Source organism: Schistocerca piceifrons, chromosome 8 (genome assembly GCF_021461385.2).
Source record: "Schistocerca piceifrons isolate TAMUIC-IGC-003096 chromosome 8, iqSchPice1.1, whole genome shotgun sequence".
NCBI classification, from domain to species: Eukaryota; Metazoa; Arthropoda; class Insecta; order Orthoptera; family Acrididae; genus Schistocerca; species Schistocerca piceifrons.
The window spans coordinates 415,882,754-416,171,111 of record NC_060145.1 but is presented as its reverse complement, the minus strand read 5'-3'; the positions used below and the strand labels follow the sequence as shown (position 1 = coordinate 416,171,111).

At 40.0% G+C, this 288,358-nt stretch overlaps 2 protein-coding genes across 6 annotated transcripts; one reads left to right on the top strand and one right to left on the bottom strand.

Moving 5' to 3' along the window:
- Positions 1-83,687: 83,687 nt before the first annotated feature.
- On the top strand, positions 83,688-89,121 carry LOC124711325 (rab-like protein 2A). 2 transcript variants are annotated; one of them, XR_007005461.1, is made up of 6 exons: positions 83,688-83,816; positions 83,891-84,000; positions 84,095-84,286; positions 84,365-84,462; positions 84,532-84,697; positions 87,438-89,121. XR_007005461.1 is itself a non-coding variant. In XM_047241345.1 (5 exons), the coding sequence occupies exons 1-5, from the start codon at positions 83,710-83,712 to the stop codon at positions 84,622-84,624; spliced, it is 600 nt and encodes a 199-aa protein (XP_047097301.1). In that variant the 5' UTR covers positions 83,688-83,709; the 3' UTR covers positions 84,625-89,121. The 2 variants fall into 2 exon arrangements, 1 of the variants encoding a protein (XP_047097301.1); XM_047241345.1 differs by having other exon boundaries at positions 84,532-89,121.
- Positions 89,122-96,937: 7,816 nt separating this feature from the next.
- Positions 96,938-235,795, bottom strand: LOC124711854 (anoctamin-1-like). Of its 4 annotated transcripts, XR_007005535.1 has the most exons (18): positions 235,394-235,795; positions 229,930-230,062; positions 228,880-229,001; positions 224,787-224,858; positions 210,996-211,156; positions 202,295-202,463; positions 180,993-181,225; positions 163,740-163,900; positions 144,469-144,701; positions 144,172-144,351; positions 143,742-143,945; positions 139,862-139,959; positions 139,469-139,614; positions 134,067-134,272; positions 133,060-133,235; positions 115,782-115,887; positions 103,014-103,439; positions 96,938-100,489 (listed from the first exon to the last, which is right to left on the bottom strand). XR_007005535.1 is itself a non-coding variant. In XM_047242081.1 (17 exons), the coding sequence occupies exons 1-17, from the start codon at positions 235,595-235,597 to the stop codon at positions 103,101-103,103; spliced, it is 2,943 nt and encodes a 980-aa protein (XP_047098037.1). In that variant the 5' UTR covers positions 235,598-235,795; the 3' UTR covers positions 96,938-103,100. The 4 variants fall into 4 exon arrangements, 3 of the variants coding, with proteins under 3 accessions (XP_047098037.1, XP_047098038.1, XP_047098039.1); XM_047242081.1 differs by having other exon boundaries at positions 96,938-103,439; XM_047242082.1 differs by lacking the exon at positions 224,787-224,858 and having other exon boundaries at positions 96,938-103,439.
- Positions 235,796-288,358: the final 52,563 nt, after the last annotated feature.

The window sequence follows — 288,358 nt, the reverse complement described above, 5'->3', positions numbered from 1 at the left end:
AAAGGATTGTAGAAACTGTCTTCAGGACAAACTGAGCGCAGGACTCTATGCCAGGTAAATAAATGTAAATGGCGTGTGATTAGGGCCTCCCGTCGGGTAGACTGTTCGCCGGGTGCAAGTCTTTCGATTGGACGCCACTTCGGCGACTTACGTGTCGATGGGGATGAAATGATGCCGATTAGGACAACACAACACCCAGTCCCCGAGCGGAGAAAATCTCCGACCCAGCCGAAAATCAAACGCGGGCCCTTAGGACCGACATTCTGTCGCGCTGACCACTCAGCTTCCGGGGACGGACTATTCCAGGTAATGATCGAAATCTTTGTCTGAGCCGTGCTGCACAGCGCATTGTACAATACCTGATACAAAAAGGTACACTACTGGCCATTAAAATTTTTACACCACGAATATGACGTGCTACAGAAGCGAAATTTAACCGACAGGAAGAAGATGCTGTGATATGCAAATGATTAGCTTTTCAGAGCATTCACACAAGGTTGGCGCCGGTGGCGACACCTACAACGCGCTGACATGAGGAAAGTTTCCAACCGATTTCTCATACACAAACAGCAGTTGACCGGCGTTGCCTGGTGAAACGTTGTTGTGATGCCTCGTGTAAGGAGGAGAAATGCGTACCATCACGTTTCCGCCTTTGATAAAGGTCGGATTGTAGCCTATCGCGATTGCGGTTTATCGTATCGCGACATTGCTGCTCGCGTTGGTCGAGACCCAATGACTGTTAGCAGAATATGGAATCGGTGGGTTCAGGAGGGTAATACGGAACGCCGTGCTGGATCCCAACGGCCTCGTATCATTAGCAGTCGAGATGACGGGCATCTTATCCGCGTGGCTGTAACGGATCGTGCAGCCACGTCTCGATCCCTGACTCAACAGATAGGGACGTTTGCAAGACAACAACCATCTGCACGAATAGTTCGACGACGTCTGCAGCAGCACGGACTATCAGCTCGGAGACCGTAGCTGCGGTTACCGTTGACGCTGCATCACAGACAGGAGCGCCTGCGATGGTGTACTCAACGACGAACCTGGGTGCACGAATGGCAAAATGTCATTTTTTCGGATGAATCCAGGTTCTGTTTACAGCATCATGATGGCTCGTCACAATACGCCAGTCACTACTCTTGTTGAATTGTGGTATCGTCTTGAAGATGCATGGGCAACTGTACCTGTACACGCCATCCAAGCTCTGTTTGACTCAATGCCCAGGCGTATCAAGGCCGTTATTACGGCCAGAGGTGGTTGTCCTGGATAGTGATTTCTCAGGGTCTATGCAACCAAATTGCGTGAAAATGTAATCACATATCAGTTCTAGTATAATATGTTTGTCCAATGAATACCCGTTTATCATCTGCATTTCTTCTTGGTGTAGCAATTTTAATGGCCAGTAGTATACATTACCCAGAAGTGGAAGAAGAAACAAAATAAGACCGAACAGGTTGAGATGGTATGGCAGTCTCACAGGGATCAATGCAGTAATTTAGTTGGGAAGAGTGTCAAACAGCCGTTATATCCTCCCCTGAGGCAAGTTGGCCGACAAGTGTTGTAACTGCTCCTTGACAACCTGGATACTGGCGCTGGGATTGGATTGATATACGGAGATTAGAACTGCCCGCAAAATTACGAACCAAATGATTTAGGCCATGGTTGCTCAGATTATTAAAGTAATTGATCGACAAATGACATTAAACCAATTTCCCCAGCAATCGAAGACCACCGTCGGTCAGACCAAACCGTGGGGGCGGAGTAATTTTCTCGACCTGCAGCAAAAGATTGTTCATGTCCGATTGTCGAATTATATTACGAGTGGAGTAACAGCCTACCGTGCATTTCTTCTGTTTATGATAAATATATTCCAATATCTATCTGTCTTCTGGTCTTTAGTACCCTGTTGCCTCACATAAAAAGTGCTGTTTAACTACGAGAAGTAGCTGCTAAGCGAATCGACGTCCTGTGGTACAACGTCGATAAAGCAGCAGATTAGCAGTTGAGGCCAAGTGTTCCAGATGAAAGGGAATGAGGGGCAGACAGTTAAATTAATATTACAGCCATTCCTTTTGTCATTTTACTGTCCAATCTCATCCTGACAGCTTTATCCAAAATTCTTGACAGAGTAGTGTATTCAATAGTAGCTTCATATATTTGTAAAAATGAAGCACTAACAAAACGTCAGTTTTGTTTTCAGAGGGCTTTTCAACAGAAAATGCTATTTATGTATTCACTGATCCAATATTAAATGCTCTGAATAATCGAGCATCACCCATTGGGACTTTTTGTGTTCTCTCAAGGACTTCTGACCGTGTGAATCATGAAATTCTTCTAGATAACCTTTTGTGGCATGAGTGGGACAATGCACAAATGGTTTCATTCATATTTTACTGGAAGAATGCAGAAGGTTGAAATTAACGGTAGAGAGAGTCTGCAAAAATCATCAGAGTCATCTGACTTGGTCGGTATCAGGAACGGTTTGCCACAGGTCCCTTATTCCTCTTGATATCAATGATTTGTCACTCTATATTCATGAAGATGCAAAGCTAGTTTTTTTGCTGGTGATACAAGTATAGTAATCACAACCAACAAACAAGAATTAGCTAAGGAAATTGAAAATAGCGTCATTCAGAAAATTACTAAGCTGTACCCTGCACTCACTAGATTTTGAGAAATCACAGTATATACAGTTCTGTGCAGTAAAATGGCTTAACATCATCGATAAATATAGAATTTGAACAGAAGTCTGTTGTTGAGGCAGAATATTCAAAAAATCTGAAAGTGTGCATTGATGAGAAATTGAACTGGAAGAAACACATTGATAATCTGCTAAAATGTTTCAGTTCAGCTACTTATGCCATTAACATTACAGTAAATTTTGGTAATAAACATACCAGTAAATTAGTTTACTACGCCTATTTTCATTCACTCATAGGGCATCTTATTTTGCGGTAATTCATCATTAAGAGAAAAAATATTCACTGGACAAAAGAGAGTAATCAGAATAGTAGCTGGAGCCAACCCAAGATCACCTTACCGACATTTATTTAAGAACTAGGGATATTCACAGTACCTTCACATTTACTATATGATGAAAAATATCCGGCCACCTGACTGCAAAGTCCGTGCCGCCCTCCATCGGTAATGCTGGAATTCAATATGGTGTTGTTAAGACAGTTTCCACTCCCGGAGGCATAGTTTCAATTAGGTGCTGGAATGTTTCTTGGGGAATGGCAGTCCATTCTTCACGGAGTGCTGCACTGAAGAGAGGTATAGATGTCGGTCGGTGAGGCCTGCCACGAAGTCGGCGTTGCAAAACATCCCAAAAGTGTTCTATAGGACTCTGTGCAGGCCAGGGATGTTATTGTCGTGTAACCACTACGTCACAGGCCGTGCATTATGAACAGGTGCTCGATCGTGTTGAAAGATGCAGCCGCTATCTCCAGATTGCTATTCAACAGTGGGAATGATCAGTGTAGGCCTGTGATGTGATGGTGCCACGCAAAACAATAAGGAGTGCAGGCCCACTCCATGGAAAACACGACCACACCGTACACCACCGCCTCCGAATTTTACTGGTGGCACTTCACACACTGGCAGGCGACGTTCACCGGGCATTCGCCATACCCACACCCTGTCATCGGAACGCCACGTTGTGTGCCGTGGTTCGTCACTCCACACAACGTTCTTCCACTGTTCAATCGCCCAATGTTTACGCTCCGACGCGAGGCGTCGTTTGGCATTAACCAGCGTGATGTGTGTCTTATGAGCAGCCGCTCGACCATGAAATCCAAGTTTTCTCACCTCCCGCCTGTCATAGTACTTACAGTGGATCCTGATCCAGTTGGAATTCCTGTGCGATGGTCTGGATAGATGTGTGCCTATTACACATTACGACCCTCTTCAACTGTCGGCGGTGTCTGTCAGTCAACAGACGAGGTCGGCATGTACGCTTTTGTGCTGTACGTGTCCCTTCACGCTTCCACTTCACTTCGGGAACAGTAAACATAGGGATGTTTAGGAGTGTGGAAATCTCGCGTACTGACGTATGACACAAATGACACCTACCTGACTACGTTCGAAGTCCGTGAGTTCCGCGGAGAGCCCCATTCTGCTCTCTCACGATGTCGTGGCAGTAGGTGGCAGCAAAATGCACATAATATGTGGAAGAGAGACGCTCAGTAGCTCGGTACGGGCTTTTGTTGAAGTTTCGAGAAGATACCTTTACCGAGGAGTCAAGCAGTATATTGCTCCCTCCTACGTATATCTCGCGAAGAGACCATGAGGATAAAATCAGAGAGATTAGAGCCTACACAGAGGCATCCCGACAATCTTTCTTTTCACGAAAAATACGAGACTGGAATAGAAGGGAGAACCGATAGAGGTACTCAAGGTACCATCCGCCACACACCGTCAGGTGGCTTGCGGAGTATGGATGTACATGTAGATATGAAAAACGTATGTTTTTGGGGTGTTCTGATACTTTTGATCACATAGTGTATATTAAGATACTTATTATTAATAACTTATCCCAATTCAAAAATAACAGCGAAGTGCGTAGCTCAAACACTAGAAGAAAGGACGATCTTCACTATTCTGGGTTAAATCTGACTTTTGCACTGAAAGGGGTGAATTATGCTGCCACAAAAGTCTTTGGTCGTTTACCAAGTAACATTAAAAGTCTGACACCTAGGCAAATAGCATTAAAAACAAATTAAAATAATTTCTAAGTAACAACTCCTATTCATTAGACGAATTTTTAGGTTTAAAGTAGTATTTCAAAAAATACCGTATACTAAACTGACACGTTCCACATCATTACGAAATGTCATGTTAATGATCTAGGGGACAAGTATTAATGTAATGTATTATCACCCAGCCATGCCACAGAAAGCAGCATCTACAGTTTGTTCTATCAGGGACAGATCTGGGTATCTTGCTGGCCACAGGTGTACCTCAAAATCACACTGACAGTTCATAGAAACATGTGACACTTGTGGACGAGTGTTGTCCTGTTGAAAAATGGTACCACAATACTGCTACACGCGAGGTAACACATGAGGACGCGGGATGTGTGCTGCCAGAGTTCCCTGAATCACTACCGGCCGTAGCCTGAATCCCATACACGACTGCCCCCAAACCGTGACGCCAGGAGCGACACCATTGTCTCTCCAAAACAGTCGAAGAATGGGACCTCACGCCATTTTACCGCCGTACTCGTTATTGGTGGTCATCTGGAGTAGTGCAGAATCGCCATTTATCACTGGACACAGTGCGACGCCATTCAGCAACAGCCCGTACTTCCCGGTCACGCAATACGCAGCCGTTGTGTTAACGGCAGCCGACCGATAGGACAGTAATTCCAAAGTCTCCGGCCAATGGTGTGGGATGGCATGATATGTTGCAGGGAGTCCATTACTTGATCTCGGACGGCACGCGTAAATGTGACGTGGTTACGGCGTTCTCGGTACACAATAAGGCGATCCTCGCTTGCTGTGCTCAGACGTGGTTGGCCACAACCTTGATTCTGAACTATTTTATGAGGGTCTTTGCCATGTTACACAAGTGTAGCTAAAAGAGTTGCATTCCAGACTGTGATAAACTAACGCTGTTACGGTAAGTTGAATTATTAGACTGAAAGTGAAGACGTTGTCTATCTTTGATGGTTGTGTTGAAAAGAGAGAACTATTTAGATGAGATGCGTCAGGTAACTTGTTGTGGTGTTTGTGTGCCGTTACTTTCGAATGTGTTTCGCGTGAAGGGCACTTTAACAGTTCAAAATGGTTCAAATGGCTCTGAGCACTATGGGACTTGACATCTGAGGTCATCAGTCCCCTTGAACTTAGAACTACTTAAACCTAACTAACCTAAGAACATCACACACATCCATGCCCGATGCAGGATTCGAACCTGCGACCGTAGCAGTCGCGCGGTTCCGGACCGAAGCGCCTAGAACCGATCGGCCACCGCGGCCGGTGCACTTTAACAGTGAGCATATTAAATGAAAGAATGAATGCACAAATAGCAGTACTTTCAATCTACAATGTAAAAACAGGTCACTCGTCAGAGAGCCCCAACCTGTGTTTGAGAGTCGGCATCACAAATTGCCACAACAAATACAGGGTGTTTATAAATGAATATCGGTGTTTTAACGCTTTATAATATTTATTATATTAAACTTACAGTTATAAATGTTATGACAAATTAAAGAGCAACTCAAACAGTTTTACCAAGAATATTCAATGTGAGCATCATTTGTCACACGGCACACATAGCCGAGTTCTTTTCAAACGTTGATAAGTGTGTCTTCAGTGATTGTAGTAACAGCTGCTTCAATCCGGTTTCTTAATTCAGGGAGGTCTGCTGGTAGCGAAGGAACGTACACACGATCCTTGATGAAGCCCCAAAGGAAAATATAGCATGACATTAGGTCGGGTGAACATGGAGGCCATGTCATTGGGCCCCTTGCGGCTTACCCAGCGCTTGGGTACAGTGTCCAGCGGATAGCGGCGGAAACATTGCGCGTTGCGCATGCGCACTGGTGCCAAACACAACTGTTTGAGTTGTATAACTGTAACTTTAATGTAATAAATATTATAAAGCGTAAAAACCCCGATATTCATTTATAAACACCTGTACAATGCTATTTCGTCAGAGTGTTGTGTTCGTTTATTGTTTTGGAATTGTGCTGTTTACACAAATGGCGAGATTCCGATTACACGAGAGGGGCCTCGCAATTTAGTGCGTTAAGTGGCGTAGGTCGCGTCCACACCTGTCATAACAGTGTTATGACCGCTAAGTGCAGTGCCATTTGCAGAGGAGTGGCCTACCTGCAGGCGTTCATTGCTATAACTGTACACACAACAGCGTTTAAAGAACGAAATCGCGAAACCACTGGAGGCGACAGTAATGTGTATTTGTGTACAGACAACCAGTTTCGGTCAGAAGAAAGGAAGGTTCCTGAAGTAATGGTATCGTTGGCTTGAAGATGGTCACCTAACCAAAGCTGCAGTAGTAGCTTTTAGTGGCTTCCTGATGTCGTTCTTTAAATATACTGCTTGACAGAAAAGTGAAGCGCCCAGAAGACACAATTAAACGAATTGATATCTCAACCTCCCTATCGAATACTGGAATTAAATAAAATGGTAATTCTAATGTCACTTAGCAGTTCACAGTTCTAGTGTACACTATTGCGGTACCACTCGAATTGAAAAGAAACGAAAAATTCATAAAGAACAGTAAATTACGAATACAGAGTGATTTGCTAAATGGGGACAAATCGTAGGAAACGATCGGTGAAACTACGAGGAATAAAATAGCTCACATGGACATTGGGCCGGAAATACTTTCCAATGTAGATTCACTCACCTGAACAAGGAGTCATAGCTTCTTTGACAGTGTAGGTTTTAATAAATGCAGCACACATTCGGACACACCAGGCAAGTGGTAGTGATCTGTCTCTCCCAGTGTTTTAGTCATACAATGAAGGCTTTCAGGCTGGCCAGAGTGGCCAAGCGGTTCTAGGCGCTTCAAGTAGATTGATTTTGTATGTTCTGGGACACTAGGAAAAATTTGTAAAAAATTAAAAAATCTCTTGTGACTACGTCACTCAAGATTTTCTTATTTTTCACAAAATCGTCCTAATCTCCCAGAGCATACAAAATCAATCTACTATCTCTTTTACCTAATAATAATACAATATAATAATAGTTATAATAAAAATCATTTATTTTATATACATTTCCCATAGGTGAATGTAATGCAATTACATAAATTAAGTAATTAACTACTATTAAAAAAACATTTAAAAAAAGCATTTATTAGATCATTTTCTTAGCCCCAAAACTTGTACCATTTTTGACTTCTGTGAAAAACGTGTCTTTTAAAATTATTTTTAAAACAAATTTTTAAAAAAGCATTTTTGTAACTTTTTCTTAACCCCAAAAAATGTCCTATTTTTGACTTCTGTGAAAAACGTGTCTTTTAAAATTATATTAAAGAATAAGTATATAAAATTATTTACTTTCTGCTTTAGCAGCCATACGATTATTATGAGTTGTTGTTTGTAAATGTTTTTTTAAGGAAGACTTATTTACAGTTCTACCACATTCTCAAGTAACTTTAATTTTCTGACGTTCTTTCCAGCATTCTTTACATACATAACAATGTTCACACATTCGATATTTATCTTTATAAAATTCCTCAATACCTTTTTTAATCATACATTGACTACACTGTCTTAATTGTGGCTTAGTGTTGTCCATTTAAATAAAATGAAATTAATTAGAAAAATAATTTTTTTTTCAATTTCACATCACGAATTCAATATCATGAAATTCATCATTTCTATTTTTAAGTTTCTTCATTCCTTTATATTTCAGCTTCATTTGTCCATCTTCAAAAAACTGCCTATCCCAGTTAGTAATTGATTTAGCGTATCTATCTGGTAAAAATATTTTAAACTCATTATTAAGCTCCAAACAATTTTTTTCCCATATCTAATGTTCAAATATTCACATCCAGTAACATCATATAAAACATTAATCTCTAACTCACTAATTTTTTAATCTCTTTCGAGATATTTAAATTGTTAAGCTTCTTAATCAGAGTCTCCATTTATATAGAAAAAATTTTAATAGATTTATATATAATTTTTTTTACATTTTCAATAATGAGTAGTGTCCATATGGTAATGTATCTATTTTATTTTCCAATACATATCTTTTATTATCATGAGGACTTAGTGCTTTTTTATTTACTTGAATTGTATATATTTCATATTTTTCACTTTTAATTAAATTTTCTATATTGTTCTACATTGTTAAATAAACAATCTTTATAATCTTCTGAATGTATTTTGCTTTTAACAACACGTTTCCTAATTCCTTTAGATTTCTTTTCTATTTTGGCACCAACTTTATAAGCATCTATCTTTGCTCTTAAACCATAAAATTCTTCCATTATTATTCCATTACATTCATCTTTCATTTTTCCAACAACTTTCTTATTTACTTGTGTAATACCAAATATATTATCTGCTAGATAATCACTTGCATCAAAGCAGTCAATCATTAATTAATCATATTAAAACTAATATTGTAAATATAACTATCTGTATCTTGCACTATCAACGACAGCATCGGTATAACCATGATTAAGAATGTTGCCGATATCTTAGTACCTGTCTTAACTGACATATTTAATTTTTCCCTTGTGAACGGAATATATCCCACTGCATGGAAAAAAGCCTAATTCGACCCATCCCTAAGATCGAAAACCCGCAACTTCCTAGTGATTACCGACCAATTAGCATACTGCCTGCTGTTTCCAAAGCACTTGAATATATTGTTCATGACCAAATCACTGAACACTTGCATGAATTCAGCCTATATGACAAATTTCAATCCGCTTTCCGTAAACATCACAGCACAAACACTGCTCTAATTAAAGTAACTGATGACCTGAAATATGCCATCGACAATCGAAAGGCAACAATATTGACGCTACTGGACTTCAGCAAAGCTTTTGACACTGTTGACTTTGACATATTGCTCAGAAAAATGCAACAGCTTAATTTCGCTGATAGTGCAATGAGATGGTTTGAAAGCTACTTAAAAGACAGACAGCAATGTGTTGTCTGCGTAAATGAAAAATCTTCCTGGAAACATGTTTCCTCGGGAGTGCCACAAGGATCAGTCTTAGGACCACTTTTGTTTTCTTTATATGTCAACGATATTTCGTCGGTTCTGTCCTCCTGTAAATATCATTTCTATGCCGACGACCTCCAGCTCTACCTAAGTGTCAGACCTGAAGATGTAAACACTGCAATCGCTCAGATGAATGATGATCTGTCTTCAGTAGTGACATGGGCGAAAAACCTGGGGCTTAAACTAAATGCAAAAAAGACGCAGGTAATCTTAATAGCCCATCAGAAATTAATAAGTACAGATTTCCGCGAATGGCTACCTCCTATTCTGCTCGACGGTACTCCAATACCATATCAGAAAACAGTGAAGAACCTGGGTGTAACTTTGGATGAGCATCTCAACTGGGCGGAGAATACAGTCGCAGTGTGCCAAAAGACGTCTGCTTGTCTCTATGCTCTCAAAAAGTTTCGGAACATATTTCCACAGGACTTGAAACGCCAGCTCGTGCAAGCACTCGTTCTGCCGAACCTCCACTATTGTGATGTGATTCAACAAGGCATGAGTAGTGAAAACAAAAGACGGCTAGAGCTAACCATGAATGCCTGTGTGCGTTACACCTGCAACATTCGCCGATATGATCATGTTAGTGCTTCATACTCCGAGCTAGGGTGGCTGTGGCCGGACAAATTGCGTGACTACCACACTCTATGTCTACTCCACCGACTCCTCGTCGCGCATGCACCCCAGTACCTTGCTTCAGAGATTAAAAATCTGTCATGTCATCATAATCGAAACACGAGGTCACTCTTATTTGGTATCCTAACTGTGCCCACTCACAAATCAAAAACTTTTGCAAACTCCTTCTCAGTTGCCGCTGTCCGCGTCTGGAACAAACTGCCCCTTACCTTGCGCAAAATTCGATCTCCTGCTGCTTTTAAGAAGAAGTTGAAGCATTTCCTACTATCATCCTCACAAAGTTCTCCACAAAATTAATGTACAAGAACAATCCCCTCATCTGTCAAATAGCAAAGCTAGCGTCTCCTATCTTGCTCCTGAGATGCCTTCCTCTTCATCTATCTCTATTAGCCACGCAATCTTCTTTTCCTTTATATTTCCTTAATTATGTTTCATCATGTCTCTATTCTTCTCCTCCCTTCACCATGAGTCTCCCTCATACTCCCTGCTGGCAGCACTCCTATCTAAAAATCTGTCTCTTCAATAATGTCTAATTATAACAGTACTTGTGACCTAAAAATATAAATTCTGTATGTATGTATTTTTCCAGGTGTACCTTTCAAATTGTTTATTTCACTTTTTGTACTAGATGTAGTTTAACATGCCTACTAAAACATATGAATGTAAAATAAGTAGAATGCCTGGTTAGATGTAAGAGAGGGCTTACCAAATGCAGTATTATTCATTTATTTATAGAAATCTTTTTCAAAATCATTTGTAGCTTCATTTCTTAACTGTGTGTTACGATCTATATACGTATTTAACCAATCAGATTGTTTAAATTTTAAAACTTTATGTATTTTTGAAAGTTATTTCCTAAAGATAAGTATTGTTTAAGATTTCTATAATGTACTACATAATTATGTTTTTTATCTAAAGTAGTTATTAATTTACTTTCATTTGTACCTGGAACAAGTTTTGATTCAGGAGCTAATGGTAAATCTTTATGCAAATCATGTAATTCTTCTGGATATTCTACTTCAAATATATCCATCTTGACTATTGTTTGACATTTCACTTATTTTTCTACAATTAAATTTATTTGGTTCATCCCATTTAAATCTGCCATAAGGTAAATATTGGTTTATAGCATAACCATATAAATTATTTGCATCTAGATACATTATATAATTTGATATTTTTTGTATTATAATCTTTTAAATATTTATTATTTGTTTTACATATCTTTTACAACATTGTGAAATTCCACCTCTTATTCCTTTTTCAACCATTAGAAGCATATCATAGTCATATAATAATTCAAGTTTTTTATTAGTAATTTTTAACATTGCATCCCAAGATAAACCTGGTGCTGCAAAATACCAAGATGGATGTATATTATATCTATTTATACATTTTATTCTAAAATTTTCAAAACATCACTTAACAATAATACATCTGCATTAAGATATAAATCATGATATACACTAAGATTTTTAATATTGAATTTTTCCCAAACTAATTTTGCATGTTCATAATCTTCATCACTTACGTCACAATCATTTAATTCCCTATAAAATTTACCTTTTGTTGGTAATTGTAAGTTAAACAATTCGGGAGAAACATACTTTTTAATATTTTTTAATTGATTTTTCTTTAAATTTGGTGATAGTTTATGAAGTGAAGAAGCCATAAATCTAAATTATCAACAAACCTCATTTTTAATTTTTTTGTATGCTTACCAAAACTAATATATTTATTTTCATTATTTGGTATTAGTTCTATTTCTTTATCATCATAACAAAGTTCTTTTACAAAATGATGAGAATCATAACCAGATAAATTATGTAAATAAATAGGTACAAACTCAGGTTGTTTTAGTTTTAAATTACAATTATTACATAATGGAGAGAGATATTTTCCAGTGAAATGATCGTAATGATGTACTTTTTTATTCTTTTTTGTTTAAGGCCATTTACATAGTGTACAAATTATAGATTTGTGAAACATTTTATATTCATCAAGTGTAAGTGGTTTCATTTCCTCAATTTCAGAATAAATTCTACCAGTTTCTTCAACTTCTTTGATTTATAGATTCTATAAATTTTTTATGACAATTTTGTGCTGTATAAACAACAGGATCTTTATAATTTCCATATATATATTTAATATAGTAACACAATCCACTTGGTTCACGTTTTTGATATTTCATTGTATATGGTGTTCCTCGATTCGATTCGCAATTATCCATTTTTAAAAGTAAACTTTCAAAATCAGCATAAATAACAAATGGAACTTTTTGTGTAGACTGATAATTTTTAAAATTTACAGATTATTCCTCATCTGGCATTTCAACTCTTAATGGTTTATTAGTTAAACAGTTTGTTGTAGGATTATCTAGTTTTCCCTTACTATTAAAATGTTGTGTTGTTGTGGTCTTCAGTCCTGAGACTGGTTTGATGCAGCTGTCCATGGTACTCTATCCTGTACAAGCTTCTTCATCTCCCAGTACCTACTGCAACCTACATCCTTCTGAATCTACTTGGTGTATTCATCTCTTGGTCTCCCTCTACGATTTTTTTCCTCTACGCTGCCGTCCAATACTAAATTGGTGATCCCTTGATGCCTCAGAACATGTCTTACCAACCAATCCCTCCTTCTAGTCTAGTTGTGCCACAAACTTCTCTTCTCCCCAATCCAATTCAATACCTCCTCATTAGTTATGCGATTTACCCATCTAATCTTTAGCATTCTTCTGTAGCACCACATTTCGAAAGCTTCCTTTCTCTTCTTGTCTAAACTATTTATCGTCCATGTTTCACTTCCATACATGGCTACACTCCATACAAATACTTTCAGAAACGACGTCCTGACACTTAATTCAATACTCGATGTTAACAAATTTATCTTCTTCAGAAACGCTTTCCTTGCCATTGCCAGTCTACATTTTATATCCTCTCTACTTCGACCATCATCACTTATTTTGCTCCCCAAATAGCAAAACTCCTTTACTACTTTAAGTGTCTCATTTCCTAATCTAATACACTCAACATCACCTGACTTAATTCAACAACATTCCAGTATCCTTGTTTTCCTTTAGTTGATTTTCATCTTATATCCATTCTGTTCAACTGCTCTTCCAAGTCCTTTGCTGTCTCTGACAGAATTACAATGTCATCGGCAAACCTCAAGGTTTTTATTTCTTCTCCATGAATTTTAATACCTACTCCGAACTTTTCTTTTGTTTCCTTCACTGCATGCTCAATATACAGATTCAATAACATCGGGGAGAGGCTACAACGCTGCCTCACTCCCTTCCCAACCTCTGGCTCCCTTTTATGCCCCTCAACTCTCATAACAGCCATTTGGTTTCTATACAAATTGTAAGTAACCTTTCGCTCCCTATATTTTACCCCTGCCACCCTCAAAATTTGAAAGAAAGTATTCCAACCAACATTGTCAAAAGCTTTCTGTTAGTCTACACATGCTAGAAACGTAGGTTTGCCTTTCCTTAAACTAGCTTCTAAGATAAGCTGTAGGGTCAGTATTGCCTCACGTGTTCCAATATTTCTACGGAATCCAAACTGATCTTCCACAAGGTCAGCTTTTACTAGTTTTTCCATTTGTCTGTAAAGAATTCGCATTAGTATTTTGCAGCCGTGAGTTATTAAACTCATAGTTCGGTAATTTTCACATCTGTCAACACCTGCTTTCTTTGGGATTCGAATTATTATATTCTTCTTGAAGTCTGAGGGAATTTCGCCTGTCTCATACGTCTTGCTCACCAGATGGTAGAGTTTTGTCAGGACTGGCTCTCCCAAGGCCGTCAGTAGTTCTAATGGAATGTTGTCTACTCCCGCGGCCTTGTTTCGACTCAGGTCTTTCAGTGTTCTGTCAAACTCTTGATGCAGTATCATATCTCCCATTTCATCTTCATCTACATCCTCTTCCATTTCCACAATATTGTCCTCAAGTGCATCGCCCTTGTATAGACCCTCTACATACTCCTTCCACCTTTCTGCTTTCCCTTCTTTGCTTAGAACTGGGTTTCCATGTGAGCTCTTGATATTCATACAAGTGGTTCTCTTTTCTCCAAAGGTCTCTCTAATTTTCCTGTAGGCAGTATCTATCTTACCCCTAGTGAGATAAGCCTCTACATCCTTACATTTATCCTGTAGCCATCCCTGCTTAGCCATTTTGCACTTCCTGTCGATCTCATTTTTGAGACGTTTGTATTCCTTTTTGCCTGCTTCATGTACTGCATTTTTATATTTTCTCCTTTCATCAATTAAATTCAATATTTCTTCTGTTACCCAAGGATTTCCACTAGCCCTCTTCTTTTTACCTACTTGATCCTCTGCTGCCTTCACTACTTCATCCCCATTCTTCTTCTACTGTATTTCTTTCCCCCATTTCTGCCATTTGTTCCCTTATGCTCTCCCTAAAACTCTGTACAACCTCTGGTTTAGTCTGTTTATCCAGGTCCCATCTCCTTAAATTCCCACCTTTTTGCAGTTTCTTCAGTTTTAATCTACAGTTCGTAACCAATAGATTGTGGTCAGAGTCCACATCTGCCCTGGAAATGTCTTACAATTTAAAAACTGGTTCCTAAATCTCTGTCTTACCATAATATAATCTATCTGATACCTTTTAGTATCTCCAGGGTTCTTCCATGTATACAACCTTATGATTTTTGAACCGAGTGTTAGCTATGATTAAGTTATGCTCTGCACAAAATTCTACCAGGTGGCTTCCTCTTTCATTTCTTACCCCCAGTCCATATTCACCTACTACATTTCCTTCTCTCCCTTCTCCTACTACCGAATTCCAGTCACCGATGACTATTAAATTTCCGTCTCCCTTCACTATCTGAATAATTTCTTTTATTTCATCATACATTTCATCATACATTTCTTCATCTGCAGAGCTAGCTTGCATATAAACTTGTACTACTGTAGTAGGCATGGGCTTCATCTCTATCTTGGCCACAATAATGCGTTCACTATGCTGTTTTGTAGTAGCTTACCCACATTCCTATTTTTCTATTCATTGTTAAACCTACTCCTGCATTACCCCTATTTAACTTTGCATTTATAACCTTGTATTCGCCAGACCAAAAGTCTTGTTCCTCCTGCCATTGAACTTCACTAATTCCCACTATATCTAACTTCAACCTTTCCATTTCCCTTTTTAGATTTTCTAACCTACCTGCCCGATTAAGGGATCTGACATTCCACGCTCCGATCCGTAGAACGCCAATTTTCTCTCTCCTGATAATGACGTCCTCTTGAGTAGTTCCTGCCCGGAGATGCGAATGGGGGACTATTTTACCTCCGAAATATTTTACCCAAGAGGACGCGATCGTCATTAACCATACAGTAGAGCTGCATGCCCTCAGGAAGAATTACGGCTGTAGTTTCCCCTTGCTTTCAACAGTTCCCAGTACCAGCACAGGAAGGCCGTTATGGCTAGAGTTACAAGGCCAGATCAGTCATTCATCCTGACTGTCGCCACTGCAACTACTGAAAAGGCTGCTGCCCCTCTTCAGACACCATGCGTTTCTCTGACCTCTGAACAGATACCCCTCTATTGTGGTTGCACCTACGGTACAGCCATCTGTATCACAGAGGCACGCAAGCCTCCCCACCATTGGCAAGGTCCATGGTTCATGTAGTAAACATAAATCACAAATAAATTTTTCTTCAGTATGTTTAGTCATTTCTCTTGATACAAGTCTAGATAAATTTTTTATATAGCAACAATGTGAATTATTATCTTTCTTAAAATAAAGTAGATTTAGTTGTTTTCCATTTTTAGATTTCCTTATTTTTAATGGATAAACTTGATAATTTTCATCTTCATCATCAAACGAATAAACATTAATAGATACATTAATTATTTTCTCTATTTTTGGAATATGATCAACTAGTACAGGAAATTCAATATTTTCAAGTTTTTTATCAAGATCAAGACGCCATTTGTATATTTTGTTACTCTTTCTGGGTGTACATCTACAGGAAACAAAGTTGCTTTTATAGACCAAAAAAACATTTTTGATCATTTTTTTCACATTAACACGTTTCTTTATTTTTATTATTATCTGGTAAATCAATATAAGAAGATCCTCTCAGTGGAAGATATTTGTTACTTGCTAGCTGTAAGCCAATTAATCTATTTAATGACCATCCACATCCCTGTGCTTGAAAATTAGATATATTTTCTAAAATATTTCTTTTACCATATTTGAAATTTTTATTAAAATCTTTTTCTGTCAAAAGAGTATAGTTTGGTGTTTGTTGTCCAAATTCTTGAACTTTTTCATTTGTTTCAGCCGTTTGTAGTTTCTATTCACAATATAAATTACAATTTATCTTTACACCATGATGTACTTTCAAATAGGTTTTAACAATTTAAAAAATTTTTGTTTTTATTGCATTTAAGAAATGATTAGGATCAAGTAGATTTAAATTATTTTCTAAATTTATAGTTTGTAATCTGTTTCGAAATGCCTTTTCAACTCAGTAAGCTTTCATTGTTTTTCTAATTTTTGGTTTTACAAATATATTTGTATAAAATGGAAATACTAATTTTAATGGTTTATCTTCTTGAGTAAGAAAAACATCATACATATCATAAAATAGTAGCTTTTTACAAAGATTTTCACTATATTCAGCTTTATTATTTTCAACAATATTTGTTTGATTATCAGTAACTTCTTGAGTGACAGCTGTCGCAGTCTTAGAACTGTGTTCAGGTATATAAATATTAACGATATTTTTATATTTTTTACTTACTTCAGATAAATAATTTTTATGAATTTCACTTGTTTTAGACGTATTATTTTATCAAAATTTGTATTATTTTCACTTACTACAGATATATTACTTCTAACAATATTAGGATGACTACTAATAATAATTGAATGATTACTAATAATAAATCTAATTAAATCAGCTTTACATAAACTTGAATATTCCCGTAAGTAATGTATTCTACAAAATTCATGAAGTCTTATAACAGGAAATTGTTGTAGTTGAGTAGCAAGGTGTTCTAGTTGAACAGCATTGTTACTTTCGATTTTGCTCTTCTATTTATTACAAAAAAAAGTTATTATATTTGCAAAAAATAGTTTTTTAATAATATGATAATTATTTAATAGATAGATAAGGATTATTATTTAATAAATAATTAATCAAAAAAGAATTCGTTTATTATTTACTTTAATAAACAATTAATTTTTAAATAATTTGTTTATTATTTAGTTTCACAATCAAAGGTTCTTAAACAAGTAGTTTATTATTTAATTTAAGAATCAATTAGCTTGTTCTTGTATATATTACAAAAAAGTTTTTTAGATTTGTAATATTTATTTTTCGTAAATAAAATGATAATTATTTAGTAGATGGATAGAAAATTAATCATAAAGGATTATTATTTAAAGTTAAAGCTTTCTTTTTCTTAGTATATTCGAAAGTACATTTCTTACATTTATTATTGTGTTTATCCTAATGTGATGGATTTATATAAAAACAATTTAAATCTTTAATTTCTTGATAAATTTCACATTTCTTTTTTTCTTCACTTATAACTTCGTCATTATCCATCGTAGATTTAGATTTTTCTTCATTTCCCATTTTTGGATGTTATTCACTTGGATTTCGTCTTAAATGTTCTTTAAAATAATATTTAGCAACACTTTTTCCACATACACAAGGAATTCGATTTTTATTATAATTTTCTACACGATATTTATTTAAACATTGTCTACATATAGTTCTATAACCATCTTTGGTATACTTTTGTAATGTGAAATTATCAATTGATTTACCTGTATTACAAAATTTACAAAATTCAGTTATTGGGGAACAATGTTGTTGAACTTGAACGTGCTCCATGTATATAGAAAAAAATTTATTACAATTGTAAAAAAGTATTTTTTTTACATTTTAAATTATTCATATAAATTATTTTAAAACTAATCATCACCAATTACCATCATAATTACAATCACCATAATAAGCTGCTTCATTTTGAGCATCAAAAATAGCATTAATATAAATTATTTCAGATTTTCCTGGTACTTTGTTTTTAATAATAGTTCTACAAAGTGGACAATTTTCTTTTTCCTTTAATCATTCATCAATGCATTCTTTATGAAAAATATGATTGCAGCTTGTTTTAACAAATTGATTATTATCTTCATTACTTAAACAAATAGGGCAATCAGAATCTATTTCACATACCTCAATTAGTACATAAGTATCTATTTCATTAGATTGCGTTTGGATTTGGTTCTTCATTTATAAGAAATAATTTTTATTAGATTTATAAAAAAGTTGAATTCTCCAATTTTTGTACTGTATCTTTCAATATATTTAGTACTTTAGAAATTAATTCAGATGTTTAATGACAATCAATTCCAAATAAAGATAAATCAGTTGTACCAGCTCTAACTACTTGTTTTGTAAATTCACTGTTTTCATGGAATGTATCATCTTTTAAAAAAATACAACAAACCATTTGTGTATCTAAATGCAGAATTCATTTTTGGTGGTAATCCTGGAAATTCTCTAGTTATAGTACCTCGTGATTTGTTTCTGAAAGTACATTCATCTATTTCTACATAGGAATATTCGTTAAACAACAAAAATGTTCTGCCTGAATAAGTGTTTATTATACCATGCAGTAAAAAACTTTTATGTAATCCTATAGTAGTTATTGACTTTGCATATCCTGAAATTAATTGTAACGTATGTAAATTTACCATATAAAACATATTGTCAACAAGTATTACAATTTCACCACTTTGTCTTTGATATATTCTTTCTATTTTTTGTAAATCTTGAGGTAAAAATATTAACCAATTAGTTATTAATTGCAGTTTATTCTCATCAATCAGAACACACTTATTATGAAAAATGTACAAAATTTCATTTGCAAATAGTAGGTGACCAAATTTCTTAAGTTCACATAATGATTCAACTGGTTCAATTGATTTAGGAGACATAGTAGTAGTTTTTGTTATTATTATTATTATTGTTATTTGTGTTCCATATAAACTTTTAATAGCATCAATATCATCTTGAGATAATTATAACTGTGAACCATTATAGTAAGGATTCATTATTGATTCAAAATCATCCGAATGTTCTAAATCTAATTCATGATCAACTTCATGTACTAAAACTTCGAATAGATTTGTTTGATATTTTGGTGAATTTTTATCAATTTCCAAGTACCAGTTTTCATCTTTATTCGTATGTATTTCTAATGGATCATTATTCCTATTTGGAAAAAAAGCATGACCTAACACATTTCCTTTTCCATCTAACTCCTTTGGACAATGTTGACCATTAAATTTATATAAATGTATTCGTCTTTTGCCCGTAATTAAAACATCAGGATCATTGATATTATGAATAAATTGAATACCACTATATTTCTGCCATAAACTAAAAGCTGCATTTGTTAATTCCTATACTCTTTTATTTGATCCTTTACAATCCCATTTTACATTCTTTTTATTCCATTTATACGTGCTGGTTCTAAAAGTATCTAGGTTCGTTTATAAACAGTAAAGTTTCTTCACTTAATTCACCAGTAACCTCAAGATTGTGCGTTAGTTGAAATAACATTAATGATTCTTTAATAATTCATCACTAACTTGGATTGTTTCAGTTTTTGGTGAAATATATAAGTAACCAAAATCAATTAAATATTTAGCTACCTTAATCTTTTGCATTTCTAAGCCTGGTGCACCTGCTGTTATTTTCACAAACAGCAATAACAAAAAATCTTCATTTAAATCGAATTAATAATAATACAATACATAAAGTTATTTGCATTTTATAATTTAATTTTATCATAAATACAAACTACGAATTTCAGGTACTATTTATTTTCCACAAAACTACTAAAAAATATTTCTCTTAAATGAAATCTATTGTAGACATGTTCAACAACAAGCTTACATACAACAAAAAACAAGTTTTGTTGATTACTGATGAAGAAAATAATCCATGGTTGAAAGCAAAAGATACCGCTGAAATATTAGAATATAAATACACAGATCAAACAATTCGTAAGATTATAGGTACAGATGATACAAAGTTATTAGAAAATTTGAGACCCATCTGGCAGACAGGTCTAACTTATAATGAAATAAGAACTATATTTCTTAATGAATCCGGATTACATACTCTTATTCTTATATCTAAAAGAGAAGAAGCAAAACAATTTAAAAAATGGGTTACTCATGAAGTTTAACATCAATTAGAAAACATGGCGAATATAAATGAGATGATTGATGCTTATAAATGTCAAATAAAACAACTACAAGCATTGAATAAATTAAACACAGAAATAATTCAATAAAAAGGTGGTAGATTTCAAATGAACGATGATCATATTCAAAATTTGAGAGAAACAGTTCATACTGCTTCAGAACTAATAGGCAAAAGAAACGAGGAAATAAATAATTTATTATCACATGTAGTTCCTAAAACAATTGATGACAGTTTAAGACCCAAATTCATTGTTTTAAAATTATTTGATGATGAATGTGAGTATAACTATTACATCATTAGAACACAAAGAAAAAATTTGCAGAAACAACTATGTCACATCTAAAATTGACATCCAAATTGTGAAGAAATATTGAGACTTAATTACAATCCCAATTCAATAAATCTGTATCAAAGAATGAAAGAAAATTTGACGATTGTCTGTCGTCAGAACTATTTCAATGTTTTGAATAACTATACACAAAATTGATTAATGATATTATTAGTCTTTATTAAACTGAACATTTATAAAATGACTTTATCTTTATTTACCCAACTGTTATGTCAATTATCAAAACCAAACCATTTAACATGAACTTTATCTCCTTCCTTTCTTAAAACTTTTTTAACTAAGTATACATCTGGATATTTCGTTTTCTGTAGTTCTTGTCCATAAAAATTTCCTTTTATATCGTTTAATTTATATGTAACTGGATTAGAATCAATAACATTTTCAATTTAAAATACTTCTGTTGACCAATTATCTGTATAACCTACTTCAAAAAGACCTTTAAGTTTACTAAAACTAACTTTATCACGTCTTTTTAAATTTAGATTGCTCATTGGACACAATGTTACCTATTTTTAATTTTTTTCATTTACTTCTATTGATTTCATTTTTATTGTAGAATGTCTTGTCTTATTATATTCATCAATTAGATCTTTAACTAGATTCATCTGTTTATAATATCCTTGTAAAACAAACTTCTTCCACATCTTTTCTTTAAGTGTTATGTTAAATCATTCAACAACAGATGCTTTTCATTCTGAAAAAGTTCAATAGTGATTAATAATATATTCCTTTAATAATTCTTAAATTCCTTGTTATAGAAGTCTTTACCATTATCTGTTTGTAAATTATTTGGTCGTCTATCTATAAAAAAATTTTGAAAACCAGCAACTATATTTTTAGCTGATTCAACTTTAATAGCAACAGCAAATGCATATTTAGAAAAACATCTATTATTGTTAATAAATATTTATAACCATTGTTTATTTTAGAAATACCTTTTAGATTACCAGAACCCATTTAAACTATATCCGCTTGCCATAAATCATCTATACCAAAAGTACCAACATTTCTTGTTTTAAAAATCTTTCTCATTGTTTTATGTAATTCATTAATTATCACGAATATTAATTAAACCTTCACCAGCACTTACATAATTTTTTTTAACAAATTTACTCTTTTTAGATTTACAAACTGTACAAAGCCCTTCAATTCTTTGTCTTTCATTTTTAGTTGATACTCTATGCAGATTATGTGTATCAGTAAACTTTTTACTTTTAGACAATAAATATGATAATCATGTGAAGTATGATTTTCTATTTATATAGGAAAAAAATTTATTAAAGTTAAAAGTTTAAATTGTTTCACCAAATATAATTAACTTTACATCAACTGGAAAAGTTTTAAGAGAATCTTTAACAGAATCTTTTAATTGTACATATTAAAACGTTGATTTGTCTACCAGTATTGATTGATTATTATTATTTATATGTTGATATTCACCATTATCTAAACTTACTTATATATCAAAATCATCAAAGTCTAAATATCCGTTTGTATGTTTAGCAAGAACAATAATTCTTTTATGCACGAAAAGATAGTCAAACACATACCTTTTTAGTTCATTAGCTGTTGGAAAAGTAAATTGAACTATTTGTTTATCATACAGTTTTTCTTAAAGATTACTTAACTGTTCTAAGTATGGATTTAAAGCTGTTTTAGAGAAATAATCTGAAAAGCTTTTTCTACTTCTTAATTAGTAAAATTAATTATTGAGCTGTGTTAGAATACTTGGATATTCTGGTTTTGTAACATATCCCTTTGCTAAGTATTGTTTAGTAACAGCATCATAACCATTTACTGGATCTTTTATATCTACTATTCTTCTACCTTTAAAATCAACAAAAGTTATACTTATTTTAAAAATTCCTCGTAATTCTTTCTGGAATTGTTTGCATAAATTATCTATTTTTGGTTCCAAATCTTTTATAATTTTTGATTCCAATGTCCTTATATCATACGACGATTCCTCATCAGTTTTGACCTTATTTCCAAAAATGTCCATTTATTAAATCTAATATATCATTAAAATTATAGTTATGACATAGTAATTTTAAAACGAATAAAGATAAATGACACGTATTACTTCATCAAAATTTTGTATTATTTCTGTATTGTAATATAATTCCCTTTTTCCAAAATAGTTAACTAATTGCTTTGGTACATTAACGCCAAACGAATCAAAAACAACTTTTTTGTCTTTATGTTTATAATAACAAATCCAATGTGTACCAGGATTATCAGATGTATTTAAATTTACTATACCACATTCAATTTTAAGTGGTTTACTTTGTAATTCATCAATGATATATAAACCACAAAAGTGGTTAATTATTAATTGTTTAGTAAGTTGTTCTATATCAGAATTACTTAATGCATTAGGATATTTATTAATTACTTTTTCGAAATTATTTTGTTTTCCTTATACCACTTCCTGCTTTCTTTTCCGTTTTTAAGTTATGTCGTTTTTGTTCTTATTCTTTATCAGCTTTCTTCTTGTTTATAACTGCATTTGCAATTGCTGTGGATCCACCAGCTAAAGAACCAATTGTTGCTAAATATTGTAATGCAGCTAATAATAATGGTAAAAATCCGCCTTCATGTTGTGTTAATCCTTGACCATCTTTCTTTTTTGTTAAGTATTCAATAATTTTTAACAACTGGAAAAGCTAGTGTTACAAGCAAATTTCCACCAACTTTCTTTTTTTTCTTTTTTGAACATCTGTTAAAATGGTGCAATTCCATTTAATTGTTCATTATTTAACTTTAATTTAGTTGACTTTGGTTTAGTTTTGCCACTAGGTAGCAAAGTATAATCAATTGTAAAGTTATTAATTTATATAGTTAAAAATTTAATAAAGATTTTTTAAATTTATAATCCCCAACCATTTTCATCAACATTATTTCCCATACCAAATTTTCGTTTTCCATACATTATTCCTCTAACTGCTGTTGCTGCAACTTTTTCACCAAATGAAACATCATTTACATACATTCCTTATTTTGCAGCTAATTGTAGTTCTTTATCAGCTATATGTCTTTTCTCCAAATCTTTATTATCTCTATAAGCAATATAATGTTTTTACAAGCTTTTTCTAATGGATTTATACCTTTATCACCTTTAGCTAATCTTTCTTCTAATTTCGTCCCTGGACCACAAAATCGATAACCAGGAAGATGCATTTCAAATGACAATTTGTTAATTAAATAATTCTTATTTCCAGCTAATTCTTCACCATGAATTACTGCTAATCTATCAATTAATTGACTAACATCATTCATGGAAACATATTCAATTGATTTATCTGTATATTTTTTAATTAAACCCTTCCCTTTTCGTTCTGGAGAACTAAAATCTGAAGAATTTGTAGTTTGTCTTCTGAAGTTTGGAAAATAATCATCAACCATTTCTTTTATTAAGTATTTATATTTATTATCTTTACTTGATCTTATTTTACTTGGATTATCATCAGAATATAATGCTCCAGAATTATATAATATATCTGTATTATTTGATAAATCAACAGAATTAAACTTGTCATTCAGATCATCTATAGTAATTTGTTTTTCAGTTAGATGTCTCATTAATCCATCTGTACCTTCATATATTTTTTTTACCAATTTTTAATTTATCTCCACTGAAATCAACAGGTAAATTACCGACATATTTAAACATGCCAACAGGTTTTAAAAAAATGGTTCAAATGGCTCTGAGCACTATGGGACTTAACAGCTATGGTCATCAGTCCCCTAGAACTTAGAACTCCTTAAACCAAACTAACCTAAGGACAGCACACAACACCCAGCCATCATGACAGGTTTTAAACCAAAAACTTTATCTTCCCTATGATTAGTGTACTTTAACATTCTTTCACTAACATTTATCTTTTTAGTTTCATTTATCTTTTAATTTTCATTTTGATGACTCCTTGATTCTTTTTCTTCTTGGTATTTATTTAATACATCTTGAATTTCTGATTCACTTAATGTATAATCATATTTTCCAGTAATATCATCAGGCCAATCTTTAAATAGTTTAATTGGTGATAAATCTCCAGAATCTTCTATATGATGACGATATGGAATCATTTGTTTTTCAGCTTCGCTATTTTCTTCAGTTGCTTTGAGAACATTATCTCCTAGTCCTTCGGTTTCTTATTTGACTTGTTCAATTACATCAATAACAGGTTGATCTTCCATTTTATATTTTTCATATTCTGTTCTTGAGTGATTTTCCAAAGCTTAATTTGCTCTTTTAAATTTTCAGCTTTCTTTTTGTTTTGTTAATTTGTTTAACAACTTTTTCATCGTACTTTGCAAACATTTACTAAGAAAGAAAAAACATTAATTATGTTATGCTTATGTTAACGTTATGTTAATGTATATGTTCATGTTTAACGTTTATTTTTATGTTTGTGTTTACATTCATGTTTATGTTTAATGTATAGGTTTAACGATTATGTATAACATTTATGTTTATGTTAATGTATAATGTTTGTGTTTATAAAAATTAATATGGTAACATCTTTTACTTATACATTTATCATAATAATAACAACCACATGTGTCTGGTCCACATGTAGGATTACAACAATTTGTAAAATGTTGACTATAAATTGATTCTACTTTTTCTGAAAATTCATATATTTTTAAGTAATAAAGAGCTTCTTTAACTTCATTTATATGTTTAGGTAAAACATCATCATCATGGTCTAACAGATATGTAATATCATTTTTTAAGTGGCCATTTATTAGATATAAAAATAATTAAAGATTTATAAAATGTTTTATTTTTTTCTAAACTTAACTTCATTTGGTTTCCTAGTTATGTCTATTGTGAAAAATCCAAATTCATCATTCCAACATCTACCACACATTTCTATAAAATTTTCAAACTTTAAAACTCGACCAACAAACTCATGATAAATATGATTTAAATTTGTATCATCTTGTCTAAATATATTTAAAAAATTTAAATTATATCTAACAAACTGTTTTGGCATTTATGAATACGTTTGAGCTAAATAAAAACAATCTAAATCTTCGTGTCCGCCTCTAGTAAAATATTCTCTTACAATGTCTTGATTTTCTAGAATAAAGTCATCAAATATAAGAACTGAATTTTCTTCACATTGATCTACTGGAATAATTTCTTCATTATTTTCAATAAAACTAACAATTTGTTTATTAACTTCATCTTCAATTTTTTACATTGTTTTATAAATTCTTGATATTTTGGTTGATCTAAACTTTTTGAATAAATATATAAATGTTAAATTTTATTCCAATTTAACCATCCTGGAGCTAAAATATAATTATCAATCATTAATGTTGTTTTTCCACAACCACTTGACTCAATTATTGCACAACTTATAGAATTTGCTAACAGTTTACCATGTTTGTGTTTCAATGTCTTTTCTGGAATTCTTACTTTAGGTTCCCAATCCGTTTTATTCATTTATTTAATAATTTTTTTCAGTAGTAAATAAGTAGATTATTTCAACCTAAAGATAAATCTTCAATACTTAGAAAAAGATTAACTGTTCCAATATGTGACAGTTATACTAATGTTTCATTACTTAGTTTTTATTCAACTTTTTTAAGGCCAAATATTACAACAAAAAATGATGAACTTTATTGTGTTGGAGAAACGATGGAAATTTCTATAGGTCAATATAGTTTTAAAAATTTAGAAAAATTTGTTCATTCGGAAAAGCCAAATATACATATTAAAGCAGATGAAATTTTAAATAGAATTGTTATTGAAAGTGATGTAAAATTGTATATGGATGTAGCAGATAGTATTGGAAGTATACTTGGTTTTAGTAATCAAATTATTTTACCTAATGAAAAAGCCATAGCTAAAGATGTTCCTAAAATAATTCCTTTTGAATTAATAAATATAAATTTTAATCTTGCTGATGGAATGTATGTAAAACGTAATGATCATTTTCATAAAGAAACTAATATTATTGCTTCATTTAAACATAATTCAGAATTTGGTGCACCAATAATTTATAAAGCAAAATATCATGTAAATGTTACCAATTTTTAATACAATTCAAGATTTAGAGGTTACTATAACTGATGAAAATTATAATTTAATTGGCTTTAATGGTGCTACTGTAACAGTTGTTTTAGAAATATCTTAGTCGAAGACTGAAGTCTGCTTTGCTGACACTAATAATTTTTTTCCTCAATGAATAAGTAACTGCTGAAACAATCTTAGACTGCATCATGAATAAAATTGAAAGTTATCAATTCTATTCATTCCCTGTGAATGAGAATACCAAAAATAATTTAAATGTTCCTAACAAAGATAGATAAATTGAATAAAATATTGGTGATGGTTGGCTTCATCCAAATTATGCACAATTGTACATGAATTTTAGTATTATTGCAAAAGTTGGCACAGATTATCCAACTTATGATGGATAATCAAACAAAAAATTAATTGATAATTATGTTGCAAAAATCTTTGATTTTATAATGACAAAAGAAATAATATTTTATCTAGAATTGAACATCCTTTTATTTCTTCATCTATTTTACTTCATCTAACTTCATATGTTACTGACAAAATAAGTTTAGAAGGACATATAATTAATACAGGAAAAATAAATAGTAAAAGAAATGAAGTTCTTTATCCACTATCATTACTTGGTGGATTTTTTATGGATAATAAAGAAATTATGTGGTAAGGAGATTTCACTGTAATTATTACACGCAGTTCATCTTCTGGAGACACAATTTTATGTTGGTCTGATAAAAATGATGCTGGAATTGAAATAAAAGATACACTTCCTAAAGAAGGAAAAATAGTTATAGAATCTATGGAAATTCGTGTACCAATTGCTAAATATGAACCAAATTATGAACTTGAATAACATGAAATTATTCCTAAAAATCCGAAAATTCCTATTTCTTTTTATGAACTTCAAACACAAGAAGTTGCCAGATTATCTGGTAAAAACAGTTTTGAACTAGATATTACAAATTACTATAACTCTACAGAATTTGAGATGCCATACTTCGTATTTGTTACATTTCAAACGAATTGTAAAATGATCAATTAGTTGATTCATCATTATTTGATCATGTCAAACTACCGAATATTTATTATAAAATGGTAGAAATGAAGTTTTTCCTCAAGAAATGTGGAATATTAATCCATCAAATAATTTTCTAAAAGCATATGATGCATTTCTTGACTTTATAAGAATTACTTTACTAAAATCAGATATTGTTATTAGTCCATTTAGTTCTACAAATAATTATCCAATTTATGTAATCAATACGAGACACAGCAAGGATGTTGTAGCTACACAGAAAACTACTATGAAACTTTGTGCAACTTTTAATGATAAAATTCCAAATGATACACTTGCTTATGTAATTATATATGGTAAAAAGAATCTTATATATGATGCACAACATAGATTACTTACTGAAAAATTTTAATTATTAACATTTGCTTCTATATAAATGGATGAGAAACTTAAAAAATTTGTAAAAGTGTTAACTTCTAGCTTATATACATTTCTGAAACATTTTAAGAAAGATAGAAAAAATAAAAACTGAAAATTTTAGTATGTTTCTTATTAAATGATTTCTGATTTATTTTATTATATTTCTTATGGATAGCTCTTCTTACATACTATAATATAATTTTTTAAAAAGGCATTTTTACATAAGTCAAAAATAGTCAATTTTTAGGGCTAAGAAAATGATCTAAAAATGCTTTTTAATAAGATTTTTTTAAATAATAGTTAATTACTTAATTTATTTAATTACATTACATTCACACATGGAAAATGTATATAAAATAAATGATTTTTATTATAACTATTATATTGTTATATTGTATTATATTTTATTATATTATATTATATTATTATTAGGTAAAAGGGGTAGTAGATTGATTTTGTATGTTCTGGGAGATTAGGACGATTTTGTAAAAATAAGAAAATCTTGAGTGATGTAGTCATGAGAGATTTTTTATTTTTTACAAAATTGTCCTAGTGTCCCAGAACATACAAAATCAATCTACTGCTTCAGTCTGGAACCGCACGACCGCAATGGTCGCAGGTTCGAATCCTGCTTCAGGCATGGATGTGTGTGATGTCCTTAGGTTAGTTAGTTTACGTAGATCTAAGTTCTAGGGGATTGATGACCTCAGAAGTTAAGTCCCATAGTGCTCAGAGCCATCTGAAGGCTTTCACGACTGGATGTTTCAGCTGCCAAGAATTCTTCTGGGTTGAATGGCCGTGGTCTGTAGAACTCTACTATCCCTAACATTTCGTCCAAAGCTACGTTGAACATCTTTGGAGGTGCTCCTGGTTGTGCAGAGGCTTGCCGATAAGACAGTCGGCAAGACTCTGCACATCCAGTAGCACTTCCGAAGATGTTCAACGTAGATTTGAACAAAACGTCAGGGATAGCAGAGTTCCATGGACCACGGCGATACAGCCCAGAAAAATTTTCACCAGTGTTTTACCTCCATATTCAACAGGGCAGTAAGCTGGAGCACCATCATGTTGCTGCCCCATTACCCTTGAAATCACCAAAGACACGTCTTTAGCAGGGAGCCTAAGTCGCCTGTAGAAGTGTAGATATGAGTCACTTTTGAGGCATTGTGGAAGGATGTCTGCTCTCACGAGGCAGTAACCAGTGATCCCCAATCCACACTGATGCTGTGCCAGTGCTGATGGTTCGCTGCCTCCGTACTGTGGGGATATTCCATAGCCCACAGGTGGGTGCTGCAAAGGCCAACGATACCAACCCTCATAAAGGTAGCCTCACTGTGAATAGGATGAATGACAGAAATTTGTGGTGGACTGTGCGACGAACACCTCCAAACTGTCGCCGCAGAGGCAAGTCCATAGGTAACAAGGTTTGCTCGCATTGTTAGTGATACGGATAGTGGCAGCTGTTGTGGAGAATATTCCGCATGGTCATCTGGCTTACTTCATGGTGGCACGCCAACTGCCTGATGGCCATATTGGGGTCAGCACCAAAGATCTTTTATCTCCACATTCAAGTGGGAGTACGCCCCTTGGAATGCATTTCTGACCATGTGTCCACGTGATCTTTTTTCTCCTTGTCCTCTCAGTGCCCATTCCCCATTCAGCAAGGCCCTCCTGTATTTTCTGTTTTATCTTTAAGTCGACAGTAGCTGAACACCGAATTACTAACGCATTTGCATCAAATTTTTACAAGTAATTTACTCCGAAACTCATCCAAATTATTATTTTTACATATAAATACAATTATTATTCTAGCGAGAAAGGGGGTAACTTGTATTATCTCGGCGGGAAATAACAAAATAGAGAGAGCGATAGCGTTTTTATCATGTGTAAATATACTTTTTCATTGGTAAAATAATTCAACATAAAAATTTGACAAATTCCGTCACACACAGTCATGGCACGAAGTCAAATTGGTTTGGCAGACCAGCAAACGGGTCCACCTAGATACTGGAATCCACTGGTGTTTCAGAGGCTCATAGGGAAGTACCTGCATCCCGAATTAACCGAACGCGAGACCGTGTACTTACATTTTTCGGGAATGCGCCATTAATAACAGATTGCCGCCGTCCACGACTTCAGTCGCCGTACGCATCGTGGTGTGCCGCCTTGACCAGCAAGAGCATAAAGTATTCGCTGCTGCAGCGTAGGGCTGTAATATATGTTCCTTAGCACCCTATTCTTTCGAACCATATTTTTCTTTTTTGAATAGTAGAATATAGATGCTTGGTGGTGGCATGGTTTTGTGCCATAACCCGGATTCACGTGTATGAAGTCAGATAAAGCGATTAGTGTTCTGGTTAGTGTCGTGTGTCGATATCCAGGTGATCACTTTGTACAACATAGCCTCTATGTTATTTGAAAGCGTTTGTTAAATAAAAAAATGTTATGTAATATTTCTTTCGTCATTTTTGTTGTCTTGTAATGTTAATAACGAATAAATCTATTGTGATTTAGATCACGACTTCTCCCTGAGTTCTGATTAACAGTTCCTTCCCATTTTCTTTTATTACAGTCTAGATCAGATACGTAAGTAGAAGCCTTTCATTTAGCGTTCCCTCCCAGGATCTCTTACTTTATCAACCAAGCTTTTCATTTGGCGAACCGCTGCCAGGATCTTGGTCCTTGGCACTTCTGTGATGCTGTGAGTTTGCATACTTGCCGAACAGGTGCGCATTATTAAGAAAAATATGGTTCATTACTATGTTGTAGATATTTAATGCTCTGATTGTGTTGTTTATGGGTTTATTTGTTTTATTTATAGTGCATTTGTGTCAGCGACTTCTGTGTCATCTGTCGACCGATTTCCTGTCGTTGATAACGGCGTTGTCGTATTATTTTTGTGGTGCTTACCATTGTATTTGCTTTGTATTTGATTGTTTTTGATTTTGAATCTCGTGTATTACTGTCATTGCATTATACTGCGTATATCTTGTGAGTTAGATAATAGGTTTTCCACGTGTTGCGCGGATAATTAAAGTTGTTGTTCATAGAGAATTTGAATGATAACGAGAAGTAGGCCTAGACAAGTAGACTGTGAGCCGGAAAATAAAGCATACGTCATGGAGGAACAGCGCAATGAAACGATTGATGCACAGTTTGGACGTAGGGAAGCGTTGCTGTTCAACAGTGTTAGCAACAACGAGATCGCACAACAAGGGAATCAGGGAGACAAAAGCAAGACGGCTTTTCTTGGGGGGACAGGCAGTGTCAGATCGCGTGTGATGTGAGCGTACCACAACGTATCGAGGCACATGTACTAATTAGAAATCTGGATAGGGAAGACAGAGTGATATCAGCACGCAATGATGCAGAAACTACAACGCAGAAATCATGTGTGATTTCGGTCGATCACGATATTGAGGAAAACGAAGAGGACTTCAGTCTAGTGGCATTTTTAGTGGGAATCGAGAAGATAGTATGAAAGCTTTCATGACCGGATGACATATCTTCTGGTAAACCTTCCGGGATGTAAGGTCGTGGTCCATGAAACTCTTCATCTCCTAACGTTTCGTCCAGAGCTGCGCTGGACATCTTCAGAGGGGTGTTTCTCCTCCGGTGAGTCTTGCCGACTGACGGGTCGGACGTCTGAGAGCGACTTATGTATCGTAGAAAGTGGGCGTGACCAGAGTTACACGTGACGAGATTACGATCGATAGTTAAGTTTTATCTCTGACAAAGGTTATCTCTGCATATCACGTGTAACTCTGGTCACGCCCACTTTCTACGATACATAAGTCGCTCTCAGACGTCTGACCCGTCAGTCGGCAAGACTCACCGGAGGAGAAACACCCCTCTGAAGATGTCCAGCGCAGCTCTGGACGAAACGTTAGGAGCTGAAGAGTTTCATGGACCACGACCTTACATCCCGGAAGGTTTACCAGAAGAAATGGAGAAGATAGACTAACAGGAATGGAGGAAAAGATTAATGAGACGAGGTCGGACATAAAAAGTATTGGGGCACAGGTCAATCATATGCGAGAGGAACACAAGTCATGGGCAAATAAACTCCAGGAAAACCTACGGAAAGTAGACATCAAAGCAATGAAAGATTCAACATGATGCTAAGAAGACGAGTAGCAGCTGAAGCGTTGAAAGCGAGTAAACGCATAGGATTGCAAGGACTAGAGGCGGTGATCAATTTGAACAAAAAGGTCGAATGCGTGGAAAAGCGGCAAAATGACGACTCAGCGACCATGGACAAATTAGAATGTGAGCAGCGCAAATTAGGGACAGGCTCAGAGGTAACAACTGCAACTCCAGTGAGCGAGACTGAAGAGGTCCGGACTCTCCTTTCATTCAAAGCGCAACAGCAAGCGATCAATACACGCATGGAGAAGAAATTGGAGGATTCGCCAAGGAAACAAATTCAAACGCGGCCAAGCGCGAAAGCAACAGAACCAGAAACAACACAGATGAGGGGACGTCGAACGAGGACCTCCAGAGGTCTGCTATTTTCCGAAGGGCGGAAGTTGTCGATGAAACGCCACTTGAATTTCAACAGTTCTTACAAGTCCGAAAATTCGAAATTTTCCGAGATGAGGGTAATTTTACTCACCCACGCACTTAGATATCGCAATTTGACCTATCTTTACCTCCAAATTGGTCTTTAAATACAAGCTGGGCTTCATTTGCGGTCACTTGCAAGGTTCAGTTGCGGAGAAAATGCGTGGAATATCAGCATCATGTGGAAAGTTACCAGGAGTTCAAGGACAGCTTCCTAAGTATCTACTGTTTCAAGGAGACGCAAGAACGCATAAAATACGAGATGATTGTTGGCAAAGATTTCGAGAGTTCAGGAAACAAAAGCCCGGTCAAGTTCCTTGATGCAATGATTGACAAGAATCAGTATCTTGACGTACCATGTTCTACTGGTGAGATCATTCGTCATTGTTACGCCAAACTTCCGTCAGCCCATCAACAAGTGTTAGCTGGCAGGTGCAATGTGAGGCTCAGCACTTTCCGTAACACACTTTACGAATAAGAGTACGCATTCCGAACAGAGAATATCAGAGAACACAGAGGGAAGTCTGACAGATACGTCGTAGGCCATATGTCGCGTCTACAATATAACCATTACAATAATAGGAACGGAAATGCGCGAATGGAGCGCCGTACGGAAATCATTCACGGTCGGGAAATTTCGGGAGCAATGAATTTGAACAATAGAGAGACTGGAATGGGAACCGCAATAATTATGTACTACGCAACAGAGGCTGGAATTGAAGGAGGAATGAAGGCTACGGACCACAAAACAATGGATGGCAAAGCCATGGCTACAGTTTCAATAACAACAGAAGATGGGCGCAATTGAACAATGGGGGAAACGGAAATGGAGCTCCGATCGAGGAAATTGAGATTTGGGGACCGAACTCAGGTCGAGGGGCGCGAGGAAATGCTAACCAACGCCACTGACCTTCAGAGCGAGCCACAGACAATTTAATGGGTCGGTTACAGCCGAACATAAGTATAGTAGCATAAGTTTGTTTAGGCATAATAATTTTAAAGATAATCATTTCTGTACATCTTTTTGTGATTCACCATGGTAATTAGCATAGGAACTTCTGCCATTACTACTGGTCATAAGAGACAGTATTGTTAGAATTTCACTCTACAAGTATTTCTTCGTAACATGTATCAAGTGTATAGATGTACAGATGGTAATTCCAGAGCTGAATGAAGTACAATTGTTGAGAGTAGAGATGTGCCGATTTGACGATGGAAACTTCGTTGTTTATTTGAGTCCTACTTCGTGTGAGTTAAAATGTTCTCTTAGAAGTTTTGCAGTTTGCACGGAACGACAAAATGAGGTGTCACAACAACGATAGAATTTTATATCTTGGAGTACAATAAAGTGCAGTGTATTGGGAACGGAATTCTTCTTGTAACATCTTAGAGATCACCTACAAGCATATTTCTTCTGTTTATTGTGTGTCCATCGGATTACATGTTGTTGTACGATCCGGTATATTTGGTTCAAATGGCTCTGAGCACTATGGGACTTATCTGAGGTCATCAGTCCCCTAGAACTTAGACTTACTTAAACCTAACTAACCTAAGGACATCACATACATCCATGCCCGAGGCAGGATTTGAACCTGCGACTGTAGAGGTGGCGCGGTTCCAGACTGAAGCGCCTAGAACCGCTCGGCCACTCCGGCCAGCCCAGAATAAGAGTGTAAGAGAGGCGTCGTTGAGATTAGTTGCGAGATTCTTGGAGGTATTTTCCTGGATGGTCGTGTATTGTTCACGCTAAATGCGTGTTGACTTTCTGGTGTGTTTCGCTGTTCTTTGTGACCAGTGCCCAGTGCAATGTGTCTTCGCTGTGGGCTGTTTATTGCTGTCGCCAGTGGCGCGATGTATTTGTGGTGTGTTTTGACTGTGGATGTCGCCATTGGTATGATGTTTCTCGCGAACTGGATATTTTATTCGAGTGGGCTTACACAGATGAGCTATCGCGTCTAATGCGGTTGTGGTTCACTGTAATTACTCGCTTGTGGCTTTCACATGTAGTTATCTGCACTGTTTTGTGATGATATTCGTGTGGACCTTCGCGAGTAATTCGCGAGCACCTGAGTGGTCGATCTTGGGCGATAGTTTGTACTATGTGGCGTGAGCACGGAATGTGCAAGTCACTTTGGTATGTTTTTGCAGAGTGAGTGAGGCACACCATCAATTTGTGAGAAAGAGAAGAACGGAAGATATGTAGCTTGGTAGTCAATTGTTGTTAATATCTTGTGCTTCTATGTTTGTTTCAGGAGATGGAGTGAAGAAAATTTGTACAACAACCTGAGAAAATTTTGTGTCTGTTCCACAAAAGGAGAGCATTTCGCGTTTTTTTTATCCCACTTAGGACAGCGAGCAGATTGGTGACGTCGGTACTCACTGAGATTCACACGATACTCCAGCGTTAGTGCCACCTTAGTGACAACCAGAAACTGGGAGTATATTAATTGTATATCTTTCACAGTGATTGGGTTGCATGAATAAGTAGTAGACTTAGATGGAATGAGAATGACTGAAGTGAATGTGTAGTCTAAGCTAGCTTAGTATTTTGATTGCATGTAAGAGTGTGGGAAATTAACACTACACAATCATAGAGTACAACACTTCACCACTACTTAAAGTTATAAAGAAAATTAATCATTTAAAATTATGGCTATTATCAAATTATTTTTGTAATAGAATAGGATTATATTTTAGGCATTACAAACCCTATTATTCTTTTATTCTTGGAGTAGTCTCTCATAATAATTCATTGTATTTATGTGGTAAACACATTCATACACACGGCATTGAGTCTCCTTCTAAGGATTGCAGCTGAGTTTATGGGGACATGTCAGGCATTTTGAGAGAGGTTGCTGACACTGCAGAGGACGTAGCGGATGGACAGATGGGCTGACACTCAGTCAAGACGGTCAAGGCCACACGCCAGCGCTGTGAGCAGGGGAGACGCTGCAGGCGGCGGCCGTCATAGTGACCACAGGGCAGATGGTCAGCACGACATCATCGGCTGCATGAATGGGGACAGGATTGGGCGAGTCCTTTCGGGTCTCCATCTGTCAACAGGGGTTGGTGTGTCCGGCGCTTTCACTGCCACTGCCACTGCAGGGTCCCGAGGGACCTGCCCTTGAATGGGAGTCTGAGGCCCTTGCCAGTGGGGCGCACTTGGGGACTGCTGAATTGAGGTATTATGTGTCTAGAGACACAATCGACAGCGACCGTGCTTAAGTACCATGGTACCATGTCACGCTACGTTATTAGCTGAGGAACAGCCCCAGCCCCACTTCGCAGAAAGAGATGGGTTAGCTGCAGATGCTATGTTCGAATGTTCCAACGTAGCGTCTGCGGCTAACCGACCGCTTTCCACGAAGTAGCAGCAGGGTTGTTCCTCAGCTAAGTAATGTAGCTTGACATGGTACCATGGTACTTTGGCTTTTTATGTTTGACTGTGCCTTATTCTGGCATGTATTATTTTATGCTTCTGAAGAAGACTACATTAGCTGAAACCTGGGTAAAAACCAGTGACAACTGGGGCTGATTTTTAACATATTTCTAGAATCTACTCAAAGCAAATATAGAAATTAAAATTTTACATTTCAGGTGATTTTTGATCTCACGTCCCTGAATGTGTCTAGTATCATAACCACTACACTACAGTGGCTGTGTTACTCAGTTTCTCATGTGACAATATATTCAGGATTCAGACAAATCAATGTTCAAGAGTTACTCTCCTCAGAAAGAAACACATTCACACATTTAGCTACCTGAAAAATCTTTCAAACATAACAAGTATGTTCCCTTATATAACACTGAAGTGATCTTAAGCTCAAGCATGTACAGCACAAGTTGATAGTGATTTGTTTGACTGATGGTGCTGCTAAGTGCTATACCACCTACTGCACTCCCATGACTTAAGCCCTCGTGAGTTCAACTCGATTTCTAAACTGAAGGAAACACTTCACAGCATTCACTTCAGAACTGCTACAAATTCGTCAGGCAATAGACCGCGCCGCTCGAACTATCAACACAACTGGCACTGCTAAGAGTATCCTATGACTTCCACATTGCTGGCAACAGGTTGTACACAATGCTGGTGACTACTTTGAAGGTCAGTAAGACTTTGAAACATGTGTCTATTTTGTACGAGCTGTAAATAAATAGTTGCCACTATTGAAGTTCCAACCTTATATTTATTACAAAATGCATTCTAGTTTACTCACGTTTACCACTACTATGTAGTAGAACATACAGTTTACAGGAATTCATCAACTGTTTTCTAAACTGATGTAAATATAGCATAGAGATTGTATAGCATAGAGATTATTTTTCATTGACTCCTGCCCACAAAAAGTTTTATAATAAACTAGCAGTTTACCTGTCGCATCTTCATCTACATTACTCAGTAAAAGGAAACTACACAATATGAGGAGTGTATTCTTTTAAAGTAATAGGTTTCTAGCGTCCTCCATGTTTTGAAAGCATATGTGTGTACTTCAAACCACGAAATACATAACTTTTTTCAGGTGGGTTATAGTCATTTTCTATGACTGGTTGTAATAAACTAATACAATATCTGAAACTGTAGAGGTCTTTGTTTGTCACTGGGACGAAATTTTGCATAAACGCTTTTATTTAGTTTGGTAAACTATTCAATTTGAAATAGTTCCACATTTGTTAAGAGCATAATATAATAATCAGACATACAAGTTCAATAAATTTAAATATTAATATTATACAACTTTTTATACTTGGTAGTCACAAAGTACGTTTAATCCAGGTTTCAACTGACGCACTTTAGGAATGCTATTGCAATATTTGATCTGAGGCATTTTTTTCTAGTGGATCTCCTGTGCAGGCCCCTCATGATGTAAACCCCATCTATTGAGTCATCTTTCCCCACAATTTAGTGCTGATGACACCTGTAATATAAAAACTGATAGTGACGGCCGTTCCTCTGTGCAGCATTGTCATTGTCAGTCAGACATTATGTGAGACAGTTGTATGAACAAGCAGATCTTCAAAACATACTGCTGGGTTTTCGCTATGGAATGTGGTAAAGAGATTATTCCTCCTTGTCCCTATAGCATCCGAATTTGCATACACTTTAAAGTAACTGGTTTTCTTTATCTTCCACTTCAAATTCAAAAACAATTTTCTCTTTTTAGAATAGAACAAGTGTTGCCATCCTTTTCTTTGTTGGATCCAAGAAGAGCTGGAAATTCACGGTACTATCAAATTCTTCCAAAGAAAACAGTTTTTATTGAGCCATATCTTTCAAAATACAATTTACAAAAAATTGCTGGAATTCAAGTCAGTATCAGACCCAAAACGCGATTTACAAAAATTTTCTGATTTTTAGTCCATACTAGACCTTCAAGAAGTTTACCAGAATCCTTCTGAACTTTAGGATATAGAAATGGCTGCATATTCCAGTAGTGCAAAAATATTAAATGGCTGTGTACGATGTTTCAATTGAGAAACCAAGCTTCTAGAGTCTCACGCAACTCGTGATAGTGTAGTGGGGAATAGAAACAATCCCAAACCACTTTTTGGAAGGAATTAATGAAGCAACAAAGATGCAATCACACAGCAGGCTGCTAATCTCCTTTTTCTCTCACGTATTCTCACTTTATGTTTATGGAGACTGTGCGCAATGGCAGAACTGACGATGAGGCTGAGGGCATACTGATGTAATTGTCTTCATTCAGTGCCACTGGAGGCAGCCTCATGTGCGTTCTGTGCATGTGTTCCCTGGCTGACTCACAAGTGATTCAGACTGTGGCACATGTATCCCAGTTCCAGAACAGTTGAGTCTTAGTACTCTGATTTTCACATGGGTTCAATTCATTTATTAGCTTGCAATACAGCACATTATCTGGTCAAAGGTATTCACACACCTATTAGTACTATATTTATGAGGTTTCTGTACCAAACAGCATATTTTTTCAAAATTCTCAGACTTGAAACTAAGATTTTAGTTTTGTCGTTTCCCTAATTTAAAAATACATATTTGTATGCAAACCAAATATTCATTCATTTAAATAATACAAATCTAATAACTGTTTTCTTTATACATAGGTTATCTCAGATTGTGTTTATCTATATCCACAAAAGAATTTTCATTTATTTAAAAAAATTAAGAATCTAATCAATTTTTCTTTATAAATAGGTTAATTGAGATTGTGTTTATCTATATCCATGGACAAAATTTTCACTCACTTAAAAATTAAAAATCTAATAAATTTGTCTCTCTATAAATAAGCTTTGTCAAAACCTATCTATACCATCGATTGAAATTTTAATTAAAAACTCAAAGTTCATTTCAATCATGAACACTGTAATTTTTTAAAGTCTGAAGTATTTTCTATGTATATAAAATCTAAACAAAAATGTAATCCAAAGCTGAGCAATTTCAAAACTTGCAAAATTATTTTAAAGATCAATGTGGATTAAGCTATGCTGATTTAAAAAATTATTGTAAAGAAAATGGATATTCAAATTTAATTACACAAGATCTATGGGAATTTATTGAATATTTTAATAAAAATAAATACTGAAGAGAGAATTAAGATACAAAAGTATAAAAGAACTTGGAACAATTTCAAAAACAAGAAATTAAAAAAGATTATTCTAGACTTAATGAAGAAAAAATAATTGATCTTATTACAAATACTATAGACATCATAACAAATTACAATAACGAATTGAATATAAAATCTTCAAGAGAATGTCATGAAATTCATTAACCAAAAATATTAAAATGTGCTCCATACTTAATAAATAACATTTAGTCACTCTTATCATTAGATTTGAGGACAATATTAATCATAAAGATAACGATTTGAATAACATATCTTTAAGTGATCTCCGTAAAATTTGTAAAACGAAAAATTTAAAAAATTATTCTATATTTAATAAACAACAATTAGTCGATCTTATCAATAGATCTTAGGGTAATATTAATAATACCAATAATCACAATGGTTTTCAAAAGCTTCTAGTAGGAAAATATCAGGGAGGTAAGAAAATAGAGCCAGTATACTTTCAGCTATTGTTTTTCAGCTACTTTTTATTCTAGCTGCATTTACGGAAATCTGTAAATGAGAAAAAGAACTAGAAAATTTAAACATATAAGAAAGAAAATTTATGCTTTTGTGGTAAATGATAAACATAAGTTTGTTTATGTATATGTACTGGATGAATGAAATTCTAAAAAATCTGTATATTTTGTTAAAGGTCTCAATAAAAATAAATTTATAGAACATTAGAAAATAGCAATATTCTTTAAAAAGAAGTTTTTATTTGTATTCCATATTATTATTCTAGGTATACATTAGAAATTTTTTATCATCCTAAGGTAGAACCGATTTTTGAAATAAAAACAGATGGTCTTACTAGTTTGACATGAAATTCTTTCCCCAGAATAGCTTACTTAAAAATACATCCAATTTTCGAAAACCAGACAGTTTATTGTATAAAGAACAAGAAAAAGAAAGAATCAATAGTATAAAATGGGTCAAATGTTAGTTAAAATAAAAGTAATAAGGTGTAAACGACTAGAAGAATCAGAACTAATTATTTCCAACATTACCAACGATAAATATTGTGGAAAAGGTAGATATATTTTTAAATTAAAAAATGTACATCACATCTATTGTTCCAGTTATTAGATGGAAGAAGAAATCAGAAATAAAGATACAGATCTAAATTACAAGAATAAAGTTAACCTTGATAAAATTAGCACAACACTAAATAATCATCAAGAAAGATTAGTGTTTGTTGTTTAATTTTTTATGTATTTATCGTAACGGTTTCGAATTTCTCAGGAATAACTATATTACTCTGTCTAAAAAAGCTAACATCTATAGTGGATATACTAAATTAACTCCAACTAAACTTGCTACATGTTTATGAATACAATAGTCTCCAGAAATATAATGATGATGAATTAAATTTCCATCTTCTGCAGAATAATTATGGTATACATAATAGCAGAAATCATTCTTTTTTTATAGTCTCCTTAGTTATGTAAACAAATACATCAATTTCCCAAGGTGCATTATCTTTAGGAATAATTAGTTTTTTCCATTTATTTAATTAAAAATATTTTAGCATTTTTATATGGAAACTCCAAAGGTAAGATTTTACTTCCTAAAAGATTTAAACAAATCAAAAAGAATTTTCCAGACTCTTTAAAAGAACTGTAGTAATAAATAGACAAAGTTAGAAATGCTTAAATTTTAGATTTCTTTTAGAACAATATAATATGTGTTACCAATCTACAAAAGAAAAATTAAATAGTTTACTATACGTACAATACCAAGTAGAGTGTTTGGATTCAATTTTACTTAAAAACAGTTGTGTAAAAATTCCAGTAAAGAAAAAGGTGCATTTGTAGAGATAACAGATCTGAATAAATGTCATGAAAATAAAACATGTAAATAAATTCTTGACGCAATTAACAAATGTTACTTGGAAGAAAACGATTGAGATTCTAGCGAAGTAAGAGAAATAGATAGCTATAAACATTATAAAGACGAATTTCCAGTTCAACTTTTGTTTATTGCTAATTTGTAATTATGTGAAAACCTTTTGCAGTGGTGGTCAGAAAAATTGACCACTAAAAGTAAATTCAAGATGAAGATACATTGATCAATGATAGCTTTCTTTTATTGGAACAGGGACGAAATTAATCAAATTTAAAAGTGGAGGTTAAATAATTAAACCAAAAATGAAGATTAATTAAACTCTAAACGCATATGGATTTAACATATATTTTTCTGTTGAATGAAGATCGATTATACTCAAAACGATGATAAAACAATAAAACGATCAACCAAACGTTAAACGAAAATTACGTGTTAAATAAATGAGCATTAGACATTAAAATTTGTGTTAGTTATATTTAAGTAGTCTTTCTCCTTTTTTCTTTATTTTTGTTCAAATTTTTGTATTTTTTCCTGTTAATTTTTTAGTATTTTTATTATCCCAATATTCATATTGCATGAGACCATTAAAGCCAACACAACTATTTTATAAGGAATCTGTTAATTTTCACCACAATTTAGCTGTTGAAACTGAATAAAAAGGTGTTTTCCCAAACTGCTTGCTTTTGTTTACTATTAATTCTAAGCAATGGGTCGATTTCTTGATATTTTTGGAAATCTGTGTTATTGTAATTATAAATTGTTTGCTTAAATCTTGTAATTTTGTTTTGTTTAGCTAATTTAGAAGCAAAGGTTTCCTTTTATCTACTGACTGCACTATTTTAAAAATCTATAATGTTGTTACCCAACTTTTTGTTTCTCCTGGACTTGTTAATGGCAAATAAATTTATTAATTGTTTTTAGTCTAGAATTTGCATTAATTCAAGTTAAACAGTTTTTTTCCAAAAAGATCATCATAGTTTACTGTTTCATTACAATCTCCTTTATCTTCTCCTTTTCACTCTGCAGCAGAGAGTGTGCTGATATGAAACTTCCTGACAGATTAAAACTGTGTGCCGGACCATGACTCGAACTCGCTGCAGAGTGAAAAGCTCATCCTGGAAACATCCCCTAGGCTGTGGCTAAGCCATGTCTCTGCAATATCCTTTCTTCCAGGAGTGCTAGTTCACAGAAGAGCTTCTGTGAAGTTTGGAAGGTAGGAGGCGAGGTATTGGCAGAATTTAAGCTATGAGGACTGGTCGTGAGTCGTGCTTGGGTAGCTCATTTGGTAGAGCACTTGCCCGCAAAAGGCAAAGGTCCCGAGTTCGAGCCTCGGTCCGGCACACAGTTTTAATCTGTCAGGAAGTTTCATATCAGCGGACACTCCACTGCAAAGTGAAAAGCCCATTCTGGAAACATTTTCCAACAACCCAAACGTCTCCATCGCACTGCCACAGGATATAAGGTAACCCACCACTCCGAATCACTGGTGTCGCTCCTACACGATCTCAAGAACCACTTAGCACTGACTACAGAAACGTGTACAATAAATGTATCCGCAGCGACGAATATGGACAACCGTCAGCTGTGTAATGGAATGAAGCCAATGAGAATCTGTGACAGACCGGGACTCAGACCCGGATTTCCCACTTGTCGCGAACGGTCGTCTTACCGTTAGGCTATGCGAACACGACGCACGGCCACCAAACTTCCATGTCGTCAACCACATCTGTAACCTGTACTGGTACATGCATGTCCGAAGGAACATTGCATCGTAATTTGGAATGACACAGTCACTGCACTGTCGTATTTATCTGCAAACACCGAGCACGCGACTTTCTAGTAAAATGTCTCCCCCGTACCGGAATATACGTAATGTATATACGAGAACAGGTTGCAGAAACGTGGTTGGCGGCATATGGCGGTTTGGTTCTGGCCAGGAGTCGTGCTCGAATAGCCTAATGGTAAGGCGTCTGCAAGCGATAAGCGCGAATTCCGGGTTCGAAGCCCGATCCAGCACAGGTTGTCATTGTCGTCATTCCATTATATAGTTGATAGTTGTCGATATTCGCAACTGTGGAGTACATTTAATGTGTTTCATAGCGGCTGTAGTCGCCGCAGTGCATACCTGCATGTCCAAGGGAACATTGCATTGTAATTAGGAACGACACAGGCACTGCAATACCGTACAGAAATGTGTGGCTTATGAGGAGCTGCTCGACCAGTACGTCGTTCTTTTTAACTCTCTACACACAGCCCCTGTGTTAACTGCATTTCTGGTACCACTTTGGAACTAACGACTTACCCTTTCTGCTGTTTCGCTGGCTGGAGTGGCCGAGCGGTTCTAGGCGCTACAGTCTGGAACCGCGCGACCGTTGCGGTCGCAGGTTCAAATCCTGCCTCGGGCATGGATGTGTGTGGTGTCCTTATGTTAGTTAGGTTTAAGTAGTCCTAAGTTATAGGGGACTGATGACGTCAAAAGTTAAGTACCATAGTGCTCAGAGCCATTTGAACCATTTTTCTGCTGTTTCATGCGATTTCTTACAACCAGCCTCCGCAATGCTCGACGGTCCCTGTCCATCACTGGTTTAGCCGTGGTTATTTCTTCGTAATTTCCACTTCACAGTCACACCACCAACACTCGACTTGGGCAACTTTAGAAGGGTCGAAATGTCGTTAATGGATTTGTTCAAATGGTTCAAATGGCTCTGAGCACTACGGGACTTGACATCTGAGGTCATTAGTCCCCTAGAACTTAGAACTTCTTAAACCTAACTAACCTAAGGACATCACACACATCCATGCCCGAGGCAGGATTCGAACCTGCGACCGTAGCTGTCGAGCGGTTCCAGACTGAAGCCCCTAGAACAGCTCGGCCACAAAGGCCGGCGATGAATTTGTTACGCAGGTGACATCCAATGACATATTCGACGTTCGAAGTCATCAAGCCCTCCCGACTGACCCAATAGGCTGTTACTGCTTCTCTCCTAACAAGACAGTACACCTGCCTCCTTTTATGCTGGCAGTTCCATCTCTCCTGAGAGCTAGTGGTCAGCTACATGGCGGTGTCTGGATACTTCTGGTCAGACACTATGTTTGGTGGTTCTTATGTAGTGTCTTAGCAGTTGTTGAATGCCGGATGTGGAAAAGAAAAGAGGATGTACAATGTAGATTGCAATTTAAGATCGAATTTTAGTGACCTTCATTGCCGAAAGAGGAGGAAGATGCTTTTTTTCAGGTAGTGCTGCTCCTGTGGTGCGCGGGGGGGGGGGGGTTTGATGGGTCATTACGTTCTATGCCTTCCGCGAAAGTGTTCAAGGCTGCGCATAGTGGCCGACTCCCGATCACAGTCCGTCCACATGACACCTGCTGCTGGTTCTCTTTCCATGCAGCGATGTTTATCGACACCGAATGGAGAGGTTCCTGCTTTACTATATACACTGCTGCTCTGATAATCACCAGTTAACGAGTCATCCAGCGTTGACAGGCCATTATGTCATCCTGTGCTTAACGTCTTCATTTGTGGTCAGTATGGAGATGCACTCACGGCCCGTGTTGGCTTCCAAGATCTTGGAGCTGCCACTTCGCACTCAGGTAGCTCCTCAATTTTCCTCAGCAGTCTGAGTGGACGCCATTGTTTAAGAAAAGAGATAAAGAAAGACCGTCAAATTTTCGTCTTATTTCAGTTTTGACAGCGTTCTCGAAAAAAATAGAAAAGTAGTATACAGTCGGCATCTTAACCACCTGACAACAAATAATATATTGTCTAAATATTAGTTCGAAATTCTAAAGGGTTCTGATATTGAGGAGACTATCTACACACGCAGTGAAAATGTACTTAACTCATTAAACATTAAATTACTGGTATGTTTTGTGATTCGTCAAAGGAATTTGACCGTATAAATAGCAATATCCTTCCAAGTAAATTAGAGTATTATGATGTAACAGGAAATGCTGCAGAGCGGTTCAGTTCCTATATCTCTGACAGGAAACAAAGCCGTCATTAAGAAAGAGACATGGACTAAGTTATCAGGCACCATCCAAGTGGCAACTACAGATGGTGTCCCACAAGGTTCCATCTTAGCGCCCTTACCTTTTTTTATACTGTATATCAGTGATCTTTCATCATTAATATTACGAGATACGAAGTTTATTTGTTTTCAGATGAATAAACATTGCAATAATTAGTAACCAGTGCAATTTTCGCTGACATTACTAAACGGTTCCTAGCCAACTCTTTGTCACTAAGCATTGAAAAAAACACACTTCATGCAGTTCAGAACTTATAAGAGGTTTGCCACCAGTACAGGACCAAAACATAATGACAAACAGATAGAAGAAGAGGAAAGCGTTAAATTCTTGGGATCACAGCTTGACAATAAATTCGACTGGGAGGAGCACACCCTAGAACTGCTCAAGCGCCTAAACAAATCACTATTTGCAATATAAATATTGTCAGACATAGGAATAGAAAAATGAAAAAGCTGACATACTATGCTTACTTTCGTTCCATAATGTCATATGGGATTATTTTTTGGGGTAACTCATCAAGCCAAGCTAATATTTTATGGATACAAAAACGTGTAATAAGAATTATTTGCGGTGTGAACTCAAGAACATCCTGCAAAGGCCTGTTTAGGTAAGTAGGGATTTTAACTACTGCTTCTCAATATAGTAATTTCTTAACGAAATTTATCATTAAACTGTACTGTCTTTTCAAACCGACAAGTCAGTTAACTGAATCTCTTCACAACGATTTAGAGTCATATATTTTGGTGCAAAATGGGTGTCAATTAGTCAGGCACACACATTTTCAAGAACTTTCCAGCAGCCATAAAATAGTTAACAGGCAACAAAATTCAGTTCAAGAAGAACTAAAGGATTTATTTGTGCCAACTCCTCCTACGCCACTGATAAATTTCTTAGAAGAATCAACACACACACACACACACACACACACACACACACACATATATATATATACACTCCTGGAAATTGAAATAAGAACACCGTGAATTCATTGTCCCAGGAAGGGGAAACTTTATTGACACATTCCTGGGGTCAGATACATCACATGATCACACTGACAGAACCACAGGCACATAGACACAGGCAACAGAGCATGCACAATGTCGGCACTAGTACAGTGTATATCCACCTTTCGCAGCAATGCAGGCTGCTATTCTCCCATGGAGACGATCGTAGAGATGCTGGATGTAGTCCTGTGGAACGGCTTGCCATGCCATTTCCACCTGGCGCCTCAGTTGGACCAGCGTTCGTGCTGGACGTGCAGACCGCGTGAGACGACGCTTCATCCAGTCCCAAACATGCTCAATGGGGGACAGATCCGGAGATCTTGCTGGCCAGGGTAGTTGACTTACACCTTCTAGAGCACGTTGGGTGGCACGGGATACATGCGGACGTGCATTGTCCTGTTGGAACAGCAAGTTCCCGTGGCGGCCTAGGAATTGTAGAACGATGGGTTCGATGACGGTTTGGATGTACCGTGCACTATTCAGTGTCCCCTCGACGATCACCAGTGGTGTACGGCCAGTGTAGGAGATCGCTCCCCACACCATGATGCCGGGTGTTGGCCCTGTGTGCCTCGGTCGTATGCAGTTCTGATTGTGGCGCTCACCTGCACGGCGCCAAACACGCATACGACCATCATTGGCACCAGGGCAGAAGCGACTCTCATCGCTGAAGACGACACGTCTCCATTCGTCCCTCCATTCACGCCTGTCGCGACACCACTGGAGGCGGGCTGCACGATGTTGGGACGTGAGCGGAAGACGGCCTAACGGTGTGCGGGACCGTAGCCCAGCTTCATGGAGACGGTTGCGAATGGTCCTCGCCGATACCCCAGGAGCAACAGTGTCCCTAATTTGCTGGGAAGTGGCGGTGGGGTCCCCTACGGCACTGCGTAGGATCCTACGGTCTTGGCGTGCATCCGTGCGTCGCTGCGGTCCGGTCCCAGGTCGACGGGCACGTACACCTTCCGCCGACCACTGGCGACAACATCGATGTACTGTGGAGACCTCACGCCCCACGTGTTGAGAAATTCGGCGGTACGTCCACCCGGCCTCCCGCATGCCCACTATACGCCCTCGCTCAAAGTCCGTCAACTGCACATACGGTTCACGTCCACGCTGTCGCGGCATGCTACCAGTGTTAAAGACTGCGATGGAGCTCCGTATGCCACGGCAAACTGGCTGACACTGACGGCGGCGGTGCACAAATGCTGCGCAGCTAGCGCCATTCGACGGCCAACACCGCGGTTCCTGGTGTGTCCGCTGTGCCGTGCGTGTGATCATTGCTTGTACAGCCCTCTCGCAGTGTCCGGAGCAAGTATGGTGGGTCTGACACACCGGTGTCAATGTGTTCTTTTTTCCATTTCCAGGAGTATATATATATATATATATATATATATATATATATATATATATAAATTTGTTACAACACACACACACACACACACACACACACACATATATATATATATATATATTCATCGATCGTGACTGGGCCAAATATCTACGAAACAAGTGTCAAACGAAAAAACTACAAAGAACGAAACTCGTCTAGCTTGAAGGGGAAAACCAGATGGCGCTATGGTTGGCCCGCTAGATGGCGCTGCCATAGGTCAAATGGATATCAACTGCGTTTTTATTACATATTCGTGTAGTACGTAAAGAAATATGAGTGTTTTTGTTGGACCACTTTTTTCGCTTTGTGATAGATGGCGCAGTAATAGTCACAAACGTATAAGTACGTGGTATCACGTAACATTCGGCCAGTGCGGACGGTATTTGCTTCGTGATACATTATCCGTGTTAGAATGGACTGTTTACCAATTGCGGAAAAGCTCGATATCGTGTTGATTTATGGGTATTGTGATCAAAATGCCCAACGGGCGTGTGCTATGTATGCTGCTCGGTATCCTGGACGACATCATCCAAGTGTCCGGACCGTTCGCCGGATAGTTACGTTATTTAAGGAAACAAAAAAAAATGTTCAAATGTGTGTGAAATCCTATGGGACTTAACTGCTAAGGTCATCAGTCCCTAAGCTTACACACTACTTAACCTAAATTATCCTAAGGACAAACACACACACATGCCCGAGGGAGGACTCGAACTTCCGCCAGGCCAGTCGCACAGTCCATGACTGCAGCGCTTCAGACCGCTCGGCTAATCCCGCGCGGTATTTAAGGAAACAGGAAGTGTTCAGCCACATGTGAAACGTCAACCACGTCCTGCAACAAATGATGATTCCCAAGTAGGTGTTTTAGCTGCTGTCGCGGCTAATCCGCGCATCAGTAGCAGACAAATTGCGCCAGAATCGGGGAATCTCAAAAACGTCGTTGTTGAGAATGCTACATTAACATCGACTGCACGAGTACCATATTTCTATGCACCAGGAATTGCATGGCGACGATTTTGAACGTCGTGTACAGTTCTGCCACTGGGCACAAGAGAAATTACGGGACGATGACAGATTTTTTGCACGCGTTCTATTTAGCGACGAAGCGTCATTCACCAAAAGCGGTAGCGTAAACCGGCATAATATGTACGATTGGGCAACGGAAAATCCACGATGGCTGCGAGAAGTGGAACATCAGCGACCTTAGCGGGTTAACGTATGGTGCGGCATTTTGGGAGGAAGGATAATTGGCCCCCATTTTATCGATGGTAATCTAAATGGTGCAATGTATGCTGATTTCCTACCTAATGTTCTACCGATGTTACTACAAGATGTTTCACTGCATGACAGAATGGGGATGTATTTCCAACATGGTGGATGTCCGGCACATAGCTCGCATGCGATTGAAGTGGTATTGAATAGCATATTTCATGAGCGATGGTTTGGTCGTCGAAGCACCATACCATGGCCTGCGCGTTCACCGGATCTGACGTTCCCAGATTTCTTTCTGTGGGGAAAGTTGAATGAGTTTGCTCTCGTGATCCACCGACAACGCCTGACAACATGCGTCAGCGCATTGTCAATGCATGTGCGGACATTACGGAAGGCGAACTACTCGCTGTTGAGAGGAATGTTGTTACACGTTTTGCCAAATGCATTGAGGTTGACGGATATCATTTTGACCATTTATTGCATTAATGTAGTATTTACAGGTAATCACGCTGTAACAGCATGCGTTCTCAGGAATGATAAGTTCACAAAGGTACATGTATCACACTGGAAAAACCGAAATAAAATGTTCAAACGTACCTACGTTCTGTTTTTTAATTTAAAACACCTACCTGTTACCAACTGTTCGTCTAAAATTGTGAGCCATATGTTTGTGACTATTACAGCACCATCTATCACAAAGCGAAAAAAGTGGTCCAACTAAAACATTCATATTTCTTTACGTACTACACGAATATTTAATAAAAAATGGGGGTTACTATTTTTTTAAAAAACGCAGTTTATATCCGTTTGACGTATGGCAGCGCCATCTAGCGGGCCAACCATAGCGCCATCTGGTTTTCCCCTTCAAGCTAGACGAGTTTCGTTCTTTGTAGTTTTTTCGTTTGACACTTGTTTCGTAGATATTTGGCCCAGTCACGATCGATGGACAAAAAGGTACGGCCAAACTTTCAGGAAACATTCCTCACATAAAAATAAAGAAAGGATGTTATGTGGACATGTGTCCGGAAACGCTTAATTTCCATGTTAGAGCTCATTTTAGTTTCGCCAATATGTACTGTACTTCCTTGATTCACCGCCAGTTGGCCCGATTGAAGGAAGATAATGTTGACTTCGGTGCTTGTGTTGACATGCGACTCATTGCTCTACAGTACTAGCATCAAGCACACCAGTACGTAGCATCAACAGGTTAGTGTTCATCACGAACGTGGTTTTGCAGTCAGTGCACTGTTTACAAATGCAGAGTTGGCAGATGCCCATTTGATGTATGGATTAGCACGGGGCAATAGCCGTGGCGCGGTACGTTTGTATCGAGACAGATTTACAGAACGAAGGTGTTCCGACAGGAAGACGTTCGAAGCAATTGATCGGCGTCTTAGGGAGCACGGAACATTCCAGCCTATGACGACGAGGACACCTGCAATGGACGAGGCAATTCTTCGTGCAGTTGACGATAACCCTAATGTCAGCGTCAGAGAAGTTGCTGCTGTACAAGGTAACGTTGACCACGTCACTGTATGGAGAGTGCTACGGGAGAACCAGTTGTTTCCGTACCATGGAAGCGTGTGCAGGCACTATCAGCAGCTGATCGGCCTCCTCGGGTAGACTTGGTAGACTTCTGCGAAGGGTTCATCCAACAATGTGTCAATCCTCATTTCAGTGCAGATGTCTTCTTTACGGATGAGGCTTCATTGCAACGTGATCAAATTGTAAATTTTCACAATCAACATGTGTGGGTTGACGAGAATCCGCATGCAATTGTGCAATCACGTCATCAACAAAGATTTTCTGTGAACGTTTGGGCAGGCATTGTTGGTGATGTCTTGATTGGGCCCCATGTTCTTCCACCTACGCTCAATGGAGCATGTTATCATGATTTCATACGGGATACTCTACCTGTCCTGCTAGAACATGTGCCTTTACAAGTACGACACAACATGTGGTTCATGCACGATGGAGCTCCTCCACATTTCAGTCGAAGTGTTCGTACGCTTCTTAGCAACAGATTTGGTGACCGATGGATTGGTAGAGGCGGACCAATTCCATGGCCTCCACGCTCTCCTGACCTCAACCCTCTTGACTTTCATTTATGGGGGTATTTGAAAGCTCTTGTGTACGCAACCCATGTACCAAATGTAGAGACTCTTTGTGCTCGTATTGTGGACGGCTGTGATACAACACGCCATTCTCAAGGGCTGCATCAGCGCATCAGGGATTCCATGCGACCGAGGATGGATGCATGTATCCTCGCTAACGGAGGACATTTTGAACATTTCCTGTAACAAATGTTTGGAGTCACTCTGGTACGTTCTGTTGCTGTGTGTTTCCATTCCATGATTAATGTGATTTGAAGAGAAGTAATAAAATGAGCTCTAACAGGGAAAGTAAGCGTTTTCGGACACATGTCCACATAACATATTTTCTTTCTTTGTGTGTGAGGAATGTTTCCTGAAAGTTTGGCCATACTTTTTTTGTAACACCATATATACACTCCTGGAAATTGAAATAAGAACACCGTGAATTCATTGTCCCAGGAAGGGGAAACTTTATTGAGACATTCCTGGGGTCAGATACATCACATGATCACACTGACAGAACCACAGGCACATAGACACAGGCAACAGAGCATGCACAATGTCGGCACTAGTACAGTGTATATCTACCTTTCGCAGCAATGCAGGCTGCTATTCTCCCATGGAGACGATCGTAGAAATGCTGGATGTAGTCCTGTGGAACGGCTTGCCATGCCATTTCCACCTGGCGCCTCAGTTGGACCAGCGTTCGTGCTGGACGTGCAGACCGCGTGAGACGACGCTTCATCCAGTCCCAAACATGCTCAATGGGGGACAGATCCGGAGATCTTGCTGGCCAGGGTAGTTGACTTACACCTTCTAGAGCACGTTGGGTGGCACGGGATACATGCGGCCGTGCATTGTCCTGTTGGAACAGCAAGTTCCCTTGCCGGTCTAGGAATGGTAGAACGATGGGTTCGATGACGGTTTGGAGGTACCGTGCACTATTCAGTGTCCCCTCGACGATCACCCGTGGTGTACGGCCAGTGTAGGAGATCGCTCCCCACACCATGATGCCGGGTGTTGGCCCTGTGTGCCTCGGTCGTATGCAGTCCTGATTGTGGCGCTCACCTGCAAGGCGCCAAACACGCATACGACCATCATTGGCACCAAGGCAGAAGCGACTCCCATCGCTGAAGGCGACACGTCTCCATTCGTCCCTCCATTCACGCCTGTCGCGACACCACTGGAGGCGGGCTGCACGATGTTGGGGCGTGAGCGGAAGACGGCCTAACGGTGTGCGGGACCGTAGCCCAGCTTCATGGAGACGGTTGCGAATGGTCCTCGCCGATACCCCAGGAGCAACAGTGTCCCTAATTTGCTGGGAAGTGGCGGTGCGGTCCCCTACGGCATTGCGTAGGATCCTACGGTCTTGGTGTGCATCCGTGCGTCGCTGCGGTCCGGTCCCAGGTCGACGGGCACGTGCACATTCCGCCGACCACTGGCGACAACATCGATGTACTGTGGAGACCTCACGCCCCACGTGTTGAGCAATCCGGCGGTACGTCCACCCGGCCTCCCGCATGCCCACTATACGCCCTCGCTCAAAGTCCGTCAACTGCACATACGGTTCACGTCCACGCTGTCGCGGCATGCTACCAGTGTTAAAGACTGCGATGGAGCTCCGTATGCCACGGAAAACTGGCTGACACTGACGGCGGCGGTGCACAAATGCTGCGTAGCTAGCGCCATTCGACGGCCAACACCGCGGTTCCTGGTGTGTCCGCTGTGCCGTGCGTGTGATCATTGCTTGTACAGCCCTCTCGCAGTGTCCGGAGCAAGTATGGTGGGTCTGACACACCGGTGTCAATGTGTTCTTTTTTCCATTTCCAGGAGTGTATATACATACATATATATATATATATATATATATATATATATATATATATATATATATATGTGTGTGTGTGTGTGTGTGTGTGTGTGTGTGTGTGTGTGTGTGTGTTTTAACAAAAATATACAATAATACAAATATTAGTACAATGTGACTTCTGTACAAATTCAGCATAGTAATTCGATCTTTCTAAATAAGTGTTCTAAAATGGGTCTCCTATTTAGTGTTTGTTACCTCATAAACAAAAATATGTTTAAAATTTTTTTAACTCATTCCACATCCATGATTATCATTCAATTTGGGCTCTGTGGAAGGTATGTTCCCATACTAGTATTCGTTTTTCATTCTAAATATCTATTGTGTATTCTTGTTCTTCTGTCATGTTCTTCATTGTGGAGACTCACCTCACTATGGCTCAATTGAAACGAAAAGTACATCTAGTCTGATCTAATAATTCCACTCATTCCAGAAGGGGATAATCCCTGGCAGCCAGATGCACTGGCCACTTAGTTACGGAGGTGGACTACACAGGTAGTTGTCGTCTAATAAAGCAGAGAGCGGTCTGATGGAATAACGACGTGTTCCACAACATGATACAAATCTCTGAAATCAGAACCTGCATCAAAAGAAAATATCTAAAGTCATTAGTTGAGTGCTTCCTATCGGCTTGAAACGACAGGCCCGTGCTCATTTCTAGAAATGGTACTGCAGACTGTGAGCTCCGTCGAAACACCTTGAACAAGTCCGGTAATTTCAACTGTACTTGCCAGAAAGGGAGAATCGTCTTTTGTTCAGACGTGAGCCACAATCTGCAACTCTCTGCACCTTGCGTCCTCAAGTTCCACTGAAATGGCGTCTCCAAAACGTTCACTATGCCCCCTGGGCACTTTAATACATGGCTAGCCATTCAAATTACGACTCTGAGAAGGACAGCAGTTTAAAATAATTTTTCATTGTAAATATGCAGAATATTAGGAGGGACCCAGTATTCCAGTTGTAAGTGATATTGGGCTGAACAGGATGTAAAATTTAGTACATAGAGGTACCATGAGGCGTTATGCAGGACCCTCAGCAAACCATCACCAGGTATTCTCAGTGGGTCAGAGACGTAAAATGTGCTAGTGGGGGCAAAAGTCTACCAACCGGTGTATCGAGTTAGGTCAGTATAGCAAGGGCAAAATGCGGTCTTACGTTATGAATGATATGTCATGGGAAAATCGAAAATAGGTCACGTCATACATGTAACAGCGACTGCCCAAATTACTGGCTATACGAACCAGAGGCAACCGTGTTGAGTGACCAAGAGCAATCCACACTATCATGTGAGGTGCTCGGCCCTTATGACGATGAGGAATACAATCTGGAAACGTTCGTTTAGCCAGGAGCCTCTGCACATGGGTACATCCATCGTGATGCCATACACAGAACCAAAGACATCGTGGGACCGCTCCTGCGTCTCTGCTAATCCATGAAAGAGAAGGTGCAACAACAATAATGACCTTGCTGATAGTCCGTGGCACTTCAAACGTCATCGGACTGGTTCAAGTGGCTCTAAGTCCCCTAGACTTAGAACTACTGAAACCTAACTAACATAAGGACATCACACACATCCATGCGCGAGGCAGGATTAGAACCTGCGACCGTAGCAGCAGCGCGGTTCCTAACGGAAGCGCCTAGAATCGCTCGGCCACAGCGGCTGCCCATCGGACTGGCTGTGTGGATACATGTCGTGCTGCAAACAAGCTAATTCTCTTACTCAAGGTATGACACGTGGCTGTATGATCTTGCATGTCCTAGTGAACAACATGTCTGTCCTCTCAGGCGCTAGACGTGTGGGGCCATTGAGATATTTCATGGCGACCAGTGTGTGGATACTTGTCTTGCTGCAAAGAAGCTCATTCCGTAATGCGAGGTAAGTGATGTGGCTGTATGATATTGCACGTCCAAATGAACAACATACCTCTCCTCTCCGTTGCTAGACGCGTGGGGACGTTGAGATCCTTCATAGCAACCAGTATGGCCCTCTTGAACCTACAGATTTCGTGACAGTCATGGGATTCCGACCAACTCGAGCAGCAATGTCGGCTGCTGCCAATGAATTTCTACGCGCTCTGGTAGACATATCTCCTTCTTAGGTAAGATATAGCACGATCTTATCACAGACAATTGAGACCCAAATGAGGTTTCTCAGTGAGGAACCCACTGCGTAATCTTTTCTTATATGCAGAATGTAGATAATGTTAACCCTACCTACTTCGTGCGGTTGCACAGAAATGCTAATCACGTCTTCGTACGAAGCATGTGGTCCACACCGGTTTGGTATTTGTTGCGTGCCGCCTTGGTGATATCGTGATTTTAACGGCCACCAGTGTATTCTCATCTGCCTGACATGCAGTTAACCATAAAAGTGCATCTTAGACTGCTTCCCATCTTAAAAGGTGACAAAAGCTCAAAAACTTAAACTATAAGCAATTTAGCATACTTCATTGGACTTAAATGTACAACAGCCTTTAATTGTACAGGGTGGTGCAGTTGAAAGTAGCCCTCCTCCCCTTTGAATGCGGATGCAACATTTCGACTTCAGAAGCAAAGTAAACAGCTACAACAATGGACAGTTTCATGCAATAATCGACGATTAGCATTCTTCTGTCAGCATTTCAGTTTATTTTATCAGTGAAGTTAGACGTTTCTCCTTGCGGTCTGAAAAATGACTTTCTCGATAGAAGAAAGAATTGAAATTATGAAAGCATTTTTGAAAGCAGGTTTAGTTAAGGAAACACGCAAAATTGTCGGGGTCAAGGATCCGAATAGAGGACTACTAGCAAAGAGAGAAATTCAGAGTCTGTATAACAACTGACGCACCACCTACGGATCTGTGCAAGATGTGAAACGACAAGGAATTCCTTCACATCAGAAATTATTGCACACATTCGCCTAAGAACTATTCAAAGCCCAAAGAATTCTACACGTAAATTGGCCCAGCAGGCGCATGTAGGTAGGAATTGTCAGCGGACATTAAAATGACTCAACTTGAAGCCTTGTCGTGAAACAGTTGTGGAGCAATCACGGGAGGATGACAGTCATAAACATGTAGATTACTGCACGCGGCTTTTGATTAACATCAGCGACCCTTTCCATTACATCATGAGTGATTAAGCATGGTTTCATCTTTCCGGTCATGTGAATTCACCGAAGACTAAGTACTGGGCAACAGAGAACCCAAACATTGAATGTCATCGGCGTTTGGTGTAGGTTTAACAGAAATGCGCATCATTGTACCGATATTTTTTGACATTACCCTCAACATGGTTGCATGTATGGAAACGTTTGATACTTTCGGGCTCAACTCACTGAATACGAAAGACAATACTGCTTCTTCCAGCAAGATGGGGCAACATGCCACGAGATAAGGTATCCCTGGAACGAGTCCATGATATCTTCACTGACGACTGAATTGTCAGCAAACATTTATGGCCACCACGTCCTCCGGATCTAATAAGATATGATTTTTTCCTGTGGGGACACATGAAGAGCAAGGTCTGTGAAACAAATCCACACACAATACTGTAACTGAAAGAGCCGGCCGGTGTGGCTGTGCGATTCTAGGCGCTTCAGTCTGGAACCGCGTGACTGCTACAGTCGCAGGTTCGAATCCTGTCTCGGGCATGGATGTGTGTGGTGTCCTTAGGTTAGTTAGGTTTAAGTAGTTCTAAGTTCTAGGGGACTGATGACCACAGATGTTAAGTCTCATAGTGCTCAGAGCCATTTGTAACTGAAAGACAAGATCAGCCATGAAGTTGCCGCCATCGATATCCGAACTTCACGCCGGGTGTACAGAAATATGCTTAGACGTGCAGAGCTGAGTACTGATGTTGTAGGGGACCACTTTCGGCGTCTTCTACAAATATATTTTTCATTACATTGTTCATTGTTAATAAATGGTAAGTTCACTTCAGCTCTTCGTTTCTGTAATTTCACTATCTTTTCTTTATACTTAGATGGGCTATTTTTATCTGCTTCACCCTGTACAATAAGTGGGTCTGGAATCACTTATTCCATGCAGATATTTAGGTGCTAAAACGGAACGTTTATACAAGCAATCAACAAAATTGCAAGGCAGATTTTCTGCTAGGGGTTAGGCATTTCCTATAGATTTTAGACAGCGTATGATCAGCGACCGTTGGTGCGTATTTATCAGAGCAAGTTTTATTTTCGAATGGAAAGAACAGTATTGATTTACAGAACATTAAAAACCACCAGAAGCCAATAGTGTTGGAAGCTTGAACGAAGCGTACTCGTAGTTGTAGCGTACTGAGTAAATAGTGTCTTTGTGCGAACATAATGAAATATGGCGTTTTTAATCGAAATTGGCAGAGTCTACAGAAATAATGACACACAAATATCGAATGCACATGGTCATATCTTGGACGTTACTCGATTTTTTCCCAGACAAGATGAAGGATCGTCGAACAGCTATAGGCCTATATCGCTGATGTCGGTCTGTTGTAAGAGTTCTATGCTCGCATATTATGACGTTTCTGCAGATCGAAAATCTCCTCCGTAGGAATCTGCATGGATTGCGCAAACAACGGTCGCGTGAAACCAAACGCTCTGTTCGTTCACGAGACCTATAAAGCAATCAATAGTTGTTGCAGTGTTTCTTGACTTCCAGACGGAGTTGGAACAGTTATGCACTGCCACCTAAAGAAAATACAAACGTACGAAATATCAGACCAGCTGTGTGCTCTCAGACTTCCTAACAAACACAGTACAGGAAGTCATTATTAACAGAGAAATCTTCAGACGTTGAGAGTGTTATAGAACTATTAATTTTCACAATACACAAGGTGAACATTAATAAAGCGGACAAACTGCAGGGACGGATTCCTGATGGGAAATGGAGGAAAAATGGTCCTATGAATATGTGTCCGGAAATGTATCGTTGCCATGGTAGATGACGCTAACGAATGTCAGCTCCTCTGACCACGTGCCGTTTGTTTGTCGTCTGCCGCAGGATGAGTGACTGACGTAGCGTACTGTTAGCAGCGGAATAGTCCGGTATTCATACCGGCAATAAGCCGAGATGGTGTTTGTGTACGGTCAAGCAGAGGGAAACGGTCGAGAGACAGCACGGTTATACCAGTACAAGTACCCTTTCAGGCACCAATCACATCACACATCAAGTCCTTGTTGGACGTTTATATGATCATGGATCCTTTCAGACAGACGAACGCGCAGGGAGGCGGGACACTATGCGTACTCTAGATCTGGAGAACAGGGTTCTACAGGATATTGAGAGGAACCCTAATACAATCTCCAGCCAAGTGACCCACCAATGTGGTGTAAGCCAAAGTACGATTATATGTATCCTGCATGACAATCATTACGATCCCTATCACCTGCAGTTCCATGCCACTTTGAACATCGCCGGCCGCTGTGGCCGAGCGGTTCTAGGCGCTTCGATCCGGTGCCACGCGGCTGCTACGGTCGCAGGTTCGAATCCTGCCTCAGGCATGGATGTGTGTGATGTTCTTAGGTTAGTTAGGTTTAAGTAGTTCTAAGTCTAGGGGACTGATGGCCTCGGATGTTAAGTCCCATAGTGCTCAGATCCATTTGAACCATTTTTGAACTTTGTACATCTATTGTGACGTGGATGCGATACAGCTCTCTACTGTAGTCCGGGTCGTTTGACGCGCACCGTCCATTTCCGGACACATGTCCATAGGATCTTTTTTCCTCCATTTCCCATCAGGAATCGTTCCTACAGTTTGTCGGTTTTATTAATGTTCACTCTGTATACCAGTGACCTGGTGGATAACGTTTGAAATTCCATGAGGCTTTTCGCGGATGATATTGTTGAATGCAGAAAGGTCGCAGCTCGCAGCGTTAGAAAATTGTAGCAGAATCGAGGAGCTCCTGTTGGGGATCGACGCTTAGTGCTAGAATAGTCAGTTAATCCTAAGTACAAACAAATCTAACATATTGTTTATACATGGACTGAAAGGCCCATTACTGGATGATTACACGCCTTCAGAGCAATCACTGGAAACAGACACAGTCATAAAATAGTACTATATGGAGCGATTTTAGAGTGGGATTACCGCATAACATTAATCACAGGTAAAGCAGATTTCGGACATAGATTAGTTGGAAAAATCCTCAAGAAGTGTAGTCCATTCACTAAGGAGTAGCCAATGAAACCCTCCTTCGAGCAATGTTTGAATACTGCTCGTCTGTCTGGAAACCATACCATATAGTACTGATGGAGGAAATAGAGAAGATCCAAAGAACAGCAGCTCATTTCGTCACAGTTTTATTTAATAAGCGCAAAAGGGCCATGGAGATGCTCAGCCAGTGGCAAATGCTGCAAGACAGGCGTTGTACATCTCAGTGCGGTTTACTGTAAAAATTCCGAGAGTGTACGTTCCTAGAAGAGGCAACCACTACATTGCATACAAAGATCATGAAAATAAAGAGATTCGAGCCGACACAGAAGCTTACCAGCTATCTTTCGTCTCGTGAATCATTTGCGACTGGAAGAAGAAAGGGGCGAAGTGACAGTGGCACTCAAAGTACCCACCGCCATACACCGTAAAGTAACTTACGGAATGCAGCTGTGGGCGTAGAACCGCAGGTGTGCAAATTGTGTCTCATCTTTCGCGGCGCGACTTTTCAAGGATTGTTACATATTTCCTTCAATCTCTAGTTAAGGTTATTGTGAAATACAAAATAATGGTTGTACTCACTCTTCGCGCTCGCCGAAATCCACACTGTCAACGCCGCCTCGGCATTTCTAATAAATCGCTGGTTTATCTCACTTCCTTGAACTTTCTGCTACGTCAGAACACAGATACCGACTAGAGAACCGAAAGCTTTCACCGCGTTGAAGCAGATTTACTGATTCTAGCTATAACTAGCTAGGACTGAGGCGAGAAGTTCGTTACTGGCCCTAATGTTGTTTATGTTTACATTTTGGAGGCACCGGCTGATATACTTAACGACATGTTTTTCCCGTCTCGTGTATCGTGGCATCATATCACCAGATTTATTTCATATTAACTGCCGCTGTCGGTGTGTCTTCGGTTAAAATCGACATAGGAACTGCACGCTAAGGCGTCGGACTTCCCTCAAATGCAGACCATGGACACGTCCAGAGTCAGTTTTGACGCATTTCGATTACTTCTTAAGAATAAAGGTGAAGCGAAACAGGACGAAGAAAATGGTCCTGAATGTTTTGGATATGAATGAACAACTGTGGAATATCCTTAGATTTATCTGAAGCATCTGATCAAATCAGACATGACGTAGTGCTGATGAAACTAGATTGTTATAGGATCTTTCAAATGGTTCAAGTCCTATCCCTCTGACAGACAATAAAGAGCACAAATATGCCAAGAAGACAGAAATATCTTTTAGATTAAAAAAATAGCTATGAGTTGCCCCAGGGTTCCGTGTTAGGCCCCATGTTGTTCCTGTTAAATGTAAATAACTCGTCAAAGCATTGGATGGCAGCAGATACAGTTATGTTTGCCGATGACAAAGACTTTTTCTAAAAGGGTGCCCTGAGGATAATTTACAATAGAAAGTCTCTCAGACAATAAAGTGGTTTAGGAATAATACTTTGGTCATAACTAAGGACAAAGCGGAATGGAAGAATTTCAATAATATCAGAAGTAAAGCAGGAAGCAGCAAACAAGCTGAGTTGAGAAACTACGCTATTACATAACCTCCACACAAAAAATTTATAGACATATGGATGTCTAAATACTTGAGCTGGAAGGGTATCTCTTCGTTTTAAATAAAAAACTAAGTAAATATTGTTATTTGCTAAGAATGCTTCGGGACTGTTGCAGCACTGAATGATTGTCTGTGTTCCTTATATAAACTGCCCGCTTAAATACAGTGTGATCTGCTGAGGAAATACAGGTGAGGCAAAACAAACTTTCAAACTTAAGAAAAGTGCTATCAGACTAATGAAAGGAGTTCCCCATAGAGAACCATGCAAGAAAATATTTAGAGAATCTAAAATAATGTCGCTTCCTGGCTTATATGTTTATGAATGTGCGTCCTTTCTGAAAACCTTACAGGAATTTTCAACGTTGAACAATCAGGTTCATAAGTACAAACTAACAAGCAGAGGTGATTTTCACAGAGGCGCCCACAAAAAGCCCTTTACCAAAAAGTGCACATGACATTACCCGCTACAAAAAAGAAAATAAAGGGCCATAATTTAAAATTAGAGCGGAAACAATTAATTTCTATAACACTGAAGAACATCTGAATATGAAAATGTAACATTATTTCCATATATCGAAGTAAAATAATTGTATTCATCTGTAAGATTGTAAAAAACTAAGTTTTATTGTAAGTAGCCATGGCAGTGAATTGACTGCACCCATACGATGTATGTAATTACCTAGTGAAGAAAGAGACTGAAGTGAACTGAACTGAATTGTTGTTGTATTAAATCGGAAGACTGTTTTAGTGCAGCTCTCCACGTTACTTTATCCTGATGAATCATCTTTATCTCTGCGTGACCACTGCGACCTACAACCAGCTGAACCTGCCCTCTGCAGTCAAGTCTTGATCTCCTCCTACAATTTTTAACCCTCAGCACTTCCTTCCATTATTACATTTACGATTTGTTGAGACCTCAGGATGAATCTCACTAATTGATCCCTTCCTGTAGTCAATTCACGCCATAAATCTCTTTTCATCTCAATTCGGTTCAGTGCCTCTTCATCACTTATCCAATCTTCACATCTTGTTTTTTGTAACATTACATTTTAAAAGCTTTAATTCTCTTCGTCTCTGAACTACTTATCATTCAAGCTTCAAAACTGTACAAGACTACAGTTCACTTCAGAAAAAAAAATCTTTTTGTTGTGTACATAGTTCCGCGTAGTCCGCGCGTACACAACTTTCCCACTAGAGCGCGCCCCGCTAAGCACAACAGCGCAGCCGCAGCGCTCGTCCGTCTCCGCACTACGAGATGGCGCTGTCATACAGACGGACCAAATTCTGCTTCCGCCGATCTGCGTATTAATATGTAACGCAGCCAATGAGACTGCTGCTAACGTAGAACCTTTTCTCCTCGCGGATCACACTCGCGCAGTGATACCTGAACGCGCGAGGTATTATAACGATTGTACAGACCTCCGATTAGTCAGTCTGCATTTATCTGCACCAGTCTGTACGAGTCTGCATTTGTCTGTACCAGTCTATAGTCAAGTTTCAGTCTGCGCCTAATAAGATTATCATATACCTGCACATTGCCATGAAGAGAAATGCATTGACACTTTGTCAAGTATCAGAGATATGTGAGAATAAGATTAACGTACCAAGACCAAAGGAACTTCAGATTGTCAATTGCAAATACACTCCTGGAAATTGAAATAAGAACACCGTGAATTCATTGTCCCAGGAAGGGGAAACTTTATTGACACATTCGTGGGGTCAGATACATCACATGATCACACTGACAGAACCACAGGCACATAGACAGAGGCAACAGAGCATGCACAATGTCCGCACTAGTACAGTGTATATCCACCTTTCGCAGCAATGCAGGCTGCTATTCTCCCATGGAGACGATCGTAGAGATGCTGGATGTAGTCCTGTGGAATGGCTTGCCATGCCATTTCCACCTGGAGCCTCAGTTGGACCAGCGTTCGTGCTGGACGTGCAGACCGCGTGAGACGACGCTTCATCCAGTCCCAAACATGCTCAATGGGGGACAGATCCGGAGATCTTGCTGGCCAGGGTAGTTGACTTACACCTTCTAGAGCACGTTGGGTGGCACGGGATACATGCGGACGTGCATTGTCCTGTTGGAACAGCAAGTTCCCTTGCCGGTCTAGGAATGGTAGAACGATGGGTTCGATGACGGTTTGGATGTACCGTGCACTATTCAGTGTCCCCTCGACGATCACCAGTGGTGTACGGCCAGTGTAGGAGATCGCTCCCCACACCATGATGCCGGGTGTTGGCCCTGTGTGCCTCGGTCGTATGCAGTCCTGATTGTGGCGCTCACCTGCACGGCGCTAAACACGCATACGACCATCATTGGCACCAAGACAGAAGCGACTCTCATCGCTGAAGACGACACGTCTCCATTCGTCCCTCCATTAACGCCTGTCGCGACACCACTGGAGGCGGGCTGCACGATGTTGGGGCGTGAGCGGAAGACGGCCTAACGGTGTGCGGGACCGTAGCCCAGCTTCATGGAGACGGTTGCGAATGGTCCTCGCCGATAGACCCAGGAGCAACAGTGTCCCTAATTTGCTGGGAAGTGGCGGTGCGGTCCCCTACGGCACTGCGTAGGATCCTACGGTCTTGGCGTGCATCCGTGCGTCGCTGCGGTCCGGTCCCAGGTCGACGGGCACGTGCACCTTCCGCCGACCACTGGCGACAACATCGATGTACTGTGGAGACCTCACGCCCCACGTGTTGAGCAATTCGGCGGTACGTCCACCCGGCCTCCCGCATGCCCACTATACGCCCTCGCTCAAAGTCCGTCAACTGCACATACGGTTCACGTCCACGCTGTCGCGGCATGCTACCAGTGTTAAAGACTGCGATGGAGCTCCGTATGCCACGGCAAACTGGCTGACACTGGCGGCGGCGGTGCACAAATGCTGCGCAGCTAGCGCCATTCGACGGCCAACACCGCGGTTCCTGGTGTGTCCGCTGTGCCGTGCGTGTGATCATTGCTTGTACAGCCCTCTCGCAGTGTCCGGAGCAAGTATGGTGGGTCTGACACACCGGTGTCAATGTGTTCTTTTTTCCATTTCCAGGAGTGTAGCATCCAGAATCAAGTTAAGTAAGGTTTATGAATTTTATTATTTTAATAAATGTGTGTGAAAATTAATTAAGTTCTGTCTAAAGTTGGTCACCATCAATCTGCTACTCTAAGCGTGCAAGTGGCATTTCTATCGTCTGACCTAACGGCAGAAGATAAACGCGCCACGATAAGATCACGAGACATATTGCTGACACTCGCCTACTTTGTTAGAGTGACAAGTCAAATAATCTGATGGTGTGTGTGCCGAAGGTCTTACAGTACACACACCACACTTTTTAACACTTACATTTATTTTCCGATGCTAATAAATTTCTCTTTTTCAGAAACGTTTTTGTTCCCGCCCCAGTAGCAAAGCTGATCTCCTACTTTTTGTATCATATTTCATAATGTGATTCTCTAAGAACAGCTCGGTTTAATTAGGTTACATTTCATTACTGTTATTTTAGTTCTGTTTATACAGGGTGGGCAAATAAGAGTGTCCTGGAGAAACACACTCCCAGAGTACAAAGAAACACGGCAGAGGAAAGGAAATGCAGTACTAACCAGACTATAGCAGATGTTGACCACCATTCATCTCTTGGCACTTTTGGAGCCCTAGTGAGCAAATTGCCGAAGGCGGATCGAACCAGGACTGCTGGAATTGCTGCAGTCTCATCCGAAATGTTCTGCTGCAGTTCTTCAAGACGATGAGGGTTGGACAGCTATGGCTGCGACCAGACTGATCTCTGCTAACAACACCATCAGGCGTGAAGATTGTCTAAATGTGCTCCAAGGTTTTCGCAACTGTATGGGCAGTTGGTCCATCATCATGGAAGTAACTGGAGATCTTTTCCTTCTCCGTTAATGCTACCACAAATGGTTTCAAAATATTCGCAATGTAACGCGCCGAAGTCAGCATCTGATGAAAGAAGATGGGACAAATAATGCGGCGTGCAGATACTGCACACCAAACCCCAGCGTTCTGAACATGCAATAGTGTTTCATGGAAGTTATGAGGATTCTCCGCCGCTCAGAAACTGTGATCCTGTGGGCTGACATAGCCACTCAGATGAAATTATACTTCGTCAGATATAAAGAACAGATCCATGATCCATTTTTATCTCAGCGAACAGCGACTCACAAAACTGGAGACGCTGAGGAGCATCTGCTGGTTTTAATGCATGAACTACAGACACTCAGTAGGGATGCATGTACAGGTCCAAGTGAAGTATTCGTCCTCATGATCTGAGGCGTCTTGTCACGGTCCGCGCGCCTCCCTCCGTCAGAGATTCGAGTTGTCCCTCGGGCATGGGTATGCGTGTTGTTCTTAGTGTAACTTAGATTAAGTTAGATTAAGTAGTGTGTAAGCTGAGGGACCAATGACCTTAGCAGTTCGAAGATCTTACCACAAATTTCCAATTTCCGTCCGCATGAGCGACGTGATATGCTGCTCTCTTGCGACAGGCGTCGAGTTGATTTGGTAACACTCTGAAGCTTTTTCTGCTGAACTGCAGCTACATTTTCCGATGTGCGGGCACGTTTCGGAACGTTTCATGCGTCGTTCAAAACAGGTCATGTCTGATGCCTTTTCGGAATAATAGTTTGCACGCACTCTTTGCTGGTACACCATTAAACTACTCTGCAAACAACTGACCACACCGTTTCCTCGACTTTGTTGTCACGTAATTTTCCACAACAAACACCCGATGCTCCACTGTAGGTACCATCGTTCCCTTTGCACTGCTCCATTCACACTGACACAGTCTGCACCACGCTCTGAAGCGGCGTGGACCATGTGGCAGGGTGTGGTTATGTGCATACATTCACGTGCAATCCTCCGGGGCACTTTTATTTGCCCCACACTGTAGTCATCTTACGGCATCACTTGAGTTCCCAAGTCCCGTGCTGTCTCTGAAGATTTGAAATGTCACCAGGGAACCTCGCATTCTTGTATTTCTTCATCCTGAATTTTAAGTCCCTTCCCAAATTCACCCTTGGTTTCCTTTTCTACTTGTTTAAAGTACAAATTGAATAAAATCGCTGAAGCGCTACAAACCTTTCTCCGTTCCTTCACAAGTACTGCTTCACTTACACGCCCGTAGACTCTCACAAGTGTAGTCCGATTTCTGTGCAAATTGTAGATAACGTTTTAGTCCCTGTATTGTATTTCTGCTTTCTTCCGAATGGTTCTACATACCGTACACCTTGACGCAGAAGAGTGGCTTGCGCGTCTCAGGAATGCAGGTAGCCGTAAGGTACGGGTTATCTGTAGAGAGACTAGTGATTCCTAAAGAGGGGCATCAGACTTTTCAGAAGTTTCCGAGGCTACAGTCTAGGTGACAGGCTGTCCTGCTCTTGGTACATTAGCCAACATAGCCTTGCTATGTTGCTACTGTCAACATCTGAAATCCTGGCGAAACTACAGCCGTAATGTTTCCGGAGAACGTGCTGCTCTACTCTGTTGGTTAGTGACGATGGCATCATCTTGGGTAAAATATTCTGAAAGTAAAATACTCTCACATTCAGATTGCTTGGGGAGGTGTAGGCATTAGGAAAAACAAATCTGGCATTCTACAGGCCAGAAGGTGGGACGTCTAGATTTCTTGATCGGCTATATAAGTTGGAGAATTTAGAAACAGAAATGGGAAGCTGAATTTAGACATACTGAGAATTAGTGAAATGAGATGGCAGGAAAGTCAGGACTTGTGCTGATTTTTGTCAACACAAAATCCTAAAGAAACTACTCAGTTCGTTAAGAAAGAGGATAATGTAACTGTGATGGAGAACTGCAATTAGGTAACGGGAAAACGAAAAAAAGAAAAAAATGGTAGGTGAATATGGACGAGGAGAACGGAATGAGAGGGCAAGCCATCTGGCAGAATTTGGACTGGTATAATTTAACCATTGAAACAGCTTTGGCTAAGTGGCCGTTAGCTACCGAAAGCAAAATAAAAAAAATTAATAAAAGAATTGGTAACAGTTCAGAATCATGAAAGAAGGTTTACTACGTGGAAGGGACCTGGAGACATTGAGAGGATTCAGACAGATTATATAATATTAAGACAGAGATTTCGTAACCAAATTTGTAACTGTGGGGCATTTTCGGGGACAGATGTTAATTCTGACAGAAAGGTTGTGTTATGAACTGCAGGCAAAAGAAAGAAATATCAGAAGCGTAGGACATTAAGGCAATGGATCCTGTATAAAAGAAGCAGAAGTTCTCTAGAGTTTCCAAAGGACCGTTGATTGAAAGAGATGAAATTTAGTTGCCTCATTTGTTGGTATATCAGTGTGGACTGTCAAATGTGTCTACAAGGAATGGCGTATACTTGCAGCCATATAAAACGGTACATTATGTTGTCGCTGAAGGAACTTATTTTTTCTTGATATTAAAAACATTTTGATGCCCTGATGACTGCTCTGATTCGACGTCCACCAGTAAATGTCTTAGAAACACAGTTTTCACAGAAGACTATAATTGACTTACAAAGTACACTATAATTTTAATTAACACCAATGGTGTTAGGTACATCTATACAGTCTATATTTCTGAAATACTTCTTGAATTCTTCTTTCATATATTACAATAATAGTTTTCCAATTCATTTTATTTAGGCTATCTCGTACGCCCTAGTATTAACCATCAGAACTTCGCCATAGTGCCCTCAGACACCAATAAGTTATTTTTTACTCGTCTGTCTTCTGAGGTTTTATATAGCTCACCACCAATTGCTCTCTTGTACCAAATTCCTCACCTCAGAGTAGCATCCTATGTCCTCAGTTACCTGTTGGACCTGTTCCAACCACGACCGGCCGCCATGTCATCCTCAGCTTGTAGGCATCACCGGATGCGGATACGCAGGGGCATCGTGTCAGCACACTGCTCTCCCAGCCGTTGTCAGTTTTCGTGAGCGATGCCCCTACTTCTCAGTCAAGTAGCTTCTCAGTTGGCCCAACAAGGGCTGTGTGCACCCCACTTGCCAACAGCACTTGGCAGACCCGAACGGTGATCCACCCAAGCGCTATCCAAGCCTGACAGCACTTAACATCGGTGATCTGACAGGAACTGGTGTTACCATTGCAGCACGGCCGTTGGCTGCAATGACACCACATATAAGCGATAGACTGCTGGCAACCACACCTGCAGTGTCTCCTGCAATCGGTCACACACAAGAATTTATCAAGCAACTTCAACGAGCATTCCAAACACCGCTGTGTCACACCTGCAGTGTCTCGTGCAATCGGTCACACTCAAGAATTTATCAAGCAATTGCACCCAGCGTTCCAAACACCGCTGTGTCGTAAACTCCTGTTACAAACAAATAACTATATTCAGGAGCAGTGGTAGTTGTTCTACAGAAGTCGAATAAAACTAATAAGAAAGTAGGAATTATAATTTATCGACTTTGTTTTCGAAATATTCAGACATAAATTATCAGCTTCCAACCAAAAAAGCTTACTGAAAGTGTGTGCCATTTCGAAATTATCTTTAATGAGTTTATTATTTTCCTTTAAAGAAATATCTTCATTCAAGGGATTTCTTTTCTACATATAACTTCTTACTGTGTATCAAATAATTCTATCTTGTTGCAGGAAGAATCGCATTTTTCCTTAAAAATATATACATTTCGATGCTTGGACGACTTTGCTTAGAATTTTTTAGAACACAATTTTTAAGTTTTTCATGTAGGAGTCCATAGCCTAAATGTATCGTCTAAATGACAGAACAATTTTAACCATAGTAGGCAGTCAGTTTTAGTCCTTTAATGCACCATTTATATAAATTACGTTACTGGCCAATTTCAGTCTTAACTATCAAATGTCTGCAATATGGTACCAAAAGTACAGTAAATAAGTGAGGCATATGAGTGGATAACATTATGCTTGCGTAACACAATTATTGTTTAGATTATGTACACAATATTGGTGATATGTGTGTCACATTTAAAAGTGTTTGTTTCGGTTTATGTAGGAACAGACACGTTCCCACACATACACACGTCGAATGTTACATGTACGATCTTGCTCACACCAATCAGCTCATAAGAACAGCTTTCACCACACATCACTTAGGCAAAAGCCCTTATTAACAGGTGGCTTACTGGCCCTTGCACATTCATTTAATAGCATAATGTGTACTTTTCCACACTAATACACGCACATAACTGTTAAAAATCGCGGTAAACATGTATCAACCAATGAGCATTCTAGGACATGTCATTTCGCAAAGAACAAGTTATTGCCGCAGGAAGGTGTAGTCATGTGACCACTGTCTTGCATACATGTCGTTAATTCTTATTAAACTTCTTACATAGACATAATTAAACTTTCGTTATTGCTGCATTGTTGCTATATGGTCCTATTCCCTTTTTTAAAAAAAATGACTTCATATTTTCAGCATTGGCATGTAGCTCTGATGTAATAAGAGCATATAGCAAGATAGCAGCAATAACGAAAGTCTAATTGTGCCTATTATGATTATATATACTGTGAATGAAGTTTAATAAGAATTAACGATAGTTACGCAAGAGTATGATCACATGACCGCAGTGCCGTCTGACAATAACTTTGTCTCAGAAAAATGACAGATTTTGGCATGTTCTTCGGTTGATGCGTGCTTTCCATGATTTGTAACAATTACTTGTGTGTATGAGTGGAGAAAAGTACATGGTACGCTGCTGAACAAATGTGCAAGAGCCAATAAGCTACCTACGTGACGTGCTGTGGAAGTCATTCTTGTAAGCTAAATGGTATGTGCAAGATGATATCTATGACATTCGAGATTTGTGTGTGTGTGTGTGTGTGTGTGTGTGTGTGTGTGTGTGTGTGTACCCACATAACACAAACAAACATTTTTTAAATATGATACAAACATCACTAAAATCATTTAATTAAATTAAACAACAACTGTAATAGCAAAGTGTAATGTTATCCACTAATATGTCTTACCTATTTATTGAACTTTTGGTGCTATAATGTGGACATCTGATAACGACATAGGGCCAAACTGGACAGTAATATAGTTTATATTCATAATGAATTAAAGAAATAAAACTGACAGCCTACAGTGGTAAAAATGGTTTGATCATATAGACAATTTGTAATGTAATTAAACACTATTATTATCTGTGTCTATCTTTTCTCTTGTATGACCATTTCATTCTATTTGCAATGCAACATTTAGAAGTATTTAATCTACTTGAGCTGGTTAATTTTTCAGGACAACTGTTGTGAAAGTAGCCTGTGCCTGTGCAATAAAATACATTATACATTTTCCATTAATGCCATGTATATTGTATATATCTTTTCAGTCTGTACATGCAAAAGAATACTGAGGTACTCAATTCTTTTTTTTTATTTCTTAGTGTTGTTGTTCAACTTGAAGGATTTTTACTATAGCTTTCCAGTATTATGATAGGAGTGTTTCTGGCTCTGATAACTCATGTTGTAAACTGATGAGGAAGTTAGATTAAATGAGATGATGAAGGACTTAAGTACAGCTGTAGAACAAGAATGCTCAAAAAATTTAATTAAAATCTAAATTAGTAACTATTACTTCATTCTGATTTGTAATATGTAATACTCATGCATGAAAAAGTGTGTTTATTATGCCTATCAACTAGCATTTAGCAAAGTATAATTCTGCTTGATGTGATGTTTAAAGCTTTCCCAGCATACTGATTGTTCCATAAAAACACGGGAGAACTGCCGGATGTCAGAAACGTCCTGCCACGATATTTCAGCGCAGAGTCTTCTGGCCATCTTTAGGTCACCACTGTAGTAGTACTGGCAGGTACGCGCTGAGCTCTGCCATTTAAAGCCATACTGAGGTGACATTGCGCATGCGCTGCTGAGCGTTCGTGTTCAAAGCAACTCCGTGCGCTGCGCCTCGCGCCCTCCACGGTGAAAGCTTGGCATATCGATATCAGGTCGATTTTCATCTTTATGCAGATAACTACGTTGACTACGAAGTTTCTCTATAACAGGATTCCAAGCAGAGTTTAGTTGATAACCGCTAACTCGATTGATGAGATTCTCGTTGTCGGACAATCTTATTTCCACAGATTCATTGATAATCGATCTCCAAAAGTTTGATGTATGGTCCAAAATTTTTGTGTCGTTGTAATTCATGGAATGGTCTGTGGCAATACAATGTTCGGCGATTGCGGACTCGGTGGGTTGGAGAAGACGAGTATGCCGTTGGTGTTCCACGATGTGTTCCTGCACAGTTCGTGTTGTTTGCCCTATATATGATTTGCCGCATTCACATGGAATCTTGTAAACACCTGATTTACGCAGGCCCAGGTCGTCTTTAACGGATCCCACCAGTGATGAAATTTTGGAAGGAGGGCGAAAGATGACTCTGGCTTGATACTTTCTCAATATTCTGCCTATCTGTGACGAAATATTCCCAATAAATGGTAGATAAGCAGTCGGCCTGAAGGCCTCTTCTTCTTCCTTGTTCCGTCGTTTGTAGGTCTGTATCACTCTGTTCACTTGCCTAGTTGAAAAGCCATTCTTCAGAAATACTTTTGGCAGGTGTTCCAGTTCCGCTTGAAGACTGTCAGAGATTGTATGGGCACGATGGATTAAGGTTTTGAGAACGCCCATTGTTTGTGCTGGATGGTGGCAACCAGTAGCTTGCAGATACAGGTCTGTATGAGTGGGCTTTCTGTACACCGAGTGACCAAGTGTGCCATCACTCTTACATCCCACCAAGACGTCTAAAAATGGCAAGCAACCATCTTTCTCTATGTCCATGGTAAACTTCATGTTTTCATGTATGACGTAAAAATTCTTGGAGACGGTCCATACCATGAAGCCACACTATAAAAGTGTCGTCAACGTATCGCCAAAATACTCTCGGTTTAAAAGTGGCAGAGTCGAGTCTCCTCAAAATATTCCATAAAAAGATTGGCCACCAGAGGAGACAAAGGACTCCCCATGGCGACACCATCAGGTTGTTCGTAAAATTCGTTGTTAAATATAAAATATGTAGAGGAGAGAGTGTGCTCAAACAACGCTGTAATGTCTGTACCAAACATATTGCCAATGAGGTGTAATGAGTCCACAAGAGGCACCTTTGTGAAAAGAGAAACCACATCAAGACTGACCAATATGTCGTTACTTTGCAGCTGTATTGACTGAAGTCGGCAGATAAAATCACTAGAATTCTTTATGTGATGTGCACACTTGCCTACCACTGGTTTGAACAAAGATGCCAAGAATTTTGCTAAGTCGTAGGTGGCTGCTCCAATGTTACTCACAATTGGACGCAATGGCACATTTTCTTCGTGGATCTTAGGCAGTCCATATAGCCTAGGTGGAACTGAACTGTTTGGTTTCAGTCTGTTGATGACCTCCTTCGGCTATTTGATAAAAGGTCTGCTGTTTATCGCACCACTCGGCTCTTGGGATCCTTATCGATTTTGCGATACGTTGAGTTATATAATAAAACATTGATCTTATTAATATAGTCATCCCTTGGTATGAGGACTGTAGTGTTTCCTTTGTCAGATTTTTAAGACTACTGTATCCACATCTGCTCGTAAGTTACGGAGGGCTATCCTCTCCATGGGCGAGATGTTACTCTTCATTGGTTCACCTCTGGTCAACACACGGCAAGACTCTCGATGAACTTCCTCCGCTTCATCTGTATCAGGGCCACACTATGATTTTGAAATAAGTGTTATTGATGTTTGTTCACATGGAAGTCATCATTGAAGAGTGATGAGTACAGGAAGGAAACCAAAATAAGCGATGGATTCAAAATTCGGATTCGCAACAGGAACAACACTGCAATAACAATAATCACAGAAGAACTGAAGGGAACATGAAAATGATAGGAAGGAGGTAGGTAATCGTTACGTGAATAAAGTATGCCTACAAAGTAAAGAACATTATTCGGCACAGTATGTAGTAATGAATCGTGATGAAAGGGTGCTATCGTACCATTACCCAGAAAACTGAGCTTAGTTTCAAATACGATGTGATTCGAAACGACACAACCACATAATGGGTCAGACGGTGTTATAAATGCTGTCTGATATGATAATGACCATGACGTAAAACAAGATTTATTGTGAGAATGTGACATTATTATGAATGATATCTCAATGCCTGCCGTATCAGTTGCAATCTGTGAATTAAGCTTAGAATTTTTTTGGACAGGAGCGTCAGATGACTGCAATTTCGCTGAAATTACAAGAGCAGTTATGCAGCATAGCTAATTTTCCAGTATCTCCAATAAATAGCTTGAGAATTACTAGTGCAGCTGGCCATAAAAGAAAACCCATACATCTGCAGACATTTCTGAAGTTTTCTATTGATGACAGAGAATTTGAACACAGTGTATTGATAATTCCATTTTTACGTGTTGATTTCTCGATTAGCTCTTACTGTTTCACTGAACATACATAATGTGATCAAAAGTATCCAGACACCCCCCCCCCAAAACATACATTTTTCGTATTAGGTGCACAGTGGTGCCACCTACTGCCAGGTGCTCCATATCAGCAACCTCTGTAGTCATTAGACATCGTGAGAGAGCAGAATGGGGCGCTCCGCGGAACTCACGGACTTCGAATGTGGTCAGGTGATTGGGTGTCACTCGTGTCGTACGTCTATACGTGAGATTTCCACACTCCTAAACATCCCGAGGTCCACTGTTTCCGATGTGATAGTGAAGTGGAAACGTGAAGGGACACGCACAGCACAGCCGACCTCGTTTGTTGACTGACAGAGACCGCCAACAGATGAAGAGGGTCGTAATGCAGACATCTTCTATCCAGACAATCAGACAGGAATTCCAAACTGCATCAGGATCCACTGCAAGTATTATGACAGCTAGGCGGCAGGTGAAAAACCTTGGATTTCATGGTCGAGTGGCTGCTCATAAGCCGCACATCAAGCCGGTAAATTCCAACGACGCCTCGCTTGGTGTAAGGATCGTAAAGATTGGACGACTTAACAGTGGACAAACGTTGTGTGGAGTGACGAATCACGTACACAATGTGGCGATCCGATGGCAGGGTGTGGGTATGACGAATGCCCGGTGAACGTCATCCTGTTGGTGGTCTTCCCTGCAATATTTTCCCTTCGGCTGTGCCTTGAATGATCTTCATTTCCAATTAATCGTCCTGTCGATGAATTATGTGAATAAAGAATCGCAGGATTCGCTGGAAACAAGTACTGGACAACTTATTCTCCCCTCTCTCTCTCCCCCCCCCCCCCTTCCGAGTTCATGAAAGATCGATTTGTTGGTCCTTTCGTCCATCCGTGACATTGTCAGCAACCTGCTATATGTCCACATCTCAAAAGCACCAATTCTTTTGCGATCCTCTTAAGGTATTGCCCATATCTCACGAGATCCATATCAAGGAGAACTGGAAACACCAGAGATTTCAGCACTCTCAATCTAGTATGTCTGGTTAGTGCGCGGTCTTTCCACATCAATGCCAGCTTTGATGCAGCATCCCTATCCAGAACAATCCTATGTCAATATTTCCCGTATAAGACCACCCTTTTTCTAAACCACCGAGCCCAGGTAGACATAGTGATGAACTTCTTATATTCTGATATACATCATTAGCTGGTAGTGACTCACCTCTACCAATTATTGTAATCTTGGCGTTTTGAGCATTAACTGACAATCCAAGTTTCTCGTTTTCTCCTTTAACTCCACCCAATAGTTCCTTCATTTCCACATGTGATTCTGCGCACTGTGTGGTGTCATCAGCAAATATTAAATTACTGATTTTTCGTCCTCCAATTCAGACCCCACCAGTCCAGCCATGAAGACCTTTTCTCATACCATGTTCTCTGTAGATATTAAATGGAAGCGATAGCATGCACTGCTGTCTAACTCCTTTACATAGTTCAAAACGGCTTGAAATAGCTTTAACTAGTCTGATTATTGCGTTATCATCAGAGTAGAGGTTTCTGATAATGGTAATAACATGATCAGGAATGCCCATTTCTGCTAGCACGCTCCACAGTTCTTTCCATCGAACACGGTCAAAAGCTTCGTTGTAGTCCAAGAGACAAAGAACTAATGGGTGTTGAATGCCCTACATTTTTCAGTTATCTGTCTGACATTGAGACTCTGCTCTCGTGTTCCTTTATTATGCGCAAACGCAGCTTGATCTGGCAGTGTTTCCTTATCTGGGGAAGTTCTGAGACGTTCATGAATGACGTTTAGAAGAATCTTGCTGGCATGTGACTTTAATGAAATGATTCTTCAGTTTTCACAACGCTGTGCGTTTTCATTCTTATGAAAGGTAACCATTGTGGACATGGTCCACACCTCTATCCATGTTCTGTTAGTCCATATGCTGTCACATATTTCATGTAGGAACTTCAAACAAAAATCTCAAGATTCTTTTATCATTTCAGCAGTAATAACATCAGATCTAGGTGCTTCGTTGTTTTTCAATTTGATTATAGCTTTTCGGACTTCTTCTTTTAAGATATTCGGTTCTTTCTCTACACAGCGAAGTTTTCCATTTTTATTCATGTACAACTTGTTGCATTACGTTCGCCACTAATCAACAGCTAGTGCTATGTTGGTTTGGAGAATCTTGTTAGTTTCTTTATTTCATTGAATATGTATCTTGTCTCATTGCAGTCTCGGAGTTTCTCAATTCTCTTACATTTTCATTGATGTAATTCCTCTTCAATACTTTTCTGCCCTCAGTGGTTTCGTCAGTAACCCAGTTATTTTCTTCTTCACCCTTTCCTATCCTTGACTACTTCCTCAGATGTTTTAACTAGTGTCTTCTTCAGCAGATTCCATTTCTCTGCAGATATCATGTTATCCTACTGATAGGTCGGGAATGTTTCTTGGACTCTTCCCAAAAATTTGATTTGATTTTCAGCTTTTTTCTCTAAACTTCTTGCTTTTGGAGGTATCCCATTATATTTTGACAGTTTAATTCTCAGTTCAAGACGCATAATCACAGTCAGCACCAGGATGAGTCCTATTTTTTAAACTGACGATCTCCGTCTTAAGCCAATTAAATAATAGTCAGTCTCATTTTGGTGTGTTCTACCTGGTGAGGCCCCGGTACAAAGCCTTCGTGGATGGTGATGGAAGCAGGTATTTGATGTAACAAACTTATTTTCCTGGTAGAACTGAACTCGTCGATATCAATGGTCATTTCTTTATCTAAAACTATGATAGCCAAGTACTTCATTCGATGAGTCTCACTTCCCTATCTTAGCATTAAAATGTCCTTGCAGTATGGCAACTTCGCTTTTGGTTATTGACTGTAGGTATTAAAAAGAGACTCATAAAATTCTTCTAACACTTCATCATCAGCTGTTGAAATCAGTGCATATGCCTGTACTACAATTAGCTTGTGAGGTCTAGTGTTGAATTTCACTAATATTATTCTATCTCTGGCAGGCTTGCATTCAATCACTGTGGAATTCTAATACTTGTGTTCTGACAAGGCAACACCATTAATGGATCCAGAATATGACTGAGTAGTGGTTGCAATCCGATGCATGTATGTGCTTGAATGGTGAGAGATGATTCCAAATGATTGACATAATTTCGAACATATAGCGTAACACTAGAGATCTGAGAAGCTAGTGTACATTTTTTCTTCTTTGACCTCAGTCAGCACAACATCTACTACTACTGTTTGTGTTCCTTCTCAGACATCGCCTATATCTCGGTGCCAAGTTCAGTGATTTTATCCCTAGGCTGCATCGTTGGCTGATAATACGTATTTCTACAATCACCATCACGGTATTTGTCCAGAAAAACCATCCCATTCAGAGGTAATGTCGTACCTCGATTCGTAGAGCAGGTATAGTTTTTAATATGGGTACTTGTGTGCATCTGTAGAAACATGATTGATTGTGAGAGTAACATGCAGTAGCTGCTGGGATCGGTTTTTTCTTTAACATCTCACCGGCTCTTTCTAGGACACAGTGGTAGGACTCAAAAGAAGAACGTACGAGAGATGCATGCCCATCGTTGATTTTCGATCAGTATTATTTGGTATGGTAGGCAATCAGTTATTGACGAAGTAATATACTTAGTAATATTGGTGAGTGGGTGATATGTTCGCATTTGAGCATCAGGTTTATAAAGTATGTGTGTTTGTGGAAAGGAGATGACTATGCCCTGTTGTAGGGAAGGTAAGGATTTGACTTGGAGTACTGTGATAGCAAAAGGGGGGGGGGGAGTATGTCCAGTTATAAGGAAGGTACAGCTATTTCCAGAGCCACTGCCGACAAGAGGGTGTCTTTCCGATACTTCGCTCATTCTCGAATGCCGTTCAATTGAGAGCGCGATCGTAACATTTAATTCTACGTATAATGATAAAGATATACGCGACCGGTTTTCCGAAATGATTCCATGTATGCAAAGTCCTTGGTGGTAATGATTCACGTTTGCAGTTAACAGCAGCATCCGTGCGAATGGAGAGGCCTCTTGGATTGTAGGAATGTATATGAGTTAACTTTTCCATTGTCTAGACGACCAGATAGCGAACTAATACTTAGTGTGTGCTGGGCGGCTTTCGTGATCAAGTGGAACTTTGAGAATATGGTATGATTGCGATGGAGTGATATTCCCTCCCATGTAAATTGTTCGGTTGACTGTTTGTGAACATTTCGCGCGTTTGTTTAATTGAGACAAGATCGAATGTGGTGTGTGGGAGACACGTTTGCCTGTTCTCTAGACATGGGAAAGACCTTAGTTGATTTGTAAACTATATGGATGATGTGGGATCTGTTACATGATAGACTTCGGTATTCGAGAGTGGAAATATGATATTTAATGTGTTTGTTTCTAGTTACTCAGTTGTCTAGAGCACGCTCCACGTAGATAAAGTTTCGGGTTTGTAGAGAAATAATTTCCAGTGTATATCTTCGGAATTACGTTGCGTGAGCGATCGGGAGACTACTGCTGTGTGCTTGATATGGAGAAGTACGACGAAAACGATATAATATTATGGTGAAAATAGGTGTGTTGATGTAATCCCAGAGTCTGGAGATGCCTGTAGAAACGCAAGCAAGCAGGCAGATCCGGACCAGAGAGAGTAGCGCGTTTGTACCGATGGGGAGACGAGTGTGTCTTTGTACATCAATTCTGAGAGTGACTTCGGTTCGCTGATGTAAAAGGGATGATTTTGTATGGTGGGGGATATGAATTGCATGTTTACTAGATCGATACGGTACTCGGTGATATATTGCCGAGATGGAGATCGGTTTCACGGTCCAATATCCTTGCGAATCTCGTATGTATTTGGTGATCTGTAGACAACTTTGCGAGGTTTAGTTGTCGGTGCAAAATGGTGATCCGTGCAAAATAGTTAATTACCGTTGAATGTCATGTCTGTAGAATGATAGGAAAGGCTGATGTTGCTTCCCTATCGGTGTGAGACTGTAGGAGCAATTGTAATATTTAATTCTAGTTATAATGGTAAATATATTCCTGGCTTCGAGTGTTCTTCTGAGTATAGTATGTATTTTATGATCTGTAGACAAGTTTAAGGGTTTAATTGTAATGCACTTTAGCGATCTGTGCAAAATAATTTTACCTCTGAAAGGTCCCGAAAGAATAGGTGGATGATCCTTCGATACCAGCGGCGTCAGTAATTCATCGGATAAACTCTATAAGAGCTAATCATAATGCTCCATCGTTTCTGCTGGGACATAGGAGCCTCTACATAGCTGTGCGAACATTTGCGTATGCTGAGAGAAGGGATGGTATAACGTGATGGGGTTAGGTCCACGAGGAAGACTACATTGGACATTATTGTGCGTTATTTTCGTAAAGAGGTTCTGTTACAGCAAGAATTTTCGTGCATAAAAGCTGACAGAAGACGAAAACTAGCACAAAAGCGCACGTTAAGTATTTCTGAGGGACTATGGAATTTACTAGAGTTAGACTTGGTTATTATTTTAGATAGCAATGTGACTTGAGTAACGTTGCTAGATGCGTCTTGCGATGGTATGTAGCTACACGCAGCGAAGCGTCAGGCAGTTATGGTCCGTTAGAATCGCTAAGGAGAAAGCATATTCTGCTATTCTGGAATGGATTTCTGCAGCGTCTTCGCTGGACTGCAGTTAGAGTGAGGGTCGCGAGGAGTGCCCCACACGTGTGGTCCTGCTTGGAGTGCACACTGTAAATAAGCCCGCCCCTGTCCAGTCGCATATCAATTGCGCCTACGTACAACTTCCGCCTGCATTTGGCTGCAGCTTTCGGCTGTGCTCCCGCCCCATCACGTCAGCACATGTGTCTAGGTGAACACATATCTGGGTAGGAATTTCTCAGAAATGGAGTATGAATGAGATCTCGCCGCCCCATGTTTGCGGGACCTGGGCAGGGGCCTGTGCGTGGTTTGACAGCTGAAGGCCACGCCACGTCCTTGAGCTATCTGTGCGCTCTACTTGAGAGGGGTTTGCAGAGGGTGCTTGCGCGCATTGATTGAATTATTTTGCGAGAAAGTCTGTAGGCTGTGCTATGAGTTATTTGGACAGTTTACAAGTACTGAGAGTGTCTAGACATAACTGTGCTGAATTATTTAGGAGGATTTTGAATGTCTGTACTTAAATTATTTGTGTAAATTAGGAGTTTCCAGAATGAGATATTCACTCTGCAGTGGAGTGTACGCTGGAGTGCTTCTGTAAAGTTTGGAAGGTGGGAGATGAGATACTGGCAGAAGTAAGGCTGTGAGGATGGGGCATGAGTCATGCTTGGGTAGCTCAGATGGTAGAGCACTTGCCCGCGAAAGGCAAAGGTCCCAAGTTCGCGTCTCGGTCTGGCACATAGTTTTAATCTGCCAGGAAGTTTCAAATTAGGAGTTGTTTGTGTGTCTGCAGACTGTGTATTGTGAGCGCAAGTATAAGATGGAGAGTGTTTTGCCTCAGTGTGATAAATATATTCGATCTCGAAATAAAATGTTCGAAAGTAAATAGCGTGGACTCCTTCCTTACCCTCCCCAGCAGCCTAGCGCTTCCTGAGTAATTTTAGCATAATTGCTGCCCCTACAGACCACAATCTGGGACTAGGTCATAGGAGGGATGACAGTACGATCTGATGGCAGTAATGTGTACTATGTCAGTTGGACAGTAAATCTCGTGGTGGAGACGTGTTCAGATCTGTTTTCCTGCGATTTCGCCCCACCATCTTGGATGACATCATGCGCTTTGCACATTAGTACAGGTTAGTGCACGTTAGTGCATGTTAGTACACGTTAGCCCACCAACATGGGTCGGTAAGGGGAGTTGTGCTGGGTTGAGGATCGTGGTGGAGAATTTAACTATTAGATTCCAAATCCGGGTGGGTGTGGCATTGGTGAAAATTTATTCCAAGTCCTAGGTTCTATGAAGCCTAATCACGTGACTAACGGAGTGGTCAATAGGAGTGCAGTATTCTAGGGGTGGAGGGTGCTAGGCCATGAATGAATCTGATAGTGGGAAAATGCGGAACTTCTCATTTGATCATTGACTATTGAAATTGTACATTGATTTATTGAATATGATTAAAATTGAAATGGAATTAAGTACTTAGGTAATTGATAGGTTAGATGAGCGATGTTGGTGTCACTTTAGTTAGCAAATTTACAGAAGACTATGTCCGGCACGAGTATAAAGGTGCGGGCTTGACGCTGTGATGTAATTGGTCGCATGCGGGCCGCTGATGCGGCGCGTGTCCGGCTATAACGCTCGCGCGAGAGAGAGCAGATGATTTTGTGTCGTCACCCGACTTCACAGTAGCGCCATCTGGTGGTCACGATATGAACTGAGTCACATGGGCTCTGGAGCTCGCGGTGAACACAGTAGGTGCCGTTATCTTGACTACCAGTACTTGCGTCATGATCTGATGTCAGGAGAGTGCCCTCTGGTGGCACTGATATGAACTAAGACAGTTGGAGTCCAGACCCAGTGGAGAACACATCTGCTTGAAATTTGTTAAATAATAAAGACATGTCCTTATTTCCCGCCCTTTTCTTTGCTTAGTAGAAATAACCAGGGTGTGGTGCATTATCCTGCTGGGGAGGGGACGTGGCACTTTCCCACCAAAATTCAAACTTCTCGCTAAAATCCGCCATCTTGATTGACGTCACAGCCACCACCTTGGATGACGTCATCGCCGCCATCTTGGATAACAGTACTTTGGAATGAGGCCCACCTTGTTCCAATACTGACGTCCTGTGGCTGCACAAATAGAGTTATTCAACATGGTGGCGTTGCTGTCAGGGTTCCTCCGAGCCATAATCCGTAGGTAGCAGTAGTAGCCCTTTGGCAGCCTGAGCGAGGCATGTCGACGACAGTTCCTGTCTCTCTGTATCTCCTCCATGTCTGAATAACATCGCTTTGGTTCACTCCGACGCGCCTGGACACTTCCCTTGTTAACAGCTCTTCGCGGCACAAAGTAACAATGCGGACGCGATCAAACCGCGGTATTGACCGTCTAGGCATGGTTCAACTACAGACAACATGAGTTATGTACCTCCTTCCTGGTGGAATGACTGGAACTGATCAGCCGTCGAACTCCCTGCCTCACGCATGGTTGTTTACATCTTTGGGCGGATTTAGTGACATCTCTGAACAGTCAAAGGGACTGTGTCTGTGATACAATACCCACTGTCATCTTCAGGAGTTGTGGGAACTGGGGTGATGCAAAACCTTTATTGATTGTGTATGTTAGGCAGACAGAGAATAAATTGGACTCCAGAGAAATGAGCAGCATTACAGCAGTCGGTAAAAGGAGCCTAGCAGCCTCTAACTTTTTTTTTTGCAGATTGATCACAAAAAAGATAGAGTGCAATAGAGACCTGTACGTGATCTACACTACGGTACAACACTTCAGAGGCTCCATGGAAGGCAAGCATTTCACTATCTACATGGTCCATGCTCCTTTAATCGTTTTCTTTACATAGCACATGGCTTGCCTAGACAATATTGACAGGTGGAGTACATCTCTCAGTTCACCATGGACATGAGACACATCAGCCGCAATAAAAAACATTGCAGCTGTCTTGTTCTCACTCACGCATAGTGGGGCAACAACAGGATGACAGCAATTACACTTGCTGTTTGTACAGCACATGTCCAGCCTCAACCTTTTGCATGTTTACACGCCAAAATTATAAACTTCGTATTGGCGTGACACATTCCACAACCTGTAGTGTGTGGTGCATGTATACTGAAAAAGTGCTGGGGTCAGATATTTGAGGCTTACCATAACTTAGCATATTCGGGAGTGAGAGCTACTATCAGGTTCCTCACAAATAAGGTGATCTGGCTGGGCATCAAAAAAATTGGTGAAACTAGGGTCAATCAAGCGATAGATGTCAATCCAAAATTGACAGGCATATATCAGTAACATTGGGCACCATCAACATGCCAAAGTACGTTTCACGCATGTTCGTTTCGACCTCAAGTGACCATTACTCAGCTCTGGACAGTATAATTATTTGTTAATAGTGATTGGTTTGCTCACTGGCTGGAAGCCATACTCATCACAGAGAAGACACAGAAACAGTGGCAAGAACTTTTGTCAGTAGCTGGATCATGAGATCCAGCCTGAGACGATAACAACAAATCATGGAAGCATTTCGAGTCATTGCTGTTCCATGAGCTTCTACACCTATGTGGCTGCTCACATATCAGAACCACTAGTTGCCATCCCTTAAACAACTGGGTGGTAGAAAGGTTTCACAGAACTTTGAAGGCAGCTATAATGTGCAGGAGAGAGCAGTGGATGGCTCATTGCCATTGGTTCTGTCAGGTCTGTGAACAGCTTTAAAGTGGACTGCTCTGTAGCACGACTGGTATATGGAGAACAACCAAGACTTCCGACTCAGCTCATTTTCTACAAATCAAGACACCACCTAAATGAAGACACCACAACGAACTTCAGCCTACATCTATGGAGAATAATGGCTGGAATTCAGCCAACAGCACCAAAAATACAGAGAAATAAATCAGTCTTCGCTCACAAGGATCAGTTGACAACGACACCTGTCTGTCCGAGGGATGACAGTAAATGGTTAACTCTTGGCCTCTCGACCTCACAAAGTTCTCCAACGATCCGTCAACACATTCAAATTAGGGTGGAATGACAAGGAGAAGATTGTTTCCATAGAACGCATCAAGAGGACACGATGGTCCACTGGCTATCGTTCACAGCGTTTGCGTACACGGCGTGAGCAGGCGAGGGGGGCGAGGGAGGGAAGAATTCGTATCCGCCTCCCAGGCTGGCAGCCACAGAAGATCTGGAGGACGCTCCGGCTTCTATTCAGACCTATCACCGGAAACAGACACCATCGACACCGCGACAAGTGATTGTCCCAAGGGCTAGAAGAACTGTGAAACATCCCTGGTGCTCTAGCGCTTTTACGCCCACTTCTCTTTGTGACATGCTTTCATAGGTGTCTACTAACCTTACAAGCAAAAAATCCTACAAGTACAAACATATGTGAACATTCCTTCCGCTGTCCACTTCACTTCAATCTAGAAAATTAGTGCAGAAACAGAACAGCTTGATAAACATTCGCCACTACAGAACTGCTTGTAGGCTACTTTATTAATTGATGCTGTCGAATCGTTCGACAACTGGTGCGACAGGAAATTAGAGAATTACAGTTGTTTCGTTCCTGATGTGGAATATCACTTACGTCTAATTTTCTTTCTGACAGTAAAAAGTCATTATTATAGTTTGAAGAAAGATAATTAAAAGAAATGGGATCGATACGTGCTTGGCTTTGACATTCGCTGTTATACTAACATGAGGAGGGTTACATTAATTAACAAAAATATCATTGTAAATTATATATCATATGCTATCAATTGCCTTATGACCTAAGCAACATACTGTGCACATAAAATGTGTGACATCTATATACTGCATTCAGTATCACGCAGAACTTTCGATAGGCTACAATCTACAATCGATTACGCTCGACGCTAGAAATATTTGTTTAGGAATGGCTGGTGGCGGAGATATTGAAATTGACTATGACGGCGAAGACAGTAAAGACACCTTTAGGGTGAAAGTAATATGTTTAGGCGACAGTGCCGTGGGAAAATCAAAGTAAATCTTTTAAAATAATGACTTATTTAATTAAATAGTTGGAATAGCTTGTTGTTATGTTGATTCTTCTACAGGTTGGTTGAGAGATTTTTGTTGGACAAGTATAAACCGCATCAGCTCTCAACATACGCACTGACGCTGTTTCGTTATGAAACGAACGTAAACGAAGAGTCTGTTACAGTAGGTGAGAACAGTTTGAGTTTTGTTGTGAAACAGTTTAGCAAACAAACAACGAGCACCGATTTTGCCGAAAAATAATCTTTTTTCCAAATTTTCAGACTTCTGGGACACCGCTGGTCAAGAAATGTTTCAGTCGTTACATCCATCATACTACCATCAAGCACATGCGTGTATTATGGTATTTGATGCAACAAGAAAAATAACGTACAAAAATCTTGGTAAATGGTATGAGGAATTACGCTACTACCGGCCACAAATACCTGTACTTTGTGCAGCAAATAAGATCGACGGTACGATTCATACATTACAAATTATAATTTTGTTGTCGTTGTAAGCTACCCATTTACACAAAGAAACAATTCTTTCAGCCAATATGGAAGTTACCCAGCGGTCGTTTGCTTTCTCTCAGAAAAATAACTTGCCATTGTACTATGTGTCTGCTTCAGATGGGACCAATGTAGTGAAGGTAATTAAAGTTCATTAGCCCTTGTTCTTTTGTTGATTTGCCTTTACACAATGTCTGACTCCTTTCCAGCTTTTCCGTGATGCCATACATGGAGCTGTGCAGTACAAGAAGAACCCAACAGACATCTCTGATCAAATACTGGAAGAGCTTGAAAGGCTGTGAATGTAATACTGTAAGGAATCGTTTGTTGTACTGCTGCTGAACTAAATTTGGGCCATATTAAAGTTGCATCAGGGTAATTAAATTTTATTCTTCAATTGTGCACCCCCACAGTTCAGCAGACATTCAGTTCATAATACAGATAGAATGCAGTTCTTTGCTCTATTTACAAGTAATGTTGGCATGTTGTGGTTCCCATCTCTAAGGAGAGACCAGTGTACTTAGGGCTACCTTTTATGACATATTAGAAAAAAGTAAATTGCTGAAGTTTTGAGTGTTGAAAATATACCTTAATATACAATGGAAGCACTACCAATATTAATTTCAAACGTTCTTCATAGCTTATATGGTACTGCATTGTTGACTCCTACAGTTTTTCATGTGACCCTAGTTTCAGAGTGGTTTTTTACTAGATGCCACACTAACATGCAATTTTTATTCAGTTATGGCAATTCACTTAAATAAAAGGGTTATGAAATGCCTGCATATTTCTGCATAGAAAGGGAAAGAAAATGTAACACACTTCTTGAACACCTACATGAAACTGGTGTATTTAAAAAGAAACAGAGCTCTAATTTAATCAAAGTGGTACCTAATGGACATTGTTTACAAACTGCATTTTTCAACAGTTGTGAAGTTCATGGAATAAATAATGCAGTTTAAGGTATTTGATGAGGTAGAAAATTTTTACATTACTTGTTATCCCCTCTGCCCTTCACTCTTACTGCATAATGATAAAAGCAACTCTCCCCCAACCAGTTTTGTTATCTGTAGGCACTGAATCAGTGTTTTGACTGTCTTCTTCATAAATTTACCTTTTCTCTTTAGCACCATTCATAGCTTTTTCCTATTGGCAATGTTCTGTTTCCCACCTGCTTTGTCAACGTCTTTCGCATATGTGTCATAATTCTGCATCTGCTTGTAGGGTGCCCTCGATTAATCTTTGAAGAGGTATACACTTGTTTAGGGGTAAGGGATATAGGCCTAGTACTTCGTTGGCAGATGCAGTGAGTTGTTGAAAAGGATAACTAATCTTATGATTAATTGGAAGCAGCAATAGGACAGTTTTCATTGAAGAAAGAACATTCTTTTAAACTGCTGGCTTCTCATTTTTATAAACACACAATATTTATACCCCGGGCACATTGTTGACAAGTGGCTCTAGATGCTAATGTTTACAGTAATTTATAAAAGCTGAACATCTTTCAGCAGCAGCACTTTTTTTTAAAAAAATAATACCTCTTTATTAGCTGCTAGAATCGTTCCATGTTTGCTCAGTTTGTTGCAGTGTCGCCAACTGAGTTCCATAAAATTAAATGTCCCAAAGATTTTCCCATGTAACATACATAACCTTGGGTGTATTGGACTCCCTACACTGAATTTGTTGAGTGATTCTCATGTATTGAATTCTAGTCAAAAGGAACATGTAAATGTAAAACTGAGAATCTGAGCTTTTGGTATTTTTTTCAGTAGCAACAGATGGCTTTGAGGTCAAGCCACAACTGATAATAAAGGGCCAGACATGAGATGATGCATTCTTTCCTCATACTATCTTTGCTCATCAGGTTCTCTTTGATCTCTGTAGTATGTAAAGAAAGAACTGTTCATTTCAAAGTCTCTAGTTTCACTGGTGTCTTTGATATTACTCAGGTATGAATTTCCTCTCAGGATTTTACCTGTTACAGGATTTTACAGTAGATATAAATGTTTAGATGGTGATGCCTTTTTAACATTTTGTACAGCATAGTAATAAGAGAAATTAATTATGTATTATACAGTGGTACTGTTTTTGTGACACATCTTTTCAATATAAGGAAAATTATATTTCTATTGGATTTCTGGACTGCAATTTTTACAGTGTTAAGGCAACAGTACTGCATTTTTTGAGGCCTTAAATGGTGTGAAAACCAAATGTGTAGCCTATGTCATGTACACTTAAGAACAAGTATATCCTGTGACTTTGTTTCAGTAAATAATTTTTTTTAAATAACCAACATTTATAAACCTGTTTTAGAGTTCATGGACTGACAGGGAGTACAACATTTGTATATGTTGGAAGAATGTAAGCTTATAGCTTCTAATGAGCTTAGTGTGTGCCTTACAATGAGTACGCCTAAAGTATGTTGTGACTAGCAAGTGTTAGCGCATCTCAGTCATTAAATTTTCTGGCACATTGTTGAGTTTGATCAAAAAATTTTATTTCGTGGGCACTTTGATGCCAGACCGAAATACAAGACATTACTTAAATTAACTACTTGACAAGCAGCCAATTAATGAAGATGAAAGTTTAATGAGCCAACAAACCAATATTGCTTGTTACACCTATAAACCAATATATTACTGGTGAACAAATTCTGTCTTTTTAACATTATATAGGCCATAGTTGTATCCTGTATTTATATTTCAGAAAATTAAGAAACTAGCAAATTTCTACACAGGAGTGTCTTTAAAGGTGAAACAAGTGTCATTAACATTTATACTTTTATTGAGAATTGAGTATGATGGGACAGAGGTGGTTCCATGGTAGATGCTTCATGATTTGTAGCATCTGAATCGACAACAAGCTAATTTTTGTGTGTAACGATTTGTTGATCAAACATGAGTATGATATACCAAAAAGTTAAATGAAATGTTTACGATTTTCCATTTCATTGAAGATAATCATTTATATCAATGTATGCTGGGGATCAATAGCAAGGTGCTACAATAACTGCCAGTATTGTGTCTTTGGAAAAGTAGCACATAAATGACATTGATGTTTTACTTTAGTCTTTTTCCAGTAAAGAAATAATTGTGAATTTTACTTGATTTTGCAGAAAACACTGTATAATTGAGAAAACATATTGTGCTGCTTGCTTCACGGACAGTATAATGCAAGAACAAGAAATAGCAATTTATAAATACTAGAGCATTAAATTTTAACCAGAGAATGGAAAACAGACCAGTAAAACAATGGTGCAATCTCTACTCTGGCATTTCTATGATGCCAAACATTTACAACCACAAAGTCATTGTCACTATTACTATGTGGAAGGTCATTCTTACAATTAGGATCATTTCCAGTGGAGTCCGAGTAATTTTAGGCTACTTTTTTAAAGTCAGTGTCTTGGTTTTTCAAAAAATTTTACATTGCAAAATTTGATGAATTGTTGTACTTTAGAGTCTGATGTGTGTCACATCCTGAGCTGTAAGAATAACTTTATTCCATGCACTCTATTGACTAAGGCTGATGGGTGCAATGATAGGTCTAAAAGCCGGTGGAACACTGAACTTTGTAATTGTTCATGTCAGTTCTAAATGATATCTACATTAACAGGTTAATTATTGTAATTGCTCAGGTTTTATATTCAGATGTGTAATTGACTAGTAGAAACATATTTTCATGAAAATGTTTCACAAAGGACCTGTAGAAAATTGTTATACTCACTATACTTACACGTCTTTCTTTTTCATAAATGTGAAGAGTATGTAAATATATGTAAAATGAAATGAAATTTATGATAATTCTCAGTTAAACTTCATCTTTGAAACATTGTGCAGTGTTTTTGTGAACGATGGTGTCACTGAGACATCTGTATAAAACTGCTGTGACAGTATTGTATTCTTTATGATGTTACTACACATAAAAATCCGTCCAATTTGTTAGAACATAAAGATTTTTTGGTTGTGAATAAAACAACTTATTGTTGTCAAAACTTTGAACTTGATTTTGTTATAAAACATGCAGTACTCAATAGCCTTTTATGTAAGGAGAAATTGTGGACGTGGGAAAAGTCAGGTGTAGGATAGGTCTAGACATAAAGATATATACCTGTCATTATATCCTTAATTATTCTTTTGATAATTTTAAGATGGTTGTTCTCTCAAAGTGAAACTTAATGAAAGATCTCAATAAAGCCATTATTAAGAACTGCACATTTACGTGCCATCATTTCACAGAGGACCAGAGATAGGTATGGTAAAATAAGCACTTGACTTACATTTGTATGAGTAAATAATTTGAGAACTGGAGAGAAACACTAAGAGTCAAATGACACACACACACACACACACACACACACACACACACTGTGAAGCAAGGAGTTTTTGAAAAACTTTTCTTCCATAAGACTAATGATTTCAAAACTTAATTTGCATAAGGTCATAAATTAGGAAATTTAAGTATGGATTGAATTGGACAGCCAAGCTCTTAATAAATTCTATCTCTGAATGGAAAAAAAGAGGGGCATTCACTACATAGTACGTAGCAACTGCAAAATTCTTGCCCGGAACTTTGGTAACAAATTAAAGCAGAGAGAACAATGGTTCTACATAAGTACAGTCCTGATTTACTAGCAAGTAGGAGAAATATTTTAACACACAAATGGTTGCATCTATAGTTAGTCGTGTCACAGATATTTAGCTTCTTATATACGTCATTTATTACTAGGGTGCTGTGAAACTTGTAGAGCATGTAAAAAATGTTAAAACACTTAATTTTGCAAATAAATGTAACAAAAATATTGACTTGTTCACTAGATGTCACCGCATTTAGCAAACCTACAGGTGGCTTGCAGTTGCTCCTAACATTCCCTACCCATATAATCTCCTTGAAATTATTGCACTTAACATTTTCTGGACTGAAGTTTAGCATGTGTGTGAAGATTATATGCACTATTAACAGCATTCTCCAGTGGCCTTGCTACTTGTGATGATTGTTCTCTGTGACACAGGAACCTACATCTGCTTAGCCTGAGGCTTTCCCTTTATTTATTTAAGTTGTTATATTTGTAGATCTCGTGGATTCCTCAGAAATGAGTGATTTGTCAAACTTTTTGTCCTGGGCAGTCAGGGAACTGGCTTTCTGATGTATTTGGCAGCTTCAAATACATTTAAAACAAAACATCATGACATATTCATATTTTTTTTAGTACCCATCTCTTTTTAAGGAAATGCATCATGTCAAGTAAGGTAACATGATGTCATGTTGTATATGATATATAACATCATGTCATCCAGCGGGTAATTTATCACGTTGTGCAGTATGACACAACATGTCATTAAAGTTTAGGATGCATGCATGCCCACTCTTCGATACTTCCTATTGTAAACGCATCCCACTCTAGAAGCACACGCACTGCGATGAGATGACGAAAATCATGGGATACTAATACAATGTTGGGCCTCCTTTAGCCTGGCATGGTGCAGCTAATCAACGTGACCAGGAGCCAACAAATCATTGGAATTCCCCTGCAGAAATACTTAACCATGTCGCCCCTAGAGCCATCCATAACTGCAAAAGTGTTGCCAATGCAGGATTTTGTGCACAAACTGACCTTTCCATTACGTCCCATAGATGTTTGATGGGCTTCGTGTCGGGTGATCCTGGTGGCCAAATTATTCGCTCGAACTGACCAGAACAGAATGTTGTTCAAACCAATCGCAAACAATTGTGGATTGGTGACACAGCACATTGTCATCCATAAAAACTCCATCGTCATTTGGCTGCAGATCGTCTCGAAGTAGCTGAATGTTACTATTTTCAGTCACTGATCAGTTCCATGTAAACATAGCCCACATCATTATGAAGCCACAGTCAAACACTTCCATCAGCCCTTACCAACTGAATTCGGGAATCATCTGACCAGCCACGGTTTTCCAGTCGTCTAGGTTCCAACCAATATGGTCGCTGACAGAAAAGGCACTCATGTCAGTCATCTGCTACCATTGCCCATTAATGCCAAATTTTGCCACACTGTCAGAACGGATACGTTTGTTATACGTCCCACATTGATTTCTGTGGTTATTTTGCACAATGTTGCTTGTCTGTTAGCACTGAAAACACTTCGAAAACGCTGCTGCTCTCAGTTGTTAAATGAAGGCCACAAGCATTGTCTGTGGTGAGAGGTAATGTCTCAAATTTCGTATTCTCGCACTCTCTTGATGCTGTGGATCTTGAAATATTCAATCCCCTAATGATTTCCAAAATGGAATTTCCCATGCATCTAGCTCCAACAATCATTCTGTGTTCAAAGTCTCTTAATTCCCACCGTGCGGCCATAATCATGTTGAAAACCTGTTCACGTGACTCACCTGCATACAAATAACAGTTCCGTCTGTGCACTGCCCTTTCATACCTCATGCACGCAATACTGCCGCAGTCTGCATAAGTGCGTATTGCTATCCCATGACTTTTGTCACTTTGGTGTAAATTTGTGTGTATTTGCTTTTCCACCTCTCACCATACATATAATAGAGGATAGGTCTCACTCAATGAAAAAATTAACCACCTTATCTCACCACCACCCAGAAATCAAAAAATTGTTTTGGCATTCCCACAGAAATAAACCCACCCCCAGAAATTTGATAGCCCAAAAAACTTTTTTAGCTATTACATGTATGGTCTTCAGCCAAATGATATGAGGTCTGTTCAAAAAGTTCCGTGACTTTGTACACAAAATTTTTCTATGCTTATCTTTTATTTATTGTGTATGGTCTCTTTTGAAATACTCTCCTCCGCAATTGATACATTGCTCCCAGCGCCATATCTGCTTCCGGAAGCAGTCTTGATACGTCTCTTGCTGGATCGGGCGAAGCGCCGTCTGCAAATTTTCGTTTATCTCGTTTATCGTTGCAAATCTTTGTCCTTTCAATGGGGCTTTCAACATTAGAAGTAAAAAAAAAAAAGTTTGAGAGGCCAGGTCTGTAGAGTATGGAGGATGAGGCAACACAGCGATTTCGTTTGTGTACAATAGTCACACACAAACAGGGATGAATGTGCGGGTGCATTGTTGTGATGCAAGAGCCATGAATTGTCTCGCCACATTTCAAGCCGTTTCCTTCTCACATTTTCTTCCAGGCATCATAACATGTCCCAATAGTACCATCAATTAACATTTTGCCCCAATGGCATGAATTTGTGATGAACTAATCCTCCAAACTAAAAAAAAACTATCAGCATGGCTTTGACATTTGACCTGACCTGACCTGACCTGACAAGCTGTTTATGGGCTTGGATAACCTTTCCCGACCAATTGGGAAGATTTGAACCTTGGTTTCAATATCATAATAGTAGACCCAGGTCTCATCACCAGTTATGATTCTCGTAAGGAATACCTCTTTCTCATTTGCACAATATGGAAGCTCTTCACAGATTGCGAGGCGAAGGTCTTTCTGGTCTTGACTCATCAGCTGTGGAATGAACTTGACGGCAACACTATGTATTCCAAGATGGTGTGTCAGGATTTTATGACATGCTCCTACTGAAATGTTACATTCTTCTGCAATCTCTCGTACAGTCAGTCTTTGATTGGCATGCACAGTTTTGTTGATGTTCCACACATGGGCATCACTGGTAGACATTGAAGGGTGTCCTGACAAGGGTCATATTTTTAACTTCAACCTGGCCATTTTTAAATCATGTCAACCATTCGTAACACCAAGTACGGCTTAAGCATTCACCATCGTAGGCTTCCTGCATCATTCGGTGTTTCTCTGTAAAGGTTTTCTTGAGTTTCACGCAAAATTTAATGCAGACACGTGCTCCTCTAACTCTGCCATCTCGAAAACAGTAAACTGTGCGACACAACATTCTACTCAATACAGCACTGAACAATAACTAACAGATATAAAACAATGAAACTTCTAAGCAAGTACACATTAAACACAAGTATGTGCAGGGATGCCAACCGAACTTTGCTCCAACACACCATTGGTGCAGAATTACAAATGCTCCAAAATTTTTTGAACAGACCATGTATATGTTATACATTGTTTACTATGGCTGGCAAATCTTCCAGATTTTGGGCTTAGGATCAGGGACTTTAGACTATAAATTGCAAGATACAGGTGTGCCAACACCTTGCAGCTGAGAGAGCTTACTGCACTGGGGAAGTAGGGTTAAATCATAAAAAAATGTGAATATGTCAAGATGTTTTGGTTTACATGTCTTTGAAGCTGCAAGGTAAGTCTAAAAGCTAGTTCTGTACTTTTACATCTCTGACTGTGTCCAGGATATATGGGGTGTTCAAAAAGTCTCTTCACTGTGCCATATGATTGTCAGCTGCAGTGAATATACTGAAATGAAACTCAGTGAAATACAAGTTATTAATTTACTGAATATTCATTTTTAGTTACAAATTTTCACATTAAATGTTGAAAGTGTCCCCCCTGTTGTTGAATACACAATTCAATTCGTCTAATCATGTTTCCAAACACCAGCTGTAACATTTCTTCTGTAACATAAGCAGTGAAAGTGGATATTGCAGTTTTCAATTCATCGATTGATTCTGGACGGTTTTTATAGACAGTTGCTTTCGCTCCACCCCAGAAGAAAAAGTAAGGTGGTGTTAGGTCAGGCGATCATGGAGGCCAAAGTCCCTGTGAAATTATTCGATCACCAAAAACATCAGCAAGCAGTGACACTGAAACGCGAGCTGTATGCGCAGTTGCACCATCTTGTTGAAAATAACCGTTCAGTATTTCACTTAACACAAGTTCTCTAATGAATGGGTACAGAATATCACTGCAGTATCGTTGTGCGTTTATTGTTTCATTGAAAAACCCAGGAAGGCGTACAATCATATGGCATGCGCAGATAACAATCATACAGCACCGTGGAGAGATTTTTTGAACACCCCGTATTTGCCTTTTTTGTTCTTATTTGCGTTTTTTGTTCTATGATAGGGACATAGTTCATTCTGATTCCCAACTTTCACTCTAGCATAATTTTGACATTAGACTGATATAGTTTGGCAACTGATGTATATTTTTGTCGACTTTGGCGACAACTGATCTGGTATAAGGTTTTTTTATTGCCTTTCAAACCATGTTGCTTATATCATGACAATAGATAAAGCTTCCACAGAACAAAAGAACAACCAGTAATTACATGTATTTGTCTTACAAAATTTGCACTGATTTGCGCAAGTCTAAAATGCAGATGTGGCACACATAAAACTCACAAAAAACATGTTTTTGCATGTAAAATCTGAATGATTTATCATAAGAAGGCATTTTTTTATTTATTTAATTCACATTATACCATTTCCATGCACTCAACACCCATAACAACGAATTTTACATACTATATTTAGGTATACTTTAAACCATCATATCTCAACAATGGGTAGTGATTACTGGATTAAAAAAGTGAGGTTTTGAATATACCCATTTATCTACTTTTGTGTAAAGTTTGAACAGATTCATACAAATTTAAATTACAGAAGTGGCAGGCTCCAAAAACCTTCCAGAAAAAAAATGTTTTTCACGTTTCTGCGCATAAAATCCAAATGGTGCCATTAGCAGAGTACTAATTTCAGCCCAATTAAAATCTTTTGTGAAAGGAATTAACCAATTTGCCTTGGCACCAGCTCTGGTTTGTCTTTCAAACATTGCTTAATATACTGTAATATAGCTACAGTAAGTCCAATGTTTGAATGGCTTTACAAATGGCTGTTGGTCTGAGCTCAACCAAAAACTGTTTACTCCATATTCCTAAATCACAAAGGAACAGAGCACCAAGTCCCCTCAAACCGCAGTTCTGTGTGCGGCCTTTTTGGACTTTCTTTTTTAATGCTTCCACATTGTAATGGTAAAAAGACTGTACTGTTAAGTGAAATTTGAACCCATTTGGGGGGGATTACTTATAATCCTCCCCCTTCTTAGGCCCCATTTGTGAATGGGAAGGGAAGGAAAAAAAAGAAATGGTAGTTGCACCTGGAGTACCATTTGCCACATACTTAATGGTGGCTTACAGAGTATAGGTGTAGGTCCAGAGTATGTGCTCCACATAACAGCAGCTCATTAACATAATTAATAGAAAATGCATTTTTGAGAACTTAAGTACAAATGAACCAAGACAACGAAGTTCGGTATCTATGTACACATTCATTGCTTTAAATGTTATGATGAAGCATAAAATGTGGGGCATCATGTATGGAAATATGATAATCTTTATGACTGATACACCTTCAAAGATGAATATTCTTCTACAAATGTTTGCTGACAATAACCTGATGACATCAGCTGATGCATGCAGCACATGGCACAGAACAGAGACATTCATAGCACTTAGGGCAATGCACACATAAACACAGTATAATGCATTAGCCCTGAGGAAAACAGTGTCAGGCACCTTATGGACAATGTGTCACATAAGAATAGAATATGCTGATAGCACAGAAGGGCAGTACTGCAAGCATTGTTAGCCAATGTAATTTCCTATTTTTCCATTTCTTTTCATATCAGTTTTGTGTGTTACATCTCTTTTGATTTGATAGCATGTATTGTGTGCCAACAATGACTGAACTGATAAAGAAGTGCAAATCTGTTCCAAGATGTAATACAATTTTCTGTGCCGCAACATCAAAAACTAAGGCAGTGGCACATACAACCTATGGGACTTTCCCTGTGGCTGAGCTGTATTTTTTTTCTGCGCTTTATGATACAAAATTATAATAGTAAAAGCTCTGACCAACTGATAACTGACATGGAAGCACAAAATATTCTTGACAACATGCCATAATTACTTCTTAAATTTCTGACAAAATTAAGTATGGTATGGAACAACAACAATGTCAAAACATCCGTAGTTTTTAACATTTTAGTATATTTTGTGTGAAGTTTTTGCTGTGAACTCTGACTTTTAATTGTGTATTACACAGAAAACACCAATTTTAATTGACAACTTCTTGCTCTTGCTTCAACCACATTGTCAATGTATAGTATTACTTAGTGGGCACTAGTACCTCAAACAAAACATTTTTTACAAAAGAATTTAGCAATGTGCTTTTTGCGGACAATCTCTCTCTTTTTAGGAAAATATCTAATAGGGTTAAATGTCATTCAGTTCCAACTGAAAAAGGTAGTCCAAACATGTCAAAGAGTTCCTCTAATTTCTGGAAGTAAATCTCAGATGCATAGAGGACATTATTTGGTATGTTTTTGGAGTGTGAAGTAAAGTCTATGGATGACAGAGAAATATTCCAAAAAACTGAAAGATTTCAAGCAATATGATGTAGTGAAATAAGATGATTTAGGATAAGCCATGCAAGCATATTCTCCCAACATTCTATTATGTTATGACTTTTAAAATTTTTATTGTGTGCTAGTGGACACAGATTCCTATGAAGAATGATGCCAGGAGAACTGAAGTATTGGAGAAGAGGTTTGAGAAAAATCCCACGTTTTAGAGAGAGAGAGAGAGAGAGAGGAGGGGGGGGGGGAGGGAGGGAGGGAGTGAAGAGATGATGTAAGATGTAATTTAGAGTGTAAAACAGTTGATGACAAAACAAATAAAAAGGGAAGTTCCTACAACACTACAACGTACACAGAGTAGGACCAGAAACAGAAGTGCATCTTTTAGCTTCACTCTGCTGTCAACATTATAACAGCTTCTCTTGTTGGCAATGGTGCTGATATCTGCGGAGCAACGAAATCACTATCTGGGTGAGATACAGCCCATTTGTTGGAACTACCGTGATAATGCACTACTTAGACCACCCTACAAAATCCGTAGACTATTATATCCTAACAGAACCTCTCATCAGATAATTGCCAGTTGTTTGGAGGATCCCAAATTATGGAACAAAAAAACACCTACTACCATATTGCTTTGGAACATAAATGGATCAGGACCCACATGGAGGAAATTCAACTTGTTGGGCAGACTACAACTGTATGCCTTTTTTATAGGAAACTTATTTTCAATGTACTACTGCCTCTCAGCAAGGTTATTTTTCTCCACACAAAGTGAGTTCAAGATGAACTGGCTATCAATGATACATGCCAATTGGCTTTCTTTTAACATTGAGATAGCATCCAAGAATGGGTAGTTCTTTATTTTATGGATGATGTTATTTGTTATTCTTTACATTGCTGAAGTTGGACGACACAGGACTGCAGTAGTCTGGGCAGAGGTGAAAAAACATCATTGATGCATGATTGATTATTGTCAAACCCATGCCATTAACTTTCAATGTGAAGAATATAAATGTGCATGTGCACACGCAGTGCACACAAAATCTAAGAGACATGAGCTGAAACAGTATACAGTTTGAAGAGGAATGCAAATACATAAGCAGAGCTACAGTGTTTATATTTTTGTTTATGTGCCAAACTTCTCTCAAGTGGATAGTGCACCTACTATGCACTGAGCAGCTGTCTTCACTCTTTCAGTAGCTGATTTCTTCTAAAATATTTGGTCACAACAATTTCTTTTTTGTCATTTTACGTATATATCAAAAGGAAAACAGGCTGATTTTACAGAACACAATACACGTCAACTTCATTTTCATGGAACAGGAAAGCAGCACAAAGGAATGAAAATGCATATCAATTACATTAAAAAAACAATGGTTTAATATTCTTCCAATATTTTATTGCTTTATCAGTCCATAGTTTTTACTCTTTGTTTTGCTACAACTCTTGCTCACACATCCATTTCTCAGAAAATTTACTTTTCATTTGATTACTAAAATAGTCATTAAGTACAGAATTTTACAAATAAAGAGATGAACACACGCGCACACACACACACACACACACACACACACACACACACGTATATAGTAAAAAAATTGTGTCATTTCATTCCCTCTACATATTGTATGTTTATATTGACACTGCCACTGCTCTTTGTGTTTGAGAAGCATTATAACAAATGCTATTTGCACAGCCATGAAACCTATAATTCTAGTGCAATTTATCTTCGTATGATGAAGATGTCTACACACAGCATATTTAAAAGCACCACTATACCAATGCACTGCGCACTGAGAAGAAATGCAGCTTCTGTGCCTAGCTCAGTTTTTCATCACCATGCTTTAGCACCTTATTACGGAATCTGAGGGCGTGAATCTTACTACTAGGAAATTTGTAAGAAGATAACTTTTGATGAAGATGTGTTGAATGTTTGCCTCAAGAGAATTTGTCTTTTAAGTCTGCCAAATGGAATAATATATTGTGGGGAAGCAAAGGTTATTTAGAAGTGCACAAACCAAAATAGCCATAGTCTGAAACATTGGTTCAGTGCGCAATCATGAAAAGTTTCCAGAACATGACTGCTTATGTTTCTCTCTCACATCTCCTTTAGTCATAGTTTTACTGGCAAAAAATGTTAAGCATGTCACCTGCAGTGCTTTACATTTGAGCACCTTAAAGCACAAGTTGTGTATATCCCCCCCTCCATGCTCTCTCCTCTCTCAGCTAGTAATAGGCTCTTGTTCAGAAAAAAATAGTTCTGTTAATTGCAGAAATGGTGTAGTATATAAGGTGACAACTGTCCGCAGAGCAGCACTGCAAACTGTACGCTCTGGATAGTACATATACAATAATTTACGATGGTGCACAAACTAAGTTGTAAAGCACCAGCTACTGCATAGGTAGCAGCAGACGTTTTTGCAGTCAATGACTCCATCTGTTAGCAGACAACACAAGTGGTGCAACTGGGAGTTACACTACTAGATGTGCAACTGTAATCCAGTTGTGTTGATACACAGAGTACATTTTTTTGTTCAAACTACAGAACTTTATTACTTTAAGTCCAGTATAGTTTACCATGGACTCCATTGATGAAGAGAATATTGGTGAGCCAAGTAATTTGGCAGATAATGGATCCAAAGATTAGTATTTATCATCAAACTTAGTCTGTCCTGTATTGCAGGTAAGAGTTGTTCATTTCTTTTATTTTTTATACATTACTCTTAATTATTTAAAGCTCAATGTGCTTACAAGCTTTCATTACATTAAAGATTTGTATATTAAGTATATTTTAAGAGCCAAAACATGTCACATTATTAAAAATTAAATGCGCAGATAATCTAAAAATGGGGTTACACCACTAGTCTTGTCAGCATTTAAGCCTACTGTGTGTAGCAGAGGTTGTAAATCTGGGTATCTATGAGACCATAACAGTAAATAAAAGGAAACAAAAATGTTCAATAAAACTCGTAGCCCTACTGTCTGTACCTTTATGAAAATTATAATGACCGATACGACTTTTCTGTAATTTTACAGGATTCACCTATGGTAATTTCTTTGTTTCAGAAGATGAGAAATTTGAACAAAGTGTTGGCGTTGAAGCAGAAGCAGTTGTAGAGGGCCAGCCAAAGAGAAGTTGAAAAAGAAACAAAAGTGAGTGGAAACATGAGGAAAGACAAAGAAAATGTAATGTAGGGAAAGCTTACACTACAAGAAAAGCAAGAACTGTTGCTGGAAAAGAATTTAGAAATCCCAACTGCTGCTGTGTAAAAAAAAAAAAAAGTGATGTTTAAATAGAATTTCAGAACAAGAATGATCAAGTGTTTATGAGTCTTCTTGGAAAAATGAAACTTATTCTGCTCAAAACACATTGATATGTGGCCTGGCCAAAGAAGAATCACCACAATGTTGTCAATCAACAACTAATGCCAAAAAGGAAACAGTACTACTAATACATGTATCTGATTGTTGATGGCAAAAATGAAATTGTATGTAAAAACTGATAGGAGAATAACGTTAGCCCTTAAGAAAGTGAATACTGGAGAGTCCCCAGGTGATGACAAATGAGGCAAGAAAATTCCTGCAAACAAAACCCCTGACGAAAAAATGGTACTAGTAAGGGAACAAATTTCATCATTTCCCTGTTATCAATCACAGTACACAAGAAGCCATAACCCAAACAGAAAGTATTTATCAGAAGATTTAAAAATATGACTGCTATACAATGTGTTCAAAGACCCATATTGTAAGCCAAGGAAATCAACCTGTGGAAGAGCACATTTATCGTAGAACTTTCAACAATGAGTTCAATTTCCACTTCCATCCTCTGCACTATGACACTTGTGAAAGCATGGTGTTTTCGTCAATAAACTCAAATAAACAACAGATTAAGAAGAAAACAGAAGGCTTAAACAGGACCATAAACTTCACTTTAGAAAATTACAGCAGGACGTAATAGATTTACACTACTAATGATTGGTAACAGGTCATTTATAGGCATATATAATTCGTGTTGCTGTTATGCCCAACAATGACTTTTTGTCTACTGAAAACCTACTAAAAAGGAACAACAGTGAGGGATACCTTGTGTCGTGGTTAACCACACAATGGATTCGTTACCAAAGGAGTGAACCATTCACGTTTCTTTTTAAGGACACAGTTTCAGAAGACGTGATGTTTTATAAGTTAAACTTTGCGCCGACATTGAAAAATGGGTAACCTGTCAACATTCATAATATCGATCAAGAGAAGCTTTACAGAGATCCACTCCCTGTCACAAAGGAAAATAAAAAAATGACATGATAGACCTTTGCACCAGGCAGTGGCAGAACACACACATAAAATACAGTTGTAATTGGCAAGCTTTCGGAGCCAATGGCAGTCCCCAACAGTCAGTCTTTCCTTCTCATCCTTTACGGTAAGTCTCTGCTGACTCACGGTTCTGAGTGACTTTCCCAAAATCTACCCCTTTTCCTAGACCTCTCCAGTTCTTTCCCTTCATCGCTCTTCCTTGCTCTTCAGCCCTTCTGCCCGAAGGAGGAGCCACTGGCTCTGAAAGCTTGCCAATTACAACCGTCTTCTATGTGTATGTTCTGCTACTGCTTGGCGAGTGGATTTTTTTATCTATCCATTTAAATAATTTTGTCAATAACACCAGTTTTGTCAATAATTGATTGTTTTTGTTGTCATGATAGACCTTTTATCATACAATCCCCCAGTTCATCACAACTACTACAAGAAGTGGCCCACTACCTAACTCATATGCAAGCAGTTACATTGAGTACAAAATAATGTTAACCGAGGGTATTAAACTTATCAATACAGTATTTTTTACTGTCATGAATGTTTTTGTTATCAATAATATCCTCCTCCTGGCTACGACACAAGTGGTGTAACTACAGTTACACACCTGTAAACACACAAAAACTTAATGAATTTTCAAAAAAAATTAAATTTAAGTTAACATTAAGCTTAATGAGGACATTTAAGGTAAAAAAATTATACTTAGCTGACTTTTGTATAACGATTCTAATAAAACATTAAATATCTCAACGCAAAGATAATGTTAGTTACACCACTTGTACTTTAGGGGCTCATTTTTAAAATGTCACTTGGTTACATTTTGTATATGCTTATCTGAGGTCAGTTCTCTGTAATTTTGAAAAATAATGTAATTAATTGAAGTAATGGGACAACATCAGTGTTGTGGCTTCTGTGAGAGGTGTAAATGAATTCTTGGTTCTATGGGGTGCAAAAGAAAGGAAGATCATGGATTAATGCCGAACGCATTTGAAATGACACAACAGCTCAGACTGGGAAGGGAACTGGACTTGTTGTCTTCAAAGGGACTATACTGGCTTTTGCCGTATCTGATTTTGGGGATACAAAGAAAAATCTGGATGGGGATTTCAACTGCTTTCCTGAAAGCAAGTCCACTGCCTTACTGCTGTGTTGTCTAGCTCTGGATAAGAGTGTAATGGGGACAGAATTACAGAAGCGAGGAAGCTGAGGAGGAGGAGGAGGAGGAGGAGGAGGAGGATAGCTCTTGTTCACTCATGTAGTGCTGCTACAGACGATGTGGGACCTGAAATTGGTTCTGTTTTTTGTCTTTTGAACTAAGCACATAATGTTTCATGCACTGAAAAAGAGGTAGTGTAGCCAGCACCTATAACGGACAAGGAACCAGGGAACCATGTATTATTGTGCACAGTTATGAAACACACAATAAAAACAGCATTCGAGAACAGCAGTTTAACAGTTTCTTGGTGGTAAAGGTTGACAGAAATACTATGTTTCCAAAGTATGTAGATTTCTGCTGATTCATGGCAAGGAAATCTATTCTTTTCCCACATGCTTAGAATTGTGGTGCATGCAGAAATTAAGAGTCCCTACAGTAGACAACTAGAATTGTGTCAATCTCAATCAAGACGTATTACAATATTTCTGGTTTTCATATTGGTTTCTGAGGACACACACGCACACACACACACACACACACACACACACACACACACAACTGTGTTTGTCCATGTACATGTGAGTAATAGCATTTGGATTATAGTATGGCAAGATCTCCTGAAATGGCAATCATGACACACAGGTTTAAGTGGAAGAACAGAAGGCGGATGAACAAAAACAGGTAACACACTCATTTTCATTGTGGTAATGGCCACACAAACAGTGCTCTTTTCAAAGAATATTCTTCTAAAACTGAATCAGTCTATACTGAATGCTGACAGGAACCTGATGGCATCAGATGATGCATGAAGCACATGACACAGAACAGCACTTAGGGCAACTCACACATAAACACAGTACAATGCAATAGCCTTGAGGACAACAGTCAAGCACCTCATAGAGAATGTGTCACACAATAATAGATTATGCTGATAGCACAGAAGGGCAACAGTGCAAACAGTGCTAGCTAATGCAATTTCCTCTTATTCCATTTCTTTTCATACCAGTTTTGTGTGGTACATCTCTTTTAGTTGTTTTGATAGCATGTATTGTGTGCCAAACAATGACTGAACAGATAAAGAAGTGCAAATCTGTTCTGAGATGTAATGCTGTAATACAATTTTGTATGCCACAATGTCAAAAACTAAGGCAGTGGCACATACAACCCATGGGACTTCCCTATGGCTGTGCTGTATTTTTTTCTGTACTTGGTGATACAAAATGATACTATTAAAAGCTCTGACCAACGAATAATTGACATGGAAGCACAAAATATTCTTGACAACATGCCATAACTGCTTAATTTCCTTTGCTTGATATGATCAAGTCTAATATACAAAATGAAGTATGATATGTAACACCAATAATGTCAAAACATCTGTAAAGCTTTAACATTACAATATACTTGGTATTATGTTAGACTATTAAGAAATTCAAAGAGTTAAAATTGACTACACTTAGTGTAGTAGGAACTAATATCACTTTGTGATTTGTCACTAGTGTTCCAAACAATGTGTCATTATTTTTAAAACACTAGCACAACAATCCTACACAAAGCTGGATATTTAACTGTTAAGAGATAAAATAGTTTTCCATCTATATTGCACAACCTGTCACAGCCTTCCAATGCAATTGAAATTTCATGCAGAGATTGAAAATATTGCATGAACTCATTAATAAAATATTGTACATTAAATATGAATGGAATTGTTTCTGCATAGCAGCTTCTCATCACAATATTGTTGATGATACTTATTACAAAAAACACTTAAATTTAAAATATGGGCAATATGTTGTAATACCTTCTGTACTTGGAGTAAATATTATGGCAGGAATACATACAAATTTAGACATCAAAACACATAAAACACCTTCAATACATTATAACTTTTAACAACTTTACAAATGAAATATATTCTCTTTTTTGGTCACTGTACTCACTGAGTGGTTTATTTACCACAATTTGGTTGCATTACCTTTCAAAAGTTTCATTATGTGAATGTATTATATTCTTTAATAAGTAGCAATGCGAAAAAGGCAGTGTGTGTGCACAGGAGCTGGCTTCAAACAGCAACAGGCCCCGACTGCGACGTTCCCCGTCCGATTCCAATACTGTTCTCTGTAGGCAAACCAACTCCTGCTAAGTCCAATTCAGAACCTGTCATCTTGTGCCAAAAAACAGTTGCTGGCCCGTCCCCATCATCAGAATCATCATCATTTTCTGTTCCTCCTCCCAACAACAAGTCACCCTCTTCTGGTATGTCACCCCGTGCCCTCATCGCCTCTTGTCTTATGATGATCTCATTAGTTATGTATGTCTCACGGCGGATCTGGTCACGCAAATCACCTGGCATATCAGGTATTCCCCATCGGACAAGTATCATCACAAGGGCTACCACATTCTGTAAATAAAAATACCTAAAGTTTTGCAAAAATACAGCAATCAGTGATTTTATAATGTTACTAAATTATACCTAAAGTTGTTGTCATCACAAGCATACACTGCTGCATATTCAGTAAATAAAGAAACTTTTTGTGGTGGCACTAAATTTGTTGCAGCCACAAATGCAAGTCCTCAGATTTTTTTGTTTTTCTCATATGTACATAATATATGGACTATAAAATATACGAACAGTGCATTTAAATGACTTATCCTACCATAGTGTGGTTTGGGAATTTTGTAAGAATAATGAATGCTGTTGCGTTTACTATTTTGGAGGAGACACTGAGATGCAGACAGGCACAACACACACACAGACACACAAGCAAAACTATCAAGCATGGGTTCAGTGGCCAGACACAGTCTGTGTGTGTGTGTGTGTGTGTGTGTGTGTGTGTGTGTGTGTGTGCATATGCGCGGGTGCACATGAGGGAGGGAGGGAGGGAGAGAGAGAGAGGGGGAGAGAGAGAGAGAGAGAGAGAGAGAGAGAGAGAGAGAGAGAGAGAGAGAGAGATATTGGAAGGGGGGGGGGTGCAAGAATGTGTGTGTGTTTTCTACTTTATAAGAAGGCCTTTTGGCTGTAAGGTCACATGTATAGCAGTCTTAATTGTGCCTGTCTGTGATTCAACATATGCTGTATGTGGTGAATGGCAGTCTATCCTTTTCATAATATTGTCATTATATCATCTTGGATTTTCCACTGTTTGATTTTTCCATTTGCCTGCATATTCATTCACCTACTCAGTTTTGTTTTTGCTTTTTGCAGATGGGATTTATTTCATATCCAAGCATACATGGCAGGTCTCCCAGAAGTGTTCGTTATGTGGCAGCATCTTGGGGAGGGGGCAAAGCATGGCTTACACAACAGCTTCTCACTTTGCACTGTTCACAGGTGCACTGTAATGTGAAACTGCTCACTTTACTGTAGTTACAAAAGATACACATTTGTACTTTTGCAGTAATAACAAATTGCTGAAAAAGATGGGTTTTCCTGTCATTATGGTCACCACAATGACACAAATTTCAGGAAACATTTGATTCATTGACAGTATTTGTATGAAGAAATTCCACATTCAATTCTATAAAACCAGTTGCTGTTCAATGTAATTAGTTGTAGAGGCTTCACTTAAAAATGGCTCAGCAGCTGTAGCTGACGCAAATAAACACTATTTTTAGCAAATATACCGGGTGATCAAAAAGTCAGAATAAATTTGAAAACTTAATAAGCCACGGAATAATGTAGATAGAGGTAAAAATTGCCACACATGCTTGGAATGACATGGGGTTTTATTAGTTAAGGGGGAAAAAAAAAGCTGATAAACACCTGCTGGAACATACAATGTGTATGCAGGATGGCGCTCCACCCCATACTGCTAGACGTGTGAAAGATCTCTTGCGCGCACCGTTTGGTGATGATCGTGTGCTCAGCCACCACTTTTGTCATGCATGGCCTCCCAGGTACCCAAGACCTCAGTCCGTGCGATTATTGGCTTTGGGGTTACCTGAAGTCGCAAGTGTATCATGATCGACAGACATCGCTAGGGATGCTGAAAGACAACATCTGATGCCAATGCCTCACCATAACTCCGGAAATGCTTTAGAGTGCTGTTCAGAACATTATCCCTCGACTACAGCTATTGTTGAGGAATGATGGTGGAAATATTGAGCATTTCCTGTAAAGAACATCATCTTTGCTTTGTCTTGCTTTGTTATGCTAATTATTGCTATTCTGATCAGCTGAAGTGCCAACTGTCTGACATTTTTTTAACTTTTGTATTTTTTTTTGGTTCTAATAAAACCCCATGTCATTCCAAGCATGTTTGTCAATTTGTACCTCTCTATCTACATTATTCCGTGATTTATTCAGTTTTCAAATTTATACTGACTTTTTGATCACCCGGTACAATCCTGGCAGTGATGTCATCCTTCAAGTCAGAATAACCTTTTAGCATCATGCAAGAAAACACAAAAGTACTGAAAATATAGTACATACACCACTCACGTAATTTGTGAAGTGATTTCATTAACTACCATCTATTGATGAAAGGAGAAAATATAAAGATACAGTAAATGACCATTTGTATGAATATCAAGAGCTCAGATGGAAACCCAGTTCTAAGCAAAGAAGGGAAAGCAGAAAGGTGGAAGGAGTATATAGAGGGTCTATTTGTATTTGAGGACAATATTATGGAAATGAAAGGGGACGTAGATGAAGATGAATTGGGAGATATGACACTGTGTGAAGAGTTTAACAGAGCTCTGAAAGACCTAAGTCGAAACAAGGCCCCGGGAGTACACAACATTTCATTAGAACTACTGACAGCTTCGGGAGAGCCAGCCCTGACAAAACTCTACCATCTGGTGAGCAAGATACATGAGACAGGCAAAATACCCTCAGACGTCAAGAAAAATATAGTAATTCCAATCCCAAAGAAAGCAGGTGTTGACAGATGTGAAAATTACCGAACTACCAGTTTAATAAGCCGCAGCTGGTAAATACTAACACGAATTCCTTACAGACAAATGAAAAAACTAGTAGAAGCCGACCTCGGGGAAGATCAGTTTGGACTCTGTAGAAATGTTAGAACACATTGTTGACTGGAATACTCTCTTTCAAATTCTGAAGGTGGCAAGGGTCAAATACAGGGAGCAAAAGACTGTTTGCAATTTGTACAGAAACCAGACAGCAGTTATAAGAGTTGAGGGGCACGAAAGGGAAGCAGTTGTTGGGAAGGGAGTGAGACAGGGTTGTAGCCTCTCCCCAATGTTATTCAATCTCTATATTGAGCAATCAATAAAGGAAACAAAGGAAAACTTTGGAGTAGGAATTAAAATCCATGGAGAAGAAATAAAAACTTTGAGGTTCGCCGACGACACTGCAATTCTGTCAGAGACAGCAAAGGGCATGGAAGAGCAGTTGAATGGAATGGACAGTGTCTTGAAAGCAGGATATAAGATGAACATCAACAAAAGCAAAACAAGGATAATGGAATTTAGTCAAATTAAATCGGGTGATGCTGAGGGTATTAGATTAAGAAATGAGACACTTAAAGTAGTAAATGAGTTTTGCTCTTTGGGGAGCAAAATAACTGATGATGGTCAAAGTAGAGAGGATATCAAATGTAGACTGGCAATGGCAAGAAAAGCATTTCTGAAGATGAGAAATTTGTTAACATCGAGTATAGATTTAAATGCCAGGAAGTCGTTTCTGAAAGTATTAGTATGGACTGCAGCCATGGATGAAAGAGAAATGTGGACGATAAATAGTTTGGACAAGAAGAGAATAATAGCTTTAGAAATGTGGTATTACAGAAGAATGCTGCAGATTAGATGGGTAGATCATATAACTAATGAGGAGGCGTTGAATAGAACTGGGAAGAAAAAAATTTGTGGCACAACTTGACTAGAAGAAGGGATTGGTTGGTAGGGCATGTTCTGAGGCATCAAGGGATACCCAATTTAGTATTGGAGGGCAGCGTGGAGGGTAAAAATTGTAGAGGGAGACCAAGAGGTGAATACACTCAGCAGATTCAGAAGGCTGTAGGTTGCAGTAGGTACTGGGAGATGATGAAGCTTGCACTGGGTAGAGTAGCATGGAGAGCTGCATCACATCAGTCTCTGGACTGAAGACCACAACAACAACACTATAGCAGTGTTGCCAAAATTTATGCTCTACCAATAATGGTGCATTATGATTAAAAAGGCAGGGAGTATCAGATTAATTGGTTGAGAGAGATTTTCAATTTGGTTCCTGATGTCTGTTGGCCATCATGGCTTTTTATTTCATTACGAGAATTTTAAAGCTGAATGCTGCAGCTTATTGCACATACTTCTAAAAATAGTGAAGTACATTTAAAAACAAAGATGATGTGACTTACCAAATGAAAGTGCTGGCAGGTCGACAGACACACAAACAAACACAAACATACATACAAAATTCAAGCTTTCGCAACAAACTGTTGCCTCATCAGGAAAGAGGGAAAGACGAAAGGATGTGGGTTTTAAGGGAGAGGGTAAGGAGTCATTCCAATCCCGGAAGCGGAAAGACTTACCTTAGGGGGAAAAAAGGACGGGTATACACTCGCACACACACACATATCCATCCACACATATACAGACACAAGCAGACATATTTAAAGACAAAGAGTTTGGGCAGAGATGTCAGTCGAGGCAGAAGCGCAGAGGCAAAGATGTTGTTGAATGACAGGTGAGGTATGAGTGGCGGCAACTTGAAATTAGCGGAGATTGAGGCCTGGTGGATAACGGGAAGAGAGGATATATTGAAGAGCAAGTTCCCATCTCCGGAGTTCGGATAGGTTGGTGTTAGTGGGAAGTATCCAGACAACCCGGACGGTGTAACAGTGCCAAGATGTGCTGGCCGTGGACCAAGGCATGTTTAGCCACAGGGTGATCCTCATTACCAACAAACACTGTCTGCCTGTGTCCATTCATGCGAATGGACAGTTTGTTGCTGGTCATTCCCACATAGAATGCGTCACAGTGTAGGCAGGTCAGTTGGTAGATCACGTGGGTGCTTTCACACGTGGCTCTGCCTTTGATCATGTACACCTTCCGGGTTACAGGACTGGAGTAGGTGGTGGTGGGAGGGTGCATGGGACAGGTTTTACACCGGGGCGGTTACAAGGGTAGAAGCCAGAGGGTAGGGAAGGTGGTTTGGTGATTTCATAGGGATGAACTAACAGGTTACGAAGGTTAGGTAGACGGCGGAAAGACACTCTTGGTGGAGTGGGGAGGATTTCATGAAGGATGGATCTCATTTCAGGGCAGGATTTGAGGAAGTCGTATCCCTGCTGGAGAGCCACATTCAGAATCTGATCCAGTCCCGTAAAGTATCCTGTCACAAGTGGGGCACTTTTGTGGTTCTTCTGTAGGAGGTTCTGGGTTTGAGAGGATGAGGAAGTGGCTCCGGTTATTTGCTTCTGTACCAGGTTGGGAGGGTAGTTGTGGGATGCGAAAGCTGTTGTCAGGTTGTTGGTGTAATGCTTCAGGGATTCCGGACTGGAGCAGATTCGTTTGCCACGAAGACCTAGGCTGTAGGGAAGGGACCGTTTGATGTGGAATGGGTGGCAGCTGTCGTAATGGAGGTACTGTTGCTTGTTGGTGGGTTTGATGTGGACGGACGTGTGAATCTGGCCATTGGACAGGTGGAGGTCAACATCAAGGAAAGTGGCATGGGATTTGGAGTAGGACCAGGTGAATCTGATGGAACCAAAGGAGTTGAGGTTGGAGAGGAAATTCTGGAGTTCTTCTTCACTGTGAGTCCAGATCATGAAGATGTCATCAATAAATCTGTATCAAACTTTGGGTTGGCAGGCCTGGGTAACCAAGAAGGCTTCCTCTAAGCGACCCATGAATAGGTCGGCGTACGAAGGGGCCATCCTGGTACCCATGGCTGTTCCCTTTAATTGTTGGTATGTCTGGCCTTCAAAAGTGAAGAAGTTGTGGGTCAGGATGAAGCTGGCTAAGGTAATGAGGAAAGAGGTTTTAGGTAGGGTGGCAGGTGATCGGCGTGAAAGGAAGTGCTCCATCGCAGCGAGGAACTGGACGTGCGGGATATTTGTGTATAAGGAAGTGGCATCAATGGTTACAAGGATGGTTTCTGGGGGTAACGGATGGGGTAAGGATTCCAGGCGTCCGAGAAAGTGGTTGGTGTCTTTGATGAAGGATGGGAGACTGCACGTAATGGGTTGAAGGTGTTGATCTACGTAGGCAGAGATACGTTCTGTGGGGGCTTGGTAACCAGCTACAATGGGGCAGCCGGGATGATACTTCCGGATACTTTCCGGGACTGGATCAGATTCTGAATGTGGCTCTCCAGCAGGGATACGACTTCCTCAAATCCTGCCCTGAAATGAGATCCATCCTTCATGAAATCCTCCCCACTCCACCAAGAGTGTCTTTCCGCCGTCTACCTAACCTTCGTAACCTGTTAGTTCATCCCTATGAAATCACCAAACCACCTTCCCTACCCTCTGGCTTCTACCCTTGTAACCGCCCCGGTGTAAAACCTGTCCCATGCACCCTCCCACCACCACCTACTCCAGTCCTGTAACCCGGAAGGTGTACACGATCAAAGGCAGAGCCACGTGTGAAAGCACCCACGTGATCTACCAACTGACCTGCCTACACTGTGACGCATTCTATGTGGGAATGACCAGCAACAAACTGTCCATTCGCATGAATGGACACAGGCAGACAGTGTTTGTTGGTAATGAGGATCACCCTGTGGCTAAACATGCCTTGGTCCACGGCCAGCACATCTTGGCACTGTTACACCGTCCGGGTTGTCTGGATACTTCCCACTAACACCAACCTATCCGAACTCCGGAGATGGGAACTTGCTCTTCAATATATCCTTTCTTCCCGTTATCCACCAGGCCTCAATCTCCGCTAATTTCAAGTTGCCGCCACTCATACCTCACCTGTCATTCAACAACATCTTTGCCTCTGCACTTCTGCCTCGACTGACATCTCTGCCCAAACTCTTTGTCTTTAAATATGTCTGCTTGTGTCTGTATGTGTGGATGGATATGTGTGTGTGTGTGTGTGTGTGTGTGTGTGTGTGTGTGTGTGTGTGTGTGTGCGCAAGTGTATATCCGTCCTTTTTTCCCCCTAAGGTAAGTCTTTCCGCTCCCGGGATTGGAATGACTCCTTACCCTCTCCCTTAAAACCCACATCCTTTCGTCTTTCCCTCTTTCCTGATGAGGCAACAGTTTGTTGCGAAAGCTTGAATTTTGTGTGTATGTTTGTGTTTGTTTGTGTGTCTGTAGACCTGCCAGCACTTTCATTTGGTAAGTCACATCATCTTTGTTTTTAGATATATTTTTCCTACGTGGAATGTTTCCCTCTATTATAACCATATATATATATATATATATATATATATATATATATATATATATATATATATTTGGTCTGTATGTGTGGATGGATATGTGCGTGTGTGCAAGTGTATACCTGTCCTTTTTTCCCCCCTAAGGTAAGTCTTTCCGCTCCCGGGATTGGAATGACTCCTTACCCTCTCCCTTAAAACCCACTTCCTTTCGTCTTCCCCTCTCCTTCCCTCTTTCCTGATGAGGCAACAGTTTGTTGCGAAAGCTTGAATTTTGTGTGTATGTTTGTGTGTCTATCAACCTGCCAGCGCTTTCGTTCGGTAAGTCACCTCATCTTTGTTTTTATATAAAATTTTTCCCACGTGGAATGTTTCCTTCTATTTTTTATATATATTTTTTTTTTTTGCATCTATGTCTTGGGCTGGATGATTAATAAGAGTTTCTTCTTCAAACCAATAACAGGAACACACTAAAACTCCACCACCTGAAAGTGACTGTCTACATGCTGTGTAATATTTTAAAATCCTAAATGTGTGTAACTTAAAGTTACACACAAGTTGGGAATATGTATAAAGAGAGGAAATACAAAGAACTCTTTCAGGTGTCAACTGCAAATAAACACAATTCACTAACAAAAGAAACAATAACAGGGAAATTATGAGCCCATTAAGATACACTACTGGCCATTAAAATTGCTACACCAAGAAGAAATGCAGATGATAAACGGGTATTCATTGGACAAATATATTATACTAGAACTGACATGTGATTAAATTTTCACGCAATTTGGGTGCATAGATCCTGAGAAATCAGTACCCAGAACAACCACCTCTGGCCGTAATAACAACCTTCATACACCTGGGCATTGAGTCAAACAGAGCTTGGATGGTGTGTACAGGTACAGCTGCCCATGCAGCTTCAACACAATATCACAGTTCAGCAAGAGTAGTGACTGCCGTATTGTGACGAGCCAGTTGCTCAGCCACCATTGACCAGACATTTTCAATTGCTGAGAGATCTGGATAATGTGCTGGCCAGGGCAGCAGTCGAACATTTTCTGTATCCAGAAAGGCCCGTACAGGACCTGCAACATGCGGTCGTGCATTATCCTGCTGAAATGTAGGGTTTCGCAGGGATCGAATGAAGGGTAGAGCCACGAGTCATAACACATCTGAAATGTAACGTCCACTGTTCAAAGTGCCGTCAATGCAAACAAGAGGTGACCGAGACCTGTAACCAATGGCACCCCATAACATCAGGTCGGGTGATATGCCAGTATGGCGATGACAAATACACGCTTCCAATGTGTGTTCACCGTGATGTCGCGAAACACAGATGTGACCATCATGATGCTGTAAACAGCACCTGGATTCATCCGAAAAAATGACTTTTTGCCATTCGTGAATCCAGGTTCGCCGTTGAGTACACCATCACAGGCGCTCCTGTCTGTTATGCAGCATCAAGGGTAACCGGAGCCATGTTTTCCGAGCTGATAGTCCATGCTGCTGCAAACGTCATTGAACTGTTCATGCAGATTGTTGTCGTCTTGCAAACTTCCCCATCTGTTGACTCAGGGATCGAGACGTGCCTGCACAATCCGTTACAGCCATGCGGATAAGATGCCTGTTAGCCCGACTGCTAGTGATACGAGGCCATTGAGATCTAGCACGGCGTTCCGTATTACCCTCCCGAACCCACCAATTCCGTATTCTGCTAACAGTCATTGGATCTCGACCAACGCGAGCAGCAATGTTGCGATACGATAAACCCCAATCGCGATAGGCTACAATCCGACCTTTATGAAAGTTGAACAGGATGGTACGCATTTCTCCTCCTTACACGACGCATCACATCAACGTTTCACCAAGCAACGCTGGACAACTTCTGTTTGTGTATGAGAAATCGGTTGGAAACTTTACGCATGTCAGCATGTTGTAGGTGTCGCCACCAGTGCCAACCTTGCGTGAATGCTCTGAAAAGCTAATCATTTGCATATCTCAGCATCTTCTTCCTGTTGGTTAAATTTCGCGTCTGTAGCACATCATCTTCGTGGTGTGGCAATTTTAATGGCTAGTAGTGTACAATACAGTCACTTAACATACACAAAGTAAAACTGAGCTCCACCGAAAAAAATTTTGAGGTTGTTCATGGATAGTTTCTGATTATTATGTTATAAGGAACCCCTGGTCTCTGGTGGCTTATTACAGAGTAATTACATTTTGTTTGATGCCTTACCACCCCTTTACCTTCATATCATATTGCACTGAAAAGACAGGCACAACCGTGCTGGCATTGACAATATGAATTACGCATCATGTTTTGAAACAAAGCTGTTCTATTCACTTGCTGTTGAAAACAGTAATGCTCACTTTACTCTTAACCCTGAAATACTACTCGATTCTTTCTCAGGTTTCTTTTTTCGGCAATGTTAGTTGTATGTCATCAGTGATACAAAGCAGTATGGGTAGATCTATACACCTCACATATGGGTTTACTGAATGCAATGGAAGAATGGCACAACATTTTTATGTTCCACTGTTTCCGCAGGGAAAGCAACCTTATCACAGTACTTTTGCACCTGTACATTAGGCACCCAAAAGAAACTATGTTCTATGTTGTAGATTTTGGTGACTGCATATCACATGCTTTCTCACTGTTTTAAAGGTATTTGGGGTAACAAATTGAGTAAATCATAACTACATTATTATGCTATAAAGAGCCTCAGGAGATCACAGGTCCCATATACCAAAATACTCAAAAAACAGCCCCAGCCCTGAACTACCTACTTAAATTTCTGTTGGTGGAGTTCAGGTTTATCCTATAATAGACTTATTTTTATTTATATCTCAACCAAATAATTTAAAAAGTAAACCATATAACAGATGGAACCCTTACAATACATTATCTACCAAAGCAGGTAATCATTTGCATGAACACTGATCAACACACTCCAGTTGTTGCCCATAAAAATTATGGGTGTGCTGTGATTTTTGTACACAATAAGCGTTCAAAGGATCTCCGAGTGTGCCTTTCCCAATTGTTCCTTCACAATGCAATACTTCCAAGCAGTGACAGTTGGAAATCAGTTGTTCACTCCTTTACTAGTTCGGAGAGCTGCTACAAGGATGTTCCTGCTTTCAGATGGTGCTATGTGACTTTAAGCACATATTATAGGTGTGATCAGTTTCCACACATTTGTTGTTACTGTGTGCTTTCATAGTTGTCTTGATTACAAAAGTTTGTCATAAAATTGGGGACAGTTTGCAGGATGAAGAAATTCTGGGGCTACATGAAGAATCTAGTTCCAAAATTAGCAACAACTGTTTTGAAACTGATGACAGTGTTCCTGAAACAGGTGGTAATCTGGTTTTCTCCTTCATGTTATAAGCAGAAGCCACACAATAAATATTTACTACTTCTAGGGACAGCAGAAGTCACTGTGGCCCAACTGGAATGTGTTAAAAGCAAGAGATGTTGAATTTTGTATGTATTTCTTGAATAACTCAAAACCCAAAAGCTCCATGGAAAACATGTCTCAATTCAAAATTAAACTATATTAAGTTTCCTACAAAAAAGGTCCTATTCCTTTTTTCTCCAGGGTTAATAGTTTGTGTGAGAGAGCACAAACATATTGAAAATCTTGCATGAAGCGTATGCGCTGTAGCTTAGGTTGTTGTTCTTGACCAATTAAAGGTAGTTTATCGACTTGACAGATCACGTGTGTGCCGTATCAAACTGTTCGCCTCAGCTTCCTCTACACTACAGATCATGAACAATACCAATGTTTGAATAATACAGAGAATAAATAACAATGTAAATTACTGTGTTCTGTCTCAGAAACCAGTCGGAATACGGCGTATGTCCACAAGAAGTTTTTTGTTCAGAATTACTAATACTTCCATCCCCTCAAAGCATACCGTATTTACTCGAATCTAAGCCGCACCTGAAAAATGAGACTCGAAATAAAGGAAAAAAAAATTCCCGTATCTAGGCCGCACCTGAAATTTGAGACTCGAAATTCAAGCGGAGAGAAAAGTTTTAGGCCGCACCTTCAAATCGAAACAAAGTTGGTCCATTGTAATATGAGACACAATTTAGGTCGAATGAATGACGATACAGCTACAGTAGTTTGGTTCGAGTCGTAAGCTTAGCAGTTAAGCTTTACCAGGTAGCCATTGCTATGCGTCAGGCGCTCCATCCGTATTTATACGGGTACCCTTCCTTTTTCACGTGCTTCGTCTGGTTTGAATCGATTGCTTATTTTGCTTTGATCTGATACGAGCTGTTTTGTTTGTTATAGGTGTTTACATCACTCTAAGCAAAAAATGCATTACTGTACTGTGTCATGCATTGTTTGTCGCATTCTGATACTGCGTGTTTACGACCTGTCGCCGCTCGCGGCATGGCTTGCTTTTGAGCGCGCTACCGCCGCTTACAATTAAAAAAAAGAGAGAGAGGAATTGTTTAATTAGCGAAACAATGGCACGAGACTGCTATTTGTTGTTACTTACACTGCTGCTTTCTTTGATAATGATCAACAAGAACCAAATAATATACTGCGTATGATAGAACATGTTCTGAACAAGAGTTAGGCGAAAATGTTTCTCCGTCTGAACATCTTTGCGGCCGTTTCTTTAGTACATCAAATTCTGCACAGAAATTAGAGTCATCTTAGAATTAAAAATCTAGTCAGTTGCCGTGCTTCATTTCTGACTGTATCACTATTAGGCATAAGTATAATACGAATATAAACATGACACAATACGTATATTCTTCCGCGTTTGCTGCTGTCTCACTCTAGTTTCGTAGTTTATTAGGCAAACAGGATTTAAATGAGATAGCAGCAAACACGAAAGAATACATGGCAAAATGTTGATATTCGTATTATTCTCATGGTGAAGAGAATACTGCATGTGATTCACATTTCATCAGGTTCCTATTAGCAACCATCTCTTCTCACAGGTAGGAAAAAATTCAGAAAGTAGAGTTGGCCATATTGACAAACATCCCAGTCTTGCCAGTCGGATTTTCGTAGTACACTGAAATTCTGCTACATTCGAAGATGAACAATACGGAATTTGTATTTACTTCGTTGGATAATATATAAAAATGCAGTGGTTGAAACTCGGGGCGGAGAAAAAAAACTCGTCTTCCACCTTTTTTTTTTTAAATTTATTTACTAACGCAGAGGTTCTGGCACCAGTATTTATCTTTGTGCCTACAAAGCATGCCAGTGTCGCTACATATATTCGATGGCAGAAGTTAGTTGTGGCGGCACCTACCAACATTTTTCAGAACTTCCGCTTGCTTTGCACTCGATTCTAAGCTGCAGGCGGCTTTTTGGATTACAAAAACCGAAAAAAAAGTGCGGCTTAGATTCGAGTAAATACGGTATGCTTTCCTCGTGACTATTCCTGTCTTAATAACATAAGATTTATGGTTAAACTAACCTCAAACACAACAACAAAAGCAAGTCGGGCAGCTAGGACATGCCAGAACATTGCTGTTTTTTCATACTTGTTGGGTGACCAAGGAGGCTCACGGAAATCAGGATACCTGAAATTCAAAAACCATGATATATAATAACAATAATATCAGAACAAATGAAACCTAAAAACTAAAATCTATGCATTACAATACCCCTGTTGGAATATCAAGAATATTATGAGGAGGACAGATTGTGACTCATAGTAAAGACTACATACTGACAGGCACAACAAAGAGACTGTCACAATTCAGCTTTTGGTCGAAGCCTTCTTCAGAACAGAAAGGAAACACACACACACACACACACACACACACACACACACACACACACACACACACACACACACACACACACACACACAGATATTCACACAAGCAAGCACAACTCATGCACGCATGACCACCATCTCTGGCTGCTCCAGACAGAATGCAACTGTGTCGGACAGAAGCAGCAATCCAGAGGGGGGCAGGTTATGGATGAAGGGACAGAAGTGAATGCTGGATGATGGAGTGTGCAAAGTTTAGATGGCTGCAAGACAAAACATAACATGCTCAATTTCAATGGCTGCTTCAGAACCCAGGCCATCTGGATCCTCCTCTCCACCACCAGCTTTACTGAACTGCACAGATGAGTGTTGTCCTTATAATATCTTCTCAGCTGCAGAAATTATTCCGTTCTCAATCTACAGTAACCTACTGTCTCCACACCCTCTGCCAAACAGTTTCCACCCCTTCTGTCTCCCCTTCTCTCTCTCTCTCTCTCTCTCTCTCTCTCTCTCTCTCTCTCCTTTTCTGTTCCCAGTTTCGTCTCATCCCTTGTGGTGATGGCATCTTCCAGTGAGATAACTCACCATATTGTACAGCCAGAATGGTGCTACAGAGGTCTGTAAAGCTGATAGTGAACTCACATTGATATTTTGCCCGCTAAATTCACCTGATCTGAACCAAACTGAACACAACTGGGGCACTATATGACATCAACTCCACCTCTACAAATGACCATAACATAAAGGAATTACACGACCTGTGTGTAGGCACCTGGTGCAATATACCTCTCGAAACCTATCAAGGACTTGTTTAACCCTTACCATGCAGAAATGCTGCTATATTTTGTTCCGAAGGTGAACCAATACAATATTAAGCAGGAGTCATAAAGTTTTGGCCCATCAATGTTTATTAGAAGTATCAGTCCAAAAATGCAGTTGTGGCTTGTTTATTCTTGCAGCTATCATAACTCACTGTCACACAAAGAGATGTAACAACAATATGCAGAACTTGGTGCTACTCATATGAGGAGGATCTGAGTATGCTGAACAAACTCATATTTTTCTGACAAATATTCTTTACTGATACAATATTCTCAGGTTTCAAGCTGTGTCAAGGGGTTAAAACTGCCAATGAGCTTTTGGCAAAGATCTCCTTTACCACTGTCAAGTGGCTGACTGACTCCATTAACTGTTGTTGTTGTGGTCTTCAGTCGTGAGACTGGTTTGATGCAGCTCTCCAAGCTACTCTATCCTGTGCAAGATCCTTCATCTCCCAGTACCTACTGCAACCCACATCCTTCTGAATCTGCTTAGTGTATTCATCTCTTGGTCTCCCTCTATGATTTTTACCCTCCACGCTGCCCTCCAATACCTAACTGGTGATCCCTTGATGCCTCAGAACATGTCCTACCAACTGATCCCTTCTTCTAGTCAAGTTGTACCACAAACTTCTCTTCTCCCCAATCCTATTCAATACTTCCTCATTAGTTATGTGTTCTACCCATCTAATCTGCAGCATTCTTCTGTAGCACCACATTTCGAAAGCTTCTATTCTCTTCTTGTCCAAACTATTTATCGTCCCTGTTTCACTTCCATACATGGCTACACTCCATACAAATACTTTCAGAAACGACTTCCTGACACTTAAATCAATACTCGATGTTAACAAATTTCTCTTCTTCAGAAACGCTTTCCTTGCCATTGCCAGTCTACATTTTATATCCTCTATACTTCGACCATCATCAGTTATTTTGCTCCCCAAATAGCAAAACAGCTTTACTACTTTAAGTGTCTCATTTCCTAATCTAATTCCCTCAGCATCACCTGACTTAATTCGACTACATTCCCTGATCCTCGTTTTGCTTTTGTTGATTTTCATCTTATATCCTCCTTTCAAGACACTGTCCATTCCGTTCAACTGCTCTTCCAAGTCCTTTGCTGTCTCTGACTGAATTACAATGTCATCAGCGAACCTAAAAGTTTTTATTTCTTCTCCATGGATTTTAATACCTACTCCGAATTTATCTTTTGTTTCCTTCACTGCTTGCTCAATATAGAGATGAATAACATCGGGGAGAGGCTACAACCCTGTCTCACTCCGTTCCCAACCACTGCTTCCCTTTGATGTCCGACGACTCTTATAACTGCAGTCTGGTTTCTGTACAAATTGTAAAGAGCTTTTCGCTCCCTGTATTTTACTCCTGCCACCTTCAGAATTTGGAAGAGAGTATTCCAGTCAACATTGTCAAAAGCTTTCTCTAAGTCTACAAATGCTAGAAACGTAGGTTTGCCTTTCCTTAATCTTTCTTCTAAGATAAGTCGTAGGGTCAGTATTGCCTCACGTGTTCCAACATTTCTACGGAATCCAAACCGATCTTCCCCGAGGTTGGCTTCTACCAGTTTTTCCATTTGTCTGTAAAGAATTCGCGTTAGTATTCTGCATCTGTGACTTATTAAACTGATAGTTCGGTAATTTTCACTTCTGCCAACACCTGCTTTCTTTGGGATTGGAATTATTATATTCTTCTTGAAGTCTGAGGGTATTTCGCCTGTCTCATACATCTTGCTCACCAGATGGTAGAGTTTAGTCAGGGCTGGCTCTCCCAAGGCCGTCAGTAGTTCTAATGGAATGTTGTCTCCTCCCGCAGCCTTGTTTCGACTGAGGTCTTTCAGTGCTCTGTCAAACTCTTCACGCAGTATTGTATCTCCTATTTCATCTTGATCTACATCCTCTTCCATTTCCATAATATTGTCCTCAAGTACATCGCCCTTGTATAGACCCTCTATATACTCCTTCCACCTTTCTGCTTTCCCTTCTTTGCTTAGAACTGGGTTTCCATCTGAGCTCTTGATATTCATATAAGTGGTTCTCTTTTCTCCAAAGGTCTCTCTAATTATCCTGTAGGCAGTATCTCCTGTAGGCAGTATCTATCTTATCCCTAGTGAGATAAGCCTCTACATCCTTACGTTTGTCCTCTAGCCATCCCTGCTTAGCCATTTTGCACTTCCTGTCGATCTCATTTTTGAGACGTTTGTATTCCTTTTTGCCTGCTTCATGTACTGCATTTTTATATTTTCTCCTTTCATCAATTAAATTCAATATTTCTTCTGTTACCCAAGGATTTCTACTAGCCCTCTTGTTTTTACCTACTTGATCCTCTGCTGCCTTCACTACTTCATCCCTCAAAGCTACCCATTCTTCTTATGCTGTATTTTTTCCCCCCATTCTTGTCAATTGTTCCCTTATGCTCTCCCTGAAACTCTGTAAAACCTCTGGTTTAGTCAGTTTATCCAGGTCCCATCTCCTTAAAATTCCCACCTTTTTGCCGTTTCTTCAGTTTTAATCTACAGTTCATAACCAATAGATTGTGGTCAGAGTCCACATCTGCCCCTGGAAATGTCTTACAATTTAAAACCTGGTTCCTAAATCTCTGCCTTACCATTATATAATCTATCTGAAACCTGTCAGTATCTCCAGGCTTCTTCCATGTATACAATCTTCTTTTATGATTCTTGAACCAAGTGTTAGCTATGGCTAAGTTGTTCTCTGTGCAAAATTCAACCAGACGGCTTCCTCTTTCGTTTCTTACCCCCAATCCATATTCACCTACTACATTTCCTTCTCTCACTTTCCCTACTGACGAATTCAGTCACCCATGACTATTAAATTTTCGTCTCCCTTCACTATCTGAATAATTTCTTTTATTTCATTATACATTTCTTCTAACCATTAACTATCTGAATAATTTCTTTTACCTCTTCATACATTTCTTCAAACTCCTCTTCATCAGAGAAGCTAGTTGGCAAATAAACTTGTACTACTGTGGTGGGTGTGTGCTTCATGTCTGTCTACAATAATGCACTCACTATGCTGTTCATAGTAGCTTTGTCCGCATTCCTTTTTTATATTATTAATTGTTAAACCTACTCGTTCATTGCCCCTATTTGATTTTGTGCTTATAACCCTGTATTCACTTGACCAGAAGTCCTGTTCCTCCTGTTACCAAACTTCACTAATCACCACTATATCTAACTTTAACCTATCCAGTTCACTTTCTAAATTTTCTAAGCTACTTGCCCAATTAAGGGATCTAACATTCCACACTCCAATTGATAGATTGCCAGTTCTGTTTATCCTGATAATGACATCCTCCTAAGTAGTCCCTGCCTGGAGATCCGAATGGGGGACTATTTTACTCAAGAAGAGCCATAAAATAGAGTTGCATGCTCCCATGAAAAATTACAGCTGTAGTTTCCCCTTGCTTTCAGATGTTCATGTTACCAGTACGGCAAGTCCGCTTTGGATGATGTTACAAGACCAGATCAATCAATCAAACTGTGCTTATCTAAGGGCAACGCCATCAGTTATGTCATTGGTGCTCAGTGTCGCACCTTATATGGTAATGTTTTGGTGGCATGGCCATGATGTCTGCTTCAACTCCGGAATCACAAGATCCCAAGCCCAATTCAGTTGCAATTAACCATCTTTACAGAGGATGTTGTTAGATGTTTTGACCTCTGTTGCTTCGTTTATTACACTAACCCAGAAGCTGTTGGTTCTTTCAATAATAGAAGTCTTATCAAATGCAATTCAGTGTCCATTTTCTTGTGCATGTCCCACTATAGCTGATTTTTCGGGATAGTGTAGGTGGAAACACTTGTGTTTTATTCGGCACTGTTCAATAGTGAGGACAGTCTGACTGACATACCTTAAACTGCCATGGGACCCAACATCCACAATAGTGAGGAAGACTTCGGAGCTCCTCAGTCAGTCATTGCCGGAAGAGATTGTTATTAAGAACCTCCTCCCTCAGGCACCCAGACCACCCGCGTTCTACAGTATGCCAAAGGTACATAAGACGGATACACTTTGAAGGCCTGTATTGAACACCATCAGATTGCTATCCAATAGACTTGCAAAGCATTTGGCCACCCTCCTCGTGTCACACATTGGACACTGTGCACATCATATCAGGAATACAGCAGATGTCATCGATCAAATTAAACATCTATGCTTTGGTGAAAAAGATACTATGGTTAGTTTTGATGTGGTTTCCCTATTCACATGTGTGCCCATCACAGACTCGGTAGACTTGCTGGTCAGACTCTTTGATGACACAATCATGAATTTATTTAAACATAACCTGATGACATTATATTTTTTACATGGTGGAGATATTTCTACCAGATGAGAGGTATTGCGACGGAGAGCCCATTAGCTCCAGCTGTAGCCAACCTCCTTATCGGGCATTTCAAGGACACCACCATGGACATGGCTCCTGTAAAGCCTAGTTGTTTTTATCACTATGTTGACAATATCTACCGTCATATGGCCTCATGGAAATGAAAAGCTGGAAGAGTTCCTGGAACACATCAACAACACCCATGACCACATAAAATTCATGATGGAAGGGAAGAATGCTTCCTTGCCATTCCTGGATGACGTCATCGACTGCAGACCCAATGGGTGTCATGGTCACAACATTTACCACATGCCCATCCACACAGATTAGTATCTGCACACCATCAGCTACCACTACACAGAAAACAAACGGTCTGTTTCGAGTATCTTGGACCATCAAGCTGAAACCGTCTCAGGTGCTGAAAACCAATTGAGGGAATTGAGCCACTAATGTAAAGTTTTCCAAGAAAATTGTTACAACAACAAACACATTTTACAAGCAGTTTCATCCAAGCCATGAAAGCAGAAGGCCTTCGGAAGGGATACAAAGAAGATAGTATTTTTACCACTTTGTGATTCAATAACAAAGAAGATTAGCCAGCTCTTGAAGAGACATAAAAATCAACAGAGTCTTTGTGTCCCCAGCAAATATCTGGCAACTAATGAAGCCTGTGAAAGACAACGTAGACCTCAGAACACATGGAATACACAACATATCATGTGGGTGTGGGCAGTCTTATGTTGGTCAGACTGTTCACACTATAGAACAGCGCCACATGAAACATGAAAGGTGTTTTTCTGCTTGTGTTATCCCGAAAAATCAGCTGTAGCAGAACATGTAGTGGACAATAGACACCAAATTACTTTTGATAATACTTCTATTACTAAATGGAGCAATGGCTTTTAGAACAGCATAATAAACAAAGCAACAGAGATCAAAAAAATCAGACAACACTCTCAGTAACAAGGGCGGATTGCAGCTGAGTACAGCCCTCCTCTGTACCATTGACCTTGCCATTAGTGGGGAGGCTTGCGTGCCTCAGCGATACAGATAATTGTACCATACATGCAATCACAACGGAGGAGTACCTGTTGAGAGGCCACACACACATGTGGTTCCTGCAGAGGAGATGCAGCCTTTTCAGTAGCTGCAGGGGCAACAGTCTTGGATGACTGACTGATCTGGCCTTTTAACATAAATCAAAATGGCCTTGCTGGTCTGGTACCACAAATGTCTGAAAGCAAGGGGAAACTACCGCCGTAATTTTTCACAGGTGCATGCAGCTATAATTTATGGTTAAATGATGATGGGATCCTCCCGGGTAAAATATTCTTCAGGTAAAATAGTCTCCCATTCGGATCTTTTTTTTTTTTTTGTTTGTGGTTTTAGGGCGCAAAACGTCTATGGTCATTAGCGCCCAGCCCGTGACGTAGGAAACAGGAAAAAAACGAAATTTAAAACCAGCAGCGATGGGAACAAAGTCATAAAATTTGAGAAACTAAAGGCAGAGGGAATGCATAAAAATCCACTATAGAAAGGGGTTGGTTGTCCCCAAAAAAGCTTCAAATGACTGACGTCACTTCACTGTCACTAATAAACTGGAGAACGCGGTCGGCTGAGCGCGTGTCATCTGCTAAAATCGACGATAGATCAGGCGATAGCTGTAGACGGGAGCGTAACGGATTAAAATAGGGGCATTCAATTAAAAGGTGTCTGACCGTCCACAGCTGAGAGCAGTGGGGACAGAGTGAGGGAGGATCACCGCTTAAAAGATGTCGATGGCTAAAAAGACAGTGCCCTATCCGGAGTCTAGCTAAAATTATCTCCTCCCGACGACGCGTTCGGGAGGAAGAGGTCCAAGCGCAAGGAAGGGCTTTCACTTCCCGCAATTTATTATGGGGAAGTGTTGACCAATGCGCATGCCATAAATGAGCAACTTGGCGACATAAACCGCTCCGTAGATTGGTAATGGGAAGCGACTGAATAGCTGGCCGAGGAAGAGAGACTGCAGCCTTGGCCGCTATATCGGCCGCCTCATTCCCACAGATACCAGCGTGTCCCGGGAGCCAGAGGAACGCCACCGAGATGCCCCCCAGGTGGAGCAAGCGCAGACAGTCCTGAATCCGGTGGACCAGAGGGTGCACAGGGTAAAGAGCTTGGAGACTTAGGAGAGAGCTGAGAGAATCTGAGCAGATTACGTACTGTATCCGCTGATGGCGGCGAATGTAGTGGACAGCCTGGAGAACAGCGTAAAGCTCCGCAGTATAAACAGAACACTGGTCGGGAAGCCGAAAGTGATTTGGGGTGTCGCCAACAATATAGGCACTCCCTACACCTAACGATGTTTTCGAGCCGTCGGTGTAAATAAATGTGGCGTCCGTCATTTGTGCACATAGAGCAGCAAATGCCCGACGGTAACCAAGTGTAGGGGTACCATCCTTGGGAAATTGACATAGGTCTCGGAGCAAGTCGATCCGGGGACGGAGCCAAGGCGGTGCTGTACCCCAAGTTGTCAAGAAGGTTTTAGGAAAGCGGAAGGAAAGAGAATGGAGCAGTTGACGGAAGCGGACTCCTGGGGGTAGTAGGGAGGAGGAGCGGCCTGCATACCCTACATCAAAGGAGGCGTCGAAAAAAAGGTCATGGGCTGGATTAGCAGGCATGGAAGACAGATGGCTAGCATAACGACTCAGAAGGACTGCCCGCCGATTGGACAGCGGAGGTTCAGCAGTCTCAGCATAAAGGCTTTCCACAGGGCTGGTGTAAAAAGCTCCAGACACTAAACGTAATCCACGGTGGTGGATAGAGTCGAGACGCCGAAGAATAGACGGCCGAGCAGAGGAGTAGACTATGCTTCCATAATCCAATTTCGAGCGCACTAAGGCGCGATAGAGGCGGAGAAGGACCACTTGGTCCGCTCCCCAGGAGGTACCATTCAGGACACGGAGGGTGTTAAGGGAACGCAGACAGCGAGCCGAAAGACAGGAAACGTGGGAGGACCAGCACAGTTTTCTGTCAAACATAAGACCCAAGAATTTAGCGACGTCGGAAAACGGAAGGTTGACAGGACCTAGATGTAAGGAGGGCGGAAGAAACTCCTTACGTCGCCAAAAATTAACACAAACGGTCTTACTGGGTGAGAAACGGAAGCCGGTTTCGATGCTCCACGAGTGGAGGCGATCGAGACATCCTTGAAGACGTCTTTCAAGAAGGCTGGTCCGTTGAGAGCTGTAGTAGATCGCAAAATCGTCCACAAAGAGGGAGCCCGCGACATCAGGAAGGAGACAATCCATAATTGGATTAATGGCGATGGCAAACAGTACAACACTCAGCACGGAGCCCTGGGGTACCCCGTTTTCTTGGGAGAAAGTACGGGAGAGAGTAGTGTTCACCCGCACCCTAAATGTGCGCTCTGCCATAAATTCGCGAAGAAAAAGGGGCAGCCAGCCCCGAAAGCCCCAAGAGAACAGTGTGCGGAGGATGCCTGTCCTCCAACAGGTATCGTATGCTCTCTCCAGATCAAAAAATATTGCTACCGTTTGGCGTTTCCGGAGAAAATTGTTCATGATAAAAGTGGAGAGAGCAACAAGATGGTCAACTGCAGAACGATGCTTTCGGAATCCGCATTGGGCTGGTGTTAAAAGACTGCGGGATTCCAGCCACCAAGCTAAACGGTAATTCACCATACGCTCCAAAACCTTACAGACACTACTCGTGAGAGAAATGGGGCGATAACTAGAGGGGAGATGTTTGTCCTTTCCAGGTTTCGGAACGGGAACGACAATGGCTTCCCGCCATCGCCTGGGAAAGGTACTGTCGGTCCAAACGCGATTATAAAGGCGAAGGAGGTAACGCAGACTATGGGTTGATAAATGCAGCAACATTTGGATATGGATACCATCCGGTCCTGGGGCGGAGGAGCGAGAAGAAGAGAGGGCATGTTGGAGTTCCCGCATGGAGAAAACAGTATTGTAGCTTTCGTGATTTTGAGAGGAGAAAGCAAGATGTCGCACTTCCGCTGCACGTTTCTTCGGGAGAAACGCTGGCGGGTAATTTGAAGAGCTCGAAATCTCAGCAAAGTGCTGACCCAATGAGTTAGAAATTGCGACGGGGTCCACTAAGGTATCATGCGCGACAGTGAGCCCAGAGACCGGGGAGAAACTAGGCACGCCTGAGAACCGTCGAAGCCAATTCCAAACTTCCGAGGAGGGAGTGAAGGTGTTAAATGAGCTAATAAAGAATTTCCAGCTTGCCTTCTTGATATCGCGGATGACGCGACGGCATCGCGCACGGAGCTGCTTATATCGGATACAGTTGGCCAAAGTTGGATGGTGACGGAAAATGCGAAGAGCACGTCGCCGCTCACGTATTGCGTCACGGCATGCCTCGTTCCACCAAGGAACTGGGGGGCGCCGGGGCAATTCGGAGGTGCGTGGTATTGAACGTTCCGCAGCTGTGAGAATAACGTCGGTAACATGTGTGACCTCATCATCGACGCTGGGAAAGCGACGGTCATCGAATGTCGCTAGAGACGAAAAAAGTGTCCAATCGGCTTGGGCAAACTTCCAGCGTCGCGAGCGCATATATGGCAGGTGAGGCTGCAGTCTAAGAACACATGGAAAGTGGTCACTCGAGTGAGTATCACCAAGGGCGAACCATTCGAAGCGCTGAGCTAGCGGAACAGTACCGACCGCAAGGTCTAAATGAGATAAATTTAACGTGGAGGCAGACAAAAATGTGGGGACCCCAGTGTTGAGGCAGACTAGATCCGCTTGGTGGAAGACGTCTAGCAATAGCGAGCCACGTGGACAAGGATGCGGAGATCCCCAAAGCGGGTGGTGGGCATTGAAGTCCCCAACCAGCAAATAGGGGGGTGGAAGCTGATCAAGAAGATGAAGGAGATCAGCTCGTGCCATTGGTGTGGACGATGGAATGTATACCGTACATAGAGAGAACGTGTATCCAGAAAGGGAAAGACGGACGGCGACAGCTTGGAAGGAACTGTTTAAGGGGATTGGGTGATAATGGAGAGTATCATGGAGCAGAATCATGAGTCCTCCATGGGCTGGAGTGCCTTCAACAGAGGGGAGGTCATATCGGACGGACTGAAAATGAGGGAGAACAAAGCGGTCATGGGGACGCAGCTTTGTTTCCTGAAGACAGAAGATGACCGGCGAGTAGGATCGTAAGAGGATCGACAATTCATCCCGATTGGCTCGAATGCCGCGGATATTCCAGTGGATAATGGACATAGGGTGAACAGAAAATGGAGGAACGTGACCAAGGGTGCTGTCAACTCAACGACTGCTCAGAGCTTGCGACCGACAGCATGGAATGGCATTCAGTCGAAGGCAGAAGATCCTGATCCATAGGTTGATCAGGAGCAGCTCCTGCCACCAGCGATCGGCCGGTTGGCCGGCCACCAGCAGTGCGCCTCGGCGACACAGAAGACGGCCGAGGACGATTTCCGCCAGGTGGTGCTGTAGATGGGACACGCCTTGGCGGAGAAGGAGAGGAACTGTGTTTCTTCGTAGCCTTCTTGGAAGTATGATGTTTAGATGAAGGAGGAACCGATGGTTGTGAAGTTGCGGTACGTAAAAACTCTTCACGAGAATGCTCTTTTTTCGAAGACTTGGCGTCTGACTTTTGGGCTCGAGATTTAGCAGAACCCGACGAAGGGTGAGCCATTGAGTGGGCAGGCGAAAGTGGTGAGGTTGAACGGGCGATCTTTGCGCTGGCCGATCTGACGACCGTGGTACTAAAGGTGAGGTCGCAAGTCTGTGTGGCCGCCTCCTTTGTTGGCCGAGGAGAAGCAAGGACAGTGCTGTATTTTCCTTTCTGAGGCACGGTGGGCTGTCGACTGGCGAATAATTTTCGAGCAGCAAAGGTCGACACCTTTTCCTTCACTCTTATTTCCTGGATGAGCTTTTCGTCCTTATAAACGGGGCAATCTCGAGAGGAAGCAGCGTGGTCACCCATACAGTTGATGCAGCGAGGGGATGGAGGTGGACAAGCACCCTCATGGGCATCCTTGCCACACGTAACACATTTGGCCGGATTGGAACAGGACTGGCTGGTGTGATTGAACCGCTGACATCGATAGCAACGCGTAGGGTTTGGGACATAAGGGCGAACGGAAATGATCTCATAGCCTGCTTTGATTTTTGATGGGAGTTGAACTTTGTCAAATGTCAAGAAGACAGTGCGGGTTGGAATGATGTTCCGAGTCAACCCTTTTCATAACCCGATGAACAGCCGTGACGCCCTGGTCAGACAGGTAGTGCTGAATTTCTTCGTCAGACAATCCATCGAGGGAGCGTGTATAAACGACTCCACACGAGGAATTTAACGTACGGTGCGGTTCCACCCGGACAGGGAAGGTGTGGAGCAGAGAAGTACGCAGCAATTTTTGAGCCTGGAGGGCACTGTGTGTTTCTAACAACAGGGTGCCATTCCGTAATCTGGAACAAGACTTTACAGGACCCGCAATTGCGTCGACACCTTTCTGAATAATGAAACGGTTGACCGTGGAAAAGTCGTGACCTTCGTCAGACCGAGAAACAACAAGGAACTGTGGCAATGATGGAAGAACCATCTGTGGCTGAGACTCAGTGAACTTACGTTTGTGAGCAGACATAGTGGAAGGTGAGGAAACCATTGCGGAAGAATCCCCCATGATTACCGGCGTCTCCGATGGCGCGCTCCTCCCTTGTGGGGGCCCTCACCGAGGGCACACCCGCCTTAGGTGATTGTTCACACCTCAGGTCACACCTCCCGACAAACGGACGGAGGGACCAATCGGCACTTTCGGAAGGTATCAGCTCGGGTAATCACCCCTCCCTGGGCCTGGCCGTTACCAGGGGGTACGTACGTGTCCTACCTGTCTACCCGGGGCGGGGAATTACGCGTTACCCCGTCACCGGCTACGCATGGAAGTGCGTGGGTCGGCCTTCAGACACGCACAGGGAGGAAAAAAGAGAAAGGGAAAGGAAAGAAGAGGGGGTCTCAAACGCCGCAGCGGAGAAAAGGGCAAGGAGAAGAGGGAAGGAAAAGAGAAGGACAGAGGAAGGACGAGGACTTGTAAGTGTAGAAAGCAAGAATTTGGAACAGTTTCGAGCGACCGTCTCCGGATGTAGGCACAAACCATACTCCCAGAGGGGGAGAAAGGGAAGGAAAGAGCCAGAGGTGAGGGGGGGGGGGCGAAGATGGGGGACGGGGAGGGATGCGGAAAGGGAAGGGAAGGTATGCAGCCCGGAAAGGAAGGAGGGCCACATTAGCTCGGGGTCCCGTGCTCGCTACGCACGTGTCCACAAAAGAGGTGTGGACCCCCTGGGGGGACCATTCGGATCTCTGTGTGGGAACTACTCAGGAGGATGTCATTATCAGGAGAAATGGAAAACTGGCATTCTATGGATTGGAGTGTGGAACATCAGATCCCTTAATCGGGCAGGTAGGTCTGAAAATTTAAAAAGGGAACTGGATAGATTAAAGCTAGATATAGTGGGAATTAGTGAAGTTCAGTGGCAGGAGGAACAGGACTTCTGGTCACGTGAATACAGGGTTATAAATACAAAATCAAACAGGGGTAATGCAGGAGAAGATAAGCAACTATGAACAGCATAGTGAACACATTTTGTAGCCAAGATAGACATGAAGCCTATACTTACCCAAGCAGTACAAGTTAATATGCCAACTAGCTCTGCAGATGTAAAAAACATTGAAGAAAGGTATGATGAGATAAAAGAAATTATTCAGATAGTTAAGTGAGATGAAAATTTAATATTCATGGGGGATTGGAAATTGATAGTAGGAAATGGAAGAGAAGGAAAAGTAGTAGGTGAATATGGACTGGGGGAAAGGAATGAAAGATGAAGCTGCCTGGTAGAATTTTGCCACAGAGCATAATTTAATCATAGCTAACACTTCCTTTAAGAATCATGGAACAAGACCTGTAGACACTGGAAGGTTTCAGATTGATTGTATAACGATAAGACAGAGATCTAGGGACCAGATTTTAAATTGTAAGAGAATTCCAGGAGTATATGTCTACTCTGACCATAATTTATTGGTTATGAACTGTAGATTAAATCTGAGGCAACTGCAAATAGGTAGGAATTTAAGGAGATGGGACCTGGATAAACTGAAAGAAACAGAGGTGTAGAGAGTCTCAGAGGGAACATAGATACAAAAATGCAGTAAATGACGCAGGCGAAAAGGAATAGTAATGTCTAAAACATAAGATTGACAGGACGTGCAAAATGGCTAAGCAGGAATGACTACAGGAAACTTGTTATAAATCATAATAAATCACTAGGGAAAAGATAGATGCTGCCTACAGGAAAATTAAGAGACCTTTGGAGAAAAGAGGACCACCTGTATGCATATCAGGTGCTCAGATAGAAAACCAGTCCTAAGCAAAAAAGGGAAAGCAGAGGGGTGGAAGGAGTATATAGAAGGTCTATGTGAGGGAGATGTACTTGCGGGCAATATTATGGAAATGGAAGAGGATGTAGATGAAGATAAGATGGGAGATATGATACTGCATCAGGAATTTGACAAACTACTGAAAGATTTAAGTCAAAACAATGCCCCGGGAGTAGACAACATTCTGTTACAACTACTGATAGCCTTGGGAGAGCCAGCCATGAAAAATCTCCTCCATCTGATAAGCAAGATGTATGAGGCAGGCGAAATACCCTAGAAGAAGAATTTAATCATTTCAATTCAAAAGAAAGCAGGTGCTTACAGGTGTGAAAATTACAAAACTATCTGTTTAATACATGTAGGTTTCCTCGGCTGGCATCTTCATTAGTTAAAACATTCGGGCTGAGAGGCTACGGTCGATCAGTAAAACTACTACTTCCTGACATTTCATTGCCAACTACAGGCAACAACTTCAGAGGTGCGTCAACAACTGATGACCTCAGAAGATGTTGCCCGCAGTTGGCAATGAAACGTCAGGAAGAAGTAGTTTTACTGATCGACCACGGCCTCTCAGCACAGAGGTTTTAAGTAATATCTGATTAATATGTCACAGTTGCAAAATACTAACACGAATTCTTTACAGAAGAACGGAAAAACTGAAAGAAGCCAACCTCTGGGAAGATCAATCTGGATTCCAGAGAAATGCAGGAACATGTGAGGCAATACTGATCCTACAACTTCTCATAGAAGACAGGTTAAGCAAAGGCAAACCTATGTTTATAGTACTTGTAGACTTAGAGAAAGCTTTTGACAATATTGACTGGGATACTCTCTTCAAATTCTGAAGGTGGTGGAGGTAAAATGCAGGGAGCAAAAGGCTGTTTAAAATTTGCACAGAAACCAGATGACAGTTATAAGAGCCGAGGGGCATGATAGGGAAGCAGTGGTTGAGAAGGGATTGAGACAGGGTTGTAGCCTATTCCCAATGTTATTCAATCTGTATATTGAGCAAGCAGTAAAGGAAACAAAAGAAAAATTTGGAGTAGGAATTAAGGTCCAGCAAGAAGTAATAAAAACCTTGAGATTTGCCGATGACATTGTAATTTTGTCAGACACAGTAAAGGCCCTGGAAGAGCAACTGAACGGAATGGGCAGTGCCTTGAAAGGAGAATATAGACGGACATCAACAAAAGCTAATTGGGGATAACGGAATGTAGTTGAATTAAATCAGGTGATTGCTGAGGGAATTACATTAGGAAATGAGACACTCAAAGTAGTAGATGAGTTTTGCTATTTGGGGAGCAAAATAACTGATGATGGTCGAAGTGGAGAGGATATAAAATGTAGACTGGTGATGGCAAGAAAAAGCGTTTTTAAAGACAAGAAATTTGTTAACTTCGAGTATAGATTTTAGAGCCATGATGTCTTTTCTGAAAGTATTTGTATGGAGTGTAGCCATGTATGAAAGTGAAACATGGAAAATAAATAGTTTAGACAAGAAGAGAATATAAGTTTTTGAAACGTGGTGCTACAGAAGAATGCTGAAGATTATATAAGTAGATCATGTAACTAATGATGAGGTACTGAACAGAATTTGGGAGAAGTTTGTGGCACAACCTGACTAGAAGAAGGGATCAGTTGGTAGGAAACATTCTGAGGCATCAAGAGATCACCAATTTGACAGCGTAGGGAAGTCTGGGGGGTAAAAATCATAGAGGGAGACTAAGAGATGAATACAATAAGCAGATTCAGAAGGATGCAGGTTGCAGTAGTTATTCAGAGATGAAGAGGCTTGCACAGAATAGAGCAGCATGGAGAGACGCAGCAACTCAAGTCTTTGGATTGAAGACCACCACCACCACCACCACCACCACCACCACAACAACAACAACAACAACAACAGTAGCCTGGGTTCCTGCGATTGAGAGTTGCAGCGATCACACCACCAAAACATTACCATATATGGTGCGGGATTGAGCACCAACAATGTCACTGGCAATAGTGGCGTTATATAAGTACATCAGCAGCATCCACAAGACAGTCAACCACTTGACAATGGCAGAGGAGATCTCTGCCGAAAGCTCAGGGGCAGCTAACCACTTGACATGGCTCAAAACTCAAGAATATTTTTTTATGGGTATCACCATAAGGGGATGTGTTCATAAATATTTTATTTTTGAGCTGTACTCTGGTTTTCATTAGTAAATATACACCTCAATCACTGATATAAGTTTGTCTGATTATGTTTAAGAGAGAGATTCTTGCAACCAAAACACAATACATATTCTAACTTTTAGCTCTGTGATACACTGTATAAACAAAGAAGACCTTGTTACACCATGACTGATTATGTGATAATCCACAGGTTCCACGACAACTAATTGCATCAGGTGTTCCTCAGGTCAAAATAAGCAGTGACATTCAACCAATGCCAACAATGTCATGCCTAGTGAAGTACTATGGTGTTGGAACCACACAAGCCTATGATAGTCTTAATTTTTAAATTTCAACAGATTACGTATTACTACTGCAACAACTGGTTAGTCATTTCAGTAAGGAGGGGTTGTGTGTGGGAGGGGTGGCGTGTGTGTGTGTGTGTGTGTGTGTGTGTGTGTGTGTGTGTGTGTGTTGGAACCACACAAGCTTATGATAGTCTTAATTTTTAAATTTCAACAGATTACGTATGACTACTGCAACAACTGGTTAGTCATTTCAGTAAGGAGGGGTTGTGTGTGGGAGGGGTGGCGTGTGTGTGTGTGTGTGTGTGTGTGTGTGTGTGTGTGAGTCTTAATTTTTAAATTTCAACAGATTACGTATGACTACTGCAACAACTGGTTAGTCATTTCAGTAAGGAGGGGTTGTGTGTGGGAGGGGTGGCGTGTGTGTGTGTGTGTGTGTGTGTGTGTGTGTGTGTGTGTGTGTGTGTGTGTGTGCGCGCGCGCACGCACGCGCGCGTGTGCGAGAGAGAGAGAGAGAGAGAGAGAGAGAGAGAGAGAGAGAGAGATATACTGAATCCAACATCTTCGGATACTGTATTCTCACTGTTTACATCTAGTTTGTTAATTTTTTAATATACCTTGCACTCATTGTATGACATGATATATTTGGAATCATTCTTGACCTGCTTAGTCTGTTTGGTGTTACACAGAGCAATCAAGACAAGACTTCTCACAGCAATTGAGAATTCACTAGACAGTTTATGAAAGCCTTTGAGGCCAGAGAAAAAAATCAAACTTCTTGCTATACCACAGAGTTACATTACGTTGACATTCACTAAGCTAAGTTTGTGTTCTGCTACTAAACAAAGCATATTCTTAGACCTTTCATGAAATATACAAAACAAGGAATAAACAAGTTTTCTTTTGTTGTACCTGCATATAGTCACATCTCCATTGCCAACTTGTGGCTCCGAACCTGGCTCAAAATCACTTGTATTGAAGTATGATAATGAATGATTCAGGTATCCCTTTAAAGTATGGTCAGGTGAGACAGTCAATCTGTACACCATACGGGGTATGAAGTCTGATGTGAAGGCAATGATGAATCCCTACAAGAAACAGAACAAAATGGACATCAAAACATCATAATTGTATTATACAAAAGAAATTTATCTAAGATGGAGCAATACAATTCATAACAAAAAGCTGAAACTAGATATTAACAACAAGAGTGGAACTTTTACCTAGAGCTAACTGGAATAGAAATCACTGTATCCTGTCTGACACACACATAAATATACAAATTTACAATGAATTTCTAACTTCAGAACTTATCAGCAGTTTTCCACAGTGAAAACTGGAAAGAAAAAGAAAAAGAAGAGATAAAATGGTTAAATTCTGGAGAAAAGGCCAAATGTCTCAATATAATGAATCAGGAGGCAAGTATGGGAAACACATCTATAAAATTTTATGAGTTCTGGCAATCATTAGGCAAAAGATAATAACCAAAACTATGTAAACCTATCAAAGAGCACCTATGGAAATAAAAAGTTCTGAAGATAGGAACTGTGTCTATGACATATACTTGTTCTTAGCATTCAAATTCTCTTTTTCCATCCTATCTCCCCTGCATTCTCTTCCACAATCTGTCTCTCTCCTATTTACATGCTGCATTCTCCATCTTTGGCAAACTCACTTCACTTTCAGTATTAACTTTTTACAATTTTTCTTGTTCTCCTCCTCTTCAATAATTTTGGACTTTTCCTGCACGCAGTTTCTCTTCTGATCCACAGTTTGTTGCTACATATTCAAGTATAAGTGCTATTCCCTATCCAAATTAAAAACTAGACATTTTCAGATTTATTATTAAATACCAGTTCAAGGATTCAGTTTAATGCTGTCAAAATACAAAAATCAACTTCATTTGTTACTATACTTACATTACTAATTACAGACAATTTTCCAATTGAGTCCAAGATACGAAACCAGACACCAATATCTCTGACACGCTGTGTTACTGGCCTCCGGTAAAAAGTTAGCAACTTTTTGGCATCCAGACGCATCTCAAGAATATTGTTCAGTAATGCGAAGAATGGTGCCAATGGGAAAGCAGCCACAAAAATGGTAACAAAACCATACTGCAGCACTACACAGAAGGAAAAGTATACTGTCAATTTATTTAAACTGAATACAATAATTATGAAAAATATTGAAAATAAGTTGCTTTCTATTGACATCTTAAGAAAGTCAAGATGGAGCACTTTCATGGTGATAATAAGATTTTATGCTGTTGACGGTGATTTAATTTTTATTTGGCTTCCTACATGTCTAACATACATTGTTTTTCTTAGATGGAATGTTAAAATTATGGAAGCACAATGTAAATGGGCCACAATTTTACAAGAAAAACATAATCCTTTTTACTTTAAAGCCTGCTGTTTCTTAAGTTTTATTCAGGATAATCTTTAAAGTAGTCTTTTATTATAGAATGAAACTTTCTATTTGAAAATTTCTCTGAATGTTGGAGTTAAAAAAAAAAGAGAGAGAAATGAAATTCTCTCTCACATGGACACAGTTATGTTAAGATTTTAAGGTAACTGGCCACAGCCTGTCTATACTCCCCACTAGCTGAATTAGTCTGATTTGGAGTATCTGTGCCTGGTGATGTATAATATAGTTCATAGAAAAATCACACTTACTTAATAGTTCCATTATTACAAATGCCAGAGGAGTTACATTACAGGCAGGTGTTTGTAGCAATAAAACATCAAGGGACAGTAAAACAAGGGTGGTATCTTCATGATAGAAACACCATCTTCTGGATCAATTTATTTGAAATGTGGGTTGCATGTTGGTCTCTATGAACCCACATTCTTTAAAAAGACATCTCTGAAACAGCTGAAAAATATTGTGGACACCATCCAACCTTGTTCATTGCTGACATTACAGTCAATGTAGGCATCTCTCTGTCGAGCTGGTTTTCCATTACAAACTTTCTTTTAAATACACAAAGCACTGGAATCATTTTGCTATCAGCTGATAAATGCAATAAAACTGTAATGTTTTCTCACTTACAAGAATTAGTTTTAAATTTGATTTTGATGTCGATTACAGTTTTTTGAAAGATCATGATGAAATGAGGTTTCATCACAGTTTTATATTTTTCCTAGCTTTCCCACAGATTTAGTTCTTTCACAGTGGTAGTGAGCTTTTAGGAAAATCATAAATTACTTATGGGTTGGGAGCCATAAGCACCTGTTCAGCAAAAGAGATGGGTTCCACAGTAGCACAGACGAACGTGCTTATAGTTTTTATGCTATACATTTTAGAACCCATGTTTACCAGACTCTATTTTTCCCCCTGAATATTGACGATACCTCCTGGGACACTTGAATAGTTTGAATCATGATCATAGTTTGTTTTGTTAAATGTAACACTGCACAATATCCTCTGGTGACCGCCCAAGTCGGTCTAACTGTCAACTGTTTGAATTACATTTGCCAGTTGTTGTTCATCTTTTAGCAATAGAAAACATGACACCACCGTTCTCACAACCTATTTGAGATTTGTTCATTCTCTCACATTTCACTAACAAAATGTTTTGGTGCAAAGAAAAGGATCATCTAACACTTGGTTCTGGTCTTCAGTAGTGTAAGCAAATGAAGTCTTTTTTGTGTTTTTCTCCTGTATGTCCACACCATGACCTATGCAGATTAAAAGTTGTGTTAATTTTATTACTAGGGTTAACTATAAATTTATTTTTAATCCATATTTAACCTTTGCAGCAAGGTTGTTATTTTGTAAAAAATATTGGGTAATTGAATGCTTTCCAGGGTAACTGGCCCCATATGGTCCAACTGTCCCAAGCACATTTTTTATAATTGGACAGATATAAAATCTACTCACCAAATGGTGGCAGAACATATACATAAAAGAAAGTTGTAATTAGGCAAGCTTTTGGAGCCAGTGGCCCCTTCTTCAGGCACAAAGGTTGAAGGGGAGGAAGAGGGGTGAAGGAAACGAACCTGAAAGGTCAGAAAAGTGACCCAGAACCACTGGTCACAGGAGAATTACACGAGAATCAATCAAATCTCTCCCACTACACCATCTCATTATTAAAGAAAACAATCTGCCTAACAAATGCTCGTGAATGAGATTTTGTATGTTGTTTTACAAGATAAAACAATTTAGCTGGTTCTGGCAACCCTATAAGAATTAAATATCCACCCATTATTTGTGGGAACACCATCACCCAGTTACCTACTGGGCCCAACTACCCTGTACTTCCTTATATTTCTAACTTTTAAATTTCAAGCTACCATTATTGTTGTTGTTGTTGTTGTGGTCTTCAGTCCTGAGATTGGTTTGATGCAGCTCTCCATGGTACTCTATCCTGTGCAAGATCCTTCATCTCCCAGTACTACTGCAACCCACATCCTTCTGAATCTGCTTAGTGTATTCATCTCTTGGTCTCCCTCTACGCTGCCCTCCAATACTAAACTGGTGATCCCTTGATGCCTCAGAACATGTCCTACCAACCGATCCCTTCTTCTAGTCAAGTTGTACCACAAACTTCTCTTCTCCCCAATCCTATTCAATACTTTCTCATTAGTTATGTGATCTACCCATCTAATCTTCGGCATTCTTCTGTAGCACCACATTTCGAAAGCTTCTAGTCTCCTCTTGTCCAAACCTATTTATTGTCCATGTTTCACTTCCATACATGGCTACACTCCATACAAATACTTTCAGAAACGACTTCCTGACACTTGAATCAATACTCGATGTTAACAAATTTCTCTTCTTCAGAAACGCTTTCCTTGCCATTGCCAGTCTACATTTTATATCCTCTCTACTTTGACCATCATCAGTTATTTTGCTCCCTAAATAGCAAAACACCTTTACTACTTTAAGTGTCTCATTTCCTAATCTAATTCCCTCAGCATCACCTAACTTAATTTGACTACATTCCATTATCCTCGTTTTGCTTTTGTTGATGTTCATTTTATACCCTCCTTTCAAGACACTGTCCATTCCATTCAACTGCTCTTCCAAGTCCTTTGCTGTCTCTGACTGAATTACAATGTCATTAGCGAACCTCAAAGTTTTTATTTCTTCTCCATGGATTTTAATACCTACTCCGAATTTATCTTTTGTTTCCTTCACTGCTTGTTCAATATAGAGATTGAATAACATCGGGGAGAGGCTACAACCCTGTCTCACTCCCTTCCCAACCACTGCTTCCCTTTGATGTCCGTCAACTCTTATAACTGCAGTCTGGTTTCTGTACAAATTGTAAATAGCTTTTCGCTCCCTGTATTTTACTCCTGCCACCTTCAGAATTTGGAAGAGAGTATTCCAGTCAACATTGTAAAAAGATTTCTCTAAGTCTACAAATGCTAGAAACGTAGGTTTGCCTTTCCTTAATCTTTCTTCTAAGGTAAGTCGTAGGGTCAGTATTGCCTCACGTGTTCCAACATTTCTACGGAATCCAAACCGATCTTCCCCGAGGTTGGCTTCTACCAGTTTTTCCATTTGTCTGTAAAGAATTCGCGTTAGTATTTTGCATCTGTGACTTATTAAACTGATAGTTTGGTAATTTTCACATCTGTCAACACCTGCTTTCTTTGGGATTGGAATTATTATATCCTTCTTGAAGTCTGAGGGTATTTCACCTGTCTCATACATCTTGCTCACCGGATGGTAGAGTTTAGTCAGAACTGGCTCTCCCAAGGCCGTCAGTAGTTCTAATGGAATGTTGTCTACTCCCGCAGCCTTGTTTCGACTGAGATCTTTCAGTGCTCTGTCAAACTCTTCACGCAGTATTGTATCTCCTATTTCATCTTGATCTACATCCTCTTCCATTTCCATAATATTGTCCTCAAGTACATCGCCCTTGTATAGACCCTCTATATACTCCTTCCACCTTTCTGCTTTCCCTTCTTTGCTTAGAACTGGGTTTCCATCTGAGCTCTTGATATTCATACAAGTGGTTCTCTTTTCTCCAAAGGTCTCTCTAATTTTCCTGTAGGCAGTATCTCCTGTAGGCAGTATCTATCTTATCCCTAGTGAGATAAGCCTCTACATCCTTACATTTGTCCTCTAGCCATCCCTGCTTAGCCATTTTGCACTTCCTGTCGATCTCATTTTTGAGACGTTTGTATTCCTTTTTGCCTGCTTCATGTACTGCATTTTTATATTTTCTCCTTTCATCAATTAAATTCAATATTTCTTCTGTTACCCAAGGATTTCTACTAGCCCTCTTCTTTTTATCTACTTGATCCTCTGCTGCCTTCACTACTTCATCCCTCAAAGCTACCCATTCTTCTTATACTGTATTTTTTTCCCCCATTCTTGTCAATTGTTCCCTTATGCTCTCCCTGAAACTCTGTAAAACCTCTGATTTAGTCAGTTTATCCAGGTCCCATCTCCTAAAATTCCCACCTTTTTGCAGTTTCTTCAGTTTTAATCTACAGTTCATAACCAATAAGTGTGGTCAATTACTAATTCAGTTAATCAATAAAAACAAACAAAAATGCCTGTATTTTCTCCTAGTATTCACATTTACATACACTCAACCACACATACATTTTTCAGTCAAAGCAAACAGCATGGTCCAATGACAATAAATACACCCTGATGAAAATATAATTGTCTTTATACAAAAAAGATGACAATCACAAAACACTTACAGTCAAAGTTTAAATTTTCTGAAAATCGAGTCACACACTGGAATAATGTAACTTAATAACAGACACCCAATTGTACACAATTATTACAGCTTTTCCACTGTGACAAACTATTCAACATATAGAATAAATCATCCCCCCTTCACACACACACACACACCCATGCATGCATGCATGCATGCACGCACGCACGCACGCACGCACGCACACATTTTTAGTCAAAGATTCAAATGGCTCTGAGCACTATGGGACTCAACATCTGAGGTCATCAGTCCCCTAGAACTTAGAACTACTTAAACTTAAGGACATCACACACATCCATGCCCGAGGCAGGATTCGAACCTACGACCAAAGCAGTCGTGTGGTTCCAGACTGAAGTGGCTAGAACCACTCAGTCACACTAGGCGGCTTTAGTCGAAGAACAAGCACAAAATGGCACCTTACGTCATTCTGTAATGCGTGTAGGAATTAGGCTCAATATGTTATGACTAATGTAATGTAATGTAATGTAATGGACAACAGAATTGCCGATGAGAGACAGCTGTCAGAGTTGAGTCCTGGTTTCAAACACAGGTTTAACTTTTCACAAATGTTAAAAGCCCATTTAGTTATGTTACCTTACAAGGTCTGACACACTCTAAAAAGACACTTGCCCATCTCAAGATATTCTGGAAAGAGTCCACGTGGGCCCCATTCCACCAGTTTAAAGTCTTTCATCCACCTTGACCGGCATGATTCCAGTCCTTTCTTCCGAAATCCTGTCTTCACTTTCAGTGTATTCAGCCATTTGAAGAATAATCTGTACAAATGAGAAGACTCAAATTCATATCAATTACAAACAACAGTTCTTTGCCTGCACAAGAATCTGTCAAAAATAGCCAAAAAGGGGTTAAATGCGAAAAATCACAGAAACAATTTCTCAGCAACAATTTTCCTTTGAAAATAAAGAAAAAAATTAACAAGTGCCACAATCTCTGCACTCTTAAGACATTAATCTTGATTTGTGTAAAAATATTGGCATTACTCTAAACCACTATTATACTTACGGAAATAACATTTCAAGTAGTGTGTTCATAGCTTGTTTGCCAATCATTATAATTCCAAGCTGAATGCATAACTCCATTAGACATCCTCCAGGACTGCACTGTAAATAAATAAAAAGAACACATTTAAATGGCGTGTCACACTTACAGCAGAAACCACAATACATTTAAGAGCCATTTAAAACTGTTGTAACAACTAGCATAATATTAATGTCAGTGAAGAATCTAAACATTAACAAAAGGAAGGAAGAGTGGGGCTTAATGTCCCATTGATGTCGAGGTCATTAGAGACGGATCACAAATTTAGAATGTTTCAAGGATGGGGAAGGAAACTGTGCCTGAATATTGTGTGTTTCTATGAAAGTATGGTGAACAACAGATTCCTAACAAATCGACTTCAAGGAAAAACTACTGTACTTAAATTTCTGTTATCGAGAGGCTCTGAAAAGTGTAAAGTACAACAGTTATTATTATTATTTTGAACACGACTGTGCTTTACTAGGCATGGTCCTGTTGGAGGTGGTATGCTATTGCCTTCCTCTGAACACTGAGCTCATTCATCCAGTTCAACATGTACTTCGAGCCATCATGCAACTTGGCATTTTTCGTATTAACAAACACAACCAAAGGTTAAGGAAAAGGTAAATGACAAATAAAAATCCTAGGACAGACCATGTACAGTAATATATAGGTGACCATCACATATGGAATGCCACTGATGAAACAACACGTGTTTGTGGAGGTTTCACTGGCAATCTCATTGATGGCAAAGTCAAGAGAGGAGAACTGTCAAAGCCATTAACGATTTTCTGCAAGTCTTGAAAGGCACAAATCATTCAACAGCAGCTTATTTTATGAGTGACAGTCTCAAAGTGCTGTAGCTTGAGGGAATTCAAGAAGAAAACCACTTCTTTTCATGTATTCCGATGCTGCAGTCTACATCTGGTGTCAACTATCCTGTGTATATTCTATATGTATTTAATCTGCTTCACCTGTCTGGTCTATGCACTGCAACATATCACCAAAGATGTGAATGACAGCTATCCAGAAGGGAATAAAATAATTTAAAACACCAAGTAAGTGTTTCTCACAGCATTGAATCATCTGTTGCTTGTCCGTACCTGGTAGCTGAGTGGTCAGTGCGACAGAATGTCAGTCCCAAGGGCCTGGGTTCGATTCCCGGCTGGGTCAGAGATTTTCTCCACTCAGGGACTGAGTATTGTGTTGTTCTAATCATCTTCACTTCATCCCCATCGACGTGCAAAACACCAAAGTGGCGTCAAATCGAAAGACTTGCACCCAATGAAAGGTCTACCTGACGGGAGGCCCTAGCCACACAACATTTACATATTTACATCTGTTGCTACATAGAGAACTGCTGCCAAACCTAGTAAGTGTCTGAGCCTTTCCTGACAAGGTGGAGTGTACTGATTTGAAGCTGTCAGTGAGGGTAGTGAATATGTTTGCCACTGTTTTGGCAAGAAACTGATGCTAATCGACTTTTGTTGCTATTTACAAGACTCTAGTGGGAATCTGATCAAGAATATTTCATCTCCTAATATTTACACCATCAACAGCCATTGGCTTATACTATGACTGCAGAGAATTTGGAGAAATATGTGACTGCTTATTCCACTTCAAAATAAAAGGCAATTTTAGGAAAGGTGAACATTTTAGTAAACAGATGTGATGGAAAATTGTTTTATTTCATTAGCATAGCACAGACTTTCAGAACAAACAATTAATTAATGTGAAACATACATTATTAATGAATTTTTCATGCTTCTGGTTCATTTAACTGGATATTAAGATAATACAGTAGTCTACAATGTAATTGAAAAGTTGATTTTAGCTGTAATTACTGTTTTATGTCAAATAATTTTGTGATATTACACATTTCCTCTTATGTGTTATTCATTACAGAAATAAGTACATATTTTGCATGTTAATGTTACATAAAAGCAACAGAGAAGAAAAAATTATGACACAGATTTTCTACGTATGGAGAGGTTTTTAGGTGAATCAATAGCTAGACGACAAAAACTATGAAAAAGAAACAATAATTTAAAGTTTTATTTAAAATTCTGTAAGTTATAGTCTCTTGCCCTGCCTCCAAATTCTACTGTTTTGTCGTTTCAAACTGGAAACTTCTTGAAATTTATACGGTCATTGTTAACTTGGAAGTATGGCACGACGACAAATTCAGAAAATTACTGCTTTGCATTGAGAAAAGAAAAAAAAACTGAAACCTGGATACTCAATGTCATTTACGAAACATCCACGTTCAAATACAGAGCCACATTTATATTTTTTATGAAATTTGTGCCGATGACAAATTCACAACCAAATGACAAGTTCCCTTATGCAAATCATACAAAGCTGCACTCTTGAACACGTTATGGAAAACATAAGTGGAACTTAAGATAATGTGGACAATAACAAAGATTCCTCAAGCTGCCACTGAGGGACAAACATTACAACAATTCAATGTACTACTTCAAGTTTTTACATGGTGCCACAAGTGATTACATCTCAGAATTCCCTGATATATCCTTGACTTTTCCAGACCATGCTATGACTACAGTAACTCACAACAGGACTCAACTCATAAAAGTGCCTGGGTACAACAATTTGAAGAGACATGAAATGAAATGATCACATCATGCCTTCAGTTGTAGATAAAGCAGCTGGCAGATTGGTTCATTGGTAGAATACTGGGAAAATTCTGTCAGTCTCCAAATGAAATTGCTTGCAGGGGAAAAAAAAACCCACATCCTAGACTACCGTGGAAATGTGTGGGGCCCATAGCAAGTATCAGTAACAGGGAGGCTAAAAATATACAAAAAAGGGCAGCACAGAATGTCACAGGTGGTGGTGGTGGTGGTGGTTGTTGAGTTGTTTAAGGGGGACTAAACAGCTAAGGTCATCAGTCCCCCTGTCACAGGTCTGCCTAATCCACTGGACATGCTAAGAAATGTTACAGCACTGAATAGTTTGGGGAAAGAAAGTAGAAAATAATATTAGAACTCATTCATGTTGCCACAGGCAAACTCAAGTCAAGCCAGAGACAGAGGCAGAAGAACGAACTGAGCCAGTATGTTACAGGTGGGTTGGATCATCAACACATTACGATTCATCAGCCAAATGAGGATACACATTCAGCAGAAATGAGACTGTGACAGAAAACCAGAGGAAGTGAGGCAAGCATATTCATTAGCCCATCAGACATGTTGCAAGGAACTCTTAACTTTTACACAAGAGCATGTAGTGAGGAACTTACACTGTAGTTAACAGCCTTTTAAGTGAATACAGCAGAATAAGGAGGACACATGGGATCATTACGAACTGAGCCTTATGTCATAGCCTCACACTAGCTCTCTTTAAATACTCCAGCGTTCCACCTTTCGTGGTGAGTTGACCATTGGGATTGATGGCATTCACAGCAATAGCACTAAACACTATGATTACAACACTGTAGTGAATCTATGTCCTAGATATTAAAGCACAGTCTATGAACTAGGTGAAGATGTACTCAAGATGATGGTCTTCACACGATGAACTTTACGCTGCTTGCCACCTACTACCTACTTATGGGGAAACTAACTGTCTTCTAACAACATCACATTGGGGAATGTTGCCAGGACTAAACTTATCAAACTCCATACGCAAATGGAATGCGAAGAAACCCTAATAAGTGATATAATGGGAGATATCCTCTGACATTTACTTCACAGTTGTTTGGAGAGTACAGATGTATATGAAGATCTCGGTAAATGAAATGACAAATAAGTCCACCATCACCTTCCTATACACATGCACACAACATGGTCCCGAAGATCTCGTCCACATTTGTGCTACAATGTTTAGCATTTATTTTACTTACCTCTTCCTGCCTGTATGAGAAGAGACGATTGTACTCTTTTGGATATCCCACAAATTTGCCTTTGAAAAATGCTATGTAGAATATAGAAGCATAATAATTTACAAACTGAAGAAGATAGATTTTAAGTGTGAGACTATCATCAAATTCGGTCTGTGTACGTAGAAGTTCCAACTCTGTTAAAAGTTCTGCAAGCCACTGGTAAACCTGGAATCACAAAATTAACTGAATGTGGAATATCACAACTACTGGTGCTGGAAATTAGCTTAATAATAGTAAAATGAAAGAGTTAAATGCAGCTACACGGAATATACAAATCGTGACATTGTTCTCATCACAAGAGTTCCATTTTAACTAATCTTAATTCTGCTAAAAAGAAAGAAACCATCCAAGACTAAAATTATGCATTTACAGATACAGTATTATGACTCACATAATTGAAGACCATGATGCAACAAAGATTAATGGAAGCAGCTGTTGCAGTTGTAAAAATCATGGCATAACTTTTGAATGCACAGCTTGCATCCAGTTTTTCATTACAAACTGATAGTGCAGCCATAAGAGACATCCGATACAACACAACACCCAGAACAGCAGCAACTGCTAGTGCTACCTATGGGAAAAAAGGTAATAGTGGCTCCAAATATAGCAAACTGCAATTTCTCTCCGAAACTTTTAACTAGTATTATCACAGGTAGCTCTAAGCTCACTTCACTGTTAGTTATCATACCAAAAGCATGACGACAGAAAAACTGAGAATTGTAGCTGGCAGGCGGACTTTCCAAAAGGGCACACATGGTTCCATGGTGTTGGTAACAATGTTGATATGCTTGCGCTTTACGTGTGCAAGCCTGGCCAAATACTGCGGCCTGGGATGTTCCTCTCGGATATCGAATGCAGTGAGGTCCCAGCGATGTGTGATTTCAGCAGAGTAGCGCTTCCATAGACCTAAGAATGTTGCAGCTGGAAGAGGTTAACCACACCAGTTTCAGTGGGGATGAAATATCATGAAATGGAAGTAGTACTTACAGAGTGTAATAGTACATATAAATTACATAGCCTCTAATCTATGTCCAGAAAAGGAGCTTGAACAATTGGAAAAAAGAATGAGGAAGAAGGTATTGTTAAGAATGCAAGGTTTATACCTACCACAATTGACTGATTGTTTCTACAGATAAACAATACCCTTGTTAACATATACGTAAACATTTCTTTGTAGTTATTCTGGTCTGGCTTACTCTGTGCAGACTTATTTATTCATTCATGAAACACATTTTTTCAAATATCGCCAACCTCTAAATGTCCACAGTAAAAAGGAAATTTTCTGATATGAAGATTAAAGTACACTAAACTTGCTATGGGAGCTACAACTTGTAGCATGGCTGATACTCAGACACAAAATAAATACAGTCATCCTAACTGCTTGGACCACAGGTGTCCCAAGCTCAGACTGCAGCACATATTTATTTTTATGGGTTTGTATCAGTTTTCCCAGCAGCTGCGTCTGCTGAAGGAAGTATACTAACATGGCAAATGTTCATGACTGCAGTGGAATTACATACCTCAGTGTATCACTATCAGAAAGAATACAACACGAGGTACACGGTCACCAAATGACTTGTACTTGAGGCAGAAAAATGGAAGGGCACAATGTATGCCCCTAGAAACATTTCTAACAACACATTTCTACTGTTTCTTTTACAACTTTCTCTTTTGATCTTATATATTACAAAATACTGTGCTGTTTGGTAATAAATATGAGCCACGATTTTTAATGTAGAGCAACTGAATAATCATTTTACTTATTCAGATTTTCTTATCAGATGCTGTTTCTAAACTTGTGAAGTTAAATCTGTAAACACAGAATAACCAAGTAACATCAAGTAAACGACAAAGTAATTACCTTACATTTTAATTAGACCAAATGCTTTTGCTCGTCAGATGGCAAACATGTAAGCACAAAAATTAAGTTTCAACATCCTTTCTAAGGAGTTGAAACTGAGCATAATCTCATATTAGACCGGGATCAGGGAAGGATATTGGCTTTGGTCTTTTTGACTGAATAATAATGGTGTTTCAGCAATATGAAACTACTATGCTGCTACTCACCATATGGAGGAGGAGCTGAGTCACAGCCAGGCACTATGAAAAAGACTGCTAAAATATTAAGTTTACAGGCAGAGCCCTTCTTCCAAAATACAAAATACAAAACACACACACACACACACACACACACACACACACACACACACACACACACCACACAACCACTGTCTCCGAGTACTGGAGCCCGACAGTTACTGTGTCTGACGTGAGCAGCAATCAGCTGGAATGGGTGGTAGGGTACGGGAGAGGCATGTTGTCAGTAAGTGGAGGGATAGCAGGGTAGGGGAAGATGCTGGGCTACCTGTGGGAGTATGCAGGATCATGGTGTGGACAGGATGGGGCTGCTAGGTGCCGTGTCAGAAGGCTGTGCTGAAAACAGGAGAGGGGGTGTGGCTGGGGGTGGGAGGGGGGGGGGGAGAGGTATAGAAGGGGAAAAGACTAGCAGGAGCGTTGGTGGAATAGAAGGCGTGTAGCGCTAGAGTGGGAGCCAGGAAGGGGATAGGTGGCCGGACATGATTACCGGTAGTTAAGTTAGAGGGTGGAGGACAGTGATCAGTGAAGGTTGAGGCCAGGAAGGTTACAAATACGAAGGATATGTTGTAGAGAGAGTTCCCACATGCAAAATTCAGAAAAGCTGCCACAAATGGTATCTACTCATCGGGACACTTTCATCTGTTCCAGCCTGTATAAAGGGCAATTGAAAAGTTTTTTTTCCAAAGGTTGTACAGTCCACAACTGGTATGCCAATCACACAAAATCACCATGATCATTGAGGCAACCATCCCACTGACACACCAGGTTAAAGAAACTCATTCTGTGAAACAATGTGTCTGCTGCATGAAGAAGACCATAACTACCCACTGCAAATTTTCATCCAACAGCAACCACCAACAGCAACCACCAACACTTCAAGGCATTTTATTAAGAGACCAAAGGTATGATAATCACATGGGGAGTGATCAGGACTACTGTCTCCCTTGTGAGTTGGATGACGCTGGCCTCCCAAATCGACCAGTATCCTATGTTGAATCGTAACCAGCAGGGAACTTTGCGCACCATTCCACAATCGCAGTTTCTGACAGAGATGCTGCCACACACACATTCTTCATTTTCTGATGGCTGCAACCAGTGTTTGTCCTTTGGCAGTCATGAAAAGAATAATAGCATGCTGGTCCTGTTTGGATGCACTTGGGTAATAACATTGCCGAAGTTCACTTTTCCACATTTATTGCATTTTTTTTGTCATAAGTCTACTGACTGGTTTGATGCAGCCCGCCACGAATTCCTTTCCAGTGCTAACCTCTTCATCTCAGAGTAGCACTTGCAACCTACGTCCTCTATTTGCTCTACAGTTTTTGCCCTCCACAGCTCCCTCTAGTACCATGGAAGTCATTCCCTCATGTCTTAGCAGATGTCCGATCATCCTGTCCCTTCTCCTTATCAGTGTTTTCCACATATTCCTTTCCTCTCCGACTCTGCATAGAACCTCCTCATTCCTTACCTTATCAGTCCACCTAATTTTCAACATTCGTCTATATCACCACATCTCAAATGCTTCGATTCTCTTCTGTTCCGGTTTATTGCATACCAGTCGGAAAAACATGAATGCCACACTTATCCCCTATATGTCAGTGCTTATATACCAACACAAGTTGTGCTATATTGCATACACACTGCAGTAAAACAGACATTTTTTGATCGCATCTTATATATAGCAGAGTAGGTTACAGGCAATAGGCTGAAGATGTTGGCACATGAGAGCAGAGATTCTTCCTGTGGACTTACAGTAACAGCCCACATTGGGGAATATTGGGTGGTTACATTTATGGACTTTAGGAAGCATGTAATACACAGGAGTATGGGCATTAGGAGAGAGAGAGATTCAGCAGAGGGTTCTGGGATCGACTTAAAGATATGAGGGATGTTGTGGACTGGCAAGACAGCCAATCCACTAGGAGGAAGCCGAAAGGCACGCGTTTAAGCTCACGCAGGCTGGCGTGAGGTCTGGAACAGGTCAGGGATATGAGACTAGCAAAAATAGTACGTATCTGTTGGAATACTTAACTTTAATCCATAATTGGTGAACATCGCTCTTGACAGTACATGTTTTACAGCATCAATAGTAACTGGTAATGGCGCCTTGCTAGGTCGTAGCAAATGACGTAGCTGAAGGCTATGTTAAACTATCGTCTCGGCAAATGAGAGCGTATTTTGTCAGTGAACCATCGCTAGCAAAGTCGGTTGTACAACTGGGGCGAGTGCTAGGAAGTCTCTCTAGACCTGCCGTGTGGCAGCTCTCGGTCTGCAATCACTGATAGTGGCGACACGCGGGTCCGACGTATACTAACGGACCGCGGTCGATTTAAAGGCTACCACCTAGCAAGTGTGGTGTCTGGTGGTGACACCACAAGGGGGGTACTGGAGTTACTGTTGGATTTCTGAATGGGGTCATTGTGGCAGTTTGTAGGTGGACATATCTGACAGATGGTGGAGTCCCTTTTCCAGGCAATTCCTGTAGTTCATAACCAAAGTGATGGAGCTTTTGTCAGCAGGTAGGATTATAAGGCTGGGATAACTTTTTGGAAGTGGATTGTGGTTCTTTCTGTAGATATAAGGTTAGTTTCTATGTTAACAGATATATTGAGTTCCCACATAAACAATTTATTGTCATCATTAAGGTTAGTTTTCAGATAACTAGTATCTGCTGATGGGATGCTACGAAAATGCAATCAGTCTACGAAGGAGACTGCTTACAAAACAGTTGTATGATCAATCTCTAAATACTGCCCAAATGTGTGGGACCCAAACCAGATATGACTAATAGAGGATATTGAACTTCCAGAAAGAAGTGTAGCACAAATGGTCACTAGCTTTTTTTTTTTTTTTTCCATGGGATGGTGTCACAGAAGTGCTGAATTAGCAAGAATATAAACACAAAGTATCCCATGAAAGCACATTTAATGAAGTTTCAAGAATCAGTTTTAAATGGGGAATCCAGCAATACACTACAAACCCACAGATATTGGTCCAGTAGGGATTGTGGAGATAAGAACAGACTAATTACAGCATGCACAGAGGCATTTAACCAATCATTCTTCCTGAACTTCATACCAAATGTAAAAGGAAGAAGCTCTAAAAACTGGTAGAATGGGAAGTACCTTCTGCCATACACTTCAGTATGCTTTTCAGTGTATATAAGTAGATGTGAATGTTGCTAGATTGACACTTTTAAATTATGAGTCCATGTTTCTCCGCCAACACCAAGAGGTTACTGAGTATCTCATGGTACTAATCCTTTCAGTTATGAAACTTTTAAAACCAGTCAATAACAGGATAAAATGATTGAATGTAGCTATGATTACAGCAAATGTCGAGCCAATAATAGTTAGAAAAGGAACCTACAAAAGCAAAAAAGTATCAGAATCTCTCAAATGCTATCAGTAACGAAAATATACTGATGCTGGTTATAAACAACAGAAAATTATTGGGAAGTTTTTAGCAGATGAATCACTCCATAATACAAAACAAACAGTAGAGAACATGTTCAAACTTTTACAAGCTCAACAAGGATTACAGTAGCCATTAATGGTTGAGAGTCTATTTTGAAAACCAAGAACATATCATACTCAACACGAGAGAGTAACTACAGCATTTCAACCAGTCGCTATTACTGCTCCTTAAATAGGCAAACTCGAGGTAGACAAAATTTACTATGCACACTGAAGGACAGAAAGAGAATGACATAGGCTGTCATCTAATATACTGATCTGCAACTGGGTCTGGGGGGGAGAATGATTTTTTCAATAGTGTACAGTATTTTTTTTAATACTTACTCATTCAATGTTCTATGACAAACTGGAACTTTCTTCATCACTAACAGTTAACAATAAGTACAATTGAAACCATTATTTATTAGCTTGGTGCATGTAACAAAGGGGTCTATGGCTCTGAATGTTGACAACTAGTTGAAGTTCCAGTAAGTTAGGTGCACACAAACAAGGCAGTTTGACTGCCTTTCAGCGTAATGCTCACTGAAAAGTGTATAGCTTCAAGGGTATGTTAAAGAAGTAAGTGCACATTAATTTATTTAGAACCTCCTTGCTTTTAATTTTTTGTGGGTATCTGAAACTCCTCATCCCAACAAATATTTCAGCTCCAAATATATTCTTTACTTTCAGTCTCGTACAGCAGGTAATGGAGAGCACTGTGAATGCTTTGCTACTAAAGTGCGCGTCATTTATCTTGGCGGCCGAGTTTAGGTTCGTTCTGCGCATCTGACGTCACAAAACACAGTCAGCCAATGAACAGAGAACGACATTGCCACATCTCGACTGCAGTGCAGAGCATGGACGAGTGTCTTCAGTTTTAGAAACGTTCAATCATAAATAAAGTAATAGAACAAAAGCAATGTCTTGATAGCAGACATTCTTTTATAGAAAGTTTGGAAAAAGCATTTTTTATACCAATTGCTTCATATTCTATTAATTAATTAAACCAAACAAGCAATAAGACTCCTAATTCAGGCGATAGCAAGGAAAGGTGTTTGTATCACTCTCACGAATCGCTTTTTCTCAATAAAGAACAGCGATAATTGTTTATTTCCTATTGTACTTCGACGAAGTGTGAGTAATTCATAGTCATACCAACAGTGTTTGTCAGTATTTTGCGTGACGTGTTATAATCCTCATGGCGCTATGTAGTCACACGTGGTGCGTTAGCGTAACGGTTAAGGTGTTGGGCTGCTATGCGAACGGTTATGAGTTCAAACCTTGTACACTGCTTAATATTTTCATTATTTAAAAACAATATCGAAGTGCCTAACTTCACGAATTATATTCGTTTGAATGCAATTTTTTTAAATTTCTAGTGCTTTGTCTCTTCATTAACCCTTTCGCTGCTGCAGACACGTGCTCGCCGCATTCCGCGCTGTGCGTGATTTTGTCATCACTGCACTGTTCGCCTGTGCAGACACATAGTGTTCCCACTGCTTTGACACACTTATCATTTGATTTCACAAAAACTATTTGGCCCAAAAATTTGATTTTTACACGTCTTCTTGACTGATACCTTCCCCCCATAGATGACTTAATTTTGTTTCGATGTTCAACGCAGTTATTATGCAGCATTAAATGTAGTAAACCATTGCACGAAATTTTGAAGAGTTTGCAGAGGTAGAAGTCCATAGCGTATACTTTCCGTATGGTCGATTTTAGTTGCCACAATGTTGAGAATGAAATGTGGACAAGATACCTAAATTTCATATAAAATTTACTGTATAACAATATCTCATTTAATTTAAGTACGACATAGGTGTCGTATGTAATATTGAGAAATATTCCGTCTTTCGCGACTGTAATAAAAGTATTATTTACACTGGACGCGTTTGGCTTTATTTTAAAGCACTTCAATCAAGGAAAGGTATGGCACATACACAATGGTACTCATGTTTTCTTTCTTGTTTTTGTTCCACAGTCGCAGTTTTACCAATGGTACTGAAATATATTCCTCTTCTGCAACAGTAATAAGGGGCTTATTTAGACCAGACGCGTTTCTCTCTTTTGAAGCATCTTAAGTGGACAGTATTTTGTCTCCTCCATTGCCAAGTCACCTTTCGTAGTTTTGTGCTGCGGTAACACAATATTCAACGTTTGTGTTGGCAAATCAGTGTTTTAGCAAATAAATGATGTTTGTGTGTGCCACACACAAAAATTATATTTGACATAGCTCAGAGCACTTCACTGATAGACGGTATATTCAAGTCCTAATGTTTTTGTAAGTCCACAGTTTTGTTTAATGTATTTTGTCTACTTCCTTTTGATTGATTGAAGTGCTTTAAAATAAAGCCAAACGTGCTCAGTGTAAATAAAACTTTTATTACAGTCACAAAAGGCGGAATATTTCTCAATATTACATACGACACCTATGTGGTACTTAAATGAGCTATTGTTATACAGTAAATTTTATATGAAATTTAGGTATCTTGTCCACATTTCATTCTCAACATTGTGGCAACTAAAATCGACCATACGGAAAGTATACTCTATGGACTTCTACCTCTGCAAACTCTTCAAAATTTCGTGCAGTGGTTTACTACAGTTAATGCTGCATAATAACTGCGTTGAACATCGAAACAAAATTAAGTCATTTATGGGGGGAAGGTATCACTCAAGAAGATGTGTAAAAATCTAATTTTTGGGCCAAATAGTTTTTGTGGAATCGATTGATAAGAGTGTCAAAGCAGTCGGAACACGATGTGTCTGCACAGGCGAGCAGTGCAGTGACAAAATCGCGCATGGCGCGGAAGGCAGGGAGCACGTCTTTGTAGCAGCGAAAGGGTTAATGCGGCCGTGGTGGCTTTACTTCATGAACTGCGCGCTCCCCCCTAAACGTAAGTTTGCGAACTATGCTATACTATGGCGCTGCTTCTATTGGCGCGTGCGTCGTGTGCAACTGGCAACGCAGCAATCTCCCGCGTCTGGGCGGGCATGTGCGAGCCGCCAAGATAAAAGAATTGAACTATAGTTGTGGAAATCTGAAGCGGCCATTGGTTGAAACCATTATTAGAAAACATCAGTGTAGATTATCTGATGTACAAATTGTTGATTTAACTTTAAGACAGGCACTGAAATAATAAGATACATGAGGAAGCAACTGAAATGTTTCATCTATCAGACTTAAGAGTCAAAAGTCTAGAAGTTTTTCAACGCACGACTATAGATTGATGTTCTATGCAAGAAATCTTACACCACACCCAAGTCTGGAAAAATCAAAAGGAAAATGTTACTTTTTCAGTTTATAGCACTCCCACATTGCGTTGTGGGAAAACATCCTCTATCCTTCTAGGTGAGTGTCTAGACTTAAAAAATTCTGAATCACTGATACGCGCATTTCAAATTCTGTATCACAAAGACATAACCTTTAAAGATCCCAAAATATTTGTACTGCAACTGAAAGAGTAATTTTTTTCCATCTGTGAAATACATTTACAGAATAGTAGTTTGGTAAGTCATTGTTAAACATAGTAATTACCACTTATGGCTGTCAAAACTTATTTCTTGTGATTTGTAATTTTGAGCACTTGTAATTTTCAGGCAAATAGTGTAAATGTAAATATGCACACAGGCCTAAATACAGACACTATTCCAAACATAAAGGAAGTTTGATGTTGTCTTTGTACTTCATAATCCAGCTGTCATGTGGGACAGTATGAGAAAGAGAGTATGAGCATATTACTGTCAAGGTTTTGTGTGTATCAGTTTATCATCACCACCACCACCACCACCACCACCACCACCACCACCACCACCACCACCTGGACATCATTTGTGCTTGTTTGAAGCTGTCAAAAGTTGTTTTTTTATTGTAAGTGCTAAGAGTAAAGGAGACCATTCACCTACCGTATTTACTCGAGTCTAAGTCGCACTTTTTTTCCGGTTTTTGTAATCCAAAAGACCACCTGTGGCTTAGAATCGAGTGCAAAGTAAGCGGAAGTTCTGAGAAATGTTGGTAGGTGCCGCCACTGCGTTTTCATACACTGTCCAACGAAGTAAACACAAATTCCGTATTGTTCATCTTCGAATGTAGCAGAATTTCAATGTACTATGAAAATACGACTGGCAAGACTGTTTGGGATGTTTGTCAATATGGCAAACTCTACGTTGTGAATTCTTTCCTACCTGTGACAAGAGATGGTTCCTAATAGGAGCTTTTATGAATTGTGAATCACATGCATTATTCTCTTCACCATAAGAATAATACAAATATAAACATTTTGCCACGTATTCTTTCATGTTTGTTGCTATCTCATTTAAATCCTGTCTGCCTAATAAACTACGAAACTAGAGTGAGACAACAGCAAACGCAGAAGAATATACACATCATGTCATGTTTATATTCGTATTATTCTTATGCCTAATAGTGATACAGTCAGAAATGAAGCATGGCAATTGACTAGATTTTTAAATCTAAGATGACTAATTTCTGTGCAGAATGTAATGTACTAAAGGGGCGTCTGCAAAGATTTTCAAACGGAGCAAACTTTTCGCTAAACTCTCGTTCAGAACATCATACGCAGTCTATTATTTGGTTCTTGTTGATCATTATCAAAGAAAGCAGAAGTGTAAGTAACAACAAATAGCAGTATCTTGCCACTGTTTCGCTAAAGAGATGATTCATCTTTTTGTTTTTTTGGTTTGATATATAAATTGTAAGCGGTGGTAGCGCGCACAAAAGCGAGCCATGCCGCGAGCAGTGACAGCCCTTAAACACTCATTATCAGAATGCGACAAACAATGCACGACACAGTACAGTAATGCATTTTCAGCTTAGAGTGACATAAACCCCTATAACAAAGACAACAACACTTATCAGATCAAAGAAAAATAAGCAATCAATTCAAACCAGATGAAGCAAGTGAAAAAGGCAGGGAACCCATATAAATATGGACGGAGCGCCTGACGCATAGCAATGGCTATTTGGTAAAGCTTAACTGCTAAGCTTACGACTCGAACCAAAGTACTATAGCTGTATCGTCATTCATTCGACCTAAATTGTATCTCATATTACAATGGACCAACTTTGTTTTGATTTGGAGATGTGGCCTAAAACTTTTCTCTCCCCTTGAATTTCGAGTCTCAAATTTCAGGTGCTGCTTAGATTCGAGTAAATACGGTAACAGCAGAGGCATTGGAGTCATTGATAGGCACACACTAAAGATAAAGAAAATTTATTGAGCTGGAGTACACACACACACACACACACACACACACACACACACACACACACACACGCCACCTTTGCCTCTACATTGCGCAGGCTGGACCAAGATTGAGTGTCCAGCCGACACAAGGTAGGGGCACAGGTGTGTGTGTGTGTGTGTGTGTGTGTGTGTGTGTGTGTGTGTGTGTGTGCGCGCGCGCGCGCGACCCTGACCGACGGAAGTGCCACAGCCTGCCTTCACTACTGCCCGGACTTGCCCTATGCATTGGAGATGTCTGAGAACTTCATCCTAGGCACTGACCTTCACTACATTATTTTGTCCTACTTCCAAGTGAACATGGCTTTGATTGTTTCATCATTTTGGCCTTCAGCCTAAGTTAGACTTTTATAACTCCAGTGCTAGTCATGAACTATCCAAACTTGTAGTGGTTAACTTTTTTCTAAAGGAGGAATAGTATTTTGGTTTGAGCACTTTTTAATAAAACTATTGTACACTGTTTACTAAGCGACGTTCTCATTGCGCATCAACTGGTGCAAGACTTAGCAAATGGTGATGAGGAATTTTTCTACGAACCAAAACTTTCAAACATGTTTTATAACCCAGGTGACAGTGTGTGTGTGTGTGTGTGTATGTGTGTCCAGGTGTTGCTCCTACTCCAGAACATGCAACAGGTCATCACCATATCCAACCCAGAGCTGTTCAACTGGCTGCCGTGCACTGACTCCCCGGCAAAAAGATTCAGAGGGGTATTGTTGCTGTTATAGGTGTATGGCCAGAAGATCAAATCCTGAGCAAACTATGTGGCCAAACTGGAACGATGCTTATTGGCACAGGTGTCACAGGGACACCCAGCAGCACATGGTTCTTCCTGGCCTATGCAGGTCTGGAAATTTACAATTTACTACAGCAACTCAAGCCTGAAGTGTAGCCCCAAGCCCTGCTCTACAATCACTTTGAGAGTTTTTAACTACAATATTTTGGCTCATACGTGCACTTTGTGGTGGCCTTCCATAAGTCTTTTAGCTATCACAAGTTTAGCAGACAATCTTACACAAAGTGGACATCAAAATTGGAGGGTTTATCCCTTGACTGTCGTTCTGGTGTGTTAAGTCTCAACGTAAACAGTCCTTTACAACTTGCCTTGTCAAACACATGGTTCTTGTACATTCACCAGATGAAGTGCTTTGTACTGACATACCTGAACCTCAAGGATCTCATGCCAGAGACTTGCCTCCCCATCATTAGGGCTTTCAAGCAATACCCACACTCATCAGCAACATTACACAACCTTTCGCCAATGTTTGTAGACTGCCCCACTTACATGGTCCCAATCCCAGCCACAGCCTGCACTACATTCCGATTTCCCTGTGGCTGCCAACCCTCAACCAGTGTGTTTTGCCCACAGCAGTTATCCTCATCCAGCAAATGTTTTATCACCTAAACATTGCAGCAATGTTATTATTGTTGAGCTAAATGTTATTTCTGCAGCAAGACAGGACACTCGTTGGAAGTTTGCCACAATCTTTCCTCACGATGAATGAAGGTTACATCTGCATAATTGATAGTCTTAATGCTCACAGTGGAAGTTAACTCCATTCCAGAGGAGTTCCAAGTTGATACGAGTTCCTCCATAAATATTGCAAATTTTGGACCCTTATCAACATTTGGGCTCACCTACACAACAAGAAAGGACAATTCATGACTCACATTCAGTATCACTCAACTGTCTTCATGGCATGCACCTTTGTGGTAAACACTGAATGAGCCACCTACAGTCTTGGTTTGGAGCTTTTTAATGCTTTGAACTAGGGAGTGCGCGACTCCATCTACAGCATTCAGCCATCAGGAGCTAGCTCCCATTCAAGGGAACTCTGCTCCATGTATGAGCCAGTTTCTTCTCATCCCAACACCAGCATAATTGGTTTTGAGGCTCATATCACATTCCTTTCAACAGCTACATTCTGCTTCTTCAAGGCCCAGAATGTTCTAATAATGTTCAGAGATAAGCTACAACTGGATCTCTAGTGACTCCAAGAGGAAAGCATTCTCACCACAGTCACCAACAGTTAGTGGGCTACCCTCATCGGTACTGTGGACCTGAATGAGTCACTTTGGATCTGTTGTTACTTCAAAGTTAACTATCGATGCATAGTCTGTCATTGATGCCTACTTGATTCCAAAAGTAGATGACATTATGGTATTATTCTTAGAAGGCAAGATTTTTGCTGAGACTCATTTTCTGGATGATTACCTTCAGCTCTAGACGAGGCATCATGGAACATTCTAGCTATTAACACTCTGAACTATACTGCCATAACAGGCTTATTTTTGGCATTGTCAGTGTCTTAGCTATTTTTCAATGATACTTGGAAGGGGCGATGCAGGATGTACCCGGTACAGCAAACTGTGTGGACAGTATTCTCATCACTGGTAAACATGCTATGCAGTTGGTGGCTACCAATGATGCTCTTTTTTACTGTTGTACAACAACTCAATCTCAAATGTAAAATGAACAAATGCCATTTTTTGTCCCTCAGGTGGAATAACTTGGTTGTGTTCTCAGTGATTCAGGAATACAACCTGCATCACAATACACTGAGGTAAAACAGTCATGGGATCTTCCTAATATTGTGTCGGACCTCCTATTGCTTGGTGGTGCAGCAACTCCATATGGCATGGACTCCACATGTCACTGGCAGCCCTCTGCAGAAATACTGAGCCAGTCTACCTGTATAGCCATCCATAATTGTGAAAGTGTTGTCGGTACATGATTTTGTGCATGAACTGACCTCTCAGTTATGTCCCATGTTGGACAATCTGGGTGGCCAAATCATTTGCCCAAATCGTGCAGGATGTTCTTCAAACTAAATCATGAACAACTGTGGCCTGGTGACATGGTGCACTGTAATCCATAAAAATTCCATCGTTGTTTGGAAACATGAAGTCCATGAATGGCTGCAAATAGTCTCCAAGTAGCCAGACATAACCATTTACAGTCAATGATTGGTTCCACTGGACCAGAGGACTCAGTCCATTCCATGTAAACACAGGCCACACCATTATGAAGCCAACACCAGCTTGCACAGCGCCTTATTGACAATTTGAGTCAATGGCTACATGGAGTCTGCAACACACTTGAACCCTACCAACTGAAATCGGGACTCATCTGACTAAACCACAGTTTATCAGGTGTCTAGTACCCAACTGATATGGTCACAAGCCTAGGACAGGCACTGCAGGTGAATGTGTGCTGTTAGCAAAGGCACTCACATCAGTTGCCTGCTGCCATAGCCCATAAATGCCAGATTTCGTCACACTGTCCTGATGAATACCTTCACCAAATGTCTCACATTGATTCCCGCAGTTATTTCACACAGTGTTGCTTGTCTGTTGGCACTGACAACACTACAGAAGTGCTGCTGCTCTCGATCCTTACGTGAACGCCATCAGGCACTGTGTTGTCTGAGTTGAGAGGTAATGCCCGAAATGTGGTGTTCTCTGGACACTCTTGACACTGCGGACCTCGGAACACTGAATTCACTAATGATTTCCAAAATGGAATGTCCCATGCATCTGGCTCCACCATTCCACGTTCGAAGTCTTTGAACCCCTGTTGTGTGGCCATAATCACGCCGGACACCTTTTCACATGAATCACCTGAATAAAAATTACTGCTCCACCAATGTACTGCCCTTTTATATCTTGTGTATGCGATACTACCACCTTCTGTATATGTGAATGTTGCTATCTCATGACTTTTGTCTCCTCAGTGTATGTTCAAGCAATTCAGCCAACTCAATAATAATTGAAAGTACACGCCACAGCCATAGCAGACAGAATTGCTCCATCAGTTATGATGCAAAAACATGAAGTGGGATTGAACTCGTACCTATAAAAAACCCTTCTAAGATCTCAAGCAAGTCCTGATGCATCCAACATGTACTATGGTCTACAACCCACCGAGACCTTTAATTGTAACAGCTGATGCTTGTGATAACGGCTCGGGTGTGGTGTTATCTTATGAAGTAGAGGGTGTGGAACATCTGTGTGTTCATATACAAGACTCTGACACAGATGCAATGCAATCATAGTCAAGAAATTCCACAATTATGTGTACAGTCAATGTTTCAAGTTACTGACTGGCCACAAACCTGTTTTACCATTATTCAAGACAGACTCCTGTATTCCAACATAAGCCACACATTGCCTCCACAGCTGGGCATTGTTTGCTTTCTTTTTTTTCCCCCTAGCTACTCATATGACTTCAGGTATCACTCAACATGCCAATGCTGACATTCTCTCGAGGTTACCAGTGGGACATGGTAAGCAACTTGATTCAGAATCAAAGGGCTGTCACAACATGGACAAAGGAGTAGAAGAAGCTGTAGCAATGTGATTATTTAGAAACTACTCCATCTCGTGCGCCTAGGGATGTCGATGGATCTGAAACATTGGACTCATCTGTAAGTCCAGGCATTCTGGCACAGGTACCACAAATTCACCCCCATCAATGGATTCTTTTTGTTGCAAGAAGAAAATCGTTGCACCCATGTAATGATCCCATCTGCCTTGCAGCAATGCACCCTGCCCCTTCTACATCAGGGCCATAAGGGAGTTGCTCTCTCCAAGAAGCTGGGCCGTCAATGTACGTATTTGCGAGAGATTGATGCAGCTATTGCCAACATGGTGGCACCATGTGAAACTGGTATAAGCAAACAGACAGCACCCTCTAGCAAATACTTCCTGTGGTTGGATGCCTCAGCGTCCTGGTCGTGACTCCATTTAGACTTTGCAGGCCCCTCACTGGGATATTCTTGGTTGATCATGGTTGATGCAGGAGCCAGATTCCCGTATGTTTCTCGGATGTCTTCAGAGTCCTCAAGACAAAGGCACTGGCCTGGATCTTATCTAAAAAAGGACTTCTGAAAACCATAGTTACAGACAACAGGCCTCAGTTCACAACTTCTGAATTTACCTCTTTTTGTTCTTCCAATGGCATGTCCCCAATACATACAGAGCATTTTCATCTCACAACCAATAGATAAGGGGAAAGCTTTATTCACACGTTCAAGGAAAAAATTAGCAACCATTCCTGTGTTTTTGATGTCTTATTGCTCCACCCCTCAAGATGGCATCAGCCCTGCTGAAAAACTCCACGGGGACAGCACCACGGGTTCAAATTCCCCATCCTCCACGCTATGAGAAATCCATCTCCCTCTCTACAGTCTCAACGCCACCATTATTCTGTCAAAGATGATGCCTGGGCACTGGTTTTCTCCAAAAATAGTCACCAATGTGTCCCGGCAGTAGTAACATATTTATTGGGACAGGCCACGGTGGAAGTATGACTACATGTGGCTCCATTTGTTGCAGGTAAGGCCAAGAAAAACAGCGATGGCTCCTAGCAATGGATTATCATGATCTTTGTTCCTGGATCAGATGTCCTCCCACCCGGAACTTTGGACGATACAGCCCAACTGTTGCAGCCACAGGGTCCACACCATCCAGCCGTTGCCAAAGTCACCTCTTCCCCGGTACAGATACCAACTTTGATGGACATCAAACTGAGCATGTCAGGGTCACCAGTTCCACAGGTGACCAGCGAAGAATCAGCAGGTTTCTCAGCTGTCAAGAACTGCAATAGTCTTTCGTCCTTTGAGGGCAGTGGGGATGCTATGTATGGGTTCCTGCAGACCAGAAACTCTTCTCACAGCAGTGGTCTACTAAATGGCCTAATCTCGAAAGACTTCTAACAGTAGATGGCAGAACTCAACTACGCATCCTGCCTATGCTGACATCTGATGTGCAAGCACCGCCAGAGGTCTCATGCCCTCCGGACCTATTTATCTTCATGGGGCATATGACTTCAAGTAGGTCTTCCAGTATACTATATGGGTTGAGTATTTAGGGTGGGGCAAAGTTGCTCCAAGCTTTGGGCCAGGTGCTTACTGTGCCCACAGTTCAATCAGAGCCTCGATTTGAACCGTTACTACAAACAACGCCATGCTGCACTAGCCAATGTTGACTGATGGAGTCGTCACCGTCTCTGCTTTCACCATTACTGGATGGCCAAAACTTGTTATCTGCCATCAACCTTCAGTACGTTATTTTATGCTACTTCAAGTGAACACTGATTTTGAATGTTTCATTATTTTAGCCTTTAGCCTAAGTTGGATTTTTATAAATCTACTGCTAATCACGAACTATCACACTTGTAATGGTTCACGAACTATCACACTTGTAATGGTTAACTTTTTTCCAAAGGAGTAGTATTTTGGTTTATCTATTTTTCACTAAAACTGTATTAAATTGTTTACCTGGTCTGTGTACCCATCGCACTTCAATCAGCACAAGACTTAGCACCTTACATAGTTGCTCTTACATTGTATGCGGCACAAAAATATACATGTATATTTGGAACACTATATGAAGATTTTCCCTTTCTTTGACAATCAAGAGGACTAACTGTAAATGCTTTAAAAGTATTTTGTTTATTGCTTATAGTTCTGAACAATTTGCAAAGAATGTTGTTGATTAAAAAAATGTTGATTTCTGCATGAAATGTTAGTTATCTTCAGATTGTTTTCAATCTGCAATGAGCAGTTAGCGAATTAATGAAAGTACAGAAAAGACAGTGCAGAAAAATGTAGTTAAACAATTCTACCTCTAAAGCCATAATCTGTAAACAATTGTGAAGTGCATGGCAGAGAGTACTTAGCATGGTACACATGTCAGGGCACCTTCTTGCTCCAGTTACATATGGACTAAGTAAAGAATGACTGCTTAAATGTCTCTGTGTAAATTGTAATCAGTCTAATCTCATCTTCAAGTTCTCTATGTGAGTGATATGTAGGGGGCTGAATAACAATTTTTTAAATTTTGTAAGTGGGCTTTCAATGGATAATTTCATCTATCTTCAAGAGTCTGCCAATGCAAGTTTTCTACATTTCCATGATACTCTCCAATTAGTCAAATAAACATATGAAAATTTGTACTACCCTTCTTTGTATATCTTCAGTCTCCCCTATTAGTCCTGTTCAGTATGTGTTCCATACACTCGAGCAATGTTCTAAGATATGGCGCACAAATGATATGTAAATAATCTTCTTTGTACACCGACAGCAATTTCCAAGTGTCCTGGGAGTGAACTGAAATCTGCCACTGGCTTTGCCTACAACTGATCCTACGTACTTATTCCATTTCATATCCCTACAAATTCAGCATTACACAAAACATTCAATGCAGTTCATTTTTATTCTTTGTCCTACTTATGTTAAGTTCTTTTTTTCCTTTTCACTCTGGTATTTTTCATACTTTTTCTTGTTTTCCTTTCCTCTCCTCAGTCTACTTTGTACATGTTTCCTCTTCCTTTCTATTCTGAAATCCTTTCATCTGCAAAAACTTTTTCCCTAAAACTTCTCTCGCATTGTTCTTACCTCTCTCACATTGTTTCCACTTCTCTTTCAATGTTTCTACTCCTCCTCGTATTGTTCCCACTACTTTTATGCTGTTACTTGGTACATCTTCACTGACCTCTAGGCTCCAACTGGTTGAGTACTTTTGCTGTAAGTATTTGTAAGGTATGTTTGGTTAAACTGCTGTCTATTCTACACAAACAACCAAAGAATAACATCGTATCTTTCTCATTGCTTCTGTAGTACTTTATATGTTCTCATTAATGATATGGTTATAATAGAGGGAAACATTCCACGTAGGAAATATATATCTAAAAACAAAGATGATGTGACTTACCAAATGAAAGTGCTGGCAGGTCGACAGATACACAAACAAACACAAACATACACACAAAATTCAAGCTTTCGCAACAAACTGTTGCCTCATCAGGGAAGAGGTAAGGAGAGGGAAAGACGAAAGGATGTGGGTTTTAAGGGAGAGGGTAAGGAGTCATTCCAATCCCGGGAGCGGAAAGACTTACCTTAGGGGGAAAAAAGGACGGGTATACACTCGCACACACACACATATCCATCCACACATATACAGACACAAGCAGACATATTTTTAAATATGTCTGCTTGTGTCTGTATATTTTTAAATATGTCTGCTTGTGTCTGTGTATGTGTGGATGGATATGTGTGTGTGTGCGAGTGTATACCCGTCCTTTTTTCCCACTAAGGTAAGTCTTTCCGCTCCTGGGATTGGAATGACTCCTTACTCTCTCCCTTAAAACCCACATCCTTTCGTCTTTCCCTCTCCTTCCCTCTTTCCTGATGAGGCAACAGTTTGTTGCGAAAGCTTGAATTTTGTGTGTATGTTTGTGTTTGTTTGTGTGTCTGTCGACCTGCCAGCACTTTCATTTGGTAAGTCACATCATCTTTGTTTTTAGATTTATATGTTCTCATATATATTTTAACCTCACTTCACCATTTTGTCAATTTTTTCCTCATAATTCTTCTTTCCAATAATCATATTTTAATCAACTAATAATTTAATATTATGTGTTCACTTGCATACAGACATTCTGGTTTCAGCCTTGTATTATAGTGCTGTATGTTAAGGTTAAGCATTTCTGTTGTTGCAAATACTCCTTGCGAAAACATACTTTATTATTTCCAAAGTTCTGTATTCTATCCTCTATAGCAGATTTCTCTTAATTGAATTATATTTCTTACATATTTCACCTTTTCTGTTCGAGCAATATATATAACAACAAATTTCTGAAATGCGTTTATTTGTAAAAAAAAAAAAAAGAAAAAGTGTCAATGTCTGTGCTGAATCATTTCCTTTCATCCTGAAAATCTTTTATTATTATTGGCTCTGAACACTATGGGACTCAACATCTGTGGTCATCAGTCCCCTAAAACTTAGAACTACTTAAACCTAACTAACCTAAGGACATCACACACATCCATGCCCGAGGCAGGATTCGAACCTGCGACCGTAGCGGTCACGCAGTTCCAGACTGACGCGCCTAGAACCGTACGTCCACACCGGCCGGCTATTATTATTATTATTATTGTTATTAGTGTGATCTGGAGCAATGATTTTTCATACCATATTTCTCACACAGTGGTGACAATGGGTAATGGTGGGGAAAAAAGGGACAAAAAGTACTATATTATTTACGATCAAAAAAATTTTGTACACTTAATTATATTTAATTGCTTCACAAGAAAATAATAATATCGAATGCAAGTTTAGGGACAATTTGTACTCACCCCAAAATGACATGAATACGGCAAAGAAGACTGTTGTAGGATTGTCAAAAAGATACGTTATTCGAGCATGAAGACATGTTTCTGTAAGATTCCAGAAACTACAGAAGTAGTCACACAGAGGACACATGGTGATGTTTAGTTGACTGTTACAGATGTCTTCACTGGAAGAAGAACCACAAATGTTTCTTAACAGTTACCATGTTACAACAATCTTAGTGCAACTCACTTTTCATTTTCTCTGTATGAATATTAAATTTTACTTCTGAATGACAGCAGCTATTCTGTAGTTGTTTTAATACACCTCAGAGATTAACAATGATTTGCTTTCACTTCCAAACTTTTTAAAATGATGCAAAAGCATGCAAGATACATGAAGTGCTCTGAAATGATGCATAATAATAATAATAATAATAATAATAATAATGTTTATTTGTCCATGATAATTTTACAGTCTTGGACATCGTCAATTTTTTGTACAATTATATCAATATCATGTCATTCCAAGAATGAATATTTACATCAAGTAGCACATTGTATATCATTCCATGCAATAATGTTATAAACACATTAGCACATTAAATATATCACTCCATACATATAATGATTATATACATCAATTAGTCAATTATAACAATACCACCACTAATATACTGCAGTATGTAAAAGAATAAACTAACAGTACTGCAGCTCAAAATTCTTTTAATGAGTATAAACATCTATCTATTGACAAATTTTTCAACTTGCCCTTGAAAAGATTGCCTTGGAGTTGCTTTATATTTTTTTGGCAACTTATTATAGAATTGTCTCCCAGTTAAATATGGACTGTGGTCTGTAGCTTTCTTGTTAGTCCAAATCCTATGATAGTCACTTTTGGCTCGGGTACTGTAATTATTGGTGTCACTGTTCTTTACACTATTTTCCTCATTCTCTTTTACAAACATTATGGTCTTAAATACATACAATGACTACACAGTCAGTAATTTATAATTATTAAAATAGTCCCTAGAGGACTGGCATTTGCTTATATTAGCAATTATCCTAACTGCTCTATTTTGAAGCCTGAAAATGCGATCCATATAGACAGTGGGTGCCCCACCCCAGACCTCGATCCCATATTGCAGATGTGAGTGTATTAACCCATAATACACTTGTTTAAGGACAAGGGGAGCTACTATATTTGTGAGATGTTTTAGTAAGTAAATATTACTAGAAACCTTTTTGCAGGTGGTGCTAATATGCTCTTTCCAAGTGAGATGTTCGTTTCAACTGTAGAAAGTGATTGAGTATGAGTATTATTAAAATGTAGCAAGAACTTTATTACTACAGCCTTGTCCTTATTCAGTGTAAGCTTATTCACTATTAGATATTCTGTGATCATTTCTAAGTTCTCTTTGTTGCTTTGGAATGCTGCCCACTCTGTACAGCCCCAGCTAATAAAAGATGTATCATCAGCATCGTTCACTAGTTTGGAGTTTTGCGGCCATGTTATATCATTAATATATACTATAAACAAGAATGGTCCAAGTATACTTCCTTGGGGAACTCCACAGTTGAGAGTTCTGTATGCTGACTTTAGTGTTTGGATCTTACTTTCATTCTTATAATTTAGTTTTGTGCACTGTCTTCTATCACGGAGATAAGAACTTAGTAATTTTAGAGCTACTGCTCTTATTCCGTAATTTTCTAACTTGGATAACAGTACTGCACGATTCACAGAATCGAATGCTTTAGACAGATCAAGGAAAGTCCCTATAACTTTGTTTCCTTCATCCAGCCTGTTCAGTAGTTCATGGAAAAAAGTTGCTAATGCTGTTATTGTAGATTGTCCTTTTCGAAACCCATGTTGTGTTTTGTTTAATAGTTTGTATTTACAGAAGAAGGGTTCCATTTGATCTAGAATTATTCTTTCAAGCAGCTTGCCAAGTGTTGAAGTCAAAGAGATTGGCCGGTAATTATTTATGTCAGTGAGAGCCCCCTTTTTACACACTGGTTGTATCTCAGTGATTTTTAAAAGCTCTGGAAAGGTCCCCTGGCCAACTGAACTGTTAATTAGATATGTTATTGGTTTTATTAACTCATTTTTGCATTCTTTAAGTAGTGTGGAACGATATGTCATCCCACCCACTAGATGATTTTACTTTGAGTTTTGAGAATTGTCTAGAGTGAAAAATAGCCCACAGTTGCACTAAATTATGTTTATTTTAAACATTGGCCATGGTTTCAGCTATAATAATATAGCCTTCTTCAGAAGTCATATACAATAATAAATGAAAAATGCCGCTGGGCTAAGACATTTTTCATTTATTACTGTGTATGACTTCTGAAAGAGTATATATTATTATAGCTGAAACCATGGTCAAGGTTTAAAATAAATATAATTTAGTGCAACTGTGGGCTGTTTTTCATTCAAGACTGTGTAGTTTTGGAATGAGAACAGGGAAGGTGCTGGATGGGTGAGGACAATGATTAACGAAGTTTGAGGAGAAGAGGGTTACGGTAACATAGGATATATTACAGGGAAAGTTCCCATCTGTGCAGTTGAGAAAAGCTTGTGGTGTTGGGAAGGATCCATATGGCATAGGCTGTGAAGAAGTCATTAAAATGAAGGATGTCATTCTCACCAACACAGTGCTGCAAAACCATATCAACCAAGCCCAAACTACCTTGGAGTTCATTCTCTCCATCCACAAAATTCTCCTGCTATGCAGTTCCAAATTTCTGGAACCCATAACACACAACGAAACTCTTGCCCTCCTGGAACCATGCAAGATGCACGCCACCGCCTCAAAATGTTCTCCACCTTGTTCACTTCCTACTCCTGCCTTGACGTACCATTGTCCATCACCTCTACAAAACCTCCAAACTTACCCCCCCCCCCCCGACCACCGTCACCTCATAGCTGACACACCCTTCTTCCACACTTAGTACACTTACCCCACCCTCTGAAACTTCCTCCCACCACCACAAAGAATCCAGAACCTAATCAGACCTGTAACACAGTCATGAACCTTTCCTCCAGAAGCCTCAGCCCCACAGAAATATCAGCCCCTTCAAAAGGCCTCACCTTTTGCCCCACTTCCAAATTCAAACATGCAGGACTTTTTGAAGACGTTCTCTCCTTCTCCCGGTCCCTACAGTGGAAACACTTTTTCACCACCAACCCTACCAATCAGACTCAACCTGCCTAACTCAGTTCACTCTTCCATCCAACCATGATCCACCCCCCATTGCCTCCAAATCACAACCAGTTAACTTCCCAGAATTTCTTAACTTCGAACCTTGCCCCACCATCATTCCACAAATCCCTCAACATGCAAACAAATTCTACATCCTCAGAAAGAACCGCAGTCCACCATCTAAAAAGTGATCCTGACCTTATAATCCGACCTGTGGGCAAAGGCTCCACACCAATGTTCTTTTGAACCGCAAGGATTACCTGGCAGAAGGACTCCTCCACCAGCTGTTGGATACTTCCTCCTACAAACTTTGCCACAGTGACCCCATTCCAGAAATCAAAAAGGATCTTCAGTCACTCCTCAAATCCTTAGGCCCATCCCAGAATCCCTCCTCGGAGTCCATCTCTCTGTTCACCCCACCAATCCCTGTACTCCCACCTTCTACATGCTTCCTAAAGTTCATAAACCCAGTCACCCAGGACGCCCCATTGTGGCCGGTTACTGTGCCCCCACTGAGAGAATCTCTGCTCTCATAGACCAACACCCTCAACTTATTAGCCAGAACCTACACCCCTATATAAAACATACCAACCATTTCATCCACCGACTCTCCACAGTTCCTGTCCCTTTACCAAACAGTGCCCCGTTTGTCACTATTGATGCCATCTCCCTTTACACTAACACCCCTAATGCCCATGGCTTTACTGCTATTGAACAATACCTTTCCAAACACCCAACAAATTCCAAACCAACGATCTCCTTCCTAGTCGCCATACTCAACTATATCCTCATGCACAATTACTTCTCCTTTGAAGGCATTACCTACAAACAAATCTGGGATATGGCTATAGGCAACCGCATGGCACCATTCTATGCCAACCTATTCATGGGCAATCTAGAGGAATCTTTCATAAATACTTAGATTCCTAAACTCTTCACCTGGTTCAGATTCACTGATAACATCTTTGCGATCTGGACTGAGGGTGAGGACACCCTATCCGCATTCCTCCAGAACATCAACAACTCCTCCCCCATTTGCTTCATCTAGTCCTATTCAACGCAACAAGCCATGTTCTTAGATGTTGACCTCCACCTGAAAGATGGCTATATCAGTACCTCCGTCCATATCAAACCTACTAACCACCAGCAATACCTCCACTTCGACGGCTGCCACCCGTTCCATACAAAGAAGTCCCTTCCATACAGTCTAGCCACTCATGGTCATCGCATCTAGAGTGGCGAGCAGTCCTTCTTGAAATATACCAAGGGTCTTATTGAAGCCTTCACAGACCATAATTATGCACCCAATCTTGTACAAAAACAAATCTTCTGTGCCTGATCTTTCCAGTCCCCCACCACCTCCCAAAGTCCCACTGTCTGGCCACAGAGGAGCATTCCCCTCGTAACTCAGTACCACCCAGGATTGGAGGGAGTGAATTAACTTATCTGCCGGTGTTTCAACTACCTCTCATCGTGACCTGAAATGAGAAATGTCCTGCCAACTACCCTTCCCACCCCTTCCACAGTGGTATTCCACCCCTTCTACAGTGGTATTCCATGGTCCACCGAACCTACACAATATACTCGTCCATCCCTACACAACCCCTGCTCCCAATACCTTACCTTGGCTCATACCCCTGTAATAGATCTAGATGCAAGACCTGTCTCATACATTCTCCCACCACCACCTGCTTCAGTCCAGTCAGAAACATCATGTATCCTATCAAAGGTACGACTACCTGTGAAACCAGTCATGTGATCTACAAGTTAAGCTGTAACCACTGTGCTGCATTCTTTGTGGGTATGACAACTAACAACCTGGCTGTCCGCATAAATAACCACTGACAAACTGTGACCAAGAAACAAGTGTATCATCCTGTAGCTGAGCACGCTGCCAAATATGAAATCTTTCATTTCAATGAATGCTTCACAGCCTGTGCCATAAGGATCCTTTCCACCAACACCAGCTTTTCTGAATTGCGCATGTGGGAACTTTCCCTGTAATACATCCTATGTTCCCATAACCCTCTTGGCCTCAACCTTCATTAATCATTGTCCTCACCCATCCAGCTCCTTCGCTGTTCCCATTCCAGCACTACACAACCCTCATTCCACCATCGCACCAAGTCTTTTTACCTCTCTCCTTTTCTGCTAGTTCTCCCCTCCTATCCTCTGCCCTCCGTCTAACCTGCTGCACTTCACTGTCCATCACCCCTAGCTTACTATCCCTCCCCCTCTCCTCCCCAGCCTCCCACCTAGTTGGCACTCCCATCAAGCTCTGGTGTTGCTTCTCGCAGTGTAGCTACAGTTGCCTGAGACTGCAGCCGTGTGTGGTGTGTGTTGTCTATTTTTGACGAAGGCCTTACTGGCCGAAAGCTTTATTTGTGACAGTCTTTTTGTTGTGCCTATCTGCAACTCAGCATCTCCGCTATATGGTGAGTAACAACTTTCCTTTTCATAATATTGTTAATAATAATAATAATATGACTTGTTAGAAATACATTAAAGAAATATTTTTGCAGTAAGTGTAAGAATGGAACAGGAATATATAGTAAAATGTTAGGAAGACTGCAAGAGATTAAATGAGCATTTACAGTTGAACTACGATTTTACGTTCTCAGACTACATGTTTTTCACAATTCTATGTCACAAATACATAGCCCCGGTGAAAAACCCATAAGATCAATGCTAAGAATTCCCTGATGTTATGTTTCTTCTTAGTAAGATTTACCTGAGTATACTACTCATCCCATTTTCTTCCTACTGACATTTAATGTGACTGAACGAGTTATAAGTAGCAGGAAAGAAAGGCGGTTTGCACCCTATGAGGCGGCAGAGTTAAAGGAATATTTAGGCCATTGAACAGAGGGGAGACGCGAGAGCGGAAATGCTGATGTAATCCACAATTGGCGTTGCCAACACAACTTGCAACGTTTAGCTTCATTGTGCAATGATCATGGGTTGACTACGTTTCACACCTTAGACACATAAATACTTAAATACGTGGAAATACAGATACATACGAAGATATATTGCTTGATTTTCTATGTTACATGATTGTACATCATATTTTACTATGTATATCATGAGATTATCCTTGGAAGTATAAAATAACTTTTCTAACATAATTTGTATAGTATTCCTGAAGGCTTGTATTTCATGTAAGTGGTGGCTGATTTTAGTCCCATGTTCATGTAGAGACCTGTTTAAAGAGTGACATTTGATGCCTTTCTTTATGTGGGTCACTGTTTGCAAGATGTGTTCACATGGAACAGTCAAGATTCCCATAGATTTAAACAACTTAGTACAGCAAGTTCTCTTGCCATGTTTTGTTATAATTCACATAGCTCTTTTTTGTAGCTCAAAAACTGTACATTCTGATCATTTGTTCCACACAATGTTATGCTGTAACCAATTATAGAATTAAAATATATGAAATACACACTTAAGCTGCTGGAGACTGAATTCATTACTTTAAGTGCATAGAATGCTGAAGCTAATCACTTCCTGTAGGCAGTAATACTCTCAGTCTACTTCAGTTGTAAGTCAGCATGCATCCCTCGAGATTTTATTCTTCATACACCTTCTATTAGGTTGGCTCGTTGATTGGAATAAGGGACTAAACAGTGATGTCATCAGTCCCTCAGTCAAGGGTTCACTCGTCCATATATATGGCAGAACCAGTAATGTACTTTGATGAGAAAAGAACGTAGGAGTGGTAAAAGTGAGGTACTGTAGGCAATACTGATGCCAGAACTGAAAAATGATTTACGGGGAAGTTGAGGTATACGAATTGGATTGGTACATTGGTTAGAGTAATGAAGCGAGAAATCTCTCCAGCATTTGACCTCATCAACCTGAGTAAGGGCGAAGAGAGGTATACAGCAAAGAATGTCTTCTATTCAAGAGATCCAGAACAGTAAAAGCAGAAAGGCTAAAAATGTAATGGAAATCAGATGGAAAGTCAACAATAAATTGAGACGAAATAATTAAGTCCACACTTGGGCATTAGCCAGGACCCTTGCATGAAAATCTGTACCGCTCCCAATCCATCACAGGCAAAGCATAAAGAGGAGGATAGATCTACTAATCAACAAAGTGCTACTTCTAAAATGGGAAATTACAGCAGAAGAAAGGACGAATGGCACAGGCAGCAAGCAAATGAGGAGGAGTTAGGGGTCCCCCTGGCCCAGCATGTGGCAAGAGATGCAACCATCACCCCCTTCCTCCTCCGATTAAAACATTATACTTGAGAATAAAAACCACTGCCACAGAGGAAGCGAAGAATCAGTTCAATTGTCTATTAGTTGCCCACCAACATTAAAGGGAAGGAACTCAGGCGGCCAGGCTTAGCAAGGAGGGCCAGAAGGAGGGAGCATTAATCAGGAGATGAGTAATTGTCAGTACGGCTCCACAACTGTGGCTTGTTACTTAAAATAAAACTGTGGGTCAGTCTGGTATGATCAATGTGGAGGGGCCATACAACAGTGAGTTCCTTCCAGGAGGAATGTAATGAGGAGTGCAACACAGCAGTAGTAGTCTGACCACCTGGCAGCGGCATGAAGGCGACAGGATCAGTAACAAGGAAGTGATAACATCAGCGGAAAGTGATCACTGTCACAAAGGCCACTACGAAGTGACCGAAGTAGCAAAGTCGTGAGACGGGGGAAGAGAATGTTAGATTTACAACTGTAAAGGTGCCATGGGTGGCACTGAAGTGGGTAGGAGTACCATCATTGGTTGATAAAAAGCTGCTTAAGTAGATGGCCCCTACCAGATGAAGTGGTACATCCCCACAGGAGGAGGGAGAGGGGAGGTGTTCGTATTAAAATCCTCAAGTAGGAGAAAAGGGGATGAAAGTTGTTGGAATAAGGTGGTAACTCAGTGTAAGTACCTGGCCTGCCTTGAGGTAAGTAAATGTTGTAAATGTTGCAAGTGGTGAGCGTTGAGATCATTTGCTCCTGCACCACAATTGCTTCCAATGCATCTGAAAGGGAATCCACTCACTGACAATGAATATTTCCATCGAAAGTAGTTTGAAGATCTTTCTGTGTCAAAAGATAATTATTTACAGTTGTATTTATCAAGTCAAAATTTGTCTTACTGCAAGATCTTTGGCTGTGCAGAGTGGTTGTTGTTTCACATCTCTGTCCAAAGAGTGCAGTACTGTCCATGTTATGTTGTGCTTGCTGTTTACCTGGATCTCATTCACAGAAGCAGTTCCGTAATTGTAAAAAATGCCAAAGCATGCAGTTACTGCCAATGAAATAGCACTGGAGTTTGAAGCTGATAATCTGTATGTTCCTGATAAATATACAGTATTCTGTAAATACAGCAACAGTAGGATATGTTTGGACAGAAAAGATACTGTACTGAAACATGTGCACAATGAGAAGGACAAAGGAAATAAAGCCAAGAATTCCAATTTGCAAATAAAGCGGCAAGCTTTGATCAGCGGCAGGTTTCAAGTTTCCAAGAAAAAGAAAAACGACTGCAAATATCTGGCTCAAAGGACTGCCAAAACTTTTTTGAAAGTGAACATTCCTCTTTACAACTGGAAATTAAAGATTTTTTGGCAGTGGATGAATGAATTTCTCAAAGGCAAGCAGTGGTTACCAATACTAAAAAGCATGAAAATCGAATTGTAGTTTTCAGCTTGCAACCGTATATTTAATGAAGCAATAAATTTTGTTCGCACTGATTTAGATTGTTTTTAAACGGAATGTTAACAGCAGGGTTACTTTTGTTTAAGGTGCTGGTGACATTCCATGCAGCAAGACAATGAGGGAAACTGTTGTATCTTCAGGAAAAAAACAACAAAAGGATGAGGTGATTCAGGAACTAGCTGGCAGAAGGCTGTTGTAGTCTTAGCAGACAAGACCACTGACAGAAGAGGTCATTGTGTTACTGCTGTGATAATAAAAATGGCTGAGGCTTGAGTGAACAAAAACTTTTTGTTGGAGAGTGCAAGTTATTGGCACAGCAAACTCTACTCAGTGTGCTCATGCAATGTTGGGTGTTCTGCAAGATTATAATAGCACTATGCAACAATGAAATGTAAATCAAATGAAAATAGCCAATTCCTATCAATTCTAATGTGCTGATCATGCATATAACAAAGACAATTCAAAATTAGCTCTAGTTTTCATTTTACACTGCTTTATTACAGTGAGATAATTATACACAGATTTTTATGTTAAGTTTAAAATCAAATATTATAATGGTTCATCAAAGTCAAAATAACTATTAACAATGGATTACATTATTGTCCGTGGCCTTACTTGTGTGCAATATTTAGGATATAAACATTTTGATACCAATTTTAGTGATTTTTTTTGTCTCCCTCCTCTTCAACTTCAGTGAATTTATTAACACATGTAATAATTTTTGCATATTTGTTTCCAGATTAACTACCAGTTGTTCAAGTTGACTGCTTCTGAAGTGAACAAAAATGCTAAGAGTTTGTGTTAATAGTGCTGACACATTTTGCTTCACAAAAACAGCAAATAACTCCATTGGTTAAAAAAGCTGTTATTTTGGGTGCAAAATAGGTGATCAAGATAAATCCTGGGCTCCACATGTGATCTGGAACACTTGTGCCAGCAACCTCAGGAACTGGATGCATGGGAAAGGACGTTCAATGCCCTTTGCAATGCCCATGATCTGGCGTGAGTCAACTAACCATGTCAGTGACTGCTACTTTTGTATGGTTCCTCCTATCAAGAAGGGAATATCTAAGAAGAAGAAGAAGAAGAAGAAGAAGAAGAAGAAGCAGACAGTGATCTATCCTAGCATTCCATCTGCCATACGTCCAGTTCTACACGGGGAAGGATTACCAATACCTGAAACACTGACAGAGTATGAGATTACTTCTGATAGGGAGTCTGAAAGTCCTGAACCATGTAAATCACAAGATCCAGAGTTTCTTCCAAATATATCATCAACTGATGATCCACAAAAATTGTCTCCAAATGAGTTAAGTGATCTCATTAGAGATTTGGAGCTCTCTATAGCTAAGGCTAAGATTTTAGCCTCAAGGTTGCAGTAGTGCAATTTTCTGGAAAGCGATGTAAATGTTTCGTTCTACCGCAGAAGAGAGCAACAATTCACTCCTTTTTTTAACATGCAAAATAGTCTTGTAGCATGTGTGGACATAAATGGTCTAATGAAGGATCTCAGAATTAATTAAAACCCTGATGAGTGGAGACTCTTTATTGATTCTCAAAGTTGAGCTTAAAAGCAGTGCTTTTACATATAGGTAATGAGCTTCCTTTTATTCCAGTTGTGCATAGTGTGTGTATGAAAGAGTCATACCAAAATATGAAAATTTTACTAGAAGCCATCAAGAATAATGACTCTCAATGGCAGATTTGTGGTGACTTGAAAGTGGTTGCACTGCTACTAGGTATGCAGTTAGAGTATCCTCCATCTCATTACAGTAAACATGAATGGCACACCAGGAAATCTCTTCAATCAGGTATAAAGAACATTACGAGTGAACCGCTAGTAGACCCTTAAAAGATTCTTCTCCCGCCCTTGCATATCAAGTTGAGTCTCATGAAAAACTTTGTTAAGGGAATGTCAAAGATGGTGAAGCATTTAATTACTTAAGGCAAAAATTCCCTTAAGTGATGACAAAGTAAAGGAGGGCATCTTTGTAGGCCCACAGATTCGAGTGCTTTTTGGAGACCATACTTTTGATGCAATCATACAAGCTGATGAGAAGCATGCATGGGAATGTTTTAAGACAGTCTGTTTACAGTTCTTAGGGAACAAATGAGCAATAAATTACAAGGAGATTGTAGATAACATGTTGTCATCTTATGAAAAACTTGGTTGCAGCATGTCACTGAAAATGCATTTCTTACATAGTCATCTTGACTTCTTCCCCAAAGATTGTGGTGCAGTAAGTGATGAACATGGGGAGTGATTTCATCTAGATTTTGCCATATTTGAAAAGATGATGATGATGATGATGATGATGGTTTGGTTTGTGGGGCACTCAACTGTGCGGTTATCAGCACCCACACAAATTCCCAACCTTTGCTCAGTCCAGTCATGCCATTTTTATGAGTGATGATGAAATGATGAAGACAACACACTCACTCATCTTGAGGCAGGTGAAAACCCCCGCCACCGCCGGGAGCTGAACCCAGGACCCCGTGCTCGGGAAACGAGAACGCGACCGCGAGACCACAAGCTGCAGACACATTTCAGAAGAGGTATGCCAGAAAGAGGAGCCCTACTATTTTAGCAGATTACCGTTGGACTGTCATATGGGATGTTCCCGGGTATGTGTATAAACGTCAAGCCAAGCGAAAACCGTCATTTTCTGAATTTCTCTCTGAACAAAATATGTAACTGTATATACTGTACATACAGACATTTAACATTTGTAATCCTTTATATACATTTGTGACCAGTTAATTTATATATTTTCTTTTGTGCTTTACATAGTTCTGGTAAAAAGTAGATTTACAAAGCATTTTCATTCATGTAATATCATCTTCATTTTTTCTTAACATTTTACTTTTGTTCTTCCAGAATGGCACCGAAATTTATCAATGCGTAACACATATAATATAATTCAAGTAATTGTTCACTTAAAATTTGTCATGCTGAATCTTGGAACATGAATGTATATTCAGTTAGTGAGTTATTTATACAAAAATGCAGATTACTTTTTTAAAAAAACTAGAGCTAAATATTTATGAAGATGATGATTGTGTATCATTTTATGCTGAAATAAACATAACTAACTCAAAATCATGCAATTTACACACTTTCACTTCAAATTTGTTTTTTTAGTGATTCAGTATGATAATGTTAAATCTATTGTAATCAACAGTGCTAGGTATACGAATAAGTGTGCCAATTCATTGAGAACAGTCATAGGAGACCATTTCAGCCATGTTCAGTGTTGAGCACACATACTGAATCTGGTGGCAAACGTTTTTTCCAAGGAACGTTTGAAACTGAACTCAGTTACAACCAACTTAAAGAGCACTGTTCTGAATACCAGGAGGCGAAAACATTTATATCTATAGTCTTTAAAGGAGGAGAAGAGGGATCTGAAGTCATTTCCTCTTCTGGTGTTGACACATAGGAGCTCTTGACTTTCCATAGCCAGTTATGCAGCAGAATATTTTGAAGAGATGGTGGAATTCTTCTGTAGCAATGATACACAGGTATTATCTACTGCAAGCATTGATTACGTTAATCCACTGTCTGGCGATGTAAGTTCAATTCTTCTGGAGGAACTGTTCATTAAGTAGCATGCACAAATGATTTGATGAACATCACTGTCTTCTTAGAGTCTACAAACCATCCTACCTCAAATAAATTATACTTAAAGTTAAAGAAGCTGAACAATGGCTTTGTTACTATGGCAGATGGAATTTTTGGTATGAAACCAGCAAGCTTGCGAATACAGTAAAGAGGCATTCTCTTCTGGCAGAGATGAGAGAAACACTTAAACGCATCAGACTGCATCTCCAAACAACACTGGCAATGCTCATGGCTACAGATCCATATAAGTCTCTATTCTCAGTCCAAGGATTGTGTTTCAACCATAGGACAGTAATCACAAACTCTGTTAATGCTGACATGACAAAGTGTCTTGTTTGTACCTGGCATGGCAACTCATAGCAGCACAGATATTCTGAAGGGATACAAATCTATTCAGAATTTAACTGAACAGCAGCTTTCAGCAAGAACTGTGGACGTAGTCAAATGCCTGCAGGCAACAAAACTTGACAAGCCACAATTTGCTGCAGTTGCACTGACGGTTACATGTTCAAACATAGACTTGGAGCAGTTATTTTCACTATATAATGAAGTGCTAACACACCAGCAGCACAATCTCTCATAAGAGAAATTACAACCAATGACAATGATTTCATATGAAAAACTATCCTTGGTATGCACTTAAGCATTTTTTTAATGTCTAATAAATACAATATAATTGAGAGATTCATTCTCAACAACATACTGAATTACAATTAAATAAGCCAAAACAACAACTATAAACAAAATTCTCCTTTCTGTTCAAAAACTGAAATATGTTTGATGTTTAATGTCTAACAAATATAATTTAACTGAGACGTATATTTTCATTTATAACATAGCACTGAAAACAAATAAATAAGACAAAAATAAAGAAGAAATTTTTAAAATATGCATTAAGAAAATGACACCGGAAGAAAACCAACACCAATAACTACCATAAAATGAAATGACTTTTTTCTGTACCTAGTCATCAGTAAAGTGTGAATGTTATAGAGCAATGCTAATTGCAGAAAAGGAGAAACTAAGTTGTTGTTGTAGTTCCAGCAAGTGACGGTAATATCCATTACAGTTCCACTGAATAATTACATTATGGGTGTCTAGGTTAGTTGTGAAGGAGCCAAGAGACCAGTCATGCTCCAGGATCACTGGAGTACCCGTGTTCTGGTCCTGGTTCTGATTCTCCTCCTCCTCCTCTTCCTCTTCTTCTGCAGGCTTTGGCGGTTTGGGCTCTAGAGATGGACTATTTGCATTGAATGTGGAGACAGATGAAGAGTGAGCAGCCCTGGGACCCACAGGTCACAGTTCCTTTAGTTACTGATCGGTGCCGGGCCTCTGATTGTTGGTTTTTAGGAAGAGGGGCCTAGTCCCTGTTAGACGCCAGAGGTGAAAGCTACTTCTCCAGCCATGAGCAGGAAACAGTTCCCAAAGTTGATGCTGTGGAAACCACAGGAGAGAGAGGAGGGTGGTGGGAGAATTGGTCTGGAAAAAATAGGGGTGGTGGGAGTGATGGATGTGATTTTTGCATAATTGGTTATCGTATCAAGAGGATATAGGCACTCATATTTTTTGCACACCCCAGTACATGATAGGTGGTCAGTAGATTTATATTCCTGTATTTTCTATTCTTTCTTGAAAACAGGAGGATAGTGTTCTGTGCAGTTGACACACTGAAAGTGGTTGTTCACAGGGGCTACCTCCATGGAGTGATTGTCCACAGCCTGCTGTGCAGTTGGATGGAGTATAACCAAAGTGTAAAGATGGGAAGCACCTCACTGGTGGCGAGACCTAAGGTTTCATGTTGCATACAATGACTTTTTCCATAACGACATTGCCTTCAAATGCTAAGATAAAGTTACCTGTATCCGTTTGATTATCCTTGGGACCTTTTTGGACACTTCAGACAAAGTGAATGCCTTGCCACTCAGGATTAGCTCAACAAGTGAACATAAGGTCTCAGTTGAAGATGATTTCTTGGACCATATTAGGAGTTGACACCCAGGCATTCACATGCCCGAAGAGCTGTAGATTGCTCAGAAAAGGAGGCTTTAATCAACAACAATCCTATATGGACTAAGTAGTGGATAAATTGTTTTTCTCTCAAATGTCTGACTGTCCCTCTTCCCATGGAGTGGATGATAATTGCCCACATTGAAATTTCTATACCTCTCTGCTGAGCCGATTGGATCAGAGCGGGCATTTTTTGGTGTAATTTAATGTGTTTCATATGCAAAATGTCTACCCTGATACCACCTACTCTAATCAAGGGCTCTCCTCACAGGCACCAGCAAGCCACAGCAAAGACCATCTGGCATGATGACTGTGCCGGGAAACCTGATGTCCCAGGAAGACAGGCACTACTTGGCATATGCAGGGAGCTAGCAGCTTAGGCATCAGCAATGTGACCCTTGAATTGTCAGGGGGCTTAACTGACAGGGTATATAACGACAGCACCATATTGGATTGGCTACCGAGTTGGCTCTGAAGCCCATGTAAAAGACTATGCAGGTATTGTATGCAGGTAATCTTTAACACCGTATTCAGTAGGCACTATTTAGGGTGTTGTTCTCCAGTCAGTACACCTTACAGAAAATAAAAGGGTAAATGAAGATCAAACCCAGAAAGGGACCAAAAATTACTTCAGCCTGAAGATGACGAATGAATCAATGAATATTCTGAGAATGGAATGAAGAACCTAGAGAATAGCCAGGTACACATTAAAGGCTGCCACCATGAGAAACAGAGAATGAGAAAGAAGGACATATAGAGATGAAAGACTGCAGCAATGGAAAGGAAGTAGGTGCTGGAATAGCTTGGGGCCCCATGCTCGCCATGCACATACTCCTGAAAGAACCGTAAAACCCCTGACAGGACAGAGTTCTTGTCAAAAAAAAAAGTGCTGCTATAAACACGTCCAGAAAATAAGATTTGGAATATTGTCCGTTTTACTTGGTCACGAATCGCTGGACTTGCTGGCTGTGTTTCTTTCTGTTTTTTTAGGAGACTGTATCACTAACATTCTTGTAGCTCTCCTACTTTTCTCCTAGTCTGTACCACATGGCCACTGCCTCAGTGTACTTGTGTGTGTTTTCTACTTCAGTAGTTGGACTTTGTATAAAAGCTTAAATATTTTAGCAGTCTTTTTCATGTGGCTGTCTACAATTCAACACCTACTCTATGTGCCAAGCAGTAGTCTATGCTTTCTGTATTGTTATTACTGAATTATTAGTTTACAAAGTTATGGCTGCAAAATACTGAAAAAAATTATACACAACAGAATGGGAAGGCAGAGACAAGCTGACCTCAAGGAAGATCAGTGTGGGTTCTGGAGAAATGTATGAATATGTGAAGCAATGCTGACCTGATGACTTACTTGAGAAGATATACTGAAGAAAGACCAACTTATGCTTACATAATTACTAAATTTAGAAAAAGTTTTTGACAATGTTAACAGGAATACAATGTTTGATATTCTGAAGGTCACAGAGATAATAACAAGAAGTTAAAAGTTATCTACAATTTCTCCATAACCCAAACTGCATAAAAAGTAACTGTAATTGGTAACAGAGTAAGACAGGGTTGTAGGCTATTGCCAATCTTAAAAAGCAGTAAAGGAAAACAAAGAGAAATTTGGAAGGGAATTAAAAGTTCTGGGAGAAGAAATATAAACTTTAAAGTTTGCTTAAGATGGTGTAATTCTGTTACACTAGGCAAAGAACTTGGAACATCAGTTAAATGAAATGGACAGTGTCTTGGAAAGTGGTTATCAGCTGAACATCAACAAAAATAAAACAAGAGTAATGGAATGTGTAAAATTAAATCTGGTTATGCTGAGTTAGATTGGGAAAGGAGTCACAGAAAGTAACAGTTGAGTTTTAGTATTTTAGTAGCGAATAACTGATGACGCAAGAAGTAAAGAGCACATAAAATGCACATTAGCAGCAGCATGAACACTGTGTATAAATATAAGCATTATCAAGTCCTTTTTGCAAGAATTTTCCTTGAATGCAGCCTTCCTAGTGTGGAAGTGAAATTTGAGCAATAAGGTTTTGAAATGTGGCAACAGAGAAGAATGATAGGGATCATATGGGTAGATTGAATAACTAATGAGGAGGTACTGAGTCAAACTGAGCAAAGCAAGAATTTATGGCACAACGTAACTAAACAAAGGGATCGGGTTGATGGGACACATCCTGAGACATCAACGAATAGTCAGTTTGGTAATTGTGGCAGGGAGGTGAAGGGGATTGAAAATCACAGAGTGAGGTCAAGAATTGATTACAGGAAGCATACAGAAGTGTATGTATGTACATTGCAAAACTTATTCCGAGATGATGCAGTTCACACAGGGAAGAGTGGTGCAGAGAGCTACAACAAACCAGTATTTGGACTGAAGATGACAATGACAACAGCGGCAGCAGCAGCAACAACAACATAACGTTTGGTAAAAAGAAGTACACAAACTTTTTCTAAAAGTATGAAACAGAAAAGTTTTACTAAATTAAAGATAGGTCCAAAGTGGCTACCATTACCATACAGTGGTTTTGTTTCTTATTTTCAAGTAATTATGTCAACTGTTGCAAAACAGCAGAAGTCATTTACAGCACACTGAATTAGTGACCAAATGATTTGCACTTGGCATGAGTTGTACTAGCATTCTAATATGTATAATACTACACAAAGTGGACTTTCAAAACTCTCATAGCTAATGCTCTGCAAATATTATGTTAATGTTATATCTCTCTGTTAAAATTTTACTTCAAATTTTGGTAAATTTAAATGATGGACATACCTTGGTTGATTGTCATAAAGCGTAACACAGCTGTATATGAAACAGATTATTCCAACAACAGAGGCAGGTAACAGCATGTGTGTATAGAAGCCCAACCATGCAAAATACAAGGCAATTTTGACACCAAAATATTCCTTGATGTAATCCAGTGGCTGGTAGTGGAAGCACTTGGAGACGGAAGCCCACTCCGTGTACAGCTTGTAGCGCATACTGCCAGTTGTTTTGAGATCACCCTTGAAAACAGACATGACAAGTTAAAAGGTGACTTTCCTACACATAGATGTAATTCATGTACAGAAAAGATGAATTTACAGTTATATTCCAGTGAAGAATCTTAACAAATAATGAAGTTTATCCAGTTTTCAAAGTGTGACAATGAAAGCTCAGACAAATATTACAAAGCTATTCTGATAAAGTTGAAGCTTGATTATATGTGACAAGTTCAAACTGTATCCTGGAACTGAATTCCTACCAAAATACTTGCCTTTCATGAGCAGGGCACTAGCAGTTACCAGCTGACACATGGCGTACAAAATTAAGCAACACTGACCAAAATACCAAATTCAAAACTCCATTGACATCTACGCAATCAGTGTCACGCTGACAGCTATCCCCCACTTAAGTTTTTAATTCAAGCACAATGTAGATGACACTGTTCCATGTCTGATGGAAGACTCAGCATAATAGTTTTTTTTTCTTTTTTTAACAGGAGCTGCTCAGTAATCATGTCAGTAATCTCAAAGAAACACTTGTGAGGGGTCAGTAATCTCAAAGAAAACTTGTAAGGGAAAGCAGGTCTTGCATGAGTAATGGTCACTTACATATCAAACAGGATATGGGCTGAGTATTGTTACCGAATCTGACAATGTTGTACAAGGGTTGAATGAAAAGTAATGCCTCCACCTTTGTTAACTGGGTTTGAATGGGAATATTTTAATAAACCAAACGCATAAATAATCCTTAGAATGTAATCTTTAATTACCAATATTCACTTTTCCAAATAATCACCAGCCAATTGGATACATTTCTGCCAACGATGAACAAGTTTTCTGAAGCCATCACGGAAGAAGTTGACACACTGTTTCTGCAACCAGATCTTCCGATAGTCAAACAAAGCAATAACGTGACCCACACATTCTTGTGAAATGCCGAATGTGCTTGCAATTTCTCTCCGAGTGATACGACGATCATCCTGAATCAACCTGTCAACCTTTTACTTGTGAAACTCCGTAGTTGCTGCCACAGGATGTCCAACTTCTGTTTGTCACCCAGGTCAGATGTCCCCACCTCAACATCGTTAAACTTACTCGTCCAACGACGCACAGTACTCACATCAACACAATCACCATAAACTGCTTTCATTCTCTGATGAATCTATCTTGGGGTGACACCTTCTGTGTCAAGAATTCAATGACTGCATGCTTCTTAAATCGCATTTATCGACCGTTTGCAGGGTTCCATACTTAACACTGTAACAGAACTGCTAAGGCTTCCTGCCAACTGAAGCTGTAGAGAAGAGGCTACAGAATAAGCCAGTACCTGCCGCATGCCAATGCTGCCAACTGTTGAAGAGTGCTGAAGGTGGAGGTATTACTTTTGAGTCAACTCTCATATATCAGCTAACTGGACAAGTGAATGCTCACATAACCTGCTGTTTCATTACACCATTAGCAATCAATTACAACCATCAAATGGTAAGGTTCATACAGATCTTTGCCTTCCATTGGCAATGTTCCACCATATCACTACACCTTACAGGCCAATTCATAGCTGCAATACGTCAATGCTCCTCTCACGTTGTTCTGAATTTCAGACGGTCTCCTGGCATATCTGGGAAGGTAGATGTCAATATGAAATCGAATAGAGGAATACATGGGGAGTCTAACTGATCTGTTAAGGAGCTAGTTTAAAAAACCTTGTCTAGCTGACTTTTTAATACTGTTTGTCAACCTGGGACCCTTACCAAACTGGATTAAGTGCAGAAATAGAGATTCTTGAGGTAAGACTTGCATGATTTATTATAGGTTTCGTAATTACTAGCATGATTGTCTTGTAGACATGCTAAGGAACCTCCAGTAGGATATGCTATTAGTGTTATATTACAGGTGGAGTCCAGGGATTGCTGTGAATATACTGGTAAGCATTAAAATAAAACTATTTTCACCTTCAAAGAATAGCACTGATAGCAATGCTGGGAACCGAAGTACCATAAGGAAATTTAGCCAAAAGTCCTGTAGACTCAGCAATACTCCAAGTCTTCCAAGCAATAATACTGTCATCTGGAAATGCTTCAAGGCCACCATAGTCTGCATTATTGCCCCAAACAACAGCCAAGGTAAGCCATGTTGAGCCTCCAAACACAGCTTGCACATCACAAGTGAAATTAAGGCACAGTCCACGAAACACATTGGGACATCCAATTAATTGGTGTTCATTAAACTGCTCTGCCAAGTCAATATCAATTGCTTTTAAGCTCCGATACACAGGTACACTGCGCCGCCAGCGACGACGCCATGCACGTCGCAGAGGCATTGCTGAGGCACATTAACACAAGTGAACACCCCGCCCCCCCCCCCCCCCAAATACTGTCAGATAACAACACAGTTGTAATGAATGATATAGCGTAGAAACTAACGTAAGCTAGTTGAAGGCAGCTCCTCAGGGTGGAGGAAAATCAGATGTCACAACAAAGACAAAACAACCAATGTCACAACAAAGATAAAACAGTCACGCAACGATTTTATTTGAAAAATGATGAAAACTACAAAACTTTTGTGTTGAAATATATATGAAGAGTTCAGGCAAGAGGCTCCCAATAATGTTCTGGTCTACTCAGTGTGTGTACTGTATTTACTCGAATCTAAGCCGCACCTGAAAAATGAGACTCGAAATCAAGGAAAAAAAAATTCTCGAATCTAAGCCGCACCTGAAATCTGAGACTCGAAATTCAAGGGGAGAAAAAAGTTTTAGGCCGCACCTCCAAATCGAAACAAAGTTGGTCCATTGTAATATGAGACACAATTTAGGTCGAATGAATGACGATGCAGCTACAGTAGTTTGGTTTGAATCGTAAGCTTAGCAGTTAAGCTTTACCAGGTAGCCATGGCTATGCGTCAGGCGCTCCATCCGTATTTATACGGGTACCCTTCCTTTTTCACGCGCTTCATCTGGTTTGAATCGATTGCTTATTTTGCTTTGATCTGATAAGTGCCGTTTTCCTTGTTATAGGTGTTTACGTCACTCTAAGCTGAAAATGCATTACTGTACTGCGGCATGCATTGTTTGTCGCATAGATAGTTCGTGTTTACGGCCTGCTTTTGTGCGCGCTACCGCCGCTTACAATAATAAAAAAGAGAGGAATTGTCTCATAACCGAAACAACGGCAAGAGACTGCTATTTGTTGTTACTTACACTGCTGCTTTCTTTGATAATGATCAACAAGAACCAAATAATAGACTGTGTATGATAGAACATAGTTCTGAACGAGAGTTAGGCGAAAATTTTTCTCCGTTTTAAAATCTTTGCGGCCGCTTCTTTAGTACATCAAATTCTGCACAGAAATTAGAGTCACCTTAGATTTAAAAATCTAGTCAGTTGCCGTGCTTCATTTCTGACTGTATCACTATTAGGCATAAGTATAATACGAATATAAACATGACACAATACGTACATTCTTCCGCGTTTGCTGTTGTCTCACTCTAGTTTCGTAGTTTATTAGGCAAACAGGATTTAAATGAGATAGCAGCAAACACGAAAGAATACATGGCAAAATGTTTATATTCGTATTATTCTTATAGTGAAGAGAATACGGCATGTGATTCACATTTCATCAGGTTCCTATTAGCAACCATCTCTTCTCACAGGTAGGAAAAAAATCAGAACGTAGAGTTGGCCATATTGACAAACATCCCAAACAGTCTTGCCAGTCGGATTTTCGTATTACATTGAAATTCTGCTACATTCGAAGATGAACAATACGGAATTTGTATTTACTTCGTTGAATAATGTATGAAAATGCAGTGGTCGAAACTCGGGGCGGAGAAAAAAAGCTCGTCTTCCACCGTTTTTTTTAAATTTATTTACTGACGCAGAGGTTTTGGTGCCAGTATTTATCTTTGTGCCTACAAAGCATGCCTGTGTAGCGCTACATATATTCGACGGCAGAAGTTAGCTGTGGCGGCACCTACCAACATTTTTCAGAACTTCCGCTTGCTTTGCACTCGATTCTAAGCCGCAGGCGGTTTTTTGGATTACAAAAACCGGAAAAAAAGTGCAGCTTAGATTCGAGTAAATACGGTATTTCAGTGCAGCATTTGTGGATATATGCCAATTAGCCACGGTCCAGTAACAAGATTTAAATAAAAAGTCTATAGCTACATCTGTACTCTGGAAACCAAAATGAGGTGCATGGCAGAAGGAATGTCCCAATGTACCAGTTGCTAGGGTTTCTTCTTGTTCATTCACTTATGGTGCTCGGGAAGAATGATTGATTGAATGTCTCTGTGCATGCAGTAATTCCTCTAGTATGTAGGGGGACGTAATATATTTGTAGAGTAATCATTTAAGGCCAGTTCTTGAAACTTTATTAACAGTCTTTCTTGGGACAGTTAACGACTATCTTCAAGAGTCTTCCAGTTCAGTTCCTTCAGCATCTCTGTGACACTCTCGCACAGACTAAACAAGCCTGTGACCATTTGTGCTGCCCTTCTCTGTATACGTCCAATATCTCCTGTTAATCCAATTTGGTATGGGTCTCACACATTTGAGAAATATTCTAGGACTGGTTGCAAGAGCACTGTGAGTAAGCGGACGAGAAAAGAAAAAAAAAATCCTGAATCTCCTAGTTAAAAACGCACTTTTTCCCCCCACATGAAAATACACTTCTTGCATGGTGAAAATACACTTTTTCCATGATAAGGCACAGTGTACCTTCCCTCAAGCTGTAAAAATATCAATCCTTTGAATGGTAAATGTTTTATACATCAGTGTAGTACTTCCTGGGACTTTAGAATACAAAACTCGGCATGGGGGGGGGGGGGGGGGTGTGCACATGTTTTGGAAAGATTTTTGATGTGCAGCAACATGTGCACTGCATTTCTTCATATTATGATACACTGCATATTTTCGCTTTATGAAAATATAAGTTCGAATTCAACCAACACAGGACATTAGTTTCCAAAGCATTGAAACAGAAATTGCAATGCTCTTTTGTAAGCCAATCATAACTCATATCACATGATCTCGCCAGCCAAACTTATTCTAAGTGGCTGGATCTCAAAGTGTTAAGTTTTAAATGGAGTCAAACGTTCTGTGATTTAAGAAATTCATTGCACATTCTTACATGTAACATAATTCATCTTGCATAAAAGGAAATTTTCTTTCAAAATAACGCTTTTCAAAGAACTATTTGCAATATTTTCCCGCGACCTCTTAGACATGGATTGGGGCTGCTAGAGAGTGCCAGAAAACAGGAATTACTGTGCATGTGCAACTATGATGACATAGGAAGTCCATTGTTGTGTAGCATTAAGAGATCTTACAGGACATCACAAAAGAAACAAGACATCAAAGCATACTCCATGAGCACAGAAATTTTGTAAACCATACTAACATGCATAATTCAGCTTAAAGGAAACATTCATATGTCCAGATTCACAATGAAGTAGGCCCCAACCTGATATTAAGCTTTTCAGTGCACTTTTCAGGGTGCAAATTTTCTTTGAGTGCCTGTACTGTATAGTCTATTGTTTGATTCTTTATTACGGCATAATGTCATATGTGCCAGAAGATACAAATGTGCACTTGAAATTCAGGGAAGATTTAAAACTAGCCAATGGTGTGGAATGAAACACCTCGTTTCTTATAAAATGACTTCAACTCTGAAAAAGATTAACAAAAGCCACATTTACTTAGCAAATCGACAAAAATAACTTCGTTGTAGTACAATACAATTAATGCTTCACTGCCAAAAATGTTGAAATAAAGCAAAATCAGAAAACTGAAACTAATAACATGTTTTAACCTTCCGTAATTATGTGAATGTATTTTATTTCACTTGATAGCTGCCAGCCACAGAAATCCATTTTGTTTTCATTTCATGTGTGAACTGTAAAAGAAGAGGAAGCAGCAAAATCACTAAATGTAAACACGGATCACTGTCCTCCTCCCCACTACAATCCAGACTGCTCTGTGCATGCACATATCTGGCAGCTTGTGCGCACTATAAAAATTTTTGGTACAGCTGCAGCCACATTTTCAAGTAGCCAGAAGTGGAAAAAGGTACTGCTCATATGCAATTCAACTGTGCATAAGCCCTTTGGCAACTGCTCAAAACAAACTTAATTTAAACAGTTGTGACATCATGCTCATCGGAAGCAGTTTGCTGTTAGGAAGTATTCCCTAGTCTCTGTCCTAAAACCTTTGACACATTTCACTTTTGGCAGGCGCTTGTGTGTGCACTATGTTTTGTTGTTGTAAATGGCACATTTCCTTTGAAACTTAAGTTTTATTTATTCACTCGTTTACATTTTTCTGCTGCAGTGTTATTCTGCAGTAGCAGGATACAGTAAAATTCTTTGTTAGACTATCAGTTTTTACCAGCCAGATTTACAAAAATCTAAAACTAAAACAATGAAAAATTCCTGGAATTCTAAAAAACTCCTGGGTTCTTCCTGGTTTTCACCAGGGGTTTCCCGGAGCATATACCATATTTACTCGAATCTAAGCCGCACTTTTTTTCCGGTTTTTGTAATCCAAAAAACTGCCTGCGGCTTAGAATCAAGTGCAAAGTAAGCGAAAGTTCTGAAAAATGTTGGTAGGTGCCGCCACAACTAACTTCTGTCGTCGAATATATGTAGCGCTACGCAGGCATGCTTCGCAGGCACAAAGACAAATATTGGCACCAAAACCTCTGCGTCAGTTAATGAATAAAAAAAAAAGTGGAAGACGAGCTTTTTTTTCTCCGCCCCGAGTTTCGACCACTGCATTTTTATACATTATCCAACGAAGTAAATACAAATTCCGTATTGGTTCCTCTCCGAACGTAGCAGCATTTCAATGTACTACGAAAATCTGACTGGCAAGACTGTTTGGGATATTTGTCAATATGGCCAACTCTGCTTTCTGAATTTTTTCCTAACTGTGAGAAGAAATGGTTGCTAATAGGAACTTTTATGAATTGTGAATCACATGCAGTATTCTCTTCACCATAAGAATAAAACAAATATAAACATTTTGCCATGTATTCTTTCGTGTTTGCTGCTATCTCATTTAAATCCTGTCCGCCTAATAAACTACGAAACTAGAGTGAGACAACAGCAGACGCGGAAGAATATACATACCGTGTCATATTTATATTCGTATTATTCTTATGCCTAATAGTGATACAGCCAGAAATGAAACACGGCAATTGACTAGATTTTTAAATCTAAGATGACTCTAATTTCTGTGCATAATGTAATGTACAAAAGAGGTGTCTGCAAAGATTTTCAAACGGAAAAAATTTTCGCTAAATTCTCGTTCAGAACATCTTCTATCATACGCAGTATATTATTTGGTTCTTGTTGATCATTATCAAAGAAAGCAGCAGTGTAAGTAACAACAGATATAAGTCTCTTGCCATTGTTTCGCTAATGAGACGATTCCTCTCTCTGTTTTTTTTAATTGTAAGCGGCGGTAGTGTGCACAAAAGCAGGCCATGCCGCGAGCGGCGACAGGCCGTAAACCCTCATTTTCAGAATGCGAAAAACAATGCATGACACAGTACAGTAATGCATTTTCAGCTTTGAGTAACGGAAACACCTATAACAAAGAGAACTGCACTTGTCAGATCAAAGAAAAATAAGCGATCAATTCAAATCAGACGAAGCACGTGAAAAAGGAAGAATACCCATATAAATACGGATGGAGCGCCTGACGCATAACAACGGCTACCTGGTAAAGCTTAACTGCTAAGCTTACGACTCGAACCAAACTACTACAGCTGTATCGTCATTCATTCAACCTAAATTGTGTCTCATATTACAATGGACCAACTTTCTTTCGATTTGGAAGTGCGGCCTAAAACCTTTCTCTCCCCTTGAATTTCGAGTCTCAGATTTCAGGTGCGGCTTAGATTCAGAAAATTTTTTTTCCTCGATTTCGAGTCTCATTTTTCAGGTGCGGCTTAGATTCGAGTGCGGCTTAAATTCGAGTAAATACGGTACACCCTGAAGAGTGAATTGTAAATAATTTTCTTTGCAAATTGATTGCAGTTCCCCAGCATTGTGCCAATAAACCAAAGACTACTAAATGATATTGGTACACCATGTACCTTCTGCCACACACCATACAGCAGATTGCACAGTACAAATCATGTTGGTGAGGTTAGCATTATTACAGCAGAAGTGAAAATACACGTGTTAACAGGCAAACAAAAGGGCTTGTAGTTAAAGGCTCTGAGGTATAGCTGCCCCAAAATATATATTACAATATATTTCTCAGTAACGTATTACAGAATGTGAATTATTGGGACACATTTCACGTATTTCCCATGTGGATTTAAACAATGACAGTCAATGTTTTTGGAACTGTTGATACAGATAGTAGCTAATCTGATGGCTACACCTTGAAATACCCATCAGCTCTATATAGTGGAGGTCGGGAGTAGTGGGGGGGGGGGGGGGGGGGGTTCCTAGCTTGTGCAGAGTGCAGCAATAATGGCTCTCCAAAAGGCACTGATCATTCGGTCTATGGTAGTCCTGCCAACCTCCACATTATTTTCATGTTCCACTGCTCACATCAAGACGGAATGATGAGAATGGCTGAGGCTTCGCTATTGATTCCCTATCTCTATTGTTCCTTACTAAGTAAGGAAGAATGCTTGTGTTTAACATCCCGTTGACATAGAGGTCATTACAAACATATCACAAGCTCTGACTGTGTCAGGAATGGGCCATGTCCTTTCAAAGGAACCATCCAGGCATTTGCCTGGAGCAATTTAGGGAACCATAGAAAACCTTAATCTGGATGGTTGGACGCACGTTTGAACCATCATCCTCGTGAACGCAAGTCCAATGTGCTAGCCATTGCATCATCTCACACTTCGATGCTACACAAATCGACACTTATTATTAATGTTTTGTTTCTGACTTGGGCAGTTTTATCCCTTGTAGGAATAAGTTTGAAAATGTCTAGACAACCTAATGAGAGTTTCATGAATGATTAGAGGAAATTAGTACAAGAAACATGTCCTGTTCCTTTTAGTTTCTTTGTTTTCTGGCGGCATTTTGTGGGTTACAGTGTGTTATTAAAAAGTTCCTGTTTGTGCTCGAGTTCTTGTGAGTTTTATTTTCTTGTGAATAACTGCAGCAGATTGCAATTCCGAAAACAGGATGATATGAATTCAGTGTGTAATTTATAAGGTAAAAATTTGGAACGTGAGCTTAGGGTGAAAGTGAAGGAACTAAGTCTGTTCAGAACTGATCTAAACATTAATCAAGAACAAAAACAGCATAAATGCACACAAGGGTACCGTATTTACTCGAATCTAAGCCGCACCTGAAAAATGAAACTCTAAATCATGTAAAAAAAATTTTCCCGAATCTAAGCAACACATGAAATATGAGACTCAAAATTTAAGGGGAGAGAAAAGTTTTAGACTGCACCTCCAAATCGAAACAAAGTATGTCCATTGTAACATGAGAGACAATTTAGATTGAATGGATGAAGATACAGCTACAGTATTTGGTTCGAGTCGTAAGCTTAGCAGTTAAGCTTTACCAGGTAGCCATAGCTGTACGTCAGGCGCTCCGTCCGTATTTATACGGGTACCCTTCTTTTTTCATGTGCTTCATCTGGTTTGAATCTATTGCTTATTTAGCTTTGATCTGATAAGTGCCATTCTCTTTGTTATAGGTGTTTACATCACTCTGAGCTGAAAATGTATTTTTGTACTGTGTCATGCATTGTTTGCTGCATTCTGATAATGAGTGTTTATGACCTGTCACCGCTCGCGGCATGGCTTGCTTTTGTGCGCGCTACCGCCACTTACAATTAAAAAAAGAGAGGAATTGTCTCATTAGCGAAACAATGGCAAGAGATTGCTATTTGTTGTTACTTACACTACTACTTTCTTTGACAATGATCAACTAGAACCAAATAATAGACTGTGTATGATAGAAAATTTTTCTCCGTTTGAAAATCTTTGAAGACACCTCTTTAGTACATTATATTCTGCACAGAAAGTAGTCATCTTAGATACAAAAATCTAGTCAGTTGCCGTGCTTCATTTCTGACTGTATCACTATTCAGCATAAGAATAACATGAATATAAACTTGACATGATATGTATATTCTTCTGCATTTGCTGTTGTCTCACTCTAGTTTCGCAGTTTATTAGGCAGACAGGATTTAAATGAAATAGCAGCAAACACGAAAGAATACATGGCATAATGTTTACATTCATATTATTCTTATGGTGAAGAGAATACTGCATGTGATTCATGATTCATAAAAGTTCCTATTAGCAACCATCTCTTGTCACAGGTAGAAAAAAATTCAGAACGTAGAGTTGGCCATATTGACACATATCCCAAACAGTCCTGCCAGTCAGATTTTCATAGTAGATTTTTAGTGATGACTTCAAATGCAGAGTGTGTTGTTGTTGTTGTTTTCAGTCCGTGGACTGATTTGATGCAGCTCTCCATGCTCTTGTATCCTGTGCAATGCAGAGTAGCAACACTTATAAAATAAGAATGAAAATAAATTAGAAATTAAACACTGAAATTTAAAACAAAATTTTATTAGGTTTGTAATACACTCCTGGAAATTGAAATAAGAACACCGTGAATTCATTGTCCCAGGAAGGGGAAACTTTATTGACACATTCCTGGGGTCAGATACATCACATGATCACACTGACAGAACCACAGGCACATAGACACAGGCAACAGAGCATGCACAATGTCGGCACTAGTACAGTGTACATCCACCTTTCGCAGCAATGCAGGCTGCTATCCTCCCATGGAGACGATCGTAGAGATGCTGGATGTAGTCCTGTGGAACGGCTTGCCATGCCATTTCCACCTGGCGCCTCAGTTGGACCAGCGTTCGTGCTGGACGTGCAGACCGCGTGAGACGACGCCTCATCCAGTCCCAAACATGCTCAATGGGGGACAGATCCGGAGATCTTGCTGGCCAGGGTAGTAGACTTACACCTTCTAGAGCACGTTGGGTGGCACGGGATACATGCGGACGTGCATTGTCCTGTTGGAACAGCAAGTTCCCTTGCCGGTCTAGGAATGGTAGAACGATGGGTTCGATGACGGTTTGGATGTACCGTGCACTATTCAGTGTCCCCTCGACGATCACCAGTGGTGTACGGCCAGTGTAGGAGATCGCTCCCCACACCATGATGCCGGGTGTTGGCCCTGTGTGCCTCGGTCGTATGCAGTCCTGATTGTGGCGCTCACCTGCACGGCGCCAAACACGCATACGACCCTCATTGGCACCAAGGCAGAAGCGACTCTCATCGCTGAAGACGACACGTCTCCATTCGTTCCTCCATTCACGCCTGTCGCGACACCACTGGAGGCGGGCTGCACGATGTTGGGGCGTGAGCGGAAGACGGCCTAACGGTGTGCGGGACCGTAGCCCAGCTTCATGGAGACGGTTGCGAATGGTCCTCGCCGATACCCCAGGAGCAACAGTGTCCCTAATTTGCTGGGAAGTGGCGGTGCGGTCCCCTACGGCACTGCGTAGGATCCTACGGTCTTGGCGTGCATCCGTGCGTCGCTGCGGTCCGGTCCCAGGTCGACGGGCACGTGCACCTTCCGCCAACCACTGGCGACAACATCAATGTACTGTGGAGACCTCACGCCTCACGTGTTGAGCAATTCGGCGGTACGTCCACCTGGCCTCCCGCATGCCCACTATACGCCCTCGCTCAAAGTCCGTCAACTGCACATACGGTTCCCGTCCACGCTGTCGCGGCATGCTACCAGTGTTAAAGACTCCGATGGAGCTCCGTATGCCACGACAAACTGGCTGACACTGACGGCGGCGGTGCACAAATGCTGCGCAGCTAGCGCCATTCGACGGCCAACACCGCGGTTCCTGGTGTGTCCGCTGTGCCGTGCGTGTGATCATTGCTTGTACAGCCCTCTCGCAGTGTCCGGAGCAAGTATGGTGGGTCTGACACACCGGTGTCAATGTGTTCTTTTTTCCATTTCCAGGAGTGTACATCTTATACGAGATGTTTAAAATATCTGTCATGATCCTGAATCACTATCACTCGATTCTTTGTTGGTCATTTCTTCATACAGAGCATCGTCCTCTGTACCATCTAGTGCATTGGATACCGAACATTTTTTAAACGCTTGTTGCCCAGTCTGATTTGGAACACACTTCCATACATCATCAATCCATTGGCACACTTGCGACAAACTTTTGCATTTTAAAATGTCCTGTTGGTGTCAGTTGTCTGTCACTTTTCAAAAGCCAGTCTGTGTACATGCATTTAAGCTTGTCCTTAAATGGTTTATTCAAACAGACATCAAGTGGTTGCAGAATTGACGTCATCCCGCCTGGAATTACTGCCAAGTCCGTTTTGCTTTCCTCTAATTTTCGTTTTACTGCAGGTGTTGAATGGCCTGGGTACGCATCTAATACCAACAGACTGCGTAAACCAAACATTGTGCCAGGACGATGATACCACACATGCCTAATCCATTCAAACACCATGTCCTCTGAAAACTACCCAGTTCCATTTGCTCATACAATTACAGCTTTTGGAAACACTTCCGATTTCGATAAAGTCTTTCGCTCGAAAACTATGAATGGGGGTAATTTATGTCCATCTGCTGTGCAAGCAAGCATGACAGACATCCGCTGTTTTTCATCCCCTGATGTAAGAACACTTATGTCTTTCTTTCCTTTGGCGTCAATATAATTTGATGGATTATGAAAATATACGGGAGTTTGGTCAGCATTTCCTACCTGACCAAGAAGGTATTGCTTTTCTGTGGGCCGCCTAATTATGAAGTGCTGAAATTCCACAAGTTTTTCTTCATAATTTTTCGGCAGCTTCTGTGCAACTGAAGTTTGCCTCCGAAGTGAAAAACCCAGCGCTTCATAAACAGATCAAATCAGCAGCAACAAGCCTTAAAATTTTTGACTTTTTGCTCTCTAGGAATTTCAGGTGCCTTAATTTTTAAAATTTCGGCGTTCACAGGCAGGAATTTCTGATACTGTTCCTTAACAAATTCATTTAAAATCACTTCTAGTGCATGATATCGGCCACACTTTGACGCACTAAATGCTTTCCTGCTAATTGAACGCTCAAATAATTTGTCTCTCTGCAGTCGCTATCGGCTGACGTTGCTCTCATCAATCCCGTATCGCAGACCTGCAGCACAATTAGAACTTTGTTCCACAAAAGAAATAACTCCCCTCTTGAATTTGGCACTATAATGAAAGCGCTTTATTATGGGTCACTAACACCAACAAGCACTTCAGAAAATTCCACGAAGCAATAGGTATGCTACATGAAATCTTAATGAGCCCCAGCGTATCAACTCGTGCAACAGTCTTAGAGCCTTGTGCATTGTTGGTGTTTTTGTGTTAAGAAATTTATTTTTGTTGCTATGAATATTTGAAAGGCTGCTACATTCGAAGATGAACAATACGGAATTTCTATTTACTTCGTTGGATAATGCATGAAAATGCAGTGGTCGAAACTCGGGGCGGAGAAAAAAAGCTCGTCTTCTACCTTTTTTTAAAATTTATTTACTGACGCAGAGGTTTCGGTGCCAGTATTTATCTTTGTGCCTGCAAAGCATGCCTGTGTAGCGCTACATATATTCGACGGCAGAAGTTAGTTGTGATGGCACTTACCAACATTTTTCAGAACTTCCGCTTACTTTTCACTCGATTCTAAGCCGCAGGTGGTTTTTTGGCTTACAAAAACCGGAAAAAAGTGTGGATTAGATTCGAGTAAATACGGTATACATGCAATTACAACAGAGCAATCTGCAATGCAACTGAGTAGTTGTGAAGTGAAAAATACATTTTTCTGTTTCATCTATCTCATTACAAATTGTAGTGATAATGTTGTTTGTGATAGGGTCTGGACTGAGAACAGTACCACAGACCATAAAAGCTGGGGAAAAAAAAAAAACAATTATAGTCAAAAATATTTATATTGTTTTACTGAATTTTTAGTTCTAGGTAAAATGGACATTAAATGCCACCTACATAGTGTTTACCACCTTAATGTAAACACAAGCAGTGAAAATGCATCAAAGAACCAGTTTATAGAGGATAAACCGATAAGACTGCATTAAATTTTGCAGCAAATTTCAGCTTGTCTTATGTGTAAGAGGCCATGACGAAACAGATATTCCAATAACTGAGGAATTTTTCATGGGCTAGTTGGTCTAATGCCAGAACTGAAGCAGCACACAGAAAAATCAGAAACTGTCAAAGATAACTTTCCTCGCAATCAAAGATGATGGAACCACTGACTGCAAATTTATCACAACTGCTCCTAATAATTTAGTACGGTACTACTGGAGAAAATAAATGAAAGATTTACTGTCTTTGTATGACCAAAAAGCCACACTACAGATAGTCTAACTGCAGCTGTTTTCAACAGGCTAGACAAAATGAAAGTAAATGAAACACCTGAAAAACTGTTAGCACATTGTTATGACCAGGGTTAGGATTTTTAGGTGCGTCTTTTCTCTTATGATAAATTAAAGCTGTTCAGAAAGCTATCACTGTGTGACATTTTGTTTCTAGTTGCGAGAAGAGGCAGTTTTTCACACGTCCTTTTCCTCTTTTTTTTTTTTGACCTTTATCCCTTTTCCCCCAACCATCCGCACATACCCCCTTTTTTCTTTTCAGTTTCATTTCAGTTTATTCTGTAAGATTTTTAATCAATATGAAATATTTAACTTTCAATTAATGTCTCCTCAGCTTGCTTTGTACGTGTTAATAGTAAGTCTACCTCTTTCAGTAAAAGGCACATGTGTGACTTGAAAGCACACCTGCATTAACAGAAAATAATTGTGTGTTCAACAAAACCTCTTTCTCTCGCTTCACTGCTGTCAAGTAGACTGCATTATTATGCAATTAACAATGGGTGATTCTACAACGCCAGAATCAGTCTGAATTTGGTGCTGTGAGAGACATCATCTGTTCACATGATGTTGGAGGCTGGTCACGCTGAGATGGCAGTAAAAGCACACATGTAGTTCTGAGAATAGAGACTGAGTTCTGCTCAAAGCTACTAGAAATTGCTGACACTTCAGATCCAGCATGAATGACAACACTCTGATAATTGCCTTGGTGTTATAAAAGAGAGTGCGGACAGCAAGTGAGTGTATGAGCACAAGAGTTTTGTGAGACAGTCGTATTGAATTAGCAACTGAACTGGTGTTAGCTCTTTGTTGTATGCTACTAAATGAGTGTACTACTAAACTTTACTGCGCCAAAGGTGTCCACAGTGCCGGATTTATTGTTCTGGCTCAGGAATTCAAACAGGATTTCATAGACATTGAAGCAATTGTTATGCGATGCACTACTTGCAATTCAGGAATTAAGTTAGATGAAAAATGCCAACGAGATCACATCAAACACATTTCCAGTTCAAAGCATCAAAAGCATAAGACTCTTCCAGAAAACATATCACGGCTGCAGCCACTATTACAAAATGCGTTCCAACAGAGTTCTTCAAAAAGCCAAAATTTGATGGAATTAAACATCTATTTGTGTGCAGCTCTTACACAAACAGAAATTCCACTCAATAAGATGAACATTCCAGCCTTCAAGGGATGTCTTGAAAAATGCACATAGATGTCAATACCTGATGAGAGAACTTTAGGAAAAAAGCTACATGGGTCATGTTTACCAACAAACCACACAAAAAATCAAGGAGAGAGTGTGTGACTGCGATTTGTGAATCATTGCGAATGAAACCTTAGACTCGACGGAACGATATGTTTTGAACATTTTAGTTTATCCCTTACAAGAGAAGAAAGTTGAGCCCATGTTGTAAGAAATGTATGAATTTCAGAAAGACAATGCCAGTACAGTAACGCAATCATTTGTGGACTTCTGCCAAAAACTCTGGCCTACTGGTATCAAGTTTGAAAAACTTCTTCTTGTGATTATGGACCGGAGTCCATACATGGTTTCAGCTGTTAACCAATTGAAAACTTTATTTCCTAAATTGACCAATGTGACATGCTTGGTTCACACACTTCAAAGGGTTTGTGAATCCCCAAGGAACGAATACGACATCGCAAATCAATTCATCTCTGACCTGAAGAAGATTCTACCGAAAGCTCCGAGTCATGTTGCCTGCAGGGAAACCACTGGCCTACCCCTTACAAATTTCCCGGTTATTATTGTCGAGTATCTCGGATTGAATGTGCTGCCATGTTGTGTGAGAATTTTGACAAATTAGAGAGTTTGTGTTTTCTTTGGGTCCAGCCAACGCAGGTGCAATTTCCAAGGCACAGCAACTTCTGTTACTGGAAAAAATAGATAATTTGCAGACACAACTATATTGTGTTCACAGTTACAAGTACCTGACTACAGCTATCAAGCAATTAGAAGAACAAGGTCTACAATAGGAAGAACAATGGACTATTTTTACTTCCATGAGGGAACAGTTACACGGCTTTGACAAAGACGTATTTGAGTCTAGTCTTCTGAAGAAACCAGACATTGACGAATTCACCACGTCTGTAGAGATGCTATTTCGAGTGAATACAAGGTTTGCTCCTGGTTTCTGTGGATGTCGAAAGAAGCATTAGCATCTACAAAGATATTTTATCTCCTAATAGAAACAGACCTACTTTTAAAAATGTAGATATGCTTAACGTCTTTAAGTACAACAGCTTCATGTTTTTTCCTTCTTTTGATGGGTGACAATTTGATGTACTTGTTTGTCATTCAATAAACTAGAATAGAGGAAAGAGAAATCATTGAAATAGTTGAATAAACCAGCACCTTTCATCCCTTTTTTACCGTATTTAAGCACCTTTTCCCTTCCTTTTTCCATCTGAAATTTGTACCTAAGAATCCTAAGCCTGGTTTTAAGATAGGCTCCTGTTGTGTGTGGCCACAAATGGTGGAGTTCAAGTGAGAATTATAGAGTAGTATAAAAATGATCACTTTATTCAATGCTTTTCATGTCAGTTGAATTTAAATGCTGAATGTTGTGTGACAGGCAACAAGCATGTGTTAATCTTCTTTAGAAACTTGGAAAGATTTTCCACCCATTTTCCCAGTCTTCTAACAACACAATCATTTTTGAGAGATTGTGAAGAAATGTATTCCTACATGTCCTCAGTCCATCAGACGGAATTTCAAACTGCGGAGCATAAAGACTATATACAAATATTGAAATTAAATTGTTGAGCACATGGACAAAATTACTGATGATGATACTAATGATTGCAGGACAAGAAACCAGGCTACAGGACAGAAGGGTTTCCTGCAAGATGCAAATTTCCTTTTTCGGTTACATTTTTCAAATACAATCAAGCCTCGTTTTATCATTCTGTACAAGGAATACTGATATGGTGAAAAATACTGAATGCGTGTCTCACTTTGAAGCTACTGTGCAACATGTTAACATCTCACTTGACACAGACAATCACTGGGGACAAAAAGAATCAACTGCAAAACAGAAATTTCTCATGGAATCGAGAATGATGTGTGCATAAGACATCTGCAACTGCATCATAGCTCATGTCAGTGATCATTCAGTTTTAATGGTGACTTGTCAGTTTCACAGCTGTTTGAACCACTGTCATTAATGAAACATCAAATTTTCCCAAAAAAAGAACTGGAATCAGTTGTTAATTTGTTTAAAATAAAGTAATCCGACTTACACTACGGACGACATGTGTTATACAGCCAAAATGATGTCATAAAAGCACCAGATGCTCTGATCTTATTGAACTTCCTATATGGAGGCAACCTGGCAAAAGTTTTTCCTGAAAGAGTTAAATTTCTGCAGATAATTGTGACCCTGCCAACGATGACTAGACAGGCAGAACAATGCTTCTCTGTGCTACAGAGGATGAAAATATTCATCCCCCCCCCCCAGGGCTCATCAGTCTTCTGACTGGTTTGATGCAGCCCGTCATGAATTTCCCTCCTGTGCCAACCTCTTCATCTCAGAGTAACACTTGCAACCTACGTCCTCAATTATCTGCTGGACGTATTCCAATCTCTGCCTCTCTATACAGTTTTTCCCTTATACAGCTCTCTCTAGTACCATGGAAGTCAATCCCTGGTGTCATAACAGAAGTCCTATCATCCTGTGCCTTCTCCTTGTCAGTGTTTTCCACATATTTCTTTCCTCTCCAATTCTGCACAGAACCTCCTCATTCCTTACCTTACCATCCACCTAATTTTCAACATTCGCCTGTAGCAACACATCTCAAATGCTTTGATTCTCTTCTGTTCTGGTTTCCCAACAGTCCACATTTCACTACCGTACAATGCTGTGCTCCACATGTACATTCTCATTCTCAGAAATTTCTTCCTCAAATTAAGGTCTATGTTTGCTACTAGTAGACTTCTCTTGGCCAGAAATTCCCTTTTTGCCAGGGCTAGTCATCTTTTGATGTCCTCTGTGCTCCATCCATCATTGGTTATTTTGCTGCCTAAGTAGCAGAATTCCATAACTTCATATACTTCACAACCATCAATCCTGATAAGTTTTTTGCTGTTCTCGTTTCTGCTACTTCTCATTACTTTCATATTTCTTCAATTTACTCTCATCCATATTCTGTACTCATTAGACTGCCCACTCCATTCAGCAGATCATGTAATTCTTCTTCACTTTCATGTCCAGTGGATCATGTCACTGATCGCTTTCACCTGGAACTTTAATTCCGCTCCTGAATCTTTCCTTTATTTCCATCATTGTTTCTTTGATGTACAGATAAACACCCTTTTTAATCTGAGCATTTTGTTCTTGGTCTTCCACTCTTATTATTCCCTTTTGGTTCTTGTACATATTGTATATTACCCACCTCTCCCTAAAGCTTACTCCTATTTTTCTCAGAATTTAGAACACCTTGCACCATTTAATATTGTCAACTGCTTTTTCTAGGTCGACAAATCCTATGAACGTGTTTTGAGTTTTCTTTAGTCTTGCTTCCATTATCAACTGCAATGTCAGAATTGCCTCTCTGGTGCCTTTACCTTTCCTAAAACCAAACTGGTCATCATCTAACACATCCTCAATTTTGTTTTCCATTTTTCTGTACATTATTTTCGTCAGCAACTTGGATGCATGAGCTGTTAAGCTAATTGTGTGGTAGATCTCATACTTATCAGCTCTTGCAGTCTTCGGAATTGTGTGGATGATATTTTTCTGGATGTCAAATGGTATATTCCCAGAGTCATACATTCTACACACCAACATGAATAGTCATTTTGATACCACTTCTCCTAATGATTTTAGAAATTCTGGTGGAATGTTATCGATCCCTTCTGCCTTATTTGATCTTGAGTCCTCCAAAGCTCTCTTAAATTCTGATTATCATACTGGATCCCCTCTCTCTTCTAAATCGACTCCTGTTTCTTCTTCTATCATATCATACAAATCTGCCCCCTCATAGAGGCCTTCAATATTCTCTTTCCACCTATCTGCTCTCTCCCCTGCAATTAGCAATGGAATTCCGATTGTACTCTTAATGTTACCACCTTTGCTTTTAATTTCAACGAAGATTGTTTTGAGTTTCCTATACACTGAGTCAGTCCTTCCAACTATCATTTCTTCTTCGATTTTTCATGCACCCATTTTGTCTTAGCTTCCCTGTACTTCCTTCATGTGAAATACTATAAGTGAGGACAGGCCTTGTGTGCTTTTGATGCATTCTGTTGAAGAAGAGGAACGAGAACGTTACTGAATTGTCCAAATTTCAACAAAATGGTCATAGATCATTTTGCAGCACAGAAGGGGAGACAAACTGATTTACTCTATAAACAAACGAATTAAGTTACGCAAACCATGCATTAACAGCTGATGACAACCAATTTCTTTGTTGTAACTACATATTTATCCTACTAAATGAAGTGCATAAAAAAGGATGGTAACATGTTTATCCACTGATGTCCCATTTTCCAACACTTTAGACCACAAACCATGCAAAAAATTGTGTTCTGGAGAGATCTTTAATAATCTGTATCACTTAAAGTGGATATGTTCATAACATACAAGTATTAAATATGAAAACCAACAAGACAGTTAACTTCACAGACATTTTAATCAGCATCATAGTTTCCTGGTTTTCTTCTGTCAGCTAATCACGGAACAAGACCTGCAATGTCACAGATATGTTGCAGACTGAACATACACAAAATATTCAACACCTGAAGTTTAGAAATGAGTCTCCACAATATTTCTATTAGTATAATTTGTTGCGATATAGTGTCAAGAAATATGACGTCGGTGCATAAATATGCTTGCTAACTGTAGATATTATCTTGGAGTTAGCTTTTAGTGTTATTTCGTAGTTGATTATAGAACAGAAAGAAGATACAGTAAGTAAACTTTTGGCTATATTGCCCACTGCCCCCTGAAATCTTGATCTTGGTGACAGATTGATCTGCAGTGCAACCTTAGCTCTAGGTTAGTTTTGTCGAATAAATGTCACAGCCTTCCTCAGCATGGAAGCCAAAAGCCACAGTTGGTTTTTGAAGCATTAGAGGTCATCCATGTAATTATGTTATACTGTATATGAACTTTATCCTCCTGTGTAAATCTCTTTCCTGTTGTAACTGTTATGACTACTATATAAAGCAAAGAGAGAAAATAAAGAGATTTATCTGCACTTTAATTCTATCAAAAGCCATTTCTAATTGAAATTTTTTTTATTAAATAACATAAAATGTGAATGTATGAAAATGCCTACTTTTCACCTGCTGATACTACAGTTGTTGGGAGTTCCAAACAGATGTGTACAAGCATTTAAACACACACTCAGTCTTAAGATTGTGAAAGCAATGAATATTATACTGGCAGTTGGAAGCAAAAATGGAAAGTTTTCACACCACCATATTACAGTAAAAAAATTGAATATTTGGACAAGGATGTGTGGAGAGAGAGACACTCACTCACTCACTCACTCACTCACTCACTCACTCACTCACTCACTCACTCACACACACTCACACTCAAGCTCCCTCTCAATCTCACTCTCTCACCTTTACTTTGTTCTTCAGGTGTACTCATCACATATTTTTGCTTTAATCAGTAGAACTGTCAACAAGTGTTACACAGAAGAGCAACTCACATCATGCAGAGGATATGCTGCAACGTAAGCTGCTTCTGCAATGAGTCTTTCAATACCAAATGCAAAGTCATCATGTTCAGCTTCTGAGAAACGGTTGCGATCAAGTATGAACTGCACAATACGTGAATGGATGGCTGGTGTAAAAAACCCAGGTGCCTTTATATCAAACCTGCAAAAACAAAGAACCATAAAACATTACACTGACCTATAACATTCATTTGCATAATCTTGTAATATTAATTTCAACACAGTAAAACTGATGACTAAAATGTGTAACAAGTGTAAAACATCTCAGTTTTCTAACATTCATATTTTGATTCCTACAAAGACTGACTGTTATGAAAGAAACATATTTAGAAAGTAAAGAGAAATGGATGAAATTATCACATTTTATCAAATCACTTTGCCCTTTTTTGGAATCTGTAATGTACTAGGTTAAAAAGGGCTAAATACCCTCACAAATTATGGTTGGAACAGTTTATTAGTGAACGGATTCTCTGAAATGATTGCACTGAGGCTGAATCTTGAGCGTGTATGTTTAAAATTCGTTTAAAATTTCATGAAACATGTAAAATCAGAGGATTACTATACTGACTCTTCGGCTTAAATCTGAAGCTGACAAAGCACTTGGTAAAAAATTCAAAGGAATATTAATACAGATACAATCATACAATTAATTTATACTGAAGGCAATTACTGCATTTGAATATTGCATCTGTAGTGCCTCAGTCCAAACAAAATAAACTGATCCTAGCTGACACATGTGCCTCTCTTAAGCAGTCACTGAATTACACTAACCTTGGCTGTGGGTGTGTATAATGTTTGCAATGAAACACCCTAGTACCATAGCACACAACAAGCCTGTACAATCATTGGGGAAGAGGACATCATGAACTGGATTTGGTGACTGGATGTGTCAAGAGGTGCAACACAGTAGAGCAGCAATACAACAATGAACTGGGCAACAAGTATTTGATAACAATATATCTCAAAATGGCATGTTCAGCAGATGCCAGGTTTCTCAGTAGGCATCTGTGTTACCCCAGTTTCAGACAGGTTCATCAGCAGAAACAACTCAACCGGAAAATGCACTTCATTACAACAGCTCACTACTGGAAAATCTGCCTGTCAGAAAAATCCTAATCTCCATTGTTCCCTGTGAAGAAGTATGTACACAGCTAGCACTGAGAGCATTACATTATGATCTACTGTCTAGGATGGTAATAGAAAATGTACTAGGGGGGACCCAAAAGAAACCGAACTCCGAGGGCGCTGCCACTCGTAGACGTAGTGCAGGGTTCTCACGCTAGATGGTGTTAGTAGAGACCTTCATGAAACAGCTGTGCAGACGGTGTCAGTGTAGAGCTGAATGTGGAAGTGTGGTATTGTGTTTCTCTGACTGTTGGCGGGTTACCCCTGCGAAGTCATTATGGCAACTTTAAAAGAACAAAGAGTGTGTGTGACATTTTGTTTCCTGCTTAAAAAAACTGCAATGGAGACACATCAAATGCTTCAGGAAGCTTTCCAGGAGGACGCTATGAGCCACACACAGGTTTTCAAGTGGTTTGGGCACTTTAAATGTGGTGAGATTTGTGTTGAGGAGGGGGAGGAGGGGGGATAGCAGGGTGGGGTGGGAGATGGTAAAGTATTGCTGGGAGCATGCGGGGACGAAGTGGAGAGGAGGGTAGGTAGGTGCAATCAGGAGGCTGGACAGAAGATGGGAGAAGGGGAGGTTTGCGGAAAAGTAGAGAAGTAGAAAGACTGCATCGGTGGAACAGAGGACTGTGTAGTGCTGGAATGAGAACAGGGATGGTGCTCGGTAGGTAAGGACAATGACTAACAAAGGCTGAGACCAGAAGGGTTACAGGAATGTAGGCACGCTCAGCAACAAGGTGGTCCACTTGTTTCTTGGCCACAGTTTGTCACTGGCCATTCATGTGGACAGACAGCTTGTTGGTTGTCAAGCCCACATAGAATGCAGCACAATGGTTGCAGCTTAGCTTGTAGATCACCTAGATTCACAGGTACATCTACATCTACATCTACATTGATACTCCGCAAGCCACCCAACGGTGTGTGGCGGAGGGCACCTTACGTGCCACTGTCATTACCTCCCTTTCCTGTTCCAGTCGCGTATGGTTCGCGGGAAGAACGACTGTCTGAAAGCCTCCGTGCGCGCTCTAATCTCTCTAATTTTACATTCGTGATCTCCTCGGGAAGTATAAGTAGGGGGAAGCAATATATTCGATACCTCATCCAGAAACGCATCCTCTCGAAACCTGGCGAGCAAGCTACACCGCGATGCAGAGCGCCTCTCTTGCAGAGTCTGCCACTTGAGTTTATTAAACATCTCCGTAACGCTATCACGGTTACCAAATAACCCAGTGACGAAACGCGCCGCTCTTCTTTGGATCTTCTCTATCTCCTCCGTCAACCCGACCTGGTACGGATCCCACACTGATGAGCAATACTCAAGTATAGGTCGAACGAGTGTTTTGTAAGCCACCTCCTTTGTTGATGGACTACATTTTCTAAGCACTCTCCCAATGAATCTCAACCTGGTACCCGCCTTACCAACAATTAGTTTTATATGATCATTCCACTTCAAATCGTTCCGTACGCATACTCCCAGATATTTTACAGAAGTAACTGCTACCAGTGTTTGTTCCGCTATCATATAATCATACAATAAAGGATCCTTCTTTCTATGTATTCGCAATACATTACATTTGTCTATGTTAAGGGTCAGTTGCCACTCCCTGCACCAAGTGCCTATCCGCTGCAGATCTTCCTGTATTTCGCTACAATTTTCTAATGCAGCAACTTCTCTGTATACTACAGCATCATCCGCGAAAAGCCGCATGGAACTTCCGACACTATCTACTAAGTCATTTATATATATTGTGAAAAGCAATGGTCCCATAACACTCCCCTGTGGCACGCCAGAGGTTACTTTAATGTCTGTAGACGTCTCTCCATTGATAACAACATGCTGTGTTCTGTTTGCCAAAAACTCCTCAATCCAGCCACACAGCTGGTCTGATATTCCGTAGGCTCTTACTTTGCTTATCAGGCGACAGTGCGGAACTGTATCGAACGCCTTCCGGAAGTCAAGAAAAATAGCATCTACCTGGGAGCCTGTATCTAATATTTTCTGGGTCTCATGAACAAATAAGGCGAGTTGGGTCTCACACGATCGCTGTTTCCGGAATCCATGTTGATTCCTACATAGTAGATTCTGGGTTTCCAGAAATGACATGATACGCGAGCAAAAAACATGTTCTAAAATTCTACAAGAGATCGACATAAGAGATATAGGTCTATAGTTTTGCGCATCTGCTCGACGACCCTTCTTGAAGACTGGGACTATCTGTGCTCTTTTCCAATCATTTGGAACCCTCCGTTCCTCTAGAGACTTGCGGTACACGGCTGTTAGAAGGGGGGCAAGTTCTTTCGCGTACTCTGTATAGAATCGAATTGGTATCCCGTCAGGTCCAGTGGACTTTCCTCTATTGAGTGATTCCAGTTGCTTTTCTATTCCTTGGACACTTATTTCGATGTCAGCCATTTTTTCGTTTGTGCGAGGATTTAGAGAAGGAACTGCAGTGCGGTCTTCCTCTGTGAAACAGCTTTGGAAAAAGGTGTTTAGTATTTCAGCTTTACGCGTGTCATCCTCTGTTTCAATGCCATCATCATCCCGTAGTGTCTGGATATGCTGTTTCGAGCCACTTACTGATTTAACGTAAGACCAGAACTTCCTAGGATTTTCTGTCAAGTCGGTACATAGAATTTTACTTTCGAATTCAATGAACGCTTCACGCATAGCCCTCCTTACGCTAACTTTGACATCGTTTAGCTTCTGTTTGTCTGAGAGGTTTTGGCTGCGTTTAAACTTGGAGTGGAGCTCTCTTTGCTTTCGCAGTAGTTTCCTAACTTTGTTGTTGTACCACGGTGGGTTTTTCCCGTCCCTCACAGTTTTACTCGGCACGTACCTGTCTAAAACGCATTTTACGATTGCCTTGAACTTTTTCCATAAACACTCAACATTGTCAGTGTCGGAACAGAAATTTTCGTTTTGATCTGTTAGGTAGTCTGAAATCTGCCTTCTATTACTCTTGCTAAACAGATAAACCTTCCTCCCTTTTTTTATATTCCTATTAACTTCCATATTCAGGGATGCTGCAACGGCCTTATGATCACTGATTCCCTGTTCTGTACATACAGATTCGAAAAGTTCGGGTCTGTTTGTTATCAGTAGGTCCAATATGTTATCTCCACGAGTCGGTTCTCTGTTTAATTGCTCGAGGTAGCCCTGTCTTTGGTGGGATAGGTGATGTTTGTGATCAGACTGGAGTAGGTGGTGGTGTGAAGATGTATGGGACAAGTCATGATGTAGGTCTATTGCAGGGATATGAGCCATGAGGCACAGGGTTGGGAGTAGAGGTTGTGTAGGGATGGATGGGGATATTGTGTAGGTTCGGTGGATGGCTGAATACTCCTGTGGGAGGGGTGGGAAGGATAGAGGGTAGGACATCTCTCATTTCAGGGCACAATGAGAGGTAGTTGGATGCAGGTGGGAACTCTCCCTGCAGTACATCTTACATTCCCGTAACCCTCCTAGCTTCAACCTTTGTTAGTCGTTGTCCTTACCAACTAGCCCCTTTCTTGTTCCCGTTCCAGTACTACAAGACCCTATATTCCACAAATGCACCCAGTCTTTTTACTTCTCTCCTTTTCCGCTACTACCTCCCTCCCTCCACCCTTTCTTCCCATCTTGCGTCTAGCCTCCTGACTGCACCTAACTGCCCTACTCTCCCTTTCATCTCCTCACACTCCCAGCAACACTTTACTGTCCCTCACCCCACCCTGCTATCCCTCCCCTCCCTGCTCCAGCCTGCTCCTTACCCCCACCTGTTTGCCTCTCCCGTTGCTACTGCTTGCTGTCTGGCTCCGGTTTCCAGAGACTGTGCTCACGTGTGTGTGTGAGTTGCATTTGCGTGAGTGTGTGTGGGCGCGCATGATAATGTGTGCATGTGGGTATGGGTGTTGTCTATTTTTGACAAATATCTTGTTGGCCGAAAGCTAACTTTCTGACAGTCCTTTTCTTGTGTCTTACTGTGACTCAGTATGTCTGCTATAAGGGTAGTAGCAACTACACTCTTCATTATACTGTTGCATTCCATCCTGGATTTTCCGTTGTTGTTGATGTTGTTGTTGTTATTGCTGCTGACGTGGTGGTGTTGTAACCACAGGTAAGTGAAGTGGTAATTGCTGTCCATTCACTAGAATGACAAGACTGGAGAGCTAAACTGCCAACATGAATATGTGATTGTAATCTTAAAGGTGATGTCATGGCATTCAGTTCTCTAGCAATCTTGCGACTTGTCAAACAATAACATATGTACTACCTGAGATTGGATAACTGCATTTCATGTAGCACAATGAACTGTCCTTAAAGAAAATAACCATTTTGGTTAGTCCAATAAAGTGAAATGTACTTCAGAAATTCACACACTCCTATCTAGACAAAAAAATTTCTTTCTTTCCTTATATTAAAATAAATAAATAAAAACTGAAGTCAACTATAAATAATAACTGAGGTCAACTACAGAATCCCTTAAATGTTGGTAATGTAAATTCCACACAATGAATCATACATTAAGCAATAAGGTCACACACAACAGACATCCTATATTGGGTAATATTAATTGTGCTATTCATGATGGGGAAAATTCAGTTGGTTATTTTCTTTGCTGGTCAAACACAGGAAAGTTAGCATCAGCATCAATATTTGCAAAGCAAAGCTGTACTTTCCATACAAATTCTTAATGCTTTCACACAATTACTAAAATTTAACACCAATAGTGCAATTGAGGTGTTCTGTAAAATGCCAACTTAAACGAAACTGGAATCAGTCAGCAAATCTTACATATTATACCATCATGTCATATATTCTGAAACGCCAATATATAGTTTAAACACTTTTGGGAGATGACTGTCAACAGCCATTAAGTAATGTATAAAATGCACATTTGAACTGGTTTTGGTCTTTGACCATCTTCATGGATGAGGTTTAAAATGGTTTAAGCCACATTTTGCATTAGTCATTACTTAAAATATGTAGTGCAGGCCATGAATGTAAATATATGACTATCAAAGCAAGCATACCAAAACTAAATGTGTACAGAGCAGTACTGTTCTGTATACATTTAGTATTCATATGTTTGCTTTTAAAGTCTCGTGTCGTATATTTACATCCATATCATGCATGACATATTCTAAGTAATGGGAAACGCAATATGGTGGCTTAAGCCAATTTAACCCTCTTCCGTGAAGATGGTCCAAGACCAAAACTGGTTGATATCTGGGTTTAAAATAAAAAGAACTGATGGTTCAAATATGCATATTATACATATTTCGTTTACATTTGACTGAAATGTTGTTTATGTATGAGGGCCTGAAATGAATAGTAAAGCTATTTACAAAGTTTGTTGCTCAGTATGAAGAAGAATTAAGTGATATGCTGAATGGAATGAAAAGTATAATGAGTACAGAATACCGATTGAGAGTAAATTGAAGAAAGACTAAAGTAATGAGAAGTAGCAGAAATGAGAACAGCAAGAAAATTAACATCAGGATTGATGGTTGTGAAGTAGATGAAGTTATGGAATTCTGCTAACTAGGCAGCAAAATAACCAATGACGGATGGAGCACGGAGGACATCAAAAGAAGACTAACCCTGGCAGAAAGAGCATTTCTGGCCAAGAGAAGTCTACTGGTAGCAAACATAAACCTTCATTTGAGGAAGAAATTTCTGATAATGTACATCTGGAGCACAACATTGTATGGTAGTAAGCATGGACTGTGGGAAAACCAGAACAGAAGAGAATTAAATCATTGGAGATGTGTTGCTACAAGCGAATTGTGAAAATTAGGTGGATGATAAGGTAAGGAATGAGGAGGTTCTGCGCAGAATCGAAGAGGAAAGGAATATGTGGAAAACACTGACAAGGAGAAGGGACAGGATGATAGGACATCTGTTAAGACATCAGGGAATAACATCTGAAGTACTAGAGGGAGCTGTGGAGGGCAAAAACTGTAGAGGAAGGCAGAGATTGGAATAAATACAGAAAATAATTGAGGATGTAGGTTGCAAGTGCTACTCTGAGATGAAGAGATTGGCACAAGAGAGGAATTTGTGATGGGCCACGTCAAACCAGTCGGAAGACTGATGAGTTGGGTGCCCATGGGGAAAAAAACACTTAAACCTCACCAGCCCTTTTCCTTCACTCCTCTTTCTTCCCCTTCAACCCCTCTGCCAGAAGAAGAAGCCACTGGTCCTGAAAGCTTGTAAATATCCATATCCTTACGTGTGTGTTCTCCTGTTGTCACTTGGCGAGTGTATTTTTTATCTGTCCAATTACTTTTTCAAACATTGCTTTAATGTCAATTAAGTTGTCAAAGAATTGACCCTTCAAGTGAATTTCTGCACTTTCATCATTTTCTGGTAGGTTTGCATTGATAACATACACTCTCATTACCTGCAATGATTTTTTTTCCAGAAAAGAATTGCTCGCCTTTTGCACTGTAATTGATTTACAACAGGCATCCAAGTGCCGTCATTTCTGTTGGGGAGTCAAGGTGTGTTGGACAAAACATTGCACACACTTTTCCCTTCTTCAAAAATTCTGGAGAATGTTGAACACTTGATTTAAAGATGTTGCACCATTATTTGTGACAGCAATGTTGACACACTGCAGTTGCATGTCCATTACATACCACTCACATCTCACAACTGACTGACTGACTGAATGCACATATGTTATTTACAGTTATTAGTTCAAGGTGCAACAGTAGTTACTATACTGAAGTCATTTATATGCCAGGAATAAAACCAGTCTCAGAATTTTCTGGCTGGATGGTGTATGATGTGCTGTTGGCTTTGTTTTGATGTTGCTGATAGTGATGGTGATGGTGGTGATGGCAAGACAAAGACATTAAGATTTTGAATCTGAGTGTAGTATCTTAACCATTCTGCTCCACTGATTGGAAACTATTTCAAGGAATATATTACTACAGAGCAGCTGTTCCTCCAACATACTATTACTGGTTGGCATTGGAGGTATTGTTATTAACAGTGGTACAATTTTCATCCTCTGCCAATCATCATCTTTTGGTTTAAGAAGCACAAATTTATTACATGGATCTATCCTTGTCTGCTTAATGGATGAGTACAATCCTCAATCGGTTAATCATTGAATGAGTGATAGTGTGCCAATATGAAGAATTCTGGTAAAGTGCCTTAGCAAATTGGCATTAGCCATTACCATTAACACTGCATGTCACCTAGTATACAAGAGTGTACTAGGATACAACTGTGATGAACATTTTAAGAGGATCTTTATCTGGAGATAATATGTGAAAAAAGCTTCACAATGATGACAAACAAAATGCTATATTACTGTGTGTGTGTGTGTGTGTGTGTGTGTGTGTGTGTGTGTGTGTGTGTGTGTGTGTGTGTGTGTGCGCAAGCGCGTCTGCATGCACGAGCCATACGTGGGTGGGGGTGGCTGGCTAGGAAAAGAGGTTAAGAGTTGGTTGAGACTTTACAAAGAAGGAGTATTTATTATTTCTCTATTAGGATAATGCTAAGACACATAAACAGAGGAAAAACCATGTGCACAGAGTAGTACATACTCACAAGTACTCCCGGTCTCTGCTGTAAACAGCTGTATAACGCTGGTTGGATTTAGGAAAAAGTGTTGGATCCACTTTAAGAGGAGCTGTAGCACGAGCAGCTAACGAAGTGACTCCATCCAAAATGTTGTGCGTTTTCTGATGAACTTCTTGCAGTGCTGGGATCTGTTGCATAGTACAATGACAAATTAATTTTTTCCCATACAGGTGTAAGATTCATTGAATGCTATAAACAAACTAATTTCTTCAAATTAATAAAACAAGAATTACACATTCTTTTGGCACTATGAACTTGGAGGCAGCACGAGAGATTATAGGTTTTCTGGGGCCACAGTGTTACATGAATACTTTTATTTCACTGTCACTGTAACATAACGATGCTATCTATTAAGTATTAAAATGTGATAGAACTTCTTTTCATGTATTCTTTAAATTGTAAATGAGATCAAGCAAAAATATTTCTTTAATAGCATTGAACAAGTAAGAAAGAGATACTCAGAAAATGTCAAAGGTAAGTTAAGTCTGAAGACCTAATATTTTAGGTTACTTTCTTGTTGATGCTACAGAAAAGACACTGTCTTCCTCCACCTGTGTGTGTCAGACTTTTCTCCAAATCAGAAACCTATACAAGGTATCTGGAAATTCCCATTACAAACATCTAAGACTTGTAGATGGGAGTGAGTACATAACACCATTTCTGTGCTAGAATCATACGAAAACATACTGTTAATGGGGGCCACTTTTACAAGAATTTATTAAGCATGACCCCGTACACCACTTGTTTTACAAGTCCACTCATTTTTAACCAAAGAAACAAAAAAGAAACTTAATCAGTTATCACAAACACACTTCCAATTCGGGTTTGCAGTGTTTACTTGTAGCACCACAGTCAATCCTGGTGACAGTGAAGGTACCCCTTTCTCAAAGCTGTTGTGTAATTGAGGCAAAAAGGGTATGCAATGTGCAATGGAGTCAGATGTTGTGAATAACAATATTGATAAAGGTGACGAGCAGCTCCTCCATTACCAGGAGCTTCACCATACAGAAGGATCATGTTGGTATATTCTGCAAATGTGTACACAAACATGCTGCTCTAACACTCACAGACATGTTAACAAGGCTTGAACTAGGTCAAAAATATAGGACAGATGTCAAATGATACTAGTCTATTCAATGTAAGCAAGCCCCACCATAACTACCCTGCTGCATACCTAACTAGAAAAAAATGTTTTTAAATGACTGTCTAGCACAGAAACGTTACATTTCCAGACATGGATTCCAATTCAAAATATTTTTTACTTGCTCCCCTCTAGACGTCTGTAACGGGAATTTCAGAACATCCTGTATATTTACTATATTTACTTTTAACTTCCCTTTTACATTAGCATTATTGTTTATTTTATATCCTGATAAACCAACCTAAGGTTCAGATTGTTTTCACAAGTCAGTCAACATTCTATGATGGTTTTCAATGGTCCACTATTTGCTTCATCTGACAATCACATAAGCAGATTTCACTACCTCACTGTTAAGAGCAGAGCAACAATTGGAAATAGCAGCGAACTGAAGACTTTTAAGCTAAATAGTAGCAGGATGCCCATTTTTATTTAACTCACCCATTCAGTCAAAAACATTTTTTTGCTTTCAGACAGACTAAATTTATGTTACATTTACAGGCATTCTACAATTCCTGTACTAGATATATTTCATTGAAAAATTGTGTCAAGGACAAAAGAACAGGATCTTTCATTGCTCTTCTTTTCAGTCTTTAGGTGATTCACTGGATGGTCAAAAATAATGAACTGAAGTCCTTTCACTACAAACAGAAAAATAAAGCTACACAACTGGAGTGGTAGTGGTAAGTATTTTGTGAATGAATATTAAAACTGTGTGTTTGATCAGGACTCAAACCCAGATCCTAGACTATAACAGGTAATGCTTTTACGAATTTAGCAGCCATGTTCAGTGCCTTTAATCCATCAATAATTCCCCTCTACTTTCCAAATGCCGTAGATGGCCCCTTTCATGCCTTGCAGGATTAGCACTATAGAGGGTGGTTTGGCCACATTATAGGGGTTGTTTCCAAAATGTATTTTTCACTCCATATCAGAGTTTATACTAAAAATTCTGTGAGTTTAAGGATCAATAGCTGGCTGAAACCAGTCTCTATTTCCTTGCATTTTGCAGGTATACTACCTTCTCAGTTATTCATGTGGGCAGTATTAGTGGTTGCAAGTGAATGAGTGCCACAGAATTACCCTATTCTTTCGCAATTAAGTTTCTGTTGGCAAAGGCAAAGTCTCTCACACAACAAACAACTCCACTTGTTCCCAACACTTCATTACCACTGCCATGATAACCAAGATTTACTTATTCTGCAATTTTTTCTTCAATTTATTACACACTTCATTTCTAACACCTAAAATTTTATAAAGCTTGTGAGCTAATTAAAGTGCTATTAAAATACATATGTACCATATGTAAAAGCAGCATTTGGTGAACATATGTTTATGCATTGTCAAACTGTTGTAAAACCAAAAATCTGGGAATTATATAGGTACACCTAAGTGTACTTTCATTTCCCAACTCTCTGCAGTAGATGCAACTGTCCTCTACATGACAATCCTTACTTCTGAAAACCATAAAATATGACCAAATCAAACAATGGAATATCCAGTATGGAATAATGAGAATACAACAAATAGGACAGTTTACTACTTGTAGCCACTACGTAGTTCCATTATATTAATGATTGAGTCGTTCATATTCTTAATGTTTCAACTTTATTCTTAGGCAAAGCCAGACATTAACATGGAACCTCAAAGACAAAACAAACAAAAAGCAAAGAGTAAATGATTGTGTGCACACTAGAGTCTTTGCCGCTTCCCCTGTACTGTGCACATGCAACTATTCGTCTGCGTGCTCCCACACAGGCCCCTCCCTGAAGAGCTGAGCGCCAGGAATGTGCGGAAACTTGTACTGGACCCTTCGCCCGGCTCTTGTGCGAATTTCTGTCTGTACTTCCTCCATCGGCGTATCCTCTCACGGCTTCATCTGGCTCGCTGTCCTACCATCCGTTCCACCCTGCAGGGGACCCTCGTCTTGCTGCAGGCCCGCCTCCTCTTCTTGTCTTACATCTTCTAGCAGTAAGTGAGCTGGCTTCACCCGGTCTATTGACACAGTAACACTCTTATCGCAAACTAGGATAGTCATGGCCTGGTCCGTACGGTGTAGTACTTTAGAAGGTCCCGTGTATGGCGGCTGCAATGGAGTTCTGACTGCGTCGGTTGGCAACATTACATGCGAGTATTTGCTCAATTCTCAATTTACAAATGGTGGCCTAATGCCATGCCGTGTCACTGGTTGTGGCCTAAGCTCGGCCAGTTGAGCCCTTACTCTCATTAACAAGTACGGTAGGTTCGTCTCACTTGTACTCTTCTGAAAAAACTCTCCACGTAGGTGTAAGGTTTTGCCGCATACTAATTCCGCTATAGATGCTCCAAGGTCCGGTTTGAAAACAGTGCGTAAGCCTAATAACACCAGTGGCAAAGCTGCTGACCAATTCTCGCCATGGCACATTAACATTGCTTTCTGGATGATAACTTGTGGTACGGTGACGGCGGAAACCGCACATGTTTGCCAGCTCCAGGAACAAGGAGGATTCGAACTGACGTCCTTGGTCCGTCGTGACATGCACCGGACATCCGAACCGTGCTATCCACGTTGTCAAGAATGCCCAACTGACAGTCTCTGCTGATATGTCTGAAATGGGGATTGCTTCTGCCCACCTCGTAAATCTGTCAATTGCTGTCAATAGATACCAATAGCCTTCAGATATTGGCAGCGGTCCAACAATATTCAGATGCACATGTTCTAAACGACCTGGCCTGTCAACTTTACCCTCTGGCTTCTTCACATGGCATCCCACTTTACATCGCTGACAATCCAGACACGTCTGCACCCACTTCCGACAGTCTCTCTTAATTCCTGACCACACAAAACGCTCTGTCATTAATTTTACACTCGCTCTGGGTCCCGGAAGAGCCAAACCATGTAACCCTTCGAATACTTCCCGGCCCAAACTCTCCGACACAAAAGGTCTAGGCCGTCCCTGTGAGGTATCGCACCATAACTGTATTGTCTCACCTTCCGGACACAATTTTTTTAACTTCAACCTGGTGGGCATGCTCTGCCGAAAAACTTGCAGTTGTGCATCATCCTTCTGCTCTCTCGCCATTGTAGCATAGTTCACTGAATACTTTACTGCCACTATATTCTCTGCCCCGTTAATATGTCGTAAATCAGTAGTGAACTGGCTTATATATTCCAGTTGCCTGAATTGTTTAGGTGACAAAGTATCCGTACGTTTGCAGAATGCGAAAGTGAGCGGTTTGTGACCTGTAAACAATGTAAATGGTCTGGCTTCCAAGTAACTTATGGCTTCATAAGCAGCCAGCAGCTCTCTATCATACGCACTCCAATTCCGCTGTGGGTCTGTGAGTTTCTTGGAGGAGAATCCTAAAGGCTGCCAGTGACCAGCAGTCCTCTGATGCAACGCTGCCCCAATCGCCACCTGACTTGGGTTAACAACAATAGCTAGCTTCGCATCTTTCTCTGGATGAGCTAGTAAAACTGCTTGCTTTAGGTTTTCCTTGATCCGCTCGAAAGCGCACTGCATGCTTGCTGTCCATTGTAGCTTCTGATTTTTCCCGGTGTTCGTGCCCACCAAAGCCTCCGTGAGTGGTGCTTGTAAGGCATCCTGGCAGATGTCTGTGGTAAAAATTTAAAACACCTAGGAACCTCCGCAACTGTTGCAAATCTAACGGACGAGGCATCTGCTGTATAACCTCGACCTTCCCTCCAAAGGACGGATGCCAGCTGCTGAGACTGCGTGACCCAGGTAAGTCACCCGATCTTTATGCCAACTGCATTTGGTGTCATTTACCACTACACGTACGTAGCCTCTCGAAAACTGTCCTGAAGTGGTCTTTGTGGAGGGCTGCTGTCGCTGAGAAGACCAGTATATCGTCTATTTACGAAAGTGAAATCTAGCCCTCGCAGCACCACATCGATGAAATGTTGCCATGTCCGTGCAGCATTTTTTAAACCAAATGGCATGCGTAAAAACTCGAAAAGACCGAAATGTGTAGTGACTGTTGTCTTCGGTATGTCACTGTCGGCCACCGGTATTTAGTGGTATGCTTTTTTACAGTCGACTACTCTGAAACATTCAGCTCCAGCCAATTTATTTGTAAAGTCGCGAATGTTGGGAACCGGATACCGATCAGGTATCGTACGGGCATTCAACAACCTATAATCACCACAAGGTCTCCAACTTCCGTCTTTCTTCCACACTAAATGTAAAGGCGAGGCCCATGCACTATCAGACCTTCATATCACTCCCATTTCCAATATCTCTTCGAACTCCGCTTTTGTGTCTGCAAATCTGTCTGGGGCCAACCTTCTCGGTCTGAGGGAGACTGGAGGCCCGGGCACGGTGTTTACGTGGTGATCTGTATGATGGGCCACCATGGCTATCGGCTGCGCTGACGGTTCTCTAAGTCGGCATACTTCTGTCACTCCAACAGAACCGTATACCTTCTCTGTGATTATAGCTACATGACCATGCACCACTTCTTTGCCCCTTCTAAGCTGCGATAACCAAATTTCCACCGCAATACCAAATGCATATAGAAAATCTGCTCCTAATATGCACTCTGCCACATCTGCAATGACAAAGGTCCAATGACAAATAATACTAGGTCCTAAATTCACTTCTTTGACACAACTGCCATACGTCATTATGGGCTGTTTATTTGCAGCCTTGAGGCAAAGTGATGTGCTGTCACTGAGGGAAGTACATTTCCCCTTGGGCCACGTGCTGACATCAGATCCCATGTCTATCAAATAATAACACGAAGCTGTCACATCCCGAACATAAAGTTGCCGAGATACCGTTAATAAAGAAGCATCTGTACTTACAGTCTCCATGTTATTTACGCGGCAAGAATGACTGCACAGTAGAATGCACTTTGAGGTTTGCTCCCCAAATCGTTGATGATACCAACACAACTGCTCCTTCCCAGCATCTCCGCTGTCCTTATGTGTCGGCAGGACCTCTGAACTGGTAGCTCTCAATGCTTCCATCTGCCTCTGCAGCCCGTCTAGCTGCTCCTTTAGTTGTGTACCAGTAACAGCGCGCCGCTGCTTATTAATCACTTCCACTTTGTATTCTTCCGTTGTTGCCTCCACCTATGCTATACTGAGAGAATTTGTTGGTTCAACTGTCACATGAACCCTGTCGGCGAGTTGGAGTAGTGCTTGTATATTGTATCCGTCATTCGCTGCCACAGCTGCTCTTACTGCTGACGGAAGCTGTGCTGCCCAAACGGAATGAAGTGTAGTGTTCGAAAATTCATTTTCCGTCACGATTCCACGCAAATGCCTCCAATATTCGGAGGGAGTTTTGTCACCTCTACGTTCACCTCGCAACACCTGGTAGATTCTTTGATCTAGCGGTTTAGTAAGCTGGCTTATTAAAAAGCCCTTCATTGTTGTATTACTGCTGCGTTTCTGGTGGCCGTCTAATTATCTCTTCAACCAGTATCACTGTCCTGGATTCCAGACTGTTTGCCGCTATCATGAACTGTTCCCGGTCGTCAGTTACCCGATTATGTATGAATGCCAGTTCTAACATGGAGAACCAAAGTTCCTGTTTATCGGCCAGGAACGGCGGCGGGCATACTTTCATACATTGTCCCAGCAAATCCTCCTCTCGTATGTGTGTTCTGGCCGCAGATTTTGTCCTGGTAATATCACTGTCCCACTCCACTGAATCCATTCCGTGGTGTCTAACGTAGTTCCATAACTCCCGAACCTGACCGCGCAGCGTACCCTGCCGGTGTACTGATCGTGCTGTAGAGCTTCTGCCGTCTGGCGTATGTTCTAGTGTACCTTCGTTGTCCTTCTCCTCTGCCTCTTGCCGTACGTGTTCTTTTGACTTTGGGGTCACCACTTCGTAGCCACTACGTAGCTCCATTATATTCATGACTGATTCGTTCCTATTCTTAATGTTCAACTATATTCTCAAGCAAAGCCACACATTAACATGGATCCTCTAAGACAAAACAAAGAAAAAGCAAAGAGTAAATGATCGTGTGCACACTAGAGTCTTTGCCGCTGCCCCTGTACTGTGCACACGCAACTATTCATCTGCATGCTCCCACATACTCATCACACAGAGGAAATGCTGGGTCGCAGTCCCTTACCATCTCCGACACTCCCCCCCATCTGGCCAGCAAGAAGCACTCCCCTCATGGCTCAGTACCACCCAGGACTGCACTAAGAAAATCACATTCTCTGCTAGAGCTTTGACTATGTCTCGTAAAGCCTGAAATGAGGAATATCCTACCTACCATTCTTATCCCCCTCATACAGTGGCATTCCACTGCTCACTGAACCTATGCAGTATCCCTGTCCATCTCTTCACCACCCTGCTCCCAACCCCTTGTCTCATGGCTCATATCCCTGCAGCAGACCTAGATGCAAGACCTGTCCCAAACATCCTCCCAACACAACCTACTCCAGTCCAGTCATAGGCATCATCTATATCATTAAAGGCAAGGTTACCTGTGAAAGCAGTGATGTGATCTACTAACTAAACTGCAATCATTGTGCTGCTTTCCATGTGGGCAAAACAACAAGCATGCTTGAAAAGTCTCTGAGAAACTGTGGCCAAGAGACAGCTGTGTCACCCAGTTGCTGAACATGCTGCCCAAAACAAAGCCCTTCAATGATTGATTCACAGCCTGTGCCATCTGGATCCTTCCTACCAACACTAATTTTTCTGAATTGTGCACGTGGGAACTCTTGCTGGAATATATCCTTCATTCTCGTAACCATCATGGCCTTCAACCTTTGCTAGTCCCTCTCCTTCACCCACCTATGTGTTCTCACTCCATCACCAACTAATCTTTTCCCCCTCCTCTACTTGCTTCCTTTCCTATTACCTCCCTCCCTCCACACCTAAACCTCCCAACTGCACCTAGCAGCCCTACCCTGTCCCCAGTACGTCCGTGCGTGTACAATTCAGTCTCAGTGGCCAAAGACGGTGGTAATGTGTGTGCGAGTTGTGCTTGTGTGTTTGTTTTCTACTTAAAAATGAGGTCTTTTGGTCGAAAACTTAAATGTGTAGCAGGCTTTTAGTTGGGCCTGTCTGTGACTCAACGTCTCCCCTGTATGGTGAGTAGCAACCTATCCTTTTCATAACAATCATTATAAAATATGACAAGTTGCACCATGGTTCATGAAACTGTAGGTCCCTCTATAACTGCTGAGTAAGTCAGTTCACAGACAGAGCAAGGCAACAGCATACCACTTCCAACAGGACCATACCTAGTAAAGCACTATGGTCATCAAAACAATCTTCAGACTGTCAACTGCTTTACTTTTTAAAATGTTACAAATATAACAATAATATTTCAATCAGTTATTTGTAAAAAAAATAAAACTGGAGTACCGGTTGATAAACCAATAAAACCACATTTAAGAATACAGTATATAATTTTTACAATAATAGAATGAAAGGACCAATCTTTATAGTACAAATTTCCAACAGCTGATGTTGCTGCACTTCTGGCTGCTAAATGGTTATGCTACTGCTCATAAGCTTAGAAGAGATGATACAGACTGGACAACAAAGGCAGCATTCTTTTGCAGCTTAGCACTCTTCTTCTGACTGTATGCAATTACGCTAGCTGGGCAGCCAATAGCAAGTGGCACTGCAGCCCAGATGGCACTTAGGCAGGTCCCATCATCATGTCATGTGGATGCAATGACTCCCTCAACTGAATAAATTGTAATAAATAATAAATATATCTAAAAACAAAGATGATGTAACTTACCAAACGAAAGCGTTGGTATGTTGATAGACACACAAATAAACACAAACACACACACAAAATTCAAGCTTTCACAACCCACGGTTGCTTCATCAGGAAAGAGGGAAGGAGAGGGAAAGACGAAAGGATGTGGGTTTTAAGGGAGAGGGTAAGGAGTCATTCCAATCCCAGGAGCGGAAAGACTTACCTTAGGGGGAAAAAAGGACAGGTATACACTTGCGCGCGCGCGCACACACACACACACACACACACACACACACACACACACACACAAGCAGACATTTGTAAAGGCAAAGAGTTTGGGCAGAGATGACATCTCTGCCCAAACTCTCCGCCTTTACAAATGTCTGCTTGTGTCTGTATATATATACATTGTGTGTGTGTGTGTGTGTGTGTGTGTGTGTGTGTGTGTGTGTGTGTGCGCACGAGCGAGTGTATACCTGTCCTTTTTTCCCTCTAAGGTAAGTCTTTCCGCTCCCGGGATTGGAATGACTCCTTACCCTCTCCCTTAAAACCCACATCCTTTCGTCTTTCCCTCTTTCCTGATGAAGCAACCGTGGGTTGTGAAAGCTTGAATTTTGTGTGTGTGTGTGTGTTTGTGCTTATTTGTGTGCCTATCAACATACCAACGCTTTCGTTAGGTAAGTTACATCATCTTGGTTTTAGATATATTTTTCCCACGTGGAATGTTTCCCTCTATTATATTCATATCATCAATTTGCACGTAATAAATAATACAATACACATCTGCTGCAAACTCATTCTGCTCAGTGAGGAGTTTGTCTGGTTCATGTCGTTCTGTTATAAAACTTCTAAAATGTCTAACCATTTACTTATTCCAGATTTATGTAAAATATGTAGATGTTAGTCACTGTTACCAGCATTATGTCCCTCCTTTTGCATGTGCAGGTCTAATGCTGTCTTATTGTAGAGGGGTGCTCTTTAAATCACGCGGCTCACAAGCAGACCTAATAAAAATACTGTTATTTGTTTTAAGGCTTTCATATAAATTTGTAGCATCTGAAGATGGCCATCATGGCCAAAGCTGGTTATCTACAGCTACATCTAGGGTTTCTTCCTGTTCCATTCATGTATGCAGTAGGGGAAGAATGACTGTCTCAGTGTCACTGTGTGTGAAATAATTATTCTAATCTTATCCCCACGATGCCTATGTTAGCAATATGTAGGAGTTGTAGTATATTTCTAGAGCTATCAACTAAAGCCAGTTCATGAAACTTTGTTAATAGCCTTTCTCAGGATAGTTTGCGTCTATCTTCAAGTGTCAGCCCCTTCAGTATCCCTGTGACACTCTCCCACGAATTAAACAAACCTGTGATCATTTGTGCTGCCCTTCTCTGTATATACTCAATATCCCCTGTTAGTCCTATCTGGTATGGGTCCCACACACTTGAGAAATATTCTAGAACCGATTTCATGAGTGATTTGTAAGTAATCTCCTTTGGAGACTGATTGCACTTCCCTAGTATTCTACCAATAAACTGAAATTACCACCTTCTGTACCCGTGAGTGAGCCTATGTGATCATTCCATTTCATATCCCTAGAAAATGTTACACCCTGGTACGAGTTGGCTGATTACAACATTGATTCACTGATATTATAGACATAATATACTGCATTTGTTCATTTTGTGAAGTGCAGAATTTTACATTTCCAAACATTTAAAGCGAGTTGTCAACCTCTGCGCCCCTTCGAAATCTTATCAAGTTCTGACAATATTTATGCAGCTTCTTTCAGACAGTACTTCATTATAGATAACTGAACCATCTGCAAAATGCCTGAGGTTACTGTTAATACTGTCTGCAAGTTTATTAATGTAAATCATGAACAACAAGACTCTCAAACCCCTCTCCAGGCCACACATGAAGTTACTGTGTGATGTTGATTCTCCATCAAAGATAACATGAAGGGTCCTCTCTACCATGAAGTCCTCAATCTAGTCATAAATATCACTGCATACCCCATATGATCGTGCTTTTGACAATAAGCGTAGGTGTAGTACTGAGTAAAATGCTTTTTGGAAATAAAAAAATACTGCATCTACCTGTCCGCCTTGGTCTAAAGCTTCCAGCATGCTATGTCACACAAGTGAGAGTTGGGTTTCACTTGATCAATGTTTCTGGAATCCATACTGGTTGGCATTAAACAGATCACACTGTCCAAGAAACCTCATTACATTTGAGCTCAGAATACGTTCTAAGATTCTACAACAAATTGATGTCAAGGATATTAAATGGTAGTTTTGTGAATCACTTCTACTACCCTTCTTGGACATAGGTGTGATCTGTTCTTTTTTCCAAGAACTGGGCATGGTTTTTTGTTTGAGGGATCTATGATAAATTATAGTTAGAAGAAGGACTCACTCAGCCACAAATTCAGTATAAACTCTGACAGTAATTCCATAGGGCCCTGGATGTTTGTTCAGTTTTAACAATTTTAGCTGTTTGTCAACACCACTAACACTAACATTATTTCATTCATCTTTTCAGTGGTATGAGAATAAAATTGGGGAACTTCTCCTGGATTGTCCTTTGTAAAGAAACACTTAAAAATGGAGTTCAGCATTTCAGCTTTTGCTTTCCTACCCTCAATTTCAGTTCCTGTCTCGTTCGCTAGGGACTGGATGATTGTGCCATAAAACTGACTGTGTTGAAAAACAAATAAGGCTTTATAAAAAGTCAATTAATGCTTCCTTAGCTAAATGTCATTTTTTCTCGAAAGCTATATTTTTCCTCCACGTCCACGTAAAGAACGATTTTACTCTGTAATTTCCACTCTAAGTGATTCTGCTGTAAGCCACATACCAACGCATTTTGAGAATATCAATACCACAGGGGTTTCCTTTCTTTTCTGACACTTCAGTCTTCCACCTCACGAGAGGAATCTAATATTACACATTTCTACCAGACTTCTGACAGGGGGTTATGTTACTTTGGATACTTTCATTATGGCATATATTTTTACAAGTTACATACTAGTTTAAGGCAGGAAACTGTGAATTCCGTTAAAAAGATATATCTCCTGACGCACTCCCCATGCAAAATGAGCATTAGCAGTTTATGACTATACATCCTTGTTAGTATTACAAGTAATTATGCACATATCATAATCATTATGCTTGCTGAATATCCAGTTTGGCTACCATAAGTTGTCTAAAATGAATAAAAGTTAGTTGCTAGTATTGTGAACAGCCCATATACAGGGGATAGGCAAAATAACGTGAACACCCGTACTTACTTGGGAATGGTTATTAATAAGGGGTTGGAACCACATTTGCCCATAATACAGCTGCGATTCTTCTGGGAATACCGGCAGATAATGATCTATAGTCCCCAGTGGAATATTATGCCACTCTTCGATCACAATCTCTTCTAATTCCTGTAGTGACGAGGGAGGCAGAAATCTGCTCCGGAGTCTGTGCTCCAATACCGTCCACAAGGATTCAATGGTGTTCAAGTCCGGGGACTGTGCTGGCAGGGAAGACACTGCAGTTCAGTTGCATGCTCCTCATACCCCAATTGTAGTGTCCTAGTTGTGTGAATGGGGGCATTATCGTCCTGAAATATGGCATCATTGCTAGGGAACAACATTTGAATCATGGAGTGCACCTGATCACCTAAAAAGTTCACATAATCATTGGCTGTAATACAGCCTTTGAGAATAATGCTGGTACTAACAGAATACCACGAATGGCTGCCTGTAACATCAAACTTCCACTTCCATGCTTAACTATTGGAATCAAGCAATCAGAATTGCAGGCTTCCTTTGGTTTCCTCCAGACATAAACCCTGCCAGACATTGGAAATAATGAAAATGTTGACTTGTCGGACCACATGATGTGTTTCAACTGATCAGCTGCCCAGGATTTATGCTCCTGGCCCAATTTTTTACACTTCTTTGCATTGGTTGTTGTCACTAATGGTTTCAGTATAGCAGCTTGTCCATGAATATTCGCTTTATGGAGTTCTTGACAGACAGTGTCGATTGGTATGTGGTCTCAAAGATGGCTGCTGAGCACTGCAGTCACTTTAGGTGTTGTAGTTTTGTGATGTTTTGACACAATTCATGCTAGTGTACTACGATCTGTCATTCAGTTCTGCTTTGTGCCCACCATTACATTTACACGATGATGTCTTTCCATATTTTGTGTAGGCTGTCATGACTGTTAAAACCGTCGCTCTTGAAACATTCAATAAGTTAGCCATCTTGATTACTGATGGTCCAGCTAATTGGGCCCCTACAATCTGCCCTCTTTGGAATTCTTTTTGGTCTTTCATTGCATGTTGACCTCGGCCTCTGAATGCAAATATGAAGTGTGCACTACTTGTAAACAACCTGCATGGATGCCTTGTCCATACTAAATATGAACAGTCTGTGCGAAATGTGCCTTACCTGTGTTGTTGACCGTCAAACACAACCATACCATTACTAGCACTTTTCACATTATTTTGCCTATTCCCTGTGTGATATATTAAAATGCTGGTATGTATCATATATGATGTATGCAACACTTGCTCCCTCCAAAAATACTAATTATTAACAACAAAATCTCTAACAACATAACAGATGCATGCCTACTTACTAGCATTTACCCTTTCAACCCCTTGCCCTTCTCAAAATTCAATTTCATGGCCAGTGCTGCAGCCATAAACAGTTGTTCTGCTCCTTTACAAACTATTCATCATGCAAAATAAAATAATTTGAGTAAGAATGCAAGCCAATCTGTTTTGACACAAACATGACCATTTACGAATATGCAGACTCCTACCTAAAAAATGTAAAAAAGTTATATCACGGGACAATATTAGTGTTGTACACCTTTATTAGTGGCAACATAAGAACACTCAAACATATAAATAAAATGTCTGATCTGTACCTTTTGTGACAGGAAAAATGTTGCATGCAACAAGGGATTCATTCTAACGATCTTGAGGACCTGGCATAGATCCTACATACAACAAAAAAGAAAGAAAGTTAGGTACACAGAAGAATCTAATTACTATATGGAACAAGCAACTTCACATACACAGGAATAATAATTAAACAACAGCCTGCAAATAAACATTTTGGTTGCATGACGTCTACAAAGTTGATCAATGAATACTAATAAAGCAATGTGGGTCACACTATCATATTTAAAGAAAGTCAAATTTATGTGCCACCAAGAGTTTGTGAGATAACAATGCTGTTTATGTGGCTAATGCATGTGTCAAACAGAGGGACTAATTAACTATTCATATGGACTTCACGATACTACTGTCTAAAATTATAAAGTCCAGACATAAATACAACTGATGTTTATAAGCAGTTGTTTCCAATATGCTATAAATAAAAGAAAAATGCAGTTCATAGATACCACTAAACAGCAATGAAATAATTACTAATAGATGCCACTTTGACATTTAACTTTTGCTAGCTCAATGTGCTGAACAGCCACATAATATCCAACGCACAAACGCACGTAGGCTAAGACCTCTCAAGCTAATGTTCTCTCACAAACTAGCTACGATTACCAGTTATAATGAGTCCCACAACAGTGCCATAGCAGTGGGGAATCTGAATAATGACAGCATATTAGCATTGCTTAATCATATAAAAGCTTTTTACTTTTGAAACAGGTTTTTTTTAAAATATTTTTTATGTTGGTGATACAGTGCGACAGATAACGTGTAGGCTGCTGCAATAATTTTGCAGCCTGATGATCATCATTTCGAGCAAAACTGGTAGCAATAAGGATTTATTTTACCAGCAGATCTTGGTGGTACAGAAATACGATTTTCTTTAAATATTTACGAGTTATTGGGCAGCATCTACACAAAATATATGACATTTTAAGTCTGGATATAGCTAAAAAAAAAAAAAAAAAAAAAAAAAAAAAAAATTACCACAGGCTTAATTCCACATAATTATCATCAAATGAAGACAGACTTTAACACATCCAAAACATAAGACCCTCATGCAAAGCAAAATAGATATACAAATAATAAGGAAGGCAACTTATACTTGCTGCTGTTCACTCTTTGACCTAGACAATTGATCATTCAGTGATGGAACATATTATTTCCTCTTGTTCTTTCACTGAGAAGAGAGCATACATCCATTGTGTTTTCAATGTATTTTAAGTAAGCAGTGGTATGCCAGCATGTTAAGCTTAATTCAATAAACATACTGGGTAGTGTGGAAAAGCCCTGAGATAACATACCAATAACAAAAAGAAAACCCACAGTGTCAAGACGAGTCACATCAAACTCTGGAATGAGAGGTCTACTACTTGATTCAATTGTGAAACCCATTCAGATTTTGAGCCTTGTGGCACATGTTTTTACTTTCTGACAATTGCAGCTAGCCTTATGCCTGTTCTGCAACACATCACTCTCACTAACAGAACACATTTGAGATACCTTGCTGGATAAATGGCCCCTCTAGACTATTTCAAGTATTACAGTGTTTCACTACACTGATGCTTAAAATGGCAGGTTTGAGGCCAATCAGAATGCTGGCGTTCTTGTCTATCTCTATAACCATTTACTAAATTAAAGTTTGTTCCTTGGTGCACCATTTTGTGATATTTCAGATAACATAAATTAAATGTGAATATTACACTGCATCCCTTCCTCATATCAATGGCAAAAAAACCTTCTGTGGCAGTGCAAGATGATACCATTGCCTAATTTGGGCACTGACAGGACGCTCATGATTTCTACAGTGCTCTGTAACTCATCAGATGTTTCTTTAATGAATAATGATAATGATGATGATTATGATAATAATAATGACCCCTCCCAGGGGACGCCGTGTTGTTGAAGGCATCTTAAATGCCAGGTGGGAAGGCTTGTGTGTTCTGTCGAAGTCATGAGCTGTACCGGCAGTAGCAAAGCTACTGGCAGGGTCACCCAGGTTGAAGTGGTCTTGATGGAGTGGTCACATAAAGTGGGTCCCACAACACAGGGCAGGGAAAGCTCGAAAGAAATAGTGAAGCCAACTTCCCTAAAGGAGTAAATCCAATACAAATCCTGGCCCTGCAAGTTGGGGGTTGGGCAAGGGCCTAACAATCCCTTCCTTTTAAAAAATGTTTAAAAACTTCAAAGGAAAGAAGCTGGACTGATATATGAACAATGACAAAGCACTGTAGCACTGTTAAAGGGAAGGTAAAGGCAAATGAAAAATGATGTGTTCACAGGAACCTGGAATGTTAGATCATTATACAGGATGGAGTGGATGAGGGGAGGACCTGAGGTCACTGCTAGAACAGCTCAATAAAACCAAGGCAGGCAGAGTTGCACTCTGGGAAATATGAGGGAATGGACACTGAGTGCTTTATATGGGAAGCTAGATAATTTTCCACCATGCTCCAGAGAGCAACCATGAATTTGTCATAGGGTTCACAGCAAGACAAAAATTTAAACATATAGTGGGTGGATTTACTGGCATAACATCTACAATCTCACAAATGAGATTGAAGACCTGATATGCAAACTATTCATTTATCAATGCACATGCACCTGCAGAAGTAGCAGCTGACCAGGATAAAGACACCTTCTATGAGAACCTCGAGGCAGCCTATGACCGAGGCCTTGGGCATGATGTTAAAATAATTATTGGAGACCTCAAAGCACAGAGTGGAAAAGAAGATTATTACCATCCAGCAATAGGAAAGCATAGCCTCCATGAATACACAAATGATAAAGAAAACACAGAGTTGTTCAGTTTGCAATATCACTATAGGCAGCAGCACTATGTTCCCACACAAATGGATCCACAAAGCAACATGGTGCAGCCCTGATCAGCATACCTTAAAAAAAAACTAATGCAAGGAAAGTGAAAGGAACATCTCAAAAAAAGTATATGGCATCAAAGCTACAAAATTAAGAGATTGCTAAAATGTACTCTGAGAAGGTTATTGAGAATCTTGCACTATACACTCCTGGTGTAAGTGATACTTTGGATCAGGAATAGAGTGAGTGCAGGAATGCAGTCATTAAGGCAGCAGAAGAGCTGCTATGGAAAGAGGGAAAACAACCATGGAATTCCTGGTTTGATGAAGATTGTACCTGAGCAAGTTCCGAGAAAAACTTGGCTCACAGGAAAATGCTTGAGAAATCATATACAAGTTTAGCGATAAGAAATTATCAGGATAAAAGGAAAAGAAGAGATGACACTTCATCGGAAGAATAAATGGGAATGGGAAAGGAAGCAGGTTGAAGAATTGGAGGCAATTGGAAAAACAAATGTCAGAAATCTACCTGAAAATTAATAGTGAAAGAAGAACATTAAAGCCACATATTAATATATGTAAAAGTAAAAGTGGGGAATTACTAACTGATGGGATAGTTGCCACTAGAGTAATGTGCTCAAGCTATCTGACCCATTAGTTCTTTATTACTCTAGTTATGTTTCCTCTGTCAACATGAAGTGTGCTGCTTGCAACTGATAGTTCAGCAAGCTTGAGTTCTAGCTTTCTGATGGGTGGCCTCTTCAAAGAACTAATCTAAAAATTTGAATGGGTATGGCATGCCTCCCAGTCTCTGTGCTAAGGCACAGTGCTCCATTAGCCAAGCAAGTTGCCCTTGGGCATAATTATCTACATGTGAAAGAATGAGCAGTATCATTATTTTGTCTTTTCCGGTAAAATTCCGCAGCTTCAGAACTACTGCATTACAGAAAAAGTTTACCATTTATTATACATTTCCCACTTTTGATTCCAAGTCTATGAAGGAGGTACTGTACACATATTAATATAAAATTAGCCAAATATAAAACTCTTGAAAGGAGCAGATAAATTTAATCAAAGAGCATCAATTCATTAACACAATCTGCCATAGTCAGAGGTAATTTACATGCAAAAATGTTAGTAATCTGCTAAATGGATGTGACATTTTAGCCCAGTTTAGGTGAGATCAGAACACACAGCAGTATACAGAAGTGGGACAGGGTCTAAGAAGCTGTCACCTATCGTGTAAAGAAAATACCTCTTTCATTGGCATACGAAGCTTGAGAATCTCACCATACCGTCGCAGCACCTCCATTGGTGCATGGATCTTAATAAAAACCAATCCATTTGGTTCTGGCTTTTCATATTCAAGTTCAAGTCCTGTGTAAAAGTAACATGTTCAAATTAATACTAAAATGTAGACTTTCACGGGTGGAAATATCATGTCCGTTATTATTATCCGGGCTGTTATGCCGTGGTCGGTTGATGAATTCTGTGTCGATTCCCAACGTTTCGTCTCCGACTGCGGGAGACATCTTCAAGGGGGTCCATAGCTCGATGGAAGGTCCAACACACCCACTGGCTCACTACTGACTGTGACTTCCATCGAGCTACGGACCCCCTTGAAGATGTCTCCCGCAGTCGGAGACAAAACGTTGGGAATCGACACAGAATTCATCAATCGACCACGGCATAACAGCCCAGATAATTATAATGGACACGTTCAAATTAAATAATCTGCAGGATCCAAACCTAAATGAAATGGTAAGGCATGAAAAACTTTAATAGACACCTGATTACTCTGAAATGGATTAACTGATAGTGTTATCAAATACTGATATAGGATGCAAAACGCATACAATTTAAAATGTCACTTGTAATTTCTTGTAAACATTGTGTAGTTACTTATGGTAGAACATAACAGCATCTAAAAACAAGTATGCCTTATTTTTTAAAAGATATATTTGCCAATGACTGGAAAATATTTATTTTAGCTTGGGGAAAATTTTTGCTGCAATGTATGCTGGAACTGCAACAAACTCCATACAGCTGCCTTGAAACAGAACTGATTAACTTCTCATAGTGGGAATTTTGGTGCAGTTCCAACACACACTGCAACAAAAATTTTCCGCTAGCTAACATAAATCCTTTCTACAGTCAATGTTGAATGTGAAGTCCTTTAAAATGTTCTAAATGATTGTGATCCAAAAACATTAGAAGTTAACAATATGAGTTAATTTGTGTACATAATTGTCATATTTAGAAGCTGATCTTAGTAATATTAATGAAGATAAACTAGTTACAACACCTTCTTGAATTAGATTCTTTTCAAATATACGTCTCCTCTCACGAGATTCATGTGTTACTGCTTTTTCATTGTGCTCATCCCATACAATCACAAAGTCAATACTGCGTTTTTTATCCCTGAAGTAGAGTGATGCCTGAAACAAGAAAGTCAGCTGTTTTCATTGGAAATATATAAATTACAGAATATTTCTTCTGAAATATGATGAATAATGTCACTACATAGTATAGATGATGATAAAAAGAACACACCAACAAAACTGAGCATTTGACATCTACCAGAATAAATAGGAGTGAGAACCTTGGTTACTACAACACCTGTTTCTTTTTTTCCATGTAATGGTAATACAACATTAACAGAGACTTTTATCACAGAGTTCACATATGACAGATGGCCAAGTGTATGCCCTGCTCCAGCTACGAAGTGGCCGATGAAAATGAAATCATGGAGCTACATGGAGAGACATACTTGCACTGTGAAACATACATTTATATTTAACATCATAAAAAATTATTCTTCTTCAAGCCACTCTGTCCAAACTAAGGCTGCTTCAAATAAATATGGTACTCAGTTCTTTCATTCCTTAGTAATTATGCACATTTATTATGGTGCAAGGTTTCAAATATGATGCACCTTAATACAAAAAACTGAGGCCAATGGAAGTGTCTGATTACACCCGTCTGCTTTGACCCTTGACATAATGGCATTGTGTGTGACATCACTATGGTGAGGTGATCCTGAGTTGGTTGTGTTTCTAGATGTCATGTTGTATTTGAGGTGTATGTACTGAGTTTTGTTTTGGTTTTATCCTATAGTAATTGTGATATTTTTGTCTGTTGTATATTTATGGTAGGTCAGTTGTAGTCATGTAGTAAATATAGGGTACTTGGGTTTTTGAGTTGTTAGGGTTTTGGTTCCCCTTTTCAGGTGATGGTTTTTCAGTATTGATAGTTATGGTTGAGCTATATAGGTCAAGGGAAATGTTCTGTTCCTGTGGTTTTGGTATAACAGAATGTTGCAATTTACATTTTTTTAATACTATTTGTATTAGGATGGTGCAGTGGTTTTTTTTTTTTTTTTTTGTTGTTGTTTGTTTTGCTTGTCCCTGCTCTGCCCTGTGATTGTCTCATTGGTTTCATTTTATTTTTAGAGTGAGATGTTATTGTGACATTTTTATTTTTGTTCACACTTGCTGGTATGTGTATGTAGTGACGTCATTGTTGGTGTATTGTATACACTGGAACGAGCCGTTTACGCCATACTGATGATATCATGTGCCCCAACAGAGGTGTGGAATCAGGCAATTCAGTAACACCACAAATTGCATAATCTATCACTGATTCATTGATTTTCATTGTATCCCACAGGCCATTGGGTTGCTATATGAATGCAAGTTTTTCTCCAAACCAGATCTGGCTGATGCACATTTACTGATACAGCTCAATGAAGCTTGGCAAAACATAATGAAGAAAGTATGCGTGCCAGCCTTTATAGCAATGAGAGGCTGCCGTTTGATGTTGCTAGCTCACAAGAAATCCCTCAAAGATATTTAGCATGAGTTATTTGCTTTGTTCTGGTCTGTGCACACTGTCAGATTAACTGAAGCCTTCGATACCACTTCGCAGATTCACAGTCTCTCTCCCTCCTCCCCCTTTCAATCTAACCTAGACCTTGGGCAACACTACAGATCAGTTCGTTACCAGAAAAAATAATATAGATGCAAAAATATTGTCAGTATCCTGTTCTCCTTCTGTTTACACACATAAGACCCAAAATGCCACAGCACCATTATGTTACGGGACGAAGCAGACACCCAGTATTGGGTAAGCTGTTGGCTCAAATTACCTTCATGAGGCCACAGTAATGGGTAGAATCAATCAGGGCCACACTGTGTGTAGTAGCCACCAGAAAGATCCCGGGAGGCGCACATTGGCATGGCGCGTCACGGACGGTAGTTGCCGCAAGTAGAGTCCCGTCCACCAGAGGGCACGCGAGAATTCGGACGCGACCTCTGCCGGCATGACAACAACAACAACAACAACTCCGGCAGCACGGGCCGTGCCCAGTCAGTTAACATCGGGCATGCCTAGGACACAGTCCCGGTCTACGCTAAGTGAAGTGCGACGTAAACATGAACAGTGTTACTACACTGTGAATCTAAAACCATTAAACAAGGGTACCTAAATGCAATTTGTGAAAATGACTTTTTTCTAGGGTAATCTATATTCTTAGATCACAAAAGTCTTAAAAAAACTAAATGGCACTTTGATGCTTCTGACAATCAAACAAATCCATAGAACATAGGGGATCCTTTTACTACGAAGAATTCATCCCCCATGTGGCAGAAATCACACACTTGTTACAATATATTGAAAGGAAAGGATGTGTCCTTCGAGTGTAGGCCCAGAGCAGAAGGTGACATTGCTTGTAGAATACCAACAAGTAAATGGAGGTGCTTACTACATCGGGCATGTTCTGCTTCTGAGAAACTATTGCTTGCAACACGTTCTCAATACAGTTTTGGAGCAGCACTACTGAACAAAAAATGTGTATGTCAGCTCAGCCACCAAATGCATCACCTCAAAATGAGAAAATTTCCACTCCACAGTGAAACACATAGTCAATGCCACCAAACTAGTAGGTCCTACAGCACTATGTAGGGACGAAATTCATCATGACCTTGTGATGGGTGAGAGTTAATAAATAGCTGCTCACAGATGGAAAAGCACGTGTTACTACATGCATTATGCATAATAAAATGTGTGTGTGTGTACTATATGCCCTATTTATCAAAATAATCTGCATCCCCTAGGTCTATAATTCCATAAAAGGAAGGTTAAGCTCTAATGAATCATTGATATCAAGTTCATTAGAAATGGACCACATTGGGATAGGAAACCAAGTGTGCAGTTCCAAAGAAACTTTTCTGACATTTATCCCCTAGTAATTTAGGAAAATCATGCGAAACCTAAATCTCAAGGGCCAAATGGAGATTTGAAACACTGCCCTTCTGAATGCAAGCTCCATGTCTTGCCACTGTAACACCTCATTCAGACAAGATGTAAGCTTATGTATTCTGAACACCGATGCCTTGTTTAAGTGTGCTGAAATTTAATTTTGTTAAAAAGACAATTCATTCATTTTGTACCTCCACCTGTCAGACTAATTTTGCTGTTGTTCAACTGAGCATAGATGCTCAAGCAACCTTTTCATGTATTATTACTGTACAGAATCCCTGATTTATGGTAATATCGCTTGCACCTGAGCCATTCCCATGCTGCTCACTCATCTACAATTGCAGAGCTGTGTGTTTCACTCTAACAAGAGAAAGGTCATGTCATCAACTTTTGGGGTTAACTTGGTGACCCCCAATAGCAACATAGTTCACTGTGTAGTGGACATATATAGCCAACTGCATGAACAGAATCTGGCTTATCTTGCTGAAATTCCATTTTGGTGGCCTTGTTTTGTAGGCAACATTACATAGCAAATGGGCCCAACATGAGCAGTTGTCAATTATTGGGCAGTGTCAACAGAATTAGACAAAAAAATGAGAAATCAATGCACAACTAAAATGTGCATACATGCTACAAATAAAAAAGACATAGGACTTCTCAATTAAGGGGGCACACTATTAGCTGACCCTCTAGTCACTACATCAATCAGGGCCACACTGTGAATCTAAAAACATTAAAAATGGGTACCTAAATGCAACTTGTGCAAATGACTTTTTTCCTAGGGTAATGTATATTCTTAGTCCATAAAATATCTTAAAAATCTCAACAGCACTTTGAATTGAACCAGAGTAAAGAGCAAGTGCATGCATTAAGGGGGTCTCCAAGAGATGGAGTTAGGAAGTAGGAGGACGATATTCACATGTTGAAACACTGATTCAACCCATGATGCATGCCTGGATGGCTATGAGTAAAGGCATTGTCCTCAACAGGCAATGGTCAAGCTAAGAGTCTTCATCTCGTAAGCAAGTTTATAATATAATGAAGGTTCATAACCAGTTCTGTCACTTGGGCTTATCAGGCATACTGAGTACAGTAGAAACACAAGGAGAGGGTAGTACCTGTGCTGCTGTTGGAAGAAAGACTCACAAATTGTATGCACATATCATATCGTGATTTCGATGCCCTACATAGATGAAAAATCATCCAGTCACACTGCAGTTTCAATTCAATACTGAACTGTACATCCCCCTTTAACTGACTGTGAAGCAGATACAAATCATCCTTCAGGCGCATTCCTAATAAAACTCTGTGGTATTCAAATCAATCTTCTGATTTGCTGACCATTTCACTTTTTTGTTCCATATCATGTATAGGTTTATGGCAGATTAACTAAGTCTAGCATTTCTTCGTGCTGTGACCTAGAGTCTTTGCAAAATAATTCTTTTCTTGTAGAAACTTATCACATACACAATTTGCACCACAGAAGAAAACTGTCAACTAGGAGGCAGGAAACAGTGAAATATTATCTTTAATGACCACTCAGTGATGAGTTTATTGGAGACAGATCAAAAGTCGGGCTGGGGAATACATTCAGCCATGCCCTTCGAAAGGAACCAGTCCAGCATTCACTTCAAATGATTTTGGAAAATCCCAGAAAAATTAAATACGGATGAGCAGATGGAGATCTGAATCGCTGTCCTGAATGGGAGTCCAATGGCTTATCCCTGTGCCGCTTCGCTCAATAAAAGTTGGCAAGCTTTCTGAACAACATCAAAATGTCACTGCAGATGACTGAAAGTTTATTTCCAATGTTAGTCACAGCTGTCAACAGCCAACTTAACTTTCACATTTTCTTCCTCTGCATGCAGAACCCTATCTGGTATTTGTGTAATGTTAATCATTTGGCAGTTGTAACTTGATGTATAGGTCATGAAAATTATTAAGAAGGTAACCATGTTTTCATAATTATACACACATGAAGTTAATTTATAAAATTACAAGTCATCAGCAATATATCATAGCTATTAAACACTATTACTTGTGTTCCAATGAAGAGCTACAACCATTGTGACAATGATATAATGGAAGTGCTTAACATCAATTCAGGCTGGGCTGAAACAGAAAAAACAGTGGTGGCCTACTCGCACACCAAAATTGGGCGGCTATGATAAACAACAATGCTGGGAAATTCATATGATAATCCGTATATAACTACTCAACTTTGTGTTCACTTTGAGTTGTTCTTGTATTACGCCTACCTTTCAACTCAAGTATCGTAATGACAGTAGGACAAATTAATCACTTTAGTTATCAATGAACTGGGGCTAAAAATAAATTTGACGTAAATAATTGTTATTACTGTAATTTACTCTTCTGGTGTAACATGAAGGAATCGAAAAAAAGGGCTTGACCACAATAGGAAATATCCAAACAAACTCATGTGTACTTGTTTGAAAAGAATAGGAGTCGGGGACGCGAAGGATAGTGTAGAGATAAATAGTAAATAAAACCTTTGTTTGTGTATTCAGGAGTCCCGTTGTTTCAGTCTTACGCGCGTGCTGCTCATCCTCCGTTAGTGCGTCCACACCACAGTGAGTGTTTCTTCTTCCTTCTTCCGTAATGAGTTGTGCACTGCCTTCTGTCCTCACAGTCATTGGAAACTCTTCAGGCGTAAAATGCTCGCTCTTACGTCCTGACATTTTGATATGGGCCATGCTCACCCCACATTACAACGAATCACGAAGTATAATATGTATTAGTCAGCATACTGATATTCAAGAAACACCACACGAAGAATAAGACTAGTGGTTCATTAGGAACAGTCATGTCACTGCACTTTCACGTATCATGATTCTCAGTTAATTATAACAGTTTCAACCGGCTTCCCGTACGATACATTTCCCAACCCCCCCACGCCAGCACCCATCACCACTCTCACCCCCACAGTGTTTGCCAAAGCAGTTTGCTGACATAGATGTTACACACAGATAACGCAGCACAAGCCAGATCTGCGTTGCTTATCAAATACCTCCTGTAGTTCACGACTTGATTGATATACCTTCTTTTTAAATCTCTGCAGTGTCTACAGATTACTTAACAGAATAAATTTGTGAAATCAGATCATTGTTCCGTTGTTTTTCACGTTAAAAATTACGTATAGTGTTGATGCAATTAGTAATTGACATGGAATAAGTTCTAAAAGGCGCAAATAATAATTATAAAAAATTTAGCAGTTGAATTTAATATACTGATAACATTGCGCCGATGATGATTTAGCGTGGAATGAAGATCGGCCTACTTAAATACTAATCCGAAATCTTTTCTACCTTAATTGTATTGTTCTGTAAGTTCACTTTTGTTGTAAGATTTCGAGTTAACAGTCATATAATAGGAAGATCTACTAGACAAGTTTTATAGCACTGAATGACATGTTGCTTTCACCTATGTTTTTTTTCTTTTCCTTCCAGCCTTATAATCTGTCAATAAGTGTAAAAAAATAGTCACAGTTCCTCATATCCATTCTCCATTATGAGTCAAGTAAAGATTAACAAGAAGAAAACTTCTATGATTGTCCACTATCACCTAATGTTTCCTAAAGTGTATCTACCCATTTTTTTAAAGCTATCTACTCTTTTCGATGTGAGCTACAGGCTATTATCTGTTACAGAACTGCCTCATTTTAGGTAGTATGGGGTAAGTGTATAAGTGGGGGAAGTGTAAACTAGGTTTATATTTATTCTTCACCTAATGGTGCCATCTATTTGGAATGGACCGGGAGTCCTCCATTCGGGGAAGTTCGGCCGCCGAGGGCAACTACTTATTGCATTCGGCGCCACATTGGGCGACTTGCGCGTCTGAGATGGGGATGAAATGATGGCGAGGACAACACAACACCCAGTTCCTGAGCAGCGAAAATCCCTGCCCCAGCCGGGAATCGGACCCGCGCCCGTTGGCGTGGCATTCCACCGCGCTGACAAGTCAGCTAACGAGGGCAGACATCTATTTGGAGTTGCCCTGCTACAAGGTTGATAATTTCCAGCAAAGTTGGTACTGAGTTCAAAGTCTTACACAATCTGTAATAAGATGGCAGTAGGTCGTGACTGAAGAGATTGTTTTAATTCTTGGCTGCTTGACTGCGTAAGTAATTTTTGGATAAAGCCTTACTGTTTTTAAATGATCTTCAATGCTGTTACGTTATTTTGAATGTTTTTAATAACAGTTAGAGATTTTAGCTGTGGTGCACACTTGCCCCAGTCATTTACCACTTGGGGAAAGTGAGACCCATGGTTGCCGGGGAAGTGTGTACTGTAGTTTACACTTACCCCTGCTGATGTTGTTTTCTTTATCTGCAGCTTGTTTGCATCATGGTTAGGAATATCCAATAATGGCAGTTCTTATTCCAAAGAGACATTGGATGAAGCATTAAACAATAGCAGACGAGGGCCTCTTACAATTATAGGGCTTCTAAGCAATTTTGAAGTCCGAAAATCACTCCATATAGCCATCTATAAGGTAAGAGATGGGTTAAAGAAAAACTCTGAGGCGCAACACAGTAATTCCTGAAGAGCATGAGACAATGGACGCCTTGCTTAAAAATAATGGAAAAGTGGCCATTCGGCTGAAACTGAATGAGGTTATTAACATTGTGGCCGAGTATGTGGCAAAGAATGGTCTTGTAACTCATTTCAGGAATGGGATTCCAGGTGAGGATTGGTTCCTGGGATTTAAGAAGCACTACAATTCGTCTGTGAAGAAACTGCAAAGTGTGGAATATTCCTGGACGAAAATGACCGATCCATTTGCCATCAGTCACTACTTCGATTTGTTGTTAACATTCTTGGGTGAACTGCATCTTCATTCTAAGCCAGAGAATATATGACATCTCGACAAAACTAGTCTCTGTATGCATTCATCCAAAACTAAAGTTGTTGGACAAAAGAATGCACCTTCTAGTTGAACAACAAGTGGACCAGGAAAGGAGAACACTAACATCTTAGGAGCCTGCAATGCCACTGCAGGAAAAGCCTCTCCACTTATTATATTCAAGGGTAAATACGTTTGGGACCAATAGGTTGCCCCTAATGTATATCCTGGAACAGTTTGTGTTGCTAGTAACAATGGATAGATGCAGAGTGACATCTTCCTATCATATTTTAAAAATTCTGTTTTGCCAGCATTAGGCAAAACAGGCCTGTGCTTTTGATGTATTATGGCCGTAAATGCTATTTTGACAATAGATTAGTGGAAACACTTGTGGATGTCATCATTCTAAAACTCCCATCTTCTTCTGCCACTACATCTTTGCATCCTTAGTTACTTGAAGAACACTTGGGATGCAAAACTTATTCATTGGAAATGTAATCACCATGGAGTCAAAATTCCTGTGGGTGTGTCCTCACAACTCATGGGAGAAACCTGCTTAAATGTTCGGCCTGACATCATCAGTGGATTCAAGAAAGCTAGAATTAATCTTTTTCATAGGAATGAAGAGAAGGGCGACCAAAGGAGCTGAAGGTGTTCCCAGCAACAGAGAAACAGGCGCTGGCCCAAGTGAATGTGGAACACCTGTTCTCCAGTCACCTAATCAAACTGTGGCTGGTGGTGCTTCTTTTGGGGAGATTCTTCTTCAGGCAGTGAAGCAGATTCAGCGACAAAGGACCACATAAAATTGAGAAAAGGTAAAGGACCTTCACGTTTGTATAATACAAGACAGAAAACAACGACTTCAGGTACTCACAGAAGGGAATCCAACAAAAGAAGCTTCGAGACAAAAAAAAAAAAAAAGCTGTGACCAAAACTGAAACTAAGGCTTTTATGAAAGTAAGTTACAATTGGATACAAAAAGAAATGAAGCAGCATGAAAGTGGTACACTAAGGTAAAATGTTTACTAAAATGAATTATGAAGATAATTGATAGTGAACTTAAGCAGTTTAATACAGAAAACTTTCAAATTTTCGCAGATAAATAAGATCTAAAGAAGAATGATAGTCTTTTTGGAAGAAGTATGAAGATCATTACAATATATTACATGAACCACATTCTACAGATCTTCGAGAAGTGGATGTAGATTTTATTTATCTACAACATTACAGAACGACTTCTAGATCAAAAATGTCATGTGCATTCCTATATTATTCCATCCAGCAAGCATGTCATAAACGTATGATGAAGCTACACCACAATTAACATAAAATAAGAGTTAATAATGGTAGCCCAATGGGAATAAAGTTTTTGCTATGGAAAACAATTACTTAATAAGTCTTCCACCGTATGGTAGCATTTTACCTATCAAATATTCTGTTTCCTACACTTTGGGTATTCTAGTCTGATAGGGAATATGTTCTGACTCTTCATTTATTATAGATTTTCAATCCTGTAGAATCCGAGCATACATTTTCATTATATGGGAAGCACTGAATCGTATTTCGTATACTGTACGTGTCAGAAAGATTGTTCTCAAATAACTTTGTTATACAAGAATATTTGAATTTTGTAAACGATTAGAGAGGCGCGATTTATAAGTTGTAATCTTCCATACGATCGACACCAAGACTTTTGCACACATAGTACAAATCCCTCTAACATTTATTGTAGAGACTTTCAGTATCCAGGAAATGACTGGTTGGTTGATTTGGAGGGAGGGGACCAAACAGTGAGGTCTTCAGTCCCATCGAATGAGGGAAGGATGAGGAAGGAAGCTGGCCATGCCCTCTCAAAAGAATCATCCTGGCATTTGCCCAAAGAACAAAACCATATTTAACAACAGATTGCGACTAGCTATGAGAAACTATTTTCTATGTGTTGATGACAATACAATTTATACTAATGTGTCTAACAGTTCTTATCAGTGATTTCAGTATCAATGAAATGACATTTGAAACTCCCAAAAGTACAAAATCATATCTAATAATACGAGGGTTGGAATTTTAATAGTGGTAATTATTTATTTACAGCTCTTACAAAATAGATACGTGTTTCAAAGTTTTACTGACCTTCAAAGTAGTCACCAGCATTGTGTATAACCTGTTGCTAGCGATGTGGAAGTCGTAGGATACTCATAGCAGTGCCAGTTGTGTTGACAGTTCGAGTGGTGTGGTCTATGGCCCGGCGAATTTGTAGGAGTTATGAAGCGAATGCCATGAAGAGTGTTCTTCAGTTTAGAAATCGAGTTAAACTTATGAGAGCGGAGTGAAGTAGGTAGTATAGCACTTAGCAGCCCAATCAGTCAAACAAATTCAGCAACAGCTTGCACTGTACGTGCTTGAGAATTGTCCTGCAAAATGACGGTCAGGTCCTGCAGAAAGTGTCATCACTTCTGTCTCTATGCTGTTCATTTTTGGAACACAACCTATGACCAGCTTAGAGACAGAAGTCATGACACTTTCTTTTGCATTTAATGTGCAAAACTGATTAATTGTTTGCTAGGAATTCAATATATATATATATATATATATATATATATATATATATATATATATATATATATATTCTAGCTTCATTTCTATCTAAATTAAATTCAGATTTTCAACCATTGGATTGTTATGACCCAATTCAATCTTCTGACAGTCTGAATCGTTGCACAATTTAGTATCAACCCTTTCAAAATGGATTATGTGTCTAGCATATTGAGGAAACAGAACTACTGGAAAATATTTACATGTAGATCAGTTACTTGAAACAAAAAAAAAAAAAGAGAACTGACTCTTGAACTCAGACCTGAGGCAACCCTTATGATGTTACATTCGATTTGACGTGATAATTCATTGTAACTGCCTTCATTTTGGAACTGTGATGCAAGTAAATACAGATTACTATCCATAACTTCACATTTATCTAACTTCTAGATGAGCAATCCATGGTATAGACTTTTCAAAGAGCTATAGAAGATCTCAGAAGATTTCTGTTACTTTACTCTTCTAATTTACGGATTTGCTGTTTTTTCTGATGACACTATTTTGTCCATAGCGCTTTTGCACTGTAAGAATAAAAATTACTTTTTTACAATGAAATTATATAGTTTTTGAATCTGAATTGCAACTATTGTGTCCAGTGCTTTGGATTGAATACAGTGTTCTTTACTTTAGACTAACTCAACATGATGCAGACAGTTCATAGAGACATGTGTCATGTGATGATGAGCATTGTCCTTTAGAAAAATGACACCACAATATTGCCACATTAGAGGTTACTCTTGCCAGTCATGACCTGAAGTCATGCTTGATGGCTCCTCATGCCATGATGCCAAGAGTAACGCTGCCATGCCTCTTCAAAACATTGGAAGACTGGGACCTCTCTCCAGGTCGCCACCATACTCGCCAACGATGGTCATCCAGGGTAGTGCAGAATCACAGTTCATCACTGAACACAATGCGATGCCATTCATCAGCAGTTCATGCTTCATTGTCATGGCTCCATTTCAGATACAGCCATTTACGTTGTCACCAGTCTGACTGCTGGTGTTTCTGACCAATGGTGTGGAATGACACAGAACGCTGTAAGGGGTCGATTACTTGTTCCCAGATGGCAGGCATAGATGTGAAGGGGTTACAGTATGAAAATTCCTGGCAGAATAAAACTGTGTGCCGGACCGAGACTCGAACTTTGGACCTTTGCTTTTCGCAGGCAAGTGCTCTACTAACTGAGCTACTCAAGCATGACTCACGCCGCCGTTCAAGCTGACCGTTGATTCTTTGACTCAGTTTTTTTTTTTTTATTACAGAGAGCACGCAGGCCTCTGACCGAACACGCTGAGCTACCGTGCGGGCATGAAATGAGCTACCCAAGCACGACTCACACCCCGTCCTCACAGCTTTACTTCTTCCAGTACCTCTCGTCTCCTACCTTCCAAACTCTACAGAAGCTCTCCTGCGAACCTTGGAGAACTGGCACTCCTGAAAGAAAGGATATTGCGGAGACATGGCGTAGTCACAGCCTGGGGGATGTTTCCAGAATGAGATTTTCATTCTGCAGCGGAGTGTGCGCTGATATGAAACTTCCTGGCAGATTAAAACTGTGTGCCGGAACGAGACTCTAACTCGGGACCTTTGCCTTTCGCGAACAAGTGCTCTACCAACTGAGCTACCCAAGCATGACTAACGCCCCATCCTCACAGCTTTACTTCTGCCAGTACCTCGTCTCCTACCTTCCAAACTTTACAGAAGCTCTCCTGTGAACCTTGCAGAACTAGCACTCCTGAAAGAATGGTACTGGCAGAAGTAAAGCTGTGAGGATGGGGCGTGAGTCGTGCTTGGGTAGCTCAGTTGGTACAGCACTTGCCCGCGAAAGGGAAAGGTCCCGAGTTTGAGTCTCGGCCCGGTACACAGTTTTAAGCTGCCAGGAAGTTTCTCTACAGCAGGTTCTGACAAAAGTAAGATTAAGATTGTGCAACGACGTTCTAACAAACTATTTCTCTTATTACGTATTGCTGGCCGTCATGTGAACTTTCAGTTAGACACAGGTGCCTCAGGAACACTTAGGCTCACGAAGCCTTTCTAAATCTAGCAAGCACGTCATTGTTTACAACGGACAAGAAATTCCAGTGCTTGGACGGTGTAGTTTGTACGCCACTTAGAAATCTCAGACTAGGACAGTGGATTTTACTGTTCTGAAATCAAGAGACAGTGGAAACATATTCGGTTTGTTCGTCCTTAGCATCCACGATAATGCACTCTCACTCTCTATATTTGCACCAAACGACAGTGTTGCTAGCTTGCTTAAAGAATTTACTGAACCATTTTCAGAAGGAATCGGAAAAGCTTTGTTGCAGTTTCAACTGCTTTAAGAGACAAAACAGCCAGTGAACTGAAAGAATTACAAGATAATTGTGTAATTGCTCCCATTCAAGTTACTCAATGGGCAAGTCCACTCGTTTTGCTGCATAATCCTTGTGGTCGCATCCGCATTTGTGTTGACTTAATCTGCAGTCAACCCACAGACGGTAGTTGACACTTATCCGTTACCTCGTCCTGAGGAACTTGTGGACAGGCTTGGTGCAGGACGTTACTGTTATAAGATAGATTTGCCTGATGCCTACTTGCAAATTGTATTGGATGAAGAATCACATAAAGTGTTTGTTGTAAATATACACTTACGACTGTTTAAGTATTTGCGTTTGCCCTTTGGCAGCGCTTCCGCACCCGCCATTTTTCAACGTTACTTGGAACAGCTGAGCGCAAAAGTGCCATTTTGTTCAAACTACCTTGATGATGTTGTCATCTCAGATCGTACACCAGAAGAACACATTGCCAATTTGTGTACTCGTTTTCGAGTATTGTCAAAGGCGGGCTCGAATGTCGTCTCGAAAAGTGTGACCTTTTTTTTTCAAATTGAGCTATAGTACTTAGGTCATGTGGTAAACAGTCAGGGTGTGCAGCCCCCTCCAATCTCATTTGCTTGCAATCTGTGACCTGCCTGTTCGCAATGTGTCTGAACTGCAGTCAGTACCAGGCAAGATGACATACTACAATCAGTTCACAGCGTATGCCGCTCAGATCGCGGCTCCATTGCACCACAAAAATGTACCTTTTGTGTGGACCAAGGTGCAATTCAGAAACTCAAAAATGCCTTGCTTAGTGACATGTTTAGTGCATTTTGAGCCTGCCAAATCGGTAGTTTTGAAAGTCGAAGCTTCTTCCTACGGAATCGGCGTTGTGATTTCGCACAGAATTGGCGCACAAGACAGACCTATTGCTTCTGCTTCAAAGTTGTTTACTCAGATTCAGTGCAATTAGTATCAAATTAAAAAAAGAGACTCTCGCTATTGTGTATGGTGTGACAAAATTCCATCACTATTTGTATGGTCGCAAGTTCTATTTAGTGACAGATCACAAGCCTTTGCAGTCCTTGTTTCATCCGTCAAAGCCGGTTCTACACGCACTGCTCAAAAAACTGCAACGTTGGGCTTTGTTGCTTTCGCAGTATCAGTATGAAATTGTGTACAGACCTACGGCAAAGCGTGGTAGTGGAGACGCCCTATCTCGCCTTCCGATTGACCCATACTCTGATTTTGATGCATCTGCCGCATCTTGTTGCCAAACCGATGCGCAGGACTCTGAATTGCTGCAATCTTTTCCCTTGCACTCCAGAATAATTGCACAGGCCACCGGAAGCAGACCTATATCCCAAGATTTTGTTGCATTACGTTCACACGTCTTTGCCTCGTTCATTGAACAGTATCCAGAACTCAGTTGTGTGTCTATATTTTGCACTTCGACATAACCTTTCAATTCTACAGTGTGTGATTGTAGTTCAAAATGACAGTGAACACTCACGTGTGCTTATTCCCGAAATGTTGCAAAAGGCTGTGTTGCGATTGCTCCACCAAGGACAATGGGGAATTGTTCGCACTAAACAGTTAGCACTACGACACTGTACTTAGCAGAGCATGGGCGCCCATATTGAACAGATATCACAGTGTCGCGCATGTGCGGAAAACCAATCCGCTCCGCCACAGACCCTATCAGCTTGGCCTAAGACACAACCGCCATGGCAACGAGTGCACATTGACTTTGCAGGTCCGTTTTGCATCACTCGTTGCCTTATAGTGATAGAGTGTTTTAGCAAGTTTCGATTTGCGGTACCTATGGCTTCTACCACATCACATATCACCGTTCAGGCGTTGTCTTCCATATTTTGCATCGAATGTTTGCCAGAATTACTTATGTCGGACAACGGACCACAGTTCACTTCACGTGATTTTGAACAGTTTTGTGAACGAAGAGGCATTTGTCATCTATCAAGTGCTCCGTTTCACCCACAGTCCAACAGACAAGCAGAACGTTTCGTACACACTTTTAACCAACAGATGGCCAAGCTTTGCACCATCCACACATGAGAACAGGTGCTGCAACTCTTTCTCGCCTCCCGTCGGTTTCATCCACGAGACAGACCATCATCGGCTTAACTTCTGCATGGCCACCACCATTGGACGCTGCTACGCTTTCTACACCAACCGTAGCATTCGGCTCCACCAATAGCTTTGCACTGCGCTATCTTATTATTTCCAGGGTTTATGCTAACTGTGGACGCTGGGAAAGAGGTGGAATGCAGGAATACATTGGCTCTTTTATGTATTTGATTGTAGGTCCCGATGGTTTGCAGCGCTGGCATCAGAACCAAATGTGCATGTCATTTTCCCCTTGGTTCTGCTGCTTTCCTCCTTCCAGGTTCACGGTCTCACAGGACCGCACAGCCTTGGCAGCCGCCCACTGGTACCATCAGCGCACCCCAGGAGGAGTGGATGGACGATGCACCCTCACCCCTGCCGTCCCTGCTCGCTGACCCCATGGACCTAGACCCACCATCGCGGTCCCTGTTGCCGTCATCGCCTCAGGACACGGTCTCAGGCCTGGACATGTGCCCTGGCAACAGTTCTCCAGAGGATGTTCCTGTTGTGGTGCAAGCCAGATGGCGGGGTACTGTCGGGAGTAAGTCATCCTCCACAGTCACGGCTTCCAGCTCATCTCTATGGCCAGCATCCTGCCTCCCTCCTCATTGTCGTTCACAGCTTACTTACATGGCAATGGTGCAGCATTTTGGTGAGGAGGAACGTGCTGACGTAAGCTGTTGCCAGCACACCTGTCACCAAAGATGATAATGATGATGATGATGATGTTAGGTTTGTGGGGCGCTCAACTGCGCAGTTCTCAGCACCATACAAATTCCCAAACTTTGCTCAGTCCAAACTCGCCACTTTCAGGAATGGTTATTTAACGACAAGGACAACACAAACACCCAGTCATCTGGAGGCAGGTGAAAATCTTTGATCCCACTGGGAATCGAACCAAGGACCCCGTGCTCAGGAAGGTAGAACGCGACCACGAGACCACAAGCTGTGGACGGTCGGCAAAGAGATTGCAAGAAGATCGATAATAGGCGCTGAATCAAACGCGCCTATCAGGAGAGAGGCCAAAGACAGACTCTCAGCAACACGCCGCCAACACACTCCTGACTGCCAGTATTTAGACCAGAGGTCCCAGTCAGTTACAGACAGTCAGTCCAGTCACAGACAGTCGCAATCAGCTCAGTTACTGTTCTAGTTGGCTTCTGTCAGTTCACATCACCGGCTACGAGAGTGTAGCGTTTATAGTGGGACTTGTACTTCACCAGCAGTGAGGCTAATGTATACTATTATGGAAGAGCTTGTACCGCAACAACTTTCTTAAAGATAAGTAGCTTCTTGTTCTTTTTAATGAAGAAACCTGTTAATACATGTCTGCAGTTGTATTGTAGCACGAGGATACCGGCCACCAAACAATATCCTCTCCTTGCTTCCCATAGTACAAGACTCAACAGTGGCAACGACGATGTAGCCTTACAAAGTTACATGGCATCCGACTGTGACTTGTGGATGCTTCACTTTTTTTCCAGATAGTGTATATCCTATGTAGAAGTAAGTAAACAGAATAAAAATAAAGAAATGTATTCGCAACAGTGAACATGATTTGACTACAGCTGCACAGTTTATTAGTGACATAAGGAAATTTGTGACAGACAGTGACTCAAAAATGGATCTCTCACTCCAAACAAGTGGTGGCAGTAACCACTTCCTTTTGTTTATACAATGGCGCAGTACAGTTCAATAACGTGAATTACGCAAAATAAATATTATTTTCTAATATTTAGGCAATAACATGCTGCAAATGATTGATACTATTGAATTTCTTACAATGCCATTAACGGTACTGGTGGAGGTAAAGCAGTGGGAAAGGCTAATGAGTCATGCTAGGGTAGCTAAGTTAGTAGAACACTTGACTGTGAAAGACAAAAGTTGCAAGTTCGACTTTCAGTCCGACACACAGTTTTAATATATCAGGAAGCTTCTTAAGTAATACAACTTTTTTTAGCCATTTTATTGTCAGTGTATCAACGTACAATAGGTTCATTAAAGAACTAGGAACATTACCAAAATAGCAAACAAAAATAATTACAATAGGAATGCATTCCTGGTGAAATAAGACAAAACAACGATCACATACCAACGAAAGATGAGTCAGTTCATGGTGATCTCCAAGTCCCAGCAGGCATGATTCGGGCACGTCGTCTCGATAACTATTGCATAGTCCTATTACAAGATCCACGTTCTGGAGGAACACTAAACAAGAATTCACCTTCTTAGATTGGCGCACCCCAGCTGCATTTAAAAAAAGGGACAATACTGACGATATCTTGAATGACACATTAAAGTATTGTGATGATCTTGTAGAAAAGCTCAAAATTCAAGGACACCCTTCCTGCCATCTTGAAAAAAAGTAATGAATGGACAGTCCTTTGATCCAATTCATTGCTTTTGTTTCATGTGAGGGGAAAAGGTCTCATCTGGGAACAGAAGCGACTGTGGCACAAAGTATGTGGAGCAGGATGAAGTAGTAAGGCATGTGTTTTCCATACCAGCAACCACACCTCAGCAGAAGGTCCTCACACGAGTGTCAAACGTTTGACTCTGAGGACAAAGCGCAGAATATGCCCTGTTAATGGCATGAAGCCAGAGCCAAATCATATTTTTGTCACTGACAATCAAATACCATGTCACATGAGCCTCCATGGTGAGGAGGGCACTCGACACCATGGGGCATGCAATTCCAGGATGGTGGCTGCCCACCATCTTCTGGGTGTGATGTCTTATCAATAGCCGATAAACGTCACATGCTATAGGAGTCCTGGTATGAGGCAAGTCTACTTGGACATAACTGTATTCGATGGAAAAGGTCTTGAGATGAGAGAGATAAGTAGAAATATGCAATACTGTAATGGATGGCACTCTGGAACTGGCAGAAAGTTCGTCAGTCAGGACTTCTGACAAAGTAGCTCGATGATGAGTCCAAAACTTAACCACTGTGCAGACATAGGGTGCAGCCACTCAAACGTGGATATTGAGCAGGCCAAGAGTTAAGTTGAAGATGAGACCCACAGTCACAAAATAGCCAAATGATAATAAAACATTCTCAGGTTTCAAGCCGCATCAAGTCGTTTACTGCCCATGAGCTTTCGGTAGAGATCCCCTCTGCCATAGTTAAGTGGCTGACACAATCCACTTGACAATGGCAGAGGAGATCTCTGCCGAAAGCTCGTGGGCAGTAAACCACTTTATGCAGCTTGAAACCCGAGAATGTTTTACTAACGGATATTGTTGCAAAAGCATGCATTTGTACATAGCCAAATGCTCTCAGCAACCTGTTCGCCATTGTCTTCAGCACTGGTAAGGTGTGATCCACATGCAGTATCCTAGACACCAGATGAGGGTTGTCAAAATCAATCCATTTTAACATGTCCAAACTCGAAGTAGGTCACTACAGGCATTCATACAGGTCATTTAAAGGAGGCATTTATAGTTAGCTGTGATCGTTCTCGAAATATTGAAGGTAATTCCCAAATATTTGAGCATGCTCATCAACCAAAATTGACATTTTGGGCTGGGCAGAATAGTAAAACAGGATAGGCGGTGAAATGTGGCTAATATCATCAGACTTTAATGCTGGACAGAGTACAAGTGTATCTGAACACACAGTGCACAGAACACTCGTAACAATGGGCCCCTGCAGACGACCCATGCATGTGCCACTACTTCAGCAACTATGATTGAAATGAGCATGTGACCATCGGCACTGGGAACTGGCGCAGTGGCAGAGCATTGCATAATCTGATGAATCCTGATTCCTTCTTCATCATGCCAATGTGAGGGCGCAAATCCATCGTCTTCCAGGGGAACAGCGCCTTGACATCTGTAGTGCAGGACAGAGAAAAGCTGGTGGCAGCACCACTATGCTCTGAAATTAACGTGGGCATCCATAGGTCTTATGGAGTTCATGGAAGGCATCATGATGGCCAAAGAGTATCATTATTTGTAGACCACATACACCCCTTCATGACAATCGTGTTTCCCAATGGCAGTGGTAGTTTTCAACAAGATAACGCGCCATGTCACAAGGCCAGGAGTGCGATGGTCTGAAGGGCACAGTGTCTGATGATGTTGATGTTTGGTTTGTAGGATGCTCAACTGCATGGTCATCAGCGCCCTTTCTAAGTCCCAATTTTTACGCAGTCCAATTTTTACATAGTCCAATCTAGCCACTGACATGATGATGATGATGATGATGAAATAATGAGGACAACACAAACACCCAATCCCTGGGCAGAGAAAATCCCCCACCCAGCTGGGAATGGACCCCAGGACCCCATGATCCAGAGGCAGCAACGCTAGCCACTAGAGCACGAGCATGATGAACACAGTGGCTACTTCCAGTTGATGTGCTGGCCCCCCAACTACCCAGATCTGAACCCAATCGGCCACACCTGGAATGTGACTGAATGTGGCACCAGAGCTCATGGCCCTCCTCCCCATAATTTAAGGGAATTAGACGACCTGTATGTGCAGATGTCGTGTCAACTCCCTCCAGAGACCTACCAAGGCCTCACTGTTTCCATGCCACGATGCATCGCCGCTGTTATCTGTGCCAAAGGTGGGCATACCGGCTATTAGGTAGGTGTTCATAATGTTCTGGCTGATCAGTGTATAAATAGAATAGTACATGTTTGGTCAGTCCCCTATGGACCTGCCTCATTCCACTGAGGACTGGGTATGTGGTAAAGTGGGCCCACTTTTCAGCCATATGGTCTATCACCTTCCCCTATGGGTGGAACACAGAACTTACCATCTCCGATGGTGTTTTAAATGGGAGTTCAAAAACATGTCTCGTCAACAATCCAAGTCCCTCATGGTCTACAGACGTCTCTCCAATATTGCCATCCAAATGACAGAACTTCAGACCATTCCTAGTACATTTAAAATCTTGTCACACGCTGTGTCGTTCACTAACTTTACATATACCACACTACTCACTATTGATAGGTGTACGCCAACAAGATCGTTATAGTCAGTCTTAACAACATCTTGAAGAAATTGTTCTATTTCACGAACTTTGAGGAGCGCATATTCACTGGGAAAACTGATCTCCAATGTCGGTTTACTGTAAGAGTATGCCATTCTTCGTCAAAAGGATGTATAGTACGCGAAGATGGTGAGGTACTCAAACCTTCAGACATTTATGTCTGAAGGACATTGCATAGTATGTCATCAAACACAAACATTACAAAATAGAAAAAAAAAAAAACGAGCTGAGTTCTTATATGCAGACGTTAACTCTTGCTGTTGTAGAATAATTTTAATCAGGAAACAGAAAATTTTGTATGTGATGCTTACTATACTGATAAGCTGCCGCTGAGTAAATCTACATGTCGTCCCTTATGTTTCACCCCGAGCTGTGCCTGGCAGCTTTAGAGACGTGGTTCTCCTCCAACGTTTACTGACTGTAAAAGTCATACTCAACCTTACAGTACTCAAAAAACCTCCATTATCTGCTGTAGCTCAGAGATTGGCCAGCTGCCTATTTCAACTTGGCACTTTGGACCATCTCCCCCCACTTGGTTTTTTTTACGTTGCTCTTGACTGCTGGATGATATTGTCTTACTCAAGTAATTTGTCATCATGTCACTCCAAAAAGGTTTTTTTCATTTCTGTCTATATTGGATTTTTTTATTTTTTTATATTTATTTATTTACTTATTTTTTGCAATTAAAGCCTGTAAACTCAGCTCTTGTCTTCAGTATTCATTTATCTGTCTGCTAGTGCAGTGCATCTTTTGACTTTCCACAGAACCTTCGTTACAGTTGCCCGACTATTTGACTTTTTTTCTTTTGAGAGGAAGCCTGGCACTCACACCCATACTGCGCTGTAGAGACTCATAGAATTTTAGGACTATGTCCTTTGTGATCCTATTCTTTAGCATTCGGTGCAGTGCATCACACACATAAACATTTTTTTTTGTCATTGTTTCGATCATAATTTGTCACATCATATCTAGTCGAAGAATGACAACTATTCTATTGGTTGGTTATCAATGTCAGTATTGATTCCAATTTTATAGAGCCCTTTAAAAAGCGTGGCTTTCATAATTTGATTTTATATTCTCATATTGTATTTTTTGCACAGCAAATTCAGCTAGTATCCTTTGATTGGCACCTTCGTATTTCGAAAACGAAAATTTTATTATCAGCAAATAGCAAGGCACTGATGTATCTGCTCTTTACAAAAAGAGGAAAATCATAATTCATAGTACTCACGAAACACCAATGAGAGTTCACTTCGGCTACATAGAATTCTAAGTCTAAATTTGCCTCGCAATTTTAGATTCTAATGCCTGTCTGCTACAGTATTTAAAGTCCCTTACTACCATTACAATATTGTTCGTTTGTCCAACTAACTGACGCGTTTGTTCATACCTATCTCAATTTTCCTCGTCTTTCTTATTTTTAATTGGAAAGTAATCACTTTTTTCCTATCTGTGATAGACAATGCGTAGATTTCATCACATGTAATTTATCATTGAGGTAGATGGTACTAACACGTTATTCGTTAATTCACTTTCCGTTGTTTATATGATAGCTGATTTAATCCAAATATTTCTATCCCAGCACATTCTCAAGTCAACTAGTACTACGTCCTTCATACCGGATCATTTAGACTTCGCTATTCCTGGCACAAATAGTTCTGTGTCTATAACTACTTACGTTCGTTGTCCTAGACTGTCAATTTTTGTTAATGTTCTAGCACGCTGAGTCAAATTAAAATCTTAAGAATACTCATAATACTTTGGATACTTGGCAACAGTGACACTGATAAATTATCTGAAGAATGACCTATAGTACAGGTTGTAGCAGGACACAGTAATACTACTCAAAGAAGCAGACACTGCACTAAGATGATCAATTCGTTGATGCTATGTCTTGTGGCACTTTTAAAAAATGGCACAAAACCAGCTGGAAGCCGCAACGGTATGAAAGTAGAATATGGCAATCAATGACTGGTCTTGAAGCCGTTGAACGAATAGTTTTGGATGTAGCTTCTGTAGCACAAGCCTTGTGGCCATGGTTGACACATGTTTTGCTGACTCCAGAAAACAATCCAGAGCTAGAAGACATTGTCAAGGACAATAAGTGCGGGTGGATGACAAACCAAGGCACGTAGTTATTAGTATCAGTTCAACACTAAATTGTCCATACTGGTGTTGGAGTTTCGTAAACTGTTTATCACAAGAACGTCACATAAATTTTCTGTTACCCATTCAAAGAAAAAAATGGAGTGCTGATTCTTATGGCGAACATTTGAGCTACTTTGAAGTTGGATGTAAAAGTTTAAAAGCCACGTTTCAAATGTGGCTACAGGAGTAGTTGAGAAGTAACTAATTCGTTCTTTCATTCAGAATACAGATACAGGTAGTAAAACCTGAGCACACCATCACCAATCCAAAACCTTCCAAAGAGAAGGATAAATATCTGCTATAGAATTATATGCTACGGCGGTCGAAGACTATCTTTAAGAAGACATACATCGACAAAACAGCCTTCAGTCAGAAGTTTTTGAACATTTCTTCGTTGGCAACAGCCTCGAATTTCTGGGCACTGGACACTAATATACAAAGGACGTTCAAAAAATTTTGCAAAGTCGTCTGTAATTGTTTTATTTTTTGCAGGACGAGAATGAAATTTTTTGTGAACATACTTGGAACATTTAGCTATAAGTTGGTGTATTGGTTTTCTTTTATTTATGGGTGAGCCATAATGGACCGAGAAGTAGATGTCAGGTTGCGACAACGGTCGGTGATGGAGTTCCTCTTCAAGACCGGCGATGACTCTACCACATCAATTCACAGGAAGTTGCTCCCTGTTTATGGAGAGGACACAGCGGATCGCAGCAATATCCAGCAGTGGTTGCAGAGGTTTAAAGAAGGTGATTTCTCTCTACTGGACAATCCACGATGCGGTAGACCATTGACGGCAGTGAGTGGTGTGAATAAGGAGACCGCTGATCAAATCATCCAAAATGACTGACGTGTGAAGACACGACAGCTTCCTGAAATGACTCGTTTGTCATTGGGTAGTGTTTCATCATTGGTACATTCACTAGGGTACAGAAAAATCTGTGCACGTTGGGTGCGTAGATTATTGACAAGAGAAATTAAACAACGAGGAAGAATGTGTGCGAGGGTCTCATGAAGACCTTTACCGAAGAGTGGAAACAGTATTTTGACGGCGTCATTACCCAGGATGAAACATGGTTGTTTTTGTCCGAACCTGAGATCAAAACACAATCCATGGAGCGGCGTCATGTGGGTTCTCCTCGGAAGAAGAAACCAAGACTTTCACAAACAGCAGGCGGAAAAGTGATGGGCTCCTTCTTCTGGGATCAGTATGTTGTTATTTTTATTGACTTTTTGGAACCAGGCTCCACAATTAACTGGGACCGTTTGTCATTGGACAAGCTGCGACGTGCGATCAAGACCCACATACCACAGCTTCAGGTTCATTTCGTCAGGCTACACCATGACAATGCCAAACCCTATACAGCCCTTATGACGCAGGAAAAATCAGTAAAATGGGTTGGAAAATTGTTCCTCATCCTCCCTACAGTCCGGACTTGGCTCCGTCTGCTTTTTACCTCTTTGGTCGTCTGAAGGCCCACATGCGCGGTAAAACATTTACTAGTGAGGAAAACCTTGTTTCCTGTGTCAAGCGACTGTGTAAAAGTCAATCCCCAGAATTTTACCAAAGTGCATTTATATCATGGAAAGAACGTTGGGCCAGATGCGTCACAGGTGATGGGGGCTACATTGAGTAGGCTCAATGTATAGCTAAATGTTCGAAGTATGTTCACAAAAAATTCATTCTCCTCCTGCAAAAAAAAAAAAACCAAAAACAAAAAAAACAATTAGAGACGACTGTGCAAAACTTTTTGAACTCCCTTTGTATATACCGTCAACAAAACAATTGGGAGAAAAATTTGCGGATTCGAGATTCAAAAATCCGGTGGCAGCGGAGCAAGGCGAGAATACAAAAAGTGTGTAGTGTGAGCCGGATCTACCGCTCGACGGAGCCAGTGATTCTGCTAAACCAATAAAAATAGCTGCTGGTATCGGAGTCTTGGCACCGTTTCTGCTGCCCGTGACATCGCAGATTTATCCGCTTCTCATCGGTCCATGCAGACAGTGAACGCACATTATGCACACAAAAACTATTTTCTACATCCTCAGCTGCATACATACTCTAGGTAGCACATGGCAGAGTAATTTAGGGTTTCTTTCTGTTCCAGTCTCATACAATGCGCGGGAAGAACGACTGTTTAAATAACTGTGCGTATTGTAATCAGCCTAATTTTGTCTTCGCGATCCCTCCGGGAGCAATAAATGTGGGACGATAGAATGCTTTTACATTCTTCCCTTAATCCAGGTTTTTAGCAATTAGTAAGTAGGTCTTTCGCGGGATTTATTGCGTCTATCTTCAAGAGACTGTCAACCGAGGTTTTTCAACGTTTCAGTAACACTGTCCCTTGAGTAAAACAAACCTACGATCATTCGCGCCACCTTCTGTGTACATGTTCAGTATCTCCCGTTAGTCCTAACTGGCATGGGTCTCACACATTTGAACATTATTCTAGGGTAAAATGCACCGGTGACTTGTAAGTAGGCGTTCGATGCTGTTCCAATACAGCTGGAGAGCCTCTGCAACGCTGTTCGAATTTAGGGGGAGTACCAAATGGGCTGAGACGTGAGTGGAAATTTTGATTGAGGAGGTAGGCGTGCCTGGATGTCCATGCAGTTATGTAAAACCACTGTGCCAAAGTGGAGTAGTGGTTAGCTTATCTGCCTACTGAGCAGGAGACCTGTGTTCGTATACTGCCTTGGTATAGATTTTCATTCGCTGCTTCAGTCTGCATATTAACATGATAGTTGTTTCAGACTTGCAAAGGTCTCTGGTACCATATACTTTCATTTGTAAGTAGTCTGCTTCGTAGACTAACTTCATTTCCCCAATGTCCTGCGTAGGAACTGAAGCCTATTACTTGCCTTACGTAGAATGGAGCCTAGACGATTATTCACTTTTATAGCCCTACAAATTGTTATACCCAGGCTATTAATTCTCATCGTGAATGACTGACATTGTAGTCTTATAATAATAAGTTTTTTCGCTTTGTGAAGAGCGTTATTTTTCATTTGTGCACATTTAGGGGAGCAAGTTGCCAAACTTTTCGCAATTTTGAAATCTTATCAAGTTCTGATAGAATGTTCATTCAGGTTTTTTAGGCAGTGCTTCATTATAGATAACTGCATCACCTAAGAAAAGTCTGAGGTTGCTATTAATTCCGTCTGCAAGGACATAACTACACAAGACGAGCAACTACGTTCTCAACTCACTTCTGTGGTGCACGCCTGAAGTTACTTCTGCTTCTGTCGATGAGTCCCCATCCAAGATGACGTGCTGCGTCCCGCCTACCAAAAAATCCTGAACTCAGTCAGTTTTGATTGACACCTTGTATAATTGCACTTTGGTTGATAAACGTTGGTCTCATACCAAGAGCTATCAAGTCTAAAAATAAAAAGCCGGACTCGGCGCTACATTTAGCCAAAAATTTTGCCCCACAATTCGAACTTACTCTTTTAAACAGAAATAGAGTCCGTTGCGTATTTGCAGTTTTCTATTAATACTCAATTACAGGCAGTTTTTGTGAGATCAATTGTAAACATGCTTAATATAAAACTCTCAGTAAACACCCCTATAATTTGGCATTTATGACAGCAACTATGTACTCAGTGTGTTGAACTGCTGTCTTCTGCCTAAGATAATCTTGTGTCAAAATAAACTAATAGTTCTTCGTTAAACGAAATTCTTCTTAGACGAGAAACAGAAAGATATTCAATAATTTTGGTGATTTCAATCACACTTACAAAGAAATATCGCAGACTAAATCTTGTTTGCACTTGCATGCTACAACAGTGCTAGGAGGACGCTAACTGTATATATTATCACCTTCTGATACCCTCGTGTGTGTTTTTAAGGAAAGAATTAGATTGTACATTTTACTACAAACTTGAAAACAATTTTAAATAACGTCATATTACGTTGCGTACGGGCGAAGCGCCAGTGTGATACAACACTGAATAGAAAGCAATAGCGCTATGCGCTCTCTGGCAGACAGAACTCTTCGTGTTTCAAACTTTCAATGCATGAGACAGCCTTGTGATGCACTTTTTGTTGGAGTCGTAAATCTGTAAATACGTTAGATGTCTTGATCCGCCATAATCGTTCGCTGTTGCGACGGACATTGTATTAATTTTGTGAATAACAAATTTCATGTCCGCCTGTGGAAGAGCTTGGTAAAGATTCTTGTTACAAATGATAGAAAGTAAATGGATTTATATTAAAATACATTTCAACTAATTAATTTGAATAACCTGATCCTCAGTATTTCATGTTTACGATCAGTGCCTTTATAAGTGGATGTGTGCAGCATGACTGGGTAAATCGAACCCGCAGCACGGACATTGCCCTCTTGGTCAAATCATTAACTAACTAGAAGTTCAGTTATAAGTACTAACTACAGCTACCCTTTCCACCTCCTTGCAGTGAGTCGCACTAGTATACGTGTGGACTCCCCTCTGCTGAATTAAGTGCAAGTGCTCAAAAACTAATGTTCTGCTACTAGCTCATTTCAGATTCGCAGCAGAATAACTACGCTGACACTACATAAGATCGCTTGCTGTAATTTTATTAGAATCATTACGAATAGAATATAATAAATCCATTGAAAGGCACAAAGACTGAAGTTAAACCAATGTTACGACAGTTTCAGCATTGATGAGTGTGCAGTTTGTGATAGGCTTTGGTCACACTGATACTCGAGTATAAAGTTAAAATTATTTGCACACAACTCGAGCAATATCCTTCGAATTTAGATTAAAAAAAAAAAAAAAAAAAAAAAAAAAAAACATTCACATCAGGACAAATGGTTCAAATGGCTCTGAGCACTATGGGACTTAACAGCTATGGTCATCAGTCCCCTAGAACTTAGAACTACTTAAACCTAACTAACCTAAGGACATCACACAACATCCAGTCATCACGAGGCAGAGAAAATCCCTGACCCCGCCGGGAATCGAACCCAGGAACCCGGGCGTGGGAAGCGAGAACGCTACCGCACGATCACGAGCTGCGGACACACATCAGGACAATATCATTTATTTACAATTAATAGAGATCACATTTTACGTGGTAGGGCAGGGCAGGTTGACACCGACTGTACTTTGCCTCTCCCGCTCTGCATGTGGCGTGGTTCTGACATTGTGTGTTAGGCTTTTCCGGTTCACAAAGAAAAATATAGGGCAGAGGAATAAGAATAGCCTAGCTTGTATATCTATATATCATTGCGGTATATCTCCTAATTCGTCCTCATTTCTCGCGCTTAGTTCATTAGCTTGGAGCAGGCCTCAGCTGTGGGTTCTCTGCTTCATCCATAAAAGCTGAGCAGGCGAGACTTTTATATATTTTGCCAGGCACGATCATAAAAAGCCGGGTTCCTGGTAAGCCAACTCGCACAGAGTCAAATGGTTTAGGGAAGTCAAGAAATACTGCCACTTCCTGACTTCTTCGATCCGCGGCTTTCCCAATGTCAAGTGAGAAAAGTGCAAGTTGGGTTTCACATGGTCGATGTTTTCGGAAACCAGCTGGTGGGAATGGAGGAGATCCCTGTGTTCGAGATATTTCATTTTTCCTTCTCTTGTCTGGTGTGTTGTCCATTTAGATATCATCGAATGGAATTTTGTTCTCTCTGTGACAATAGAGTTAGCAATGAGCGCGGTTGCCGCGAGAAGACTCGAACCTGTGGGTCTCGAGTTACCATCAACGACTGCTAATCACGCTAAAATAATCCGAAAAACTCGACCACTTTTGCTTCAAGTGTTACTATTACAGTCCTCAGCACCAACGCTGGTTTGTGCTGTTCTCAATGCTAGTCCATCTTATGCAAGTTTCGTCATCTCTGCAAATGCACCCGTCGTCGCTCAGGCAGAAAACACAGTAGTACTGCCAACAGTACCAGCGAAATATTTTACACAATTCTGAAACAGTGCAATATTTCACCTCACTCCATACTTTATTTCATTACCAAGTAAACTATTCCTTGATGTTCCAGTATGTGTCCTATTTTTTCTTATAAAGTTCTTCCTTCCCCGACTCCATTCACAATCTCTTCATTAGGTATGCAAGTCTACATCCATATCTACATGGCTACTCTGTAAATCACACTTAAGTGCCTGGCAGAGGCAGAACCACCTTTACAATAATTCTATATTGTTCAACTGTCGAACAGCGCGCATCTTTCCGTCTGAGCTCTGATTTCCCTTATTTTATTATGATGATCGTTTCTCCCTATGTAGATCGGCGTCAGCAAAAATATCTTCGCATTCGGAGAAGATAGTTGGTGGTTGAAATTTCATCAGAAGATCCCGCCGCAACGAGAAACGCCTTTGTTTTAATGATGTCTACTCCAAATCCTGTATCACGTCCGTGATACTCTCTCCCCTATTTCCCGATAACACACAACGTGCAGCCCTTCTTTGAACTTTCTCGATGTAATCTGTTAATCATATTTGGTAAGAATTCCACACCGCGCATCAGTACTCCGAAAGAGGACGCACAAGCGTAGGGTAGGCAGTGTCTTAAGTAAATCTGTTGCATCTTCTAAGTGTTCTGCCTATAAAAAGCAGTCTTTGGTTCTCCTTCCCCCAACATTTTCTATGTGATCTTCCAATTTAAGTAGTTCGTAATTGTAATTACTAGATATTTAAATGAATTTACGGCCTTTAGATTTGATTGATTTGTCGTGTAACCGAAGTTTAACGGATTCCTTTTAGCTCTCATGAGGATGACCTCAAATTTTTGATTATTTAGAGTCAATTGCCAATTTTCGCACCATACAGATATATTTTCTAAATAGTTATGCTATTTGTTTTGAACTTCTGATGACTTTGCTTGACGACAAACGAGAGTATCATCTGCAAACAACCTAAGACGGCTACGGCTGCTCAGATTGTCTCCTGAATCGTTTATATAGATAAGGAACAGCAGAATGCCTAAACATTACCCCGAAAAAAGCCAGAAATCACTGCTGTTTCACTCGATGACTTTCGTCAGTTACTACGAATTGTGACCTCTCTGACAGGAAATGACGAATCCAGTCGCATAAGTGAGACGATATGCCACAAGCACGCAATTTGGTTACAAGCCGCTTGTGAGGGATGTTGTCAAAAGCCTTATGGAAATCTAGAAATATGGAATCAATTGGAAATCCCTTGTTAATAGCACTAGACGCTTCGTGTGAGTAAAGAGCTTGTTCTGCTTCACAAGGGCGTGTTTTCTAAATCCCTGTTGACTATGTTGTCAATAGACCGTCCTCTTCGAGGTAATAACCATCAGCGTTAGTCTGTAACAGCACATTTGTAAAGCTTCTTAGTTGTAGTTCTTATTCTGTACATTTCAGTCTACAGGGCTACACTGAAGATAAACGCTTTCAGTAATAGCTTTGTCACACTGAATTTTATATTCGATGGTTATATGGATCTTTTCTAAGAGAAGCCGTTGTCCTTACTTCTGGTATACGTATTATATCCTATTTACTTCTGCCGTCATCTGTTATTTAGCTACATAAGTAGCGAATCAGATCAGCGGGTGTAATGTAAAATTCAGGATGAGAAAGTGTAAACATATCTCGTTGTGGATTCGGGGATAGTTGCACTTTAGAATCACTTTGCGACCCAAGACACAGTTTCTTGTTCTACGGATAACCTACGGAACAGAGATTGTGCTGCAGGAAGTCAGTGAGAAGAACACAGAGGGACTTAAAAGGAGCAGTGGACCAACGCCGGTAGAGGAAGTGCGTCCAAATGAAAGACTTGCGGCAGGCCGTCGAGCGGCACGGAATTATTACTTTACTGGGACGGTGGAAAAAATGATGCCTTGGAGAAATTTCGGAGGCCAGAGAGGAATTCACATAACCTAGGAGATACTTTGTGACGTTCCTGGTAGCGTTGGTTGAGTGTCTTACTTCTCTGTTGCGTCGCGCTCTTAACGTATCTGAGTGTGATAAAAGCTGCCGGATGTGTACAGTTCTTGCTGCGAGGCATGACAGCTGTTTACCAGGTCTGTGGAGCAATGTGTAGGAGCACCTGGCGTTGATGAGTCAGATATCTGCGAGGCGGTGAGCCACTAGCGAAGTTTCCCGGAATAATTACAAAGAAACCGCACGGCACAGAGGTTCGTCGGCGTTTGAAGAAAACCGCCCTCGTGAAATAATGTTATTATTAACGTTATTTTCGTCTATAAACGGCTACAGGACCACTGAGAACAATGTTGAAAGGATTCAAATAAATTAATCCTCATTATTATTTGCAAATAACCCCCTTAAGACTACTCAAAATACTTAAGAGGTGGGCACTTGCCTCTCTTCCTTTGTGGCTATATTTCTTTCGTTCTTTTGCTGTGGGCTTCCTTTCTCGCCAGACCAAGTTGCTCCAGTCTTCTTCTTTGGTTTCTCCTCCTGGCAACTTGCCATTTGCGAATTTTGAACCTGAAGATTTAACGGTTGTGGACATCCGTTGGAATGGAGTAATTCTTGCCAATTTCAGATGAGTTTTGATTCGCCAACTAATTTCATCGTGTCCCTTTCGTGTTTGCTCATGTTGTCAATAAAAATCCACTGTTTGTTTTGTAAGTCTGTTGGTTCAAATGGCTCTGAGCGCTATGGGACTTAACATCTGAGGTCATCAGTCCCCTAGAACTTAGAACAACTTAAACCTAACTAACCTTAGGACATCACAAACATCCATGCTCGAGGCAGGATTCGAAGTTTCGACCGTAGCGATCGCGCGGTTCCAGATTGAAGCGCTTACAACCGCTCGGCCACTCTGGCCGGTTGTAAGTCTGTCTTGTTACATTCTTTTAATGTGTCCCTAGAATCTCATCCTGCGTTTTCTGAGGTCACTATGGATGTTTGTGTATTGTCAGCTTTTCTAATTGTTCCTGAAGCGGTACTGTTCGTCTATAAGTTTTGGGTCTAGAACTTTTCTTAAGATTTTGCGTTTCTTTTGAGTGTCTCTTTTCCTGTTCAAAATTAGTGTTTCTGAGCGATAAAGACATTCTGTTTCATTACTATATTTACTTTTGTGTGCTGTTAGATAGATTTCTACCATGGCAGCTAAATTGCTGTGTGTTGAAAACAATGACAAAAAGGAAAAGAGCAAACTTTCAACGAGATTGCCATTAGAGAGAAAGCTGTTTGACTTAGAAATAATGAATTAGTCGCTGATCTGACATCGACTGCCTTGTAATTAAGGTGAAACACTTCTGGGAACACCAGATAAATAAATAGAAACTTAATGTGGAGCATGTAAAAGAAGTTTCTTTGGAACCACTGTAATTCACAATTTTTATGTTTTTTCCTTTTACACTTACTTTAATGACATATCTGATAACCTAGTGATCCTAATATTATGTTGCCAATGGCCTTGCCGCTGTTTGTATGTTTATTTTGTGAAATGTCCCCTTAGAAAAATTATACATGACTGTGCTTAAACTGACCCACAATATTTTTTTAGCGCAACGCAATCTGACTTTCAGTAATCCCTACAAGAGAATAGCCCTGACTAAATTAACCTATACGTTTCACAAATCACTTACCTCACAAAAATCTTCGTTACTCGAACTATTGCAATACAGCGAGTGCCACTACTGCCAGCTAAATAAAAGATTCAAACTACGGAAGGCACTAACTACTGATAGGTATAGTTAGCAAATGAAAGATTTTAATAGAGAACAAACAATGTATTTACCTTAATAGTCATAATATATATATAGCAGTTCATGACATCCATTCTTACAAATGTACTGTTTCTGATGGACACACCTCCAGATTACCCATTCTCAAAAATCCGCCATCTCACTTCGCCACATCCACCACTGCTGGCGGCTCGCCTCCAACTGTGCAACGCTACGCACTGTTAACATCTAGCTGCCCAGCACTACAATGGCAGACAACAATGCAAACTAGCCACAGACTGCACACAGCACAGCCAATGATTTTCATACAGAGCGCTACGTGGCGTTACCAATAAGAAAACCTAAACAGCCTACTTCCACAGCCCCTATGCTCCCCACAAAAAATTGTACAAATTGTTTTGGGCACTGGCCAATACATATTTGTTAAAATTTTTTTCACAATTAAAATAACAAAGAAATCAAATGAACACACTTATTGGTACAATGTTGGTCAAAATCTAAAATTTTCTCACAGTCCATAAAGACAGTCCTGATCGTTCATCACAGTGAAATAGCAGTGTTTTTCTCAAAGTCTGAGCAGTAAAAGAAAATGCACACGGAAGTAGTGGATTTCCATGCAGTCTTGAAGAAGTAGTGTTGTCCTTCCAACGGAAAGACAGTGCTGACTCTTGACATGCAGACAGGTAATGGGCCACAACAGAGCAAACCCACTGCAGAGTCAGTCGAAGTTTTGAAGAATATTGGTAGGTAGGTCATCACAGAGTAGACCAACTGTAGTCCTGGTAGAGATTACGGTATTGGTGGGCCACCAGAGGTGCAGACCCACTGCAGTCCTTGTATAAGTAATGGTATTGGTGGGTCATTAAAGGTGCTGAACCACTGCAGTCCTTGTAGAGATAATGGTATTGCTGGGCCATCAAAGGTGCAGACCCATAGCAGTCCTTGTAGAGACGGCCAGCAGCCATCTGTTGCGACTGTGCAGGTGCACAATCACCATCGAAGAGTCTTGCGGACAGTATAGCAAGTCCATAAACCACCACTTGTGCACTCACAATGTTTTTGGAATTGTCCTTAGAACCAGCAATGCTGTTATCCAATACCTTGCTGATTTATTAACACATGTGCAAACACTAACAGTCCCTACTTCTCACATATTGTCCATATACTATGACCAACAGAAACGTGTGCAGTGAAATGTAACTTACAAGTTACTTAATTTGATGAACTGGTGTCAATTACAATTTTATAACATAAGAATACAATAACAAAGGTACAAAATACATAGTTGAAGAACATAACAATACAGATAACATTTGTGGTAATGCAGGCTTTACAAAAGAATCGAAATAACATATACATCAGTGCTACAGGAATTATGACATAAGTAAATATATAAAAAAAATGAGAATAGTTTTCGAAACATTAATTTCACACATGAGCATTAAAACAGAACAGAATAAATAATGTCTAAACATCTTTACAAAGAAAATAACATAGTATTTGAAAAATTCTATAACATAAATCTCATTAGCTAAACACATAAAGACAGGAAAAAGACAAATACACAAGGATACATAAACACATAGTAGAATAATACAAAAGGAAAGACAGGGTTCGTTTTCAGTGTGACATTTGGTACTGCAGTCCAACCCAAAACTTCGTTCTGTAGATCTTTCCTCTTATTTCAACATTTGTTTCCAATAAAAAAATCCTATCCAAGCATGCTTTCTGTAATCTGTTCACATCCTCTTTCAAAATTGTTTTTTGGCCAAACCATTTTCTTATAGCTTCTAAATGCATTTCTTCCAATTCATCACAACTCGTTCTCACATATAGCCTAGCCCATCTTAGCTAACTTAAGTCTACTGAGCTCAGATGCTAAACTAAGGGACGAGGCAATGCAGCAGCACAAAACAATTAACACAAACAGCAATGACAAAAAAATTCAAATTGGCAAAGCAAGCAGCAATATTACAACTAATATAAGGCAATGCACAGCAAACAATAAAAATAAATCATTAGTAAAACTGGCTTAACAGAATAATACAAAGTCAAATTCAGTAACACTATGCCTGGCAAACAGCAGCAGCAAATGCAGTAACTTATACCTAAACATGACAAAGCTCAAGCAGAAAAAATATTACACTAAAAATGGTCATGTCTAATACCGATGTCACATCTTAACACTAGAGCGATGCATCACAAAAACTTACTCTGCAAGAAAGTTACCAAGTCATTAAAAAAATTATTTATGCAATTCCTGTGAAGGGAAATGTCTATTTGTGCTCTCTTTTATATGAAAGTACATCATAAAATTATTCTTTACTGGGTCTGTAGACAGAAAATAGTGATATTAGTACATCTATTAAATTTTATTTTAGCCAATGCTGCAGTGCAGCTAGAAACTAGATATTAAACAAAATGAGCAAATATGTACAAAGGAAGGCATGAAACATCATTCATTAGCCACATGGCATTTCATAAGGTAGTAAAAAAAATCTCTCAACTAGAAAGACAGTAGTCATAATCAGGAGTATAGACATAAAATATTTCTCGTCATTTCATTAGGCATTTCATTAGGCATATCATAAATTAAGAGCTCCACAGTGTAATCATATGTTCTCAAGTCTGGGCGTGTCGTATTTGCGATGCTTTCCACAAAGAAATGTTAATAGCGAGGATAATGGCCTTTTTTTTCCACCTATGCCTCTGAAACGCGCACACTAATGGCTTTTTTCCAGGCGACTGTCATGCAGCTGGGTGCTTACAGTGACCTACCTTCCTTACCGAAATATTTACGACACCAGTTTGCACTACAGTGACAGTCTTATATAAAAAAATTTCACAGGTCGAGAATTTGCATTGCAAATGTGTAGAAACAAAATCCTATGAATATAACAGTGTGCAAAAAATTTTCGCCTGCATTATGATACATTCACGCATTTACACACATTTCATAACTCTTAAAGTACGATTCTTGGTTTCCAACATCCTTTTTCACAAGTCAGAGTCCTTAACCACTACTCACTATTCCTTGCCTTATCATACATGTACATATTCGTCAACACTTCTTCAATATTTCATCATAATAAATACATAGCATAATCAAATTCCTCATCAGCATCAGCTTATTGATCATAAACATACCTCAACAGCATAATACACATTGTCATCGTAATAATATCATAAAAACTCAGCCAAATCTAAAAAACGTCATAGCTTTCTGCAATAATTTCAAAACTTAAAAAAATTCTCTGCTCATTTCAATAGTGTCATATACCTCAATCGTACTTTAAAAATCGTGATCCCATACCAAATATATCATTCAAAGCTCTCATAGTATCACAATTGTTCTGAAAAAATATGAACAGTTAACAAAGTACAGACAAAATACAGTTCCATAAGTGTGAAGTTATTCAACTGTATAATTACGTAAACATCTGTCACTGATGTAGTAAAATAAATGTTTGTCTCTCTCAGTTAAATGATCAGATAGCTGTGTAATTTATGTGTTAGAGAAATATGATACCAGGGTGTAAAGTTGTATAAGCAAATACCATATTAGCTACGGCTCCTTGTGCTTGCCAAACACATGGTACACAAAGTAAGTGTGTACCCCCCTGAAGATTAATATAATTGTACCCTCAGGTGTTACAGATTACAGAAATGGAATGAAATGTATCACGGAAAACCTTTGTATCTTTGTAATTCAAAAATCTTTAAAAATAAATGTTTTAAGTACAAAATTAATCACTCAAATACTTGTACTGTAGCGCTAAATTGTGCATCTTGTTGTAAGATAATTCTGTGGAAGTGTCGTAGTTATCGTCCTCTGTAAGCAAAGTTCTGCTGAAATCAATGTACTTACCTCATCATAAACGAAAGTGAAATGCTTTGCGTATAGATATCATAGTTATTATGTACCTTACTGTGATCAAGAAAGTACTATAATGTAACGTGTTGTTGTGCTACGGAAAAGGCTGTCTCATTGTAGCTATACCACAAAAGTTACTACTGAAACATGTTTTACTTTCCAGAATAATACAGAAAAACTGTGCAGATATAAAACAGATGCAGCTCAAAAGCAATAATATAAATTGTGTCACTCATTAGTAGCATTGTGATATAATCGTGTAGCTGTCCAAGAAACCAAATACTAAGTAATCTTTAATCTCACAGAAAGTATTTCAAATAAAGAACGTCTTTTCAAGTAAACCAAAATGTTGCATTAAAATCTCATTAGCAGTATATGTTCTAAGTATGTAAGCCTTATAGTCGTTATGTAATAGTGCAATTAACAAGCAAGAATGTATACACACAATAGGTTGGAAATGCTCACAAATTTGTGTTTTCATATCATTACTGACTTTCTGACATTTCGATTCGATTTTATGTAACTCAGCAGTTAAATCTTCACGTGCTTGTTCAAGCGTATGTTCCACTGAGTCTAACTTTTGAAGCTCTTGTTCCATTGTCTCTAACTTTTGAAGCTTTTGCTGTGTTTGTCTCTGATTTTGTTCCATTGTGTCTAACTGTTGCTGTGTTTGTCTCTGATTTTGTTTCATTTGTTGTATTAATTGTAATAATAATGTATTAGTGTCTGGAATCTGTTCCTCTACGCTTTTTGGCAGTGCATTTGCACCGGCAACATTCACATTTTGACAAGCAGAAAATGTGTCTTGACTTATTTGAGAAAACAGTGAGGACGCAAAACCTGAATCTACAGTATTTGCAAGATTGTGTCCTGTCATTTCGGATTCCTGAGACAAGCTGTTGCTGACCGATCGATCGATAATGCTTCCCTGTTCACTAATTGTTTCACTGCCTACACAATTATTTGCCGCCCGCTCCATTTCCCTATGCACAATTACCAAATTACTACTTTGAACATTAGTTAATTCATTACTCGGCGGCGCTAACACACTGCTTTCGTCTTCACTGTCATGTCTCAGTTTACTTTGGAGTCTAGTATTACGCTTTTCACTCGCCATTATTGTCACAATATTTCACACGACAACACAGAAAACCACAAATTGAAGAGCAAAATAAGAAAATAATATCTCGTTAATTCCAAGCGCAGCTGCGAAATACTTGGTGCAAATCTACATGCATGCAACAGCTGTTTTACTGTACAAGAATGAAAAACTACAACTACAAAGGAAATTCTCTCTACAATTACGCGCTAGCAATAAACAAAGGCTGCACTAATTACAGAAACTACAAGAAAAAAATCAGAAGATTCCAGTGATGTATCCTGGCAGGTTCGCCATATGAAACGTCCCCTTAGAAAAATTATACATGACTGTGCTTAAACTGACCCACAATATTTTTTTAGTGCAACGCAATCTGACTTTCAGTAATCCCTACAAGAGAATAGCCCTGACTAAATTAACCTATACGTTTCACAAATCACTTACCTCACAAAACTCTTCGTTACTCGAACTACTGCAATACAGCGACCGCCACTACTGCCAGCTAAATAAAAGATTCAAACTACGGAAGGCACTAACTACTGATAGGTATAGTTAGCAAATGAAAGATTTTAATAGAGAACAAACAATGTATTTACCTTAATATTCATAATATATATAGCAGTTCATGACATCCATTCTTACAAATGTACTGTTTCTGATGGACACACCTCCAGATTATCCATTCTCAAAAATCCGCCATCTCACTTCCCCACATCCACCACTGCTGGCGGCTCGCCTCCAATTGCGCAACGCTACGCGCTGTTAACATCCAGCTGCCCAACACTACAATGGCAGACAACAATGCAAACTAGCCACAGACTGCACACAGCACAGCCAGCGATTTTCATACAGAGCGCTACGTGGCGTTACCAATAAGAAAACCTAAACAGCCTACTTACATTTGTTTTAGGGCGCTAAAACAACTAGGGTCAGAACCGTAGAACACGAAGACGAAAAATGAGTTACTATGACTAGACGTTAAGCCCAATCGAAAGACAGAAAGACAGCTAAAAACAGCGACTTGTAGAAAAATCCATAAAATACGCGATAGAGACGATAGAGATCCTGAACTAAAGATTAAATGACCTTCGCCATATTGCTACGACGGATAAAAAGTAAAACGGGCCGGCAGTCCGGGCGTCGTTCGCTAAAATAGCCTATAACTCAGACGGCAAAGGGGTATAACCACTTAAGAAATGGCGATGGCGGTCGCGCGGTTCCAGACTGTAGCACCTAGAACCGCTCGGCCACTTCGGCCGGCCTGTATGTTGTGAATAGTAATTAGTGGTCCTGTAGCACTTAGGCAGCAGGAGCAGATATAGACTCAGATCGCAATGTAGTAGTGATGGAGAGTAGACTGAAGAGATTAGTCAGGAAGAATCAATACGCGATGAGGTGGGACACAGAAGCACTAAGGAATGACGAGGTACACTTGAAGTTCTCTATGGATACAGCAATGAGGAATAGCTCAGTTGGCTGTAGAGTTGAAGAGGAATGGACATCTCTAAGAACAGCAATCACAGAAGTTGGTAAAGAAAAGGTAACTGCGAAAAAACCATGCGTAACAGAAGAAATACTTCAGTTGATCGATAATCAGGAACATTCAGGAATTCAGAAATACAATTCGCTGAGGAATGAAATTAATAGAAAATGCAGGGAGGCTAAGCTGCATGAAAAATGTGAAGAAATCGAAAACGAAATGATTGTCGGAAGGACTGACTCAGCATATAGGAAAGTCAAAACAGCCTTCGGTGAAATTAAAAGCAAAGGTGGTAACATTAAGAGTGCAACGAGAATTCCACTGTTAAACGCAGAGGAGAGAAGAACAGGTGGAAAGAATACATCGAAGAGCTCTATGAGGGTAAAGATTTGTCTGATGTGATAGAAGAAAAAACAGGAGTCGATTTAGAGGAGGCAGGGGATCCAGTATTAGAATCAGTATTTAAGAGAGCTTTGGAGGACTTAGGAATAAATAAGGTAGAAGGGATCGCTAATATTCTATCAGAATTTCTAAAGTTAATGGGAGAAGTGGCAACAAAACCAGTATACACGTTGGTGTGTAGAATGTATGAATCTGGGAACATATCATCTGACTTTCGAAAAAATGTCATCCACACAATTCCGAAGACTGCAAGAGCCGACAGGTGCGATAATTATCGCGTAGTCAGCTTAACAGCTCATGCATCCATGATGCTGACAAGAATTATATACAGAAGAATGGAAAAGAAAATTGAGGATTTGTTAGATGACGATCAGTTTGGCTTTAGGTAAGGTAAAGGCACCAGAGAGGCAATTCTGACGTTGTGGTTGATAATTGAAGCAAGACTAAGGAAAAACACACAGACACACATTCATACGATTTGTTGACCAGAAAAAAGCGTTCGACAATGTAAAATGGTGCAAGATGTTCGAAATTCTGAGAAAAATAAGGATAAGCTATATGGAGAAACGGGTAATGTACAATATGTACAAGAGCTAAGAAGGAATAACAAGAGCAGACGACCAAGAACGACGTGCTCGGATTAAAAAGGGTGTAAGACAAGGACATACTCTTTCGCCCCTATCGTTTAATCTGTATATCGAAGAAGCAGTGACAGAAATAAAAGAAAGGTCCAGGAGTAGAATTAAAATTCAAGGTGAAAGAATACCAATGGTACGATTCGCTGATGACATTGCTATACTGCGTAAAAGTGAAGAAGAATACAGGATGTGCTGAATCGATGAATGAGTAGAGAACATGGACTCAGAGTAAATCGAAGAAAGACGAAAGTCATGAGAAGTAGCAGAAATGAGAACAGCGAGAAACTTAACATCAGCACTGGAGATCACGAAGTAGATGAAGTTAAGGAATTCTACTACCTAGGCAGCAAAATAACCCATGACACACGGAGCAAGGACGACATCTAAAGCAGACTAGCACTGGCAAAAAGGGCATTCCTGCCCAATAAAAGGCTACTAGTACCAAGCATAGGCCTTAATTTGAGTATGCTATCCATTTAAGTTTGTCACTGTAGAGAATAATCGCATTCAAAATATGCAACATTTGCGTGGTAATTCGTCTTATTAATATCCTGCAACCATTTGGTGATGAACGTTCAGTTCTGAACCTGAAATGGCAAGGAATAGAAAAAAATTATTTATATACACAATCTAGTTAGAGGCTGGAAGCTGTTTGATTAGTCATTTTAAATTGCGACCGCGGTACTCTCAACGCATGTCATCTGTTGATAAAATAACTTTGCTACTCAAAATTATTTAGTGTAGACTGCACTTATACATAGAAATAGGGAAGATTAATCTTTAGGCAGGCTTCAGGGTAGGCACAGGAATGAGAAATGTCTTAGCAGGGGGGTTGCTAGAAAGGTCTAAAAGCTTCGCAGATTGTAATGAAAGCTAAGTTTGCGTAATTTACGAAAAACTTTGAGAATTATTAATGACTATGGTGTCGTCATAGCGTCTTTCATTCTTTACGTAGATCTTTTTCTATTGTTCAAGAAACAAATATGTGAACAGAATAAGTGAATAAAGAATGACTTGAGACTGGAAAATAAGTTCGACACGGGTATAATTGTTTTAACTTTGTCTTCTCAGTGTGTGTGTGTGTGTGTGTGTGCTGAACAGATTGTCGGAGAAGTTGGGATGTACGACGAAGAAACGGAGGTAAAGACACAAGGAAACATTTACAGCAAACTTCGTTATGTTAAACTTTCGCAGAGAGCTACTGAAGTGGTTAAGCATCTTGTACTACGCGCTGAAAAGTACACACCAAAATGGGTTTGCAGCTGAAAGTTAGAATGAGAAGGCTATAAACTTGCGGAAAGATTAAACGCTAGCTAAGACAGAGGCGTAAATGCAATCTTATGGGCATAGGGGCAGGTGTGTAGAGTCGAGAGCGGTGAACCCTTCCCCTTCACACATCGGCTTCACCCCATTCCAAACTCAACGTAACGCCAATCACACGTCGTCCTTTTCAGCCAGCCACACTACAGTACACATTGCCCGAGTCAGTCTCCTTCTCGATTTATGTCTCCTTCTCGATTTATCCTTACGTTAAATTCTTTTACCATTACACATATCAAATACTGAACACTATGCATAGTATATTTTAATTAAAAAAATTCTTTTGTATGAGAATATTTTGCAGTTTGTAAAATAATTTTCTTACGCACAGAATGAAAATATAAAAAACTAATTAATTAAAAACTGAAGAATGTCATAAAAGTGTTAATATCTAATAATGTACAGCAAGACAAAAAGCAATAAATAAACAATTTGAAAGAAGGACTGAAGTCTTAATATTCACGTAAAAATGTAAATGGCTAACGAATGTATTTGCTCAGTATCTAAATTCTTCTTACTGAAATGGTTTATTGACGTTGTTATACATGCAGTTAGGTCCATTATTCTAGAAAAATCAATATTTAGTTTTCATATATCCGCATCACACTAAGACAATTGTTTGAAAAACACTGGGAATATGATAAAGATAATCTATCTATCGTCGATTTTCAACGTTCCGGGAATAGTCGGGCAACATATTACGTCCTCCCACACGCGTCCCGTGAAATGACCACGACGAGAAAATTAGAGAAATTAGAGCTAATATAGAGGCTTGCAGACAATCGCTTTTCCCACACGCCATTCGCGAGTAGAACGGGGAAGATGGGATCAGTTAATGGTACCAGAAGTATCCCCCGCCACACATGGTCAGTTGGTCTGCGAGGTATTGGTGTAGATGCCTATGTAGAGGGCCAAGTATAAGAGTATAAATTTTCGCATACTTGTGTCTAATTTTTTAATGTGTGTGCGAATTTATTAAAAGTTTGACTGTCCATACAGAGAAAGTTGATGTAACCATCGGATTCTGAGAGTAACCTTTCCTTCAGCAGATTCTTACCGGTATATTTCTGTCTGTTTTCATCCATTCCGTGGACCAGCGTCTTGTTTTTTATTTTTCTTCTTAAACATAGCACTAAGGTCAATGCAAGAAATGCTCTATCTACATTGGTATTCATTCCCACATGTGTCAACATACTTCACGACAGGAATGGCGTCTACTTCAAATGTGAGATTTAAACTAACAAACTTTGGTGGTACGTGTATGGTCTTCTTTGACAAACCTGTGGATAAAAATGAATTTGACAAACAAGTTTGATCGTGTACTTGGGTCTTTAGGAAAGATAATATAGAAATTACCCATAGAGAGGAAACTTTGAGAAGTTTATCTCGGTCGCATCAAGAGGACGAGGTGTAGAGGTAACTGAAAGAACGTAAATCTGCTTCGCCCTGGCTTCATACCATCACAGTTGCTGCTGACATTCGACTATGAACGCTCAGTACGTAGCTTTGTACCTGCATCTCCTACACTGATGGGCCAAAATATGATGGCCACCTGATTAATAGGATGTAGGTACGCCTGTGGAATGCTATACAGCAGCGTTTCTGGGAGATGTGTATTCGTCAAGTCCTTGGTACACTCCCGCACGTATGTGGCACCAAATTCTACGGACAGGTCGCGCGATTCCCGTAAATGACGGGCTGTGATGCGTGGGCGCGATGCTGGCGCCATACATTGTCTCAGATTTGCACTACCGTGTTTAGATTAGGCGAATTCCGTGGGCAAGACATCAACATGAGTACGCTGGCATGCTCTTCAAACGGCTTTAGCTTAAATCTGGCTAGGTGACACGGTTAGGATGGTGGAAGACGCCATCGCCGTCGGGGAAGACCCAACATGAGGGGATGCAATAATGTTCACATAGTACGCAGCTGTCATTGGTGCCTTCTGTTACTATCTCAGGTCCCGTGGAATCCCAGGTGAATGCCCTCACAGTGTCATGCTACTCCCACTGGCCTGCGTCAGAAGTGCCAGGCGTGCTTTGAACAGTCTTTCACTTGGGTGACACCATATGCGGACACGACCTGGCGTAACAAGATATTCATTCAACAAGATGACACGTTTCCATTGATCTACGGGCCAATCTAGACGATCCCTTGCCCGTCACAGTCATAACTGATGATGTCGTTGGGTCAACATGGGATCACTTAGGGGTCGTCTGTTATAGAGCCCAACATTCAACAACTTGTGCTGAACGGTGTGTTCCGTAACACTTGTGCCTGCACCAGCATTTCATTCTGTCATCAAATCTGACACAGACCGTTGCTTATGCCGTTTCACAGAGTGGGCAGCCTCCGAACTCTACGTTTTGTGACGAGCCGTGGACGTTCATTTTCCGTAGATGCTCACGACAGTAGGTCGCGAACCGTTGAGCAACTATGCCGTTTCCAAGGCGCTCGTTCCCAGACGCTAAGCCATCACAGTCTGCCCTTTTTTAAAGTCGTTTATCTCAGTAGATTTCCCGATTTGTGGACTGTAGCGTCCCTAACGATTCACTGCTCATCTCCTTTGAAAAGTACATGACTGAGCCGTGCTGCGGCTCGCGTTGAGGCCGTGTGTCGGTTTCTGCCAGACCGTATCGTTTAGTTGGCATGGTTGCGTTGTTTTGTCTTCTTCTCGTGTTCACTGGAGCCACTCGGTTTCGTAAGCGTTTCCCGTCCGCTAGTGGCAGCAGCGGCGCTTATCGATATGTAGTTCTGTTGCCCTATCTTTGGGGCGACCTCGTTCTTCTTCCATGTGGTGTGAGTAGGGAGTTTGGTTGGGGACGAGGAGCAGCGAGGTCCGCGCTCAGCGACAACACGCCGGGACCGCTGTAGGATTGAAGGGCAGTGGTCACGAGGGTGCACGACCTCGTCGAAACCGGATCCTGCATGTTTAAGTTGAGTGCATTGCGATTTGCGTAGAGAAACCTCCACCACTGTGAAATCTCGCGATTCTCCGGTGACATGGATTAGTGTTGCTGCTCGTAGTGTCGGCTAAGCGAAAAGCAGCGAGTGGAGTACCTGGGGAAGGCGGATCTGATTAGCCTCCCTGAGCTTCTAATTACTATTTACTATTTTCAACTACTTTGTTAAGTTCAACCTGCGGTATTTTTCTGTCTTGTGGCCGCTGACGCCCCAGTTAAGTGCCCTGGGGGTTAGTGTATGTAACGGCAGTGTACATTTCCTCGCCTTGCCGCCACTGTTCGGTGAGGCGTGTAAGTTTGACAGCTTCCTGATTGTAGGTTGGGTGGCGTTCTTCTACCTTTGTCATTCCTTTTCGTTCCGGGCGCTCTAAGCACAGTATTATGCGGGCAGAGCCCAGACCGCCGGTTCTGGCTTTGGGGTAATTTTACATCCTGCATTTGTTTTGTTGGATGTGAGGATGTTGGATGTCAGTCGCTCGTTAGACTGCCACTAGTCCGAGTTACCATCTTGTGATCAGGATGCAACTCTTGCCTGCCTTTCTCTTTGCCCGCGAAAGTGTTTTCGGTGTGACCTACTCAGAAGTCGATTCCTGGAGCACCGTCTGTCACTGGTCCTTGAGTTTTATTTTATTATTGCATTATTAAGTTACCATTATTTGTCTCGCCCGTTTGGTGATCTGTTTTTTTTTTAATTAACTTTTGCTATGCCATTCGCCGTTTGACAGTACATTTGTTAAATTTTTTATGGTTTAAGCGGCTCTGAGCACTATGGGACTTAACATCTGAGGTCATCAGTCCCTTAGAACTTAGAACTACTTAAACCTAACAAACCTAAGGACATCACACACACCACGCCCGAGGCACGATTCGAACCTGCGACCGTAGCGGTCGCGCGGTTCCAGATTGAAGCGCCTAGAACCGCTTGGCCACACTGGACGGCAAAATTTTTTTTTTATATATAATTGCCATTTTGGCGTTAAAGGCCTTTAGCCGGGATTGTGGTTACTTGCTTTAAAGTTCTGATTGCGGCCCCATTGGATTGTTTTCCAAAATTATTTGTTGTCTGTATTTTATGTATGTTTGTTAAATTTTTTAATAACTGCCATTTTGGGCGTTAAAGACCTTCAGCCGTGATTGTGGTTACGTGCCTTAAAAGTCTGATTTCGACCTCATTGGCTTGTTTTCAAAAATTATTTATTAAAATAAATGAGTTCAATTTTAAAGCAAACCAATAGTAATTGATTCGGGCCCCGTCCACAATCGTAAATTCTGCATTCCTTAATTACCAGGTCTCAATGACCTTTTCTACTTTTCTCTGATTCGAGATTTTGTTCCGTCTGTAATGTCTTCATCGTCGACGGGTAGTTTAACGTCCGTCTAACTTATTTACACATGACGGCTTATTTGATCTCAGGGTACCTCAACAGCTTTTTGAAGTGGTGAACATAAGTTTGAGTCCCCTCGAGGAAAGGCGTGGGATTTAAATGTGGTGTTGCTGTGTGAATCCCGTGTACCTTTCTTTGCTTCTTTCTTTCACTTACGCCATAGTCCCGCAACGATCGCAGGGTTGGCGTGGTTACAACGGATTTGGCAATGTTAGTTTTTGGGATGGCCGGATACCCTTCCTGCCGCCATCCCGTACCCCCCCCCCCCCCCCCCCCCGACGGAATCAGTGTACCCCAACTGTCTGCGTCTAGTGTAAATCGGGGGAAATAGTGCGGATGTGTTTCAAATGTCTGTGACGCGTGTAACTGAAGCGTAACGTGGGGACCAGCCCTGTATTCACCTAGTGGGATGTGGAAAACCGCCTAAAAACCACATCCAAGCCTGCCGGCACACCGTCCCTCGTCGTTAATCCGCCGGGCGGATTCGATCCGTGTGTGAATTCCGTGTACCTATCAAACTATAATTCAGAATACACAATGGTGTTGAGCGTCGAGTGAGATATGGAACACAAATAAAAAACAAGGAAATAAATTGTCATAATGTGTGTGACAATGTGTGTTTTTGTGTGCTTGTCTATGTAGTGCATCTGAAGACAGATAGATTTCAAAATTTGAGTGATGGCTCACACCTAAACTTCCAGATATGAGATACTCAAATCGGTACCAAACGTTTTATGTCGATAGAGTATCAACCAGAACATCGGTTTAGTTCGTGCTACGTGCTGTCGTCCAGAACAACATGCTTAAACGGCAATTAAAAGTAACAACAGAACGACGGAGGACAGGAAAAGCGTATCTGTGAATAATTGCTTTGTTGATCTCGCGTGGGTGAGTTCGTGGAGGATGAGGACCTGCGTTCGAACCCCACCCATGACAACTTTTTTTAAATGTTTACGCGTGAAACTGTTGTATGGGAGAGCATTTTCCTGACGTGTGAAACAACTTTCGGAGTTTGCAGCAATGTTCTTTCGGCAGTCCACTTGCACTTCTTTAATTGAAAGTAGCAAACGTATAGAGTACATTTGTATAGACAGATGTGGTGTTCTGTCGGATATGTGCGACAGGAAAAACACCAGTCGTGACGAAGCAGCTAGTGCATTTGTAGTTTAACAGAATAAACACAAACGACCGGAACAGTAGAATAAAGAAACAGCTGCCCCACACGTGCGGAAGTATTATTAGTCCCACAGAACACTTTTTCGTATAAAACAGTAAAAAATATCGTCATCATTGGGTTTTAAACCCAGGACCCTCTAACACTCTACAAACTTCCCCACGAAAGCTGTTGTGGGTTGGCAGGAGAGCCAACACCGGGTTACAAGAGGAAGCCGAAAGGCACGCGTTTTAGCTCACGCAGGCTGGCGTGAGGTCTGGAACAGGACAAGGAAATTAGAATTTAGAAAAACGGACGTAGCTGGTGGAATACTTAACTTTAATCCATAAATGGTGAACGTCGGTCTGACGGTACATGAATCACAAGATCAATAGCAACTGATAATGGCGCCTTGCTAGGTCGTAGGAAATGACGTAGCTGAAGGCTATGCTAACTATCGTCTCGGCAAATGAGAGCGTATTTTGTCAGTGAACCATCGCTAGCGAAGTCGGTTGTACAACTGGGGCGAGTGCTAGGAAGTCTCTCTAGACCTGCCGTGTGGCGGCGCTCGGTCTGCAATCACTGATAGTGGCGACACGCGGGTCCGACGTATACTAACGGACCGCGGCCGATTTAAAGGCTACCACCTAACAAGTGTGGTGTCTGGCGGTGACACCACAAAAGCTATACTTGGTACTTACAGTCATGCTTTTCATGTGCTCCGCAGTTCTGGTATTACTATTAATTAAAGTTTACACCGGTTCTGCTGGACGACAGCGCATAGTACGAGCTAAATCGGAGCTCTGGTTGATACTCTATAGACAGACAGCAATTGGTAACGATGTGAGTGTCTGACACCTGGTGGTTTGTGTCTTAGTGACTAAATTACCCTCTCCCAATCGTGCTTCCCCTAAAACTCAAAAATGGATGAATAAAAATGGTAGTCACGCTGGGAGAACGTCAGGAACACAGCGAAATATCGTAGACTGTTATCATGTAATCACATGGATCTCGTAACAAGAAATACGGAATACTGTACACAGAGCAACTATTAGGGGCCGTGAAATAAAAACGAGGCAGATGGGTAGAAAGTCAGTAAACTGTTTATTGTTTCAAAACAATTCGCCATAATTGTTACTGATTTATCCAACTGTGATACAAGGAGATCAATGCCGTCATGGGAAATGTTTTCGTTGCTTACGGAATGATGATTGTACCCAGACCTTCACCTCTTCGTCCGAGGCAAATGGTCGGTCACGCATGTCCTTCTTCAAGTCTCCAAAAATATGGAAATCGCATGGGGTGAGATCGGGACTTTATGGTGGATGGAGAATGCAGCGGAATCTATAAAGCATAGTCGAAACAACCTTGGTAACATATGGATGAAATTATGTTGCAACAGAATGATGCCGTCTATAAACATTCCTGGTCGTTCGGACTTAACGGTGTGCTTCAATTTTTGTAAAGTATCCACGTAATACAGCTGCGGTCACCAGTACGTTCAAACGTCCAGGAATGTTGATCGAATGTTGCAGGATAATGCCAGTCCATATGCTGCCAAGGTTGTTTCGACTATCCTGCAGAAGTGTCTCTGGAAAAACTTATACATCCTCCATACTGTCCCGATCTCTCCCGATTTGAATATTTTTGAAGCCCTGAAGAAAGACAATGGTGGCTGTCGATGTGCTTCGGACGAAGAGGTGCACGCCTGAGTATATCATGGTTCCGTAGACAACACTAAACGTTTTCCATGACGGCACGGACCGTCTTGTCTCACAATGGGATAAATGTATTAACAATTGTGGTGATTACTTTTGAAATAATGAATAGTTTAAAAAAATAGGAAACAGTTTATTTACTTTTTCCTCATCTTTCTCATTTTCGTTTGAGAAACCCCTTATGGACTGTGCGATGTATTACCGTTGAAAGAATATGTTATAAGAACTATGCCAACCACTAACTTAATGTCCTTTTTCTTTAACACGTTTTGTTGTCCCATAGCGGTCAGAGCCATTTGAACCATATTTGTTTTTTGTCAATACCGATTTCGAACATTTTGTTCTCACCAGATGGCAGCATTTTATTTTCAGGCGAATTTTTAATCAGCTGTTGAATGCTCTGAATGCCAGGGTGCAAGCGAACGCGCCCTAGTTGTTTTGAAGATCGATCAAATGGTTCAAACGGCTCTGAACACTATGGGACTTAACATCTGAGGTCATCAGTCCCCTAGAACTTGGAACTACTTCAACCTAACTAACCTAAGGACATCACACACATCCATGCCCGAGGCAGGATTCGAACTTGCGGCAATAGTGGTCGCGCGGTTCCAGACTGAAGCGCATAGAACCGCTCGGCCACACCGGCCGGCGAAGATCGATCAAGTTGTATAAAAGTGCAAATGCGGACCCTCTTTTAACTATGTGCACTCGTGATAGCGATTACAAAAACACGCAACGCAATGATAAGTTTATCAATAGAACATTTCACGCAACACAAAATAAATGCAATCCTTTAAAGCAATTAAGACAAATTTAATGTCACAATGGCATTCGCAGCATTCAACTGATTAACCATTTGCCTGTAAATGCAATGGAGCTATCTGATGAAGAAAAATTCGAAATCTGTAACTGCAAGAAACATAAAATGTGTCGAAGAAAAATTTCGTCAAGTTAGTGGCTGGCTTTTGTAACATATTTTATGATACAGTCACGGCAGCGTCATAATGTCATTTCTACCACTTTTTCGAATGAAGAAACCAACTGGCACTTTCTTTTCGAATCTTACTAAGAATCGAAGAATCATTGTTAACTAAAACGGAGATATAATAAACCGAAGTTAAGTAACCCACTTTTGCTTAATTTATTCAGCGTTACGCAGAAGGGCTTTGCTAAAAGAATAAGAATCTTCATAAAATAGCGAAGTAAACTTATTTCGAACTTTCGAAAATCTGGCTTCAACAAATACTCTGGTGAAGTTGTGAATTAACGGACGAAAACGAGAAGGAAGTCGGTATTTGATTAACTTGTATCAGACTTCTACAGATGTGAAATAATATCTAATACTGAGTATGTAAGCTGGCAAAATGTATACGCTCGAGGAATGGCTGTGCGGTTATTTGGAGGCATGGGAATGGCAGAGAGGTCCTTTGTACATGCTACAGTAATCTGCCGTGCTATCTGCAAGGCTAGATAACTCCTCCTCAAACACTAATTACGAGATAACTCGCTCTCTTCCACGGGCGTTTCTTTCATAGTAGAACAACCGAGGCAAAAAAAACAAAAAAAAAAATGCCCGAGGACGTTCCCGAAACACACAGACGACTGGAACCGAATTTAGAACTGTGCGCGAAAATTCCTGTGAGCAATATTCGCGATTTTGCAAGCGAATGATCGAGTCGTGTAGAACGCTATTTGCTAATCCCTTTTTTCTACTTACAGTCCGACTTTAAATGTGCTGTTTCAGACTTGATATAACACAAACTGCACGAAAATTTTAGTGATTCGCATTGGAAATCAAGAAAATCTCAAGCTGTAAGTTTTTAACTTTTAAAAATTTCTTCTTATGTACAAGCAATCATATATACTCTACTTAATTTAAAGACGCTCGCTGCCATTTGTGGAAAACTATGATTGTTGTCTCTGTTATTAGTTTTTTAGAGCGTAACATCTGGATCATTAGCACATGGAAATCGATAATTGCATTTGTTTTAGTGGAATAATTAGAAGACATAGTAATAGTAGTAAAATTGCGGTCTTAATTTGGATAAACGTCTGAAGTATACAAAACAACCAATTGATGAAAGCCACAGTACGGAAAAGAGCTCTAAAATAGTAAAATATTATGTTGCCGACCTCAGAGAAGGCCATCTAGGTTCCGCAGAAATGTAGGAACAAGAAAGGCAATACTGATCCCATGAATTATCTTAAAAACAGACTGAAAAAAGTCAAACCTATGTTTACAGCATTTGTAGAATCAGAGAAAATTTGTGTTGACTGGAACACACACTTCGAAATTCTGAAGATAGTATGAATAAAACAGTGGAAGTGAAAGGTTACTTGTAAGTTCTAGGAAAACTAGTTGGAGGACATAAAAGGAAAGTGAGAGTTGAGAAGGGAGTGAGACAAGATTGCTTCCTGTTCCAGATGTTATTCAATCTGTACATTGAAAAATCAGTGAAGGGACCCAAAGAGAAATTTTGAAAAGAAATTAAAGCTCAGAGAGAAGAAATAATAGCTTTTGGGTTTGCCGATGACATTGTAGTTCTGTCAGACTCGACAAATACTCGGAAGAACGGATGAATGGAATGGATAGTGCCTTGGAAACAGGTTATGAGATGAGCATAAACAAAAGTTAAACAGTGTCATAGTAATGTATACTTGGAAAAGCACAAACAAAAGTTAAGCATTGTTAATGGAATGTAGTCGAACTTCATAAGGCATTGTTGAGGAAATTAGATTTGGAAATGAGATACTAAAAGTAGTAGAAGACTTTTTGTTTTTGGTCAGCGAAATAAGTTGTGATAACCGAAGTAGAAAAGATATGAAATGTTGAATGGGATTAGCAACAAAACGTTTCTGAAGAAGAGAAATTTGTTAATACGTAATATGAATTTTAAGTGTTGAGCGTCTTTTCTGTTGGTATTTGTATGGAGTTTAGCCTTGTACGCAAGTGAAGCGTGAACGATAAGCAGTTCAAACAAAAAGAGAATAGAATGGTTTTGAAATGTAGTAATACAGAAGAATGCTGAATATACATGGGTAGATCGAATAACGAAAGAGAAGGTACTGAAACGAACTGGGGAGAAAAGAAGCGTATTGTACAATTTGACTAGAAGAAGAGATCGGTTGAGAGGATACAACCTGTCACAACAAAGAATCGTCAATCTAGAGGGTACAAATTGTAGTGGTGGACGAAGCCCTGACTGCAGTTAGCAAGTTCAAATAAATGAAAGTTGGAGTAGCTATGCAAAGGTAAAGTGGTTTGCACAGAACTGAGAAGCGTGGAGAGCTGTTTCAAACCAGTTCCAAGTGAAAACAACAGAAGCAACGACACTGTCGTTTTAATTTTGGCGATTTGATAAAATATGAATCGGGAAGATGTATAAAAACTGTTAGCAAGTTAGTTTGAGCGGCTAGTTTTCGCAACGGCTACGCAAGTATTCGTGTGTAAATTCTTTTCCTTTCCAACATCGCAGAGCGGAGTTTTGTTTATAAACGGCGCTGTTACCAGCTTGTGTTTTGGCGTTCAGGTCACAGCGGCTGCCCCAGTTCGTTTATATTCAGGCAGTTTGCTGCCCAGCGGAAGTCTATGTACCAACTGTTTTACATTGCTGTGATTGTTTGAGGTTCGGACACAGTAGCAAACAGTGTCGACGCAACGAATGTTATGGGCTCTGAGCAGAACCTCAGAGAAGCTGTGCTTGTCGTGGGAGGACCCACCAACCCATCTGTGTTTAACGCACCGTCAATTCATTTGCGTGCAAGTTAACATTCAGAAGCTAGACACGAAGTACGGCAAATGAAGAAGTGAGTCACTTCAAATGTCTCGGTGAGACGATAAAATCAACAAGCCTGGAAAAGAAAGCACAAAGAGCCGATTACAGAACACAAGAATGCATACAACAAAAAAGTGCATGTACACATATTCCAAGGTTAAACACTACAGCACTATTATTGCGCCTAAAACTCCGTATGCCAGTGAAACTTCAATTCTCGATAGAAAAGGTGATCTGGCAAACATTCTGAAGGAACTGATATCTTCGCCTGCCATCCAAGAACAAGTAGTAGCTTCTCTGCAACATTCTGTGTCATTCCGGCTCCGTTGGTAGAAGGTTAGCAGCAGCCGGAATAGGGAATTACAGTCCCATGTGTATGCTGCCGTTAGCACCACACACAAACGTCTACGTTTGGAATGGTGCTATGACCAGGAAATATGGACTGCTGATGACTGGCATGGCATTAGGTTCAACGATGATTCGCGGTTCTGCACTACTCTGGATAGCCATCGTTGGCGTTATGGTGGCGACCTGGGAGTTGGTCCCATTCTTCAAATGTTTTAAAGAGGTACGGCGATATTACTCCTGGCATCATGGTGTAGAGAGAGAGAGAGAGAGCCATCGGATATGACTTCAGGTCACAGATGGTAGTGACTGAGGGGACCCTGAAGGCACAACTGTACACAAGGTCATACAGAAACAGCCCGATGCTGACTCACGAAGCTTATAAAATGTTATCCCAAATCTCGCCCTCTTCGAGGGATTAAATTGTTTATAAGTCATGTGGCCCTTGAATTTTATTTAGAAGTCACTGATGGCGATGTTCTGTTCCATTACATGTACCTCTTTAAATTTTTTATTAAAATAGTTTACCACAGATGTTACTTTACGTAATTTATAGATCTTGTGAGTCACATCGTTAAGTGAAAAATACACACATCAAAAATAGTTTTGCATCACCCCGGTTCCCAGAGCTCCTGAAGGTAGACGTTGACTGTGGATATTGTTAGACAGACACAGTCCCTTTGACTGTTCAAAGATGTCTCTAAACCCGCCCAAAGATGTAAACAACCTTGGATGAGCAGCGCCTATTAGACGGAGGGAGTCCGACGGCCGATCAGTTCCAGTCATTCCACCAGGAAGGAGGTACGGGGCTCGTATTGTCTGTAGTTCAATCATGCCTAGACGGTCAATACTGCGGTTAAATTGCGTCCGCATTGTTACTTTGTACCAGGAAGGGTTCTCGACAAGGGAAGTGTATCGAGGCGGCAACCAAGAAGTTTTACGACTCTAACTGTGCGCAGTAGGCTGCATTATATGCAATTTCATTCGCAACCATGGCGAGGTCCACTTTTTCAACCATGACACCATGCAGCGTACAGATGGGCCCAACAACATGCCGAAGGGACCGCTCAGGATTGGCAGCACGTTCTCTTCAACAATGAGCGTCGCATACGCTTTCAACCAGATAATCGTCGGAGACGTGCTTGGAGGCAACCCAGACAAGCTGAAAGACTTAGACACACTGTTCAGCGAATGCAGCTAGGTGGAGGTTCCCTGCTGTTTTGGGGTGGCATTATGCGGGGCCGAAGTACGCCACTGGTGGTCATGGAAGACGCCCTATCGGCTGTACGATACGTGAATGCCATCCTCCGACCGATAATGCAACCATATTGACGAGGCATTCGGCTTCATGGATGACAGTTCGCGCCTCCATCGTGCACATCCTGTGAATGACTTCCTTCAGGATAACTGCATCCCTCGACTAGAGTGGCCTGCATATTCTTCAAACGTGAACTCTATCGAACATGCCTGTGATAGATTAAAAATGGCTGTTTATGTACGACGTGACCCACCAACCACTCTGAGGGGTCTAAACCGAATCGCCGTTGAGAAGTGGGACACTCTGGACCAACAGTGCCTTGATGAACTTGTGGACAGTATGGCACGACGAATACAGTCATGCATCAATGCAAGAGAACGTGCTACTGGGTATTAGAGGTACCGATGTGTACAGCAATCTGGACCACCACCTCTAAAGGTCTCACTGTTTGGTGGTACAACATATAATATGTGGTTTTCATGAGCAATAAAAAGAGCAGAAATGGTGTTTATGTTGGTCTCTATTCCAGTTTTTTGTCCAGGTTCGGAACTCTCGGAACAAAGGTGATGCAAAATTTTTGATGTGTGGATAATCTTTTCAGTGGCATAGTTTTCCTGAATATCAGCGTTCCTATAATAACTCTTTTTTTATTTGAGCAATTCTTATGCATAATGCAGAGTACATTTTAATTTCGTTACACTTGACAGTAATCCAGTTCTCATCAGTTTTCTTTCTTGAGTTTTCATTGATCATTGCTTGGTCTGCGTACGCTTTCCTTTCTGTGACAGTATTATCCCAAAACACACCGTCGAACATTACATAAAAAAGCTGTAACTTTTTTGTACTTCTAGTTACAGTGCGTTTAAAATATGTTGCGACTTTTGACATTTCAGTAGGGAGCGAGTGGAGGGAAGCGTGGTTGCCGGCGTGTGCTGGGCTCGTCAACAGGTGACCGCAGCACATGCCAGGTCTATTCGGCGTGGAACCTGTCGGGCTCGCTTGACTGCCTGCACAGCAAGCCGCGCAAGCCGGCCGATCTTCCATCTTTCTCAAAAGTTTTTGAACCAGCTATCATTTCTTTAATGGTCATAGTTACTGTGATATTTCGATAGAAAAGAAATGCCTAGTTTTCAGTGAGAAATAGATGTCGATTGCTATGAATTTGTGTTGGGTGCGTGACAGATTACATGTAACTATGTATTAAATGCAGACAATATACTGAATGACTCTCTAAACTCGTAAGGATATCGCCACCTGTTTCCAATTTGGAGAAAATTTAATGTATACAGGGTGCTACAAAAAGGTACGGCCAAACTTTCAGGAAACATTCCTCACACACAAAGAAAGAAAATATGTTATGTGGACATGTGTCCGGAAACGCTTACTTTCCATGTTAGAGCTCATTTTATTAATTCTCTTCAAATCACATTAATCATGGAATGGAAACACACAGCAACAGAACGTACCAGCGTGACTCCAAACACTTTGTTACAGGAAATGTTCAAAATGTCCTCCGTTAGCGAGGATACGTGCATCCACCCCCCGTCGCATGGAATCCCTGATGCGCTGACGCAGCCCTGGAGAATGGCGTATTGTATCACAGCCGTCCACAGTACGAGCACGAAGAGTCTCTACATTTGGTACCGGGGTTGCGTAGACAAGAGCTTTCAAATGCCCCCATAAATGAAAGTCAAGAGGGTTGAGGTCAGGAGAGCGTGGAGGCCATGGAATTGGTCCGCCTCTACCAATCCATCGGTCACCGAATCTGTTGTTGAGAAGCGTAAGAACACTTCGACTGAAATGTGGAGGAGCTCCATCTTGCATGAACCACATGTTGTGTCGGACTTGTAAGGGCACATGTTCTAGCAGCACAGGTAGAGTATCCCGTATGAAATCATGATAACGTGCTCCATTGAGCGTAGGTGAAAGAACATGGGGCCCAATCAAGACATCACCAACAATGCCTGCCCAAAAATTCACAGAAAATCTGTGTTGATGACGTGATTGCACAATTGCGTGCGGATTCTCGTCAGCCCACACATGTTGATTGTGAAAATTTACAATTTGATCACGTTGGAATGAAGCCTCATCCGTAAAGAGAACATTTGCACTGAAATGAGGATTGGCACACTGTTGGATGAACCATTCGCAGGAGTATACCCGTGGAGGCCAATCAGCAGCTCATAGTGCCTGCACACGCTGTACATGGTACGGAAGCAACTGGTTCTCCCGTAGCACTCTCCATACAGTGACGTGGTCAACGTTACCTTGTACAGCAGCAACTTCTCTGACGCTGACATTAGGGTTATCGTCAACTGCACGAAGAATAGCCTCGTCCATTGCAAGTGTCCTCTTCGTTCTAGGTCTTCCCCAGTGCGAGTCATAGGCTGGAATGTTCCGTGCTCCCTAAGACGCCGATCAATTGCTTCGAACGTCTACCTGTCGGGACACCTTCGTTCTCGAAATCTGTCACGATACAAACGTGCCGCGACACGGCTATTGCCCCGTGCTAATCCATACATCAAATGGGGATCTGCCAACTCCGCATTTGTAAACATTGCACTGACTGCAAAACCACGTTCGTGATGAACACTAACTTGTTGATGCTACGTACTGATGTGCTTGATGCTAGTACTGTAGAGCAATGAGTCGCATGTCAACACAAGCACCGAAGTCAACATTACCTTCCTCCAATTGTGCCAACTGGCGGTGAATCGAGGAAGTACAGTACATACTGACGAAACTAAAGTGAGCTCTAACATGGAAATTAAGCGTTTCCGGACACATGTCCAGATAACATCTTTTCTTTATTTGTGTGTGAGGAATGTTTCCTGAAAGTTTGGCCGTACCTTTTTGTAACACCCTGTATAAAGCGCACCGTAACGAACTCGTGCTTCAGTGAAAAAACTAGAATAAAATTTTCATAATTTCCTAGTATCTCATAAATGGTTTGAGATATCCAAATAAGATTTTGGTAAATGATAGCGTGCAAAGACGAGAGTGTTTTGCCATGAGATTAATAACCGAAACTTCTATATCTACCGCGATGTTCAAGCGACACAGATTTTTTCCATGAAATCTTGTAATTATTGAGAGCCATCGAAAGCTGGTGAAACGAGAACTGCTGTGGTTTCTGTGACAATATAAGGGAAGAAGTTGCAGGTGTATTTTTATACTAAAAATGGGCTGTTTTATAAACTACTGTCCCGACTATCATTCAGTCGTTAGTTTAATAGCACGTTATTTCAGGATTCTGTCACAATTTCAACTGCTGTGTTTTGACAAAAGAAGCAGATTTTAACACAGGAACAGGAGAAATTACGTATTCGTTAAAACTCGTCACAGTCCTTCATAAATCAGTGTATTATCAACTGCCTTCTTGGTATGGCCGACATATCAAGACCAGTCATGTCACGCAACATTTTGAGTGTCTCCTTTCGTCAGCATTTCAACCTCAGCGTAAACTTCTTGTTGTTTCCTGCCAAATTACTTTTCACCTAGGCCCATATACTGAGCATGATACGGAGAAAGCCTGATTAAACTATTCACTTTACCGTCAGCCAGTTCGTCGACCTGAAAGCGTGAAGTTTTGGTTTGTACAGCACTACGAGTTCCATTACCTTCGCCTTACACATGCTAGGTTCACCTTAATCTCATGGAACATTTCTTTGTACCTGCAAAATATCCGCTTTCATTCATTGCATTGTTTGTGCTTTATGCATCACAACAGAGTAGTAAGGCGTTTTGTCCATTACTATTGTCGAATATTTTGCAGCAGAACGTTATCTTCCCAGCCCATGAACGTGTTCTCGGACGACACTTTTATTGAAAATCTCATATTGGGATGTACTGCAGTGTTGCTGCTAATGCACCGCCAACACAAAACACCTGTTGACAACAAACGACTATAGAGCACTTCAACGCCAGAAAATCCGACGTTACAAAGAGAGCTGACGAACATTAATGCATCTAATGCGTGCTGTTTATTCATGGTGTGGCAACAGGGGCTCGTTACCAGCCGATCAGCTGGCGGCGTGTTAGGAAAAGCCGGCTCGCCATTAATGTTACCTGGGCAACGGCGTCACGTCGCCAAACGTCAAAAATCGCAGCTAATTTTAAACACACTATAAGTCTAAAATTGCTTTTATGCCAGAGTCTGCGTATACTTCCTGAATCTGGCTTGTTATTTTCTTCTTTCCAAGTCCACTGCTTCGCTGACTGATTACGTCTTCATCATCGGTGTCCTCTTCAGTGAATAATCTTCCTGAACGTTTCCGTACAGAAAACACAATACCGCTACCATCACTATCACTATGGCAGTGTCTCCTGAATCACTGCCTTCAATAATAACACACATATCACAACTATCATCAGTATCAGACTTTCTTTTTACTGCCATGAAGGTACATTAGTTGCTTAATTCTTTTATGGAATTATAACCGACTCGTGTGAACACAACGAAGAAGTATACGTAACTGAAGAAAGAGAATAGTTAAATCACGAATCCCACTCGTGTTGCCGTTTGTCCGGAATGATGTAGCACGAGCAAGGCTCGTCTTGTTTACGTGTGGTCCGCAAGGAGTACCAAGAGGCAGGTTCGTGCTCATTGTTTACGGCCCAACTTTGTTACTACGAATTTCACTCGTGGTTATAAACCAAGGGGTTAAACATCGCTGGTCGTCCACCGTAACCTATTCTATACCCCTATCTTCATAAATATCTTTCGTCAGCCGTCTTCCCTCCATAACCTCAGCAATTCCTGTATTTCAGTCCTTCCTAGGTCTTCCTCCTTTCTGTCTTCCTAAACGTCCCTACTCCTGCACTTCCTGAGATACACTAAGGTGACAAAAGTTATGGGATAGCTATGTGCACATATACAGATGGAGTAGTATCGCGTACGCAAGGTATAAAAGAACAGTGCATTGGCAGAGCTGTCATTTGTACTCAGGACATTGACGTGAAAAGTTTTCCGACGTGATTATGGCCGGACGACAGGGATTAACAGACTTTGAAGGCGGAAGGGTAGTTGCATCTAGATGCGTGCGACATTATATTTCGTAAGTCGTTATGTAATGCATATTCCGAAGTCAACAGTGTCAAGACTGTGCCGAGAATATCACATTTCAGGCATTGCCTCTCACCTAGGAAACGCAGTGACCGACGGTCTTCATTTAAGGGGACACACCGTGGTTCAGGTCGAAAAAAATCGATTTTCGGTTTTCATCATATTTCGATAAATCAAGGTTTTATTTAAGTACTCTGAGAAGGATTTTGATGAAAAAAAATTTTTTCGAGCATTTTCCTACCACATGTGTTTGTGTCACGGCCACCTTTCTGTCACTCACTTTTCTGCATAAATTTTAGATCTTTATATCCCCTAAATTGCACGTTAGGGATTTTGTTT

Coding starts and splice junctions, on each gene's coding strand:
- LOC124711325 (XM_047241345.1), top strand. CDS start 83,710: ATGGCTGGTGGCGGAGATATTGAAATTGACTATGACGGCGAAGACAGT. Junction 83,817..83,890: donor AGTGCCGTGGGAAAATCAAA/GTAAATCTTTTA, acceptor ATTCTTCTACAG/GTTGGTTGAGAGATTTTTGT. Junction 84,001..84,094: donor CGAAGAGTCTGTTACAGTAG/GTGAGAACAGTT, acceptor CCAAATTTTCAG/ACTTCTGGGACACCGCTGGT.
- LOC124711854 (XM_047242081.1), bottom strand. CDS start 235,597: ATGGCCCATATCAAAATGTCAGGACGTAAGAGCGAGCATTTTACGCCT. Junction 230,063..235,393: donor TCCTGAATACACAAACAAAG/GTTTTATTTACT, acceptor TTCTTGTTTCAG/GCATCACTCTACTTCAGGGA. Junction 115,888..133,059: donor GGAGATGTGACTATATGCAG/GTACAACAAAAG, acceptor TTTGAATTTCAG/GTATCCTGATTTCCGTGAGC.